Source organism: Dromaius novaehollandiae, chromosome 7 (assembly GCF_036370855.1).
Source record: "Dromaius novaehollandiae isolate bDroNov1 chromosome 7, bDroNov1.hap1, whole genome shotgun sequence".
Lineage (NCBI taxonomy): Eukaryota > Metazoa > Chordata > Aves > Casuariiformes > Dromaiidae > Dromaius > Dromaius novaehollandiae.
The window spans coordinates 47,707,113-47,990,790 of NC_088104.1; positions in this window are offsets into that span (position 1 = coordinate 47,707,113).

Consider the following 283,678-nt stretch of genomic DNA (forward strand, 5'->3'; position numbering starts at 1 on the left):
GCTGCTGTAATCTCACAAGCACAGCCAGCAGCCATGAGCCTGCCACTGGCCTAGGAGGAACTGAGGCTGCTGATACCTCGCAAGCACATTCAGCAGCCATGAGTCTGCCACTGGCGTCAGAGGCACTGAGGCTGCTGAGACCTCACAAACACAGCCAGCAGCCATGAGCCTGCCACTGGCATAGGAGGAACTGAGGCTGCTGTGACCTCACAAGCACAGCCAGCAGGGGGCGCTGCACACTAACATATGAGGCACTGAGGCTGCTGGGACCTCACAAGCACAGCCAGCAGCCAGGAGCCTGCCATTGGCCTAGGAGGCAGCCAGGCTGCTGTGACCTCACAAGCGCAACCAGCAGCCATGAGCCTGCCACTGGCTTAGGAGACACTGAGGCTGCTGTGACCTCCCAAGCACTGCAAGGAGGTGGCGCTGCACCCTAACATATGAGGCACTGATGCTGCTGTGACCTGCCCAAGCACAGCCAGCAGCCATGAGCCTGCCACTGGCCTTGGAGGCACTGAGGCTGCTGTGACCTCACAAGCAGAGCCAGCAGCCATGAGCCTGCCACTGGCCTATGAGGCACTAGAGGCTGCAGGGACCTCTCAAGCACAGTCAGCAGCCATGAGCCTGCCACTGGCTTAGGAGACACTGAGGCTGCTGTGACCTCCCAAGCACTGCAAGGAGGTGGCGCTGCACCCTAACATATGAGGCACTGATGCTGCTGTGACCTGCCCAAGCACAGCCAGCAGCCATGAGCCTGCCACTGGCCTTGGAGGCACTGAGGCTGCTGTGACCTCACAAGCAGAGCCAGCAGCCATGAGCCTGCCACTGGCCTATGAGGCACTAGAGGCTGCAGGGACCTCTCAAGCACAGTCAGCAGCCATGAGTCTGCCACTGGCGTCAGAGGCACTGAGGGTGCTGTGACCTCACAAGCACAGGCAGCAGCCAGGAGCCTGCCACCGGCCTAGGAGGCACTGATGCTGCTGTGACCTCACAAGCACAGCCAGCAGCCATGAGCCTGCCACTGTCCGAGGAGGCACTCAGGCTGCTGTGATCTGACAAGCACAGCCAGCAGCCAGGAGCCTGCCAGTGGCCTAGAAGGCACTGAGGCTGCTGTGACCTCACAGGCACAGCCAGCAGTCATGAGCCTGCCACTGGCCTACGAGGCACTGAGGCTGCTGTGACCTCACAAGCACAGCCAGCAGCCATTAAAGTGCTACTGGCCAGGGAGCCACTGAGGCTTCTGTGACCTCCCAAGCACAACCAGAAGCCATGAGCCTGCCACTGGCCTAGGAGGCACTCAGCCTGCTGTGACCTCACAAGCACAGCCAGCAGCCAGGAGCCTGCCACTGGCCTATGAGGCACTAGAGGCTGCAGGGACCTCACAAGCACAGTCAGCAGCCATGAGTCTGCCACTGGCCTAGGAGGCACTGAGGGTGCTGTGACCTCACAAGCACAGCCAGCAGGGGGCGCTGCACACTAACATATGAGGCACTGAGCCTGCTGTGACCTCCCAAGCACAGCCAGCAGCCATGAGCCTGTGACTGGCCTAGGAGGCACTGATGCTGCTGTGACCTCACAAGCACAGCCAGCAGCCATGAGCCTGCCACTGGCCTAGGACGCACGGAGGCTGCTGTGAGCTCACAAGCACAGCCAGCAGGGGGCGCTGCACACTAACATATGAGGCATTGAGGCTGCTGGGACCTCACAAGCACAGCCAGCAGCCAGGAGCCTGCCACTGGCCTAGGAGGCACTGAGGCTGCTGTGACCTCACAAGCACAGCCAGCAGGGGGCGCTGCTCATTACCTAAGAGGCACTGAGGCTGCTGTGACCTCAGAAGAACAGCCAGCAGCCATGAGCCTGCCACTGGCGTACGAGGCCCTCAGGGTGCTGTGACCTCACAGGCACAGCTAGCAGCCATGAGCCTGTCACTGGCCTAGGAGGCACTGATGCTGCTGTGACCTCAGAAGCAGAGCTAGCAGGCATGAGCCGGCCACTGGCCTAGGAGACAGTTAGGCTGCTGTGACCTCACAAGTAGACCCAGCAGCCATGAGCCTGCCACTGGCCTAGGAGGCAATCATGCTGCTGTGACCTCCCAAGCACATTCAGCAGCCATGAGTCTGCCACTGCCGTCAGAGGCACTGAGGCTGCTGAGACCTCACAAGCACAGCCAGCAGCCATGAGCCTGCCACTGGCCTAGGAGGCACTGAGGCTGCTGTGAGCTCACAAGCACAGCCAGCAGGGGGCGCTGCACACTAACATATGAGGCACTGAGGCTGCTGGGACCTCACAAGCACAGCCAGCAGCCTGCCATTGGCCTAGGAGGCACTCAGGCTGCTGTGACCTCACAAGCACAGCCAGCAGCCATGAGCCTGTGACTGGCCTAGGAGGCACTGATGCTGCTGTGACCTCACAAGCACAGCCAGCAGCCATGAGCCTGCCACTGACCTAGGAGGTACTGAGGCTGCTGTGTCCTCCCAAGCACAGCCAGCAGCCATGAGCCTGCCACTGACCTAGGAGGCACTGAGGCTGCTGTGACCTAACAAGCAGAACCAGCAGCCATGAGCCTGGCACTGGCCTTGGAGGCACTCAGGCTGCTGTGACCTCACAAGCACAGCCAGTACGGTGCGCTGCACACTAACGTATGGGTCACTGAGGCTGCTGTGACCTCACAAGCTCAACCAGCAACCATAGGCCTGCCACTGGCCTTGGAGGCAGTCAGGCTGCTGTGACCTCACAAGCACAGCCAGCAGCCAGGAGCCTGCCACTGGCCGAGGAGGCACTGAGGCTGCTGTGACCTCACAAGCACAGCAAGCATCCAGGAGCCTGTCGCTGGCGTGGGAGGCACTGATGCTGCTGTGAGTTCACAAGCACAGCCAGCAGCCATGAGCCTGCCACTGGCCTAGTAGGCACTGATGCTGCTGTGACCTCACAAGCACAGCCAGCGGCCAGGAGCCTGCCACTGGCCTAGGAGGCACGGAGGCTGCTGTGACCTCACAAGCACAACAAGCAGCCATGTGCATACCACTGGCCTAGGAGGCACTGAGGCTGCTGTGACCTCCCAAGCACAGCCAGCAGCCATGAGCCTGCCACTGCCCTCGCAGGCACTGAGGCTGGTGTAACCTCACAGGCAGAGCCAGCAGCCTTGAGCCTGCCACTGGCCTATGAGGCACTAGAGGCTGCAGGGACCTCACAAGCACAGTCAGCAGCCATGAGCCTGCCACTGGCCTAGGAGGCACTGAGGGTGCTGTGACCTCACAAGCACAGCCAGCAGCCATGAGCCTGCCACTGGCCTAGGAGGCACTAATGCTGCTGTGAGCTCACAAGCACAGCCAGCAGCCATGAGCCTGCCACTGGCCTAGGAGTCACTCAGCCTCCTGTGACCTCACAAGCACAGCCAGCAGCCAGGAGCCTGCCACTGGCCAAGGAGGCACTCAGGCTGCTGTGATCTGACAAGCACAGCCAGCAGCCAGGAGCCTGCCACTGGCCTAGGAGGCACTGAGGCTGCTGTGACCTCACAGGCACAGCCAGCAGTCATGAGCCTGCCACTGGCCTACGAGGCACTGAGGCTGCTGTGACCTCACAAGCACAGCCAGCAGCCATTAATGTGCTACTGGCCAGGGAGCCACTGAGGCTTCTGTGACCTCCCAAGCACAACCAGAAGCCATGAGCCTGCCACTGGCCTTCGAGGCACTGAGGGTGCTGTGGCCTCACAAGCACAGCCAGCAGCCATGAGCCTGCCACTGGCCTAGGAAGCATACAGCCTGCTGTGTCCTCCCAAGCACAGCGAGCAGCCAGGAGCCTGCCACTGGCCTCGGAGGCACTGAGGCTGCTGTGACCTCCCAAGCACAGCCAGCAGCCAGGAGCCTGTTGCTGGCCTAGGAGGCACTACAGCCTGCTGTGACCTCACAACTACAGCCAGCAGGGGGCGCTGCTCATTACCTAGGAGGCACTGATGCTGCTGTGACCTCCCAGGCACAGCCAGCAGCCAGGAGCCTGCCACTGGCCTATGAGGCACTCAGTCTTCTGTTACCTCACAAGCACAATCAGCAGCCATGAGCCTGCCACTGGCCTAGGAGGCACTGAGGCTGCAGGGACCTCACAAGCACATTCAGCAGCCATGAGTCTGCCACTGGCGTCAGAGGCACTGAGGCTGCTGAGACCTCACAAGCACAGCCAGCAGCCATGAGCCTGCCACTGGCCTAGGAGGCACTGAGGCTGCTGTGACCTCACAAGCACAGCCAGCAGGGGGCGCTGCACACTAACATATGAGGCACTGAGGGTGCTGTGACCTCACAAGCACAGCCAGCAACCATAGGCCTGCCACTGGCCTAGGAGGCAGCCAGGCTGCTGTAACCTCACAAGCACAGCCAGCACAGGGCGCTACTCGCTAACCTAGGAGGCACTGAGGCTGCTGTGACCTCACAAGCACAGCAAGCATCCAGGGGCCTGTCGCTGGCCTGGGAGGCACTGATTCTGCTGTGAGTTCACAAGCACAGCCAGTAGCCAGGAGCCTGCCACTGGCCTAGGAGGCACTGAGGCTGCTGTAACCTCACAAGCACAGCCAGCAGCCATGAGCCTGCCACTGGCCTAGGAGGCACTGAGGCTGCTGTGACCTTACAAGCACAGCCAGCAGCCATGAGCCTGCCACTGGGCTAGGAGGCACTCAGGCTGCTGTGACCTCACAAGCAGAGCCAGCAGCCATGAGCCTGCCACTGGCCTAAGAGGCACTGAGGCCGCTGCGACCTCAGAAACACAGGCAGCAGCCAGGAGCCTGCCACTGGCCTAGGAGGCATTGAGGCCGCTGTGACCTCACAAGCACAGGCAGCAGCCATGAGCCTGCCACTGGCCTCAGATGCACTCAGGCTGCTGTGACCTCACAAGCACAGCCAGCAGCCATGAGCCTGCCACTGGCCTAGGAAGCATTCAGCGTGCTGTGACCTCACAAGCATAGCCAGCAGCCAGGAGCCTGCCACTGGCCTAGGAGGTACTGAGGCTGATGTCACCTCACAAACACAGCCAGCAAGGTGCACTGCTCATTACGTAGGAGGCACTGAGGCCTCTGTGACCTCCCAAGCACAGCCAGCAGCCAGGAGCCTCCCACAGGCCTAGGAGGCACTCAGGCTGCTGTGACCTCACAACCACAGCCAGCAAGATGTGCTGCTCGTTACCTAGGAGGCATTCCACCTGCTGTAACTTCACAAGAACAGGCAGCAGCCAGGAGCCTGGCAATGGCCTGGGACGTACAGAGGCTGCTGTGACGTCACAGGCACAGCCAGCAGCCAGGAGCCTGCCACTGGCCGAGGAGGCACTCAGGCTGCTGTGACGTCACAAGCACAGCCAGCAGCCAGGAGCCTGCCGCTGGCCTAGGAGACAATGAGGCTGCTGTGACCTCACAAGCACAGCCAGCGGCCAGGAGCCTGCCACTGGCCTAGGAGGCACGGAGGCTGCTGTGAGCTCACAAGCACAACAAGCAGCCATGTGCATACCACTGGCCTAGGAGGCACTGAGGCTGCTGTGACCTCCCAAGCACAGCCAGCGGCCATGAGCCTGCCACTGCCCTCGCAGGCACTGAGGCTGCTGTGACCTCACAGGCAGAGCCAGCAGCCTTGAGCCTGCCAGTGGTCTAGGAGGGATCCAGCCTGCTGTGACCTCAGAAGCACAGCCAGCAGGGGGCGCTGCACACTAACATATGAGGCATTGAGGCTGCTGGGACCTCACAAGCACAGCCAGCAGCCAGGAGCCTGCCACTGGCCTAGGAGGCACTGAGGCTGCTGTGACCTCACAAGCACAGCCAGCAGCCATTAGTGTGCTACTGGCCAGGGAGTCACTGAGGCTGCTGTGACCTCACAACCACAGCCAGCAGGGGGCGCTGCTCATTACCTAAGAGGCACTTAGGCTGCTGTGACCTCAGAAGAACAGCCAGCAGCCATGAGCCTGCCACTGGCGTACGAGGCCCTCAGGGTGCTGTGACCTCACAAGCACAGCTAGCAGCCATGAGCCTGCCACTGGCCTAGGAGGCACTGATGCTGCTGTGACCTCAGAAGCAGAGCTAGCAGGCATGAGCCGGCCACTGGCCTAGGAGACAGTTAGGCTGCTGTGACCTCACAAGTAGATCCAGCAGCCATGAGCCTGCCACTGGCCTAGGAGGCACTGATGCTGCTGTGACCTCCCAAGCAGAGCCAGTAGCCATGAGCCTGCCACTGGCCTAGGAGGCACTCAGGATGCTGTGAGTTCACAAGCACAGCCAGCAGCCATGAGCCTGCCACTGGCCTAGGAGGAACTGAGGCTGCTGATACCTCGCAAGCACATTCAGCAGCCATGAGTCTGCCACTGGCGTCAGAGGCACTGAGGCTGCTGAGACCTCACAAACACAGCCAGCAGCCATGAGCCTGCCACTGGCATAGGAGGAACTGAGGCTGCAGGGACCTCACAAGCACAGCCAGCAGCCATGAGTCTGCCACTGCCGTCAGAGGCACTGAGGCTGCTGTGACCTCACAAGCACAGCCAGCAGCCATGAGCCTGCCACTGGCCTAGGAGGCACGGAGGCTGCTGTGACCTCACAAGCACTGCAAGGAGGTGGCGCTGCACCCTAACATATGAGGCACTGATGCTGCTGTGACCTGCCCAAGCACAGCCAGCAGCCATGAGCCTGCCACTGGCCTTGGAGGCACTGAGGCTGCTGTGAGCTCACAAGCAGAGCCAGCAGCCAGGAGCCTGCCATTGGCCTATGAGGCACTAGAGGCTGCAGGGATCTCACAAGCACAGTCAGCAGCCATGAGTCTGCCACTGGCGTCAGAGGCACTGAGGGTGCTGTGACCTCACAAGCACAGGCAGCAGCCAGGAGCCTGCCACTGGCCTAGGAGGCACTGATGCTGCTGTGAGCTCACAAGCACAGCCAGCAGCCAGGAGCCTGCCACTGGCCTAGGAGTCACTCAGCCTCCTGTGACCTCACAAGCACAGCCAGCAGCCAGGAGCCTGCCACTGGCCAAGGAGGCACTCAGGCTGCTGTGATCTGACAAGCACAGCCAGCAGCCAGGAGCCTGCCACTGGCCTAGGAGGCACTGAGGCTGCTGTGACCTCACAGGCACAGCCAGCAGTCATGAGCCTGCCACTGCCCTAGGAGGCACTGAGGGTGCTGTGGCCTCACAAGCACAGCCAGCAGCCATTAATGTGCTACTGGCCAGGGAGCCACTGAGGCTTCTGTGACCTCCCAAGCACAACCAGAAGCCATGAGCCTGCCACTGGCCTTCGAGGCACTGAGGGTGCTGTGGCCTCACAAGCACAGCCAGCAGCCAGGAGCCTGTCGCTGGCCTAGGAGGCACTACAGCCTGCTGTGACCTCACAACTACAGCCAGCAGCCATGAGCCTGCCACTGGCCTAGGAGGCACTGAGGCTGCTGATACCTTGCAAGCACAGCCAGCAGCCATGAGCCTTCCACTGGCCTAGGAGGCACTGAGGCTGCTGTGACCTCACAAGCACAGCCAGCAGCCATGAGCCTGCCACTGGCCTAGGAGGCACGGAGGCTGCTGTAATCTCACAAGCACAGCCAGCACCTATGAGCCTGCCACTGGCCTAGGAGGCACTGATGCTGCTGTGACCTCACAAGCACAGCCAGTAGCCATGAGCCTGCCACTGGCCTAGGAGGCACTGAGGCTGCTGTGACCTCACAAGCACAACAAGCAGCCATGTGCATACCACTGGCCTAGGAGGCACTGAGGCTGCTGTGACCTCCCAAGCACAGCCAGCAGCCTTGAGCCTGCCACTGCCCTCGCAGGCACTGAGGCTGGTGTAACCTCACAGGCAGAGCCAGCAGCCTTGAGCCTGCCAGTGGTCTAGGAGGGATCCAGCCTGCTGTGACCTCAGAAACACAGCCAGCAGGGGGCGCTGCACACTAACATATGAGGCTTTGAGGCTGCTGGGACCTCACAAGCACAGCCAGCAGCCTTTAGTGTGCTACTGGCCAGGGAGTCACTGAGGCTGCTGTGACCTCACAAGCACAGCCAGCAGGGGTCGCTGCTCATTACCTAAGAGGCACTGAGGCTGCTGTGACCTCAGAAGAACAGCCAGCAGCCATGAGCCTGCCACTGGCGTTCGAGGTCCTCAGGGTGCTGTGACCTCACAAGCACAGCTAGCAGTCATGAGCCTGCCACTGGCCTAGGAGGCACTGATGCTGCTGTGACCTCACAAGCACAGCCAGCAGCCAGGAGCCTGTCGCTGGCCTAGGAGGCACTGAGGCTGCTGTGACCTCACAACTACAGCCAGCAGGGGGCGCTGGTCATTACCTAGGAGGCACTGAGGCTGCTGTGACCTCCCAAGCACAGCCAGCAGCCATGAGCCTGCCACTGGCCTAGGAGGCACTGAGGCTGCTGTGACCTCACAAGCACAGCTGTCAGCCAGGAGCCTGCCACTGGCCTAGGAGGCACTGAGGCTGCTGTGACCTCAAAAGCACAGCCAGCAGCCAGGAGCCTGCCACTGGCCTATGAGGCACTCAGGCTGCTGTGACCTAACAAGCACAGTCAGCAGCCATGAGCCTGCCACTGGTCTAGGAGGCACTGAGGCTGCTGTGACCTCACAAGCACAGCCAGCAGCCATGAGCCTGCCACTGGCCTAGGAGGCACGGAGGCTGCTGTAATCTCACAAGCACAGCCAGCAGCCATGAGCCTGCCACTGGCCTAGGAGGAACTGAGGCTGCTGATACCTCGCAAGCACATTCAGCAGCCATGAGTCTGCCACTGGCGTCAGAGGCACTGAGGCTGCTGAGACCTCACAAACACAGCCAGCAGCCATGAGCCTGCCACTGGCATAGGAGGAACTGAGGCTGCTGTGACCTCACAAGCACAGCCAGCAGGGGGCGCTGCACACTAACATATGAGGCACTGAGGCTGCTGGGACCTCACAAGCACAGCCAGCAGCCAGGAGCCTGCCATTGGCCTAGGAGGCAGCCAGGCTGCTGTGACCTCACAAGCGCAACCAGCAGCCATGAGCCTGCCACTGGCTTAGGAGACACTGAGGCTGCTGTGACCTCCCAAGCACTGCAAGGAGGTGGCGCTGCACCCTAACATATGAGGCACTGATGCTGCTGTGACCTGCCCAAGCACAGCCAGCAGCCATGAGCCTGCCACTGGCCTTGGAGGCACTGAGGCTGCTGTGACCTCACAAGCAGAGCCAGCAGCCATGAGCCTGCCACTGGCCTATGAGGCACTAGAGGCTGCAGGGACCTCTCAAGCACAGTCAGCAGCCATGAGCCTGCCACTGGCTTAGGAGACACTGAGGCTGCTGTGACCTCCCAAGCACTGCAAGGAGGTGGCGCTGCACCCTAACATATGAGGCACTGATGCTGCTGTGACCTGCCCAAGCACAGCCAGCAGCCATGAGCCTGCCACTGGCCTTGGAGGCACTGAGGCTGCTGTGACCTCACAAGCAGAGCCAGCAGCCATGAGCCTGCCACTGGCCTATGAGGCACTAGAGGCTGCAGGGACCTCTCAAGCACAGTCAGCAGCCATGAGTCTGCCACTGGCGTCAGAGGCACTGAGGGTGCTGTGACCTCACAAGCACAGGCAGCAGCCAGGAGCCTGCCACCGGCCTAGGAGGCACTGATGCTGCTGTGACCTCACAAGCACAGCCAGCAGCCATGAGCCTGCCACTGTCCGAGGAGGCACTCAGGCTGCTGTGATCTGACAAGCACAGCCAGCAGCCAGGAGCCTGCCAGTGGCCTAGAAGGCACTGAGGCTGCTGTGACCTCACAGGCACAGCCAGCAGTCATGAGCCTGCCACTGGCCAACGAGGCACTGAGGCTGCTGTGACCTCACAAGCACAGCCAGCAGCCATTAAAGTGCTACTGGCCAGGGAGCCACTGAGGCTTCTGTGACCTCCCAAGCACAACCAGAAGCCATGAGCCTGCCACTGGCCTAGGAGGCACTCAGCCTGCTGTGACCTCACAAGCACAGCCAGCAGCCAGGAGCCTGCCACTGGCCTATGAGGCACTAGAGGCTGCAGGGACCTCACAAGCACAGTCAGCAGCCATGAGTCTGCCCCTGGCGTCAGAGGCACTGAGGGTGCTGTGACCTCACAAGCACAGCCAGCAGCCATTAAAGTGCTACTGGCCAGGGAGCCACTGAGGCTTCTGTGACCTCACAAGCACAATCAGAAGCCATGAGCCTGCCACTGGCCTTCGAGGCACTGAGGGTGCTGTGACCTGACAAGCACAGCCAGCAGCCAGGAGCCTGCCACTGGCCTCGGAGGCACTGAGGCTGCTGGGACCTCCCAAGCACAGCCAGCAGCCAGGAGCCTGTCGCTGGCCTCGGAGGAACTGAGGCTGCTGTGACCTCACAAGCACAGCCAGCAGCCTTGAGCCTGCCACTGGCCTAGGAGGCACTGAGGATGCAGGGACCTCACAAGCACAGCCAGCAGCCATGAGCCTGCCACTGGCCTAGGAGGCACTGAGGCTGCAGGGACCTCACAAGCACATTCAGCAGCCTTGAGCCTGCCACTGGCCTAGGAGGCACTGAGGCTGCTGTGACCTTACAAGCACAGCCAGTAGCCATGAGCCTGCCACTGGGCTAGGAGGCACTCAGGCTGCTGTGACGTCACAAGCAGAGCCAGCAGTCAGGAGCCTGCCACTGGCCTAAGAGGCACTGAGGCCACTGGGACCTCAGAAACACAGGCAGCAGCCAGGAGCCTGCCACTGGCCTAGGAGGCACTGAGGCTGCTGTGACCTCACAAGCACAGCCAGCAGCCATTAATGTGCTACTGGCCAGGGAGCCACTGAGGCTTCTGTGACCTCCCAAGCACAACCAGAAGCCATGAGCCTGCCACTGGCCTTCGAGGCACTGAGGGTGCTGTGACCTCACAAGCACAGCCAGCAGCCATGAGCCTGCCACTGGCCTCGGAGGCACTAGAGGCTGCTGGGACCTCACAAGCACAGTCAGCAGCCATGAGCCTGCCACTGGCGTCAGAGGCACTGAGGCTGCTGGGACCTCACAAGCACAGTCAGCAGCCATGAGCCTGCCACTGGCGTCAGAGGCACTGAGGGTGCTGGGACCTCACAAGCACAGGCAGCAGCCATGAGCCTGCCACTGGCCTCGGAGGCACTGAGGCTGCTGTGACCTCACAAGCACAGCCAGCAGCCAGGAGCCTGCCACTGGCCGAGGAGGCACTCAGGCTGCTGTGATCTGACAAGCACAGCCAGCAGCCAGGAGCCTGCCACTGGCCTAGGAGGCACTGAGACTGCTGTGACCTCACAAGCACAGCCAGCAGCCATTAATGTGCTACTGGCCAGGGAGCCACTGAGGCTTCTGTGACCTCCCAAGCACAACCAGAAGCCATGAGCCTGCCACTGGCCTTCGAGGCACTGAGGGTGCTGTGGCCTCACAAGCACAGCCAGCAGCCATGAGCCTGCCACTGGCCTAGGAAGCATACAGCCTGCTGTGACCTGACAAGCACAGCGAGCAGCCAGGAGCCTGCCACTGGCCTCAGAGGCACTGAGGCTGCTGTGACCTCCCAAGCACAGCCAGCAGCCAGGAGCCTGTCGCTGGCCTAGGAGGCACTGAGGCTGCTGTGACCTCACAAGCACAGCCAGCAGCCTTGAGCCTGCCACTGGCCTAGGAGGCACTGAGGCTGCTGTGACCTCACAAGCACAGCCAGCAGGTGGGGCTGCACACTAACGTATGAGGCACTGAGGCTGCTGTGACCTCCCAAGCACAGCCAGCAGCCAGGAGCCTGCCACTGGCCTAGGAGGCACTGAGGCTGCTGTGACGTCACAAGCACAAACAGAACCCATGAGCCTGCCACTGGCCTTCGAGGCACTGAGGGTGCTGTGACCTCACAAGCACAGTCAGCAGCCATGAGCCTGCTAATGGCCTAGGTAGCATACAGCCTGCTGTGACCTGCCAAGTACAGCCAGCAGCCATGAGCCTGCCACTGGCCTCGGAGGCACTGAGGCTGCTGTGACCTCACAAGCACAGCCAGCAGCCAGGAGCCTTCCACTGGCCTATGAAGCACTCAACCTGCTGTGACGTCACAAGCACAGGCAGCAGCCAGGAGCCTGCCACTGGCCTAGAAGGCACTGATGCTGCTGTGACCTCACAAGCACAGCCAGCAGCCAGGAGCCTGCCACTGGTCTCGGAGGCACTGAGGCTGCTGTGACGTCACAAGCACAGCCAGCAGCCAGGAGCCTGCCACTGGCCTAGGAGGCACTGAGGCTGCTGTGACCTCCCAATTACAAGCAGCAGCCATGAGCCTGCCACTGGCCTAGGAGGCACTGATGCTCCTGTCACCTCACAAACACAGACAGCAAGGTGCGCTGCTCATTACTTAGGGGGTACTGAGGCTGCTGTGACATCAGAAGCACAGCCAGCAGCCATGAGCCTCCCACTGGCCTAGGAGGCACTCAGCCTGCTGTTTCCTCACAAGCTCAGCCAGCAACCAGAAGCCTGCCACTGGCCTAGGAGGCGCTCAGGCTGCTGTGACCTCACAATCACAGCTAGCAAGGTGCGCTGCTCATTACTTAGGGGGTACTGAGCGTGCTGTGATTTCAGAAGCACAGCCAGCAGCCAGGAGCCTGCCAATGGCCTAGGAGCGACCCAGCCTGCTGTGACCTCACAAGCACAGCCAACAGCCAGGAGCCTGCCACTGGCCTAGGAGGCACTGAGGCTGCTGTGACCTCACAAGCACATCCAGCAGTCATGAGCCTGCCACTGGCCTAGGAGGCAGTCAAGCTTCTGTGACCTCACAAGCACAGCCAGCAGCCAGGAGCCTGCCACTGCCCTAGGAAGCACTCAAGTTGCTGTGACCTCACAGGCACAGCCAGCAGCCTTGACTCATTCGATGGGCTAGGTGGCACTCTGGCAGCTGTGACCTCACAAGCACAGCCAGCAGCCAGGAGCCTGCCAGTGGCCTAGGAGGCACTGATGCTGCTGTGACCTCCCAAGCAGAGCCAGCAGCCAGGAGCCTGCCACTGGCCTAGGAGGCACTGAGGCTGCTGTGAGCTCACAACCACAGCCAGCAGGGTGTGCTGCTCATTACGTAGGAGGCACTGAGGCTGCTGTGACCTCACAAGTACATCCACCAGCCAGGAGCCTGACGGTGTCTAGGAGGGACTCAGGCTGCAGTGACCTCACAAGCTCAGCCAGCTGCCAGGAGCCTGCCACTGGCCTAGGAGGCACTGAGCCTGCTGTGACCTCACAAGCACAGCCAGCAGCCATTAGTGTGCTATTAGCCGAGGAGTCACTGAGGCTACTGTGACCTCACAAGCTCAGCCAGCAGCCATGAGCCTGCCACTGGCCTAGGAGGCACTGAGGCTGCTGTGACCTCACAAGCACAGCCAGCAGCCATGAGCCTGCCACTGGCCTAGGAGGCACTGAGGCTGCTGTGAGCTCACAACCACAGCCAGCAGGGTGTGCTGCTCATTACGTAGGAGGCACTGAGGCTGCTGTGACCTCACAAGTACATCCACCAGCCAGGAGCCTGACGGTGTCTAGGAGGGACTCAGGCTGCAGTGACCTCACAAGCTCAGCCAGCTGCCAGGAGCCTGCCACTGGCCTAGGAGGCACTGAGCCTGCTGTGACCTCACAAGCACAGCCAGCATCCATGAGCCTCCCACTGGCCTAGGAGGCACTCAGGCTGCTGTGACATCACAAGCACAGCCAGCAAGGTGTACTGCTCATTACCTAGAAGGCATTGAGGCTGCTGTGACCACACAAGCACAGCCAGCAGCCAGGAGCCTGCCAATGGCCTAGGAGGAACCCAGCCTGCTGAGACCTCACAAGCACAGCCAGCAGCCATGAGCCTGCCACAGGTCTAGGAGGCACGGAGGCTATTGTGACATCACCAGCACAGCCAGCAGCCAGGAGGCTGCTACTGGCCTAGGAGTCACTGAGGCTGTTGTGAGCTCACGAGCAGAGCCAGCAGCCATGAGCCTGCCACTGGCCTAGGAGGCACTCAGCCTGCTCTCACCTGGCAACTACAGCCAGCAGCCATGAGCCTGCCACTGGCCTAGGAGACACTGAGGCTGCTGTGACCTCACAAGCACAGCCAGCAGCCATGAGCCTGCCACTGGCCTAGGAGGCGCTGAGGCTGCTGTGACCTCCAAAGCACAGCCAGCATCCATGAGCCTGCCACTGGCCTAGGAGGTACTGAGGCTGCTGTGACCTCACAAGCACAGCCAGCAGCCATGAGCCTGCCACTGCCCTCGGCGGAACTGAGGCTGCTGTGACCTCACAAGCACAGCCAGCAGGAGGGGCTGCAGACTAACGTATGAGGCACTGCGGCTGCTGTGACCTGACAAGCACAGCCAGCAGCCAGGAGCCTGCCACTGGCCTAGGAGGCACTGAGGCTGCAGTGAGCTCACAAGCACAGCCAGCAGCCATGAGCCTGCCACTGGCCTAGGAGGCACGGAGGCTGCTGTGACCTCACAAGCACAGCCAGCAGCCATAAGCCTGCCACTGGCCTAGGAGGCACTGAGGCTGCTGTGACGTCACAAGCTCAGCCAGCAGCGAGGAGCCGGCTCCTGGCCTAGGAGGCACGGAGGCTTCTGTGACTTCACAAGCACAGCCAGCTGCCAGGAGCCGGCCACTGGACTCGGAGGCACTCAGCCTGCTGTGACCTCACAAGCACAGCCAGCAGACATGAGCCTGCCACTGGCCTAGGAGGCACTCAGGCTGCTGTGACGTCACAAGCACAGCCAGCTGCCAGGAACCTGCCACTGAACTAAGAGGCACTCATGCTGCTGTGACTTCACAAGCACAGCCAGCAGCCAGGAGCCTGCCACTGGACTCGGAGGCACTCATCCTGCTGTGACCCCACAAGCACACCCAGCAGCCATGAGCCTGCCACTGGCCTAGGATACAGATAGGCTGCTGTGACCTCACAAGTAGACCGAGCAGCCATGAGCCTGCCCCGGCCTAGGAGGCACTCAGCCTGCTGTGACCTCACAAGCACAGCCAGCAGAGGGGGCTGCTCATTACCCAGGGGGCACTGATGCTGCTGTGACCTGCCAAGCACAGCCAGCAGCCATGAGCCTGCCACTGGCCTAGGAGGCACTGAGGCTGCTGTAAACTCACAAGCACAGCCAGCCGGCGGGGCTGCACACTAACCTATGAGGCACTGAGGCTGCTGTGACCTCAGAAGCACAGCCAGCAGCCAGGAGTCTGCCACTGGCCTAGGAGGCACTCAGGCTGCTGTGACGTCACAAGCTCAGCCAGCAGGCAGGAGCCGGCCACTGGTCTAGGAGGCATGGAGGCTTATGTGATGTCCCAAGCACAGCCAGCTGCCAGGAGCTTGCACTGGACTCGGAGGCACTCAGCCTGCTGTGACCTCAGAAGCACAGGCAGCAGCCATGAGCCTGCCACTGGGCTAGGAGACAGTTAGGCTGCTGTGACCTAACAAGCACAGCCAGCAGCCAGGAGCCTGTCGCTGGCCTCGGAGGCACTGAGGCTGCAGTGACCTCACAAGCACAGCCAGCAGCCATGAGCCTGCCACTGGCCTAGGAGGCACTGAGGCTGCTGTGACCTCACAAGCACAGCCAGCAGAAAGGAGTCTGCCACTGGCCTAGCAGGCACTCAGCCTGCTGTGACCTCCCAAGCACAGCCAGCAGCCATGAGCCTGCCACTGGCCTAGGAGGCACTCAGGCTGCTGAAACGTCACAAGCTCAGCCAGCAGCCAGGAGCCGGCCACTGGCCTAGGAGGCACGGACGCTTCTGTGATGTCACAAGCACATCCAGCAGCCAGGAGCCTGCCACTGGACTCGGAGGCACTCAGCCTGCTGTGACCACACAAGCACAGCCAACAGCCATGAGCCTGGCACTGGCCTAGGAGGCACTGAGGCTGCTGTGACGTCACAAACACAGCCAACAGCCATGAGCCTGCGACTGGCCTAGGAGTTGCTGAGGCTGCTGTGACCTCCCAAGCACAGCCAGCAGGTGTGAGCCTGCCACTGGCCTAGGAGGCACTCAGGCTGCTGTGACCTCACAAGCTCAGCCAGGAGCCATGAGCCTCCCACTGGCCTAGGAGGCACTCAGGCTTCTGTGACGTCACAACCACAGCCAGCAGCCAGGAGCTGGCCACTGACCTAAGAGGCACTGAGGCTGCTGTGACCTCACAAGCACAGCCAGCAGCCAGGAGCCTGCCACTGGCCTAGGAGGCACTCAGCCTGCTGTGACGTCACAAGCACAGCCAGCAGCCAGGAGCCTGCCACTGGCCTAGGAGGCACGGAGGTTTCTGTGACCTCCCAAGCACAGCCAGCAGCCATGGGCCTGTCGCTGGCCTAGGAGACACTGAGGCTGCTGTGACCTCACAAGCACAGCCAGCAGCCAGGAGCCTGCGACTGGCCTAGGAGGCACTGAGGCTGCTGTGACCTCACAAGCACAGCCAGCAGCCAGGAGCCTGCCACTGACCTCGGACGCACTCAGGCTGCTGTGACGTCACAAGCTCAGCCAGCAGCCAGGAGCTGGCCTAAGGCCTAGGAGTTACTGAGGCAGCTGTGACCTCACAAGCACAGCCAGCAGCCATGAGCCTGGCACTGGCCTAGGAGACACTGAGGCTGCTGTGACCTCACAAGCACAGCCAGCAGCCAGGAGCCTGCCACTGGCCTAGGAGTTACTGAGGCTGCTGTGACCTCCCAAGCACAGCCAGCAGCTATGAGCCTGCCACTGGCCTAGGAGGCACTCAGGCTGCTGTGACCTCACAAGCTCAGCCAGCAGCCATGAGCCTGCCACTGGCCTAGGAGGCACTCAGGCTTCTGTGACGTCACAAGCACAGCCAGCAGCCAGGAGCCTGCCACTGACCTAAGAGGCAGTGAGGCTGCTGTGACCTCCCAAGCACAGCCAGCAGCCAGGAGCCTGCCACTGGCCTCGGAGGCACTCAGGCTGCTGTGACCTCCCAAGCACAGCCAGCAGCCAGGAGCCTGCCACTGGCCTAGGAGGCACTGAGGCTGCTGTGACCTCCCAAGCACAGCCAGCAGCCAGGAGCCTGCCACTGGCCTAGGAGGCACGGAGGCTTCTGTGACGTCACAAGCACAGCCAGGAGCCAGGCGCCTGCCACTGCTCTCGGAGGCACTCAGGCTGCTGTGACCTCCCAAGCAGAGCCAGCAGCCAGGAGCCTGCCACTGGCCTAGGAGGCACTGAGGCTGCTGTGACCTCCCAAGCACAGCCAGCAGCCATGAGCCTGCCACTGGCCTAGCTGGCAATCAGGGTGCTGTGACCTCACAAGCACAGCCAGCAGCCATGAGCCTGCCACTGGCCTAGGAGGCACTGAGGGGGCTGTGACGTCACAAGCACAGCCAGCAGCCAGGAGCCTGCCACTGGCCTACGAGGCACTGAGCCTGCTGTGACCTCACAAGCACAGCCAGCAGCCAGGAGCCTGCCACTGGCCTAGCAGGCACTCAGCCTCCTGTGACGTCAGAAGCACAGCTATCAGCCAGGGGCCTGTCGCTGCCCTAGGAGGCACTGAGGCAGCTGTGACCTCCCAAGCACAGCTAGCAGCCATGAGCCTTCCACTGGCCTAGGAGGCACTGAGCCTGCTGTGACCTCATAAGCACAGCCAGCAGCCAGGAGCCTGCCTCTGGCCTAGGAGGCACTGAGCCTGCTGTGGACTCACAAGCACAGCCAGCAGCCATGAGCCTGCCACTAGCCTCGGAGGAACTGAAGCTGCTGTGACCTCACAAGCAGAGCCAGCAGGTGGGGCTGCACACTAACGTATGAGGCACGGAGGCTGCTGTGAACACGCAAGCACAGCCAGCACCCAGGAGCCTGCCACTGGCCTAGGAGGCACTGAGACTCCTGTGACCTCACAAGCACAGCCAGCAGCCAGGAGCCTGCCACTGGCCTAGGAGGCACGGAGGCAGCTGTGACCTCACAAGCACAGCCAGCAGCCACGAGCCACTCACTGGCCTAGGAGGCACGGAGGATTCTGTGACGTCACAAGGACAGCTAGCTGCCAGGAGCCTGCCACTGTCCTAAGAGGCACTCAGGCTGCTGTGGCCTCACAAGCACAGCCAGCAGCCAGGAGCCTGCCACTGGCCTAGGAGGCACTGAGGCTGCTGTGACCTCACAAGCACAGCCAACAGCCAGGAGCCTGCCACTGGCCTAGGAGGCACGGAGGATTCTGTGACGTCACAAGCACAGCCAGCAGCCAGGAGCCTCCCACTGGACTCGGAGGCACTGAGGCTGCTGTGAGCTCACAAGCACAGCCAGCAGAAAGGAACCTGCCACTGGCCTAGCAGGCACTCAGCCTCCTCTGACCTCACAAGCACAGCCAGCAGCCAGGAGACTGTCGCTGGCCTAGGAGGCACTGAGGTTGCTGTGACTTCCCAAGCACAGCCAGCAGCCATGAGCCTGGCACTGGCCTAGGAGGCAGTGAGGCTGCTGTGACCTCACAAGCACAGCCAACAGGGGGCGCTGCACACTATCGTATGAGGCACTGAGCCTGCTGATACCTCCCAAGCACAGCCAGCAGCCAGGAGCCTGCCTCTGGCCTAGGAGGCACGGAGGATTCTGTGATGTTACAAGCACAGCCAGGAGCCAGGCGCCTGCCACTGCTCTCGGAGGCACTGAGGCTGCTGTGACTTCACAAGCACAACCAGCAGGTGGGGCTGCACACTAAAGTATGAGGCACTGAGCCTGATGTGACCTCACAAGCTCATCCAGCAGCCAGGAGCCTGCCTCTGGCCTAGGAGGCACACAGCCTGCTGTGACGTCACAAGCACAGCCAGCAGCCATGAGCCTGCCACTGGCCTAGCAGGCACTGAGGCTGCTGTGACCTCCCAAGCACAGCCAGCAGCCATGAGCCTGCCACTGGCCTAGGAGGGACTGAGGTTGCTGTGACGTCACAAGCTCAGCCAGCAGCCGGGAGCCTGCCACTGGCCTAGGAGGCACTCAGGCTGCTGTGACGTCACAAGCACAGCCAGCAGCCAGGAGCCTGCCACTGAACTGGGAGGCACTCAGCCTGCTGTGACCTCACAAGCACAGCCAGCTGCCAGGAGCCTGCCACTGGCCTCGGAGGCAATCAGGCTGCTGTGACCTCACAAGCACAGCCAGCAGCCAGGAGCTTGCCACTGGCCTAGGAGACAGTTAGGCTGCTGTGACCTCACAAGTAGACCCAGCAGCCATGAGCCTGCCACTGGCCTAGGAGGCAATCAGGCTGTTGTGACCTCCCAAGCACAGCCAGCAGGGGGCGCTGCTCATTACCCAGGGGGCATTGATGCCGCTGTGACCTGCCAAGCACAGCCAGCAGCCATGAGCCTTCCACTGGACTCGGAGGCACTCAGCCTGCTGTGACCTCCCAAGCACAGCCAACAGCCAGGGGCCTCCCACTGGCCTAGGAGGCACGGAGGATTCTGTGACGTCACAAGCACAGCCAGCTGCCAGGTGCCTGCCACTGGACTGGGAGGCACTGAGCCTGCTGTGACCTCACAAGCACAGCCAGCAGCCAGGAGCCTGCCACTGGCCGAGGAGGCAATCAGGCTGCTGTGACCTGCCAAGCACAGCCAGCAGCCAGGAGCCTGCCTCTGGCCTAGTAGGCACTCAGCCTGCTGTGACCTCACAAGCACAGCCAGCAGCCAGGAGCCTGCCACTGGCCTAGGAGGCACTGAGCCTGCTGTGACCTCCCAAGCACAGCCAACAGCCATGAGCCTGGCACTGGCCTAGGAGGCACTCAGCCTGCTGTGACCTCACAAGCACAGCCAGCAGATGGGGCTGCACACTAATCTATGAGGCACTGAGGCTGCTGTGACCTCACAAGCACAGCCAGCAGCCATGAGCCTGCCACTGGCCTAGGAGGCACTCAGGCTGCTGTGACCTCACAAGCACAGCCAGCAGCCAGGAGCCTGCCACTGGCCTAGGAGGCACTGAGGCTGCTGTGACCTCACAAGCACAGCCAGCAGCCAGGAGCCTGCCACTGGTCTAGCAGGCAGTCAGCCTCCTCTGACCTCACAAGCACAGCCAGGAGCCAGGAGCCTGTCACTGGCCTAGGAGGCACTGAGGCTGCTGTGACCTCCCAAGCACAGCCAGCAGCCATGAGCCTGCCACTGGCCAAAGAGGCACTGAGGCTGCTGTGACCTCCCAAGCACAGCCAACAGGGGGCGCTGCACACTATCGTATGAGTCACTGAGCCTGCTGATACCTCCCAAGCACAGCCAGCAGCCATGAGCCTGCCACTGGCCTAGGAGGCACTGATGCTGCTGTGACCTCCCAAGCACAGCCAGCAGCCATGAGCCTGCCACTGGCCTAGGGGGCACTGAGGGGGCTGTGACCACACAAGCACAGCCAGCAGCCAGGAGCCGGCCACTGGCCTACGAGGCACTGAGCCTGCTGTGACCTCACAAGCACAGCCAGCAGCCAGGAGCCTGCCACTGGCCTAGCAGGCACTCAGCCTCCTGTGACGTCAAAAGCACAGCCATCAGCCAGGGGCCTGTCGCTGCCCTTGGAGGCACTGAGGCAGCTGTGACCTCCCAAGCACAGCCAGCAGCCATGAGCCTTCCAGTGGCCTAGGAGGCACTGAGCCTGCTGTGGACTCACAAGCACAGCCAGCAGCCAGGAGCCTGCCACTAGCCTCGGAGGAACTGAAGCTGCTGTGACCTCACAAGCAGAGCCAGCAGGTGGGGCTGCACACTAACGTATGAGGCACGGAGGCTGCTGTGAACACGCAAGCACAGCCAGCAGCCAGGAGCCTGCCACTGGCCTAGGAGGCACTGAGGCTGCTGTGACCTCCCCAGCACAGCCAGGAGCCATGAGCCTGCCACTGGCCGAGGAGGCACTGAGGTTGCTGTGACGTCACAACCTCAGCCAGCAGCCGGGAGCCTGCCACTGGCCTAGGAGGCACTCAGGCTGCTGTGACGTCACAAGCTCTGCGAGCAGCCTGGAGCCTCCCACTGGCCTGGGAGGCACTCAGGCGTCTGTGACGTCACAAGCACAGCCAGCAGCCAGGAGCCTGCCACTGGACTCGGAGGCACTCAGCCTGCTTTGACTTCAGAAGCACAGCCAGCAGCCAGGAGCCTGCCACTGAACTGGGAGGCACTCAGCCTGCTGTGACCTCACAAGCACAGCCAGCTGCCAGGTGCCTGCCACTGGCCTCGGAGGCAATCAGGCTGCTGTGACCTCACAAGCACAGCCAGCAGCCAGAAGCTTGCCACTGGCCTAGGAGACAGTTAGGCTGCTGTGACCTCACAAGTAGACCCAGCAGCCATGAGCCTGCCACTGGCCTAGGAGGCAATCAGGCTGTTGTGACCTCCCAAGCACAGCCAGCAGGGGGCGCTGCTCATTACCCAGGGGGCATTGATGCCGCTGTGACCTGCCAAGCACAGCCAGCAGCCATGAGCCTGCCACTGGACTCGGAGGCACTCAGCCTGCTGTGACCTCCCAAGCACAGCCAACAGCCAGGAGCCTCCCACTGGCCTAGGAGGCACGGAGGATTCTGTGACGTCACAAGCACAGCCAGCTGCCAGGAGCCTGCCACTGGACTGGGAGGCACTGAGCCTGCTGTGACCTCACAAGCACAGCCAGCAGCCAGGAGCCTGCCACTGGCCGAGGAGGCAATCAGGCTGCTGTGACCTCACAAGCACAGCCAGCAGCCAGGAGCCTGCCTCTGGCCTAGTAGGCACTCAGCCTGCTGTGACCTCACAAGCACAGCCAGCAGCCAGGAGCCTGCCACTGGCCTAGGAGGCACTGAGCCTGCTGTGACCTCCCAAGCACAGCCAACAGCCATGAGCCTGGCACTGGCCTAGGAGGCACTCAGCCTGCTGTGACCTCACAAGCACAGCCAGCAGATGGGGCTGCACACTAATCTATGAGGCACTGAGGCTGCTGTGACCTCACAAGCACAGCCAGCAGCCACGAGCCTGCCACTGCCCTCGGAGGAACTGAGGATGCTGTGACCTCACAAGCACAGTCAGCAGCCACGAGCCTGCCACTGCCCTCGGAGGAACTGAGGATGCTGTGACCTCACAAGCACAGTCAGCAGCCATGAGCCTGCCACTGGCCTAGGAGGCACTGAGGCTGCTGTGACCTCACAAGCACAGCCAGCAGCCATGAGCCTGCCACTGGCCTAGGAGGCACTGATGCTGCTGTGACCTCCCAAGCACAGCCAGCAGCCATGAGCCTGCCACTGGCCTAGGAGGCACTGAGGGGGCTGTGACGTCACAAGCACAGCCAGCAGCCAGGAGCCGGCCACTGGCCTACGAGGCACTGAGCCTGCTGTGACCTCACAAGCACAGCCAGCAGCCAGGAGCCTGCCACTGGCCTAGCAGGCACTCAGCCTCCTGTGACGTCAAAAGCACAGCCATCAGCCAGGGGCCTGTCGCTGCCCTTGGAGGCACTGAGGCAGCTGTGACCTCCCAAGCACAGCCAGCAGCCATGAGCCTTCCAGTGGCCGAGGAGGCACTGAGCCTGCTGTGACCTCATAAGTACAGCCAGCAGCCAGGAGCCTGCCTCTGGCCTAGGAGGCACTGAGCCTGCTGTGGACTCACAAGCACAGCCAGCAGCCAGGAGCCTGTCACTAGCCTCGGAGGAACTGATGCTGCTGTGACCTCACAAGCAGAGCCAGCAGGTGGGGCTGCACACTAACGTATGAGGCACGGAGGCTGCTGTGAACACGCAAGCACAGCCAGCAGCCAGGAGCCTGCCACTGGCCTAGCAGGCACTGAGGCTGCTGTGACCTCCCCAGCACAGCCAGGAGCCATGAGCCTGCCACTGGCCTAGGAGGCACTGAGGTTGCTGTGACGTCACAAGCTCAGCCAGCAGCCAGGAGTCTGTCTCTGGCCTAGGAGGCACTCAGGCTGCTGTGACCTCACAAGCACAGCCAGCAGCCAGGAGCCTGCAACTGGCCTAGGAGGCACTCAGGCTGCTGTGACGTCACAAGCTCTGCCGTCAGCCAGGAGCCTCCCACTGGCCTGGGAGGCACTCAGGCGTCTGTGACGTCACAAACACAGCCAGCTGCCAAGAGCCTGCCACTGGACTCGGAGGCACTCAGCCTGCTGTGACTTCACAAGTACAGCCAGCAGCCAGGAGCCTGCCACTGAACTGGGAGGCACTCAGCCTGCTGTGACCTCACAAGCACAGCCAGCTGCCAGGAGCCTGCCACTGGCCTCGGAGGCAATCAGGCTGCTGTGACCTCACAAGCACAGCCAGCAGCCAGGAGCTTGCCACTGGCCTAGGAGACAGTTAGGCTGCTGTGACCTCACAAGTAGACCCAGCAGCCATGAGCCTGCCTCTGGCCTAGGAGGCACTGAGCCTGCTGTGGACTCACAAGCACAGCCAGCAGCCAGGAGCCTGCCACTAGCCTCGGAGGAACTGAAGCTGCTGTGACCTCACAAGCAGAGCCAGCAGGTGGGGCTGCACACTAACGTATGAGGCACGGAGGCTGCTGTGAACACGCAAGCACAGCCAGCAGCCAGGAGCCTGCCACTGGCCTAGCAGGCACTGAGGCTGCTGTGACCTCCCCAGCACAGCCAGGAGCCATGAGCCTGCCACTGGCCTAGGAGGCACTGAGGTTGCTGTGACGTCACAAGCTCAGCCAGCAGCCAGGAGTCTGTCTCTGGCCTAGGAGGCACTCAGGCTGCTGTGACCTCACAAACACAGCCAGCAGCCAGGAGCCTGCAACTGGCCTAGGAGGCACTCAGGCTGCTGTGACGTCACAAGCTCTGCCGTCAGCCAGGAGCCTCCCACTGGCCTGGGAGGCACTCAGGCGTCTGTGACGTCACAAACACAACCAGCTGCCAAGAGCCTGCCACTGGACTCGGAGGCACTCAGCCTGCTGTGACTTCACAAGTACAGCCAGCAGCCAGGAGCCTGCCACTGAACTGGGAGGCACTCAGCCTGCTGTGACCTCACAAGCACAGCCAGCTGCCAGGAGCCTGCCACTGGCCTCGGAGGCAATCAGGCTGCTGTGACCTCACAAGCACAGCCAGCAGCCAGGAGCTTGCCACTGGCCTAGGAGACAGTTAGGCTGCTGTGACCTCACAAGTAGACCCAGCAGCCATGAGCCTGCCACTGGCCTAGGAGGCAATCAGGCTGTTGTGACCTCCCAAGCACAGCCAGCAGGGGGCGCTGCTCATTACCCAGGGGGCATTGATGCCGCTGTGACCTGCCAAGCACAGCCAGCAGCCATGAGCCTTCCACTGGACTCGGAGGCACTCACCCTGCTGTGACCTCCCAAGCACAGCCAACAGCCAGGAGCCTCCCACTGGCCTAGGAGGCACGGAGGATTCTGTGACGTCACAAGCACAGCCAGCTGCCAGGAGCCTGCCACTGGACTGGGAGGCACTGAGCCTGCTGTGACCTCACAAGCACAGCCAGCAGCCAGGAGCCTGCCACTGGCCGAGGAGGCAATCAGGCTGCTGTGACCTCACAAGCACAGCCAGCAGCCAGGAGCCTGCCTCTGGCCTAGTAGGCACTCAGCCTGCTGTGACCTCACAAGCACAGCCAGCAGCCATGAGCCTGCCACTGGCCTAGGAGGCACTGAGGCTGCTGTGACCTGCCAAGCACAGCCAGCAGCCATGAGCCTGGCACTGGCCTAGGAGGCACGGAGGATTCTGTGACGTCACAAGGACAGCTAGCTGTCAGGAGCCTGCCACTGTCCTAAGAGGCACTGAGGCTGCTGTGACGTCACAAGCTCAGCCAGCAGCCATGAGCCTGGCACTGGCCTAGGAGGCATGGAGGATTCTGTGACGTCAAAAGGACAGCTAGCTGCCAGGAGCCTGCCACTGTCCTAAGAGGCACTCAGGCTGCTGTGGCCTCACAAGCACAGCCAGCAGCCATGAGCCTTCCACTGGCCTAGGAGGCACTGAGCCTGCTGTGACCTCATAAGCACAACCAGCAGCCAGGAGCCTGCCACTGGCCTAGAAGGTACTGAGGCTGCTGTGACCTCCCAAGCACAGCCAGCAGGCATGAGCCTGCCACTGGCCTAGGAGGCACTGAGGCTGCTGTGACCTCACAAGCTCTGCCAGCTGCCAAGAGCCTGCCACTGGACTCGGAGGCACTCAGCATGCTGTGACTTCACAAGCACAGCCAGCAGCCAGGAGCCTGCCACTGGCCTAGGAGGCACTCAGCCTGCTGTGACCTCACAAGCACAGCCAGTTGCCATGAGCCTGCCACTGGCCGAGGAGGCAATCAGGCTGCTGTGACGTCACAAGCACAGCCAGCAGACAGGAGCCTGCCACTGGCCTAGGAGGCACTGAGGCTGCTGTGACGTCACAAGCACAACCAGCAGACAGGAGCCTGCCTCTGGCCTAGGAGGCACTGAGGCTGCTGCGACGTCACAAGCACAGCCAGCAGCCAGGAGCCTGCCACTGCCCTAGGAGGCAGTGAGGCTGCTGTGACCTCCCAAGCACAGCCAGCAGCCAGGAGCCTGCCACTGGCCTAGCAGGCACTCAGCCTCCTGCGACCTCAAAAGCACAGCCAGCAGCCAGGGGCCTGTCGCTGCTCTAGGAGGCACTGAGGCAGCTGTGACCTCCCAAGCACAGCCAGCAGCCATGAGCCTTCCACTGGCCTAGGAGGCACTGAGCCTGCTGTGACCTCACAAGCACAGCCAGCAGCCAGGAGCCTGCCTCTGGCCTAGGAGGCACTCAGCCTGCTGTGGACTCACAAGCACAGCCAGCAGCCATGAGCCTGCCACTAGCCTAGGAGGCACTGATGCTGCTGTGACCTCACAAGCAGAGCCAGCAGGTGGAGCTGCACACTAACGTATGAGGCACGGAGGCTGCTGTGACCACGCAAGCACAGCCAGCAGCCAGGAGCCTGCCACTGGCGTAGGAGGCACGGAGGCAGCTGTGACCTCACAAGCACAGCCAGCAGCCATGAGCCATCCACTGGCCTAGGAGGCACGGAGGATTCTGTGACGTCACAAGGACAGCTAGCTGCCAGGAGCCTGCCACTGTCCTAAGAGGCACTCAGGCTGCTGTGGCCTCACAAGCACAGCCAGCAGCCAGGAGCTTGCCACTGGCCTAGGAGGCACTGATGCTGCTGTGACCTCACAAGCACAGCCAGCAGCCAGGAGCCTGCCACTGGCCTAGCAGGCACTCAGCCTCCTCTGACCTCACAAGCACAGCCAGCAGCCAGGAGACTGTCGCTGGCCTAGGAGGCACTGAGGTTGCTGTGACCTCCCAAGCACAGCCAGCAGCCATGAGCCTGCCACTGGCCTAGGAGGCAGTGAGGCTGCTGTGACCTCACAAGCACAGCCAACAGGGGGCGCTGCACACTATCGTATGAGGCACGGAGCCTGCTGATACCTCCCAAGCACAGCCAGCAGCCAGGAGCCTGTCGCTGGCCTAGGAGGCACTGAGGTTGCTGTGACCACTCAAGCTCAGCCAGCAGCCAGTGGCCTGCCACTGGCCTAGGAGGCACGGAGGATTCTGTGACGTCACAAGCACAGCCAGCAGCCAGGAGCCTGCCACTGGCCTAAGAGGCACTCAGGCTGCTGTGACCTCACAAGCAGAGCCAGGAGGTGGGGTTGCACACTTTAGTATGAGGCACTGAGGCTGCTGTGACCACACAAGTACAGCCAGCAGCCAGGAGCCTGCCTCTGGCCTAGTAGGCACACAGCCTGCTGTGACCTCACAAGCACAGCCAGCAGCCAGGAGCCTGTCACTGGCCTCGGAGGCACTGAGGCTGCTGTGACTTCACAAGCACAACCAGCAGGTGGGGCTGCACACTAAAGTATGAGGCACTGAGCCTGATGTGACCTCACAAGCTCATCCAGCAGCCAGGAGCCTGCCTCTGGCCTAGGAGGCACACAGCCTGCTGTGACGTCACAAGCACAGCCAGCAGCCATGAGCCTGCCACTGGCCTAGCAGGCACTGAGGCTGCTGTGACCTCCCAAGCACAGCCAGCAGCCAGGAGCCTGCCACTGGCCTAGGAGGCACTGAGGTTGCTGTGACGTCACAAGCTCAGCCAGCAGCCAGGAGCCTGCCACTGGACTCGGAGGCACTCAGCCTGCTGTGACTTCACAAGCACAGCCAGCAGCCAGGAGCCTGCCACTGAACTGGGAGGCACTCAGCCTGCTGTGACCTCACAAGCACAGCCAGCTGCCAGGAGCCTGCCACTGGCGTCGGAGGCAATCAGGCTGCTGTGACCTCACAAGCACAGCCAGCAGCCAGGAGCTTGCCACTGGCCTAGGAGACAGTTAGGCTGCTGTGACCTCACAAGTAGACCCAGCAGCCATGAGCCTGCCACTGGCCTAGGAGGCAATCAGGCTGTTGTGACCTCCCAAGCACAGCCAGCAGGGGGCGCTGCTCATTACCCAGGGGGCATTGATGCCGCTGTGACCTGCCAAGCACAGCCAGCAGCCATGAGCCTTCCACTGGACTCGGAGGCACTCAGCCTGCTGTGACCTCCCAAGCACAGCCAACAGCCAGGAGCCTCCCACTGGCCTAGGAGGCACGGAGGATTCTGTGACGTCACAAGCACAGCCAGCTGCCAGGTGCCTGCCACTGGACTGGGAGGCACTGAGCCTGCTGTGACCTCACAAGCACAGCCAGCAGCCAGGAGCCTGCCTCTGGCCTAGTAGGCACTCAGCCTGCTGTGACCTCACAAGCACAGCCAGCAGCCAGGAGCCTGCCACTGGCCTAGGAGGCACTGAGCCTGCTGTGACCTCACAAGCACAGCCAACAGCCATGAGCCTGGCACTGGCCTAGGAGGCACTGAGGCAACTGTGACCTGCCAAGCACAGCCAGCAGATGGGGCTGCACACTAATCTATGAGGCACTGAGGCTGCTGTGACCTCACAAGCACAGCCAGCAGCCACGAGCCTGCCACTGCCCTCGGACTAACTGAGGCTGCTGTGACCTCCCAAGCATAGCCAGCAGCCATGAGCCTGCCACTGGCCTAGCTGGCAATCAGGGTGCTGTGACCTGACAAGAACAGCCAGCAGCCAGGAGCCTGCCACTTGTCTAGGAGGCACTGAGGCAGCTGTGACCTCACAAGCACAGCCAGCAGCCATGAGCCTGCCACTGGCCTAGGAGGCACTGAGGCTGCTGTGACCTGCCAAGCACAGCCAGCAGCCATGAGCCTGGCACTGGCCTAGGAGGCATGGAGGATTCTGTGACGTCACAAGGACAGCTAGCTGTCAGGAGCCTGCCACTGTCCTAAGAGGCACTGAGGCTGCTGTGACCTGCCAAGCACAGCCAGCAGCCATGAGCCTGGCACTGGCCTAGGAGGCACGGAGGATTCTGTGACGTCACAAGGACAGCTAGCTGCCAGGAGCCTGCCACTGTCCTAAGAGGCACTCAGGCTGCTGTGGCCTCACAAGCACAGCCAGCAGCCATGAGCCTTCCACTGGCCTAGGAGGCAGTGAGCCTGCTGTGACCTCATAAGCACAGCCAGCAGCCAGGAGCTTGCCACTGGCCTAGAAGGTACTGAGGCTGCTGTGACCTCCCAAGCACAGCCAGCAGGCATGAGCCTGCCACTGGCCTAGGAGGCACTCAGGCTGCTGTGACCTCACAAGCTCTGCCAGCTGCCAAGAGCCTGCCACTGGACTCGGAGGCACTCAGCATGCTGTGACTTCACAAGCACAGCCAGCAGCCAGGAGCCTGCCACTGGACTCGGAGGCACTCAGCCTGCTGTGATCTCACAAGCACAGCCAGTTGCCATGAGCCTGCCACTGGCCGAGGAGGCAATCAGGCTGCTGTGACCTCACAAGCACAGCCAGCAGCCATGAGCCTGGCACTGGCCTAGGAGGCACTGAGGCTGCTGAGACGTCACAAGCACAGCCAGCAGCCAGGAGCCTGCCACTGCCCTAGGAGGCACTGAGGCTGCTGTGACCTCACAAGCACAGCCAGCAGCCAGGAGCCTGCCACTGGCCTAGCAGGCACTCAGCCTCCTGTGACCTCAAAAGCACAGCCAGCAGCCAGGGGCCTGTCGCTGCCCTAGGAGGCACTGAGGCAGCTGTGACCTCCCAAGCTCAGCCAGCAGCCATGAGCCTTCCACTGGCCTAGGAGGCACTGAGCCTGCTGTGACCTCCCAAGCACAGCCAGCAGCCAGGAGCCTGCCTCTGGCCTAGGAGGCACTCAGCCTGCTGTGGACTCACAAGCACAGCCAGCAGCCATGAGCCTGCCACTAGCCTAGGAGGCACTGATGCTGCTGTGACCTCCCAAGCACAGCCAGGAGGTGGAGCTGCACACTAACGTATGAGGCACGGAGGCTGCTGTGACCACGCAAGCACAGCCAGCACCCAGGAGCCTGCCACTGGCCTAGGAGGCACTGAGACTCCTGTGACCTCACAAGCACAGCCAGCAGCCAGCAGCCTGCCACTGGCCTAGGAGGCACGGAGGCAGCTGTGACCTCACAAGCACAGCCAGCAGCCATGAGCCACCCACTGGCCTAGGAGGCACGGAGGATTCTGTGACGTCACAAGGACAGCTAGCTGCCAGGAGCCTGCCACTGTCCTAAGAGGCACTCAGGCTGCTGTGGCCTCACAAGCACAGCCAGCAGCCAGGAGCTTGCCACTGGCCTAGGAGGCACTGAGGCTGCTGTGACCTCACAAGCACAGCCAGCAGAAAGGAACCTGCCACTGGCCTAGCAGGCACTCAGCCTCCTCTGACCTCACAAGCACAGCCAGCAACCAGGAGACTGTCGCTGGCCTAGGAGGCACTGAGGTTGCTGTGACCTCCCAAGCACAGCCAGCAGACAGGAGCCTGCCACTGGCCTAGGAGGCAGTGAGGCTGCTGTGACCTCACAAGCACAGCCAACAGGGGGCGCTGCACACTATCCTATGAGGCACGGAGCCTGCTGATACCTCCCAAGCACAGCCAGCAGCCAGGAGCCTGTCGCTGGCCTAGGAGGCACTGAGGTTGCTGTGACCACTCAAGCTCAGCCAGCAGCCAGGAGCCTGCCACTGGCCTAGGAGGCACAGAGGATTCTGCGACGTCACAAGCACAGCCAGCAGCCAGGAGCCTGCCACTGGCCTAAGAGGCACTCAGGCTGCTGTGACCTCACAAGCAGAGCCAGGAGGTGGGGCTGCACACTTTAGTATGAGGCACTGAGGCTGCTGTGACCACACAAGTACAGCCAGCAGCCAGGAGCCTGCCTCTGGCCTAGTAGGCACACAGCCTGCTGTGACCTCACAAGCAGAGCCAGCAGGTGGGGCTGCACGCTAACGTATGAAGCACTGAGGCGGCTGTGGCCTCACAAGCACAGCCAGCAGCCAGGAGCCTGTCACTGGCCTCGGAGGCACTGAGGCTGCTGTGACTTCACAAGCACAACCAGCAGGTGGGGCTGCACACTAAAGTATGAGGCACTGAGCCTGATGTGACCTCACAAGCTCATCCAGCAGCCAGGAGCCTGCCTCTGGCCTAGGAGGCACACAGCCTGCTGTGACGTCACAAGCACAGCCAGCAGCCATGAGCCTGCCACTGGCCTAGCAGGCACTGAGGCTGCTGTGACCTCCCAAGCACAGCCAGCAGCCAGGAGCCTGCCACTGGCCTAGGAGGCACTGAGGTTGCTGTGACGTCACAAGCTCAGCCAGCAGCCAGGAGCCTGCCACTGGCCTAGGAGGCACTCAGGCTGCTGTGACGTCACAAGCTCTGCCAGCAGCCAGGAGCCTCCCACTGGCCTAGGAGGCACTCAGGCGTCTGTGACGTCACAAGCACAGCCAGCAGCCAGGAGCCTGCCACTGGACTCGGAGGCACTCAGCCTGCTGTGACTTCACAAGCACAGCCAGCAGCCAGGAGCCTGCCACTGAACTGGGAGGCACTCAGCCTGCTGTGACCTCACAAGCACAGCCAGCTGCCAGGAGCCTGCCACTGGCCTCGGAGGCAATCAGGCTGCTGTGACCTCACAAGCACAGCCAGCAGCCAGGAGCTTGCCACTGGCCTAGGAGACAGTTAGGCTGCTGTGACCTCACAAGTAGACCCAGCAGCCATGAGCCTGCCACTGGCCTAGGAGGCAATCAGGCTGTTGTGACCTCCCAAGCACAGCCAGCAGGGGGCGCTGCTCATTACCCAGGGGGCATTGATGCCGCTGTGACCTGCCAAGCACAGCCAGCAGCCATGAGCCTTCCACTGGACTCGGAGGCACTCAGCCTGCTGTGACATCCCAAGCACAGCCAACAGCCAGGAGCCTCCCACTGGCCTAGGAGGCACGGAGGATTCTGTGACGTCACAAGCACAGCCAGCTGCCAGGTGCCTGCCACTGGACTGGGAGGCACTGAGCCTGCTGTGACCTCACAAGCACAGCCAGCAGCCAGGAGCCTGCCACTGGCCGAGGAGGCAATCAGGCTGCTGTGACCTCACAAGCACAGCCAGCAGCCAGGAGCCTGCCTCTGGCCTAGTAGGCACTCAGCCTGCTGTGACCTCACAAGCACAGCCAGCAGCCAGGAGCCTGCCACTGGCCTAGGAGGCACTGAGCCTGCTGTGACCTCCCAAGCACAGCCAACAGCCATGAGCCTGGCACTGGCCTAGGAGGCACTGAGGCAGCTGTGACCTCACAAGCACAGCCAGCAGATGGGGCTGCACACTAATCTATGAGGCACTCAGGCTGCTGTGACCTCACAAGCACAGCCAGCAGCCAGGAGCCTGCCACTGCCCTCGGAGGAACTGAGGATGCTGTGACCTCACAAGCACAGTCAGCAGCCATGAGCCTGCCACTGACCTCGGACGCACTGAGGCTGCTGTGACCTCACAAGCTCAGCCAGCAGCCATGAGCCTGCCACTGGCCTAGGAGGCACGGAGGCTTCTGTGATGTCCCAAGCACAGCCACCTGCCAGGAGCCTGCCACTGGACTCGGAAGCACTGAGGCTGCTGTGACCTCCCAAGCACAGCCAGCAGCCATGAGCCTGCCACTGGCCTAGGAGGCACTCAGGCTGCTGTGACCTCACAAGCACAGTCAGCAGCTATGAGCCTGCCACTGGCCTAGGAGGCGCTCAGGGTGCTGTGACCTCACAAGCTCAGCCAGCAGCCATGAGCCTGCCACTGGCCTAGGAGGCACTGAGGCTGCTGTGACGTCACAAGCACAGCCAGCAGCCAGGAGCCTGCCACTGACCTAAGAGGCAGTGAGGCTGCTGTGACCTCACAAGCACAGCCAGCAGCCAGGAGCCTGTCGCTGGCCTAGGAGACACTGAGGCTGCTGTGACCTCACAAGCACAGCCAGCAGCCATGAGCCTGCCAGTGGCCTAGGAGGCACTGAGGCTGCTGTGACCTCCCAAGCACAGCCAACAGCCAGGAGCCTGTCACTGGCCTAGGAGGCACTGAGGCTGCTGTGACCTCACAAGCACAGCCAGCAGAAAGGAACCTGCCACTGGCCTAGCAGGCACTCAGCCTCCTCTGACCTCACAAGCACAGCCAGCAGCCAGGAGACTGTCGCTGGCCTAGGAGGCACTGAGGTTGCTGTGACCTCCCAAGCACAGCCAGCAGACAGGAGCCTGCCACTGGCCTAGGAGGCAGTGAGGCTGCTGTGACCTCACAAGCACAGCCAACAGGGGGCGCTGCACACTATCCTATGAGGCACGGAGCCTGCTGATACCTCCCAAGCACAGCCAGCAGCCAGGAGCCTGTCGCTGGCCTAGGAGGCACTGAGGTTGCTGTGACCACTCAAGCTCAGCCAGCAGCCAGGAGCCTGCCACTGGCCTAGGAGGCACAGAGGATTCTGCGACGTCACAAGCACAGCCAGCAGCCAGGAGCCTGCCACTGGCCTAAGAGGCACTCAGGCTGCTGTGACCTCACAAGCAGAGCCAGGAGGTGGGGCTGCACACTTTAGTATGAGGCACTGAGGCTGCTGTGACCACACAAGTACAGCCAGCAGCCAGGAGCCTGCCTCTGGCCTAGTAGGCACACAGCCTGCTGTGACCTCACAAGCACAGCCAGCAGGTGGGGCTGCACGCTAACGTATGAAGCACTGAGGCGGCTGTGGCCTCACAAGCACAGCCAGCAGCCAGGAGCCTGTCACTGGCCTCGGAGGCACTGAGGCTGCTGTGACTTCACAAGCACAACCAGCAGGTGGGGCTGCACACTAAAGTATGAGGCACTGAGCCTGATGTGACCTCACAAGCTCATCCAGCAGCCAGGAGCCTGCCTCTGGCCTAGGAGGCACACAGCCTGCTGTGACGTCACAAGCACAGCCAGCAGCCATGAGCCTGCCACTGGCCTAGCAGGCACTGAGGCTGCTGTGACCTCCCAAGCACAGCCAGCAGCCAGGAGCCTGCCACTGGCCTAGGAGGCACTGAGGTTGCTGTGACGTCACAAGCTCAGCCAGCAGCCAGGAGCCTGCCACTGGCCTAGGAGGCACTCAGGCTGCTGTGACGTCACAAGCTCTGCCAGCAGCCAGGAGCCTCCCACTGGCCTAGGAGGCACTCAGGCGTCTGTGACGTCACAAGCACAGCCAGCAGCCAGGAGCCTGCCACTGGACTCGGAGGCACTCAGCCTGCTGTGACTTCACAAGCACAGCCAGCAGCCAGGAGCCTGCCACTGAACTGGGAGGCACTCAGCCTGCTGTGACCTCACAAGCACAGCCAGCTGCCAGGAGCCTGCCACTGGCCTCGGAGGCAATCAGGCTGCTGTGACCTCACAAGCACAGCCAGCAGCCAGGAGCTTGCCACTGGCCTAGGAGACAGTTAGGCTGCTGTGACCTCACAAGTAGACCCAGCAGCCATGAGCCTGCCACTGGCCTAGGAGGCAATCAGGCTGTTGTGACCTCCCAAGCACAGCCAGCAGGGGGCGCTGCTCATTACCCAGGGGGCATTGATGCCGCTGTGACCTGCCAAGCACAGCCAGCAGCCATGAGCCTTCCACTGGACTCGGAGGCACTCAGCCTGCTGTGACATCCCAAGCACAGCCAACAGCCAGGAGCCTCCCACTGGCCTAGGAGGCACGGAGGATTCTGTGACGTCACAAGCACAGCCAGCTGCCAGGTGCCTGCCACTGGACTGGGAGGCACTGAGCCTGCTGTGACCTCACAAGCACAGCCAGCAGCCAGGAGCCTGCCACTGGCCGAGGAGGCAATCAGGCTGCTGTGACCTCACAAGCACAGCCAGCAGCCAGGAGCCTGCCTCTGGCCTAGTAGGCACTCAGCCTGCTGTGACCTCACAAGCACAGCCAGCAGCCAGGAGCCTGCCACTGGCCTAGGAGGCACTGAGCCTGCTGTGACCTCCCAAGCACAGCCAACAGCCATGAGCCTGGCACTGGCCTAGGAGGCACTGAGGCAGCTGTGACCTCACAAGCACAGCCAGCAGATGGGGCTGCACACTAATCTATGAGGCACTCAGGCTGCTGTGACCTCACAAGCACAGCCAGCAGCCAGGAGCCTGCCACTGCCCTCGGAGGAACTGAGGATGCTGTGACCTCACAAGCACAGTCAGCAGCCATGAGCCTGCCACTGACCTCGGACGCACTGAGGCTGCTGTGACCTCCCAAGCTCAGCCAGCAGCCATGAGCCTGCCACTGGCCTAGGAGGCACGGAGGCTTCTGTGATGTCCCAAGCACAGCCACCTGCCAGGAGCCTGCCACTGGACTCGGAAGCACTGAGGCTGCTGTGACCTCCCAAGCACAGCCAGCAGCCATGAGCCTGCCACTGGCCTAGGAGGCACTCAGGCTGCTGTGACCTCACAAGCACAGTCAGCAGCTATGAGCCTGCCACTGGCCTAGGAGGCGCTCAGGCTGCTGTGACCTCACAAGCTCAGCCAGCAGCCATGAGCCTGCCACTGGCCTAGGAGGCACTGAGGCTGCTGTGACGTCACAAGCACAGCCAGCAGCCAGGAGCCTGCCACTGACCTAAGAGGCAGTGAGGCTGCTGTGACCTCACAAGCACAGCCAGGAGCCAGGAGCCTGTCGCTGGCCTAGGAGACACTGAGGCTGCTGTGACCTCACAAGCACAGCCAGCAGCCATGAGCCTGCCAGTGGCCTAGGAGGCACTGAGGCTGCTGTGACCTCCCAAGCACAGCCAACAGCCAGGAGCCTGTCACTGGCCTAGGAGGCACTGAGGCTGCTGTGACCTCACAAGCACAGGCAGCAGCCATGAGCCTGCCACTGGCCTAGCTGGCAATCAGGGTGCTGTGACCTGACAAGAACAGCCAGCAGCCAGGAGCCTGCCACTGCCCTAGGAGGCACTGAGGCAGCTGTGACCACACAAGCACAGCCAGCAGCCATGAGCCTGCCACTGGCCTAGGAGGCACTGAGGCTGCTGTGACCTCCCAAGCACAGCCAGCAGCCATGAGCCTGCCACTGGCCTAGGAGGCACGGAGGATTCTGTCATGTCACAAGGACAGCTAGCTGCCAGGAGCCTGCCACTGTCCTAAGAGGAACTCAGGCTGCTGAGGCCTCACAAGCACAGCCAGCAGCCATGAGCCTGCCACTGGCCTTGGAGGCACTCAGGCTGCTGTGACCTCACAAGCACAGCCAGCAGAGGCCTCTGCACACTAAGGTATGAGGCACTGCGGTTGCTGTGACGTCACAAGCACAGCCAGCAGCCAGGAGCCTGCCACTGACCTAAGAGGCAGTGAGGCTGCTGTGACCTGCCAAGCACAGCCAGCAGCCATGAGCCTGCCAATGGCCTAGGAGGCACTCAGGCTGCTGTGACCTCCCAAGCACAGCCAGCAGCCAGGAGCCTGCCACTGGCCTAGGAGCCACTGAGGCTGCTGTGGCCTCCCAAGCACAGCCAGCAGCCAGGAGCCTGCCACTGGCCTAGGAGGCACTGATGATGCTGTGACCTCACAAGCACAGCCAGCAGCCAGGAGCCTGCCACTAGCCTAGGAAGCACTGAGACTGCTGTGACCTCCCAAGCACAGCCAGCAGCCATGAGCCTGTCGCTGGCCTATGAGGCACGGAGGCTTCTGTGACGTCACAAGCACAGCCAGGAGCCAGGCGCCTGCCACTGCTCTCGGAGGCACTCAGGCTGTTGTGACCTCCCAAGCACAGCCAGCAGGGTGCGCTGCTCATTACCCAGTGGGCATTGATGCCGCTGTGACCTGCCAAGCACAGCCAGCAGCCATGAGCCTTCCACTGGGCTCGGAGGCACTCAGCCTGCTGTGACCTCACAAGCACAGCCAGCTGCCAGGTGCCTGCCACTGGACTGGGAGGCACTGAGCCTGCTGTGACCTCACAAGCACAGCCAGCAGCCAGGAGCCTGCCACTGGCCGAGGAGGCAATCAGGCTGCTGTGACCTCACAAGCACAGCCAGCAGCCAGGAGCCTGCCTCTGGCCTAGTAGGCACTCAGCCTGCTGTGACCTCACAAGCACAGCCAGCAGCCAGGAGCCTGCCACTGGCCTAGGAGGCACTGAGCCTGCTGTGACGTCCCAAGCACAGCCAGCAGCCATGAGCCTGGCACTGGCCTAGGAGGCACTGAGGCAGCTGTGACCTCACAAGCACAGCCAGCAGATGGGGCTGCACACTAATCTATGAGGCACTGAGGCTGCTGTGACCTCACAAGCACAGCCAGCAGCCACGAGCCTGCCACTGCCCTCGGAGGAACTGAGGATGCTGTGACCTCACAAGCACAGTCAGCAGCCATGAGCCTGCCACTGGCCTAGGAGGCACGGAGGCTTCTGTGATGTCCCAAGCACAGCCACCTGCCAGGAGCCTGCCACTGGACTCGGAAGCACTGAGGCTGCTGTGACCTCACAAGCTCAGCCAGCAGCCATGAGCCTGCCACTGGCCTAGGAGGCACTCAGGCTGCTGTGACCTCACAAGCACAGCCAGCAGCCATGAGCCTGCCACTGACCTCGGAGGCACTCAGGCTGCTGTGACCTCCCAAGCACAGTCAGCAGCTATGAGCCTGCCACTGGCCTAGGAGGCACTCAGGCTGCTGTGACCTCACAAGCTCAGCCAGCAGCCATGAGCCTGCCACTGGCCTAGGAGGCACTGAGGCTGCTGTGACCTCACAAGCACAGCCAGCAGCCAGGAGCCTGCCACTGACCTAAGAGGCAGTGAGGCTGCTGTGACCTCACAAGCACAGCCAGCAGCCAGGAGCCTGTCGCTGGCCTAGGAGACACTGAGGCTGCTGTGACCTCACAAGCACAGCCAGCAGCCATGAGCCTGCCACTGGCCTAGCTGGCAATCAGGGTGCTGTGACCTGACAAGAACAGCCAGCAGCCAGGAGCCTGCCACTGCCCTAGGAGGCACTGAGGCAGCTGTGACCACACAAGCACAGCCAGCAGCCATGAGCCTGCCACTGGCCTAGGAGGCACTGAGGCTGCTGTGACCTCCCAAGCACAGCCAGCAGCCATGAGCCTGCCACTGGCCTAGGAGGCACGGAGGATTCTGTCATGTCACAAGGACAGCTAGCTGCCAGGAGCCTGCCACTGTCCTAAGAGGCACTCAGGCTGCTGTGACCTCACAAGCACAGCCAGCAGAGGCCTCTGCACACTAAGGTATGAGGCACTGCGGCTGCTGTGACGTCACAAGCACAGCCAGCAGCCAGGAGCCTGCCACTGACCTAAGAGGCAGTGAGGCTGCTGTGACCTCACAAGCACAGCCAGCAGCCATGAGCCTGCCAATGGCCTAGGAGGCACTCAGGCTGCTGTGACCTCCCAAGCACAGCCAGCAGCCAGGAGCCTGCCACTGACCTAAGAGGCACTGAGCCTGCTGTGACCTCACAAGCACAGCCAGCAGCCAGGAGCCTGCCACTGGCCTAGGAGACACTGATGCTGCTGTGACCTCACAAGCACAGCCAGCAGCCAGGAGCCTGCCACTAGCCTAGGAAGCACTGAGACTGCTGTGACCTCCCAAGCACAGCCAGCAGCCATGAGCCTGTCGCTGGCCTATGAGGCACGGAGGCTTCTGTGACGTCACAAGCACAGCCAGGAGCCAGGCGCCTGCCACTGCTCTCGGAGGCACTCAGGCTGCTGTGACCTGCCAAGCACAGCTAGCAGCCAGGAGCCTGCCACTGCCCTAGGAGGCACTGAGGCTGCTGTGACCTCACAAGCACAGCCAGCAGCCATGAGCCTGCCACTGGCCTAGCTGGCAATCAGGGTGCTGTGACCACTGAAGCACAGCCAGCAGCCAGGAGCCTGCCACTGGCCTAGGAGGCACTGAGGCAGCTGTGAGCTCACAAGCACAGCCAGCAGCCATGAGCCTGCCACTGGCCTAGGAGGCACTGAGGCTGCTGTGACCTCCCAAGCACAGCCAGCAGCCATGAGCCTGCCACTGGCCTAGGAGGCACGGAGGATTCTGTCATGTCACAAGGACAGCTAGCTGCCAGGAGCCTGCCACTGTCCAAAGAGGCACTCAGGCTGCTGAGGCCTCACAAGCACAGCCAGCAGAGGCCTCTGCACACTAAGGTATGAGGCACTGAGGCTGCTGTGACATCACAAGCACAGCCAGCAGCCAGGAGCCTCCCACTGGCCTAGGAGCCACTCAGGCTGCTGTGACCTCACAAGCACAGCCAGCAGCCAGGAGCCTGCCACTGGCCTAGAAGGTACTGAGGCTGCTGTGACCTCCCAAACACAGCCAACAGCCATGAGCCTGCCACTGGCCTAGGAGGCACTCAGGCTGCTGTGACGTCACAAGCACAGCCAGCTGCCATGAGCCTGCCACTGGACTGGGAGGCACTCAGCCTGCTGTGACTTCACAAGCACAGCCAGCAGCCAGGAGCCTGCCACTGGCCTCGGAGGCACTCAGCCTGCTGTGACCTCACAAGTACAGCCAGCTGCCATGAGCCTGCCACTGGCCGAGGAGGCAGTCAGGCTGCTGTGACCTCACAAGTACAGCCAGCAGCCATGAGCCTGCCACTGGCCTAGGAGTTACTGAGGCTGCTGTGACCTCCCAAGCACAGCCAGCAGCCATGAGCCTGCCACTGGCCTAGGAGGCACTGAGGCTGCTGTGACGTCACAAGCACAGCCAGCAGCCAGGAGCCTGCCACTGGCCTGGGAGGCACTCAGGCTTCTGTGACGTCACAAGCACAGCCAGCTGCCATGAGCCTGCCACTGGACTGGGAGGCACTCAGCCTGCTGTGACTTCACAAGCACAGCCAGCAGCCAGGAGCCTGCCACTGGCCTCGGAGGCACTCAGCCTGCTGTGACCTCACAAGTACAGCCAGCTGCCATGAGCCTGCCACTGGCCGAGGAGGCAATCAGGCTGCTGTGACCTCACAAGTACAGCCAGCAGCCATGAGCCTGCCACTGGCCTAGGAGTTACTGAGGCTGCTGTGACCTCCCAAGCACAGCCAGCAGCCATGAGCCTGCCACTGGCCTAGGAGGCACTGAGGCTGCTGTGACGTCACAAGCACAGCCAGCAGCCAGGAGCCTGCCACTGGCCTAGGAGGCAGTGAGGCTGCTGTGACGTCACAAGCACAGCCATCTGCCAGGAGCCTGCCACTGGACTAGGAGGCACTGAGGCTGCTGTGACCTCACAAGCACAGGCAGCAGCCATGAGCCTGCCACTGGCCTAGGAGGCACTCAGCCTCCTGTGACTTCAGAAACACAGCCAGCAGCCATGAGCCTGCCACTGGCCTAGGATGCACTCAGACTGCTGTGACCTCACAAGCACAGCCAACAGGGGGCGGTGCACACTAACGTATGAGGCACTGAGCCTGCTGTGACCTCCCAAGCACAGCCAGCAGCCATGAGCCTGCCACTGGCCTACGAGGCACTGAGGCTGCTGTGACCTCACAAGCACAGCCAGCAGCCAGGAGCCTGCCACTGGCCTAGCAGGCACTCAGCCTCCTGTGACGTCAAAAGCACAGCTATCAGCCAGGGGCCTGTCGCTGCCCTAGGAGGCACTGAGGCAGCTGTGACCTCCCAAGCACAGCTAGCAGCCATGAGCCTTCCACTGGCCTAGGCGGCACTGAGCCTGCTGTGACCTCATAAGCACAGCCAGCAGCCAGGAGCCTGCCTCTGGCCTAGGAGGCACTGAGCCTGCTGTGGACTCACAAGCACAGCCAGCAGCCATGAGCCTGCCACTAGCCTCGGAGTAACTGAAGCTGCTGTGACCTCACAAGCAGAGCCAGCAGGTGGGGCTGCACACTAACGTATGAGGCACGGAGGCTGCTGTGAACACGCAAGCACAGCCAGCAGCCAGGAGCCTGCCACTGGCCTAGGAGGCACTGAGACTCCTGTGACCTCACAAGCACAGCCAGCAGCCAGGAGCCTGCCACTGGCCTAGGACGCACGGAGGCAGCTGTGACCTCACAAGCACAGCCAGCAGCCATGAGCCACTCACTGGCCTAGGAGGCACGGAGGATTCTGTGACGTCACAAGGACAGCTAGCTGCCAGGAGCCTGCCACTGTCCTAAGAGGCACTCTGGCTGCTGTGGCCTCACAAGCACAGCCAGCAGCCAGGAGCCTGCCACTGGCCTAGGAGGCACTGAGGCTGCTGTGACCTCACAAGCACAGCCAACAGCCAGGAGCTTCCCACTGGCCTAGGAGGCACGGAGGATTCTGTGACGTCACAAGCACAGCCAGCAGCCAGGAGCCTCCCACTGGACTCGGAGGCACTGAGGCTGCTGTGACGTCACAAGCACAGCGAGCAGCCAGGAGCCTGCCACTGGCCGAGGAGGCAATCAGGCTGCTGTGACCTCAAAAGCACAGCCAGCAGCCAGGCGCCTGCCACTGCTCTCGGAGGCACTCAGGCTGCTGTGACCTGCCAAGCACAGCCAGCAGCCAGGAGCCTGCCACTGCCCTAGGAGGCACTGAGGTTGCTATGACGTCACAAGCTCAGCCAGCAGCCGGTAGCCTGCCACTGGCCTAGGAGGCACTCAGGCTGCTGTGACGTCACAAGCTCTGCGAGCAGCCTGGAGCCTCCCACTGGCCTGGGAGGCACTCAGGCGTCTGTGACGTCACAAGCACAGCCAGCAGCCAGGAGCCTGCCACTGGACTCGGAGGCACTCAGCCTGCTTTGACTTCAGAAGCACAGCCAGGAGCCAGGAGCCTGCCACTGAACTGGGAGGCACTCAGCCTGCTGTGACCTCACAAGCACAGCCAGCTGCCAGGAGCCTGCCACTGGCCTCGGAGGCAATCAGGCTGCTGTGACCTCACAAGCACAGCCAGCAGCCAGGAGCTTGCCACTGGCCTAGGAGACAGTTAGGCTGCTGTGACCTCACAAGTAGACCCAGCAGCCATGAGCCTGCCACTGGCCTAGGAGGCAATCAGGCTGTTGTGACCTCCCAAGCACAGCCAGCAGGGGGCGCTGCTCATTACCCAGTGGGCATTGATGCCGCTGTGACCTGCCAAGCACAGCCAGCTGCCAGGTGCCTGCCACTGGACTGGGAGGCACTGAGCCTGCTGTGACCTCACAAGCACAGCCAGCAGCCAGGAGCCTGCCACTGGCCGAGGAGGCAATCAGGCTGCTGTGACCTCACAAGCACAGCCAGCAGCCAGGAGCCTGCCTCTGGCCTAGTAGGCACTCAGCCTGCTGTGACCTCACAAGCACAGCCAGCAGCCAGGAGCCTGCCACTGGCCTAGGAGGCACTCAGCCTGCTGTGACCTCCCAAGCACAGCCAACAGCCATGAGCCTGGCACTGGCCTAGGAGGCACTGAGGCAGCTGTGATCTCACAAGCACAGCCAGCAGATGGGGCTGCACACTAATCTATGAGGCACTGAGGCTGCTGTGACCTCACAAGCACAGCCAGCAGCCACGAGCCTGCCACTGCCCTCGGAGGCACTGAGGCTGCTGTGACCTCACAAGCACAGTCAGCAGCCATGAGCCTGCCACTGGCCTAGGAGGCACTGAGGCTGCTGTGACCTCACAAGCACAGCCAGCAGACAGGAGCCTGCCTCTGGCCTAGGAGGCACTGAGGCTGCTGTGACCTCACAAGCTCAGCCAGCAGCCATGAGCCTGCCACTGGCCTAGGAGGCACTGAGGCTGCTGTGACCTCACAAGCACAGCCAGCAGCCAGGAGCCTGCCACTGGCCTAGGAGGCACTGAGGCTGCTGTGACCTCACAAGCACAGCCAGCAGCCAGGAGCCTGCCACTGGTCTAGCAGGCAATCAGGGTGCTGTGACCTGACAAGAACAGCCAGCAGCCAGGAGCCTGCCACTGCCCTAGGAGGCACTGAGGCAGCTGTGACCACACAAGCACAGCCAGCAGCCATGAGCCTGCCACTGGCCTAGGAGGCACTGAGGCTGCTGTGACCTCCCAAGCACACCCAGCAGCCATGAGCCTGCCACTGGCCTAGGAGGCACGGAGGATTCTGTCATGTCACAAGGACAGCTAGCTGCCAGGAGCCTGCCACTGTCCTAAGAGGCACTCAGGCTGCTGTGACCTCACAAGCACAGCCAGCAGAGGCCTCTGCACACTAAGGTATGAGGCACTGCGGCTGCTGTGACGTCACAAGCACAGCCAGCAGCCAGGAGCCTGCCACTGACCTAAGAGGCAGTGAGGCTGCTGTGACCTCACAAGCACAGCCAGCAGCCATGAGCCTGCCAATGGCCTAGGAGGCACTCAGGCTGCTGTGACCTCCCAAGCACAGCCAGCAGCCAGGAGCCTGCCACTGACCTAAGAGGCACTGAGCCTGCTGTGACCTCACAAGCACAGCCAGCAGCCAGGAGCCTGCCACTGGCCTAGGAGACACTGATGCTGCTGTGACCTCACAAGCACAGCCAGCAGCCAGGAGCCTGCCACTAGCCTAGGAAGCACTGAGACTGCTGTGACCTCCCAAGCACAGCCAGCAGCCATGAGCCTGTCGCAGGCCTATGAGGCACGGAGGCTTCTGTGACGTCACAAGCACAGCCAGGAGCCAGGCGCCTGCCACTGCTCTCGGAGGCACTCAGGCTGCTGTGACCTGCCAAGCACAGCCAGCAGCCAGGAGCCCGCCACTGCCCTAGGAGGCACTGAGGCTGCTGTGACCTCACAAGCACAGCCAGCAGCCATGAGCCTGCCACTGGCCTAGCTGGCAATCAGGGTGCTGTGACCACTGAAGCACAGCCAGCAGCCAGGAGCCTGCCACTGGCCTAGGAGGCACTGAGGCAGCTGTGAGCTCACAAGCACAGCCAGCAGCCATGAGCCTGCCACTGGCCTAGGAGGCACTGAGGCTGCTGTGACCTCCCAAGCACAGCCAGCAGCCATGAGCCTGCCACTGGCCTAGGAGGCACGGAGGATTCTGTCATGTCACAAGGACAGCTAGCTGCCAGGAGCCTGCCACTGTCCAAAGAGGCACTCAGGCTGCTGAGGCCTCACAAGCACAGCCAGCAGAGGCCTCTGCACACTAAGGTATGAGGCACTGAGGCTGCTGTGACATCACAAGCACAGCCAGCAGCCAGGAGCCTCCCACTGGCCTAGGAGCCACTCAGGCTGCTGTGACCTCACAAGCACAGCCAGCAGCCAGGAGCCTGCCACTGGCCTAGAAGGTACTGAGGCTGCTGTGACCTCCCAAACACAGCCAACAGCCATGAGCCTGCCACTGGCCTAGGAGGCACTCAGGCTGCTGTGACGTCACAAGCACAGCCAGCTGCCATGAGCCTGCCACTGGACTGGGAGGCACTCAGCCTGCTGTGACTTCACAAGCACAGCCAGCAGCCAGGAGCCTGCCACTGGCCTCGGAGGCACTCAGCCTGCTGTGACCTCACAAGTACAGCCAGCTGCCATGAGCCTGCCACTGGCCGAGGAGGCAGTCAGGCTGCTGTGACCTCACAAGTACAGCCAGCAGCCATGAGCCTGCCACTGGCCTAGGAGTTACTGAGGCTGCTGTGACCTCCCAAGCACAGCCAGCAGCCATGAGCCTGCCACTGGCCTAGGAGGCACTGAGGCTGCTGTGACGTCACAAGCACAGCCAGCAGCCAGGAGCCTGCCACTGGCCTGGGAGGCACTCAGGCTTCTGTGACGTCACAAGCACAGCCAGCTGCCATGAGCCTGCCACTGGACTGGGAGGCACTCAGCCTGCTGTGACTTCACAAGCACAGCCAGCAGCCAGGAGCCTGCCACTGGCCTCGGAGGCACTCAGCCTGCTGTGACCTCACAAGCACAGCCAGCTGCCATGAGCCTGCCACTGGCCGAGGAGGCAATCAGGCTGCTGTGACCTCACAAGTACAGCCAGCAGCCATGAGCCTGCCACTGGCCTAGGAGGCACTGAGGCTGCTGTGACCTCCCAAGCACAGCCAGCAGCCATGAGCCTGCCACTGGCCTAGGAGGCACTGAGGCTGCTGTGACGTCACAAGCACAGCCAGCAGCCAGGAGCCTGCCACTGGCCTAGGAGGCAGTGAGGCTGCTGTGACGTCACAAGCACAGCCATCTGCCAGGAGCCTGCCACTGGACTAGGAGGCACTGAGGCTGCTGTGACCTCACAAGCACAGGCAGCAGCCATGAGCCTGCCACTGGCCTAGGAGGCACTCAGCCTCCTGTGACTTCAGAAACACAGCCAGCAGCCATGAGCCTGCGACTGGCCTAGGATGCACTCAGACTGCTGTGACCTCACAAGCACAGCCAACAGGGGGCGGTGCACACTAACGTATGAGGCACTGAGCCTGCTGTGACCTCCCAAGCACAGCCAGCAGCCATGAGCCTGCCACTGGCCTACGAGGCACTGAGGCTGCTGTGACCTCACAAGCACAGCCAGCAGCCAGGAGCCTGCCACTGGCCTAGCAGGCACTCAGCCTCCTGTGACGTCAAAAGCACAGCTATCAGCCAGGGGCCTGTCGCTGCCCTAGGAGGCACTGAGGCAGCTGTGACCTCCCAAGCACAGCTAGCAGCCATGAGCCTTCCACTGGCCTAGGCGGCACTGAGCCTGCTGTGACCTCATAAGCACAGCCAGCAGCCAGGAGCCTGCCTCTGGCCTAGGAGGCACTGAGCCTGCTGTGGACTCACAAGCACAGCCAGCAGCCATGAGCCTGCCACTAGCCTCGGAGGAACTGAAGCTGCTGTGACCTCACAAGCAGAGCCAGCAGGTGGGGCTGCACACTAACGTATGAGGCACGGAGGCTGCTGTGAACACGCAAGCACAGCCAGCAGCCAGGAGCCTGCCACTGGCCTAGGAGGCACTGAGACTCCTGTGACCTCACAAGCACAGCCAGCAGCCAGGAGCCTGCCACTGGCCTAGGACGCACGGAGGCAGCTGTGACCTCACAAGCACAGCCAGCAGCCATGAGCCACTCACTGGCCTAGGAGGCACGGAGGATTCTGTGACGTCACAAGGACAGCTAGCTGCCAGGAGCCTGCCACTGGACTCGGAGGCACTCAGCCTGCTTTGACTTCAGAAGCACAGCCAGGAGCCAGGAGCCTGCCACTGAACTGGGAGGCACTCAGCCTGCTGTGACCTCACAAGCACAGCCAGCTGCCAGGAGCCTGCCACTGGCCTCGGAGGCAATCAGGCTGCTGTGACCTCACAAGCACAGCCAGCAGCCAGGAGCTTGCCACTGGCCTAGGAGACAGTTAGGCTGCTGTGACCTCACAAGTAGACCCAGCAGCCATGAGCCTGCCACTGGCCTAGGAGGCAATCAGGCTGTTGTGACCTCCCAAGCACAGCCAGCAGGGGGCGCTGCTCATTACCCAGTGGGCATTGATGCCGCTGTGACCTGCCAAGCACAGCCAGCTGCCAGGTGCCTGCCACTGGACTGGGAGGCACTGAGCCTGCTGTGACCTCACAAGCACAGCCAGCAGCCAGGAGCCTGCCACTGGCCGAGGAGGCAATCAGGCTGCTGTGACCTCACAAGCACAGCCAGCAGCCAGGAGCCTGCCTCTGGCCTAGTAGGCACTCATGCTGCTGTGACTTCACAAGCACAGCCAGCAGCCAGGAGCCTGCCACTGGCCTAGGAGGCACTCAGCCTGCTGTGACCTCCCAAGCACAGCCAACAGCCATGAGCCTGGCACTGGCCTAGGAGGCACTGAGGCTGCTGTGATCTCACAAGCACAGCCAGCAGATGGGGCTGCACACTAATCTATGAGGCACTGAGGCTGCTGTGACCTCACAAGCACAGCCAGCAGCCAGGAGCCTGCCACTGCCCTCGGAGGCACTGAGGCTGCTGTGACCTCACAAGCAGAGCCAGCAGCCAGGAGCCTGCCACTGGCCTAGGAGGCACTGAGGCTGCTGTGACCTCACAAGCACAGCCAGCAGACAGGAGCCTGCCTCTGGCCTAGGAGGCACTGAGGCTGCTGTGACCTCACAAGCTCAGCCAGCAGCCATGAGCCTGCCACTGGCCTAGGAGGCACTGAGGCTGCTGTGACCTCACAAGCACAGCCAGCAGCCAGGAGCCTGCCACTGGCCTAGGAGGCACTGAGGCTGCTGTGACCTCACAAGCACAGCCAGCAGCCAGGAGCCTGCCACTGGTCTAGCAGGCAGTCAGCCTCCTCTGACCTCACAAGCACAGCCAGCAGCCAGGAGCCTGTCACTGGCCTAGGAGGCACTGAGGCTGCTGTGACCTCCCAAGCACAGCCAGCAGCCATGAGCCTGCCACTGGCCAAAGAGGCACTGAGGCTGCTGTGACCTCACAAGCACAGCCAACAGGGGGTGCTGCACACTAATCTATGAGGCACTGAGCCTGCTGATACCTCCCAAGCACAGCCAGCAGCCATGAGCCTGCCAGTGCCCTAGGAGGCACTGAGGCTGCTGTGACCTCCCAAGAACAGCCAACAGCCAGGAGCCTCCCACTGGCCTAGGAGGCACGGAAGATTCTGTGACGTCACAAGCACAGCCAGCAGCCAGGAGCCTGCCACTGGCCTAAGAGGCACTGAGGCTGCTGTGACCTCACAAGCACAGCCAGCAGCCAGGAGCCTGCCACTGGCCGAGGAGGCAATCAGGCTGCTGTGACCTCACAAGCACAGCCAGCAGCCAGGAGCCTGCCTCTGGCATAGTAGGCACACAGCCTGCTGTGACCTCACAAGCACAGCCAGCAGGTGGGGCTGCACACTAACGTATGAGGCACTGAGGCTGCTGTGGCCTCACAAGCACAGCCAGCAGCCAGGAGCCTGTCACTGGCCTCGGAGGCACTGAGGCTGCTGTGACTTCACAAGCACAACCAGCAGGTGGGGCAGCACACTAAGGTATGAGGCACTGAGGCTGCTGTGACCTCACAAGTTCATCCAGCAGCCAGGAGCCTGCCTCTGGCCTAGGAGGCACACAGCCTGCTGTGACCTCACAAGCACAGCCAGCAGCCATGAGCCTGCCACTGGCCTAGCAGGCACTGAGGCTGCTGTGACCTCCGAAGCACCGCCAGCAGCCATGAGCCTGCCACTGGCCTCGGAGGCACTGAGGATGCTGTGACGTCACAAGCTCAGCCAGCAGCCAGGAGTCTGTCTCTGGCCTAGGAGGCACTCAGGCTGTTGTGACGTCACAAGCACAGCCAGCAGCCAGGAGCCTGCTACTTGCCTAGGAGGCACTGAGGGGGCTGTGACCTCACAAGCACAGCCAGCAGCCAGGAGCCTCCCACTCGCCTGGGAGGCACTCAGGCGTCTGTGACGTCACAAGCACAGCCAACTGCCAGGAGCCTGCCACTGGACTCGGAGGCACTCAGCCTGCTGTGACTTCACAAGCACAGCCAGCAGCCAGGAGCCTGCCACTGGCCTAGGAGGCACTGATGCTGCTGTGACCTCCCAAGCACAGCCAGCAGCCATGAGCCTGCCACTGGCCTAGGAGGCACTGAGGGGGCTGTGACGTCACAAGCACAGCCAGCAGCCATGAGCCGGCCACTGGCCTACGAGGCACTGAGCCTGCTGTGACCTCACAAGCACAGCCAGCAGCCAGGAGCCTGCCACTGGCCTAGCAGGCACTCAGCCTCCTGTGACGTCAAAAGCACAGCCATCAGCCAGGGGCCTGTCGCTGCCCTTGGAGGCACTGAGGCAGCTGTGACCTCCCAAGCACAGCCAGCAGCCATGAGCCTTCCACTGGCCTAGGAGGCACTGAGCCTGCTGTGACCTCATAAGCACAGCCAGCAGCCAGGAGCCTGCCTCTGGCCTAGGAGGCACTGAGCCTGCTGTGGACTCACAAGCACAGCCAGTAGCCAGGAGCCTGCCACTAGCCTCGGAGGAACTGAAGCTGCTGTGACCTCACAAGCAGAGCCAGCAGGTGGGGCTGCACACTAACGTATGAGGCACGGAGGCTGATGTGAACACGCAAGCACAGCCAGCAGCCAGGAGCCTGCCACTGGCCTAGGAGGCACTGAGGCTGCTGTGACCTCCCCAGCACAGCCAGGAGCCATGAGCCTGCCACTGGCCTAGGAGGCACTGAGGCTGCTGTGAGCTCACAAGCTCAGCCAGCAGCCAGGAGTCTGTCTCTGGCCTAGGAGGCACTCAGGCTGCTGTGACCTCACAAGCACAGCCAGCAGCCAGGAGCCTGCAACTGGCCTAGGAGGCACTCAGGCTGCTGTGACGTCACAAGCTCTGCCGTCAGCCAGGAGCCTCCCACTGGCCTGGGAGGCACTCAGGCGTCTGTGAGGTCACAAACACAGCCAGCTGCCAGGAGCCTGCCTCTGGACTCGGAGGCACTGAGGCTGCTGTGACTTCACAAGCACAGCCAGCTGCCAGGAGCCTGCCACTGGCCTCGGAGGCAATCAGGCTGCTGTGACCTCACAAGCACAGCCAGCAGCCAGGAGCTTGCCACTGGCCTAGGAGACAGTTAGGCTGCTGTGACCTCACAAGTAGACCCAGCAGCCATGAGCCTGCCACTGGCCTAGGAGGCAATCAGGCTGTTGTGACCTCCCAAGCACAGCCAGCAGGGGGCGCTGCTCATTACCCAGGGGGCATTGATGCCGCTGTGACCTGCCAAGCACAGCCAGCAGCCATGAGCCTTCCACTGGACTCGGAGGCACTCAGCCTGCTGTGACCTCCCAAGCACAGCCAACAGCCAGGAGCCTCCCACTGGCCTAGGAGGCACGGAGGATTCTGTGACGTCACAAGCACAGCCAGCTGCCAGGAGCCTGCCACTGGACTCGGAGGCACTGAGCCTGCTGTGACCTCACAAGCACAGCCAGCAGCCAGGAGCCTGCCACTGGCCGAGGAGGCAATCAGGCTGCTGTGACCTGCCAAGCACAGCCAGCAGCCAGGAGCCTGCCACTGGCCTAGTAGGCACTCAGCCTGCTGTGACCTCACAAGCACAGCCAGCAGCCATGAGCCTGCCACTGGCCTAGGAGGCACTGAGGCTGCTGTGACCTGCCAAGCACAGCCAGCAGCCATGAGCCTGCCACTGGCCTAGGAGGCACGGAGGATTCTGTGACGTCACAAGGACAGCTAGCTGTCAGGAGCCTGCCACTGTCCTAAGAGGCACTGAGGCTGCTGTGACCTGCCAAGCACAGCCAGCAGCCATGAGCCTCCCACTGGCCTAGGAGGCACGGAGGATTCTGTGACGTCACAAGGACAGCTAGCTGCCAGGAGCCTGCCACTGTCCTAAGAGGCACTCAGGCTGCTGTGGCCTCACAAGCACAGCCAGCAGCCATGAGCCTTCCACTGGCCTAGGAGGCACTGAGCCTGCTGTGACCTCATAAGCACAGCCAGCAGCCAGGAGCCTGCCACTGGCCTAGAAGGTACTGAGGCTGCTGTGACCTCCCAAGCACAGCCAGCAGGCATGAGCCTGCCACTGGCCTAGGAGGCTCTCAGGATGCTGTGACCTCACAAGCTCTGCCAGCTGCCAAGAGCCTGCCACTGGACTCGGAGGCACTCAGCATGCTGTGACCTCACAAGCACAGCTGTCAGCCAGGAGCCTGCCACTGGCCTAGGAGGCACTCAGCCTGCTGTGACCTCACAAGCACAGCCAGTTGCCATGAGCCTGCCACTGGCCGAGGAGGCAATCAGGCTGCTGTGACGTCACAAGCTCAGCCAGCAGCCATGAGCCTGGCACTGGCCTAGGAGGCACTGAGGCTGCTGTGACCTCACAAGCACAACCAGCAGACAGGAGCCTGCCTCTGGCCTAGGAGGCACTGAGGCTGCTGCGACGTCACAAGCACAGCCAGCAGCCAGGAGCCTGCCACTGCCCTAGGAGGCACTGAGGCTGCTGTGACCTCACAAGCACAGCCAGCAGCCAGGAGCCTGCCACTGGCCTAGCAGGCACTCAGCCTCCTGTGACCTCAAAAGCACAGCCAGCAGCCAGGGGCCTGTCGCTGCCCTAGGAGGCACTGAGGCAGCTGTGACCTCCCAAGCACAGCCAGCAGCCATGAGCCTTCCACTGGCCTAGGAGGCACTGAGCCTGCTGTGATCTCACAAGCACAGCCAGCAGCCAGGAGCCTGCCTCTGGCCTAGGAGGCACTCAGCCTGCTGTGGACTCACAAGCACAGCCAGCAGCCATGAGCCTGCCACTAGCCTAGGAGGCACTGATGCTGCTGTGACCTCACAAGCAGAGCCAGCAGGTGGAGCTGCACACTAACGTATGAGGCACGGAGGCTGCTGTGACCACGCAAGCACAGCCAGCAGCCATGAGCCTGGCACTGGCCTAGGAGGCACGGAGGCAGCTGTGACCTCACAAGCACAGCCAGCAGCCATGAGCCTGCCACTGGCCTAGGAGGCACGGAGGATTCTGTGACGTCACAAGGACAGCTAGCTGCCAGGAGCCTGCCACTGTCCTAAGAGGCACTCAGGCTTCTGTGGCCTCACAAGCACAGCCAGCAGCCAGGAGCTTGCCACTGGCCTAGGAGGCACTGATGCTGCTGTGACCTCACAAGCACAGCCAGCAGCCAGGAGACTGTCGCTGGCCTAGGAGGCACTGAGGTTGCTGTGACCTCCCAAGCACAGCCAGCAGCCATGAGCCTGCCACTGGCCTAGGAGGCAGTGAGGCTGCTGTGACCTCACAAGCACAGCCAACAGGGGGCGCTGCACACTATCGTATGAGGCACGGAGCCTGCTGATACCTCCCAAGCACAGCCAGCAGCCAGGAGCCTGTCGCTGGCCTAGGAGGCACTGAGGTTGCTGTGACCTCACAAGCACAGCCAGCAGACAGGAGCCTGCCTCTGGCCTAGGAGGCACTGAGGCTGCTGTGACCTCACAAGCTCAGCCAGCAGCCATGAGCCTGCCACTGGCCTAGGAGGCACTGAGGCTGCTGTGACCTCACAAGCACAGCCAGCAGCCAGGAGCCTGCCACTGGCCTAGGAGGCACTGAGGCTGCTGTGACCTCACAAGCACAGCCAGCAGCCAGGAGCCTGCCACTGGTCTAGCAGGCAGTCAGCCTCCTCTGACCTCACAAGCACAGCCAGCAGCCAGGAGCCTGTCACTGGCCTAGGAGGCACTGAGGCTGCTGTGACCTCCCAAGCACAGCCAGCAGCCATGAGCCTGCCACTGGCCAAAGAGGCACTGAGGCTGCTGTGACCTCACAAGCACAGCCAACAGGGGGTGCTGCACACTAATCTATGAGGCACTGAGCCTGCTGATACCTCCCAAGCACAGCCAGCAGCCATGAGCCTGCCAGTGCCCTAGGAGGCACTGAGGCTGCTGTGACCTCCCAAGAACAGCCAACAGCCAGGAGCCTCCCACTGGCCTAGGAGGCACGGAAGATTCTGTGACGTCACAAGCACAGCCAGCAGCCAGGAGCCTGCCACTGGCCTAAGAGGCAGTGAGGCTGCTGTGACCTCACAAGCACAGCCAGCAGCCAGGAGCCTGCCACTGGCCGAGGAGGCAATCAGGCTGCTGTGACCTCACAAGCACAGCCAGCAGCCAGGAGCCTGCCTCTGGCATAGTAGGCACACAGCCTGCTGTGACCTCACAAGCACAGCCAGCAGGTGGGGCTGCACACTAACGTATGAGGCACTGAGGCTGCTGTGGCCTCACAAGCACAGCCAGCAGCCAGGAGCCTGTCACTGGCCTCGGAGGCACTGAGGCTGCTGTGACTTCACAAGCACAACCAGCAGGTGGGGCAGCACACTAAGGTATGAGGCACTGAGGCTGCTGTGACCTCACAAGTTCATCCAGCAGCCAGGAGCCTGCCTCTGGCCTAGGAGGCACACAGCCTGCTGTGACCTCACAAGCACAGCCAGCAGCCATGAGCCTGCCACTGGCCTAGCAGGCACTGAGGCTGCTGTGACCTCCGAAGCACCGCCAGCAGCCATGAGCCTGCCACTGGCCAAGGAGGCACTGAGGATGCTGTGACGTCACAAGCTCAGCCAGCAGCCAGGAGTCTGTCTCTGGCCTAGGAGGCACTCAGGCTGTTGTGACGTCACAAGCACAGCCAGCAGCCAGGAGCCTGCTACTTGCCTAGGAGGCACTGAGGGGGCTGTGACCTCACAAGCACAGCCAGCAGCCAGGAGCCTCCCACTCGCCTGGGAGGCACTCAGGCGTCTGTGACGTCACAAGCACAGCCAACTGCCAGGAGCCTGCCACTGGACTCGGAGGCACTCAGCCTGCTGTGACTTCACAAGCACAGCCAGCAGCCAGGAGCCTGCCACTGGCCTAGGAGGCACTGATGCTGCTGTGACCTCCCAAGCACAGCCAGCAGCCATGAGCCTGCCACTGGCCTAGGAGGCACTGAGGGGGCTGTGACGTCACAAGCACAGCCAGCAGCCATGAGCCGGCCACTGGCCTACGAGGCACTGAGCCTGCTGTGACCTCACAAGCACAGCCAGCAGCCAGGAGCCTGCCACTGGCCTAGCAGGCACTCAGCCTCCTGTGACGTCAAAAGCACAGCCATCAGCCAGGGGCCTGTCGCTGCCCTTGGAGGCACTGAGGCAGCTGTGACCTCCCAAGCACAGCCAGCAGCCATGAGCCTTCCACTGGCCTAGGAGGCACTGAGCCTGCTGTGACCTCATAAGCACAGCCAGCAGCCAGGAGCCTGCCTCTGGCCTAGGAGGCACTGAGCCTGCTGTGGACTCACAAGCACAGCCAGTAGCCAGGAGCCTGCCACTAGCCTCGGAGGAACTGAAGCTGCTGTGACCTCACAAGCAGAGCCAGCAGGTGGGGCTGCACACTAACGTATGAGGCACGGAGGCTGATGTGAACACGCAAGCACAGCCAGCAGCCAGGAGCCTGCCACTGGCCTAGGAGGCACTGAGGCTGCTGTGACCTCCCCAGCACAGCCAGGAGCCATGAGCCTGCCACTGGCCTAGGAGGCACTGAGGCTGCTGTGAGCTCACAAGCTCAGCCAGCAGCCAGGAGTCTGTCTCTGGCCTAGGAGGCACTCAGGCTGCTGTGACCTCACAAGCACAGCCAGCAGCCAGGAGCCTGCTACTGGCCTAGGAGGCACTCAGGCTGCTGTGACGTCACAAGCTCTGCCGTCAGCCAGGAGCCTCCCACTGGCCTGGGAGGCACTCAGGCGTCTGTGAGGTCACAAACACAGCCAGCTGCCAGGAGCCTGCCTCTGGACTCGGAGGCACTGAGGCTGCTGTGACTTCACAAGCACAGCCAGCTGCCAGGAGCCTGCCACTGGCCTCGGAGGCAATCAGGCTGCTGTGACCTCACAAGCACAGCCAGCAGCCAGGAGCTTGCCACTGGCCTAGGAGACAGTTAGGCTGCTGTGACCTCACAAGTAGACCCAGCAGCCATGAGCCTGCCACTGGCCTAGGAGGCAATCAGGCTGTTGTGACCTCCCAAGCACAGCCAGCAGGGGGCGCTGCTCATTACCCAGGGGGCATTGATGCCGCTGTGACCTGCCAAGCACAGCCAGCAGCCATGAGCCTTCCACTGGACTCGGAGGCACTCAGCCTGCTGTGACCTCCCAAGCACAGCCAACAGCCAGGAGCCTCCCACTGGCCTAGGAGGCACGGAGGATTCTGTGACGTCACAAGCACAGCCAGCTGCCAGGAGCCTGCCACTGGACTCGGAGGCACTGAGCCTGCTGTGACCTCACAAGCACAGCCAGCAGCCAGGAGCCTGCCACTGGCCGAGGAGGCAATCAGGCTGCTGTGACCTGCCAAGCACAGCCAGCAGCCAGGAGCCTGCCACTGGCCTAGTAGGCACTCAGCCTGCTGTGACCTCACAAGCACAGCCAGCAGCCATGAGCCTGCCACTGGCCTAGGAGGCACTGAGGCTGCTGTGACCTGCCAAGCACAGCCAGCAGCCATGAGCCTGCCACTGGCCTAGGAGGCACGGAGGATTCTGTGACGTCACAAGGACAGCTAGCTGTCAGGAGCCTGCCACTGTCCTAAGAGGCACTGAGGCTGCTGTGACCTGCCAAGCACAGCCAGCAGCCATGAGCCTCCCACTGGCCTAGGAGGCACGGAGGATTCTGTGACGTCACAAGGACAGCTAGCTGCCAGGAGCCTGCCACTGTCCTAAGAGGCACTCAGGCTGCTGTGGCCTCACAAGCACAGCCAGCAGCCATGAGCCTTCCACTGGCCTAGGAGGCACTGAGCCTGCTGTGACCTCATAAGCACAGCCAGCAGCCAGGAGCCTGCCACTGGCCTAGAAGGTACTGAGGCTGCTGTGACCTCCCAAGCACAGCCAGCAGGCATGAGCCTGCCATTGGCCTAGGAGGCTCTCAGGATGCTGTGACCTCACAAGCTCTGCCAGCTGCCAAGAGCCTGCCACTGGACTCGGAGGCACTCAGCATGCTGTGACCTCACAAGCACAGCTGTCAGCCAGGAGCCTGCCACTGGCCTAGGAGGCACTCAGCCTGCTGTGACCTCACAAGCACAGCCAGTTGCCATGAGCCTGCCACTGGCCGAGGAGGCAATCAGGCTGCTGTGACGTCACAAGCTCAGCCAGCAGCCATGAGCCTGGCACTGGCCTAGGAGGCACTGAGGCTGCTGTGACCTCACAAGCACAACCAGCAGACAGGAGCCTGCCTCTGGCCTAGGAGGCACTGAGGCTGCTGCGACGTCACAAGCACAGCCAGCAGCCAGGAGCCTGCCACTGCCCTAGGAGGCACTGAGGCTGCTGTGACCTCACAAGCACAGCCAGCAGCCAGGAGCCTGCCACTGGCCTAGCAGGCACTCAGCCTCCTGTGACCTCAAAAGCACAGCCAGCAGCCAGGGGCCTGTCGCTGCCCTAGGAGGCACTGAGGCAGCTGTGACCTCCCAAGCACAGCCAGCAGCCATGAGCCTTCCACTGGCCTAGGAGGCACTGAGCCTGCTGTGATCTCACAAGCACAGCCAGCAGCCAGGAGCCTGCCTCTGGCCTAGGAGGCACTCAGCCTGCTGTGGACTCACAAGCACAGCCAGCAGCCATGAGCCTGCCACTAGCCTAGGAGGCACTGATGCTGCTGTGACCTCACAAGCAGAGCCAGCAGGTGGAGCTGCACACTAACGTATGAGGCACGGAGGCTGCTGTGACCACGCAAGCACAGCCAGCAGCCATGAGCCTGGCACTGGCCTAGGAGGCACGGAGGCAGCTGTGACCTCACAAGCACAGCCAGCAGCCATGAGCCTGCCACTGGCCTAGGAGGCACGGAGGATTCTGTGACGTCACAAGGACAGCTAGCTGCCAGGAGCCTGCCACTGTCCTAAGAGGCACTCAAGCTTCTGTGGCCTCACAAGCACAGCCAGCAGCCAGGAGCTTGCCACTGGCCTAGGAGGCACTGATGCTGCTGTGACCTCACAAGCACAGCCAGCAGCCAGGAGACTGTCGCTGGCCTAGGAGGCACTGAGGTTGCTGTGACCTCCCAAGCACAGCCAGCAGCCATGAGCCTGCCACTGGCCTAGGAGGCAGTGAGGCTGCTGTGACCTCACAAGCACAGCCAACAGGGGGCGCTGCACACTATCGTATGAGGCACGGAGCCTGCTGATACCTCCCAAGCACAGCCAGCAGCCAGGAGCCTGTCGCTGGCCTAGGAGGCACTGAGGTTGCTGTGACCACTCAAGCTCAGCCAGCAGCCAGGAGCCTGCCACTGGCCTAGGAGGCACGGAGGATTCTGTGACGTCACAAGCACAGCCAGCAGCCAGGAGCCTGCCACTGGCCTAAGAGGCACTCAGGCTGCTGTGACCTCACAAGCAGAGCCAGGAGGTGGGGCCGCACACTTTAGTATGAGGCACTGAGGCTGCTGTGACCACACAAGTACAGCCAGCAGCCAGGAGCCTGCCTCTGGCCTAGTAGGCACACAGCCTGCTGTGACCTCACAAGCACAGCCAGCAGGTGGGGCTGCACGCTAACGTATGAAGCACTGAGGCGGCTGTGGCTTCACAAGCACAGCCAGCAGCCAGGAGCCTGTCACTGGCCTCGGAGGCACTGAGGCTGCTGTGACTTCACAAGCACAACCAGCAGGTGGGGCTGCACACTAAAGTATGAGGCACTGAGCCTGATGTGACCTCACAAGCTCATCCAGCAGCCAGGAGCCTGCCACTGGCCTAGGAGGCACACAGCCTGCTGTGACGTCACAAGCACAGCCAGCAGCCATGAGCCTGCCACTGGCCTAGGAGGCACTGAGGTTGCTGTGACGTCACAAGCTCAGCCAGCAGCCAGGAGCCTGCCACTGGCCTAGGAGGCACTCAGGCTGCTGTGACGTCACAAGCTCTGCCAGCAGCCAGGAGCCTCCCACTGGCCTGGGAGGCACTCAGGCGTCTGTGACGTCACAAGCACAGCCAGCAGCCAGGAGCCTGCCACTGGACTCGGAGGCACTCAGCCTGCTGTGACTTCACAAGCACAGCCAGCAGCCAGGAGCCTGCCACTAAACTGGGAGGCACTCAGCCTGCTGTGACCTCACAAGCACAGCCAGCTGCCAGGAGCCTGCCACTGGCGTCGGAGGCAATCAGGCTGCTGTGACCTCACAAGCACAGCCAGCAGCCAGGAGCTTGCCACTGGCCTAGGAGACAGTTAGGCTGCTGTGACCTCACAAGTAGACCCAGCAGCCATGAGCCTGCCACTGGCCTAGGAGGCAATCAGGCTGTTGTGACCTCCCAAGCACAGCCAGCAGGGGGCGCTGCTCATTACCCAGGGGGCATTGATGCCGCTGTGACCTGCCAAGCACAGCCAGCAGCCATGAGCCTTCCACTGGACTCGGAGGCACTCAGCCTGCTGTGACCTCCCAAGCACAGCCAACAGCCAGGAGCCTCCCACTGGCCTAGGAGGCACGGAGGATTCTGTGACGTCACAAGCACAGCCAGCTGCCAGGAGCCTGCCACTGGACTGGGAGGCACTGAGCCTGCTGTGACCTCACAAGCACAGCCAGCAGCCAGGAGCCTGCCTCTGGCCTAGTAGGCACTCAGCCTGCTGTGACCTCACAAGCACAGCCAGCAGCCAGGAGCCTGCCACTGGCCTAGGAGGCACTGAGCCTGCTGTGACCTCCCAAGCACAGCCAACAGCCATGAGCCTGGCACTGGCCTAGGAGGCACTGAGGCAACTGTGACCTCACAAGCACAGCCAGCAGATGGGGCTGCACACTAATCTATGAGGCACTGAGGCTGCTGTGACCTCACAAGCACAGCCAGCAGCCACGAGCCTGCCACTGCCCTCGGACTAACTGAGGCTGCTGTGACCTCCCAAGCATAGCCAGCAGCCATGAGCCTGCCACTGGCCTAGCTGGCAATCAGGGTGCTGTGACCTGACAAGAACAGCCAGCAGCCAGGAGCCTGCCACTTGTCTAGGAGGCACTGAGGCAGCTGTGACCTCACAAGCACAGCCAGCAGCCATGAGCCTGCCACTGGCCTAGGAGGCACTGAGGCTGCTGTGACCTCCCAAGCACAGCCAGCAGCCATGAGCCTGGCACTGGCCTAGGAGGCACGGAGGATTCTGTGACGTCACAAGGACAGCTAGCTGTCAGGAGCCTGCCACTGTCCTAAGAGGCACTGAGGCTGCTGTGACCTGCCAAGCACAGCCAGCAGCCATGAGCCTGGCACTGGCCTAGGAGGCACGGAGGATTCTGTGACGTCACAAGGACAGCTAGCTGCCAGGAGCCTGCCACTGTCCTAAGAGGCACTCAGGCTGCTGTGGCCTCACAAGCACAGCCAGCAGCCATGGGCCTTCCACTGGCATAGGAGGCACTGAGGCTGCTGAGACGTCACAAGCACAGCCAGCAGCCAGGAGCCTGCCACTGCCCTAGGAGGCACTGAGGCTGCTGTGACCTCACAAGCACAGCCAGCAGCCAGGAGCTTGCCACTGGCCTAGGAGGCACTGAGCCGGCTGTGACCTCATAAGCACAGCCAGCAGCCAGGAGCTTGCCACTGGCCTAGAAGGTACTGAGGCTGCTGTGACCTCCCAAGCACAGCCAGCAGGCATGAGCCTGCCACTGGCCTAGGAGGCACTCAGGCTGCTGTGACCTCACAAGCTCTGCCAGCTGCCAAGAGCCTGCCACTGGACTCGGAGGCACTCAGCATGCTGTGACTTCACAAGCACAGCCAGCAGCCAGGAGCCTGCCACTGGACTCGGAGGCACTCAGCCTGCTGTGATCTCACAAGCACAGCCAGTTGCCATGAGCCTGCCACTGGCCGAGGAGGCAATCAGGCTGCTGTGACCTCTCAAGCACAGCCAGCAGCCATGAGCCTGCCACTGGCCTAGGAGGCACTGAGGCTGCTGTGACCTCCCAAGCACAGCCAGCAGCCATGAGCCTGCCACTGGCCTAGGAGGCACTGAGGCTGCTGAGACGTCACAAGCACAGCCAGCAGCCAGGAGCCTGCCACTGCCCTAGGAGGCACTGAGGCTGCTGTGACCTCACAAGCACAGCCAGCAGCCATGAGCCTGCCACTGGCCTAGCAGGCACTCAGCCTCCTGTGACCTCAAAAGCACAGCCAGCAGCCAGGGGCCTGTCGCTGCCCTAGGAGGCACTGAGGCTGCTGTGACCACACAAGCACAGCCAGCAGCCAGGAGCCTGCCTCTGGCCTAGGAGGCACTCAGCCTGCTGTGGACTCACAAGCACAGCCAGCAGCCATGAGCCTGCCACTAGCCTAGGAGGCACTGATGCTGCTGTGACCTCACAAGCAGAGCCAGCAGGTGGAGCTGCACACTAACGTATGAGGCACGGAGGCTGCTGTGACCACGCAAGCACAGCCAGCACCCAGGAACCTGCCACTGGCCTAGGAGGCACTGAGGCTGCTGTGACCTGCCAAGCACAGCCAGCAGCCATGAGCCTGGCACTGGCCTAGGAGGCACGGAGGATTCTGTGACGTCACAAGGACAGCTAGCTGTCAGGAGCCTGCCACTGGCCTAAGAGGCACTGAGGCTGCTGTGACCTGCCAAGCACAGCCAGCAGCCATGAGCCTGGCACTGGCCTAGGAGGCACGGAGGATTCTGTGACGTCACAAGGACAGCTAGCTGCCAGGAGCCTGCCACTGTCCTAAGAGGCACTCAGGCTGCTGTGGCCTCACAAGCACAGCCAGCAGCCATGGGCCTTCCACTGGCCTAGGAGGCAGTGAGCCTGCTGTGACCTCATAAGCACAGCCAGCAGCCAGGAGCTTGCCACTGGCCTAGAAGGTACTGAGGCTGCTGTGACCTCCCAAGCACAGCCAGCAGGCATGAGCCTGCCACTGGCCTAGGAGGCACTGAGGCTGCTGTGACCTCACAAGCACAGGCAGCAGCCATGAGCCTGCCACTGGACTCGGAGGCACTCAGCATGCTGTGACTTCACAAGCACAGCCAGCAGCCAGGAGCCTGCCACTGGACTCAGAGGCACTCAGCCTGCTGTTATCTCACAAGCACAGCCAGTTGCCATGAGCCTGCCACTGGCCGAGGAGGCAATCAGGCTGCTGTGACCTCACAAGCACAGCCAGCAGCCATGAGCCTGCCACTGGCCTAGGAGGCACTGAGGCTGCTGTGACCTCCCAAGCACAGCCAGCAGCCATGAGCCTGGCACTGGCCTAGGAGGCACTGAGGCTGCTGAGACGTCACAAGCACAGCCAGCAGCCAGGAGCCTGCCACTGCCCTAGGAGGCACTGAGGCTGCTGTGACCTCACAAGCAGAGCCAGCAGCGAGGAGCCTGCCACTGGCCTAGCAGGCACTCAGCCTCCTGTGACCTCAAAAGCACAGCCAGCAGCCAGGGGCCTGTCGCTGCCCTAGGAGGCACTGAGGCAGCTGTGACCTCCCAAGCACAGCCAGCAGCCATGAGCCTTCCACTGGCCTAGGAGGCACTGAGCCTGCTGTGACCTCACAAGCACAGCCAGCAGCCAGGAGCCTGCCTCTGGCCTAGGAGGCACTGAGACTCCTGTGACCTCCCAAGCACAGCCAGCAGCCATGAGCCTGCCACTAGCCTAGGAGGCACTGATGCTGCTGTGACCTCACAAGCAGAGCCAGCGGGTGGAGCTGCACACTAACGTATGAGGCACGGAGGCTGCTGTGACCACGCAAGCACAGCCAGCACCCAGGAGCCTGCCACTGGCCTAGGAGGCACTGAGACTCCCGTGACCTCACAAGCACAGCCAGCAGCCAGCAGCCTGCCACTGGCCTAGGAGGCACGGAGGCAGCTGTGACCTCACAAGCACAGCCAGCAGCCATGAGCCACCCACTGGCCTAGGATGCACGGAGGATTCTGTGACGTCACAAGGACAGCTAGCTGCCAGGAGCCTGCCACTGTCCTAAGAGGCACTCAGGCTGCTGTGGCCTCACAAGCACAGCCAGCAGCCAGGAGCTTGCCACTGGCCTAGGAGGCACTGAGGCTGCTGTGACCTCACAAGCACAGCCAGCAGAAAGGAACCTGCCACTGGCCTAGCAGGCACTCAGCCTCCTCTGACCTCACAAGCACAGCCAGCAGCCAGGAGACTGTCGCTGGCCTAGGAGGCACTGAGGTTGCTGTGACCTCCCAAGCACAGCCAGCAGCCATGAGCCTGCCACTGGCCTAGGAGGCAGTGAGGCTGCTGTGACCTCACAAGCACAGCCAACAGGGGGCGCTGCACACTATCGTATGAGGCACGGAGCCTGCTGATACCTCCCAAGCACAGCCAGCAGCCAGGAGCCTGTCGCTGGCCTAGGAGGCACTGAGGTTGCTGTGACCACTCAAGCTCAGCCAGCAGCCAGGAGCCTGCCCCTGGCCTAGGAGGCACGGAGGATTCTGCGACGTCACAAGCACAGCCAGCAGCCAGGAGCCTGCCACTGGCCTAAGAGGCACTCAGGCTGCTGTGACCTCACAAGCAGAGCCAGGAGGTGGGGCTGCACACTTTAGTATGAGGCACTGAGGCTGCTGTGACCACACAAGTACAGCCAGCAGCCAGGAGCCTGCCTCTGGCCTAGTAGGCACACAGCCTGCTGTGACCTCACAAGCACAGCCAGCAGGTGGGGCTGCACGCTAACGTATGAAGCACTGAGGCGGCTGTGGCCTCACAAGCACAGCCAGCAGCCAGGAGCCTGTCACTGGCCTCGGAGGCACTGAGGCTGCTGTGACTTCACAAGCACAACCAGCAGGTGGGGCTGCACACTAAAGTATGAGGCACTGAGCCTGATGTGACCTCACAAGCTCATCCAGCAGCCAGGAGCCTGCCTCTGGCCTAGGAGGCACACAGCCTGCTGTGACGTCACAAGCACAGCCAGCAGCCATGAGCCTGCCACTGGCCTAGCAGGCACTGAGGCTGCTGTGACCTCCCAAGCACAGCCAGCAGCCAGGAGCCTGCCACTGGCCTAGGAGGCACTGAGGTTGCTGTGACGTCACAAGCTCAGCCAGCAGCCATGAGCCTGCCACTGGCCTAGCAGGCACTCAGGCTGCTGTGACGTCACAAGCTCTGCCAGCAGCCAGGAGCCTCCCACTGGCCTGGGAGGCACTCAGGCGTCTGTGACGTCACAAGCACAGCCAGCAGCCAGGAGCCTGCCACTGGACTCGGAGGCACTCAGCCTGCTGTGACTTCACAAGCACAGCCAGCAGCCAGGAGCCTTCCACTGAACTGGGAGGCACTCAGCCTGCTGTGACCTCACAAGCACAGCCAGCTGCCAGGAGCCTGCCACTGGTGTCGGAGGCAATCAGGCTGCTGTGACCTCACAAGCACAGCCAGCAGCCAGGAGCTTGCCACTGGCCTAGGAGACAGTTAGGCTGCTGTGACCTCACAAGTAGACCCAGCAGCCATGAGCCTGCCACTGGCCTAGGAGGCAATCAGGCTGTTGTGACCTCCCAAGCACAGCCAGCAGGGGACGCTGCTCATTACCCAGGGGGCATTGATGCCGCTGTGACCTGCCAAGCACAGCCAGCAGCCATGAGCCTGCCACTGGACTCGGAGGCACTCAGCCTGCTGTGACCTCCCAAGCACAGCCAACAGCCAGGAGCCTCCCACTGGCCTAGGAGGCACGGAGGATTCTGTGACGTCACAAGCACAGCCAGCTGCCAGGTGCCTGCCACTGGACTGGGAGGCACTGGGCCTGCTGTGACCTCACAAGCACAGCCAGCAGCCAGGAGCCTGCCACTGGCCGAGGAGGCAATCAGGCTGCTGTGACCTCACAAGCACAGCCAGCAGCCAGGAGCCTGCCTCCGGCCTAGTAGGCACTCAGCCTGCTGTGACCTCACAAGCACAGCCAGCAGCCAGGAGCCTGCCACTGGCCTAGGAGGCACTGATGCTGCTGTGACCTCACAAGCACAGCCAGCAGCCAGGAGCCTGCCACTAGCCTAGGAAGCACTGAGACTGCTGTGACCTCCCAAGCACAGCCAGCAGCCATGAGCCTGTCGCTGGCCTATGAGGCACGGAGGCTTCTGTGACGTCACAAGCACAGCCAGGAGCCAGGCGCCTGCCACTGCTCTCGGAGGCACTCAGGCTGTTGTGACCTCCCAAGCACAGCCAGCAGGGGGCGCTGCTCATTACCCAGGGGGCATTGATGCCGCTGTGACCTGCCAAGCACAGCCAGCAGCCATGAGCCTTCCACTGGACTCGGAGGCACTCAGCCTGCTGTGACCTCCCAAGCACAGCCAACAGCCAGGAGCCTCCCACTGGCCTAGGAGGCACGGAGGATTCTGTGACGTCACAAGCACAGCCAGCTGCCAGGTGCCTGCCACTGGACTGGGAGGCACTGAGCCTGCTGTGACCTCACAAGCACAGCCAGCAGCCAGGAGCCTGCCACTGGCCGAGGAGGCAATCAGGCTGCTGTGACCTCACAAGCACAGCCAGCAGCCAGGAGCCTGCCTCTGGCCTAGTAGGCACTCAGCCTGCTGTGACCTCACAAGCACAGCCAGCAGCCAGGAGCCTGCCTCTGGCCTAGTAGGCACTCAGCCTGCTGTGACCTCACAAGCACAGCCAACAGCCATGAGCCTGGCACTGGCCTAGGAGGCACTGAGGCAGCTGTGACCTCACAAGCACAGCCAGCAGATGGGGCTGCACACTAATCTATGAGGCACTGAGGCTGCTGTGACCTCACAAGCACAGCCAGCAGCCACGAGCCTGCCACTGCCCTCGGAGGAACTGAGGATGCTGTGACCTCACAAGCACAGTCAGCAGCCATGAGCCTGCCACTGACCTCGGACGCACTCAGGCTGCTGTGACGTCACAAGCTCAGCCAGAAGCCATGAGCCTGCCACTGGCCTAGGAGGCACGGAGGCTTCTGTGATGTCCCAAGCACAGCCACCTGCCAGGAGCCTGCCACTGGACTCGGAAGCACTGAGGCTGCTGTGACCTCCCAAGCACAGCCAGCAGCCATGAGCCTGCCACTGGCCTAGGAGGCACTCAGGCTGCTGTGACCTCACAAGCACAGCCAGCAGCCATGAGCCTGCCACTGACCTCGGACGCACTCAGGCTGCTGTGACGTCACAAGCTCAGCCAGCAGCCAGGAGCTGGCCTAAGGCCTAGGAGGCACTGAGGCTGCTGTGACCTCACAAGCACAGCCAGCAGCCATGAGCCTGGCACTGGCCTAGGAGGCACTGAGGTTGCTGTGACGTCACAAGCACAGCCAGCAGCCATGAGCCTGCAACTGGCCTAGGAGTTACTGAGGCTACTGTGACCTCCCAAGCACAGTCAGCAGCTATGAGCCTGCCACTGGCCTAGGAGGCACTCAGGCTGCTGTGACCTCACAAGCTCAGCCAGCAGCCATGAGCCTGCCACTGGCCTAGGAGGCACTGAGGCTGCTGTGACGTCACAAGCACAGCCAACAGCCAGGAGCCTGCCACTGACCTAAGAGGCAGTGAGGCTGCTGTGACCTCACAAGCACAGCCAGCAGCCAGGAGCCTGTCGCTGGCCTAGGAGACACTGAGGCTGCTGTGACCTCACAAGCACAGCCAGCAGCCATGAGCCTGCCAGTGGCCTAGGAGGCACTGAGGCTGCTGTGACCTCCCAAGCACAGCCAGCAGCCAGGAGCCTGCCACTGGCCTAGGAGGCACTGAGGCTGCTGTGACCTCACAAGCACAGCCAGCAGCCAGGAGCCTGCCACTGAACTCGGACGCACTCAGGCTGCTGTGACGTCACAAGCACAGCCAGCAGCCATGAGCCTGCCACTGGCCTAGCTGGCAATCAGGGTGCTGTGACCTGACAAGAACAGCCAGCAGCCAGGAGCCTGCCACTGCCCTAGGAGGCACTGAGGCAGCTGTGACCACACAAGCACAGCCAGCAGCCATGAGCCTGCCACTGGCCTAGGAGGCACTGAGGCTGCTGTGACCTCCCAAGCACAGCCAGCAGCCATGAGCCTGCCACTGGCCTAGGAGGCACGGAGGATTCTGTCATGTCACAAGGACAGCTAGCTGCCAGGAGCCTGCCACTGTCCTAAGAGGCACTCAGGCTGCTGAGGCCTCACAAGCACAGCCAGCAGCCATGAGCCTGCCACTGGCCTAGGAGGCACTCAGGCTGCTGTGACCTCACAAGCACAGCCAGCAGAGGCCTCTGCACACTAAGGTATGAGGCACTGCGGCTGCTGTGACGTCACAAGCACAGCCAGCAGCCAGGAGCCTGCCACTGACCTAAGAGGCAGTGAGGCTGCTGTGACCTCACAAGCACAGCCAGCAGCCATGAGCCTGCCAATGGCCTAGGAGGCACTCAGGCTGCTGTGACCTCCCAAGCACAGCCAGCAGCCAGGAGCCTGCCACTGGCCTAGGAGGCACTGAGGCTGCTGTGACCTCCCAAGCACAGCCAGCAGCCAGGAGCCTGCCACTGGCCTAGGAGGCACTGATGCTGCTGTGACCTCACAAGCACAGCCAGCAGCCAGGAGCCTGCCACTAGCCTAGGAAGCACTGAGACTGCTGTGACCTCCCAAGCACAGCCAGCAGCCATGAGCCTGTCGCTGGCCTATGAGGCACGGAGGCTTCTGTGACGTCAAAAGCACAGCCAGGAGCCAGGCGCCTGCCACTGCTCTCGGAGGCACTCAGGCTGCTGTGACCTGCCAAGCACAGCCAGCAGCCAGGAGCCTGCCACTGCCCTAGGAGGCACTGAGGCTTCTGTGATGTCCCAAGCACAGCCAGCAGCCAGGAGCCTGCCACTGGCCTAGGAGGCACTGAGGCAGCTGTGAGCTCACAAGCAAAGCCAGCAGCCATGAGCCTGCCACTGGCCTAGGAGGCACTGAGGCTGCTGTGACGTCACAAGCACAGCCAGCAGCCATGAGCCTGCCACTGGCCTAGGAGGCACGGAGGATTCTGTCATGTCACAAGGACAGCTAGCTGCCAGGTGCCTGCCACTGTCCAAAGAGGCACTCAGGCTGCTGAGGCCTCACAAGCACAGCCAGCAGAGGCCTCTGCACACTAAGGTATGAGGCACTGCGGCTGCTGTGACATCACAAGCACAGCCAGCAGCCAGGAGTCTGTCTCTGGCCTAGGAGGCACTCAGGCTGCTGTGACCTCACAAGCACAGCCAGCAGCCAGGAGCCTGCCACTGGCCTAGAAGGTACTGAGGCTGCTGTGACCTCCCAAGCACAGCCAACAGCCATGAGCCTGCCACTGGCCTAGGAGGCACTCAGGCTGCTGTGACCTCACAAGCTCTGCCAGCAGCCAGGAGCCTGCCACTGGCCTGGGAGGCACTCAGGCTTCTGTGACGTCACAAGCACAGCCAGCTGCCATGAGCCTGCCACTGGACTGGGAGGCACTCAGCCTGCTGTGACTTCACAAGCACAGCCAGCAGCCAGGAGCCTGCCACTGGCCTCGGAGGCACTCAGCCTGCTGTGACCTCACAAGCACAGCCAGCTGCCATGAGCCTGCCACTGGCCGAGGAGGCAATCAGGCTGCTGTGACCTCACAACTACAGCCAGCAGCCATGAGCCTGCCACTGGCCTAGGAGGCACTGAGGCTGCTGTGACGTCACAAGCACAGCCAGCAGCCAGGAGCCTGCCACTGCCCTAGGAGGCACTGAGGCTGCTGTGACGTCACAAGCACAGCCATCTGCCAGGAGCCTGCCACTGGACTAGGAGGCACTGAGGCTGCTGTGACCTCACAAGCACAGGCAGCAGCCATGAGCCTGCCACTGGCCTAGGAGGCACTCAGCCTCCTGTGACTTCAGAAACACAGCCAGCAGCCATGAGCCTGCGACTGGTCTAGGATGCACTGAGACTGCTGTGACCTCACAAGCACAGCCAACAGGGGGCGGTGCACACTAACGTATGAGGCACTGAGCCTGCGGTGACCTCCCAAGCACAGCCAGCAGCCATGAGCCTGCCACTGGCCAAGGATGCACTCAGACTGCTGTGACCTCACAAGCACAGCCAACAGGGGGCGGTGCACACTAACGTATGAGGCACTGAGCCTGCTGTGACCTCCCAAGCACAGCCAGCAGCCATGAGCCTGCCACTGGCCTAAGAGGCACTGAGGTTGCTGTGACCTCTAAAGCTCAGCCAGCAGCCAGGAGCCTGCCACTGGCCTAGGAGGCACTGACGTTGCTGTGACGCCACATGCACAGCCAGCTGCCAGGAGCCTCCCACTGGCCTAGGAGGCACTGAGGCTGCTGTGACCTCCCAAGCACAGCCAACAGCCAGGAGCCTGCCACTGGCCTAGGAGGCACTCAGGCTGCTGTGACCTCACAAGCACAGCCAGCAGCCATGAGCCTGCCACTGGCCTCGGACGCACTCAGGCTGCTGTGACGTCACAAGCTCAGCCAGCAGCCAGGAGCTGGCCTAAGGCCTAGGAGGCACTGAAGTTGCTGTGACGTCACAAGCACAGCCAGCAGCCATGAGCCTGCGACTGGCGTAGGAGTTACTGAGGCTGCTGTGACCTCCCAAGCACAGCCAGCAGCCAGGAGCCTGCCACTGGCCTAGGAGGCACTCCGGCTGCTGTGACCTCACAAGCACAGCCAGCAGCCATGAGCCTGCCACTGGCCTAGTAGGCACTCAGGCTGCTGTGACGTCACAAGCTCAGCCAGCAGCCAGGAGCCTGCCAGTGACCTAAGAGGCAGTGAGGCTGCTGTGACCACACAAGCACAGCCAGCAGCCAGGAGCCTGCCAATGGCCTAGGAGGCAGTGAGGCTGCTGTGACCTCCCAAGCACAGCCAGCAGCCAGGAGCCTGCCACTGGCCTAGGAGGCACTAATGCTGCTGTGACCTCCCAAGCACAGCCAGCAGCCAGGAGCCTGCCACTAGCCTAGGAAGCACTGAGACTGCTGTGACCTCCCAAGCACAGCCAGCAGCCAGGAGCCTGCCACTGGCCTAGGAGGCACGGAGGATTCTGTGACGTCACAAGCACAGCCAGGAGCCAGGCGCCTGCCACTGCTCTCGGAGGCACTGATGCTGCTGTGACCTGCCAAGCACAGCCAGCAGCCAGGAGCCTGCAACTGCCCTAGGAGGCACTCAGGCTGCTGTGACCTCCCAAGCACAGCCAGCAGCCATGAGCCTGCCACTGGCCTAGCTGGCAATCAGGGTGCTGTGACCTGACAAGAACAGCCAGCAGCCAGGAGCCTGCCACTGGCCTAGGAGGCACTGAGGCAGCTGTGACGTCACAAGCACAGCCAGCAGCCATGAGCCTGCCACTGGCCTAGGAGGCACGGAGGATTCTGTCATGTCACAAGGACAGCTAGCTGCCAGGAGCCTGCCACTGTCCAAAGAGGCACTCAGGCTGCTGAGGCCTCACAAGCACAGCCAGCAGAGGCCTCTGCACACTAAGGTATGAGGCACTGCGGCTGCTGTGACATCACAAGCACAGCCAGCAGCCAGGAGTCTGTCTCTGGCCTAGGAGGCACTCAGGCTGCTGTGACCTCACAAGCACAGCCAGCAGCCAGGAGCCTGCCACTGGCCTAGAAGGTACTGAGGCTGCTGTGACCTCCCAAGCACAGCCAACAGCCATGAGCCTGCCACTGGCCTAGGAGGCACTCAGGCTGCTGTGACCTCACAAGCTCTGCCAGCAGCCAGGAGCCTCCCACTGGCCTGGGAGGCACTCAGGCTTCTGTGACGTCACAAGCACAGCCAGCTGCCATGAGCCTGCCACTGGACTGGGAGGCAATCAGGCTGCTGTGACTTCACAAGCACAGCCATCTGCCAGGAGCCTGCCACTGGACTAGGAGGCACTGAGGCTGCTGTGACCTCACAAGCACAGGCAGCAGCCATGAGCCTGCCACTGGCCTAGGAGGCACTCAGCCTCCTGTGACTTCAGAAACACAGCCAGCAGCCATGAGCCTGCGACTGGTCTAGGATGCACTGAGACTGCTGTGACCTCACAAGCACAGCCAACAGGGGGCGGTGCACACTAACGTATGAGGCACTGAGCCTGCGGTGACCTCCCAAGCACAGCCAGCAGCCATGAGCCTGCCACTGGCCTAGGATGCACTCAGACTGCTGTGACCTCACAAGCACAGCCAACAGGGGGCGGTGCACACTAACGTATGAGGCACTGAGCCTGCTGTGACCTCCCAAGCACAGCCAGCAGCCATGAGCCTGCCACTGGCCTAAGAGGCACTGAGGTTGCTGTGACCTCTAAAGCTCAGCCAGCAGCCAGGAGCCTGCCACTGGCCTAGGAGGCACTGACGTTGCTGTGACGCCACATGCACAGCCAGCTGCCAGGAGCCTCCCACTGGCCTAGGAGGCACTGAGGCTGCTGTGACCTCCCAAGCACAGCCAACAGCCAGGAGCCTGCCACTGGCCTAGGAGGCACTCAGGCTGCTGTGACCTCACAAGCACAGCCAGCAGCCATGAGCCTGCCACTGGCCTCGGACGCACTCAGGCTGCTGTGACGTCACAAGCTCAGCCAGCAGCCAGGAGCTGGCCTAAGGCCTAGGAGGCACTGAAGTTGCTGTGACGTCACAAGCACAGCCAGCAGCCATGAGCCTGCGACTGGCCTAGGAGTTACTGAGGCTGCTGTGACCTCCCAAGCACAGCCAGCAGCCAGGAGCCTGCCACTGGCCTAGGAGGCACTCCGGCTGCTGTGACCTCACAAGCTCAGCCAGCAGCCATGAGCCTGCCACTGGCCTAGGAGGCACTCAGCCTGCTGTGACCTCACAAGCTCAGCCAGCAGCCAGGAGCCTGGCAGTGACCTAAGAGGCAGTGAGGCTGCTGTGACCACACAAGCACAGCCAGCAGCCAGGAGCCTGCCAATGGCCTAGGAGGCAGTGAGGCTGCTGTGACCTCCCAAGCACAGCCAGCAGCCAGGAGCCTGCCACTGGCCTAGGAGGCACTAATGCTGCTGTGACCTCCCAAGCACAGCCAGCAGCCAGGAGCCTGCCACTAGCCTAGGAAGCACTGAGACTGCTGTGACCTCCCAAGCACAGCCAGCAGCCAGGAGCCTGCCACTGGCCTAGGAGGCACGGAGGATTCTGTGACGTCACAAGCACAGCCAGGAGCCAGGCGCCTGCCACTGCTCTCGGAGGCACTGATGCTGCTGTGACCTGCCAAGCACAGCCAGCAGCCAGGAGCCTGCCACTGCCCTAGGAGGCACTCAGGCTGCTGTGACCTCCCAAGCACAGCCAGCAGCCATGAGCCTGCCACTGGCCTAGCTGGCAATCAGGGTGCTGTGACCTGACAAGAACAGCCAGCAGCCAGGAGCCTGCCACTGGCCTAGGAGGCACTGAGGCAGCTGTGACCTCACAAGCACAGCCAGCAGCCAGGAGCCTGACACTGGCCTAGGAGGCACTGAGGCTGCTGTGACCTCCCAAGCACAGCCAGCAGCCAGTAGCCTGGCACTGCCCTAGGAGGCACTGAGGTTGCTGTGACGTCACAAGCTCAGCCAGCAGCCAGGAGCCTGCCACTGGCCGAGGAGTTACTGAGGCTGCTGTGACCTCCCAAGCACAGCCAGCAGCTGTGAGCCTGCCACTGGCCTAGGAGGCACTCAGCCTGCTGTGACCTCACAAGCTCAGCCAGCAGTCATGAGCCTGCCACTGGCCTAGGAGGCACTCAGGCTTCTGTGACGTCACAAGCACAGCCAGCAGCCAGGAGCCTGCCACTGACCTAAGAGGCAGTGAGGCTGCTGTGACCTCCCAAGCACAGCCAGCAGCCAGGAGCCTGCCACTGGACTATGAGGCACTGATGCTGCTGTGACCTCCCAAGCACAGCCAGCAGCCAGGAGCCTGCCACTGGACTATGAGGCACTGATGCTGCTGTGACCTCCCAAGCACAGCCAGCAGCCAGGAGCCTGCCACTGGACTCGGAGGCACTGAGGCTGCTGTGACCTCCCAAGCACAACCAGCAGCCAGGAGCCTGCCACTGGACTATGAGGCACTGATGCTGCTGTGACCTCCCAAGCACAGCCAGCAGCCAGGAGCCTGCCACTAGCCGAGGAGGCAATCAGGCTGCTGTGACCACGCAAGCACAGCCAGCAGCCAGGAGCCTGCCACTGGCCTCAGAGGCATTGAGGCTGCTGTGACCTCAAAAGCACAGCCAGCAGCCAGGAGCCTGCCACTGGCCTGGGAGGCACTCAGCCTGCTGTGACCTCCCAAGCACAGCCAACAGCCATGAGCCTACCATTGTCCTAGGAGGCACTCATGCTGCTGTGAACTCACAAGCACATCCATCAGGTGGGGCTGCACACTAACGTTTGAGGCACTGATGCTGCTGTGACCTCCCAAGCACAGCCAGCAGCTAGGAGCCTGCCACTGGCCTAGGAGGCACTGAGGCTGCTGTGACCTCACAAGCACAGCCAGCAGCCATGAGACTGCCACTGGCCTAGGAGGCACTGAGGCTGCTGTGACGTCACAAGCACAGCCAGCAGCCATGAGACTGCCACTGGCCTAGGAGGCACGGAGGCTGCTGTGACCTCAAAAGCACAGCCAGCAGGCGGCGCTGCACACAAACGTATGAGGCACTGAGACTGCTGTGACCACACAAGAACAGCCAGCAGCCAGGAGCCTGCCACTGGCCTAGGAGGCATTGAGGCTGCTGTGACCTCACAAGCACAGCCAGCAGGGGGGCGCTGCACACTACCGTATGAGGCACTGATGCTGCTGTGACCTCACAAGCACAGCCACCAGCCAGGAGCCTGCAACTGGCCTAGGAGGTACTCAGGCTGCTGTGACCTCCCAAGCACAGCCAGCAGCCATGAGCCTGCCACTGGCCTAGGAGGCACTGAGGCTTCTGTGACGTCACAAGCACAGCCAGGAGCCAGGCGCCTGCCACTGCTCTCGGAGGCACTGATGCTGCTGTGACCTGCCAAGCACAGGCAGCAGCCAGGAGCCTGCCACTGGCGCAGGAGGCACTGAGGCTGCTGTGACCTCCCAAGCACAGCCAGCAGCCAGGAGCCTGCCACTGGCCTAGCTGGCAATCAGGGTGCTGTGACCTGACAAGAACAGCCAGCAGCCAGGAGCCTGCCACTGGCCTAGGAGGCACTGAGGCAGCTGTGACCTCACAAGCACAGCCAGCAACCATGAGCCTGCCATTGGCCTAGGAGGCACTGAGGCTGCTGTGACCTGCCAAGCACAGCCAGCAGCCATGAGCCTGCCACTGGCCTAGGAGGCACTCAGGCTTCTGTGACGTCACAAGCACAGCCAGCAGCCAGGTGCCTGCCACTGACCTAAGAGGCACTGAGGCTGCTGTGACCTCCCAAGCACAGCCAGCAGCCAGGAGCCTGCCACTGCCCTCGCAGGCACTGAGGCTGCTGTGACCTCCCAAGCACAACCAGCAGCCAGGAGCCTGCCACTGGACTATGGGGCACTGAGGCTGCTGTGACCTCCCAAGCACAGCCAGCAGCCAGGAGCCTGCCACTAGCCGAGGAGGCAATCAGGCTGCTGTGACCACGCAAGCACAGCCAGCAGCCAGGAGCCTGCCACTGGCCTCAGAGGCATTGAGGCTGCTGTGACCTCAAAAGCACAGCCAGCAGCCAGGAGCCTGCCACTGGCCTGGGAGGCACTCAGCCTGCTGTGACCTCCCAAGCACAGCCAACAGCCATGAGCCTACCATTGTCCTAGGAGGCACTCATGCTGCTGTGAACTCACAAGCACATCCATCAGGTGGGGCTGCACTCTAACGTTTGAGGCACTGATGCTGCTGTGACCTCCCAAGCACAGCCAGCAGCTAGGAGCCTGCCACTGGCCTAGGAGGCACTGAGGCTGCTGTGACCACACAAGCACAGCCAGCAGCCATGAGACTGCCACTGGCCTAGGAGGCACTGAGGCTGCTGTGACGTCACAAGCACAGCCAGCAGCCATGAGACTGCCACTGGCCTAGGAGGCACGGAGGCTGCTGTGACCTCAAAAGCACAGCCAGCAGGCGGCGCTGCACACAAACGTATGAGGCACTGAGGCTGCTGTGACCACACAAGAACAGCCAGCAGCCAGGAGCCTGCCACTGGCCTAGGAGGCATTGAGGCTGCTGTGACCTCACAAGCACAGCCAGCAGGGGGCGCTGCACACTAACGTATGAGGCACTGATGCTGCTGTGACCTCACAAGCACAGCCGCCAGCCAGGAGCCTGCAACTGGCCTAGGAGGTACTCACGCTGCTGTGACCTCCCAAGCACAGCCAGCAGCCATGAGCCTGCCACTGGCCTAGGAGGCACTGAGGCTTCTGTGACGTCACAAGCACAGCCAGGAGCCAGGCGCCTGCCACTGCTCTCGGAGGCACTGATGCTGCTGTGACCTGCCAAGCACAGGCAGCAGCCAGGAGCCTGCCACTGGCGCAGGAGGCACTGAGGCTGCTGTGACCTCCCAAGCACAGCCAGCAGCCAGGAGCCTGCCACTGGCCTAGCTGGCAATCAGGGTGCTGTGACCTGACAAGAACAGCCAGCAGCCAGGAGCCTGCCACTGGCCTAGGAGGCACTGAGGCAGCTGTGACCTCACAAGCACAGCCAGCAGCCATGAGCCTGCCATTGGCCTAGAAGGCACTGAGGCTGCTGTGACCTGCCAAGCACAGCCAGCAGCCATGAGCCTGGCACTGGCCTAGGGGGCACGAAGGATTCTGTGACGTCACAAGGACAGCTAGCTGCCAGGAGCCTGCCACTGTCCTAAGAGGCACTCAGGCTGCTGTGGCCTCACAAGCACAGCCAGCAGCCATGAGCCTGCCACTGGCCTAGGAGGCACTCAGGCTGCTGTGACCTCGCAAGCACAGCAAGCCGAGGGTTCTGCACACTAAGGTATGAGGCACTGCGGCTGCTGTGACGTCACAAGCACAGCCAGCAGCCAGGAGTCTGTCTCAGGCCTAGGAGGCACTCAGGCTGCTGTGACCTCACAAGCACAGCCAGCAGCCAGGAGCCTGCCACTGCCCTAGAAGGTACTGAGGCTGCTGTGACCTCCCAAGCACAGCCAACAGCCATGAGCCTGCCACTGGCCTAGGAGGCACTCAGGCTGCTGTGACCTCACAAGCTCTGCCAGCAGCCAGGAGCCTCCCACTGGCCTGGGAGGCACTCAGGCTTCTGTGACGTCACAAGCACAGCCAGCTGCCAAGAGCCTGCCACTGGACTCGGAGGCACTCAGCATGCTGTGACTTCAAAAGCACAGCCAGCAGCCAGGAGCCTGCCACTGGACTGGGAGGCACTGAGCCTGCTGTGACCTCACAAGCACAGCCAGCTGCCATGAGCCTGCCACTGGCCGAGGAGGCAATCAGGCTGCTGTGACCTCCCAAGCACAACCAGCAGCCATGAGCCTGCCACTGGCCTAGGAGGCACTCAGGCTGCTGTGACCTCACAAGCACAGCCAGCAAACAGAAGCCTGTCATTGGCCTAGGAGGCACTGAGGCTGCTGTGACGTCACAAGCACAGCCAGCAGTCATGAGCCTGCCACTGGCCTAGGAGGCACTGAGGCTGCTGTGACCTCACAAGCACAGCCAGCAGCCAGGAACCTGCCACTGGCCTAGCAGGCACTCAGCCTCCTGTGACCTCACAAGCACAGCCAGCAGCCAGGGGCCTGTCGCTGCCCTAGGAGGCACTGAGGCAGCTGTGACCTCACAAGCACAGCCAACAGCCATGAGCCTGCCACTGGCCTAGGAGGCACTGAGGCTGCTGTGACCTCACAAGCACAGCCAGCAGCCATGAGCCTGCCACTGGCCTAGGAGGCACTCAGGATTCTGTGACCTACCAAGCACAGCCAGCAGCCAGGAGCCTGCCAGTGGCCTAGGAGGGACTCAGGCTGCAGTGACCTCACAAGCACAGCCAGCAGCCAGGAGCCTGCCACTGGCCTAGGAGGCACTGAGGCTGCTGTGACCTCCCAAGCACAGCCAGTACCCATGAACCTGCCACTGGCCTAGGAGGCACTGAGGCTGCTGTGCCCTCTCAAGCACAGCCAGCAGCCAGGAGCCTGCCACTGGCCTAGGAGGCACTCAGGCTTCTGTGACGTCACAAGCACAGCCAGCAGCCAGGAGCCTGCCACTGACCTAAGAGGCACTGAGCCTGCTGTGACCTCACAAGCACAGCCAGCAGCCAGGAGCCTGCCACTGGCCTCGGAGGCACTGAGGCTGCTGTGACCTCACAAGCACAGCCAGCAGCCAGGAGCCTGCCTCTGGCCTAGTAGGCACTCAGGCTGCTGTGACCTCACAAGCACAGCCAGCAGCCAGGAGCCTGTCGCTGGCCTCGGAGGCACTGAGGCAGCTGTGACCTCCCAAGCACCGCCAGCAGCCAGGAGCCTGCCACTGGCCTAGGAGTCACTGAGGCTGCTGTGACCTCACAAGCACAGCCAGCAGGTGGGGCTGCACACTAACCTATGAGCCACTGAGGCTGCTGTGACCTCACAAGCACAGCCAACAGCCAGGAGCCTGCCACTGACCTCGGAGGAACTGAGGTTGCTGTGACCTCACAAGCACAACCAGCAGCCAGGAGCCGGCCACTGGCCTAGGAGGCACGGAGGCTTCTGTGATGTCCCAAGCACAGCCAGCAGCCAGGAGCCTGCCACTGGACTCGGAAGCACTCAGCCTGTTGTGACCTCACAAGCACAGCCAGCAGCCATGAGCCTGCCACTGGCCTAGGAGGCACTGAGGCTGCTGTGACCTCACAAGCACAGCCAGCAGACAGGAGCCTGTTATTGGCCTAGGAGGCACTGAGGCTGCTGTGACCTCACAAGCACAGCCAGCAGCCATGAGCCTGCCACTGGCCTAGGAGGCAGTGAGGCTGCTGTGACCTCACAAGCACAGCCAGCAGCCAGGAACCTGCCACTGGCCTAGCAGGCACTCAGCCTCCTGTGACCTCACAAGCACAGCCAGCAGCCAGGGGCCTGTCGCTGCCCTAGGAGGCACTGAGGCAGCTGTGACCTCCCAAGCACAGCCAACAGCCATGAGCCTGCCACTGGCCTAGGAGGCACTCAGGCTGCTGTGACCTCACAAGCTCTGCCAGCAGCCAGGAGCCTCCCACTGGCCTGGGAGGCACTCAGGCTTCTGTGACGTCACAAGCACAGCCAGCTGCCAAGAGCCTGCCACTGGCCTAGGAGGCACTCAGCATGCTGTGACTTCAAAAGCACAGCCAGCAGCCAGGAGCCTGCCACTGGACTGGGAGGCACTGAGCCTGCTGTGACCTCACAAGCACAGCCAGCTGCCATGAGCCTGCCACTGGCCGAGGAGGCAATCAGGCTGCTGTGACCTCCCAAGCACAACCAGCAGCCATGAGCCTGCCACTGACCTAGGAGGCACTCAGGCTGCTGTGACCTCACAAGCACAGCCAGCAAACAGAAGCCTGTCATTGGCCTAGGAGGCACTGAGGCTGCTGTGACGTCACAAGCACAGCCAGCAGCCATGAGCCTGCCACTGGCCTAGGAGGCACTGAGGCTGCTGTGACCTCACAAGCACAGCCAGCAGCCAGGAACCTGCCACTGGCCTAGCAGGCACTCAGCCTCCTGTGACCTCACAAGCACAGCCAGCAGCCAGGGGCCTGTCGCTGCCCTAGGAGGCACTGAGGCAGCTGTGACCTCCCAAGCACAGCCAACAGCCATGAGCCTGCCACTGGCCTAGGAGGCACTGAGGCTGCTGTGACCTCACAAGCACAGCCAGCAGCCATGAGCCTGCCACTGGCCTAGGAGGCACTCAGGATTCTGTGACCTACCAAGCACAGCCAGCAGCCAGGAGCCTGCCAGTGGCCTAGGAGGCACTCAGGATTCTGTGACCTCACAAGCACAGCCAGCAGCCAGGAGCCTGCCACTGGCCTAGGAGGCACTGAGGCTGCTGTGACCTCCCAAGCACAGCCAGTACCCATGAACCTGCCACTGGCCTAGGAGGCACTGAGGCTGCTGTGCCCTCTCAAGCACAGCCAGCAGCCAGGAGCCTGCCACTGGCCTAGGAGGCAGTCAGGCTTCTGTGACGTCACAAGCACAGCCAGCAGCCAGGAGCCTGCCACTGACCTAAGAGGCACTGAGCCTGCTGTGACCTCACAAGCACAGCCAGCAGCCAGGAGCCTGCCACTGGCCTCGGAGGCACTGAGGCTGCTGTGACCTCACAAGCACAGCCAGCAGCCAGGAGCCTGCCTCTGGCCTAGTAGGCACTCAGGCTGCTGTGACCTCACAAGCACAGCCAGCAGCCAGGGGCCTGTCGCTGGCCTCGGAGGCACTGAGGCAGCTGTGACCTCCCAAGCACCGCCAGCAGCCAGGAGCCTGCCACTGGCCTAGGAGTCACTGAGGCTGCTGTGACCTCACAAGCACAGCCAGCAGGTGGGGCTGCACACTAACCTATGAGCCACTGAGGCTGCTGTGACCTCACAAGCACAGCCAACAGCCAGGAGCCTGCCACTGACCTCGGAGGAACTGAGGTTGCTGTGACCTCACAAGCACAACAAGCAGCCAGGAGCCGGCCACTGGCCTAGGAGGCACGGAGGCTTCTGTGATGTCCCAAGCACAGCCAGCAGCCAGGAGCCTGCCACTGGACTCGGAAGCACTCAGCCTGTTGTGACCTCACAAGCACAGCCAGCAGCCATGAGCCTGCCACTGGCCTAGGAGGCACTGAGGCTGCTGTGACCTCACAAGCACAGCCAGCAGACAGGAGCCTGTTATTGGCCTAGGAGGCACTGAGGCTGCTGTGACCTCACAAGCACAGCCAGCAGCCAGGAGCCTGCCACTGGCCTAGGAGGCACTGATGCTGCTGTGACCTCACAAGCACAGCCAGCAGCCAGGAGCCTGCCACTGGCCTAGCAGGCACTCAGCCTCCTCTGACCTCACAAGCACAGCCAGCAGCCAGGAGCCTGTCGCTGGCCTAGGAGGCACTGAGGCTGCTGTGACCTCACAAGCACAGCGAGCAGCCAGGAGCCTGCCACTGGCCTAGCAGGCACTCAGCCTCCTCTGACCTCCCAAGCACAGCCAGCAGCCATGAGCCTGCCACTGGCCTAGGAGGCACTGAGGCTGCTGTGACCTCACAAGCACAGCCAGCAGCCAGGAGCCTGCCACTGGCCTAGGAGGCACTGAGGTTGCTGTGACCTCACAAGCACAGCCAGCTGCCAGGAGCCTGCCACTGGCCAAAGAGGCACTGAGGATGCTGTGACCTCACAAACACAGCCAGCAGCCATTATCCTGCCACTGCCCTCGGAGGAACTCAGCCTGCTGTGACCTCACAAGCACAGCCACCAGGCATGACCCTGCCACTGGCCTAGGAGGCACTGAGGCTGCTGTGATCTCAGAAGCACAGCCAGCAGGGGGCGCTGCACTCTAAGATATAAGGCATTGAGGCTGCTGTGACCAACAACCACAGCCAGCAGCCAGGAACCTGCCACTGGCCTAGGAGGCACTGAGGCTGCTGTGACCTCACCAGCACAGCCAGCAACCAGGAGCTTGCCACTGGCCTAGGAGGCACTCAGGCTTCTGTGACGTCGCAAGCATAGGCAGCTGCCAGGAGCCTGCCACTGGACTGGGAGGCACTGAGCCTGCTGTGACCTCACAAGCACAGCCAGCAGCCAGGAGCCTGCCACTGGCCGAGGAGGCAATCAGGCTGCTGTGACCTCACAAGCACAGCCAGCAGCCAGGAGCCTGCCTCTGGCCTAGTAGGCTCTCAGGCTGCTGTGACCTCACAAGCACAGCCAGCAGCCAGGAGCCTGCCACTGGCCTAGGAGGCACTCAGCCTGCTGTGACCTCCCAAGCACAGCCAACAGCCATGAGCCTGGCACTGGCCTAGGAGGCACTGAGGCTGCTGTGACCTCACAAGCACAGCCAGCAGGTGGGGCTGCACACTAACCTATGAGGCACTGAGGCTGCTGTGACCTCCCAAGCACAGCCAGCAGCCAGGAGCCTGCCACTGCCCTCGCAGGCACTGAGGCTGCTGTGACCTCCCAAGGACAACCAGCAGCCAGGAGCCTGCCACTGGACTATGAGGCACTGAGGCTGCTGTGACCTCCCAAGCACAGCCAGCAGCCAGGAGCCTGCCACTAGCCGAGGAGGCAATCAGGCTGCTGTGACCACGCAAGCACAGCCAGCAGCCAGGAGCCTGCCACTGGCCTCAGAGGCATTGAGGCTGCTGTGACCTCAAAAGCACAGCCAGCAGCCAGGAGCCTGCCACTGGCCTGGGAGGCACCCAGCCTGCTGTGACCTCCCAAGCACAGCCAACAGCCATGAGCCTACCATTGTCCTAGGAGGCACTCATGCTGCTGTGAACTCACAAGCACATCCATCAGGTGGGGCTGCACACTAACGTTTGAGGCACTGATGCTGCTGTGACCTCCCAAGCACAGCCAGCAGCTAGGAGCCTGCCACTGGCCTAGGAGGCACTGAGGCTGCTGTGACCTCACAAGCACAGCCAGCAGCCATGAGACTGCCACTGGCCTAGGAGGCACTGAGGCTGCTGTGACGTCACAAGCACAGCCAGCAGCCATGAGACTGCCACTGGCCTAGGAGTTACTGAGGCTGCTGTGACCTCAAAAGCACAGCCAGCAGGCGGCGCTGCACACAAACGTATGAGGCACTGAGCCTGCTGTGACCTCACAAGCACAGCCAGCAGCCAGGAGCCTGCCACTGGCCGAGGAGGCAATCAGGCTGCTGTGACCTCACAAGCACAGCCAGCAGCCAGGAGCCTGCCTCTGGCCTAGTAGGCTCTCAGGCTGCTGTGACCTCACAAGCACAGCCAGCAGCCAGGAGCCTGCCACTGGCCTAGGAGGCACTCAGCCTGCTGTGACCTCCCAAGCACAGCCAACAGCCATGAGCCTGGCACTGGCCTAGGAGGCACTGAGGCTGCTGTGACCTCACAAGCACAGCCAGCAGGTGGGGCTGCACACTAATCTATGAGGCACTGAGGCTGCTGTGACCTCACAAGCACAGCCAACAGCCAGGAGCCTGCCACTGACCTCGGAGGAACTGAGGATGCTGTGACCTCACAAGCACAGTCAGCAGCCAGGAGCCTGCCACTGGACTCGGAGGCACTCAGGCTGCTGTGACCTACCAAGCACAGCCAGCAGCCAGGAGCCTGCCACTGGCCTAGGAGGCACTGAGGCTGCTGTGCCCTCTCAAGCACAGCCAGTACCCATGAACCTGCCACTGGCCTAGGAGGCACTGAGGCTGCTGTGCCCTCTCAAGCACAGCCAGCAGCCAGGAGCCTGCCACTGGCCTAGGAGGCACTCAGGCTTCTGTGACGTCACAAGCACAGCCAGCAGCCAGGAGCCTGCCACTGACCTAAGAGGCACTGAGCCTGCTGTGACCTCACAAGCACAGCCAGCAGCCAGGGGCCTGTCGCTGGCCTAGGAGGCACTCAGGCTGCTGTGACCTCCCAAGCACCGCCAGCAGCCAGGAGCCTGCCACTGGCCTAGGAGGCACTGAGGCTGCTGTGACCTCCCAAGCACCGCCAGCAGCCAGGAGCCTGCCACTGGCCTAGGAGGCACTGAGGCTGCTGTGACCTCACAAGCACAGCCAGCAGGTGGGGCTGCACTCTAAGATATAAGGCACTAAGGCTGCTGTGACCAACAACCACAGCCAGCAGCCAGGAACCTGCCACTGGCCTAGGAGGCACTGAGGCTGCTGTGACCTCACCAGCACAGCCAGCAACCAGGAGCCTGCCACTGGCCTAGGAGGCACTGAGGCTGCTCTGACCTCACAAGCACAGCCAGCAGCCATGAGCCTGCCACTGGCCTAGGAGGCACTCAGGCTGCTGTGACCTGCCAAGCACAGCCAGCAGCCATGAGCCTGCCACTGGCCTAGGAGGCACTGAGGCTGCTGTGACCTCACAAGCTCAGCCAGCAGCCAGGAGCCTGCCACTGGCCTAGGAGGCACTCAAGCTGCTGTGACCTCACAAGCACAGGCAGCAGCCATGAGCCTGTCGCTGGCCGAGGAGGAAATCAGGCTGCTCTGACCTCCCAAGCACAGCCAGCAGCCATGAGCCTGTCGCTGGCCTAGGAGGCACTGAGGCTGCTGTGACCTCACAAGCACAGCCAGCATCCATGAGCCTGCGACTGGCCTAGGAGGCACTGAGGCTGCTGTGACCTCCCAAGCACAGCCAGCAGCCAGGAGCCTGCCACTGGCCTTGGAGACACTGAGGCTGCTGTGACCTCACAGGCACAGCCAGCAGCCAGGAGCCTGTCGCTGGCCTAGGAGGCACTGAGGCTGCTGTGACCTCACAAGCACAGTGAGCAGCCAGGAGCCTGCCAGTGGCCTAGCAGGCACTCAGCCTCCTCTGACCTCCCAAGCACAGCCAGCAGCCATGAGCCTGCCACTGGCCTAGGAGGCACTGAGGCTGCTGTGACCTCACAAGCACAGCCAGCAGCCAGGAGCCTGCCACTGGCCTAGGAGGCACTGAGGTTGCTGTGACCTCACAAGCACAGCCAGCTGCCAGGAGCCTGCCACTGGCCAAAGAGGCACTGAGGATGCTGTGACCTCACAAACACAGCCAGCAGCCATTATCCTGCCACTGCCCTCGGAGGAACTCAGCCTGCTGTGACCTCACAAGCACAGCCACCAGGCATGACCCTGCCACTGGCCTAGGAGGCACTGAGGCTGCTGTGATCTCAGAAGCACAGCCAGCAGGGGGCGCTGCACTCTAAGATATAAGGCATTAAGGCTGCTGTGACCAACAACCACAGCCAGCAGCCAGGAACCTGCCACTGGCCTAGGAGGCACTGAGGCTGCTGTGACCTCACCAGCACAGCCAGCAACCAGGAGCTTGCCACTGGCCTAGGAGGCACTCAGGCTTCTGTGACGTCGCAAGCATAGGCAGCTGCCAGGAGCCTGCCACTGGACTGGGAGGCACTGAGCCTGCTGTGACCTCACAAGCACAGCCAGCAGCCAGGAGCCTGCCACTGGCCGAGGAGGCAATCAGGCTGCTGTGACCTCACAAGCACAGCCAGCAGCCAGGAGCCTGCCTCTGGCCTAGTAGGCTCTCAGGCTGCTGTGACCTCACAAGCACAGCCAGCAGCCAGGAGCCTGCCACTGGCCTAGGAGGCACTCAGCCTGCTGTGACCTCCCAAGCACAGCCAACAGCCATGAGCCTGGCACTGGCCTAGGAGGCACTGAGGCTGCTGTGACCTCACAAGCACAGCCAGCAGGTGGGGCTGCACACTAACCTATGAGGCACTGAGGCTGCTGTGACCTCCCAAGCACAGCCAGCAGCCAGGAGCCTGCCACTGCCCTCGCAGGCACTGAGGCTGCTGTGACCTCCCAAGGACAACCAGCAGCCAGGAGCCTGCCACTGGACTATGAGGCACTGAGGCTGCTGTGACCTCCCAAGCACAGCCAGCAGCCAGGAGCCTGCCACTAGCCGAGGAGGCAATCAGGCTGCTGTGACCACGCAAGCACAGCCAGCAGCCAGGAGCCTGCCACTGGCCTCAGAGGCATTGAGGCTGCTGTGACCTCAAAAGCACAGCCAGCAGCCAGGAGCCTGCCACTGGCCTGGGAGGCACCCAGCCTGCTGTGACCTCCCAAGCACAGCCAGCAGCCATGAGCCTACCATTGTCCTAGGAGGCACTCATGCTGCTGTGAACTCACAAGCACATCCATCAGGTGGGGCTGCACACTAACGTTTGAGGCACTGATGCTGCTGTGACCTCCCAAGCACAGCCAGCAGCTAGGAGCCTGACACTGGCCTAGGAGGCACTGAGGCTGCTGTGACCTCACAAGCACAGCCAGCAGCCATGAGACTGCCACTGGCCTAGGAGGCACTGAGGCTGCTGTGACGTCACAAGCACAGCCAGCAGCCATGAGACTGCCACTGGCCTAGGAGTTACTGAGGCTGCTGTGACCTCAAAAGCACAGCCAGCAGGCGGCGCTGCACACAAACGTATGAGGCACTGAGCCTGCTGTGACCTCACAAGCACAGCCAGCAGCCAGGAGCCTGCCACTGGCCGAGGAGGCAATCAGGCTGCTGTGACCTCACAAGCACAGCCAGCAGCCAGGAGCCTGCCTCTGGCCTAGTAGGCTCTCAGGCTGCTGTGACCTCACAAGCACAGCCAGCAGCCAGGAGCCTGCCACTGGCCTAGGAGGCACTCAGCCTGCTGTGACCTCCCAAGCACAGCCAACAGCCATGAGCCTGGCACTGGCCTAGGAGGCACTGAGGCTGCTGTGACCTCACAAGCACAGCCAGCAGGTGGGGCTGCACACTAACCTATGAGGCACTGAGGCTGCTGTGACCTCACAAGCACAGCCAACAGCCAGGAGCCTGCCACTGACCTCGGAGGAACTGAGGATGCTGTGACCTCACAAGCACAGCCAGCAGCCAGGAGCCTGCCACTGGACTCGGAGGCACTCAGGCTGCTGTGACCTACCAAGCACAGCCAGCAGCCAGGAGCCTGCCAGTGGCCTAGGAGGCACTCAGGCTTCTGTGACCTCCCAAGCACAGCCAGTACCCATGAACCTGCCACTGGCCTAGGAGGCACTGAGGCTGCTGTGCCCTCTCAAGCACAGCCAGCAGCCAGGAGCCTGCCACTGGCCTAGGAGGCACTCAGGCTTCTGTGACGTCACAAGCACAGCCAGCAGCCAGGAGCCTGCCACTGACCTAAGAGGCACTGAGCCTGCTGTGACCTCACAAGCACAGCCAGCAGCCAGGGGCCTGTCGCTGGCCTAGGAGGCACTGAGGCTGCTGTGACCTCCCAAGCACCGCCAGCAGCCAGGAGCCTGCCACTGGCCTAGGAGGCACTGAGGCTGCTGTGACCTCCCAAGCACCGCCAGCAGCCAGGAGCCTGCCACTGGCCTAGGAGGCACTGAGGCTGCTGTGACCTCACAAGCACAGCCAGCAGGTGGGGCTGCACTCTAAGATATAAGGCACTAAGGCTGCTGTGACCAACAACCACAGCCAGCAGCCAGGAACCTGCCACTGGCCTAGGAGGCACTGAGGCTGCTGTGACCTCACCAGCACAGCCAGCAACCAGGAGCCTGCCACTGGCCTAGGAGGCACTGAGGCTGCTCTGACCTCACAAGCACAGCCAGCAGCCATGAGCCTGCCACTGGCCTAGGAGGCACTCAGGCTGCTGTGACCTGCCAAGCACAGCCAGCAGCCATGAGCCTGCCACTGGCCTAGGAGGCACTGAGGCTGCTGTGACCTCACAAGCTCAGCCAGCAGCCAGGAGCCTGCCACTGGCCTAGGAGGCACTCAAGCTGCTGTGACCTCACAAGCACAGGCAGCAGCCATGAGCCTGTCGCTGGCCGAGGAGGAAATCAGGCTGCTCTGACCTCCCAAGCACAGCCAGCAGGCATGAGCCTGTCGCTGGCCTAGGAGGCACTGAGGCTGCTGTGACCTCACAAGCACAGCCAGCATCCATGAGCCTGCGACTGGCCTAGGAGGCATTGAGGCTGCTGTGACCTCCCAAGCACAGCCAGCAGCCAGGAGCCTGCCACTGGCCTTGGAGACACTGAGGCTGCTGTGACCTCACAGGCACAGCCAGCAGCCAGGAGCCTGCCACTGGACTAGGAGGCACTGAGGCTGCTGTGACCTCACAAGCACAGCCAGCAGCCAGGAACCTGCGACTGGCCTAGGAGGCACTGAGGCTGCTGTGATCTCACAAGCACAGCCAGCAGCCAGGAGCCTGCCACTGGCCTAGGAGGCACTGAGGCTTTTGTGACCTCAGAAGCATAGCCATCAGCAATGAGCCCGCCCCTGGCCTAGGAGGCACACAGCCTGCTGTGACCTCCCAAGCACAGCCAGCAGGGGGCGCTGCTCATTACCCAGGGGGCACTGATGCTGCTGTGACCTGCCAAGCAGAGCCAGCAGCCAGGAGCCTGCCACTGGCCTAGGAGGCACTGAGGCTGCTGTGACCTCACAAGCACAGCCAGCAGGGGCTACTGCTCACTACCTATGAGGCACTCAGGCTGCTGTGACCTCACAGGCACAGCCACCAGCAGGAGCTTCCCACTGTCCCCGCAGGCACTGATGCTGCTGTGACCTCACAAGCACAGCCAGCAGCCATGAGCCTGCCACTGGCCTAGGAGGCACTCAGGCTGCGGTATCCTGACAAGCACAGCCAGCAGGGGGGGCTGCACACTAACGTATGAGGCACTTAGGCTGCTGTGGCCTCACAAGCACAGCCAGCAGTCATGAGCCTGTCGCTGGCCCCGGAGCCACTGACGCTGCTGTGCCCTCACAAGCACAACCAGCAGTGGGGCTGCACACTAAAGTATGAGGCATGGAGGCTGCAGTGATGTCAAAAGCACGGCCTGCAGCCATGAGCCTGCCACTGGCCTAAGAGGCACTGAGGCTGCTGTGAGCTCACAAGCACAGCCAGCAGGCAGGAGCCTGCTACTGCCCTCGGAGGCACTGAGGCTGCTGTGACCTCACAAGCACAGGCAGCAGGTGGCGCTGCACACTAATGTCTCAGGCACTGAGGCTTCTGTGACCTCACAAGCACAGCCAGCAGTCAGGAGCTTGCCTCTGGACTCGGAGGCACTGAGGCTGCTGTAATCTCACAAGCACAGCCAGCAGGGGATACTGCTCACTACCTATGAGGCACTCAGGCTGCTGTGACCTCACAAGCACAGCCACCAGCAGGAGCTTCCCACTGTCCCCGCAGGCACTGATGCTGCTGTGACCTCACAAGCACAGCCAGCAGCCATGAGCCTGCCACTGGCCTAGGAGGCACTCAGGCTGCGGTATCCTGACAAGCACAGCCAGCAGCCAGGAGCCTGCCGCTGGCCTGGGAGGCTCTCAGGCAGCTGAGACCTCACAACCACAGCCAGCAGGGGGCGCTGTACACTAACGTATGAGGCACTGACGCTGCTGTGACCTCACAAGCACAGCCAGCAGCCATGAGCCTGTCGCTGGCCTAGGAGGCACTGAGGCTTCTGTGACGTCGCAAGCATAGCCAGCTGCCAGGCGCCTCCCACTGGCCTAAGAGGTACTCAAGCTGCTGTGACTTCACAAGCACAGCCAGCAGCCAGGAGCCTGCCGCTGGCATAGGAGGCACTGAGGCTGCTGTGACCTCCCAAGCACAGCCAGCAGCCAGGAGCCTGCCACTGGCCTAGGAGGCACTCAGGCGGCGGTGATCTCACAAGCACAGCCAGCAGGGGGCGCTGCACACTCACATATGAGGCACGGAGCCTGCGGTGACCAGAGAAGAACAGCCAGCAGCCAGGAACCTGCCACTGGCCTCGGAGGCACTGAGGCTGCTGTGACCTCACAAGCACAGCCAGCAGCCATGAGCCTGCCACTGGCCTAGGAGGCAGTCAGGCTTCTGTGACGTCGCAAGCATAGCCAGCTGCCAGGAGCCTGCCACTGGCCTAAGAGGTACTCAAGCTGCTGTGACTTCACAAGCACAGCCAGCAGCCAGGAGCCTGCCACTGGCCTAGGAGGCACTGAGGCTGCTGTGACCTCACAAGCACAGCCAGCAGCCAGGAGCCTGTCGCTGGCCTAGGAGGCACTCATCATGCTGTGACTTCACAAGCACAGCCAGCAGCCATGAGCCTGCCACTGGACTGGGATGCACTCAGCCTGCTGTGACCTCACAAGCACAGCCAGCTGCCAGGAGCCTGCCACTGGCCTAGGAGGCACTGAGGTTGCTGTGACCTCTCAAGCTCAGCAAGCAGCCAGGAGCCTCCCACTGGCCTAGGAGGCATGGAGGATTCTGTGACGTCACAAGCACAGCCAGCAGCCAGGAGCCTGCCACTGACCTAAGAGGCACTGAGCCTGCTGTGACCTCACAAGCACAGCCAGCAGCCAGGGGCCTGTCGCTGGCCTAGGAGGCACTGAGGCTGCTGTGACCTCCCAAGCACCGCCAGCAGCCAGGAGCCTGCCACTGGCCTAGGAGGCACTGAGGCTGCTGTGACCTCCCAAGCACCGCCAGCAGCCAGGAGCCTGCCACTGGCCTAGGAGGCACTGAGGCTGCTGTGACCTCACAAGCACAGCCAGCAGGTGGGGCTGCACTCTAAGATATAAGGCACTAAGGCTGCTGTGACCAACAACCACAGCCAGCAGCCAGGAACCTGCCACTGGCCTAGGAGGCACTGAGGCTGCTGTGACCTCACCAGCACAGCCAGCAACCAGGAGCCTGCCACTGGCCTAGGAGGCACTGAGGCTGCTCTGACCTCACAAGCACAGCCAGCAGCCATGAGCCTGCCACTGGCCTAGGAGGCACTCAGGCTGCTGTGACCTGCCAAGCACAGCCAGCAGCCATGAGCCTGCCACTGGCCTAGGAGGCACTGAGGCTGCTGTGACCTCACAAGCTCAGCCAGCAGCCAGGAGCCTGCCACTGGCCTAGGAGGCACTCAAGCTGCTGTGACCTCACAAGCACAGGCAGCAGCCATGAGCCTGTCGCTGGCCGAGGAGGAAATCAGGCTGCTCTGACCTCCCAAGCACAGCCAGCAGGCATGAGCCTGTCGCTGGCCTAGGAGGCACTGAGGCTGCTGTGACCTCACAAGCACAGCCAGCATCCATGAGCCTGCGACTGGCCTAGGAGGCACTGAGGCTGCTGTGACCTCCCAAGCACAGCCAGCAGCCAGGAGCCTGCCACTGGCCTTGGAGACACTGAGGCTGCTGTGACCTCACAGGCACAGCCAGCAGCCAGGAGCCTGTCGCTGGCCTAGGAGGCACTGAGGCTGCTGTGACCTCACAAGCACAGTGAGCAGCCAGGAGCCTGCCAGTGGCCTAGCAGGCACTCAGCCTCCTCTGACCTCCCAAGCACAGCCAGCAGCCATGAGCCTGCCACTGGCCTAGGAGGCACTGAGGCTGCTGTGACCTCCCAAGCACAGCCAGCAGCCAGGAGCCTGCCACTGGCCTAGGAGGCACTGAGGTTGCTGTGACCTCACAAGCACAGCCAGCAGCCAGGAGCCTGCCACTGGCCTAGGAGGCACTGAGGATGCTGTGACCTCACAAACACAGCCAGCAGCCATTATCCTGCCACTGCCCTCGGAGGAACTCAGCCTGCTGTGACCTCACAAGCACAGCCACCAGGCATGACCCTGCCACTGGCCTAGGAGGCACTGAGGCTGCTGTGATCTCAGAAGCACAGCCAGCAGGGGGCGCTGCACTCTAAGATATAAGGCATTAAGGCTGCTGTGACCAACAACCACAGCCAGCAGCCAGGAACCTGCCACTGGCCTAGGAGGCACTGAGGCTGCTGTGACCTCACCAGCACAGCCAGCAACCAGGAGCTTGCCACTGGCCTAGGAGGCACTCAGGCTTCTGTGACGTCGCAAGCATAGGCAGCTGCCAGGAGCCTGCCACTGGACTGGGAGGCACTGAGCCTGCTGTGACCTCACAAGCACAGCCAGCAGCCAGGAGCCTGCCACTGGCCGAGGAGGCAATCAGGCTGCTGTGACCTCACAAGCACAGCCAGCAGCCAGGAGCCTGCCTCTGGCCTAGTAGGCTCTCAGGCTGCTGTGACCTCACAAGCACAGCCAGCAGCCAGGAGCCTGCCACTGGCCTAGGAGGCACTGAGCCTGCTGTGACCTCCCAAGCACAGCCAACAGCCATGAGCCTGGCACTGGCCTAGGAGGCACTGAGGCTGCTGTGACCTCACAAGCACAGCCAGCAGGTGGGGCTGCACACTAACCTATGAGGCACTGAGGCTGCTGTGACCTCCCAAGCACAGCCAGCAGCCAGGAGCCTGCCACTGCCCTCGCAGGCACTGAGGCTGCTGTGACCTCCCAAGGACAACCAGCAGCCAGGAGCCTGCCACTGGACTATGAGGCACTGAGGCTGCTGTGACCTCCCAAGCACAGCCAGCAGCCAGGAGCCTGCCACTAGCCGAGGAGGCAATCAGGCTGCTGTGACCTCCCAAGCACCGCCAGCAGCCAGGAGCCTGCCACTGGCCTAGGAGGCACTGAGGCTGCTGTGACCTCACAAGCACAGCCAGCAGGTGGGGCTGCACTCTAAGATATAAGGCACTAAGGCTGCTGTGACCAACAACCACAGCCAGCAGCCAGGAACCTGCCACTGGCCTAGGAGGCACTGAGGCTGCTGTGACCTCACCAGCACAGCCAGCAACCAGGAGCCTGCCACTGGCCTAGGAGGCACTGAGGCTGCTCTGACCTCACAAGCACAGCCAGCAGCCATGAGCCTGCCACTGGCCTAGGAGGCACTCAGGCTGCTGTGACCTGCCAAGCACAGCCAGCAGCCATGAGCCTGCCACTGGCCTAGGAGGCACTGAGGCTGCTGTGACCTCACAAGCTCAGCCAGCAGCCAGGAGCCTGCCACTGGCCTAGGAGGCACTCAAGCTGCTGTGACCTCACAAGCACAGGCAGCAGCCATGAGCCTGTCGCTGGCCGAGGAGGAAATCAGGCTGCTCTGACCTCCCAAGCACAGCCAGCAGGCATGAGCCTGTCGCTGGCCTAGGAGGCACTGAGGCTGCTGTGACCTCACAAGCACAGCCAGCATCCATGAGCCTGCGACTGGCCTAGGAGGCACTGAGGCTGCTGTGACCTCCCAAGCACAGCCAGCAGCCAGGAGCCTGCCACTGGCCTTGGAGACACTGAGGCTGCTGTGACCTCACAGGCACAGCCAGCAGCCAGGAGCCTGCCACTGGACTAGGAGGCACTGAGGCTGCTGTGACCTCACAAGCACAGCCAGCAGCCAGGAACCTGCGACTGGCCTAGGAGGCACTGAGGCTGCTGTGATCTCACAAGCACAGCCAGCAGCCAGGAGCCTGCCACTGGCCTAGGAGGCACTGAGGCTTTTGTGACCTCAGAAGCATAGCCATCAGCAATGAGCCCGCCCCTGGCCTAGGAGGCACACAGCCTGCTGTGACCTCCCAAGCACAGCCAGCAGGGGGCGCTGCTCATTACCCAGGGGGCACTGATGCTGCTGTGACCTGCCAAGCACAGCCAGCAGCCAGGAGCCTGCCACTGGCCTAGGAGGCACTGAGGCTGCTGTGACCTCACAAGCACAGCCAGCAGGGGCTACTGCTCACTACCTATGAGGCACTCAGGCTGCTGTGACCTCACAGGCACAGCCACCAGCAGGAGCTTCCCACTGTCCCCGCAGGCACTGATGCTGCTGTGACCTCACAAGCACAGCCAGCAGCCATGAGCCTGCCACTGGCCTAGGAGGCACTCAGGCTGCGGTATCCTGACAAGCACAGCCAGCAGGGGGGGCTGCACACTAACGTATGAGGCACTTAGGCTGCTGTGGCCTCACAAGCACAGCCAGCAGTCATGAGCCTGTCGCTGGCCCCGGAGCCACTGACGCTGCTGTGCCCTCACAAGCACAACCAGCAGTGGGGCTGCACACTAAAGTATGAGGCATGGAGGCTGCAGTGATGTCAAAAGCACGGCCTGCAGCCATGAGCCTGCCACTGGCCTAAGAGGCACTGAGGCTGCTGTGAGCTCACAAGCACAGCCAGCAGGCAGGAGCCTGCTACTGCCCTCGGAGGCACTGAGGCTGCTGTGACCTCACAAGCACAGGCAGCAGGTGGCGCTGCACACTAATGTCTCAGGCACTGAGGCTTCTGTGACCTCACAAGCACAGCCAGCAGTCAGGAGCTTGCCTCTGGACTCGGAGGCACTGAGGCTGCTGTAATCTCACAAGCACAGCCAGCAGGGGATACTGCTCACTACCTATGAGGCACTGAGGCTGCTGTGACCTCACAAGCACAGCCACCAGCAGGAGCTTCCCACTGTCCCCGCAGGCACTGATGCTGCTGTGACCTCACAAGCACAGCCAGCAGCCATGAGCCTGCCACTGGCCTAGGAGGCACTCAGGCTGCGGTATCCTGACAAGCACAGCCAGCAGCCAGGAGCCTGCCGCTGGCCTGGGAGGCTCTCAGGCAGCTGAGACCTCACAACCACAGCCAGCAGGGGGCGCTGTACACTAACGTATGAGGCACTGACGCTGCTGTGACCTCACAAGCACAGCCAGCAGCCATGAGCCTGTCGCTGGCCTAGGAGGCACTGAGGCTTCTGTGACGTCGCAAGCATAGCCAGCTGCCAGGCGCCTCCCACTGGCCTAAGAGGTACTCAAGCTGCTGTGACTTCACAAGCACAGCCAGCAGCCAGGAGCCTGCCGCTGGCATAGGAGGCACTGAGGCTGCTGTGACCTCCCAAGCACAGCCAGCAGCCAGGAGCCTGCCACTGGCCTAGGAGGCACTCAGGCGGCGGTGATCTCACAAGCACAGCCAGCAGGGGGCGCTGCACACTCACATATGAGGCACGGAGCCTGCGGTGACCAGAGAAGAACAGCCAGCAGCCAGGAACCTGCCACTGGCCTCGGAGGCACTGAGGCTGCTGTGACCTCACAAGCACAGCCAGCAGCCATGAGCCTGCCACTGGCCTAGGAGGCAGTCAGGCTTCTGTGACGTCGCAAGCATAGCCAGCTGCCAGGAGCCTGCCACTGGCCTAAGAGGTACTCAAGCTGCTGTGACTTCACAAGCACAGCCAGCAGCCAGGAGCCTGCCACTGGCCTAGGAGGCACTGAGGCTGCTGTGACCTCACAAGCACAGCCAGCAGCCAGGAGCCTGTCGCTGGCCTAGGAGGCACTCATCATGCTGTGACTTCACAAGCACAGCCAGCAGCCATGAGCCTGCCACTGGACTGGGATGCACTCAGCCTGCTGTGACCTCACAAGCACAGCCAGCTGCCAGGAGCCTGCCACTGGCCTAGGAGGCACTGAGGTTGCTGTGACCTCTCAAGCTCAGCAAGCAGCCAGGAGCCTCCCACTGGCCTAGGAGGCACGGAGGATTCTGTGACGTCACAAGCACAGCCAGCAGCCAGGAGCCTGCCACTGGCCTAAGAGGCACTCAGGCTGCTGTGACCTCACAAGCAGAGCCAGCAGGTGACGCGGCACACTAAAGTATGATGCACTGAGGCTGCTGTGACCTCACAGGCACAGCCAGCAGCCAGGAGCCTCCCACTGGCCTCGGAGGCACAGAGGCTGCTGTGACCTCCCAAGCACAGTCAGCAGCCAGGAGCCTGCCACTGGCCTAGGAGGCACGGAGGTTTCTGTGATGTCACAAGCACAGCCAGCAGCCAGGAGCCTGCCACTGGCCTTGGATGAGCTGAGGCTGCTGTGACCTCACAAGCACAGCCAGCAGGTGGGGCTGCACACTAAAGTATGAGGCACTGAGGCTGCTGTGACGTCACAAGCTCAGCCAGCAGCCAGGAGGCTGCCACTGGCCTAGCAGGCACTGAGCCTGCTGTGACCTCACAAGCACAGCCAGCAGGTGGGGCTGCACACTAACGTATGAGGCACTTAGGCTGCTGTGGCCTCACAAGCACAGCCAGCAGTCATGAGCCTGTCGCTGGCCCCGGAGCCACTGACGCTGCTGTGCCCTCACAAGCACAACCAACAGGGGGGCTGCACACTAAAGTATGAGGCATGGAGGCTGCAGTGATGTCAAAAGCACGGCCTGCAGCCATGAGCCTGCCACTGGCCTAGGAGGCACTGAGGCTGCTGTGAGCTCACAAGCACAGCCAGCAGCCATGAGCCTGCCTCTGGCCTCGGAGGCACTGAGGCTGCTGTGACCTCACAAGCACAGCCAGCAGGTGGCGCTGCACACTAATGTATCAGGCACTGAGGCTTCTGTGACCTCACAAGCACAGCCAGCAGTCAGGAGCTTGCCTCTGGCCTAGGAGGCACTGAGGCTGCTGTGATCTCACAAGCACAGCCAGCAGGGGGCGCTGCAAACTAACGTATGAGGCACTGAGGCTGCTGTGACCTCACAAGCACAGCCAGCAGCCAGGAGCCTGCCACTGGCCTAGGAGGTACTCAGGCTGCTGTGACCTCCCAAGCACAGCCAGCAGCCATGAGCCTGTCGCTGGCCTAGGAGGCACTGAGGCTGCTGTGACGTCACAAGCACAGCCAGCAGCCAGGAGCCTGCCACTGGCCTAGGAGGCACTCAGGCTTCTGTGACGTCGCAAGCATAGCCAGCTGCCAGGAGCCTGCGACTGGCCTAGGAGTTACTGAGGCTGCTGTGACCTCCCAAGCACAGCCAGCAGCCAGGAGCCTGCCACTGGCCTAGGAGGCACTCAGGCTTCTGTGACCTCGCAAGCACAGCCAGCTGCCAGGAGCCTGCCACTGAGCTAAGAGGCAGTGAGGCTGCTGTGACCTCACAAGCACAGCCATCTGCAAGGAGCCTGCCACTGGACTCGGAGGCACTCAGGCTGCTGTGACCTCACAAGCACAGCCCGCAGCCAGGAACCTGCCGCTGGCCTAGGAGGCACTGAGGCTGCTATGACCTCACAAGCACAGCCAGCAGCCATGAGCCTGCCAGTGGCCTCGCAGACACTGATGCTGCTGTGACGTCACAAGTAGACCCAGCAGCCAGGAGCCAGCCACTGGCCTAGGAGGCACTGAGGCTGCTGTGACCTCACAAGCACAGCCAGCAGGGGGCGCTGCTCATTTCCCAGGGGGCACTGATGCTGCTGTGATCTGCCAAGCACAGCAGGCAGCCGTGAGCCTGCCACTGCCCTGGGAGACATTCAGCCTGCTGTGACCTCCCAAGCACAGCCAGCAGGTGGGGCAGCACACTAACATATGAGGCACTGAGGATGCTGTGACCACACAAGCACAGGCAGCAGCCAGGAGCCTGCTACTGGCCTCGGAGGCACTGAGGCTGCTGTGACCTCCCAAGCACAACCAGCAGCCATGAGCCTGCCACTGGCCTAGGAGGGACTCAGGCAGCTGTGACCTGCCAAGCACAGCCACCAGCCGGGAGCCTGCCACTGGCCTAGGAGGCACTGAGTTTGCTGTGACCTCACAAGCACAGCCAGCAGCCAGGAGCCTGCGACTGGCCTAGGAGGCACTCAGGCTGCTGTGATATCACAAGCACGGCCAGCAGCCATGAACCTGCCACTGGCCTAGCAGGCACTGAGCCTGGTGTGACCTCCCAAGGACAGCCAACAGCCATGAGCCAGGCACTGGCCTAGGAGGCACTGAGGCTGCTGTAATGTCAGAAGCTCAGCCAGCAGCCAGGAGCCTGCCACTGGACTCGGAGGCATTCAGCCTGCTGTGACCTCCCAACCACAGCCACCAGGGGGGGCTGCTCATTACCCAGGGGGCACTGATGCTGCTGTGACCTCACAAGCACAGGCAGCAGCCATGAGCCTGCGACTGGCCTAGGAGGCACTGAGGCTGCTGTGACCTCACAAGCACAGCCAGCAGCCAGGAGCCTGCCACTGGCCTAGGAGGCACTGATGCTGCTTTGACCTGCCAAGCACAGGCAGCAGCCATGAGCCTGCCACTGAGCTAAGAGGCACTGAGGCTGCTGTGACCCCAGAAGCACAGCCAGCAGGCAGGAGCCTGTCACTGGCCTAGGAGGCACTGAGGCAGCTGTGACCTGACAAGCTCAGCCAGCAGCCAGGAGCCTGCCACTGGCCTAGGAGGCACGGAGGCTGCTGTGATATCACAAGCACGGCCAGAAGCCATGAACCTGCCACTGGCCTAGCAGGCACTCAGACTGCTGTGACCTCACAAGCACAGCCAGCAGCCATGAGCCAGGCACTTGCCTAAGAGGCACTGAGGCTGCTGTGACCTCACAAGCTCAGCCAGCAGCCAGGAGCCGGCCACTGACCTGGGAGGCACAGAGGCTTCTGTGACGTCACAAGCACAGCCAGCAGCCAGGAGCCTGCCACTGGACTCGGAGGTACTCAGCTTGCTGTAACCTCACAAGCACAGGCAGCAGCCATGAGCCTGCCACTGGCCTAGGAGACAGTTAGGCTGCTGTGACGTCACAAGCACAGCCAGCAGCCAGGAGCCTGCCACTGGCCTAGGAGGCACTCAGGCTGCTGTGACCTCACAAGCACCGCCAGCAGCCAGGAGCCTGTCGCTGGCCTAGGAGGCACTGAGGCTGCTGTGACCTCACAAGCACAGCGAACAGGGGGCGCTGCACATTAAAGTATGAGGCACTGAGCCTGCTGTGACCTCACAAGCACAGCCAGCAGCCATGAACCTGCCACTGGCCTAGGAGGCACGGAGGCTGCTGTGACGTCACAAGCACAGCCAGCAGCCAGGAGCCTGCCACTGCCCTCGGAGGCATTGAGGCTGCTGTGACCTCACAAGCACAGCCAGCAGCCAGGAGCCTGCCACTGGCCTAGGAGGCACTGAGGCTGCTGTGATCTCACAAGCACAGCCAGCAGCCATGAGCCTGTCACTGGCCTGAGAGGTACTGAGGCTGCTGTGACCTCCCAAGCACAGCCAGCAGCCATGAGCCTGCCACTGGCCTAGGAGGCCCTCAGGCTGCTGTGACCTCACAAGCTCAGCCAGCAGCCAGGAACCTGCCACTGGCCTAGGAGGCACTCAGGTTTCTGTGACGTCACAAGCACAGCCAGCTGCCAGGTACCTGCCAGTGACGTAAGAGGCAGTGAGGCTGCTGTGACCTCACAAGCACAGCCAGCAGCCAGGAGCCTGCCACTGGCCTGGGAGGCACTCAGCCTCCTGGGACCTCCCAAGCACAGCCAACAGACATGAGCCTACCACTGTCCTAGGAGGCACTGATGCTGCTGTGACCTGCCAAGCACAGCTAGCAGCCATGAGCCTGCCACTGACCTAGGAGACACGGAGGCTGCTGTGACCTCACAAGCACAGCCAGCAGCCATGAGCCTGTCGCTGGCCTAGGAGACACTGAGGCTGCTGTGACCTCACAAGCACAGCCAGCAGCCAGGAGCCTGCCACTGGCCTAGCTGGCAATCAGGGTGCTGTGACCTGACAAGCACAGCCAGCAGCCGGGAGCCTGCCACTGGCCTAGGAGGCACTGAGGCAGCTGTGACGTCACAAGCACAGCCAGCAGCCATGAGCCTGCCACTGGCTGAGGAGGCATTCAGCCTCCTGGCACCTTCCAAGCACAGCCAGCAGCCATGAGCCTGCCACTGGCCTAGGAGCACGGAGGATTCTGTGACGTCACAAGGACAGCTAGCTGCCAGGAGCCTGCCACTGGCCTAAGAGGCACTGAGGCTGCTGTGGCCTCACAAGCACAGCCAGCAGAGGCCTCTGCACACTAAGGTATGAGGCACTGCGGCTGCTGTGACCTCCCAAGCACAGCCAGCAGCCAGGAGTCTGTCTCTGGCCTAGGACGCACTCAGGCTGCTGTGACCTCCCAAGCACAGCCAGCAGCCATGAGCCTGCCACTGGCCTAGGAGGCACTGAGGCTGCTGTGACCTCCCAAGCACAGCCAAGAGCCATGAGACTATCACTGTCCTAGGAGGCACTCATGCTGCTATGAACTCACAAGCACAGCCATCAGGTGGGGCTGCACACTAACGTTTGAGGCACTGATGCTGCTGTGACCTCCCAAGCACAGCCAGCAGCTAGGAGCCTGCCACTGGCCTTGGAGGCACTGAGGCTGCTGTGACCTCCCAAGCACAGCCAGCAGCCAGGCGCCTCCCACTGGCCTAAGAGGCACTGAGCCTGCTGTGACCTCACAAGCACAGCCAGCAGCCAGGAGCCTCCCACTGGCCTAGGAGGCACGGAGGATTCTGTGACGTCACAAGTTCAGCCAGCAGCCAGGAGCCTGCCACTGGCCTAGGAGGCACTCAGCCTGCTGTGACCTTACAAGCACAGCCAGCAGCCATGAGCCTGCGACTGGCCTAGGAGGCACTGAGGCTGCTGTGACCTCCTAAGCACAGCCAACAGGGGGCGCTGCACACTAACGTATGAGGCACTGAGCCTGCTGTGACCTCCCAAGCACAGCCAGCCGCCATGAGCCTGCCACTGGCGTAGGAGGCACTGAGGTTGCTGTGAGCTCTCAAGCACAGACAGCAGCCAGGAGCCTGCCACTGGCCCAGGGGGCACGGAGGGTTCTGTGACGTCACAAGCTCAGCCAGCAGCCTGGAGCCTCCCACTGGCCTAGGAGGCACTCAGCCTGCTGTGACCTCACAAGCACAGCCAGCAGCCAGGAGCCTGCCACTGCCCTCGGAGGCACTCAGGCTTCTGTGACGTCACAAGCACAGCCAGCAGCCAGGAGCCTGCCACTGGCCTGGGAGTCATTCAGGCTGCTGTGACCTCACAAGCACAGCCAGCTGCCATGAGCCTGCCACTGGACTCGGAGGCACTTAGCCTCCTGTGACCTCACAAGCACAGCCACCAGCCAGGAGCCTGCCACTGGCCTAGGAGGCACTGAGGCAGCTGTGACCTCACAAGCACAGCCAGCAGCCAGGAGCCTGCGATTGGCCTAGGAGGCACTCAGGCTGCGGTGATCTCACAAGCACAGCCAGCAGGTGGCGCTGCACACTCCCGTATGAGGCACGGAGCCTGCGGTGACCAGAGAAGAACAGCCAGCAGCCAGGAACCTGCCACTGGCCTCGGAGGCACTGAGGCTGCTGTGACCTCACAAGCACAGCCAGCAGCCATGAGCCTGCCACTGGCCTAAGAGGCACTCAGGCTGCTGTGGCCTCACAAGCACAGCCAGCAGCCATGAGCCTGCCACTGGCCTTGGAGGAGCTGAGGCTGCTGTGACCTCACAAGCAGAGCCAGCAGGTGGTGCTGCACACTAAAGTATGAGGCACTGAGGCTGCTGTGACCACACAAGCACAGCCAGCAGCCATGACCCTGCCACTGGCCTAGTAGGCAATCAGCCTCCTGTGACCTCCCAAGCACAGCCAACAGCCATGAGACTATCACTGTCCTAGGAGGCACTCATGCTGCTATGAACTCACAAGCACAGCCATCAGGTGGGGCTGCACACTAACGTTTGAGGCACTGATGCTGCTGTGACCTCCCAAGCACAGCCAGCAGCTAGGAGCCTGCCACTGGCCTTGGAGGCACTCAGGCTGCTGTGACCTCACAAGCTCAGCCAGCAGCCATGAGCCTCCCACTGGCCTAGGAGGCACTCAGTTTTCTGTGACGTCACAAGCACAGCCAGCTGCCAGGTACCTGCCACTGACGTAAGAGGCAGTGAGGCTGCTCTGACCTCACAAGCACAGCCAGCAGCCAGGAGCCTGCCACTGGACTGGGAGGCACTCATCCTGCTGTGACCCCACAAGCACAGCCAGCTGCCATGAGCCTGCCACTGGCCTAGGGGACAGTTAGGCTGCTGTGACCTCCCAAGCACAGCCAGCAGCCAGGAGCCTGCCCCGGCCTAGGAGGCACACAGCCTCCTGTGACCTCCCAACCACAGCCAGCAGGGGGGGCTGCTCATTACACAGGGGGCACTGATGCTGCTGTGACCTGCCAAGCACAGGCAGCAGCCATGAGCCTTCCACTGGCCTCGGAGGCACTGAGGCTGCTGTGACCTCAGAAGCACAGGCAACAGGCAGGAGCCTGCCACTGGTCTAAGAGGCACTGAGGCAGCTGTGACCTCACAAGCACAGCCAGCAGCCATGAGCCTGCCACTGGCCTAGGAGGCACTGAGGCTGCTGTGACCTCCCAAGCAGAGCCAGCAGTCATGAGCCTGCCACTGTCCTCGGAGCCACTGATGCTGCTGTGACCTCCCAAGCACAGCCAGCAGCCATGAGCCTGCCACTGGCCTAGGAGACAGTTAGGCTGCTGTGACCTCACAAGCTCAGCCAGCAGCCTGGAGCCTCCCACTGGCCTAGGAGGCACTCAGCCTGCTGTGACCTCACAAGCACAGTCAGCAGCCATGAGCCTGCCACTGCCCTCGGAGGCACTCAGGCTTCTGTGACGTCACAAGCACAGCCAGCAGTCAGGAGCCTGCCACTGGCCTAGGAGTCATTCAGGCTGCTGTGACCTCACAAGCACAGCCAGCTGCCAGGAGCCTGCCACTGGACTCGGAGGCACTTAGCCTCGTGTGACCTCACAAGCACAGCCACCAGCCAGGAGCCTGCCACTGACCTAGGAGGCACTGAGGCTGCTGTGACCTCCCAAGCACAGCCAGCAGCCAGGAGCCTGCGATTGGCCTAGGAGGCACTCAGGCTGCGGTGATCTCACAAGCACAGCCAGCAGGTGGCGCTGCACACTCCCGTATGAGGCACGGAGCCTGCGGTGACCAGAGAAGAACAGCCAGCAGCCAGGAACCTGCCACTGGCCTCGGAGGCACTGAGGCTGCTGTGACCTCACAAGCACAGCCAGCAGCCATGAGCCTGCCTCTGGCCTAAGAGGCACTCAGGCTGCTGTGGCCTCACAAGCACAGCCAGCAGCCAGGAGCCTGCCACTGGCCTTGGAGGAGCTGAGGCTGCTGTGACCTCACAAGCACAGCCAGCAGGTGGTGCTGCACACTAAAGTATGAGGCACTGAGGCTGCTGTGACCACACAAGCACAGCCAGCAGCCATGACCCTGCCACTGGCCTAGTAGGCACTCAGCCTCCTGTGACCTCCCAAGCACAGCCAACAGCCATGAGACTATCACTGTCCTAGGAGGCACTCATGCTGCTATGAACTCACAAGCACAGCCATCAGGTGGGGCTGCACACTAACGTTTGAGGCACTGATGCTGCTGTGACCTCCCAAGCACAGCCAGCAGCTAGGAGCCTGCCACTGGCCTTGGAGGCACTGAGGCTGCTGTGACCTCCCAAGCACAGCCAGCAGCCAGGCGCCTCCCACTGGCCTAGGAGGCACTGAGCCTGCTGTGACCTCACAAGCACAGCCAGCAGCCATGAGCCTCCCACTGGCCTAGGAGGCACGGAGGATTCTGTGACGTCACAAGCTCAGCCAGCAGCCAGGAGCCTGCCACTGGCCTAGGAGTCATTCAGGCTGCTGTGACCTCACAAGCACAGCCAGCAGGCAGGAGCCTGCCACTGGACTCGGAGGCACTCAGCCTCCTGTGAGCTCACAAGCACAGCCAGCAGCCAGGAGCCTGCCACTGGACTCGGAGGCACTCAGCCTGCTGTGACCTTACAAGCACAGCCAGCAGCCATGAGCCTGCGACTGGCCTAGAAGGCACTGAGGCTGCTGTGACCTCCTAAGCACAGCCAACAGGGGGCGCTGCACACTAACGTATGAGGCACTGAGCCTGCTGTGACCTCCCAAGCACAGCCAGCACCCATGAGCCTGCCACTGGCCTAGGAGGCACTGAGGTTGCTGTGACCTCTCAAGCACAGACAGCAGCCAGGAGCCTGCCACTGGCCCAGGGGGCACGGAGGGTTCTGTGACGTCAAAAGCTCAGCCAGCAGCCTGGAGCCTCCCACTGGCCTAGGAGGCACTGAGGCTGCTGTGACCTCACAAGCACAGTCAGCAGCCATGAGCCTGCCACTGCCCTCGGAGGCACTCAGGCTTCTGTGACGTCACAAGCACAGCCAGCAGCCAGGAGCCTGCCACTGGCCTAGGAGTCATTCAGGCTGCTGTGACCTCACAAGCACAGCCAGCTGCCAGGAGCCTGCCACTGGACTCGGAGGCACTTAGCCTCGTGTGACCTCACAAGCACAGCCACCAGCCAGGAGCCTGCCACTGACCTAGGAGGCACTGAGACTGCTGTGACCTCACAAGCACAGCCAGCAGCCAGGAGCCTGCGATTGGCCTAGGAGGCACTTAGGCTGCGGTGATCTCACAAGCACAGCCAGCAGGTGGCGCTGCACACTCCCGTATGAGGCACGGAGCCTGCGGTGACCAGTAAAGAACAGCCAGCAGCCAGGAACCTGCCACTGGCCTCGGAGGCACTGAGGCTGCTGTGACCTCACAAGCACAGCCAGCAGCCATGAGCCTGCCACTGGCCTAAGAGGCACTCAGGCTGCTGTGGCCTCACAAGCACAGCCAGCAGCCATGAGCCTGCCACTGGCCTTGGAGGAGCTGAGGCTGCTGTGAACTCACAAGCAGAGCCAGCAGGTGGTGCTGCACACTAAAGTATGAGGCACTGAGGCTGCTGTGACCACACAAGCACAGCCAGCAGCCATGACCCTGCCACTGGCCTAGTAGGCACTCAGCCTCCTGTGACCTCCCAAGCACAGCCAACAGCCATGAGACTATCACTGTCCTAGGAGGCATTCATGCTGCTATGAACTCACAAGCACAGCCATCAGGTGGGGCTGCACACTAACGTTTGAGGCACTGATGCTGCTGTGACCTCCCAAGCACAGCCAGCAGCTAGGAGCCTGCCACTGGCCTTGGAGGCACTGAGGCTGCTGTGACCTCCCAAGCACAGCCAGCAGCCAGGCGCCTCCCACTGGCCTAGGAGGCACTGAGCCTGCTGTGACCTCACAAGCACAGCCAGCAGCCAGGAGCCTCCCACTGGCCTAGGAGGCACGGAGGATTCTGTGACGTCACAAGCTCAGCCAGCAGCCAGGAGCCTGCCACTGGCCTAGGAGTCATTCAGGCTGCTGTGACCTCACAAGCACAGCCAGCAGGCAGGAGCCTGCCACTGGCCTAGGAGGCACTCAGCCTCCTGTGAGCTCACAAGCACAGCCAGCAGCCAGGAGCCTGCCACTGGCCTAGGAGGCACTCAGCCTGCTGTGACCTTACAAGCACAGCCAGCAGCCATGAGCCTGCGACTGGCCTAGGAGGCACTGAGGCTGCTGTGACCTCCTAAGCACAGCCAACAGGGGGCGCTGCACACTAACGTATGAGGCACTGAGCCTGCTGTGACCTCCCAAGCACAGCCAGCCGCCATGAGCCTGCCACTGGCGTAGGAGGCACTGAGGTTGCTGTGAGCTCTCAAGCACAGACAGCAGCCAGGAGCCTGCCACTGGCCCAGGGGGCACGGAGGGTTCTGTGACGTCACAAGCTCAGCCAGCAGCCTGGAGCCTCCCACTGGCCTAGGAGGCACTGAGGCTGCTGTGACCTCACAAGCACAGCCAGCAGCCATGAGCCTGCCACTGCCCTCGGAGGCACTCAGGCTTCTGTGACATCACAAGCACAGCCAGCAGCCAGGAGCCTGCCACTGGCCTGGGAGTCATTCAGGCTGCTGTGACCTCACAAGCACAGCCAGCTGCCATGAGCCTGCCACTGGACTCGGAGGCACTTAGCCTCCTGTGACCTCACAAGCACAGCCACCAGCCAGGAGCCTGCCACTGGCCTAGGAGGCACTGAGGCTGCTGTGACCTCACAAGCACAGCCAGCAGCCAGGAGCCTGCGATTGGTCTAGGAGGCACTCAGGCTGCGGTGATCTCACAAGCACAGCCAGCAGGGGGCGCTGCACACTAACGTATGAGGCACTCTGGGTGCACTGACCACACAAGAACAGCCAGCTGCCAGGAACCTGCCAGTGGCCTAGGTGGCACGGAGGCTGCTGAGACCTCACAAGCACAGCCAGCAGCCATGAGCCTGCCACTGGCCTAGGAGGCACTGAGGCTGCTGTGACCTCACAAGCACAGCCGGCAGAAAGGAGCCTTCCACTGGCCTATCAGGCACTCAGCCTCCTCTGACCTCACAAGCACAGCCAGCAGCCAGGAGCCTGTCGCTGGCCTAGGAGGCACTGAGGTTGCTGTGACCTCCCAAGCACAGCCAGGAGCCAGGAGCCTGCCACTGGCCTAGGAGGCACTGAGGCTGCTGTGACCACTCAAGCTCAGCCAGCAGCCAGAAGCCTCCCACTGGCCTAGGAGGCACGGAGGATTCTGTGACGTCACAAGCACAGCCAGCAGCCATGAGCCTGCCACTGGCCTAAGAGGCACTCAGGCTGCTGTGGCCTCACAAGCACAGCCAGCAGCCATGAGCCTGCCACTGGCCTTGGAGGAGCTGAGGCTGCTGTGACCTCACAAGCAGAGCCAGCAGGTGGTGCTGCACACTAAAGTATGAGGCACTGAGGCTGCTGTGACCACACAAGCACAGCCAGCAGCCATGACCCTGCCACTGGCCTAGTAGGCACTCAGCATCCTGTGACCTCCCAAGCACAGCCAACAGCCATGAGACTATCACTGTCCTAGGAGGCACTCATGCTGCTATGAACTCACAAGCACAGCCATCAGGTGGGGCTGCACACTAACGTTTGAGGCACTGATGCTGCTGTGACCTCCCAAGCACAGCCAGCAGCTAGGAGCCTGCCACTGGCCTTGGAGGCACTGAGGCTGCTGTGACCTCCCAAGCACAGCCAGCAGCCAGGCGCCTCCCACTGGCCTAAGAGGCACTGAGCCTGCTGTGACCTCACAAGCACAGCCAGCAGCCAGGAGCCTCCCACTGGCCTAGGAGGCACGGAGGATTCTGTGACGTCACAAGTTCAGCCAGCAGCCAGGAGCCTGCCACTGGCCTAGGAGGCACTCAGCCTGCTGTGACCTTACAAGCACAGCCAGCAGCCATGAGCCTGCGACTGGCCTAGGAGGCACTGAGGCTGCTGTGACCTCCTAAGCACAGCCAACAGGGGGCGCTGCACACTAACGTATGAGGCACTGAGCCTGCTGTGACCTCCCAAGCACAGCCAGCCGCCATGAGCCTGCCACTGGCGTAGGAGGCACTGAGGTTGCTGTGACCTCAGAAGCACAGACAGCAGCCAGGAGCCTGCCACTGGCCCAGGGGGCACGGAGGGTTCTGTGACGTCACAAGCTCAGCCAGCAGCCTGGAGCCTCCCACTGGCCTAGGAGGCACTCAGCCTGCTGTGACCTCACAAGCACAGCCAGCAGCCAGGAGCCTGCCACTGCCCTCGGAGGCACTCAGGCTTCTGTGACGTCACAAGCACAGCCAGCAGCCAGGAGCCTGCCACTGGCCTGGGAGTCATTCAGGCTGCTGTGACCTCACAAGCACAGCCAGCTGCCATGAGCCTGCCACTGGACTCGGAGGCACTTAGCCTCCTGTGACCTCACAAGCACAGCCACCAGCCAGGAGCCTGCCACTGGCCTAGGAGGCACTGAGGCAGCTGTGACCTCACAAGCACAGCCAGCAGCCAGGAGCCTGCGATTGGCCTAGGAGGCACTCAGGCTGCGGTGATCTCACAAGCACAGCCAGCAGGTGGCGCTGCACACTCCCGTATGAGGCACGGAGCCTGCGGTGACCAGAGAAGAACAGCCAGCAGCCAGGAACCTGCCACTGGCCTCGGAGGCACTGAGGCTGCTGTGACCTCACAAGCACAGCCAGCAGCCATGAGCCTGCCACTGGCCTAAGAGGCACTCAGGCTGCTGTGGCCTCACAAGCACAGCCAGCAGCCATGAGCCTGCCACTGGCCTTGGAGGAGCTGAGGCTGCTGTGACCTCACAAGCAGAGCCAGCAGGTGGTGCTGCACACTAAAGTATGAGGCACTGAGGCTGCTGTGACCACACAAGCACAGCCAGCAGCCATGACCCTGCCACTGGCCTAGTAGGCAATCAGCCTCCTGTGACCTCCCAAGCACAGCCAACAGCCATGAGACTATCACTGTCCTAGGAGGCACTCATGCTGCTATGAACTCACAAGCACAGCCATCAGGTGGGGCTGCACACTAACGTTTGAGGCACTGATGCTGCTGTGACCTCCCAAGCACAGCCAGCAGCTAGGAGCCTGCCACTGGCCTTGGAGGCACTCAGGCTGCTGTGACCTCACAAGCTCAGCCAGCAGCCATGAGCCTCCCACTGGCCTAGGAGGCACTCAGTTTTCTGTGACGTCACAAGCACAGCCAGCTGCCAGGTACCTGCCACTGACGTAAGAGGCAGTGAGGCTGCTCTGACCTCACAAGCACAGCCAGCAGCCAGGAGCCTGCCACTGGACTGGGAGGCACTCATCCTGCTGTGACCCCACAAGCACAGCCAGCTGCCATGAGCCTGCCACTGGCCTAGGGGACAGTTAGGCTGCTGTGACCTCCCAAGCACAGCCAGCAGCCAGGAGCCTGCCCCGGCCTAGGAGGCACACAGCCTCCTGTGACCTCCCAACCACAGCCAGCAGGGGGGGCTGCTCATTACACAGGGGGCACTGATGCTGCTGTGACCTGCCAAGCACAGGCAGCAGCCATGAGCCTTCCACTGGCCTCGGAGGCACTGAGGCTGCTGTGACCTACCAAGCACAGGCAACAGGCAGGAGCCTGCCACTGGTCTAAGAGGCACTGAGGCAGCTGTGACCTCACAAGCACAGCCAGCAGCCATGAGCCTGCCACTGGCCTAGGAGGCACTGAGGCTGCTGTGACCTCCCAAGCAGAGCCAGCAGTCATGAGCCTGCCACTGTCCTCGGAGCCACTGATGCTGCTGTGACCTCCCAAGCACAGCCAGCAGCCATGAGCCTGCCACTGGCCTAGGACACAGTTAGGCTGCTGTGACCTCACAAGCTCAGCCAGCAGCCTGGAGCCTCCCACTGGCCTAGGAGGCACTCAGCCTGCTGTGACCTCACAAGCACAGTCAGCAGCCATGAGCCTGCCACTGCCCTCGGAGGCACTCAGGCTTCTGTGACGTCACAAGCACAGCCAGCAGTCAGGAGCCTGCCACTGGCCTAGGAGTCATTCAGGCTGCTGTGACCTCACAAGCACAGCCAGCTGCCAGGAGCCTGCCACTGGACTCGGAGGCACTTAGCCTCGTGTGACCTCACAAGCACAGCCACCAGCCAGGAGCCTGCCACTGACCTAGGAGGCACTGAGGCTGCTGTGACCTCCCAAGCACAGCCAGCAGCCAGGAGCCTGCGATTGGCCTAGGAGGCACTCAGGCTGCGGTGATCTCACAAGCACAGCCAGCAGGTGGCGCTGCACACTCCCGTATGAGGCACGGAGCCTGCGGTGACCAGAGAAGAACAGCCAGCAGCCAGGAACCTGCCACTGGCCTCGGAGGCACTGAGGCTGCTGTGACCTCACAAGCACAGCCAGCAGCCATGAGCCTGCCACTGGCCTAAGAGGCACTCAGGCTGCTGTGGCCTCACAAGCACAGCCAGCAGCCAGGAGCCTGCCACTGGCCTTGGAGGAGCTGAGGCTGCTGTGACCTCACAAGCACAGCCAGCAGGTGGTGCTGCACACTAAAGTATGAGGCACTGAGGCTGCTGTGACCACACAAGCACAGCCAGCAGCCATGACCCTTCCACTGGCCTAGTAGGCACTCATCCTCCTGTGACCTCCCAAGCACAGCCAACAGCCATGAGACTATCACTGTCCTAGGAGGCACTCATGCTGCTATGAACTCACAAGCACAGCCATCAGGTGGGGCTGCACACTAACGTTTGAGGCACTGATGCTGCTGTGACCTCCCAAGCACAGCCAGCAGCTAGGAGCCTGCCACTGGCCTTGGAGGCACTGAGGCTGCTGTGACCTCCCAAGCACAGCCAGCAGCCAGGCGCCTCCCACTGGCCTAGGAGGCACTGAGCCTGCTGTGACCTCACAAGCACAGCCAGCAGCCATGAACCTCCCACTGGCCTAGGAGGCACGGAGGATTCTGTGACGTCACAAGCTCAGCCAGCAGCCAGGAGCCTGCCACTGGCCTAGGAGTCATTCAGGCTGCTGTGACCTCACAAGCACAGCCAGCAGGCAGGAGCCTGCCACTGGACTCGGAGGCACTCAGCCTCCTGTGAGCTCACAAGCACAGCCAGCAGCCAGGAGCCTGCCACTGGACTCGGAGGCACTCAGCCTGCTGTGACCTTACAAGCACAGCCAGCAGCCATGAGCCTGCGACTGGCCTAGAAGGCACTGAGGCTGCTGTGACCTCCTAAGCACAGCCAACAGGGGGCGCTGCACACTAACGTATGAGGCACTGAGCCTGCTGTGACCTCCCAAGCACAGCCAGCACCCATGAGCCTGCCACTGGCCTAGGAGGCACTGAGGTTGCTGTGACCTCTCAAGCACAGACAGCAGCCAGGAGCCTGCCACTGGCCCAGGGGGCACGGAGGGTTCTGTGACGTCAAAAGCTCAGCCAGCAGCCTGGAGCCTCCCACTGGCCTAGGAGGCACTGAGGCTGCTGTGACCTCACAAGCACAGTCAGCAGCCATGAGCCTGCCACTGCCCTCGGAGGCACTCAGGCTTCTGTGACGTCACAAGCACAGCCAGCAGCCAGGAGCCTGCCACTGGCCTAGGAGTCATTCAGGCTGCTGTGACCTCACAAGCACAGCCAGCTGCCAGGAGCCTGCCACTGGACTCGGAGGCACTTAGCCTCGTGTGACCTCACAAGCACAGCCACCAGCCAGGAGCCTGCCACTGACCTAGGAGGCACTGAGACTGCTGTGACCTCACAAGCACAGCCAGCAGCCAGGAGCCTGCGATTGGCCTAGGAGGCACTTAGGCTGCGGTGATCTCACAAGCACAGCCAGCAGGTGGCGCTGCACACTCCCGTATGAGGCACGGAGCCTGCGGTGACCAGAGAAGAACAGCCAGCAGCCAGGAACCTGCCACTGGCCTCGGAGGCACTGAGGCTGCTGTGACCTCACAAGCACAGCCAGCAGCCATGAGCCTGCCACTGGCCTAAGAGGCACTCAGGCTGCTGTGGCCTCACAAGCACAGCCAGCAGCCATGAGCCTGCCACTGGCCTTGGAGGAGCTGAGGCTGCTGTGAACTCACAAGCAGAGCCAGCAGGTGGTGCTGCACACTAAAGTATGAGGCACTGAGGCTGCTGTGACCACACAAGCACAGCCAGCAGCCATGACCCTGCCACTGGCCTAGTAGGCACTCAGCCTCCTGTGACCTCCCAAGCACAGCCAACAGCCATGAGACTATCACTGTCCTAGGAGGCATTCATGCTGCTATGAACTCACAAGCACAGCCATCAGGTGGGGCTGCACACTAACGTTTGAGGCACTGATGCTGCTGTGACCTCCCAAGCACAGCCAGCAGCTAGGAGCCTGCCACTGGCCTTGGAGGCACTGAGGCTGCTGTGACCTCCCAAGCACAGCCAGCAGCCAGGCGCCTCCCACTGGCCTAGGAGGCACTGAGCCTGCTGTGACCTCACAAGCACAGCCAGCAGCCAGGAGCCTCCCACTGGCCTAGGAGGCACGGAGGATTCTGTGACGTCACAAGCTCAGCCAGCAGCCAGGAGCCTGCCACTGGCCTAGGAGTCATTCAGGCTGCTGTGACCTCACAAGCACAGCCAGCAGGCAGGAGCCTGCCACTGGCCTAGGAGGCACTCAGCCTCCTGTGAGCTCACAAGCACAGCCAGCAGCCAGGAGCCTGCCACTGGCCTAGGAGGCACTCAGCCTGCTGTGACCTTACAAGCACAGCCAGCAGCCATGAGCCTGCGACGGCCTAGGAGGCACTGAGGCTGCTGTGACCTCCTAAGCACAGCCAACAGGGGGCGCTGCACACTAACGTATGAGGCACTGAGCCTGCTGTGACCTCCCAAGCACAGCCAGCCGCCATGAGCCTGCCACTGGCCTAGGAGGCACTGAGGTTGCTGTGACCTCTCAAGCACAGACAGCAGCCAGGAGCCTGCCACTGGCCCAGGGGGCACGGAGGGTTCTGTGACGTCACAAGCTCAGCCAGCAGCCAGGAGCCTCCCACTGGCCTAGGAGGCACTCAGCCTGCTGTGACCTCACAAGCACAGCCAGCTGCCATGAGCCTGCCACTGCCCTCGGAGGCACTCAGGCTTCTGTGACGTCACAAGCACAGCCAGCAGCCAGGAGCCTGCCACTGGCCTAGGAGTCATTCAGGCTGCTGTGACCTCAGAAGCACAGCCAGCTGCCATGAGCCTGCCACTGGACTCGGAGGCACTTAGCCTCTTGTGACCTCACAAGCACAGCCAGCAGCCAGGAGCCTGCCACTGGCCTAGGAGGCACTGAGACAGCTGTGACCTCACAAGCACAGCCAGCAGCCAGGAGCCTGCGATTGGCCTAGGAGGCACTCAGGCTGCGGTGATCTCACAAGCACAGCCAGCAGGTGGCGCTGCACACTCCCGTATGAGGCACGGAGCCTGCGGTGACCAGAGAAGAACAGCCAGCAGCCAGGAGCCTGCCACTCGCCTAGCAGGCACTGAGGCTGCTGTGACCTCACAAGCACAGCCAGCAGCCATGAGCCTGCCAGTGGCCTAGGAGGCACTGAGGCTTCTGTGACGTCGCAAGCATAGCCAGCTGCCAGGAGCCTGCCACTGGCCTAAGAGGTACTCAAGCTGCTGTGACTTCACAAGCACAGCCAGCAGCCAGGAGCCTGCCACTGGACTCGGAGGCACTCAGCCTCCTGTGACCTCACAAGCACGGCCAGCAGCCATGAACCTGCCACTGGCCTAGCAGGCACTCAGACTGCTGTGACCTCCCAAGGACAGCCAACAGCCATGAGCCAGGCACTTGCCTAGGAGGCACTGAGGCTGCTGTGACGTCACAAGCTCAGCCAGCAGCCAGGAGCCGGCCACTGGACTCGGAGGCACTCAGCCTGCTGTGACCTCACAAGCACAGCCAGCAGCCAGGAGCCTGCCACTGGACTCGGAGGCACTCAGCCTGCTGTGACCTCACAAGCACAGCCAGCAGCCAGGAGCCTGCCACTGGCCTAGGAGGCACTCAGGCTGCTGTGACCTCCCAAGCACCGCCAGCAGCCAGGAGCCTGTCGCTGGCCTAGGAGGCACTGAGGCTGCTGTGACCTCACAAGCACAGCGAACAGGGGGCGCTGCACATTAAAGTATGAGGCACTGAGCCTGCTGTGACCTCACAAGCACAGCTAGCAGCCATGAACCTGCCACTGGCCTAGGAGGCACTGAGGTTTCTGTGACGTCACAAGCACAGCCAGCTGCCAGGAGCCTGCCACTGGACTCGGAGGCACTGATGCTGCTGTGACCTCACAAGCACAGCCAGCAGCCATGAGCCTGCCACTGACCTAGGAGGCACTGAGGCTGCTGTGACCTCACAAGCACAGCCAGCAGCCATGAGCCTGTCACTGGCCTGGGAGGTACTGAGGCTGCTGTGACCTCCCAAGCACAGCCAGCAGCCATGAGCCTGCCACTGGCCTAGGAGGCACTCAGGCTGCTGTGACCTCACAAGCTCAGCCAGCAGCCATGAGCCTCCCACTGGCCTAGGAGGCACTCAGTTTTCTGTGACGTCACAAGCACAGCCAGCTGCCAGGTACCTGCCACTGACGTAAGAGGCAGTGAGGCTGCTGTGACCTCACAAGCACAGCCAGCAGCCAGGGGCCTGCCACTGGACTGGGAGGCACTCATCCTGCTGTGACCCCACAAGCACAGCCAGCTGCTATGAGCCTGCCACTGGCCTAGGAGGCACTGAGGCTGCTGTGACCTCACAAGCACAGCCGGCAGAAAGGAGCCTGCCACTGGCCTATCAGGCACTCAGCCTCCTCTGACCTCACAAGCACAGCCAGCAGCCAGGAGCCTGCCACTGGCCTAGGAGGCACTCAGGCTGCGGTGATCTCACAAGCACAGCCAGCAGGTGGCGCTGCACACTCCCGTATGAGGCACGGAGCCTGCGGTGACCAGAGAAGAACAGCCAGCAGCCAGGAACCTGCCACTGGCCTCGGAGGCACTGAGGCTGCTGTGACCTCACAAGCACAGCCAGCAGCCATGAGCCTGCCACTGGCCTAAGAGGCACTCAGGCTGCTGTGGCCTCACAAGCACAGCCAGCTGCCATGAGCCTGCCACTGGCCTTGGAGGAGCTGAGGCTGCTGTGAACTCACAAGCAGAGCCAGCAGGTGGTGCTGCACACTAAAGTATGAGGCACTGAGGCTGCTGTGACCATACAAGCACAGCCAGCAGCCAGGACCCTGCCACTGGCCTAGTAGGCACTCAGCCTCCTGTGACCTCCCAAGCACAGCCAACAGCCATGAGACTATCACTGTCCTAGGAGGCATTCATGCTGCTATGAACTCACAAGCACAGCCATCAGGTGGGGCTGCACACTAAAGTTTGAGGCACTGATGCTGCTGTGACCTCCCAAGCACAGCCAGCAGCTAGGAGCCTGCCACTGGCCTTGGAGGCACTGAGGCTGCTGTGACCTCCCAAGCATAGCCAGCAGCCAGGAGCCTCCCACTGGCCTAGGAGGCACTGAGCCTGCTGTGACGTCACAAGCTCAGCCAGCAGCCAGGAGCCTGCCACTGGCCTAGGAGTCATTCAGGCTGCTGTGACCTCACAAGCACAGCCAGCAGCCAGGAGCCTGCCACTGGCCTAGGAGGCACTCAGCCTCCTGTGAGCTCACAAGCACAGCCAGCAGCCAGGAGCCTGCCACTGGCCTAGGAGGCACTCAGCCTGCTGTGACCTTACAAGCACAGCCAGCAGCCATGAGCCTGCGACTGGCCTAGGAGGCACTGAGGCTGCTGTGACCTCCTAAGCACAGCCAACAGGGGCCGCTGGACACTAACGTATGAGGCACTGAGCCTGCTGTGAACTCCCAAGCACAGCCAGCCGCCATGAGCCTGCCACTGGCCTAGGAGGCACTGAGGTTGCTGTGACCTCTCAAGCACAGCCAGCAGCCAGGAGCCTGCCACTGGCCCAGGGGGCACGGAGGGTTCTGTGACGTCACAAGCTCAGCCAGCAGCCAGGAGCCTCCCACTGGCCTAGGAGGCACTCAGCCTGCTGTGACCTCACAAGCACAGCCAGCTGCCATGAGCCTGCCACTGCCCTCGGAGGCACTCAGGCTTCTGTGACGTCACAAGCACAGCCAGCAGCCAGGAGCCTGCCACTGGCCTAGGAGTCATTCAGGCTGCTGTGACCTCACAAGCACAGCCAGCTGCTATGAGCCTGCCACTGGACTCGGAGGCACTTAGCCTCTTGTGACCTCACAAGCACAGCCAGCAGCCAGGAGCCTGCCACTGGCCTAGGAGGCACTGAGACAGCTGTGACCTCACAAGCACAGCCAGCAGCCAGGAGCCTGTGATTGGCCTAGGAGGCACTCAGGCTGCGGTGATCTCACAAGCACAGCCAGCAGGTGGCGCTGCACACTCCCGTATGAGGCACGGAGCCTGCGGTGACCAGAGAAGAACAGCCAGCAGCCAGGAGCCTCCCACTGGCCTAGGAGGCACTCAGCCTGCTGTGACGTCACAAGCACAGCCAGCAGCCATGAGCCTGCCAGTGGCCTAGGAGGCACTGAGGCTTCTGTGACGTCGCAAGCATAGCCAGCTGCCAGGAGCCTGCCACTGGCCTAAGAGGTACTCAAGCTGCTGTGACTTCACAAGCACAGCCAGCAGCCAGGAGCCTGCCACTGGACTCGGAGGCACTCAGCCTCCTGTGACCTCACAAGCACGGCCAGCAGCCATGAACCTGCCACTGGCCTAGCAGGCACTCAGACTGCTGTGACCTCCCAAGGACAGCCAACAGCCATGAGCCAGGCACTTGCCTAGGAGGCACTGAGGCTGCTGTGACGTCACAAGCTCAGCCAGCAGCCAGGAGCCTGCCACTGGACTCGGAGGCACTCAGCCTGCTGTGACCTCACAAGCACAGCCAGCAGCCAGGAGCCTGCCACTGGACTCGGAGGCACTCAGCCTGCTGTGACCTCACAAGCACAGCCAGCAGCCAGGAGCCTGCCACTGGCCTAGGAGGCACTCAGGCTGCTGTGACCTCCCAAGCACCGCCAGCAGCCAGGAGCCTGTCGCTGGCCTAGGAGGCACTGAGGCTGCTGTGACCTCCCAAGCACAGCGAACAGGGGGCGCTGCACATTAAAGTATGAGGCACTGAGCCTGCTGTGACCTCACAAGCACAGCTAGCAGCCATGAACCTGCCACTGGCCTAGGAGGCACGGAGGATTCTGTGACGTCAGAAGCACAGCCAGCAGCCATGAGCCTGCCACTGGCCTTGGAGGAGCTGAGGCTGCTGTGACCTCACAAGCAGAGCCAGCAGGTGGTGCTGCACACTAAAGTTTGAGGCACTGAGGCTGCTGTGACCACACAAGCACAGCCAGCAGCCATGACCCTGCCACTGGCCTAGTAGGCACTCAGCCTCCTGTGACCTCCCAAGCACAGCCAGCAGCCATGAGACTATCACTGTCCTACGAGGCACTCATGCTGCTGTGAACTCACAAGCACAGCCATCAGGTGGGGCTGCACACTAACGTTTGAGGCACTGATGCTGCTGTGACCTCCCAAGCACAGCCAGCAGCTAGGAGCCTGCCACTGGCCTTGGAGGCACTGAGGCTGCTGTGACCTCCCAAGCACAGCCAGCAGCCAGGCGCCTCCCACTGGCCTAGGAGGCACTGAGCCTGCTGTGACCTCACAAGCACAGCCAGCAGCCATGAGCCTCCCACTGGCCTAGGAGGCACGGAGGATTCTGTGACGTCACAGGCTCAGCCAGCAGCCAGGAGCCTCCCACTGGCCTAGGAGTCATTCAGGCTGCTGTGACCTCACAAGCACAGCCAGCAGCCAGGAGCCTGCCACTGGACTCGGAGGCACTCAGCCTCCTGTGAGCTCACAAGCACAGCCAGCAGCCAAGAGCCTGCCACTGGCCTAGGAGGCACTCAGCCTGCTGTGACCTCACAAGCACAGCCAGCAGCCATGAGCCTGCCACTGGCCTAGGAGGCACTGAGGTTGCTGTGACCTCTCAAGCACAGCCAGCAGCCAGGAGCCTGCCACTGGCCCAGGGGGCACGGAGGGTTCTGTGACGTCACAAGCTCAGCCAGCAGCCATGAGCCTCCCACTGGCCTAGGAGGCACTGAGGCTGCTGTGACCTCCCAAGCACAGCCAGCAGCCATGAGCCTCCCACTGGCCTAGGAGGCAATCAGCCTGCTGTGACCTCACAAGCACAGCCAGCAGCCAGGAGCCTGCCACTGGCCTAGGAGTCATTCAGGCTGCTGTGACCTCACAAGCACAGCCAGCTGCCAGGAGCCTGCCACTGGACTCGGAGGCACTTAGCCTCCTGTGACCTCCCAAGCACAGTCACCAGCCAGGAGCCTGCCACTGGCCTAGGAGGCACTGAGGCTGCTGTGACCTCACAAGCACAGCCAGCAGCCAGGAGCCTGCCAGTGGCCTAGGAGGCACTCAGGCTGCGGTGATCTCACAAGCACAGCCAGCAGGTGGCGCTGCACACTCCCGTATGAGGCACGGAGCCTGCGGTGACCAGAGAAGAAGAGCCAGCAGCCAGGAACCTGCCACTGGCCTCGGAGGCACTGAGGCTGCTGTGACCTCACAAGCACAGCCAGCAGCCATGAGCCTGCCAGTGGCCTAGGAGGCACTGAGGCTTCTGTCACGTCGCAAGCATAGCCAGCTGCCAGGAGCCTGCCACTGGCCTAAGAGGTACTCAAGCTGCTGTGACTTCACAAGCACAGCCAGCAGCCAGGAGCCTGCCACTGGACTCGGAGGCACTCAGCCTCCTGTGACCTCACAAGCACAGCCATCAGCCATGAGCCTGCCACTGGCCTAGAAGACAGTTAGGCTGCTGTGACCTCACAAGTAGATCCAGCAGCCATGAGCCTGCCACTGGCCTAGGAGGCACTGAGGCAGCTGTGACCTCCCAAGCACAGCCAGCAGCCAGGAGCCTGCCACTGGACTCGGAGGCACTCAGCCTGCTGTGACCACACAAGCACAGCCAGCAGCCAGGAGCCTGCCACTGGCCTAGGAGGCACTCAGCCTGCTGTGACCTTACAAGCACAGCCAGCCGCCATGAGCCTGCGACTGGCCTAGGAGGCACTGAGGCTGCTGTGACCTCCTAAGCACAGCCAACAGGGGGCGCTGCACACTAACGTATGAGGCACTGAGCCTGCTGTGACCTCCCAAGCACAGCCAGCACCCATGAGCCTACCACTGGCCTAGGAGGCACTGAGGTTGCTGTGACCTCTCAAGCACAGACAGCAGCCAGGAGCCTGCCACTGGCCCAGGGGGCACGGAGGGTTCTGTGACGTCACAAGCTCAGCCAGCAACCTGGAGCCTCCCACTGGCCTAGGAGGCACTCAGCCTGCTGTGACCTCACAAGCACAGCCAGCTGCCATGAGCCTGCCACTGTCCTCGGAGGCACTCAGGCTGCTGTGACGTCACAAGCACAGCCAGCAACCATGAGCCTTCCACTGGCCTAGGAGTCATTCAGGCTGCTGTGACCTCACAAGCACAGTCAGCTGCCAGGAGCCTGCCACTGGCCTAGGAGGCACTGAGGCAGCTGTGACCTCACAAGCACAGCCAGCAGCCAGGAGCCTGCCACTGGCCTAGGAGGCACTCAGGCGGCGGTGATCTCACAAGCACAGCCAGCAGGGGGCGCTGCACACTCCCGTATGAGGCACGGAGCCTGCGGTGACCAGAGAAGAACAGCCAGCAGCCAGGAACCTGCCACTGGCCTCGGAGGCACTGAGGCTGCTGTGACCTCACAAGCACAGCCAGCAGCCATGAGCCTGCCACTGGCCTAGGAGGCACTCAGGCTTCTGTGACTTCACAAGCACAGCCAGCAGCCAGGAGCCTGCCACTGGACTCGGAGGCACTCAGCCTCCTGTGACCTCACAAGCACAGCCATCAGCCATGAGCCTGCCACTGGTCTAGAAGACAGTTAGGCTGCTGTGACCTCACAAGTAGATCCAGCAGCCATGAGCCTGCCACTGGCCTAGGAGGCACTGAGGCAGCTGTGACCTCCCAAGCACAGCCAGCAGGGGGCGCTGCTCATTACCCAGGGGGCACTGAGGCTGCTGTGACCTGCCAAGCACAGGCAGCAGCCAGGAGCCTGCCACTGGCCTCGGAGGCACTGAGGCTGATGTGACCTCACAAGCACGGCCAGCAGCCAGGAGCCTGCCACTGGCCTAGGAGGCACTGAGGTTGCTGTGATCTCCCAAGCTCAGCCAGCAGCCATGAGCATGCCACTGGCCTAGGAGTTACTGAGGCTGCTGTGACCTCCCAAGCACAGCCAGCAGCCAGGAGCCTGCCACTGGCCTAAGAGGCACTCAGGCTGCTGTGACCTCCCAAGCACAGCCAACAGCAGTGAGCCCGCCACTGGCCTAGGAGGCACTGAGGCAGCTGTGACCTCACAAGCACAGCCAGCAGCCAGGAGCCTGCCACTGGACTCGGAGGGACTCAGCCTGCTGTGACCACACAAGCACAGCCACCAGCCAGGAGCCTGCCACTGGCCTAGGAGGCACTGAGGCTGCTGTGACCTCACAAGCACAGCCAACAGCCAGGAGTTTGCCACTGGCCTCGGAGGCATTGAGGCTGCTGTGTCGCCTTCTGATGCGACAATCTCCCGTTCGCCTGAGACGGCACGGAGGCTCCCCCAGCCTCCGGGCCAATGAGCACTGACACCAATATGAGGATGCTGCAAATGGCGTTTATTGTACGCATGTATTTGCTTATATACCTACAAGCATACTGCTATCTCTCGTCATATCCTTCCTCTTCCTTCCTCTTTCCGTGCCATCGCGAGATCTTCCGATTGCCGTTCCCTACATCTCCCCCTCCCCATGCTTTGACTATGCTATTTGCTTTAAATTGCCGTGTCGCGGGTTAAGCGTTCATAGTGTGGGTGTGGGTGGGACCACCCCTTTTCTAGCAGTTGTCTTACCAAGCATCTAAACACTAGTCTACATGCTAATATGCCTAGCACAAGCATCAGCAGCAGGTGCAACTCTTCTATTAGTAATTGCCTGGCCCATGGTCCTAGCCCAAGCCAATTACCACTACTGAACCCAGAAGGTCAAGCTCTTGCGGGTCCCAGGGCAATGACGCATTCAGCGTGTCAATGCTCTCTCAGCTTTGGTAGGTCTACGGTCAAATTCAATGGGACCCCTATTAAGCATGTCTTAAAAGGGCTGCCCCGCACCCACCAACATCAGGCAAAATTGCTTATTTCCTGTCCGGTTTGCCAGGTGAGCCATAGATTGTTACTACCCCATTTCGCTAACATTGGTTCACCTTTCACCCCTTGGAGTCCCAGTCCCAGCATCGCTACAAGGAGAGCTACTTGGGTTGCTCCCCCTGCCATCTTCTCGGGTTTTCTGGTTACGCGTTCTTCTTGTGGTTTCACGCGCCTTTTCTCGTCTGTTCTTCTTCTCCTGTCTGCTGTCTTTGCTGCTAGAAGGGATCATCAGCTTTTCAGGGTGGTCCTCCCCTGCAATAAAACTCAGACATTCATTAATTCACCTGACTCTCTGCTTCCTGTCTTGTCCTTGCCCTGAGGTCTGGGCGTACCCACTTCATAGGGACCCATCTTACCATTTCTCCCTGCCTGACCGCTGCATACCCTCGTCCTTGGGTTACCAGCTGCCACCCCTCTTCCCATTCCCCTTTTTCCGGGATTCGAACCTTTACGTCTGGTCCCTCGTGCATCGCTCGGACCACCCAATGCTTTTCCGCTGGCGTCTTGTTCTCCTCCCCCCTGATGAACTGATTCAGACCGAATAAGGCGCGCATAATTATTTCTGATTGTTTGTGCGCGGGGATTCTTTGTGTATATCCTTCCCCCTCCCCAAGAATCTCGATCCTTTGCTTTAAAGTGCGGTTTGCTCGCTCGACAATGGCTTGACCTGTGCTATTATAGGCAATACCGTGCACTAGCTTAATTCCCCACCGTACGGCCCATTCTCTCGTGCTTTGCGCTGTGAAACACGTGCCGTTGTCTGTTTTAATAGTTTCTGGGGCACCCAGCCAGGCCATTGCCGTGTGCCAATGCAACTGTGCCGCCCGCGCTGTGACTCGTTTATGTTGGGTCGCCACGATGATACCGCTGTGTGTGTCCACTGTAACAGCCAGCCAGGGCCGTGGTCGAAGTCGCTGGCACATTGTGAAGTCCGTTTGCCATATTTGGTTTCCTTTCAGCCCCCTGGGGTTGATGCCGGCGCCCCACAGGGGGTTTTTTTGGCAATACGGGCAAGCCGCAACCACTTCACGAGCCGTGGTGAGGGGGATGTTGCAGCTTTTTGCCAGTGCTTTTGCACCAACATGGAGAAGGTCGTGCACCTGCCTTGCTTCTGCGACTGTCCACACACCTTTGGCCGCTTGATCGGCTTTATTGTTGCCTTCTTGGTACACTCCTTGGATTGCCTCATGACTCCGAACATGAATAACAGAGGCAGTGGTCCGCCGTTGTTGTAGGGCTTCTTCTAGCATTAGCGCAATGGGCGATCCGGCCCATCCGGGATACGACATGTTGTGTAACAATTTAAAGACGAACATGGAGTCTGTCACTACATTCAAATGCTCTTCTGGCCACATTTGCAATGCCTGCGCCACAGCTCGGGCCTCTAGATGCTGTACGCTACTGTCCGGCTCGCTGATCTTCACTCGGTGCCATTGGGCCTTTTGATCTTGCCACACAACGACCGCTGCCCTGGTCACCGATGACGCGTCGGTGAACACTGTGCGCCCTGGTGCAGGTCGCCGTAGCACTCGGGCTTTCAGATGGGGCCGAAGGACGGAGAGATGTGTATACATCTCCAGCACAGGCGATAATCTGATTGTTCCTGGGAATGCTTCTAAAGCTATTGCTATACTATCTTGTTTCTGGACCACGCTGTCCCATTGATTCCTTTTTACCGGCAGGTAAATGGACTCAGGCTCCTTCGCGAAGTGCCGAACGGTGGCGGTTCGTCCCTTCTGTATCATCTGTGCCAACGCTGTTACGATTGTGACGTATGCCGTACTTATTTGGTTTGACACTATCCACCATACGACTTCTGGACGCTCCGGTGTCCCTTGTCCTAGAACGCCTATGGCTCCTGTTCTTGTAACTGCCACGTACAGATTGATTGGTCTGGCCGGGTCGTATCTCGTTACTCCGCCCTTTGCCATGAGATCTTCTATTTTTCGGAGGGCTTCTAACGCGTTCGGTGTCATCTGCCTCGGTTCCCATGGTTTGTGGCCCTTGAGCAACTCGAACAGTGGCTCCATCCACTCCTTGGGAATACCTATCAGCCCTCGCAGCCATTGGAGAGCTCCAACCAATTGTTGTACATCATGCAACGTCCGTATCTCTTTATTGAGCTTTATCGGCTGTGGGACCACAGCTCTGGGGAGGATGGTGGTTCCCAGATAGTCGACAGATTCTCCCCTTTGTGTCTTCACTTTCTGGACGTACAATCCCGCTTCATTTAGGCAGTTAATTACTGCCTGTTCTGCCTGATCGGTTTCTTGCTGGGTCTCTGCAGCTATTAGGAGGTCGTCCATGTAATGGATGATAAGCGCGCGCGGGAACTGCGCTCTTACCGGCTGCAATACCTTAGCTACTGCCGCCTGACAAATCGTAGGTGAATTTTTCATGCCCTGCGGGAGGACGGTCCATTGATATCGCGCTGCTGGCTCCTGCAGATTCTCTGAGGGCAGTGTGAAGGCAAATCGAGCTTTGTCCTGAGGGGCTAATGGTATAGAGAAAAAGCAATCTTGGATATCCATCACCACCACTGGCCAATTCTTTGGTATTGCTGATGGTAGTGGCAACCCCGGCTGGAGGGCACCCATCGCTTCCATCTGCTGATTTACCGCTCGTAGGTCGTGCAGTAATCGAAATTTAGACTTATCCTTTTTGTGTATCACAAATATAGGAGTGTTCCAGGGACTGTGGCTTTCCTCCAGGTGTCCCTGCTCTAATTCTCTACTTACTATTTGTCGGGCAGCCGCCAATTTGTCCCCTGTCAATGGCCACTGCTCTACCCACACAGGCTCATTGGAGCACCATGTCAGCGGGACAGCGAAATGAGCCCCGAGGAGGTAGGCAGTGGCCCTTACCCTAAATTTGTCAGGTGAAAGCCGCTTTGCAATAAGGCATCTCGCCCTAACAATGGTTCCCCTATGGCAGTTATGTACGGCCGCACACGGATGATCTGAGCAGGCCTATCCGGGTCCTCCAATACAATTGTGATATCGGTTTCAGAAATCATAGCCTCCGCCCTGCCTCCCACTCCATCTAACGAGCTTGCCACTTTTGCTGGCCAACTCGATGGCCACAACCACGAGGGCACACATGTAACATCTGCCCCCATATCTAGCATCATTATTAAGGGGATGCTAGGAGGACCCGCCCCTGGTGGGCCTATCAGATGCGCTTTCACTCGGGGTCTCTTCTCACACCCTAAGACCAGGGCCACGCGGGGTTTCCCTTCGGAGTTTGGTCGCTGGAGCTGTCCATCAGCGGTGTGTTGTTGTTGACAGGGGCTACTTGAAGCCGGCTTACCGGGGAGGGGTGGCCCCCTAGTTGCCCTCCCCGCTTCTCGTTTCCCGACCGCCGACAATCTCGTGCTCTGTGTCCTGGTTTTCCACAGGCCCAGCATGTGAGGCTCCCCATACCCCTTGTTGGGCGCGCGTAACTTCCCTTATTCGTGCACTGTGCTCTCAAATGGCCCATTCGCCCGCAGCCAAAGCATGGGCCTCCTTTTGGACCTCCTCTAGCTCTAACCTCCGGCATTGCCATAACTGCTGCAGCAATCTGTAGGGCTGTGGTCTTGTCCCGGTGTTCTAATACGTACTTGATCGTCTGCCCTAGACTTGCTCCCTTAGGCGCTGTTCTTAGGATTTCTTTTGTCAACTCGTTGCCCTGTTGTTTGATACATTCCAACATCACCGCTCCTTTTGCAGCGTCTGGTAAAGATGCAAGTTCTACTGCTGCCTGTAGCCTGTCACAAAACTTGTCAAACGGCTCTCCCACTCTCTGCTTCACAGTCGTCCATGGGTCTGCCTGCTGCACCAGTGGCCCAATATCATCAAAGGCCTTTCGAGATGCTTCTGTTGTCACCAGTATCTCCTGAGGTGTCAGGCCCGCTGCCTGCTGCTGGGGTGTAGCCATGGCCGCATCATTTCCTCTTAACTGTGCTAGGGTGGATTGGCCCAGTGGGTTCTGCGGGTCTGCCTGCGCAGCCATCAACGCCTGCTGCAAGCGCGAGGTCCACGCTTCTTTCCACATAAGGACCATCGTGGGTGATAAAACCAGTCGCGCGAGGGCGCGACAATCCCACGGTATTAGGCCTCCCGCGTGCGCCGCGTCCAGCAACGTCTGTGTCACTGGGTGTCGCAGGCCCTGTTCTTGCACTGCTTTCAATAGCTGTTGTACCGTCTTTGGGTCGAGGGGCATCCATTCCACTGCCCCCCCCCCCCGGGGCAACTCGTACTGGGAAGGCCCCTATTGGCGCACGAAACTTGAGGCCACTCAGGACACATTCCGTCGCTATCAGTTTCCAGTCTGTTAGGGGAATTTCTTTTCCCCCTCCCGCTTGGGTGAAACCTGCTGTCTCTGATGGCCCTCTTTGTTTAGCTATTGCCTCTGATAGCCCTCTTTGTTTAGCTGTTTCTTCTTCCAGAGCTGTAAGCAGCATAAACATCTGCTCCATATCTCTTGTAACTTTCCTCCTCCTTTTTTTTTTTTTTTTTTTTTTTTTTTTTCTCCTTCGCCTCTGACTGCGGCGGGGGAACTCCGCCCTAGTTGCTGCACCTGAGTCTTCAGTCTCCTCCTTCCGCAATGCTGGTCGACGCCCACTCCTCTCTCGGCCAGCGCCATCTTTTCCCGGGTGCGGCACCCTCGGTTTTTCCCCTGCTTCTGGTCTTTCCCCTGCTTCTTCTCTTCTTTCGTCCTCCCACTGCATCCGAATCATGGCCCCCGGTAGCCAGTCTCGGGGATCATCCACTATAAGCGGTCTTTCCTTTTCTTCTGCCTCCTTCACTTTCACCTTGCTTTCTTTTCCTCTACCCGCCTCTGGCTTTTTCATACCTGGGTCTCCACAAAGGTCTCCTGGTTCTCCTAGTTCTCCCCCTTCCATCGCCCTCATTTCTTTCCACGGATACCGCGGCAGAGGCGGAGAAGAGGGCGTTATTGGGTAAGCCTCTGGAGTTTTTGCCTCCCCCTCTCCCTGCTCTGGTTCTTGATTAAACGCCTCCTCCTTTATGTCTGTTTCCACACTCTCCGTTTTCACTTCATCCCCTACTATCGCCTCTCCCTCTATCGCCTCCGTTTGCTCCTCTGCGTTCGCTGCTGTCTGTGTTGCCATTTCCGCGGACATGTGTAGCGCCGCGCGGGCAGCCTGCCAGGTCTCAAGCTCCTCCCTAGTCCTTTCTAAAATGATCGTTATATCTCCCCACGTCTTAAGCTCTGCGGCCTTCTTAGTGGCCATAGCTCTCTGAGCAAGTGCTCGAGTGCACTTCTCCCAGTTAGAAGGGGAAAAAATGTCCCCTGGTCTAACTATCGCTCCATCTTTCAGGAGCCGCCCGATGCAGTTCGCAACTGCATTCGCTCTCATAGAGAGCACCCATTCCCGGGCACCCACGCGTACAACCTTAAGTACCGCGTCCATGAACCGGATCCTCTCGACCGCCTGCGGTCCGCCGTCTCAGCTATCACGTCGGGGTCACCACTTGTCGCCTTCTGATGCGACAATCTCCCGTTTGCCTGAGACGGCACGGAGGCTCCCCCAGCCTCCGGGCCAATGAGCACTGACACCAATATGAGGATGCTGCAAATGGCGTTTATTGTACGCATGTATTTGCTTATATACCTACAAGCATACTGCTATCTCTCGTCATATCCTTCCTCTTCCTTCCTCTTTCCGTGCCATCGCGAGATCTTCCGATCGCCGTTCCCTACACTGCTGTGACCTCCCAAGCACAGCCAGCAGCTAGGAGCCTGCCACTGGCCTAGGAGGCAATCAGGCTGTTGTGACCTCCCAAGCACAGCCAGCAGCCAGGAGCCTGCCACTGGCCTAGCTGGCAGTGAGGGTGCTGTGACCTGACAAGCACAGCCGGCAGCCATGAGCCTGCCAGTGGCCTAGGAGGCACTGAGGCTGCTGTGACCTCACAAGCAGAGGCAGCAGCCAGGAGCCTGCCACTGGCCTAGGAGGCACGGAGGAATCTGTGACGCCACAAGGACAGCTAGCTGCCAGGAAGGAGCCTGCCACTGTGCTAAGAGGCACTCAGGCTGCTGTGGCCTCACAAGCACAGCCAGCAGCCATGAGCCTGCCTCTGGCCTAGGAGGCACTCAGGCTGCTGTGACCTCACAAACACAGCCAGCAGCCAGGAGCCTGCCACTGGCCTAGGAGGCACTGAGGCTGCTGTGACCTCACAAGCACAGCCAACAGGGGGCGCTGCACACTAACGTATGAGGCACTGAGGCTGCTGTGACCTCCCAAGCACAGCCAGCAGCCAGGAACCTACCACTGGCCTAGGAGGCACTGAAGTTGCTGTGACCTCTCCAGCACAGCCAGCTGCCATGAGCCTGCCACTGGTCTAGGAGGCACTCAGGCTGCTGTGACGTCACAAGCACAGCCAGCAGCCAGGAGCCTCCCACTGGCCTAGGAGGCAATCAGGCTGCTGTGACCTCACAAGCACAGCCAGCTGCCATGAGCCTGCCACTGCCCTCGGAGGCACTCAGGCTGCTGTGACCTCACAAGCACAGCCAGCAGCCATGAGCCTGCCACTGGCCGAGGAGGCAATCAGGCTGCTGTGACCTCCCAAGCACAGCCACCAGGTGGGGCTGCACACTAACGTTTGAGGCACTGATGCTGCTGTGACCTCACAAGCACAGCCAGCAGCCAGGAGCCTGCCACTGGCCTAGGAGGCACTGAGGCTGCTGTGACCTCACAAGCACAGCCAGCAGCCAGGAGCCTGCCACTGGCCTAGGAGGCACTGAGGCAGCTGTGACCTCACAAGCACAGCCAGCAGCCAGGAGCCTGCCACTGGCCTAGGAGGCACTGAGACAGCTGTGACCTCACAAGCACAGCCAGCAGCCAGGAGCCTGCGATTGGCCTAGGAGGCACTCAGGCTGCGGTGATCTCACAAGCACAGCCAGCAGGTGGCGCTGCACACTCCCGTATGAGGCACGGAGCCTGCGGTGACCAGAGAAGAACAGCCAGCAGCCAGGAGCCTGCCACTCGCCTAGCAGGCACTGAGGCTGCTGTGACCTCACAAGCACAGCCAGCAGCCATGAGCCTGCCAGTGGCCTAGGAGGCACTGAGGCTTCTGTGACGTCGCAAGCATAGCCAGCTGCCAGGAGCCTGCCACTGGCCTAAGAGGTACTCAAGCTGCTGTGACTTCACAAGCACAGCCAGCAGCCAGGAGCCTGCCACTGGACTCGGAGGCACTCAGCCTCCTGTGACCTCACAAGCACGGCCAGCAGCCATGAACCTGCCACTGGCCTAGCAGGCACTCAGACTGCTGTGACCTCCCAAGGACAGCCAACAGCCATGAGCCAGGCACTTGCCTAGGAGGCACTGAGGCTGCTGTGACGTCACAAGCTCAGCCAGCAGCCAGGAGCCGGCCACTGGACTCGGAGGCACTCAGCCTGCTGTGACCTCACAAGCACAGCCAGCAGCCAGGAGCCTGCCACTGGACTCGGAGGCACTCAACCTGCTGTGACCTCACAAGCACAGCCAGCAGCCAGGAGCCTGCCACTGGCCTAGGAGGCACTCAGGCTGCTGTGACCTCCCAAGCACCGCCAGCAGCCAGGAGCCTGTCGCTGGCCTAGGAGGCACTGAGGCTGCTGTGACCTCACAAGCACAGCGAACAGGGGGCGCTGCACATTAAAGTATGAGGCACTGAGCCTGCTGTGACCTCACAAGCACAGCTAGCAGCCATGAACCTGCCACTGGCCTAGGAGGCACTGAGGTTTCTGTGACGTCACAAGCACAGCCAGCTGCCAGGAGCCTGCCACTGGCCTAGGAGGCACTGATGCTGCTGTGACCTCACAAGCACAGCCAGCAGCCATGAGCCTGCCACTGACCTAGGAGGCACTGAGGCTGCTGTGACCTCACAAGCACAGCCAGCAGCCATGAGCCTGTCACTGGCCTGGGAGGTACTGAGGCTGCTGTGACCTCCCAAGTACCGCCAGCAGCCATGAGCCTGCCACTGGCCTAGGAGGCACTCAGGCTGCTGTGACCTCACAAGCTCAGCCAGCAGCCATGAGCCTCCCACTGGCCTAGGAGGCACTCAGTTTTCTGTGACGTCACAAGCACAGCCAGCTGCCAGGTACCTGCCACTGACGTAAGAGGCAGTGAGGCTGCTGTGACCTCACAAGCACAGCCAGCAGCCAGGGGCCTGCCACTGGACTGGGAGGCACTCATCCTGCTGTGACCCCACAAGCACAGCCAGCTGCTATGAGCCTGCCACTGGCCTAGGAGGCACTGAGGCTGCTGTGACCTCACAAGCACAGCCGGCAGAAAGGAGCCTGCCACTGGCCTATCAGGCACTCAGCCTCCTCTGACCTCACAAGCACAGCCAGCAGCCAGGAGCCTGCCACTGGCCTAGGAGGCACTCAGGCTGCGGTGATCTCACAAGCACAGCCAGCAGGTGGCGCTGCACACTCCCGTATGAGGCACGGAGCCTGCGGTGACCAGAGAAGAACAGCCAGCAGCCAGGAACCTGCCACTGGCCTCGGAGGCACTGAGGCTGCTGTGACCTCACAAGCACAGCCAGCAGCCATGAGCCTGCCACTGGCCTAAGAGGCACTCAGGCTGCTGTGGCCTCACAAGCACAGCCAGCTGCCATGAGCCTGCCACTGGCCTTGGAGGAGCTGAGGCTGCTGTGAACTCACAAGCAGAGCCAGCAGGTGGTGCTGCACACTAAAGTATGAGGCACTGAGGCTGCTGTGACCATACAAGCACAGCCAGCAGCCAGGACCCTGCCACTGGCCTAGTAGGCACTCAGCCTCCTGTGACCTCCCAAGCACAGCCAACAGCCATGAGACTATCACTGTCCTAGGAGGCATTCATGCTGCTATGAACTCACAAGCACAGCCATCAGGTGGGGCTGCACACTAAAGTTTGAGGCACTGATGCTGCTGTGACCTCCCAAGCACAGCCAGCAGCTAGGAGCCTGCCACTGGCCTTGGAGGCACTGAGGCTGCTGTGACCTCCCAAGCATAGCCAGCAGCCAGGAGCCTCCCACTGGCCTAGGAGGCACTGAGCCTGCTGTGACGTCACAAGCTCAGCCAGCAGCCAGGAGCCTGCCACTGGCCTAGGAGTCATTCAGGCTGCTGTGACCTCACAAGCACAGCCAGCAGCCAGGAGCCTGCCACTGGCCTAGGAGGCACTCAGCCTCCTGTGAGCTCACAAGCACAGCCAGCAGCCAGGAGCCTGCCACTGGCCTAGGAGGCACTCAGCCTGCTGTGACCTTACAAGCACAGCCAGCAGCCATGAGCCTGCGACTGGCCTAGGAGGCACTGAGGCTGCTGTGACCTCCTAAGCACAGCCAACAGGGGCCGCTGGACACTAACGTATGAGGCACTGAGCCTGCTGTGAACTCCCAAGCACAGCCAGCCGCCATGAGCCTGCCACTGGCCTAGGAGGCACTGAGGTTGCTGTGACCTCTCAAGCACAGACAGCAGCCAGGAGCCTGCCACTGGCCCAGGGGGCACGGAGGGTTCTGTGACGTCACAAGCTCAGCCAGCAGCCAGGAGCCTCCCACTGGCCTAGGAGGCACTCAGCCTGCTGTGACCTCACAAGCACAGCCAGCTGCCATGAGCCTGCCACTGCCCTCGGAGGCACTCAGGCTTCTGTGACGTCACAAGCACAGCCAGCAGCCAGGAGCCTGCCACTGGCCTAGGAGTCATTCAGGCTGCTGTGACCTCACAAGCACAGCCAGCTGCTATGAGCCTGCCACTGGACTCGGAGGCACTTAGCCTCTTGTGACCTCACAAGCACAGCCAGCAGCCAGGAGCCTGCCACTGGCCTAGGAGGCACTGAGACAGCTGTGACCTCACAAGCACAGCCAGCAGCCAGGAGCCTGTGATTGGCCTAGGAGGCACTCAGGCTGCGGTGATCTCACAAGCACAGCCAGCAGGTGGCGCTGCACACTCCCGTATGAGGCACGGAGCCTGCGGTGACCAGAGAAGAACAGCCAGCAGCCAGGAGCCTCCCACTGGCCTAGGAGGCACTCAGCCTGCTGTGACGTCACAAGCACAGCCAGCAGCCATGAGCCTGCCAGTGGCCTAGGAGGCACTGAGGCTTCTGTGACGTCGCAAGCATAGCCAGCTGCCAGGAGCCTGCCACTGGCCTAAGAGGTACTCAAGCTGCTGTGACTTCACAAGCACAGCCAGCAGCCAGGAGCCTGCCACTGGACTCGGAGGCACTCAGCCTCCTGTGACCTCACAAGCACGGCCAGCAGCCATGAACCTGCCACTGGCCTAGCAGGCACTCAGACTGCTGTGACCTCCCAAGGACAGCCAACAGCCATGACCCAGGCACTTGCCTAGGAGGCACTGAGGCTGCTGTGACGTCACAAGCTCAGCCAGCATCCAGGAGCCTGCCACTGGACTCGGAGGCACTCAGCCTGCTGTGACCTCACAAGCACAGCCAGCAGCCAGGAGCCTGCCACTGGACTCGGAGGCACTCAGCCTGCTGTGACCTCACAAGCACAGCCAGCAGCCAGGAGCCTGCCACTGGCCTAGGAGGCACTCAGGCTGCTGTGACCTCCCAAGCACCGCCAGCAGCCAGGAGCCTGTCGCTGGCCTAGGAGGCACTGAGGCTGCTGTGACCTCCCAAGCACAGCGAACAGGGGGCGCTGCACATTAAAGTATGAGGCACTGAGCCTGCTGTGACCTCACAAGCACAGCTAGCAGCCATGAACCTGCCACTGGCCTAGGAGGCACGGAGGATTCTGTGACGTCAGAAGCACAGCCAGCAGCCATGAGCCTGCCACTGGCCTTGGAGGAGCTGAGGCTGCTGTGACCTCACAAGCAGAGCCAGCAGGTGGTGCTGCACACTAAAGTTTGAGGCACTGAGGCTGCTGTGACCACACAAGCACAGCCAGCAGCCATGACCCTGCCACTGGCCTAGTAGGCACTCAGCCTCCTGTGACCTCCCAAGCACAGCCAGCAGCCATGAGACTATCACTGTCCTACGAGGCACTCATGCTGCTGTGAACTCACAAGCACAGCCATCAGGTGGGGCTGCACACTAACGTTTGAGGCACTGATGCTGCTGTGACCTCCCAAGCACAGCCAGCAGCTAGGAGCCTGCCACTGGCCTTGGAGGCACTGAGGCTGCTGTGACCTCCCAAGCACAGCCAGCAGCCAGGCGCCTCCCACTGGCCTAGGAGGCACTGAGCCTGCTGTGACCTCACAAGCACAGCCAGCAGCCATGAGCCTCCCACTGGCCTAGGAGGCACGGAGGATTCTGTGACGTCACAGGCTCAGCCAGCAGCCAGGAGCCTCCCACTGGCCTAGGAGTCATTCAGGCTGCTGTGACCTCACAAGCACAGCCAGCAGCCAGGAGCCTGCCACTGGACTCGGAGGCACTCAGCCTCCTGTGAGCTCACAAGCACAGCCAGCAGCCAAGAGCCTGCCACTGGCCTAGGAGGCACTCAGCCTGCTGTGACCTCACAAGCACAGCCAGCAGCCATGAGCCTGCCACTGGCCTAGGAGGGACTGAGGTTGCTGTGACCTCTCAAGCACAGCCAGCAGCCAGGAGCCTGCCACTGGCCCAGGGGGCACGGAGGGTTCTGTGACGTCACAAGCTCAGCCAGCAGCCATGAGCCTCCCACTGGCCTAGGAGGCACTGAGGCTGCTGTGACCTCCCAAGCACAGCCAGCAGCCATGAGCCTCCCACTGGCCTAGGAGGCACTCAGCCTGCTGTGACCTCACAAGCACAGCCAGCAGCCAGGAGCCTGCCACTGGCCTAGGAGTCATTCAGGCTGCTGTGACCTCACAAGCACAGCCAGCTGCCAGGAGCCTGCCACTGGACTCGGAGGCACTTAGCCTCCTGTGACCTCCCAAGCACAGTCACCAGCCAGGAGCCTGCCACTGGCCTAGGAGGCACTGAGGCTGCTGTGACCTCACAAGCACAGCCAGCAGCCAGGAGCCTGCCAGTGGCCTAGGAGGCACTCAGGCTGCGGTGATCTCACAAGCACAGCCAGCAGGTGGCGCTGCACACTCCCGTATGAGGCACGGAGCCTGCGGTGACCAGAGAAGAAGAGCCAGCAGCCAGGAACCTGCCACTGGCCTCGGAGGCACTGAGGCTGCTGTGACCTCACAAGCACAGCCAGCAGCCATGAGCCTGCCAGTGGCCTAGGAGGCACTGAGGCTTCTGTCACGTCGCAAGCATAGCCAGCTGCCAGGAGCCTGCCACTGGCCTAAGAGGTACTCAAGCTGCTGTGACTTCACAAGCACAGCCAGCAGCCAGGAGCCTGCCACTGGACTCGGAGGCACTCAGCCTCCTGTGACCTCACAAGCACAGCCATCAGCCATGAGCCTGCCACTGGCCTAGAAGACAGTTAGGCTGCTGTGACCTCACAAGTAGATCCAGCAGCCATGAGCCTGCCACTGGCCTAGGAGGCACTGAGGCAGCTGTGACCTCCCAAGCACAGCCAGCAGCCAGGAGCCTGCCACTGGACTCGGAGGCACTCAGCCTGCTGTGACCACACAAGCACAGCCACCAGCCAGGAACCTGCCATTGGCCTAGGAGGCACTGAGGCTGCTGTGACCTCACAAGCACAGCCAGCAGCCAGGAGCTTGCCACTGGACTCGGAGGCACTCAGCCTCCTGTGAGCTCACAAGCACAGCCAGCAGCCAGGAGCCTGCCACTGGCCTAGGAGGCACTCAGGCTGCTGTGACCTTACAAGCACAGCCAGCCGCCATGAGCCTGCGACTGGCCTAGGAGGCACTGAGGCTGCTGTGACCTCCTAAGCACAGCCAACAGGGGGCGCTGCACACTAACGTATGAGGCACTGAGCCTGCTGTGACCTCCCAAGCACAGCCAGCACCCATGAGCCTACCACTGGCCTAGGAGGCACTGAGGTTGCTGTGACCTCTCAAGCACAGACAGCAGCCAGGAGCCTGCCACTGGCCCAGGGGGCACGGAGGGTTCTGTGACGTCACAAGCTCAGCCAGCAACCTGGAGCCTCCCACTGGCCTAGGAGGCACTCAGCCTGCTGTGACCTCACAAGCACAGCCAGCTGCCATGAGCCTGCCACTGTCCTCGGAGGCACTCAGGCTGCTGTGACGTCACAAGCACAGCCAGCAACCATGAGCCTTCCACTGGCCTAGGAGTCATTCAGGCTGCTGTGACCTCACAAGCACAGTCAGCTGCCAGGAGCCTGCCACTGGCCTAGGAGGCACTGAGGCAGCTGTGACCTCACAAGCACAGCCAGCAGCCAGGAGCCTGCCACTGGCCTAGGAGGCACTCAGGCGGCGGTGATCTCACAAGCACAGCCAGCAGGGGGCGCTGCACACTCCCGTATGAGGCACGGAGCCTGCGGTGACCAGAGAAGAAGAGCCAGCAGCCAGGAACCTGCCACTGGCCTCGGAGGCACTGAGGCTGCTGTGACCTCACAAGCACAGCCAGCAGCCATGAGCCTGCCACTGGCCTAGGAGGCACTCAGGCTTCTGTGACTTCACAAGCACAGCCAGCAGCCAGGAGCCTGCCACTGGACTCGGAGGCACTCAGCCTCCTGTGACCTCACAAGCACAGCCATCAGCCATGAGCCTGCCACTGGTCTAGAAGACAGTTAGGCTGCTGTGACCTCACAAGTAGATCCAGCAGCCATGAGCCTGCCACTGGCCTAGGAGGCACTGAGGCAGCTGTGACCTCCCAAGCACAGCCAGCAGGGGGCGCTGCTCATTACCCAGGGGGCACTGAGGCTGCTGTGACCTGCCAAGCACAGGCAGCAGCCAGGAGCCTGCCACTGGCCTCGGAGGCACTGAGGCTGATGTGACCTCACAAGCACGGCCAGCAGCCAGGAGCCTGCCACTGGCCTAGGAGGCACTGAGGTTGCTGTGATCTCCCAAGCTCAGCCAGCAGCCATGAGCATGCCACTGGCCTAGGAGTTACTGAGGCTGCTGTGACCTCCCAAGCACAGCCAGCAGCCAGGAGCCTGCCACTGGCCTAAGAGGCACTCAGGCTGCTGTGACCTCCCAAGCACAGCCAACAGCAGTGAGCCCGCCACTGGCCTAGGAGGCACTGAGGCAGCTGTGACCTCACAAGCACAGCCAGCAGCCAGGAGCCTGTCACTGGACTCGGAGGGACTCAGCCTGCTGTGACCACACAAGCACAGCCACCAGCCAGGAGCCTGCCACTGGCCTAGGAGGCACTGAGGCTGCTGTGACCTCACAAGCACAGCCAACAGCCAGGAGTTTGCCACTGGCCTCGGAGGCATTGAGGCTGCTGTGTCGCCTTCTGATGCGACAATCTCCCGTTCGCCTGAGACGGCACGGAGGCTCCCCCAGCCTCCGGGCCAATGAGCACTGACACCAATATGAGGATGCTGCAAATGGCGTTTATTGTACGCATGTATTTGCTTATATACCTACAAGCATACTGCTATCTCTCGTCATATCCTTCCTCTTCCTTCCTCTTTCCGTGCCATCGCGAGATCTTCCGATCGCCGTTCCCTACATCTCCCCCTCCCCATGCTTTGACTATGCTATTTGCTTTAAATTGCCGTGTCGCGGGTTAAGCGTTCATAGTGTGGGTGTGGGTGGGACCACCCCTTTTCTAGCAGTTGTCTTACCAAGCATCTAAACACTAGTCTACATGCTAATATGCCTAGCACAAGCATCAGCAGCAGGTGCAACTCTTCTATTAGTAATTGCCTGGCCCATGGTCCTAGCCCAAGCCAATTACCACTACTGAACCCAGAAGGTCAAGCTCTTGCGGGTCCCAGGGCAATGACGCATTCAGCGTGTCAATGCTCTCTCAGCTTTGGTAGGTCTACGGTCAAATTCAATGGGACCCCTATTAAGCATGTCTTAAAAGGGCTGCCCCGCACCCACCAACATCAGGCAAAATTGCTTATTTCCTGTCCGGTTTGCCAGGTGAGCCATAGATTGTTACTACCCCATTTCGCTAACATTGGTTCACCTTTCACCCCTTGGAGTCCCAGTCCCAGCATCGCTACAAGGAGAGCTACTTGGGTTGCTCCCCCTGCCATCTTCTCGGGTTTTCTGGTTACGCGTTCTTCTTGTGGTTTCACGCGCCTTTTCTCGTCTGTTCTTCTTCTCCTGTCTGCTGTCTTTGCTGCTAGAAGGGATCATCAGCTTTTCAGGGTGGTCCTCCCCTGCAATAAAACTCAGACATTCATTAATTCACCTGACTCTCTGCTTCCTGTCTTGTCCTTGCCCTGAGGTCTGGGCGTACCCACTTCATAGGGACCCATCTTACCATTTCTCCCTGCCTGACCGCTGCATACCCTCGTCCTTGGGTTACCAGCTGCCACCCCTCTTCCCATTCCCCTTTTTCCGGGATTCGAACCTTTACGTCTGGTCCCTCGTGCATCGCTCGGACCACCCAATGCTTTTCCGCTGGCGTCTTGTTCTCCTCCCCCCTGATGAACTGATTCAGACCGAATAAGGCGCGCATAATTATTTCTGATTGTTTGTGCGCGGGGATTCTTTGTGTATATCCTTCCCCCTCCCCAAGAATCTCGATCCTTTGCTTTAAAGTGCGGTTTGCTCGCTCGACAATGGCTTGACCTGTGCTATTATAGGCAATACCGTGCACTAGCTTAATTCCCCACCGTACGGCCCATTCTCTCGTGCTTTGCGCTGTGAAACACGTGCCGTTGTCTGTTTTAATAGTTTCTGGGGCACCCAGCCAGGCCATTGCCGTGTGCCAATGCAACTGTGCCGCCCGCGCTGTGACTCGTTTATGTTGGGTCGCCACGATGATACCGCTGTGTGTGTCCACTGTAACAGCCAGCCAGGGCCGTGGTCGAAGTCGCTGGCACATTGTGAAGTCCGTTTGCCATATTTGGTTTCCTTTCAGCCCCCTGGGGTTGATGCCGGCGCCCCACAGGGGGTTTTTTTGGCAATACGGGCAAGCCGCAACCACTTCACGAGCCGTGGTGAGGGGGATGTTGCAGCTTTTTGCCAGTGCTTTTGCACCAACATGGAGAAGGTCGTGCACCTGCCTTGCTTCTGCGACTGTCCACACACCTTTGGCCGCTTGATCGGCTTTATTGTTGCCTTCTTGGTACACTCCTTGGATTGCCTCATGACTCCGAACATGAATAACAGAGGCAGTGGTCCGCCGTTGTTGTAGGGCTTCTTCTAGCATTAGCGCAATGGGCGATCCGGCCCATCCGGGATACGACATGTTGTGTAACAATTTAAAGACGAACATGGAGTCTGTCACTACATTCAAATGCTCTTCTGGCCACATTTGCAATGCCTGCACCACAGCTCGGGCCTCTAGATGCTGTACGCTACTGTCCGGCTCGCTGATCTTCACTCGGTGCCATTGGGCCTTTTGATCTTGCCACACAACGACCGCTGCCCTGGTCACCGATGACGCGTCGGTGAACACTGTGCGCCCTGGTGCAGGTCGCCGTAGCACTCGGGCTTTCAGATGGGGCCGAAGGACGGAGAGATGTGTATACATCTCCAGCACAGGCGATAATCTGATTGTTCCTGGGAATGCTTCTAAAGCTATTGCTATACTATCTTGTTTCTGGACCACGCTGTCCCATTGATTCCTTTTTACCGGCAGGTAAATGGACTCAGGCTCCTTCGCGAAGTGCCGAACGGTGGCGGTTCGTCCCTTCTGTATCATCTGTGCCAACTCTGTTACGATTGTGACGTATGCCGTACTTATTTGGTTTGACACTATCCACCATACGACTTCTGGACGCTCCGGTGTCCCTTGTCCTAGAACGCCTATGGCTCCTGTTCTTGTAACTGCCACGTACAGATTGATTGGTCTGGCCGGGTCGTATCTCGTTACTCCGCCCTTTGCCATGAGATCTTCTATTTTTCGGAGGGCTTCTAACGCGTTCGGTGTCATCTGCCTCGGTTCCCATGGTTTGTGGCCCTTGAGCAACTCGAACAGTGGCTCCATCCACTCCTTGGGAATACCTATCAGCCCTCGCAGCCATTGGAGAGCTCCAACCAATTGTTGTACATCATGCAACGTCCGTATCTCTTTATTGAGCTTTATCGGCTGTGGGACCACAGCTCTGGGGAGGATGGTGGTTCCCAGATAGTCGACAGATTCTCCCCTTTGTGTCTTCACTTTCTGGACGTACAATCCCGCTTCATTTAGGCAGTTAATTACTGCCTGTTCTGCCTGATCGGTTTCTTGCTGGGTCTCTGCAGCTATTAGGAGGTCGTCCATGTAATGGATGATAAGCGCGCGCGGGAACTGCGCTCTTACCGGCTGCAATACCTTAGCTACTGCCGCCTGACAAATCGTAGGTGAATTTTTCATGCCCTGCGGGAGGACGGTCCATTGATATCGCGCTGCTGGCTCCTGCAGATTCTCTGAGGGCAGTGTGAAGGCAAATCGAGCTTTGTCCTGAGGGGCTAATGGTATAGAGAAAAAGCAATCTTGGATATCCATCACCACCACTGGCCAATTCTTTGGTATTGCTGATGGTAGTGGCAACCCCGGCTGGAGGGCACCCATCGCTTCCATCTGCTGATTTACCGCTCGTAGGTCGTGCAGTAATCGAAATTTAGACTTATCCTTTTTGTGTATCACAAATATAGGAGTGTTCCAGGGACTGTGGCTTTCCTCCAGGTGTCCCTGCTCTAATTCTCTACTTACTATTTGTCGGGCAGCCGCCAATTTGTCCCCTGTCAATGGCCACTGCTCTACCCACACAGGCTCATTGGAGCACCATGTCAGCGGGACAGCGAAATGAGCCCCGAGGAGGTAGGCAGTGGCCCTTACCCTAAATTTGTCAGGTGAAAGCCGCTTTGCAATAAGGCATCTCGCCCTAACAATGGTTCCCCTATGGCAGTTATGTACGGCCGCACACGGATGATCTGAGCAGGCCTATCCGGGTCCTCCAATACAATTGTGATATCGGTTTCAGAAATCATAGCCTCCGCCCTGCCTCCCACTCCATCTAACGAGCTTGCCACTTTTGCTGGCCAACTCGATGGCCACAACCACGAGGGCACACATGTAACATCTGCCCCCATATCTAGCATCATTATTAAGGGGATGCTAGGAGGACCCGCCCCTGGTGGGCCTATCAGATGCGCTTTCACTCGGGGTCTCTTCTCACACCCTAAGACCAGGGCCACGCGGGGTTTCCCTTCGGAGTTTGGTCGCTGGAGCTGTCCATCAGCGGTGTGTTGTTGTTGACAGGGGCTACTTGAAGCCGGCTTACCGGGGAGGGGTGGCCCCCTAGTTGCCCTCCCCGCTTCTCGTTTCCCGACCGCCGACAATCTCGTGCTCTGTGTCCTGGTTTTCCACAGGCCCAGCATGTGAGGCTCCCCATACCCCTTGTTGGGCGCGCGTAACTTCCCTTATTCGTGCACTGTGCTCTCAAATGGCCCATTCGCCCGCAGCCAAAGCATGGGCCTCCTTTTGGACCTCCTCTAGCTCTAACCTCCGGCATTGCCATAACTGCTGCAGCAATCTGTAGGGCTGTGGTCTTGTCCCGGTGTTCTAATACGTACTTGATCGTCTGCCCTAGACTTGCTCCCTTAGGCGCTGTTCTTAGGATTTCTTTTGTCAACTCGTTGCCCTGTTGTTTGATACATTCCAACATCACCGCTCCTTTTGCAGCGTCTGGTAAAGATGCAAGTTCTACTGCTGCCTGTAGCCTGTCACAAAACTTGTCAAACGGCTCTCCCACTCTCTGCTTCACAGTCGTCCATGGGTCTGCCTGCTGCACCAGTGGCCCAATATCATCAAAGGCCTTTCGAGATGCTTCTGTTGTCACCAGTATCTCCTGAGGTGTCAGGCCCGCTGCCTGCTGCTGGGGTGTAGCCATGGCCGCATCATTTCCTCTTAACTGTGCTAGGGTGGATTGGCCCAGTGGGTTCTGCGGGTCTGCCTGCGCAGCCATCAACGCCTGCTGCAAGCGCGAGGTCCACGCTTCTTTCCACATAAGGACCATCGTGGGTGATAAAACCAGTCGCGCGAGGGCGCGACAATCCCACGGTATTAGGCCTCCCGCGTGCGCCGCGTCCAGCAATGTCTGTGTCACTGGGTGTCGCAGGCCCTGTTCTTGCACTGCTTTCAATAGCTGTTGTACCGTCTTTGGGTCGAGGGGCATCCATTCCACTGCCTCCCCCCCCCCGGGGCAACTCGTACTGGGAAGGCCCCTATTGGCGCACGAAACTTGAGGCCACTCAGGGCACATTCCGTCGCTATCAGTTTCCAGTCTGTTAGGGGAATTTCTTTTCCCCCTCCCGCTTGGGTGAAACCTGCTGTCTCTGATGGCCCTCTTTGTTTAGCTGTTGCCTCTGATAGCCCTCTTTGTTTAGCTATTGCCTCTGATAGCCCTCTTTGTTTAGCTGTTTCTTCTTCCAGAGCTGTAAGCAGCATAAACATCTGCTCCATATCTCTTGTAACTTTCCTCCTCCTTTTTTTTTTTTTTTTTTTTTTTTTTTTTTCTCCTTCGCCTCTGACTGCGGCGGGGGAACTCCGCCCTAGTTGCTGCACCTGAGTCTTCAGTCTCCTCCTTCCGCAATGCTGGTCGACGCCCACTCCTCTCTCGGCCAGCACCATCTTTTCCCGGGTGCGGCACCCTCGGTTTTTCCCCTGCTTCTGGTCTTTCCCCTGCTTCTTCTCTTCTTTCGTCCTCCCACTGCATCCGAATCATGGCCCCCGGTAGCCAGTCTCGGGGATCATCCACTATAAGCGGTCTTTCCTTTTCTTCTGCCTCCTTCACTTTCACCTTGCTTTCTTTTCCTCTACCCGCCTCTGGCTTTTTCATACCTGGGTCTCCACAAAGGTCTCCTGGTTCTCCTAGTTCTCCCCCTTCCATCGCCCTCATTTCTTTCCACGGATACCGCGGCAGAGGCGGAGAAGAGGGCGTTATTGGGTAAGCCTCTGGAGTTTTTGCCTCCCCCTCTCCCTGCTCTGGTTCTTGATTAACCGCCTCCTCCTTTATGTCTGTTTCCACACTCTCCGTTTTCACTTCATCCCCTACTATCGCCTCTCCCTCTATCGCCTCCGTTTGCTCCTCTGCGTTCGCTGCTGTCTGTGTTGCCATTTCCGCGGACATGTGTAGCGCCGCGCGGGCAGCCTGCCAGGTCTCAAGCTCCTCCCTAGTCCTTTCTAAAATGATCGTTATATCTCCCCACGTCTTAAGCTCTGCGGCCTTCTTAGTGGCCATAGCTCTCTGAGCAAGTGCTCGAGTGCACTTCTCCCAGTTAGAAGGGGAAAAAATGTCCCCTGGTCTAACTATCGCTCCATCTTTCAGGAGCCGCCCGATGCAGTTCGCAACTGCATTCGCTCTCATAGAGAGCACCCATTCCCGGGCACCCACGCGTACAACCTTAAGTACCGCGTCCATGAACCGGATCCTCTCGACCGCCTGCGGTCCGCCGTCTCAGCTATCACGTCGGGGTCACCACTTGTCGCCTTCTGATGCGACAATCTCCCGTTTGCCTGAGACGGCACGGAGGCTCCCCCAGCCTCCGGGCCAATGAGCACTGACACCAATATGAGGATGCTGCAAATGGCGTTTATTGTACGCATGTATTTGCTTATATACCTACAAGCATACTGCTATCTCTCGTCATATCCTTCCTCTTCCTTCCTCTTTCCGTGCCATCGCGAGATCTTCCGATCGCCGTTCCCTACACTGCTGTGACCTCCCAAGCACAGCCAGCAGCTAGGAGCCTGCCACTGGCCTAGGAGGCAATCAGGCTGTTGTGACCTCCCAAGCACAGCCAGCAGCCAGGAGCCTGCCACTGGCCTAGCTGGCAGTGAGGGTGCTGTGACCTGACAAGCACAGCCGGCAGCCATGAGCCTGCCAGTGGCCTAGGAGGCACTGAGGCTGCTGTGACCTCCCAAGCACAGCCAGCAGCCAGGAGCCTGCCACTGGCCTAGGAGGCACGGAGGAATCTGTGACGTCACAAGGACAGCTAGCTGCCAGGAAGGAGCCTGCCACTGTGCTAAGAGGCACTCAGGCTGCTGTGGCCTCACAAGCACAGCCAGCAGCCATGAGCCTGCCTCTGGCCTAGGAGGCACTCAGGCTGCTGTGACCTCACAAGCACAGCTAGCAGCCAGGAGTCTGTCTCTGGCCTAGCAGGCACTGAGGCTGCTGTGACCTCACAAGCACAGCCAGCAGCCAGGAGCCTGCCACTGGCCTAGGAGACACTGAGGCTGCTGTGATCCTACAAGCACAGCCAGCAGGGGGAGCTGCACACTCACGTATGAGGCTCGGAGCCTGTGGTGACCACAGAAGATCAGCGGGCAGCCATGAGCCTACCACTGGCCTAGGAGGCACGGAGGCTGCTGTGACCTCAGAAGCACAGCCAGCAGCCATGAGCCTGCTACTGGCCTAGGAGGCACTCAGTCTGCTGTCACCTGCAAAGCACAGCCAACAGCCATGAGCCTGCCACTGGCCTAGGAGGCACGGAGGCTGCTGTGACCTCACAAGCACAGCCAGCAGGGGGCGCTGCACACTAACGTATGAGGCACTGAGCCTGCTGTGACCTCACAAGCACAGCCACCAGCCAGGAGCCTCCCACTGGCCTTGGAAGCACTGAGGCTGCTGTGACCTCCCAAGCACAGCCAGCAGCCATGAGCCTGCCACTGGCCTAGGAGGCACGGAGGCTGCTTTGACCTCACAAGCACAGCCAGGAGCCAGGCGCCTGCCACTGCTCTCGGAGGCACTGATGCTGCTGTGACCTGCCAAGCACAGGCAGCAGCCATGAGCCTGCCACTGGCCTAGGAGGCAATCAGGCTGTTGTGACCTCCCAAGCACAGCCAGCAGCCAGCAGCCTGCCACTGGCCTAGCTGGCAGTGAGGGTGCTGTGACCTGACAAGCACAGCCGGCAGCCATGAGCCTGCCTCTGGCCTAGGAGGCACTGAGGCTGCTGTGACCTCCCAAGCACAGCCAGCAGCCATGAGCCTGCCACTGGCCTAGGAGGCACGGAGGATTCTGTGACGTCACAAGGACAGCTAGCTGCCAGGAGCCTGCCACTGTGCTAAGAGGCACTCAGGCTGCTGTGGCCTCACAAGCACAGCCAGCAGCCATGAGCCTGTCGCTGGCCTAGGAGGCACTCAGGCTGCTGTGACCTCACAAGCACAGCTAGCAGCCAGGAGTCTGTCTCTGGCCTAGGAGGCACTGAGGCTGCTGTGACCTCACAAGCACAGCCAGCAGCCAGGAGACTGCCACTGGCCTATAAGGTAGTGAGGCTGCTGTGACTTCACAAGCACAGCCAACAGCCATGAGCCTGCCACTGGCCTAGGAGGCACTCAGGCTGCTGTGACCTCCCAAGCTCAGCCAGCAGCCAGGAGCCTCCCACTGGCCTGGGAGGCACTCAGGCTTCTGTGACCTCACAAGCACAGCCAGCTGCCATGATCCTGCCATTGGCCGAGGAGGCACTCAGGCTGCTGTGACCTCAGAAGCACAGCCAGCAGCCAGGAGCCTGCCACTGGCCTAGGAGACAGTTAGGCTGCTGTGATCTCACAAGTAGACCCAGCAGCCATGAGCCTGCCACTGGCCTAGGAGGCAATCAGGCTGTTGTGACCTCCCAAGCACAGCCAGCAGGGGGCGCTCCTCATTACCCGGGGGGGCATTGATGCCGCTGTGACCGGCCAAGCACAGCCAGCAGCCATGAGCCTGCCACTGGTCTAGGAGGCACTCAGCTTGCTGTGACCTCCCAAGCACAGCCAGCTGCCAGGAGCCTGCCACTGGACTCGCAGGCACTCAGGCTGCTGTGACCTCACAAGCACAGCCAGCAGCCAGGAGCCTGCCACTGGCCTAGGAGGCACTGAGGCTGCTGTGACCTCACAAGCACAGCCAACAGGGGGCGCTGCACACTAACGTATGAGGCACTGAGGCTGCTGTGACCTCCCAAGCACAGCCAGCAGCCAGGAACCTACCACTGGCCTAGGAGGCACTGAAGTTGCTGTGACCTCTCCAGCACAGCCAGCTGCCATGAGCCTGCCACTGGTCTAGGAGGCACTCAGGCTGCTGTGACGTCACAAGCACAGCCAGCAGCCAGGAGCCTCCCACTGGCCTAGGAGGCACTCAGGCTGCTGTGACCTCACAAGCACAGCCAGCTGCCATGAGCCTGCCACTGCCCTCGGAGGCACTCAGGCTGCTGTGACCTCACAAGCACAGCCAGCAGCCATGAGCCTGCCACTGGCCGAGGAGGCAATCAGGCTGCTGTGACCTCCCAAGCACAGCCACCAGGTGGGGCTGCACACTAACGTTTGAGGCACTGAGGCTGCTGTGACCTCACAAGCACAGCCAGCAGCCAGGAGCCTGCCACTGGCCTAGGAGGCACTGAGGCTGCTGTGACCTCACAAGCACAGCCAGCAGCCAGGAGCCTGCCACTGGCCTAGGAGGCACTGAGGCAGCTGTGACCTCACAAGCACAGCCAGCAGCCAGGAGCCTGCCACTGGCCTAGGAGGCACTGAGGCTGCTGTGATCTCACAAGCACAGCCAGCAGGGGGAGCTGCACACTCACGTATGAGGCTCGGAGCCTGTGGTGACCACAGAAGATCAGCGGGCAGCCATGAGCCTACCACTGGCCGAGGAGGCACGGAGGCTGCTGTGACCTCAGAAGCACAGCCAGCAGCCATGAGCCTGCTACTGGCCTAGGAGGCACTGAGGCTGCTGTCACCTGCAAAGCACAGCCAACAGCCATGAGCCTGCCACTGGCCTAGGAGGCACGGAGGCTGCTGTGACCTCCCAAGCAGAGCCAGCAGCCAGGCGCCTGCCACTGCTCTCGGAGGCAGTGATGCTGCTGTGACCTGCCAAGCACAGGCAGCAGCCATGAGCCTGCCACTGGCCTAGGAGGCAATCAGGCTGTTGTGACCTCCCAAGCACAGCCAGCAGCCAGGAGCCTGCCACTGGCCTAGCTGGCAGTGAGGGTGCTGTGACCTGACAAGCACAGCCGGCAGCCATGTGCCTGCCAGTGGCCTAGGAGGCACTGAGGCTGCTGTGACCTCCCAAGCACAGCCAGCAGCCATGAGCCTGCCACTGGCCTAGGAGGCACGGAGGATTCTGTGACGTCAGAAGGACAGCTAGCTGCCAGGAGCCTGCCACTGTGCTAAGAGGCACTCAGGCTGCTGTGGCCTCACAAGCACAGCCAGCAGCCATGAGCCTGCCACTGGCCTAGGAGGCACTCAGGCTGCTGTGACCTCACAAGCACAGCTAGCAGCCAGGAGTCTGTCTCTGGCCTAGGAGGCACTGAGGCTGCTGTGATCTCACAAGCACAGCCAGTAGCCAGGAGCCTCCCACTGGCCTAGGAGACAGTTAGGCTGCTGTGACCTCCCAAGCACAGCCAGAAGCCAGGAGCCTGCCACTGGCCTAGGAGGCACTCAGGCTGCTGTGACCTCCCAAGCTCAGCCAGCAGCCAGGAGCCTGCCACTGGCCTGGGAGGCACTCAGGCTTCTGTGACCTCACAAGCACAGCCAGCTGCCAAGATCCTGCCACTGACCGAGGAGGCACTCAGCCTGCTGTGACTTCACAAGCACAGCCAGCAGCCAGGAGCCTGCCACTGGCCTAGGAGACAGTTAGGCTGCTGTGACCTCACAAGTAGACCCAGCAGCCATGAGCCTGCCACTGGCCTAGGAGGCACTGAGGCTGCTGTGACCTCCCAAGCACAGCCAGCAGGGGGCGCTGCTCATTACCCGGGGGGCATTGATGCCGCTGTGACCGGCCAAGCACAGCCAGCAGCCAGGAGCCTGCCACTGGCCTAGGAGGCACTGAGGCTGCTGTGACCTCCCAAACACAGCCACCAGCCAGGAGCCTGCCACTGGACTCGGAGGCATTCAGCCTGCTGTGACCTCACAAGCACAGCCAGCTGCCAGGAGCCTGCCACTGGCCTAGGAGGCACTCAGGCTTCTGTGCCGTCGCAAGCATAGCCAGCAGCCAGGAGCCTGCCACTGGACTGGGAGGCACTCAGGCTGCTGTGACCTTACAAGCACAGCCAGCAGCCATGAGCCTGCCACTGGCCGAGGAGGCAATCAGGCTGCTGTGACCTCACAAGCACAGCCAGCAGCCAGGAGCCTGCCACTGGCCTAGGAGGCACTCAGCCTCCTGGAACCTCCCAAGCACAGCCAACAGCCATGAGCCTACCACTGTCCTAGGAGGCACTCATGCTGCTGTGACCTGCCAAGCACAGCCAGCAGCCAGGAGCCTGCCACTGGCCTAGGAGGCACTGAGGCAGCTGTGACCTCACAAGCTCAGCCAGCAGCCAGGAACCTGCCACTGGCCTAGGAGGCACTGAGGCTGCTGTGATCTCACAAGCACAGCCAGCAGGGGGCGCTGCACACTCACGAATGAGGCACGGAGCCTGCGGTGACCACAGAAGAACAGCCAGCAGCCAGGAACCTGCCAATGGCCTAGGAGGCACTGAGGCTGCTGTGACCTCACAAGCACAGCCAGCAGCCATGAGCCTGTCGCTGGCCTAGGAGACACTGAGGCTGCTGTGACGTCACAAGCACAGCCAGCAGCCAGGAGCCTCCCACTGGCCTAGGAGCCACTGAGTCAGCTGTGACCTCACAAGCACAGCCAGCAGCCGGGAGCCTGCCACTGGCCTAGGAGGCACTGAGGTTGCTGTGATCTCACAAGCACAGCCAGCAGGCATGAGCTTGCGACTGGCCTAGGAGTTACTGAGGCTGCTGTGACCTCCCAAGCACAGGCAGAAGCCGTGAGCCTGCCAGTGGCCTAGGAGGCACTGAGTCTGCTGTGACCTCACAAGCACAGCCAGCAACCAGGAGCCTGCCACTGGCCTAGGAGGCACTGAGGCTGCTGTGACCTCACAAGCACAGCCAGCTGCCAGGAGCCTGCCACTGGCCAAGGCGGCAATCAGCTGCTGTGACCTCCCAAGCACAGCCAGCAGCCATGAGCCTGCCACTGGCCTAGGAGGCACTGAGGCTGCTGTGACCTCACAAGCTCAGCCAGCAGCCAGCAGCCTGCCACTGGCCTCGGAGGCACTGAGGCTGCTGTGACCTCACAAGCACAGGCAGCAGCCATGAGCCTGTCGGTGGCCTAGGAGGCACTGAGGCTGCTGTGACCTCCCAAGCACAGCCAGCAGGCAGGAGCCTGCCACTGGCCTAGGAGGCAATCAGGCTGCTGTGACCTCACAAGCACAGCCAGCAGGTGGCGCTGCACACAAACGTATGACGCACCGAGGCTGCTGTGACCACACAAGCACAGCCAGCAGCCAGGAGCCTGCCACTGGCCTAGGAGGCACTGAGGCTGCTGTGACCTCACAAGCTCAGCCAGCAGCCAGGAGCGTGCCACTTGCAGCTGATGCACTGAGGCTGCTGTGACCTCACAAGCACAGCCAGCAGCCGGGAGCCTGCCACTGGCCTAGGAGGCACTGAGGTTGCTGTGATCTCACAAGCACAGCCAGCAGGCATGAGCCTGTCGCTGGCCTCGGAGACACTGAGGCTGCTGTGACCTCAGAAGCACAGCCAGCAGCCAGGAGCCTGCCACTGGCCTAGGAGGCACTGAGGCTGCTGTGACCTCACAAGCACAGCCAGCAGCCATGAGCCTGCCACTGGCCTAGGAGGCACTGAGGCTGCTGTGACCTCACAAGCACAGCCAGCAACCAGGAGCCTGCCACTGGCCTAGGAGGCACTGAGGCTGCTGTGACCTCACAAGCACAGCCAGCAGCCAGGAGCCTGCCACTGGCCTCGGAGGCACTGAGGCTGTTGTGACCTCACAAGCACAGCCAGCAGCCAGGAGCCTGCCACCGGCATAGGAGGCACTGAGGCTGCTGTGACCTCACAAGCACAGCCAGCAGCCATGAGCCTCCCACTGGCCTAGGAGGCACTGAGGCTGCTATGACCACACAAGCACAGCCAGCAGCCAGGAGCCTCCCACTGGCCTAGGAGGCACTCAGGCTGCTTTGGCCTCCAAGCACAGCCAACAGCCATGAGCCTCCCACTGGCCTAGGAGGCACTGAGGCTGCTGTGACCTCACAAGCACAGCCAGCAGCCAGGAGCCTGCCACTGGCCTAGGAGGCACTCAGGCTTCTGTGCCGTCGCAAGCATAGCCAGCAGCCAGGAGCCTGCCACTGGACTGGGAGGCACTCAGGCTGCTGTGACCTTACAAGCACAGCCAGCAGCCATGAGCCTGCCACTGGCCGAGGAGGCAATCAGGCTGCTGTGACCTCACAAGCACAGCCAGCAGCCAGGAGCCTGCCACTGGCCTAGGAGGCACTCAGCCTCCTGGGACCTCCCAAGCACAGCCAACAGCCATGAGCCTACCACTGTCCTAGGAGGCACTCATGCTGCTGTGACCTGCCAAGCACAGCCAGCAGCCAGGAGCCTGCCACTGGCCTAGGAGGCACTGAGGCAGCTGTGACCTCACAAGCTCAGCCAGCAGCCAGGAACCTGCCACTGGCCTAGGAGGCACTGAGGCTGCTGTGATCTCACAAGCACAGCCAGCAGGGGGCGCTGCACACTCACGAATGAGGCACGGAGCCTGCGGTGACCAGAGAAGAACAGCCAGCAGCCAGGAACCTGCCAATGGCCTAGGAGGCACTGAGGCTGCTGTGACCTCACAAGCACAGCCAGCAGCCATGAGCCTGTCGCTGGCCTAGGAGACACTGAGGCTGCTGTGACGTCACAAGCACAGCCAGCAGCCAGGAGCCTCCCACTGGCCTAGGAGCCACTGAGTCAGTTGTGACCTCACAAGCACAGCCAGCAGCCGTGAGCCTGCCACTGGCCTAGGAGGCACTGAGGTTGCTGTGATCTCACAAGCACAGCCAGCAGGCATGAGCCTGCGACTGGCCTAGGAGTTACTGAGGCTGCTGTGACCTCCCAAGCACAGCCAGCAGCCGTGAGCCTGCCAGTGGCCTAGGAGGCACTGAGTCTGCTGTGACCTCACAAGCACAGCCAGCAACCAGGAGCCTGCCACTGGCCTAGGAGGCACTGAGGCTGCTGTGACCTCACAAGCACAGCCAGCAGCCAGGAGCCTGCCACTGGCCTAGGAGGCACTGAGGCTGCTGTGACCTCACAAGCACAGCCAGCAGCCAGGATCCTGCCACTGGCCAAGGGGGCAATCAGCTGCTGTGACCTCCCAAGCACAGCCAGCAGCCATGAGCCTGCCACTGGCCTAGGAGGCACTGAGGCTGCTGTGACCTCACAAGCTCAGCCAGCAGCCAGCAGCCTGCCACTGGCCTCGGAGGCACTGAGGCTGCTGTGACCTCACACGCACAGGCAGCAGCCATGAGCCTGTCGGTGGCCTAGGAGGCACTGAGGCTGCTGTGACCTCACAAGCACAGCCAGCAGGCAGGAGCCTGCCACTGGCCTAGGAGGCAATCAGGCTGCTGTGACCTCACAAGCACAGCCAGCAGGTGACGCTGCACACAAACGTTTGACGCACCGAGGCTGCTGTGACCACACAAGCACAGCCAGCAGCCAGGAGCCTGCCACTGGCCTAGGAGGCACTGAGGCTGCTGTGACCTCACAAGCTCAGCCAGCAGCCAGGAGCGTGCCACTTGCAGCTGATGCACTGAGGCTGCTGTGACCTCACAAGCACAGCCAGCAGCCGGGAGCCTGCCACTGGCCTAGGAGGCACTGAGGTTGCTGTGATCTCACAAGCACAGCCAGCAGGCATGAGCCTGGCACTGGCCTCGGAGACACTGAGGCTGCTGTGACCTCAGAAGCACAGCCAGCAGCCAGGAGCCTGCCACTGGCCTAGGAGGCACTGAGGCTGCTGTGACCTCACAAGCACAGCCAGCAACCAGGAGCCTGCCACTGGCCTAGGAGGCACTGAGGCTGCTGTGACCTCACAAGCACAGCCAGCAACCAGGAGCCTGCCACTGGCCTAGGAGGCACTGAGGCTGCTGTGACCTCACAAGCACAGCCAGCAGCCATGAGCCTGCCACTGGCCTAGGAGGCACTGAGGCTGTTGTGACCTCCCAAGCACAGCCAGCAGCCAGGAGCCTGCCACCGGCATAGGAGGCACTGAGGCTGCTGTGACCTCACAAGCACAGCCAGCAGCCATGAGCCTGCCAATGGCCTAGGAGGCACTCAGGCTGCTATGACCACACAAGCACATCCAGCAGCCAGGAGCCTCCCACTGGCCTAGGAGGCACTCAGGCTGCTTTGGCCTCCAAGCACAGCCAACAGCCATGAGCCTCCCACTGGCCTAGGAGGCACTGAGGCTGCTGTAACCTCACAAGCACAGCCAGCAGCCAGGAGCCTGCCACTGACCTAGGAGGCACTCAGGCTTCTGTGCCGTCGCAAGCATAGCCAGCAGCCATGAGCCTGCCACTGGCCTAGCAGGCACTGAGGCTGCTGTGACCTCCGAAGCACAGCCAGCAGCCAGGAGCCTGCCACTTGCCTAGGAGACAGTTAGGCTGCTGTGACCTCCCAAGCACAGGCAGCAGCCATGAGCCTGCCACTGGCCTAGGAGGCACTGAGGCTGTTGTGACCTCCCAAGCACAGCCAGCAGGGGGCGCTGCTCATTACCCGGGGGGCATTGATGCCGCTGTGACCGGCCAGGCACAGCCAGCAGCCAGGAGCCTGCCACTGGCCTAGGAGGCACTCAGCCTGCTGTGACCTCCCAAGCACAGCCAGCTGCCAGGAGCCTGCCACTGGACTCGGAGGCACTCAGCCTCCTGTGACCTCACAAGCACAGCCAGCTGCCAGGAGCCTGCCACTGGCCTAGGAGGCACTCAGGCTTCTGTGCCGTCGCAAGCATAGCCAGCAGCCAGGAGCCTGCCACTGGACTGGGAGGCACTCAGGCTGCTGTGACCTCACAAGCACAGCCAGCAGCCAGGAGCCTGCCACTGGCCGAGGAGTCACTCAGCCTCCTGGGACCTCCCAAGCACAGCCAACAGCCATGAGCCTACCACTGTCCTAGGAGGCACTCATGCTGCTGTGACCTGCCAAGCACAGCCAGCAGTCAGGAGCCTGCAACTGGCCTAGGAGGCACTGAGGCTGCTGTGATCTCACAAGCACAGCCAGCAGCCATGAGCCTGTCGCTGGCCTAGGAGACACTGAGGCTGCTGTGACCTCACAAGCACAGCCAGCAGCCAGGAGCCTCCCACTGGCCTAGGAGCCACTGAGTCAGCCGTGACCTCCCAAGCACAGCCAGCAGCCATGAGCCTGCCACTGGCCTAGGAGTTACTGAGGCTGCTGTGACCTCCCAAGCACAGCCAGCAGCCATGAGCCTGCCAGTGGCCTAGGAGGCACTCAGGCTGCTGTGACCTCACAAGCACAGCCAGCAACCAGGTACCTGCCACTGACGTAAGAGGCAGTGAGGCTGCTGTGACCTCACAAGCACAGCCGGCAGAACGGAGCCTGCCACTGGCCTATCAGGCACTCAGCCTCCTCTGACCTCACAAGCACAGCCAGCAGCTAGGAGCCTGCCACTGGCCTTGGAGGCACTGAGGCTGCTGTGACCTCCCAAGCACAGCCAGCAGCCAGGCGCCTCCCACTGGCCTAGGAGGCACTGAGCCTGCTGTGACCTCACAAGCACAGCCAGCAGCCAGGAGCCTCCCACTGGCCTAGGAGGCACGGAGGATTCTGTGACGTCACAGGCTCAGCCAGCAGCCAAGAGCCTCCCACTGGCCTAGGAGTCATTCAGGCTGCTGTGACCTTACAAGCACAGCCAGCAGCCATGAGCCTGCGACTGGCCTAGGAGGCACTGAGGCTGCTGTGACCTCCCAAGCACAGCCAGCACCCATGAGCCTGCCACTGGCCTAGGAGGCACTGAGGTTGCTGTGACCTCTCAAGCACAGACAGCAGCCAGGAGCCTGCCACTGGCCCAGGGGGCACGGAGGGTTCTGTGACGTCACAAGCTCAGCCAGCAGCCTGGAGCCTCCCACTGGCCTAGGAGGCACTCAACCTGCTGTGACCTCACAAGCACAGCCAGCTGCCATGAGCCTGCCACTGCCCTCGGAAGCACTCAGGCTTCTGTGACGTCACAAGCACAGCCAGCAGCCAGGAGCCTGCCACTGGCCTAGGAGTCATTCAGGCTGCTGTGACCTCACAAGCACAGCCAGCTGCCAGGAGCCTGCCACTGGACTCGGAGGCACTTAGCCTCCTGTGACCTCCCAAGCACAGCCACCAGCCAGGAGCCTGCCACTGGCCTAGGAGGCACTGAGGCTGCTGTGACCTCACAAGCACAGCCAGCAGCCAGGAGCCTGCGATTGGCCTAGGAGGCACTCAGGCTGCGGTGATCTCACAAGCACAGCCAGCAGGTGGCGCTGCACACTCCCGTATGAGGCACGGAGCCTGCGGTGACCAGAGAAGAACAGTCAGCAGCCAGGAACCTGCCACTGGCCTCGGAGGCACTGAGGCTGCTGTGACCTCACAAGCACAGCCAGCAGCCATGAGCCTGCCAGTGGCCTAGGAGGCACTCAGGCTTCTGTGACGTCGCAAGCATAGCCAGCTGCCAGGAGCCTGCCACTGGCCTAAGAGGTACTCAAGCTGCTGTGACTTCACAAGCACAGCCAGCAGCCAGGAGCCTGCCGCTGGCCTTGGAGGCACTGAGGCTGCTGTGACCTCCCAAGCACAGCCAGCAGCCAGGCGCCTCCCACTGGCCTAGGAGGCACTGAGCCTGCTGTGACCTCACAAGCACAGCCAGCAGCCAGGAGCCTCCCACTGGCCTAGGAGGCACGGAGGATTCTGTGACGTCACAGGCTCAGCCAGCAGCCAGGAGCCTCCCACTGGCCTAGGAGTCATTCAGGCTGCTGTGACCTCACAAGCACAGCCAGCAGGCAGGAGCCTGCCACTGGACTCGGAGGCACTCAGCCTCCTGTGAGCTCAAAAGCACAGCCAGCAGCCAGGAGCCTGCCACTGGCCTAGGAGGCACTCAGACTGCTGTGACCTCCCAAGCACAGCCAGCCGCCATGAGCCTGCGACTGGCCTAGGAGGCACTGAGGCTGCTGTGACCTCCTAAGCACAGCCAACAGGGGGCGCTGCACACTAACGTATGAGGCACTGAGCCTGCTGTGACCTCCCAAGCACAGCCAGCACCCATGAGCCTACCACTGGCCTAGGAGGCACTGAGGTTGCTGTGACCTCTCAAGCACAGACAGCAGCCAGGAGCCTGCCACTGGCCCAGGGGGCACGGAGGGTTCTGTGACGTCACAAGCTCAGCCAGCAACCTGGAGCCTCCCACTGGCCTAGGAGGCACTCAGCCTGCTGTGACCTCACAAGCACAGCCAGCTGCCATGAGCCTGCCACTGCCCTCGGAGGCACTCAGGCTGCTGTGACGTCACAAGCACAGCCAGCAGCCATGAGCCTTCCACTGGCCTAGGAGTCATTCAGGCTGCTGTGACCTCACAAGCACAGTCAGCTGCCAGGAGCCTGCCACTGGCCTAGGAGGCACTGAGGTTGCTGTGACCTCACAAGCACAGCCAGCAGCCAGGAGCCTGCCACTGGCCTAGGAGGCACTCAGGCGGCGGTGATCTCACAAGCACAGCCAGCAGGGGGCGCTGCACACTCACATATGAGGCACGGAGCCTGCGGTGACCAGAGAAGAGCAGCCAGCAGCCAGGAACCTGCCACTGGCCTCGGAGGCACTGAGGCTGCTGTGACCTCACAAGCACAGCCAGCAGCCATGAGCCTGCCACTGGCCTAGGAGGCACTCAGGCTTCTGTGACGTCGCAAGCATAGCCAGCTGCCAGGAGCCTGCCACTGGCCTAAGAGGTACTCAAGCTGCTGTGACTTCACAAGCACAGCCAGCAGCCAGGAGCCTGCCACTGGACTCGGAGGCACTCAGCCTCCTGTAACCTCACAAGCACAGCCATCAGCCATGAGCCTGCCACTGGCCTAGAAGACAGTTAGGCTGCTGTGACCTCACAAGTAGATCCAGCAGCCATGAGCCTGCCACTGGCCTAGGAGGCACTGAGGCAGCTGTGACCTCCCAAGCACAGCCAGCAGGGGGCGCTGCTCATTACCCAGGGGGCACTGAGGCTGCTGTGACCTGCCAAGCACAGGCAGCAGCCAGGAGCCTGCCACTGGCCTCGGAGGCACTGAGGCTGATGTGACCTCACAAGCACGGCCAGCAGCCAGGAGCCTGCCACTGGCCTAGGAGGCACTGAGGTTGCTGTGATCTCCCAAGCTCAGCCAGCAGCCATGAGCATGCCACTGGCCTAGGAGTTACTGAGGCTGCTGTGACCTCCCAAGCACAGCCAGCAGCCAGGAGCCTGCCACTGGCCTAAGAGGCACTCAGGCTGCTGTGACCTCCCAAGCACAGCCAACAGCAGTGAGCCCGCCACTGGCCTAGGAGGCACTGAGGCAGCTGTGACCTCACAAGCACAGCCAGCAGCCAGGAGCCTGCCACTGGACTCGGAGGCACTCAGCCTGCTGTGACCACACAAGCACAGCCACCAGCCAGGAGCCTGCCACTGGCCTAGGAGGCACTGAGGCTGCTGTGACCTCACAAGCACAGCCAACAGCCAGGAGCTTGCCACTAACCTCGGAGGCATTGAGGCTGCTGTGTCGCCTTCTGATGCGACAATCTCCCGTTCGCCTGAGACGGCACGGAGGCTCCCCCAGCCTCCGGGCCAATGAGCACTGACACCAATATGAGGATGCTGCAAATGGCGTTTATTGTACGCATGTATTTGCTTATATACCTACAAGCATACTGCTATCTCTACGTCATATCCTTCCTCTTCCTTCCTCTTTCCGTGCCATCGCGAGATCTTCCGATCGCCGTTCCCTACATCTCCCCCTCCCCATGCTTTGACTATGCTATTTGCTTTAAATTGCCGTGTCGCGGGTTAAGCGTTCATAGTGTGGGTGTGGGTGGGACCACCCCTTTTCTAGCAGTTGTCTTACCAAGCATCTAAACACTAGTCTACATGCTAATATGCCTAGCACAAGCATCAGCAGCAGGTGCAACTCTTCTATTAGTAATTGCCTGGCCCATGGTCCTAGCCCAAGCCAATTACCACTACTGAACCCAGAAGGTCAAGCTCTTGCGGGTCCCAGGGCAATGACGCATTCAGCGTGTCAATGCTCTCTCAGCTTTGGTAGGTCTACGGTCAAATTCAATGGGACCCCTATTAAGCATGTCTTAAAAGGGCTGCCCCGCACCCACCAACATCAGGCAAAATTGCTTATTTCCTGTCCGGTTTGCCAGGTGAGCCATAGATTGTTACTACCCCATTTCGCTAACATTGGTTCACCTTTCACCCCTTGGAGTCCCAGTCCCAGCATCGCTACAAGGAGAGCTACTTGGGTTGCTCCCCCTGCCATCTTCTCGGGTTTTCTGGTTACGCGTTCTTCTTGTGGTTTCACGCGCCTTTTCTCGTCTGTTCTTCTTCTCCTGTCTGCTGTCTTTGCTGCTAGAAGGGATCATCAGCTTTTCAGGGTGGTCCTCCCCTGCAATAAAACTCAGACATTCATTAATTCACCTGACTCTCTGCTTCCTGTCTTGTCCTTGCCCTGAGGTCTGGGCGTACCCACTTCATAGGGACCCATCTTACCATTTCTCCCTGCCTGACCGCTGCATACCCTCGTCCTTGGGTTACCAGCTGCCACCCCTCTTCCCATTCCCCTTTTTCCGGGATTCGAACCTTTACGTCTGGTCCCTCGTGCATCGCTCGGACCACCCAATGCTTTTCCGCTGGCGTCTTGTTCTCCTCCCCCCTGATGAACTGATTCAGACCGAATAAGGCGCGCATAATTATTTCTGATTGTTTGTGCGTGGGGATTCTTTGTGTATATCCTTCCCCCTCCCCAAGAATCTCGATCCTTTGCTTTAAAGTGCGGTTTGCTCGCTCGACAATGGCTTGACCTGTGCTATTATAGGCAATACCGTGCACTAGCTTAATTCCCCACCGTACGGCCCATTCTCTCGTGCTTTGCGCTGTGAAACACGTGCCGTTGTCTGTTTTAATAGTTTCTGGGGCACCCAGCCAGGCCATTGCCGTGTGCCAATGCAACTGTGCCGCCCGCGCTGTGACTCGTTTATGTTGGGTCGCCACGATGATACCGCTGTGTGTGTCCACTGTAACAGCCAGCCAGGGCCGTGGTCGAAGTCGCTGGCACATTGTGAAGTCCGTTTGCCATATTTGGTTTCCTTTCAGCCCCCTGGGGTTGATGCCGGCGCCCCACAGGGGGTTTTTTTGGCAATACGGGCAAGCCGCAACCACTTCACGAGCCGTGGTGAGGGGGATGTTGCAGCTTTTTGCCAGTGCTTTTGCACCAACATGGAGAAGGTCGTGCACCTGCCTTGCTTCTGCGACTGTCCACACACCTTTGGCCGCTTGATCGGCTTTATTGTTGCCTTCTTGGTACACTCCTTGGATTGCCTCATGACTCCGAACATGAATAACAGAGGCAGTGGTCCGCCGTTGTTGTAGGGCTTCTTCTAGCATTAGCGCAATGGGCGATCCGGCCCATCCGGGATACGACATGTTGTGTAACAATTTAAAGACGAACATGGAGTCTGTCACTACATTCAAATGCTCTTCTGGCCACATTTGCAATGCCTGCGCCACAGCTCGGGCCTCTAGATGCTGTACGCTACTGTCCGGCTCGCTGATCTTCACTCGGTGCCATTGGGCCTTTTGATCTTGCCACACAACGACCGCTGCCCTGGTCACCGATGACGCGTCGGTGAACACTGTGCGCCCTGGTGCAGGTCGCCGTAGCACTCGGGCTTTCAGATGGGGCCGAAGGACGGAGAGATGTGTATACATCTCCAGCACAGGCGATAATCTGATTGTTCCTGGGAATGCTTCTAAAGCTATTGCTATACTATCTTGTTTCTGGACCACGCTGTCCCATTGATTCCTTTTTACCGGCAGGTAAATGGACTCAGGCTCCTTCGCGAAGTGCCGAACGGTGGCGGTTCGTCCCTTCTGTATCATCTGTGCCAACGCTGTTACGATTGTGACGTATGCCGTACTTATTTGGTTTGACACTATCCACCATACGACTTCTGGACGCTCCGGTGTCCCTTGTCCTAGAACGCCTATGGCTCCTGTTCTTGTAACTGCCACGTACAGATTGATTGGTCTGGCCGGGTCGTATCTCGTTACTCCGCCCTTTGCCATGAGATCTTCTATTTTTCGGAGGGCTTCTAACGCGTTCGGTGTCATCTGCCTCGGTTCCCATGGTTTGTGGCCCTTGAGCAACTCGAACAGTGGCTCCATCCACTCCTTGGGAATACCTATCAGCCCTCGCAGCCATTGGAGAGCTCCAACCAATTGTTGTACATCATGCAACGTCCGTATCTCTTTATTGAGCTTTATCGGCTGTGGGACCACAGCTCTGGGGAGGATGGTGGTTCCCAGATAGTCGACAGATTCTCCCCTTTGTGTCTTCACTTTCTGGACGTACAATCCCGCTTCATTTAGGCAGTTAATTACTGCCTGTTCTGCCTGATCGGTTTCTTGCTGGGTCTCTGCAGCTATTAGGAGGTCGTCCATGTAATGGATGATAAGCGCGCGCGGGAACTGCGCTCTTACCGGCTGCAATACCTTAGCTACTGCCGCCTGACAAATCGTAGGTGAATTTTTCATGCCCTGCGGGAGGACGGTCCATTGATATCGCGCTGCTGGCTCCTGCAGATTCTCTGAGGGCAGTGTGAAGGCAAATCGAGCTTTGTCCTGAGGGGCTAATGGTATAGAGAAAAAGCAATCTTGGATATCCATCACCACCACTGGCCAATTCTTTGGTATTGCTGATGGTAGTGGCAACCCCGGCTGGAGGGCACCCATCGCTTCCATCTGCTGATTTACCGCTCGTAGGTCGTGCAGTAATCGAAATTTAGACTTATCCTTTTTGTGTATCACAAATATAGGAGTGTTCCAGGGACTGTGGCTTTCCTCCAGGTGTCCCTGCTCTAATTCTCTACTTACTATTTGTCGGGCAGCCGCCAATTTGTCCCCTGTCAATGGCCACTGCTCTACCCACACAGGCTCATTGGAGCACCATGTCAGCGGGACAGCGAAATGAGCCCCGAGGAGGTAGGCAGTGGCCCTTACCCTAAATTTGTCAGGTGAAAGCCGCTTTGCAATAAGGCATCTCGCCCTAACAATGGTTCCCCTATGGCAGTTATGTACGGCCGCACACGGATGATCTGAGCAGGCCTATCCGGGTCCTCCAATACAATTGTGATATCGGTTTCAGAAATCATAGCCTCCGCCCTGCCTCCCACTCCATCTAACGAGCTTGCCACTTTTGCTGGCCAACTCGATGGCCACAACCACGAGGGCACACATGTAACATCTGCCCCCATATCTAGCATCATTATTAAGGGGATGCTAGGAGGACCCGCCCCTGGTGGGCCTATCAGATGCGCTTTCACTCGGGGTCTCTTCTCACACCCTAAGACCAGGGCCACGCGGGGTTTCCCTTCGGAGTTTGGTCGCTGGAGCTGTCCATCAGCGGTGTGTTGTTGTTGACAGGGGCTACTTGAAGCCGGCTTACCGGGGAGGGGTGGCCCCCTAGTTGCCCTCCCCGCTTCTCGTTTCCCGACCGCCGACAATCTCGTGCTCTGTGTCCTGGTTTTCCACAGGCCCAGCATGTGAGGCTCCCCATACCCCTTGTTGGGCGCGCGTAACTTCCCTTATTCGTGCACTGTGCTCTCAAATGGCCCATTCGCCCGCAGCCAAAGCATGGGCCTCCTTTTGGACCTCCTCTAGCTCTAACCTCCGGCATTGCCATAACTGCTGCAGCAATCTGTAGGGCTGTGGTCTTGTCCCGGTGTTCTAATACGTACTTGATCGTCTGCCCTAGACTTGCTCCCTTAGGCGCTGTTCTTAGGATTTCTTTTGTCAACTCGTTGCCCTGTTGTTTGATACATTCCAACATCACCGCTCCTTTTGCAGCGTCTGGTAAAGATGCAAGTTCTACTGCTGCCTGTAGCCTGTCACAAAACTTGTCAAACGGCTCTCCCACTCTCTGCTTCACAGTCGTCCATGGGTCTGCCTGCTGCACCAGTGGCCCAATATCATCAAAGGCCTTTCGAGATGCTTCTGTTGTCACCAGTATCTCCTGAGGTGTCAGGCCCGCTGCCTGCTGCTGGGGTGTAGCCATGGCCGCATCATTTCCTCTTAACTGTGCTAGGGTGGATTGGCCCAGTGGGTTCTGCGGGTCTGCCTGCGCAGCCATCAACGCCTGCTGCAAGCGCGAGGTCCACGCTTCTTTCCACATAAGGACCATCGTGGGTGATAAAACCAGTCGCGCGAGGGCGCGACAATCCCACGGTATTAGGCCTCCCGCGTGCGCCGCGTCCAGCAACGTCTGTGTCACTGGGTGTCGCAGGCCCTGTTCTTGCACTGCTTTCAATAGCTGTTGTACCGTCTTTGGGTCGAGGGGCATCCATTCCACTGCCCCCCCCCCCCGGGGCAACTCGTACTGGGAAGGCCCCTATTGGCGCACGAAACTTGAGGCCACTCAGGGCACATTCCGTCGCTATCAGTTTCCAGTCTGTTAGGGGAATTTCTTTTCCCCCTCCCGCTTGGGTGAAACCTGCTGTCTCTGATGGCCCTCTTTGTTTAGCTATTGCCTCTGATAGCCCTCTTTGTTTAGCTGTTTCTTCTTCCAGAGCTGTAAGCAGCATAAACATCTGCTCCATATCTCTTGTAACTTTCCTCCTCCTTTTTTTTTTTTTTTTTTTTTTTTTTTTTCTCCTTCGCCTCTGACTGCGGCGGGGGAACTCCGCCCTAGTTGCTGCACCTGAGTCTTCAGTCTCCTCCTTCCGCAATGCTGGTCGACGCCCACTCCTCTCTCGGCCAGCGCCATCTTTTCCCGGGTGCGGCACCCTCGGTTTTTCCCCTGCTTCTGGTCTTTCCCCTGCTTCTTCTCTTCTTTCGTCCTCCCACTGCATCCGAATCATGGCCCCCGGTAGCCAGTCTCGGGGATCATCCACTATAAGCGGTCTTTCCTTTTCTTCTGCCTCCTTCACTTTCACCTTGCTTTCTTTTCCTCTACCCGCCTCTGGCTTTTTCATACCTGGGTCTCCACAAAGGTCTCCTGGTTCTCCTAGTTCTCCCCCTTCCATCGCCCTCATTTCTTTCCACGGATACCGCGGCAGAGGCGGAGAAGAGGGCGTTATTGGGTAAGCCTCTGGAGTTTTTGCCTCCCCCTCTCCCTGCTCTGGTTCTTGATTAAACGCCTCCTCCTTTATGTCTGTTTCCACACTCTCCGTTTTCACTTCATCCCCTACTATCGCCTCTCCCTCTATCGCCTCCGTTTGCTCCTCTGCGTTCGCTGCTGTCTGTGTTGCCATTTCCGCGGACATGTGTAGCGCCGCGCGGGCAGCCTGCCAGGTCTCAAGCTCCTCCCTAGTCCTTTCTAAAATGATCGTTATATCTCCCCACGTCTTAAGCTCTGCGGCCTTCTTAGTGGCCATAGCTCTCTGAGCAAGTGCTCGAGTGCACTTCTCCCAGTTAGAAGGGGAAAAAATGTCCCCTGGTCTAACTATCGCTCCATCTTTCAGGAGCCGCCCGATGCAGTTCGCAACTGCATTCGCTCTCATAGAGAGCACCCATTCCCGGGCACCCACGCGTACAACCTTAAGTACCGCGTCCATGAACCGGATCCTCTCGACCGCCTGCGGTCCGCCGTCTCAGCTATCACGTCGGGGTCACCACTTGTCGCCTTCTGATGCGACAATCTCCCGTTTGCCTGAGACGGCACGGAGGCTCCCCCAGCCTCCGGGCCAATGAGCACTGACACCAATATGAGGATGCTGCAAATGGCGTTTATTGTACGCATGTATTTGCTTATATACCTACAAGCATACTGCTATCTCTCGTCATATCCTTCCTCTTCCTTCCTCTTTCCGTGCCATCGCGAGATCTTCCGATCGCCGTTCCCTACACTGCTGTGACCTCCCAAGCACAGCCAGCAGCTAGGAGCCTGCCACTGGCCTAGGAGGCAATCAGGCTGTTGTGACCTCCCAAGCACAGCCAGCAGCCAGGAGCCTGCCACTGGCCTAGCTGGCAGTGAGGGTGCTGTGACCTGACAAGCACAGCCGGCAGCCATGAGCCTGCCAGTGGCCTAGGAGGCACTGAGGCTGCTGTGACCTCACAAGCAGAGGCAGCAGCCAGGAGCCTGCCACTGGCCTAGGAGGCACGGAGGAATCTGTGACGCCACAAGGACAGCTAGCTGCCAGGAAGGAGCCTGCCACTGTGCTAAGAGGCACTCAGGCTGCTGTGGCCTCACAAGCACAGCCAGCAGCCATGAGCCTGCCTCTGGCCTAGGAGGCACTCAGGCTGCTGTGACCTCACAAGCACAGCTAGCAGCCAGGAGTCTGTCTCTGGCCTAGCAGGCACTGAGGCTGCTGTGACCTCACAAGCACAGCCAGCAGGCAGGAGCCTGCCACTGGCCTAGGAGACACTGAGGCTGCTGTGATCTCACAAGCACAGCCAGCAGGGGGAGCTGCACACTCACGTATGAGGCTCGGAGCCTGTGGTGACCACAGAAGATCAGCGGGCAGCCATGAGCCTACCACTGGCCTAGGAGGCACGGAGGCTGCTGTGACCTCAGAAGCACAGCCAGCAGCCATGAGCCTGCTACTGGCCTAGGAGGCACTCAGTCTGCTGTCACCTGCAAAGCACAGCCAGCAGCCAGGAGCCTGCCACTGGCCTAGGAGGCACGGAGGCTGCTGTGACCTCACAAGCACAGCCAACAGGGGGCGCTGCACACTAACGTATGAGGCACTGAGGCTGCTGTGACCTCCCAAGCACAGCCAGCAGCCAGGAGCCTACCACTGGCCTAGGAGGCACTGAAGTTGCTGTGACCTCTCAAGCACAGCCAGCTGCCATGAGCCTGCCACTGGTCTAGGAGGCACTCAGGCAGCTGTGACGTCACAAGCACAGCCAGCAGCCAGGAGCCTGCCACTGGCCTAGGAGGCACTCAGCCTGCTGTGACCTCACAAGCACAGCCAGCTGCCATGAGCCTGCCACTGCCCTCGGAGGCACTCAGGCTGCTGTGACGTCACAAACACAGCCAGCAGCCATGAGCCTGCGACTGGCCTAGGAGTCATTCAGGCTGCTGTGACCTCACAAGCACAGCCAGCAGCCATGAGCCTGCCACTGTCCTAGGAGGCACTCATGCTGCTGTGAACTCACAAGCACAGCCACCAGGTGGGGCTGCACACTAACGTTTGAGGCACTCAGGCTGCTGTGACCTCACAAGCACAGCCAGCAGCCAGGAGCCTGCCACTGGCCTAGGAGGCACTGAGGCTGCTGTGACCTCACAAGCACAGCCAGCAGCCAGGAGCCTCCCACTGGCCTAGGAGGCACTGAGGCAGCTGTGACCTCACAAGCACAGCCAGCAGCCAGGAGCCTGCCACTGGCCTAGGAGGCACGGAGGCTGCTGTGACCTCAGAAGCACAGCCAGCAGCCATGAGCCTGCTACTGGCCTAGGAGGCACTCAGTCTGCTGTCACCTGCAAAGCACAGCCAGCAGCCATGAGCCTGCCACTGGCCTAGGAGGCACGGAGGCTGCTGTGACCTCCCAAGCACAGCCAGGAGCCAGGCGCCTGCCACTGCTCTCGGAGGCAGTGATGCTGCTGTGACCTGCCAAGCACAGGCAGCAGCCATGAGCCTGCCACTGGCCTAGGAGGCAATCAGGCTGTTGTGACCTCCCAAGCACAGCCAGCAGCCAGGAGCCTGCCACTGGCCTAGCTGGCAGTGAGGGTGCTGTGACCTGACAAGCACAGCCGGCAGCCATGTGCCTGCCAGTGGACTAGGAGGCACTGAGGCTGCTGTGACCTCCCAAGCACAGCCAGCAGCCATGAGCCTCCCACTGGCCTAGGAGGCACGGAGGATTCTGTGACGTCACAAGGACAGCTAGCTGCCAGGAGCCTGCCACTGTGCTAAGAGGCACTCAGGCTGCTGTGGCCTCACAAGCACAGCCAGCAGCCATGAGCCTGCCACTGGCCTAGGAGGCACTCAGGCTGCTGTGACCTCACAAGCACAGCTAGCAGCCAGGAGTCTGTCTCTGGCCTAGGAGGCACTGAGGCTGCTGTGATCTCACAAGCACAGCCAGCAGCCAGGAGCCTGCCACTGGCCTAGGAGACAGTTAGGCTGCTGTGACCTCCCAAGCACAGCCAGCAGCCATGAGCCTGCCACTGGCCTAGGAGGCACTCAGGCTGCTGTGACCTCCCAAGCTCAGTCAGCAGCCAGGAGCCTCCCACTGGCCTGGGAGGCACTCAGGCTTCTGTGACCTCACAAGCACAGCCAGCTGCCAAGATCCTGCCACTGGCCGAGGAGGCACTCAGCCTGCTGTGACTTCACAAGCACAGCCAGCAGCCAGGAACCTGCCACTGGCCTAGGAGACAGTTAGGCTGCTGTGACCTCACAAGTAGACCCAGCAGCCATGAGCCTGCCACTGGCCTAGGAGGCACTGAGGCTGCTGTGACCTCCCAAGCACAGCCAGCAGGGGGTGCTGCTCATTACCCAGGGGGCATTGATGCCGCTGTGACCGGCCAAGCACAGCCAGCAGCCAGGAGCCTGCCACTGGCCTAGGAGGCACTCAGCCTGCTGTGACCTCCCAAGCACAGCCACCAGCCATGAGCCTCCCACTGGACTCGGAGGCATTCAGCCTGCTGTGACCTCACAAGCACAGCCAGCTGCCAGGAGCCTGCCACTGGCCTAGGAGGCACTCAGGCTTCTGTGCCGTCGGAAGCATAGCCAGCAGCCAGGAGCCTGCCACTGGACTGGGAGGCACTCAGGCTGCTGTGACCTTACAAGCACAGCCAGCAGCCATGAGCCTGCCACTGGCCGAGGAGGCAATCAGGCTGCTGTGACCTCACAAGCACAGCCAGCAGCCAGGAGCCTGCCACTGGCCTAGGAGGCACTCAGCCTCCTGGGACCTCCCAAGCACAGCCAACAGCCATGAGCCTACCACTGTCCTAGGAGGCACTCATGCTGCTGTGACCTGCCAAGCACAGCCAGCAGCAGGAGCCTGCCACTGGCCTAGGAGGCACTGAGGCAGCTGTGACCTCACAAGCTCAGCCAGCAGCCAGGAACCTGCCACTGGCCTAGGAGGCACTGAGGCTGCTGTGATCTCACAAGCACAGCCAGCAGGGGGCGCTGCACACTCACGAATGAGGCACGGAGCCTGCGGTGACCAGAGAAGAACAGCCAGCAGCCAGGAACCTGCCAATGGCCTAGGAGGCACTGAGGCTGCTGTGACCTCACAAGCACAGCCAGCAGCCATGAGCCTGTCGCTGGCCTAGGAGACACTGAGGCTGCTGTGACGTCACAAGCACAGCCAGCAGCCAGGAGCCTCCCACTGGCCTAGGAGGCACTGAGTCTGCTGTGACCTGCCAAGCACAGGCAGCAACCAGGAGCCTGCCACTGGCCTAGGAGGCACTGAGGCTGCTGTGACCTCACAAGCACAGCCAGCAGCCATGAGCCTGCCACTGGCCAAGGGGGCAATCAGCTGCTGTGACCTCCCAAGCACAGCCAGCAGTCATGAGCCTGCCACTGGCCTAGGAGGCACTGAGGCTGCTGTGACATCACAAGCTCTGCCAGCAGCCAGGAGCCTGCCACTGGCCTCGGAGGCACTGAGGCTGCTGTGACCTCACAAGCACAGGCAGCAGCCATGAGCCTGTCGCTGGCCGAGGAGGCAATCAGGCTGCTCTGACCTCCCAAGCACAGCCAGCAGGCCTGAGCCTGTCGGTGGCCTAGGAGGCACTGAGGCTGCTGTGACCTCACAAGCACAGCCAGCAGGCAGGAGCCTGCCACTGGCCTAGGAGGCACTGAGGCTGCTGTGACCTCACAAACACAGCCAGCAGGTGGCGCTGCACACAAACGTATGAGGCACCGAGGCTGCTGTGACCACACAAGCACAGCCAGCAGCCAGGAGCCTGCCACTGGCCTAGGAGGCACTGAGGCTGCTGTGACCTCACAAGCTCAGCCAGCAGCCAGGAGCGTGCCACTTGCAGCTGATGCACTGAGGCTGCTGTGACCTCACAAGCACAGCCAGCAGCCGGGAGCCTGCCACTGGCCTAGGAGGCACTGAGGTTGCTGTGATCTCACAAGCACAGCCAGCAGGCATGAGCCTGTCGCTGGCCTCGGAGACACTGAGGCTGCTGTGACCTCAGAAGCACAGCCAGCAGCCATGAGCCTGCCACTGGCCTAGGAGGCACTGAGGCTGCTGTGACCTCACAAGCACAGCCAGCAACCAGGAGCCTGCCACTGGCCTAGGAGGCACTGAGGCTGCTGTGACCTCACAAGCACAGCCAGCAGCCAGGAGCCTGCCACTGTACGAGGAGGCACTGAGGCTGCTGTGACCTCACAAGCACAGCCAGCAGCCATGAGCCTGCCACTGGCCTAGGAGGCACTGAGGCTGTTGTGACCTCCCAAGCACAGCCAGCAGCCAGGAGCCTGCCACCGGCATAGGAGGCACTGAGGCTGCTGTGACCTCACAAGCACAGCCAGCAGCCATGAGCCTGCCACTGGCCTAGGAGGCACTGAGGCTGCTATGACCACACAAGCACAGCCAGCAGCCAGGAGCCTCCCACTGGCCTAGGAGGCACTCAGGCTGCTTTGGCCTCCAAGCACAGCCAACAGCCATGAGCCTCCCACTGGCCTAGGAGGCACTGAGGCTGCTGTGACCTCACAACCACAGCCAGCAGCCAGGAGCCTGCCACTGGCCTAGGAGGCACTGAGGCTGCTGTGACCTCACAAGCACAGCCAGCAGCCAGGAGCCTGCCACTTGCCTAGGAGACAGTTAGGCTGCTGTGACCTCTCAAGTAGACCCAGCAGCCATGAGCCTGCCACTGGCCTAGGAGGCACTGAGGCTGTTGTGACCTCCCAAGCACAGCCAGCAGGGGGCGCTGCTCATTACCCGGGGGACATTGATGCCGCTGTGACCTCACAAGCACAGCCAGCAGCCAGGAGCCTGCCACTGGCCTAGGAGGCACTCAGCCTGCTGTGACCTCCCAAGCACAGCCAACTGCCAGGAGCCTGCCACTGGACTCGGAGGCACTCAGCCTCCTGTGACCTCACAAGCACAGCCAGCTGCCAGGAACCTGCCACTGGCCTAGGAGGCACTCAGGCTTCTGTGCCGTCGCAAGCATAGCCAGCAGCCAGGAGCCTGCCACTGGCCTGGGAGGCACTCAGGCTGCTGTGACCTTACAAGCACAGCCAGCAGCCAGGAGCCTGCCACTGGCCGAGGAGTCACTCAGCCTCCTGGGACCTCCCAAGCACAGCCAACAGCCATTAGCCTACCACTGTCCTAGGAGGCACTCATGCTGCTGTGACCTGCCAAGCACAGCCAGCAGCCAGGAGCCTGCCACTGGCCTAGGAGGCAATGAGGCAGCTGTGACCTCACAAGCACAGCCAGCAGCCATGAGCCTGCGACTGGCCTAGGAGGCACTGAGGCTGCTGTGATCTCACAAGCACAGCCAGCAGATATGAGCCTGTCGCTGGCCTAGGAGACACTGAGGCTGCTGTGACCTCACAAGCACAGCCAGCAGCCAGGAGCCTCCCACTGGCCTAGGAGCCACTGAGTCAGCTGTGACCTCCCAAGCACAGCCAGCAGCCATGAGCCTGCCACTGGCCTAGGAGTTACTGAGGCTGCTGTGACCTCCCAAGCACAGGCAGCCGCCATGAGCCTGCCACTGGCCTAGGAGGCACTCAGGCTGCTGTGACCTCACAAGCACAGCCAGCAACCAGGAGCCTGTCACTGGCCTAGGAGGCACTGAGGCTGCTGTGACCTCTCAAGCACAGCCAGCAGCCATGAGCCTGCCACTGGCCTAGGGGGCACTCAGGCTGCTGTGACCTCCCAAGCACAGCCAGCAGCCATGAGCCTGCCACTGGCCAAGGGAGCCACTGAGGCTGCTGTGACCTCACAAGCTCAGCCAGCAGCCAGGAGCCTGCCACTGGCCTCGGAGGCACTCAGCCTGCTGTGACCTCACAAGCGCAGGCAGCAGCCATGAGCCTGCCACTGGCCTCGGAGGCAATCAGGCTGCTCTGACCTCCCAAGCACAGCCAGCAGCCATGAGCCTGTCGGTGGCCTAGGAGACACTGACGCTGCTGTGACCTCACAAGCACAGCCAGCAGCCATGAGCCTGCCACTGGACTAGGAGGCACTGAGGCTGCTGTGACCTCACAAGCAGAGCCAGCAGGTGGCGCTGCACACAAACGTATGAGGCACTGAGGCTGCTGTGACCACGCAAGCACAGCCAGCAGCCAGGAGCCTGCCACTGGCCTAGGAGGCACTGAGGCTGCTGTGACCTCACAAGCACAGCCAGCAGCCATGAGCCTGCCACTGGCCTAGGAGGCAATCAGGCTGTTGTGACCTCCCAAGCACAGCCAGCAGCCAGGAGCCTGCCACCGGCATAGGAGGCACTGAGGCTGCTGTGACCACACAACCACAGCCAGCAGCCAGGAGCCTGCCACTGGCCTAGGAGGCACTCAGGCTGCTTTGGCCTCCAAGCACAGCCAACAGCCATGAGCCTCCCACTGGCCTAGGAGGCACTGAGGCTGCTGTGATCTCACAAGCACAGCCAGCAGCCATGAGCCTGTCGCTGGCCTAGGAGACACTGAGGCTGCTGTGACCTCACAAGCACAGCCAGCAGCCAGGAGCCTCCCACTGGCCTAGGAGCCACTGAGTCAGCTGTGACCTCCCAAGCACAGCCAGCAGCCATGAGCCTGCCACTGGCCTTGGAGGAGCTGAGGCTGCTGTGACCTCCCAAGCACAGGCAGCAGCCATGAGCCTGCCACTGGCCTAGGAGGCACTGAGGCTGCTGTGACCTCACAAGCACAGCCAGCAACCAGGAGCCTGCCACTGGCCTAGGAGGCACTGAGGCTGCTGTGACCTCTCAAGAACAGCCAGCAGCCATGAGCCTGCCACTGGCCTAGGGGGCACTCAGGCTGCTGTGACCTCACAAGCACAGCCAGCAGCCATGAGCCTGCCACTGGCCTAGGAGGCACTGAGGCTGCTGTGACCTCACAAGCGCAGGCAGCAGCCATGAGCCTGCCACTGGCCTCGGAGGCAATCAGGCTGCTGTGACCTCCCAAGCACAGCCAGCAGCCATGAGCCTGTCGGTGGCCTAGGAGACACTGAGGCTGCTGTGACCTCACAAGCACAGCCAGCAGCCATGAGCCTGCCACTGGACTAGGAGGCACTGAGGCTGCTGTGACCTCACAAGCACAGCCAGCAGCCAGGAGTGTGCCACTTGCAGCTGATGCACTGAGGCTGCTGTGACCTCCCAGGCAGAGCCAGCAGCCATGAGCCTGTCGCTGGCCTAGGAGGCACTGAGGCTGCTGTGACCTCACAAACACAGCCAGCAACCAGGAGCCTGCCACTGCCCTAGGAGGCACTGAGGCTGCTGTGACCTCACAAGCACAGCCAGCAGCCATGAGCCTGCCACTGGCCTAGGAGGCAATCAGGCTGTTGTGACCTCCCAAGCACAGCCAGCAGCCAGGAGCCTGCCACCGGCATAGGAGGCACTGAGGCTGCTGTGACCACACAACCACAGCCAGCAGCCAGGAGCCTCCCACTGGCCTAGGAGGCACTCAGGCTGCTTTGGCCTCCAAGCACAGCCAACAGCCATGAGCCTCTCACTGTCCTAGGAGGCAATCAGGCTGCTGTGACCTCACAAGCACAGCCAGCAGCCAGGAGCCTGCCACTGGCCTAGGAGGCACTGAGGCTGCTGTGACCTCACAAGCACAGCCAGCAACCATGAGCCTGCCACTGCCCTAGGAGGTACTGAGGTTGCTGTGACCTCCCAAGCAGAGCCAGCAGTCATGAGCCTGCCACTGGCCTAGCAGGCACTGAGGCTGCTGTGACCTCACAAGCACAGCCAACAGGAGGCGCTGCACACTAACGTAAGAGGCACTGAGCCTGCTGTGACCTCCCAAGCACAGCCAGCAGCCAGGAGCCTGCCACTGGCCTAGGAGGCACGGAGGATTCTGTGACGTCACAAGCACAGCCAGCTGCCAGGAGCCTGCCACTGGCCAAAGAGGCACTGAGGATGCTGTGACCTCACAAACACAGCCAGCAGCCATTATCCTGCCACTGCCCTCGGAGGAACTCAGCCTGCTGTGACCTCACAAGCACAGCCACCAGGCATGACCCTGCCACTGGCCTAGGAGGCACTGAGGCTGCTGTGATCTCAGAAGCACAGCCAGCAGGGGGCGCTGCACTCTAAGATATAAGGCACTAAGGCTGCTGTGACCAACAACCACAGCCAGCAGCCAGGAACCTGCCACTGGCCTAGGAGGCACTGAGGCTGCTGTGACCTCACCAGCACAGCCAGCAACCAGGAGCCTGCCACTGGCCTAGGAGGCACTGAGGCTGCTCTGACCTCACAAGCACAGCCAGCAGCCAGGAGCCTCCCACTGGCCTAGGAGGCACTCAGGCTGCTGTGACCTCCCAAGTACAGCCAGCAGCCATGAGCCTGCCTCTGGCCTAGGAGGCACTGAGGCTGCTGTGACCTCACAAGCTCAGCCAGCAGCTAGGAGCCTGCCACTGGCCTAGGAGGCACTCAAGCTGCTGTGACCTCACAAGCACAGGCAGCAGCCATGAGCCTGTCGCTGGCCGAGGAGGCAATCAGGCTGCTCTGACCTCCCAAGCACAGCCAGCAGGCATGAGCCTGTCGCTGGCCTAGGAGGCACTGAGGCTGCTGTGACCTCACAAGCACAGCCAGCATCCATGAGCCTGCGACTGGCCTAGGAGGCACTGAGGCTGCTGTGACCTCACAAGCACAGCCAGCAGCCAGCAGCCTGCCACTGGCCTAGGAGGCACTGAGGCTGCTGTGACCTCCCAAGCACAGCCAACAGCCATGAGCTTGGCACTGGCCTAGGAGGCACTGAGGCTGCTGTGACCTCACAAGCACAGCCAGCAGCCATGAGCCTGCCACTGGCCTTGGAGACATGGAGGCTGCTGTGACCTCACAGGCACAGCCAGCAGCCAGGAGCCTGCCACTGGACTAGGAGGCTCTCAGGCTGCTGTGACCTCACAAGCACAGCCAGCAGCCAGGAACCTGCGACTGGCCTAGGAGGCACTGAGGCTGCTGTGATCTCACAAGCACAGCCAGCAGCCAGGAGCCTGCCACTGGCCTAGGAGGCACTGAGGCTTTTGTGACCTCAGAAGCACAGCCAGCAGCAATGAGCCCGACCCTGGCCTAGGAGGCACACAGCCTGCTGTGACCTCCCAAGCACAGCCAGCAGGGGGCGCTGCTCATTACCCAGGGGGCACTGATGCTGCTGTGACCTCCCAAGCACAGCCAGCAGGCAGGAGCCTGCCTCTGGCCTAGGAGGCGCTGAGGATGCTGTGACCTCACAAGCACAGCCAGCAGCCATGAGCCTGCCACTGTCCTCGTAGGCACTGAGGCTGCTGTGACCTCACAAGCACAGGCAGCAACCATGAGCCTGCCACTGGCCTAGGAGGCACTGAGGCTGCTGTGACCTCTCAAGCTCAGCCAGCAGCCAGGAGCCTGCCACTGGCCTAGGAGGCAATCAGGCTGCTGTGACCTCACAAGCACAGCCAGCTTGCAGTAGCGTGTCACTGGACTCGGAGGCACTCAACCTGCAGTGACCCCACAAGCACAGCCAGCAGCCATGAGCCTGCCACTGGCCTCGGAGGCACTGAGGCTGCTGTGACCTCACAAGTAGACCCAGCAGGCAGGAGCCTGCCCCTGGCCTAGGAGGCACTCAGGCTGCTGTGACCTACCAAGCACAGCCAGCAGGGGGTGCTGCTCATTACCCAGGTGGCACTGATGCTGCTGTGACCTTACAAGCACAGCCAGCAGGCAGGAGCCTGCCACTGGCCTAGGAGGCACTCGGCCAGCTGTGACCTCCCAAGCACAGCCAGCAGCCATGAGCCTGCCACTGGCCAAGGAGGCACGGAGGCTGCTGTGACCTCACAAGCACAGCCAGCAGGTGGCGCTGCACACAAACGTATGAGGCACTGAGGCTGCTGTGACCACACAAGCACAGCCAGCAGCCAGGAGCCTGCCACTGGACTAGGAGGCACTGAGGCTGCTCTGACCTCACAAGCACAGCCAGCAGCCAGGAGCGTGCCACTTGCCAAGGATGCACTGAGGCTGCTGTGACCTCACATTCACAGCCAGCAGCCAGGAGCCTGCCCCTGGCTTAGGACGCAATCATGCTGCTTTGATCTCCCAAGCACAGCCAGCAGGGGGCGCTGCTCATTACCCACGGGGCACTGATGCTGCTGTGACCTGCCAAGCACAGCCAGCAGCCAGGAGCCTGCCACTGGCCTAGGAGGCACTGAGGCTGCTGTGACCTCACAAGCACAGCAAGCAGGGGCCACTGCTCACTACCTATGAGGCATTGAGGCTGCTGTGACCTCACAAGCACAGCCACCAGCAGGAGCCACCCACTGTCCCCGCAGGCACTGATGCTTCTGTGACCTCACAAGCACAGCCAGCAGCCATGAGCCTGCCACTGGCCTAGGAGGCACTCAGGCTGCGGTATCCTGACAAGCACAGCCAGCAGCCAGGAGCCTGCCGCTGGCCTGGGAGGCTCTCAGGCAGCTGAGACCTCAGAAGCACAGCCAGCAGCCAGGAGCCTGTCGCTGTCCTCGGAGACACTGAGGCTGCTGTGACCTCACAAGCACAGCCAGCAGCCAGGAGCCTGCCACTGGCCTAGGAGGCACTGAGGCTGCTGTGACCTCCCAAGCACAGCCAGCAACCAGGAGCCTGCCACTGGCCTAGGAGGCACTGATGCTGCTGTGACCTCACAAGCACAGCCAGCAGCCATGAGCCTGCCACTGGCCTAGGAGGCAATCAGGCTGTTGTGACCTCCCAAGCACAGCCAGCAGCCATGAGCCTGCCACTGGCCTAGGAGGCACTGAGGCTGCTGTGACCTCACAAGCACAGCCAGCAGCCTTGAGCCTGCCACTGGCCTAGGAGGCACTGAGGCTGCTATGACCACACAAGCACAGCCAGCAGCCAGGAGCCTGCCTCTGGCCTAGGAGGCAATCAGGCTGTTGTGACCTCCGAAGCACAGCCAGCAGCCATGAGCCTGCCACTGGCCTAGGAGGCACTGAGGCTGCGGTGACCACAGAAGAACAGCCAGCAGCCAGGAGCCTGCCTCTGGCCTAGGAGGCACTGAGGCTGCTGTGACCTCACAAGCACAGCCAGCAGCCATGAGCCTGCCACTGCCCTAGGAGGTACTGAGGCTGCTGTGACCTCCCAAGCAGAGCCAGCAGTCATGAGCCTGCCACTGGCCTAGCAGGCACTGAGGCTGCTGTGACCTCACAAGCACAGCCAACAGGAGGCGCTGCACACTCACGTAAGAGGCACTGATCCTGCTGTGACCTGCCAAGCACAGCCAGCAGGCAGGAGCCTGTCACTGGCCAAAGAGGCACTCAGGCTGCTGTGATCTCACAAACACAGCCAGCAGCCATGAGCCTCCCACTGGCCTCGGAGGAACTCAGCCTCCTGTGACCTCATAAGCACAGCCAGCAGCCATGAGCCTGCCACTGGCCTAGGAGGCACTCAGGATGCTGTGACCTCCCAAGCACAGCCAACAGGAGGCGCTGCACAGTAACGTAAGAGGCACTGAGCCTGCTGTGACCGCACAAGGACAGCCAGCAGCCATGAGCCTGCCACTGGCCTAGGAGGCACTGAGGCTGCTGTGACCTCACAAGCACAGCCAACAGGAGGCGCTGCACACTAACGTAAGAGGCACTGAGCCTGCTGTGACCTCACAAGCACAGCCAGCAGCCAGGAGCCTGCCACTGGCCTAGGAGGCACTGAGGCTGCTGTGACCTCACAAGCACAGCCAGCAGCCATGAGCCTGTCGCTGGCCGAGGAGGCAATCAGGCTGCTGTGACCTCCCAAGCACAGCCAGCAGCCAGGAGCCTGCCACTGGCCTAAGAGGCACTGAGGCTTTTGTGACCTCACAAGCACAGCCAGCAGCCATGAGCCTGACACTGGCCTAGGAGGCACTGAGGCTGTTGTGACCTCCCAAGCACAGCCAACAGGAGGCGCTGCACACTCACGTAAGAGACACTGAGCCTGCTGTGACCTCCCAAGCACAGCCAGCAGGCAGGAGCCTGCCACTGGCCAAAGAGGCACTCAGGCTGCTGTGGCCTCACAAACACAGCCAGCAGCCATGAGCCTGCCACTGGCCTCGGAGGAACTCAGCCTGCTGTGACCTCACAAGCACAGCCAGCAGCCATGAACCTGCCAGTGGCCTAGGAAGCACTCAGGCAGCTGCGACCTCACAAGCACAGCCACCAGGCATGAGCCTGCCACTGGCCTAGGAGGCACTGAGGCTGCTGTGATCTCACAAGCACAGCCAGCAGGGGGAGCTGCACTCTAACGTATAAGGCACTAAGGCTGCTGTGACCAACAACCACAGCTAGCAGCCAGGAACCTGCCACTGGCCTAGGAGGCACTGAGGCTGCTGTGACCTCACAAGCACAGCCAGCAACCAGGAGCCTGCCACTGGCCTAGGAGGCACTGAGGCTGCTGTGACCTCACAAGCACAGCCAGGAGCCGTGAGCCTGCCACTGGCCTAGGAGGCACTGAGGCTGCTGTGACCTCCCAAGCACAGCCAGCAGCCATGAGCCTCCCACTGGCCTAGGAGGCACTGAGGCTGCTGTGACCTCACAAGCACAGCCAGCAGCCAGGAGCCTGCCACTGGCCTAGGAGGCACTCAGGCTGCTGTGACCTCACAAGCACAGGCAGCAGCCATGAGCCTGTCGCTGGCCTAGGAGGCAATCAGGCTGCTCTGACCTCCCAAGCACAGGCAGCAGGCATGAGCTAGTCGGTGGCCTAGGAGGTACTGAGGCTGCTGTGACCTCACAAGCACAGCCAGCAGGCAGGAGCCTTCCACTGGACTAGGAGGCAGTGAGGCTGCTGTGACCTCACAAGCACAGCCATCAGCCAGGAGCCTGCCACTGGCCTAGGAGGCACTGAGGCTGCTGTGACCTCACAAGCACAGTCAACAGGAGGCGCTGCACACTAACGTAAGAGGCACTGAGCCTGCTGTGACCTCACAAGCACAGCCAGCAGCCAGGAGCCTCCCACTGGCCTAGGAGGCACTGAGGCTGCTGTGACCTCACAAGCACAGCCAGCAGCCATGAGCCTGTCGCTGGCCGAGGAGGCAGTCAGGCTGCTGTGACCTCCCAAGCACAGCCAGCAGCCAGGAGCCTGCCCCTGGCCTAAGAGGCACTGAGGCTTTTGTGACCTCACAAGCACAGCCAGCAGCCATGAGCCTGCCCCTGGCCTAGGAGGCACTGAGGCTGCTGTGACCTCACAAGCACAGCCAGCAGCCAGGAGCCTGCCTCTGGCCTAGGAGGCACTGAGGCTGTTGTGACCTCCCAAGCACAGCCAGCAGCCAGGAGCCTGCCACTGGCCGAGGAGGCACTGAGGCTGCTGTGACCTCACAAGCACAGCCAACAGGAGGCGCTGCACACTAAAGTAAGAGACACTGAGCCTGCTGTGACCTCCCAAGCACAGCCAGCAGGCAGGAGCCTGCCACTGGCCAAAGAGGCACTCAGGCTGCTGTGGCCTCACAAACACAGCCAGCAGCCATGAGCCTCCCACTGGCCTCGGAGGAACTCAGCCTGCTGTGACCTCACAAGCACAGCCAGCAGCCATGAACCTGCCAGTGGCCTAGGAAGCACTCAGGCAGCTGCGACCTCACAAGCACAGCCAGCAGGCATGAGCCTGCCACTGGCCTAGGAGGCACTGAGGCTGCTGTGACCTCACAACCACAGCCAGCAGGGGGAGCTGCACTCTAACGTATAAGGCACTAAGGCTGCTGTGACCAACAACCACAGCTAGCAGCCAGGAACCTGCCACTGGCCTAGGAGGCACTGAGGCTGCTGTGACCTCACAAGCACAGCCAGCAACCAGGAGCCTGCCACTGGCCTAGGAGGCACTGAGGCTGCTGTGACCTCACAAGCACAGCCAGCAGCCATGAGCCTCCCACTGGCCTAGGAGGCACTGAGGCTGCTGTGACCTCACAAGCACAGCCAGCAGCCAGGAGCCTGCCACTGGCCTAGGAGGCACTCAAGCTGCTGTGACCTCACAAGCACAGGCAGCAGCCATGAGCCTGTCGCTGGCCTAGGAGGCAATCAGGCTGCTCTGACCTCCCAAGCACAGCCAGCAGGCATGAACCTGTCGGTGGCCTAGGAGGTACTGAGGCTGCTGTGACCTCACAAGCACAGCCAGCAGGCAGGAGCCTGCCACTGGACTAGGAGGCACTGAGTCTGCTGTGACCTCACAAGCACAGCCAGCAGCCAGGAGCCTGCCACTGGCCTAGGAGGCACTGAGGCTGCTGTGACCTCCCAAGCACAGCCAACAGCCATGAGCCTGCCACTGGCCTAGGAGGCACTCAGGCTGCTGTGACCTCACAAGCACAGCCAGCAGCCATGAGCCTGCCACTGGCCTTGGAGGCACTGAGGCTGCTGTGACCTCACAGGCACAGCTGTCAGCCAGAAGCCTGTCGGTGGCCTAGCAGGCACTGAGGCTGCTGTGACCTCACAAGCACAGCCAGCAGGCAGGAGCCTGCCACTGGCCTAGGAGGCACTCAGGCTGCTGTGAGCTCACAAGCAGAGCTGTCAGCCATGAGCCTGCCACTGGCCTAGGAGGCACTGAGCCAGCTGTGACCTCCCAAGCACAGCCAACAGCCATGAGCCTGCCACTGGCCAAGGAGGCACGGAGGCTGCTGTGACCTCACAAGCACAGCCAGCAGGTGGCGCTGCACACAAACGTATGAGGCACTGAGGCTGCTGTGACCACACAAGCACAGCCAGCAGCCATGAGCCTGCCACTGGCCTAGGAGGCACTGAGGCTGCTCTGACCTCACAAGCACAGCCAGCAGCCAGGAGCGTGCCACTTGCCGAGGATGCACTGAGGCTGCTGTGACCTCACAAGCACAGCCAGCAGCCAGGAGCCTGTCGCTGGCCTCGGAGACACTGAGGCTGCTGTGACCTCACAAGCACAGCCAGCAGGCAGGAGCCTGCCACTGGACTAGGAGGCACTGAGGCTGCTGTGACCTCACAAGCACAGCCAGGAGCCAGGAGCCTGCCACTGGCCTAGGAGGTACTGAGGCTGCTGTGACCTCCCAAGCACAGCCAACAGCCATGAGCCTGCCACTGGCCTAGGAGGCACTGAGGCTGCTGTGACCTCACAAGCACAGCCAGCAGCCAGGAGCCTGTCGCTGGCCTTGGAGGCACTGAGGCTGCTGTGACCTCACAGGCACAGCCAGCAGCCAGAAGCCTGTCGGTGGCCTAGGAGGCACTGAGGCTGCTGTGACCTCACAAGCAGAGCCAGCAGCCATGAGCCTGTCGCTGGCCGAGGAGGCAATCAGGCTGCTGTGACCTCCCAAGCACAGCCAGCAGCCAGGAGCCTGCCCCTGGCCTAAGAGGCACTGAGGCTTTTGTGACCTCACAAGCACAGCCAGCAGCCATGAGCCTGCCCCTGGCCTAGGAGGCACTGAGGCTGCTGTGACCTCACAAGCACAGCCAGCAGCCAGGAGCCTGCCTCTGGCCTAGGAGGCACTGAGGCTGTTGTGACCTCCCAAGCACAGCCAGCAGCCATGAGCCTGCCACTGGCCGAGGAGGCACTGAGGCTGCTGTGACCTCACAAGCACAGCCAACAGGAGGCGCTGCACACTAACGTAAGAGACACTGAGGCTGTTGTGACCTCCCAAGCACAGCCAGCAGGCAGGAGCCTGCCACTGGCCAAAGAGGCACTCAGGCTGCTGTGGCCTCACAAACACAGCCAGCAGCCATGAGCCTCCCACTGGCCTCGGAGGAACTCAGCCTGCTGTGACCTCACAAGCACAGCCAGCAGCCATGAACCTGCCAGTGGCCTAGGAAGCACTCAGGCAGCTGCGACCTCACAAGCACAGCCAGCAGGCATGAGCCTGCCACTGGCCTAGGAGGCACTGAGGCTGCTGTGACCTCACAAGCACAGCCAGCAGCCTTGAGCCTGCCACTGGCCTAGGAGGCACTGAGGCTGCTGTGACCTCACAAGCACAGCCAGCAGGCAGGAGCCTGCCACTGGCCTATGAGGCACTCAGTCTTCTGTTACCTCACAAGCACAATCAGCAGCCATGAGCCTGCCACTGGCCTAGGAGGCACTGAGGCTGCAGGGACCTCACAAGCACAGCCAGCAGGGGGAGCTGCACTCTAACGTATAAGGCACTAAGGCTGCTGTGACCAACAACCACAGCTAGCAGCCAGGAACCTGCCACTGGCCTAGGAGGCACTGAGGCTGCTGTGACCTCACAAGCACAGCCAGCAACCAGGAGCCTGCCACTGGCCTAGGAGGCACTGAGGCTGCTGTGACCTCACAAGCACAGCAAGCAGCCGTGAGCCTGCCATTGGCCTAGGAGGCACTGAGGCTGCTGTGACCTCACAAGCACAGCCAGCAGCCAGGAGCCTGTCGCTGGCCGAGGAGGCAATCAGGCTGCTGTGACCTCCCAAGCACAGCCAGCAGGCATGAGCCTGCCACTGGCCTAAGAGGCACTGAGGCTTTTGTGACCTCACAAGCACAGCCAGCAGCCATGAGCCTGCCCCTGGCCTAGGAGGCATTGAGGCTGCCGTGACCTCACAAGCACAGCCAGCAGCCATGAGCCTGCCTCTGGCCTAGGAGGCACTGAGGCTGTTGTGACCTCACAAGCACAGCCAGCAGGCAGGAGCCTGCCACTGGCCTAGGAGGCAATCAGGCTGCTCTGACCTCCCAAGCACAGCCAGCAGGCATGAGCCTCTCGGTGGCCTAGGAGGTACTGAGGCTGCTGTGACCTCACAAGCACAGCCAGCAGGCAGGAGCCTGCCACTGGACTAGGAGGCACTGAGTCTGCTGTGACCTCACAAGCACAGCCAGCAGCCAGGAGCCTGCCACTGGCCTAGGAGGCACTGAGGCTGCTGTGACCTCCCAAGCACAGCCAACAGCCATGAGCCTGCCACTGGCCTAGGAGGCACTCAGGCTCCTGTGACCTCACAAGCACAGCCAGCAGCCATGAGCCTGCCACTGGCCTTGGAGGCACTGAGGCTGCTGTGACCTCACAGGCACAGCTGTCAGCCAGAAGCCTGTCGGTGGCCTAGGAGGTACTGATTCTGCTGTGACCTCACAAGCACAGCCAGCAGGCAGGAGCCTGCCACTGGCCTAGGAGGCACTCAGGCTGCTGTGAGCTCACAAGCAGAGCTGTCAGCCATGAGCCTGCCACTGGCCTAGGAGGCACTGAGCCAGCTGTGACCTCCCAAGCACAGCCAACAGCCATGAGCCTGCCACTGGCCAAGGAGGCACGGAGGCTGCTGTGACCTCACAAGCTCAGCCAGCAGGTGGCGCTGCACACAAACGTATGAGGCACTGAGGCTGCTGTGACCACACAAGCACAGCCAGCAGCCAGGAGCCTGCCACTGGCCTAGGAGGCACTGAGGCTGCTCTGACCTCACAAGCACAGCCAGCAGCCAGGAGCGTGCCACTTGCCGAGGATGCACTGAGGCTGCTGTGACCTCACAAGCACAGCCAGCAGCCATGAGCCTGTCGCTGGCCTCGGAGACACTGAGGCTGCTGTGACCTCACAAGCACAGCCAGCAGCCAGGAGCCTGCCACTGGCCTAGGAGGCACTGAGGCTGCTGTGACCTCACAAGCACAGCCAGCAACCAGGAGCCTGCCACTGGCCTAGGAGGCACTGAGGCTGCTGTGACCTCACAAGCACAGCCAGCAACCAGGAGCCTGCCACTGACCTAGGAGGCACTGAGGCTGCTGTGACGTCACAAGCACAGCCAGCAGGCAGGAGCCTCCCACTGGCCTAGGAGGCACTGAGGCTGTTGTGACCTCCCAAGCACAGCCAGCAGCCATGAGCCTGCCACTGGCCTAGGAGGCACTGAGGCTGCTGTGACCTCACAAGCACAGCCAGCAGGCAGGAGCCTGCGACTGGCATAGGAGGCACTGAGGCTGCTATGACCACACAAGCACAGCCAGCAGCCATGAGCCTGCCACTGGCCTAGGAGGCACTGAGGCTGCTGTGACCTCACAAGCACGGCCAACAGGAGGCGCTGCACACTAACGTAAGAGGCACTGAGGCTGCTGTGACCTCACAATCACAGCCAGCAGCCATGAGCCTGCCACTGGCCTAGGAGGCACTGAGGCTGCTGTGACCTCACAAGCACAGCCAGCAGCCATGAGCCTGTCGCTGGCCTAGGAGGCAATCAGGCTGCTGTGACCTCCCAAGCACAGCCAGCAGGCATGAGCCTGCCACTGGCCTAAGAGGCACTGAAGCTTTTGTGACCTCACAAGCACAGCCAGCAGCCATGAGCCTGCCCCTGGCCTAGGAGGCATTGAGGCTGCTGTGACCTCACAAGCACAGCCAGCAGCCATGAGCCTGCCACTGTACGAGGAGGCACTGAGGCTGCTGTGACCTCCCAAGCACAGACAGCAGTCATGAGCCTGCCACTGGCCTAGCAGGCACTGAGGCTGCTGTGACCTCACAAGCACAGCCAACAGGAGGTGCTGCACACTAACGTAAGAGGCACTGAGCCTGCTGTGACCTCCCAAGCACAGCCAGCAGCCAGGAGCCTGCCACTGGCCAAAGAGGCACTCAGGCTGCTGTGGCCTCACAAACACAGCCAGCAACCAGGAGCCTCCCACTGGCCTCGGAGGAACTCAGCCTGCTGTGACCTCACAAGCACAGCCAGCAGCCATGAACCTGCCAGTGGCCTAGGAGGCACTGAGGCTGCTGTGACCTCACAAGCACAGCCAGCAGCCAGGAGCCTGCCACTGGCCTAGGAGGCACTCAAGCTGCTGTGACCTCACAAGCACAGGCAGCAGCCATGAGCCTGTCGCTGGCCTAGGAGGCAATCAGGCTGCTCTGACCTCCCAAGCACAGCCAGCAGGCATGAGCCTGTCGGTGGCCTAGGAGACACTGAGGCTGCTGTGACCTCACAAGCACAGCCAGCAGGCAGGAGCCTGCCACTGGACTAGGAGGCACTGAGGCTGCTGTGACCTCACAAGCACAGCCAGGAGCCAGGAGCCTGCCACTGGCCTAGGAGGTACTGAGGCTGCTGTGACCTCCCAAGCACAGCTAACAGCCATGAGCCTGCCACTGGCCTAGGAGGCACTGAGGCTGCTGTGACCACACAAGCACAGCCAGCAGCCAGGAGCCTGTCGCTGGCCTTGGAGGCACTGAGGCTGCTGTGACCTCACAGGCACAGCCAGCAGCCAGGAGCCTGTCGCTGGCCTTGGAGGCACTGAGGCTGCTGTGACCTCACAGGCACAGCCAGCAGCCAGAAGCCTGTCGGTGGCCTAGGAGGCACTGAGGCTGCTGTGACCTCACAAGCACAGCCAGCAGCCATGAGCCTGTCGCTGGCCGAGGAGGCAATCAGGCTGCTGTGACCTCACAAGCACAGCCAGCAGCCTTGAGCCTGCCACTGGCCTATGAGGCACTCAGTCTTCTGTTACCTCACAAGCACAATCAGCAGCCATGAGCCTGCCACTGGCCTAGGAGGCACTGAGGCTGCAGGGACCTCACAAGCACAGCCAGCAGGGGGAGCTGCACTCTAACGTATAAGGCACTAAGGCTGCTGTGACCAACAACCACAGCTAGCAGCCAGGAACCTGCCACTGGCCTAGGAGGCACTGAGGCTGCTGTGACCTCACAAGCACAGCCAGCAACCAGGAGCCTGCCACTGGCCTAGGAGGCACTGAGGCTGCTGTGACCTCACAAGCACAGCAAACAGCCGTGAGCCTGCCATTGGCCTAGGAGGCACTGAGGCTGCTGTGACCTCCCAAGCACAGACAGCAGCCATGAGCCTGCCACTGGCCTAGGAGGCACTGAGGCTGCTGTGACCTCACAAGCACAGCCAGCAGCCAGGAGCCTGCCACTGGCCTAGGAGGCACTCAAGCTGCTGTGACCTCACAAGCACAGGCAGCAGCCATGAGCATGTCGCTGGCCTAGGAGGCAATCAGGCTGCTCTGACCTCCCAAGCACAGCCAGCAGGCATGAACCTGTCGGTGGCCTAGGAGGTACTGAGGCTGCTGTGACCTCACAAGCACAGCCAGCAGGCAGGAGCCTGCCACTGGACTAGGAGGCACTGAGTCTGCTGTGACCTCACAAGCACAGCCAGCAGCCAGGAGCCTGCCACTGGCCTAGGAGGCACTGAGGCTGCTGTGACCTCCCAAGCACAGCCAACAGCCATGAGCCTGCCACTGGCCTAGGAGGCACTCAGGCTGCTGTGACCTCACAAGCACAGCCAGCAGCCATGAGCCTGCCACTGGCCTTGGAGGCACTGAGGCTGCTGTGACCTCACAGGCACAGCTGTCAGCCAGAAGCCTGTCGGTGGCCTAGCAGGCACTGAGGCTGCTGTGACCTCACAAGCACAGCCAGCAGGCAGGAGCCTGCCACTGGCCTAGGAGGCACTCAGGCTGCTGTGAGCTCACAAGCAGAGCTGTCAGCCATGAGCCTGCCACTGGCCTAGGAGGCACTGAGGCTGTTGTGACCTCCCAAGCACAGCCAACAGCCATGAGCCTGCCACTGGCCAAGAAGGCACGGAGGCTGCTGTGACCTCACAAGCACAGCCAGCAGGTGGCGCTGCACACAAACGTATGAGGCACTGAGGCTGCTGTGACCACACAAGCACAGCCAGCAGCCATGAGCCTGCCACTGGCCGAGGATGCACTGAGGCTGCTCTGACCTCACAAGCACAGCCAGCAGCCAGGAGCGTGCCACTTGCCGAGGATGCACTGAGGCTGCTGTGACCTCACAAGCACAGCCAGCAGCCATGAGCCTGTCGCTGGCCTCGGAGACACTGAGGCTGCTGAGACCTCACAAGCACAGCCAGCAGCCATGAGCCTGCCACTGGCCTTGGAGGCACTGAGGCTGCTGTGACCTCACAAGCACAGCCAGCAACCAGGAGCCTCCCACTGACCTAGGAGGCACTGAGGCTGCTGTGACGTCACAAGCACAGCCAGCAGCCATGAGCCTGCCACTGGCCTAGGAGGCAATCAGACTGTTGTGACCTCCCAAGCACAGCCAGCAGCCATGAGCCTGCCACTGGCCAAGGAGGCACTGAGGCTGCTGTGACCTCACAAGCACAGCCAGCAGCCAGGAGCCTGTCGCTGGCCTTGGAGGCACTGAGGCTGCTATGACCACACAAGCACAGCCAGCAGCCATGAGCCTGTCGCTGGCCTAGGAGGCACTCAGCCAGCTGTGACCTCACAAGCACAGCCAGCAGCCAGGAGCCTGCCACTGGCCTAGCAGGCACTGAGGCTGCTGTGACCTCACAAGCACAGCCAGCAGCCATGAGCCTGTCGCTGGCCGAGGAGGCAATCAGGCTGCTGTGACCTCCCAAGCACAGCCAGCAGGCATGAGCCTGCCACTGGCCTAAGAGGCACTGAGGCTTTTGTGACCTCACAAGCACAGCCAGCAGCCATGAGCCTGCCCCTGGCCTAGGAGGCATTGAGGCTGCTGTGACCTCACAAGCACAGCCAACAGGAGGCGCTGCACACTAACGTAAGAGGCACTGAGGCTGCTGTGACCTCACCAGCACAGCCAGCAGCCATGAGCCTGCCACTGGCCTAGGAGGCACTGAGGCTGCTGTGACCTCACAAGCACAGCCAGCAGCCATGAGCCTGTCGCTGGCCGAGGAGGCAATCAGGCTGCTGTGACCTCCCAAGCACAGCCAGCAGGCATGAGCCTGCCACTGGCCTAAGAGGCACTGAGGCTTTTGTGACCTCACAAGCACAGCCAGCAGCCATGAGCCTGCCTCTGGCCTAGGAGGCACTGAGGCTGTTGTGACCTCACAAGCACAGCCAGCAGGCAGGAGCCTGCCACTGGCCTAGGAGGCAATCAGGCTGCTCTGACCTCCCAAGCACAGCCAGCAGGCATGAGCCTGTCGGTGGCCTAGGAGGTACTGAGGCTGCTGTGACCTCACAAGCACAGCCAGCAAGCAGGAGCCTGCCACTGGACTAGGAGGCACTGAGTCAGCTGTGACCTCACAAGCACAGCCAGCAGCCAGGAGCCTGCCACTGGCCTAGGAGGCACTGAGGCTGCTGTGACCTCCCAAGCACAGCCAACAGCCATGAGCCTGCCACTGGCCTAGGAGGCACTCAGGCTGCTGTGACCTCACAAGCACAGCCAGCAGCCATGAGCTTGCCACTGGCCTTGGAGGCACTGAGGCTGCTGTGACCTCACAGGCACAGCTGTCAGCCAGAAGCCTGTCGGTGGCCTAGCAGGCACTGAGGTTGCTGTGACCTCACAAGCACAGCCAGCAGGCAGGAGCCTGCCACTGGCCTAGGAGGCACTCAGGCTGCTGTGAGCTCACAAGCAGAGCTGTCAGCCATGAGCCTGCCACTGGCCTAGGAGGCACTGAGCCAGCTGTGACCTCCCAAGCACAGCCAACAGCCATGAGCCTGCCACTGGCCAAGGAGGCACGGAGGCTGCTGTGACCTCACAAGCACAGCCAGCAGGTGGCGCTGCACACAAACGTATGAGGCACTGAGGCTGCTGTGACCACACAAGCACAGCCAGCAGCCAGGAGCCTGCCACTGGACTAGGAGGCACTGAGGCTGCTCTGACCTCACAAGCACAGCCAGCAGCCAGGAGCGTGCCACTTGCCGAGGATGCACTGAGGCTGCTGTGACCTCACAAGCACAGCCAGCAGCCATGAGCCTGTCGCTGGCCTCGGAGACACTGAGGCTGCTGTGACCTCACAAGCACAGCCAGCAGCCAGGAGCCTGCCACTGGCCTAGGAGGCACTGAGGCTGCTGTGACCTCACAAGCCCAGCCAGCAACCAGGAGCCTGCCACTGACCTAGGAGGCACTGAGGCTTCTGTGACGTCACAAGCACAGCCAGCAGCCATGAGCCTGCCACTGGCCTAGGAGGCAATCAGGCTGTTGTGACCTCCCAAGCACAGCCAGCAGCCATGAGCCTGCCACTGGCCTAGGAGGCACTGAGGCTGCTGTGACCTCACAAGCACAGCCAGCAGCCAGGAGCCTGCGACTGGCCTAGGAGGCACTGAGGCTGCTGTGACCTCCCAAGCACAGCCAGCAGCCATGAGCCTGCCACTGGCCTAGGAGGCACTGAGGCTGCTGTGACCTTACAAGCACAGCCAGCAGCCAGGAGCCTGCCACTGGCCTAGCAGGCACTGAGGCTGCTGTGACCTCACAAGCACGGTCAACAGGAGGCGCTGCTCACTAACGTAAGAGGCACTGAGGCTGCTGTGACCTCACAATCACAGCCAGCAGCCAGGAGCCTGCCACTGGCCTAGGAGGCACTGAGGCTGCTGTGACCTCACAAGCACAGCCAGCAGCCATGAGCCTGTCGCTGGCCTAGGAGGCAATCAGGCTGCTGTGACCTCCCAAGCACAGCCAGCAGGCATGAGCCTGCCACTGGCCTAAGAGGCACTGAAGCTTTTGTGACCTCACAAGCACAGCCAGCAGCCATGAGCCTGCCCCTGGCCTAGGAGGCATTGAGGCTGCTGTGACCTCACAAGCAGAGCCAGCAGGCAGGAGCCTGCCACTGGCCTAGGAGGCACTGAGGCTGTTGTGACCTCACAAGCACAGCCAGCAGCCATGAGCCTGCCACTGTACGAGGAGGCACTGAGGCTGCTGTGACCTCACAAGCAGAGCCAGCAGTCATGAGCCTGCCACTGGCCTAGCAGGCACTGAGGCTGCTGTGACCTCACAAGCACAGCCAACAGGAGGTGCTGCACACTAACGTAAGAGGCACTGAGCCTGCTGTGACCTCCCAAGCACAGCCAGCAGCCAGGAGCCTGCCACTGGCCTAGGAGGCACTCAAGCTGCTGTGACCTCACAAGCACAGGCAGCAGCCATGAGCCTGTCGCTGGCCTAGGAGGCAATCAGGCTGCTCTGACCTCCCAAGCACAGCCAGCAGGCATGAGCCTGTCGGTGTCCTAGGAGACACTGAGGCTGCTGTGACCTCACAAGCAGAGCCAGCAGGCAGGAGCCTGCCACTGGACTAGGAGGCACTGAGGCTGCTGTGACCTCACAAGCACAGCCAGGAGCCAGGAGCCTGCCACTGGCCTAGGAGGTACTGAGGCTGCTGTGACCTCCCAAGCCCAGCCAACAGCCATGAGCCTGCCACTGGCCTAGGAGGCACTGAGGCTGCTGTGACCTCACAAGCACAGCCAGCAGCCAGGAGCCTGTCGCTGGCCTTGGAGGCACTGAGGCTGCTGTGACCTCACAGGCACAGCCAGCAGCCAGAAGCCTGTCGGTGGCCTAGGAGGCACTGAGGCTGCTGTGACCTCACAAGCACAGCCAGCAGCCATGAGCCTTTCGCTGGCCGAGGAGGCAATCAGGCTGCTGTGACCTCCCAAGCACAGCCAGCAGCCAGGAGCCTGCCCCTGGCCTAAGAGGCACTGAGGCTACTGTGACCTCACAAGCACAGCCAGCAGCCATGAGCCTGCCCCTGGCCTAGGAGGCACTGAGGCTGCTGTGACCTCACAAGCACAGCCAGCAGCCATGAGCCTGCCTCTGGCCTAGGAGGCACTGAGGCTGTTGTGACCTCACAAGCACAGCCAGCAGCCATGAGCCTGCCACTGGCCGAGGAGGCACTGAGGCTGCTGTGACCTCACAAGCACAGCCAACAGGAGGCGCTGCACACTAACGTAAGAGACACTGAGCCTGCTGTGACCTCCCAAGCACAGCCAGCAGGCAGGAGCCTGCCACTGGCCAAAGAGGCACTCAGGCTGCTGTGGCCTCACAAACACAGCCAGCAGCCATGAGCCTCCCACTGGCCTCGGAGGAACTCAGCCTGCTGTGACCTCACAAGCACAGCCAGCAGCCATGAACCTGCCAGTGGCCTAGGAAGCACTCAGGCAGCTGCGACCTCACAAGCACAGCCACCAGGCATGAGCCTGCCACTGGCCTAGGAGGCACTGAGGCTGCTGTGATCTCACAAGCACAGCCAGCAGGGTGAGCTGCACTCTAACGTATAAGGCACTAAGGCTGCTGTGACCAACAACCACAGCTAGCAGCCAGGAACCTGCCACTGGCCTAGGAGGCACTGAGGCTGCTGTGACCTCACAAGCACAGCCAGCAACCAGGAGCCTGCCACTGGCCTAGGAGGCACTGAGGCTGCTGTGACCTCACAAGCACAGCAAGCAGCCGTGAGCCTGCCATTGGCCTAGGAGGCACTGAGGCTGCTGTGACCTCCCAAGCACAGCCAGCAGCCATGAGCCTCCCACTGGCCTAGGAGGCACTGAGGCTGCTGTGACCTCACAAGCACAGCCAGCAGCCAGGAGCCTGCCACTGGCCTAGGAGGCACTCAAGCTGCTGTGACCTCACAAGCACAGCCAGGAGCCAGGAGCCTGCCACTGGCCTTGGAGGCACTGAGGCTGCTGTGACCTCACAAGCACAGCCAGCAGCCATGAGCCTGCCACTGGCCTTGGAGGCACTGAGGCTGCTGTGACCTCCCAAGCACAGCCAACAGCCATGAGCCTGCCACTGGCCTAGGCGGCACTGAGGCTGCTGTGACCTCCCAAGCACAGCCAACAGCCATGAGCCTGCCACTGGCCTTGGAGGCACTGAGGCTGCTGTGACCTCACAAGCACAGCCAGCAGCCATGAGCCTGCCACTGGCCTTGAAGGCACTGAGGCTGCTGTGACCTCACAGGCACAGCCAGCAGCCAGGAGCCTGCCACTGGACTCGGAAGCACTCAGCCTGTTGTGACCTCACAAGCACAGGCAGCAGCCATGAGCCTGTCGCTGGCCTAGGAGGCAATCAGGCTGCTCTGACCTCCCAAGCACAGCTAGCAGGCATGAACCTGTCGGTGGCCTAGGAGGTACTGAGGCTGCTGTGACCTCACAAGCACAGCCAGCAGGCAGGAGCCTGCCACTGGACTAGGAGGCACTGAGTCTGCTGTGACCTCACAAGCACAGCCAGCAGCCAGGAGCCTGCCACTGGCCTAGGAGGCACTGAGGCTGCTGTGACCTCCCAAGCACAGCCAACAGCCATGAGCCTGCCACTGGCCTAGGAGGCACTCAGGCTGCTGTGACCTCACAAGCACAGCCAGCAGCCATGAGCCTGCCACTGGCCTTGGAGGCACTGAGGCTGCTGTGACCTCACAGGCACAGCTGTCAGCCAGAAGCCTGTCGGTGGCCTAGCAGGCACTGAGGCTGCTGTGACCTCACAAGCACAGCCAGCAGGCAGGAGCCTGCCACTGGCCAAGGAGGCACGGAGGCTGCTGTGACCTCACAAGCACAGCCAGCAGGTGGCGCTGCACACAAACGTATGAGGCACTGAGGCTGCTGTGACCACACAAGCACAGCCAGCAGCCATGAGCCTGCCACTGGCCTAGGAGGCACTGAGGCTGCTCTGACCTCACAAGCACAGCCAGCAGCCAGGAGCGTGCCACTTGCCGAGGATGCACTGAGGCTGCTGTGACCTCACAAGCACAGCCAGCAGCCATGAGCCTGTCGCTGGCCTCGGAGACACTGAGGCTGCTGTGACCTCACAAGCACAGCCAGCAGCCAGGAGCCTGCCACTGGCCTAGGAGGCACTGAGGCTGCTGTGACCTCACAAGCACAGCCAGCAGGCAGGAGCCTGCCACTGACCTAGGAGGCACTGAGGCTGCTGTGACGTCACAAGCACAGCCAGCAGCCATGAGCCTGCCACTGGCCTAGGAGGCAATCAGGCTGTTGTGACCTCCCAAGCACAGCCAGCAGGCAGGAGCCTGCCACTGGCCTAGGAGGCACTGAGGCTGCTGTGACCTCACAAGCACAGCCAGCAGGCAGGAGCCTGCGACTGGCCTAGGAGGCACTGAGGCTGCTATGACCACACAAGCACAGCCAGCAGCCATGAGCCTGCCACTGGCCTAGGAGGCACTGAGGCTGCTGTGACCTCACAAGCACAGCCAGCAGCCAGGAGCCTGCCACTGGCCTAGCAGGCACTGAGGCTGCTGTGACCTCACAAGCACGGCCAACAGGAGGCGCTGCACACTAACGTAAGAGGCACTGAGGCTGCTGTGACCTCACAATCACAGCCAGCAGCCAGGAGCCTGCCACTGGCCTAGGAGGCACTGAGGCTGCTGTGACCTCACAAGCACAGCCAGCAGCCATGAGCCTGTCGCTGGCCTAGGAGGCAATCAGGCTGCTGTGACCTCCCAAGCACAGCCAGCAGGCATGAGCCTGCCACTGGCCTAAGAGGCACTGAAGCTTTTGTGACCTCACAAGCACAGCCAGCAGCCATGAGCCTGCCACTGGCCTAGGAGGCATTGAGGCTGCTGTGACCTCACAAGCAGAGCCAGCAGCCATGAGCCTGCCTCTGGCCTAGGAGGCACTGAGGCTGTTGTGACCTCACAAGCACAGCCAGCAGCCATGAGCCTGCCACTGTACGAGGAGGCACTGAGGCTGCTGTGACCTCACAAGCAGAGCCAGCAGTCATGAGCCTGCCACTGGCCTAGCAGGCACTGAGGCTGCTGTGACCTCCCAAGCACAGCCAGCAGGCAGGAGCCTGCCACTGGCCAAAGAGGCACTCAGGCTGCTGTGGCCTCACAAACACAGCCAGCAGCCATGAGCCTCCCACTGGCCTCGGAGGAACTCAGCCTGCTGTGACCTCACAAGCACAGCCAGCAGCCATGAACCTGCCAGTGGCCTAGGAGGCACTGAGGCTGCTGTGACCTCACAAGCACAGCCAGCAGCCAGGAGCCTGCCACTGGCCTAGGAGGCACTCAAGCTGCTGTGACCTCACAAGCACAGCCAGCAGCCATGAACCTGCCACTGGCCTAGGAGGCACTCAGGCTGCTGTGACCTCACAAGCACAGCCAGCAGCCAGGAGCCTGCCACTGGCCTTGGAGGCACTGAGGCTGCTGTGACCTCACAGGCACAGCCAGCAGCCAGAAGCCTGTCGGTGGCCTAGGAGGCACTGAGGCTGCTGTGACCTCACAAGCACAGCCAGCAGGCAGGAGCCTGCCACTGGCCTAGGAGGCACTCAGGCTGCTGTGAGCTCACAAGCACAGCTGTCAGCCATGAGCCTGCCACTGGCCTAGGAGGCACTCAGGCTGCTGTGAGCTCACAAGCACAGCTGTCAGCCATGAGCCTGCCACTGGCCTAGGAGGCACTCAGCCAGCTGTGACCTCCCAAGCACAGCCAACAGCCATGAGCCTGCCACTGGCCAAGGAGGCACGGAGGCTGCTGTGACCTCACAAGCACAGCCAGCAGGTGGCGCTGCACACGAACGTATGAGGCACAGAGGCTGCTGTGACCACACAAGCACAGCCAGCAGCCATGAGCCTGTCGCTGGCCTCGGAGACACTGAGGCTGCTGTGACCTCCCAAGCACAGCCAGCAGCCAGGAGCCTGCCACTGGCCAAGGAGGCACTGAGGCTGCTGTGACCTCACAAGCAGAGTCAGCAACCAGGAGCCTGCCACTGACCTAGGAGGCACTGAGGCTGCTGTGACCTCACAAGCACAGCCAGCAGCCATGAGCCTGTCGCTGGCCTAGGAGGCACTGAGGCTGCTGTGACCTCACAAGCACAGCCAGCAGCCAGGAGCCTGCCTCTGGCCTAGGAGGCACTGAGGCTGTTGTGACCTCACAAGCACAGCCAGCAGCCATGAGCCTGCCACTGGCCTAGGAGGCACTGAGGCTGCTGTGACCGCACAAGCAGAGCCAGCAGTCATGAGCCTGCCACTGGCCTAGCAGGCACTGAGGCTGCTGTGACCTCACAAGCACAGCCAGCAGCCAGGAGCCTGCCTCTGGCCTAGGAGGCACTGAGGCTGTTGTGACCTCACAAGCACAGCCAGCAGCCATGAGCCTGCCACTGGCCTAGGAGGCACTGAGGCTGCTGTGACGTCACAAGCACAGCCAGCAGCCAGGAGCCTGCCTCTGGCCTAGGAGGCACTGAGGCTGTTGTGACCTCCCAAGCACAGCCAGCAGCCATGAGCCTGCCACTGGCCGAGGAGGCACTGAGGCTGCTGTGACCTCCCAAGCACAGCCAACAGGAGGCGCTGCACACTAACGTAAGAGGCACTGAGCCTGCTGTGACCTCACAAGCACAGCCAGCAGCCAGGAGCCTGCCACTGGCCTAGGAGGCACTGAGGCTGCTGTGACCTCACAAGCACAGCCAACAGGTGGGGCTGCACACTAACGTAAGAGACACTGAGGCAGCTGTGACCTCCCAAGCACAGCCAGCAGGCAGGAGCCTGCCACTGGCCAAAGAGGCACTCAGGCTGCTGTGGCCTCACAAACACAGCCAGCAGCCATGAGCCTCCCACTGGCCTAGGAGGAACTCAGCCTGCTGTGACCTCACAAGCACAGCCAGCAGCCATGAACCTGCCAGTGGCCTAGGAAGCACTCAGGCAGCTGCGACCTCACAAGCACAGCCACCAGGCATGAGCCTGCCACTGGCCTAGGAGGCACTGAGGCTGCTGTGATCTCACAAGCACAGCCAGCAGGGGGAGCTGCACTCTAACGTATGAGGCACTAAGGCTGCTGTGACCAACAACCACAGCTAGCAGCCAGGAACCTGCCACTGGCCTAGGAGGCACTGAGGCTGCTGTGACCTCACAAGCACAGCCAGCAACCAGGAGCCTGCCACTGGCCTAGGAGGCACTGAGGCTGCTGTGACCTCCCAAGCACAGCCAACAGCCGTGAGCCTGCCACTGGCCTAGGAGGCACTGAGGCTGCTGTGACCTCCCAAGCACAGCCAGCAGCCATGAGCCTCCCACTGGCCTAGGAGGCACTGAGGCTGCTGTGACCTCACAAGCACAGCCAGCAGCCAGGAGCCTGCCACTGGCCTAGGAGGCACTCAAGCTGCTGTGACCTCACAAGCACAGGCAGCAGCCATGAGCCTGTCGCTGGCCTAGGAGGCAATCAGGCTGCTCTGACCTCCCAAGCACAGCCAGCAGGCAGGAGCCTGCCACTGACCTAGGAGGCACTGAGGCTGCTGTGACCTCACAAGCACAGCCAGCAGGCAGGAGCCTGCCACTGGACTAGGAGGCACTGAGGCTGCTGTGACCTCACAAGCACAGCCAGCAGCCATGAGCCTGCCACTGGCCTAGGAGGCACTGAGGCTGCTGTGACCTCCCAAGCACAGCCAACAGCCATGAGCCTGCCACTGGCCTAGGAGGCACTCAGGCTGCTGTGACCTCACAAGCACAGCCAGCAGCCATGAGCCTGCCACTGGCCTTGGAGGCACTGAGGCTGCTGTGACCTCACAGGCACAGCTGTCAGCCAGAAGCCTGTCGGTGGCCTAGCAGGCACTGAGGCTGCTGTGACCTCACAAGCACAGCCAGCAGGCAGGAGCCTGCCACTGGCCTAGGAGGCACTCAGGCTGCTGTGAGCTCACAAGCAGAGCTGTCAGCCATGAGCCTGCCACTGGCCTAGGAGGCACTGAGCCAGCTGTGACCTCCCAAGCACAGCCAACAGCCATGAGCCTGCCACTGGCCAAGGAGGCACGGAGGCTGCTGTGACCTCACAAGCACAGCCAGCAGGCAGGAGCCTGCCACTGGCCTAGGAGGCACTGAGGCTGCTGTGACCTCACAAGCACAGCCAGCAGCCAGGAGCGTGCCACTTGCCGAGGATGCACTGAGGCTGCTGTGACCTCACAAGCACAGCCAGCAGCCAGGAGCCTGTCGCTGGCCTCGGAGACACTGAGGCTGCTGTGACCTCACAAGCACAGCCAGCAGCCAGGAGCCTGCCACTGGCCTAGGAGGCACTGAGGCTGCTGTGACCTCACAAGCACAGCCAGCAACCAGGAGCCTGTCGCTGGCCGAGGAGGCAATGAGGCTGCTGTGACCTCACAAGCACAGCCAGCAGCCATGAGCCTGCCACTGGCCTAGGAGGCACTCAGGCTGCTGTGACCTCCCAAGTACAGCCAGCAGCCATGAACCTCCCACTGGCCTAGGAGGTACTGAGGCTGCTGTGACCTCACAAGCACAGGCAGCAGCCAGGAGCCTCCCACTGGCCTAGGAGGCACTCAAGCTGCTGTGACCTCACAAGCACAGGCAGCAGCCATGAGCCTGTCGGTGGCCTAGGAGGCAATCAGGCTGCTCTGACCTCCCAAGCACAGCCAGCAGGCAGGAGCCTGCCACTGGACTAGGAGGCACTGAGGCTGCTGTGACCTCACAAGCACAGCCAGGAGCCAGGAGCCTGCCACTGGACTAGGAGTCACTGAGGCTGCTGTGACCTGACAAGCACAGCCAGGAGCCAGGAGCCTGCCACTGGCCTAGGAGGTACTGAGGCTGCTGTGACCTCCCAAGCACAGCCAACAGCCATGAGCCTGCCAGTGGCCTAGGAGGCACTGAGGCTGCTGTGACCTCACAAGCACAGCCAGCAGCCATGAGCCTGTCGCTGGCCTTGGAGGCACTGAGGCTGCTGTGACCTCACAGGCACAGCCAGCAGCCAGAAGCCTGTCGGTGGCCTAGGAGGCACTGAGGCTGCTGTGACCTCACAAGCACAGCCAGCAGGCAGGAGCCTGCCACTGGCCTAGGAGGCACTCAGGCTGCTGTGAGCTCACAAGCACAGCTGTCAGCCATGAGCCTGCCACTGGCCTAGGAGGCACTCAGCCAGCTGTGACCTCGCAAGCACAGCCAACAGCCATGAGCCTGCCACTGGCCAAGTAGGCACGGAGGCTGCTGTGACCTCACAAGCACAGCCAGCAGGTGGCGCTGCACACAAACGTATGAGGCACAGAGGCTGCTGTGACCACACAAGCACAGCCAGCAGCCAGGAGCCTGCCACTGGCCTAGGAGGCACTGAGGCTGCTCTGACCTCACAAGCACAGCCAGCAGCCAGGAGCGTGCCACCTGCCGAGGATGCACTGAGGCTGCTGTGACCTCACAAGCACAGCCAGCAGCCATGAGCCTGTCGCTGGCCTCGGAGACACTGAGGCTGCTGTGACCTCCCAAGCACAGCCAGCAGCCAGGAGCCTGCCACTGGCCTAGGAGGCACTGAGGCTGCTGTGACCTCACAAGCACAGCCAGCAACCAGGAGCCTGCCACTGACCTAGGAGGCACTGAGGCTGCTGTGACCTCACAAGCACAGCCAGCAGCCATGAGCCTGCCACTGGCCTAGGAGGCAATCAGGCTGTTGTGACCTCCCAAGCACAGCCTACAGCCATGAGCCTGCCACTGGCCTAGGAGACACTGAGGCTGCTGTGACCTCACAAGCACAGCCAGCAGCCATGAGCCTGCCACTGGCCGAGGAGGCACTGAGGCTGCTGTGACCTCACAAGCACAGCCAGCAGTCATGAGCCTGCCACTGGCCTAGCAGGCACTGAGGCTGCTGTGACCTCACAAGCACAGCCAGCAGCCAGGAGCCTGCCTCTGGCCTAGGAGGCACTGAGGCTGTTGTGACCTCACAAGCACAGCCAGCAGCCATGAGCCTGCCACTGGCCTCGGAGGCACTGAGGCTGCTCTGACCTTACAAGCACAGCCAGCAGCCAGGAGCCTGCCTCTGGCCTAGGAGGCACTGAGGCTGTTGTGACCTCACAAGCACAGCCAGCAGCCATGAGCCTGCCACTGGCCGAGGAGGCACTGAGGCTGCTGTGACCTCACAAGCACAGCCAGCAGCCAGGAGCCTGCCACTGGCCTAGCAGGCACTGAGGCTGCTCTGACCTCCAAGCACAGCCAGCAGGCATGAGCCTGTCGGTGGCCTAGGAGGCACTGAGGCTACTGTGACCTCACAAGCACAGGCAGCAGGCAGGAGTCTGCCACTGGACTAGGAGGCACTGAGGCTGCTGTGACCTCACAAGCACAGCCAGCAACCAGGAGCCTGCCACTGGCCTAGGAGGCACTGAGGCTGCTGTGACCTCACAAGCACAGCCAGCAGCCAGGAGCCTGCCACTGGCCTAGGAGGCACTGAGGCTGCTGTGACCTCACAAGCACAGCCAGCAGCCATGAGCCTGCCCCTGGCCAAGGAGGCAATCAGGCTGCTGTGACCTCCCAAGCACAGCCAACAGGAGGCGCTGCACACTAACGTAAGAGGCACTGAGCCTGCTGTGACCTCACAAGCACAGCCAGCAGCCATGAGCCTGCCACTGGCCTAGGAGGCACTGAGGCTGCTGTGACCTCACAAGCACAGCCAACAGGAGGCGCTGCACACTAACGTAAGAGGCACTGAGCCTGCTGTGACCTCCCAACACAGCCAGCAGGCAAGAACCTGCCACTGGACTAGGAGGCACTGATGCTGCTGAGACCTCACAAGCACAGCCAGCAGCCATGAGCCTGTCGCTGGCCGAGGAGGCAATCAGGCTGCTGTGACCTCCCAAGCACAGCCAGCAGGCATGAGCCTGCCACTGGCCTAAGAGGCACTGAGGCTTTGGTGACCTCACAAGCACAGCCAGCAGCCATGAGCCTGCCCCTGGCCTAGGAGGCACTGAGGCTGCTGTGACCTCACAAGCACAGCCAGCAGCCAGGAGCCTGCCTCTGGCCTAGGAGGCACTGAGGCTGTTGTGACCTCACAAGCACAGCCAGCAGCCAGGAGCCTGCCTCTGGCCTAGGAGGCACTGAGGCTGTTGTGACCTCACAAGCACAGCCAGCAGCCATGAGCCTGCCACTGGCCGAGGAGGCACTGAGCCTGCTGTGACCTCCCAAGCACAGCCAGCAGGCAGGAGCCTGCCACTGGCCAAAGAGGCACTCAGGCTGCTGTGGCCTCACAAACACAGCCAGCAGCCATGAGCCTGCCACTGGCCTCAGAGGAACTCAGCCTGCTATGACCTCCCAAGCAGAGCCAGCAGTCATGAACCTGCCAGTGGCCTAGGAGGCACTGAGTTTGCTGTGACCTCACAAGCACAGCCAGCAACCAGGAGCCTGCCACTGGCCTAGGAGGCACTGAGGCTGCTGTGACCTCACAAGCACAGCCAACAGCCATGAGCCTGCCACTGGCCTAGGAGGCACTCAGGCTGCTGTGACCTCCCAAGTACCGCCAGCAGCCATGAGCCACCCACTGGCCTAGGAGGCACTGAGGCTGCTGTGACCTCACAAGCACAGCCAGCAGCCAGGAGCCTGCCACTGGCCTAGGAGGCACTCAAGCTGCTGTGACCTCACAAGCACAGGCAGCAGCCATGAGCCTGTCACTGGCCTAGGAGGCAATCAGGCTGCTCTGACCTCCCAAGCACAGCCAGCAGGCATGAGCCTGTCGGTGTCCTAGGAGACACTGAGGCTGCTGTGACCTCACAAGCAGAGCCAGCAGGCAGGAGCCTGCCACTGGACTAGGAGGCACTGAGGCTGCTGTGACCTCACAAGCACAGCCAGCAGCCAGGAGCCTGCCACTGGCCTAGGCGGCACTGAGGCTGCTGTGACCTCCCAAGCACAGCCAACAGCCATGAGCCTGCCACTGGCCTTGGAGGCACTGAGGCTGCTGTGACCTCACAAGCACAGCCAGCAGCCATGAGCCTGCCACTGGCCTTGAAGGCACTGAGGCTGCTGTGACCTCACAGGCACAGCCAGCAGCCAGAAGCCTGTCGGTGGCCTAAGAGGCACTGAGGCTGCTGTGACCTCACAAGCACAGCCAGCAGGCAGGAGCCTGCCACTGGCCTAGGAGGCACTCAGGCTGCTGTGAGCTCACAAGCACAGCCAGCAGCCATGAGCCTGCCACTGGCCTAGGAGGTACTCAGCCAGCTGTGACCTCCCAAGCACAGCCAACAGCCATGAGCCTGCCACTGGCCAAGGAGGCACGGAGGCTGCTGTGACCTCACAAGCACAGCCAACAGGTGGCGCTGCACACAAACGTATGAGGCACTGAGGCTGCTGTGACCACACAAGCACAGCCAGCAGCCAGGAGCCTGCCACTGGACTAGGAGGCACTGAGGCTGCTCTGACCTCACAAACACAGCCAGCAGCCAGGAGCGTGCCACTTGCCGAGGATGCACTGAGGCTGATGTGACCTCACAAGCACAGCCAGCAGCCATAAGCCTGTCGCTGGCCTCGGAGACACTGAGGCTGCTGTGACCTCACAAGCACAGCCAGCAGCCAGGAGCCTGCCACTGGCCTAGGAGGCACTGAGGCTGCTGTGACCTCACAAGCACAGCCAGCAACCAGGAGCCTGCCACTGACCTAGGAGGCACTGAGGCTGCTGTGACCTCACAAGCACAGCCAGCAGCCATGAGCCTGCCACTGGCCGAGGAGGCAATCAGGCTGTTGTGACCTCCCAAGCACAGCCAGCAGCCATGAGCCTCCCACTGGCCTAGGAGGCACTGAGGCTGCTGTGACCTCACAAACACAGCCAGCAGCCATGAGCCTGCGACTGGCCTAGGAGGCACTGAGGCTGCTATGACCACACAAGCAGAGCCAGCAGTCATGAGCCTGCCACTGGCCTAGCAGGCACTCAGGCTGCTGTGACCTCACAAGCACAGCAAACAGGAGGCGCTGCACACTAACGTAAGAGACACTGAGCCTGCTGTGACCTCCCAAGCACAGCCAGCAGGCAGGAGCCTGCCACTGGCCAAAGAGGCACTCAGGCTGCTGTGGCCTCACAAACACAGCCAGCAGCCATGAGCCTCCCACTGGCCTCGGAGGAACTCAGCCTGCTGTGACCTCACAAGCACAGCCAGCAGCCATGAACCTGCCAGTGGCCTAGGAAGCACTCAGGCAGCTGCGACCTCACAAGCACAGCCACCAGGCATGAGCCTGCCACTGGCCTAGGAGGCACTGAGGCTGCTGTGACCTCACAAGCAGAGCCAGCAGTCATGAGCCTGCCACTGGCCTAGCAGGCACTGAGGCTGCTGTGACCTCACAAGCACAGCCAGCAGCCAGGATCCTGCCTCTGGCCTAGGAGGCACTGAGGCTGTTGTGACCTCACAAGCACAGCCAGCAGCCATGAGCCTGCCACTGGCCTCGGAGGCACTGAGGCTGCTCTGACCTTACAAGCACAGCCAGCAGCCAGGAGCCTGCCTCTGGCCTAGGAGGCACTGAGGCTGTTGTGACCTCACAAGCACAGCCAGCAGCCATGAGCCTGCCACTGGCCGAGGAGGCACTGAGGCTGCTGTGACCTCACAAGCACAGCCAGCAGCCAGGAGCCTGCCACTGGACTAGCAGGCACTGAGGCTGCTCTGACCTCCAAGCACAGCCAGCAGGCATGAGCCTGTCGGTGGCCTAGGAGGCACTGAGGCTACTGTGACCTCACAAGCACAGGCAGCAGGCAGGAGTCTGCCACTGGACTAGGAGGCACTGAGGCTGCTGTGACCTCACAAGCACAGCCAGCAACCAGGAGCCTGCCACTGGCCTAGGAGGCACTGAGGCTGCTGTGACCTCACAAGCACAGCCAGCAGCCAGGAGCCTGCCACTGGCCTAGGAGGCACTGAGGCTGCTGTGACCTCACAAGCACAGCCAGCAGCCAGGAGCCTGCCACTGGCCAAGGAGGCAATCAGGCTGCTGTGACCTCCCAAGCACAGCCAACAGGAGGCGCTGCACACTAACGTAAGAGGCACTGAGCCTGCTGTGACCTCACAAGCACAGCCAGCAGCCATGAGCCTGCCTCTGGCCTAGGAGGCACTGAGGCTGCTGTGACCTCACAAGCACAGCCAACAGGAGGCGCTGCACACTAACGTAAGAGGCACTGAGCCTGCTGTGACCTCCCAAGCACAGCCAGCAGGCAAGAACCTGCCACTGGACTAGGAGGCACTGATGCTGCTGAGACCTCACAAGCACAGCCAGCAGCCATGAGCCTGTCGCTGGCCGAGGAGGCAATCAGGCTGCTGTGACCTCCCAAGCACAGCCAGCAGGCATGAGCCTGCCACTGGCCTAAGAGGCACTGAGGCTTTTGTGACCTCACAAGCACAGCCAGCAGCCATGAGCCTGCCCCTGGCCTAGGAGGCACTGAGGCTGCTGTGACCTCACAAGCACAGCCAGCAGCCAGGAGCCTGCCTCTGGCCTAGGAGGCACTGAGGCTGTTGTGACCTCACAAGCACAGCCAGCAGCCATGAGCCTGCCACTGGCCGAGGAGGCACTGAGGCTGCTGTGACCTCACAAGCAGAGCCAGCAGTCATGAGCCTGCCACTGGCCTAGCAGGCACTGAGGCTGCTGTGACCTCACAAGCACAGCCAACAGGAGGCGCTGCACACTAACGTAAGAGGCACTGAGCCTGCTGTGACCTCCCAAGCACAGCCAGCAGGCAGGAGCCTGCCACTGGCCAAAGAGGCACTCAGGCTGCTGTGGCCTCACAAACACAGCCAGCAGCCATGAGCCTGCCACTGGCCTCAGAGGAACTCAGCCTGCTATGACCTCCCAAGCAGAGCCAGCAGTCATGAACCTGCCAGTGGCCTAGGAGGCACTGAGGCTGCTGTGACCTCACAAGCACAGCCAGCAACCAGGAGCCTGCCACTGGCCTAGGAGGCACTGAGGCTGCTGTGACCTCACAAGCACAGCCAACAGCCATGAGCCTGCCACTGGCCTAGGAGGCACTCAGGCTGCTGTGACCTCCCAAGTACCGCCAGCAGCCATGAGCCACCCACTGGCCTAGGAGGCACTGAGGCTGCTGTGACCTCACAAGCACAGCCAGCAGCCAGGAGCCTGCCACTGGCCTAGGAGGCACTCAAGCTGCTGTGACCTCACAAGCACAGGCAGCAGCCATGAGCCTGTCGCTGGCCTAGGAGGCAATCAGGCTGCTCTGACCTCCCAAGCACAGCCAGCAGGCATGAGCCTGTCGGTGTCCTAGGAGACACTGAGGCTGCTGTGACCTCACAAGCAGAGCCAGCAGGCAGGAGCCTGCCACTGGACTAGGAGGCACTGAGGCTGCTGTGACCTCACAAGCACAGCCAGCAGCCAGGAGCCTGCCACTGGCCTAGGCGGCACTGAGGCTGCTGTGACCTCCTAAGCACAGCCAACAGCCATGAGCCTGCCACTGGCCTTGGAGGCACTGAGGCTGCTGTGACCTCACAAGCACAGCCAGCAGCCATGAGGCTGCCACTGGCCTTGAAGGCACTGAGGCTGCTGTGACCTCACAGGCACAGCCAGCAGCCAGAAGCCTGTCGGTGGCCTAAGAGGCACTGAGGCTGCTGTGACCTCACAAGCACAGCCAGCAGGCAGGAGCCTGCCACTGGCCTAGGAGGCACTCAGGCTGCTGTGAGCTCACAAGCACAGCTGTCAGCCATGAGCCTGCCACTGGCCTAGGAGGTACTCAGCCAGCTGTGACCTCCCAAGCACAGCCAACAGCCATGAGCCTGCCACTGGCCAAGGAGGCACGGAGGCTGCTGTGACCTCACAAGCACAGCCAACAGGTGGCGCTGCACACAAACGTATGAGGCACTGAGGCTGCTGTGACCACACAAGCACAGCCAGCAGCCAGGAGCCTGCCACTGGACTAGGAGGCACTGAGGCTGCTCTGACCTCACAAGCACAGCCAGCAGCCAGGAGCGTGCCACTTGCCGAGGATGCACTGAGGCTGATGTGACCTCACAAGCACAGCCAGCAGCCATAAGCCTGTCGCTGGCCTCGGAGACACTGAGGCTGCTGTGACCTCACAAGCACAGCCAGCAGCCAGGATCCTGCCACTGGCCTAGGAGGCACTGAGGCTGCTGTGACCTCACAAGCACAGCCAGCAACCAGGAGCCTGCCACTGACCTAGGAGGCACTGAGGCTGCTGTGACCTCACAAGCACAGCCAGCAGCCATGAGCCTGCCACTGGCCGAGGAGGCAATCAGGCTGTTGTGACCTCCCAAGCACAGCCAGCAGCCATGAGCCTGCCACTGGCCTAGGAGGCACTGAGGCTGCTGTGACCTCACAAACACAGCCAGCAGCCAGGAGCCTGCGACTGGCCTAGGAGGCACTGAGGCTGCTATGACCACACAAGCAGAGCCAGCAGTCATGAGCCTGCCACTGGCCTAGCAGGCACTCAGGCTGCTGTGACCTCACAAGCACAGCAAACAGGAGGCGCTGCACACTAACGTAAGAGACACTGAGCCTGCTGTGACCTCCCAAGCACAGCCAGCAGGCAGGAGCCTGCCACTGGCCAAAGAGGCACTCAGGCTGCTGTGGCCTCACAAACACAGCCAGCAGCCATGAGCCTCCCACTGGCCTCGGAGGAACTCAGCCTGCTGTGACCTCACAAGCACAGCCAGCAGCCATGAACCTGCCAGTGGCCTAGGAAGCACTCAGGCTGCTGTGACCTCACAAGCACAGCCAGCAGCCAGGAGCCTGCCACTGGCCTAGGAGGCACTGAGGCTGCTGTGACCTCACAAGCACAGCCAACAGGAGGCGCTGCACACTAACGTAAGAGGCACTGAGGCTGCTGTGACGTCACAAGCACAGCCAGCAGCCATGAGCCTGCCACTGGCCTAGGAGGCAATCAGGCTGTTGTGACCTCCCAAGCACAGCCAGCAGCCATGAGCCTGCCACTGGCCTAGGAGGCACTGAGGCTGCTGTGACCTCACAAGCACAGCCAGCAGGCAGGAGCCTGCCTCTGGCCTAGGAGGCACTGAGGCTGCTATGACCACACAAGCACAGCCAGCAGCCATGAGCCTGCCACTGGCCTAGGAGGCACTGAGGCTGCTGTGACCTCACAAGCACAGCCAGCAGCCAGGAGCCTGCCACTGGCCTGGGAGGCACTGAGGCTGCTGTGACCTCACAAGCACAGCCAACAGGAGGCGCTGCACACTAACGTAAGAGGCACTGAGGCTGCTGTGACCTCACAAGCACAGCCAGCAGCCAGGAGCCTGCCACTGGCCTAGGAGGCACTGAGGCTGCTGAGACCTCACAAGCACAGCCAGCAGCCATGAGCCTGTCGCTGGCCGAGGAGGCAATCAGGCTGCTGTGACCTCCCAAGCACAGCCAGCAGCCATGAGCCTGCCACTGGCCTAAGAGGCACTGAGGCTTTTGTGACCTCGCAAGCACAGCCAGCAGCCATGAGCCTGCCCCTGGCCTAGGAGGCATTGAGGCTGCTGTGACCTCACAAGCACAGCCAGCAGCCATGAGCCTGCCTCTGGCCTAGGAGGCACTGAGGCTGTTGTGACCTCACAAGCCCAGCCAGCAGCCATGAGCCTGCCACTGTACGAGGAGGCACTGAGGCTGCTGTGACCTCACAAGCAGAGCCAGCAGTCATGAGCCTGCCACTGGCCTAGCAGGCACTGAGCCTGCTGTGACCTCACAAGCACAGCCAACAGGAGGTGCTGCACACTAACGTAAGAGGCACTGAGGCTGCTGTGACCTCCCAAGCACAGCCAGCAGCCAGGAGCCTGCCACTGGCCAAAGAGGCACTGAGGCTGCTGTGGCCTCACAAACACAGCCAGCAGCCATGAGCCTCCCACTGGCCTCGGAGGAACTCAGCCTGCTGTGACCTCACAAGCACAGCCAGCAGCCATGAACCTGCCAGTGGCCTAGGAGGCACTGAGGCTGCTGTGACCTCACAAGCACAGCCAGCAGCCAGGAGCCTGCCACTGGCCTAGGAGGCACTCAAGCTGCTGTGACCTCACAAGCACAGGCAGCAGCCATGAGCCTGTCGCTGGCCTAGGAGGTAATCAGGCTGCTCTGACCTCCCAAGCACAGCCAGCAGGCATGAGCCTGTCGGTGGCCTAGGAGACACTGAGGCTGCTGTGACCTCACAAGCACAGCCAGCAGGCAGGAGCCTGCCACTGGACTAGGAGTCACTGAGGCTGCTGTGACCTCACAAGCACAGCCAGGAGCCAGGAGCCTGCCACTGGCCTAGGAGGTACTGAGGCTGCTGTGACCTCCCAAGCACAGCCAACAGCCATGAGCCTGCCAGTGGCCTAGGAGGCACTGAGGCTGCTGTGACCTCACAAGCACAGCCAACAGCCATGAGCCTGTCGCTGGCCTTGGAGGCACTGAGGCTGCTGTGACCTCACAGGCACAGCCAGCAGCCAGAAGCCTGTCGGTGGCCTAGGAGGCACTGAGGCTGCTGTGACCTCACAAGCACAGCCAGCAGGCACGAGCCTGCCACTGGCCTAGGAGGCACTCAGGCTGCTGTGAGCTCACAAGCACAGCTGTCAGCCATGAGCCTGCCACTGGCCTAGGAGGCACTCAGCCAGCTGTGACCTCGCAAGCACAGCCAACAGCCATGAGCCTGCCACTGGCCAAGTAGGCACGGAGGCTGCTGTGACCTCACAAGCACAGCCAGCAGGTGGCGCTGCACACAAACGTATGAGGCACAGAGGCTGCTGTGACCACACAAGCACAGCCAGCAGCCAGGAGCCTGCCACTGGCCTAGGAGGCACTGAGGCTGCTCTGACCTCACAAGCACAGCCAGCAGCCAGGAGCGTGCCACTTGCCGAGGATGCACTGAGGCTGCTGTGACCTCACAAGCACAGCCAGCAGCCATGAGCCTGTCGCTGGCCTCGGAGACACTGAGGCTGCTGTGACCTCCCAAGCACAGCCAGCAGCCAGGAGCCTGCCACTGGCCTAGGAGGCACTGAGGCTGCTGTGACCTCACAAGCACAGCCAGCAACCAGGAGCCTGCCACTGACCTAGGAGGCACTGAGGCTGCTGTGACCTCACCAGCACAGCCAGCAGCCATGAGCCTGCCACTGGCCTAGGAGGCAATCAGGCTGTTGTGACCTCCCAAGCACAGCCAACAGCCATGAGCCTGCCACTGGCCTAGGGGACACTGAGGCTGCTGTGACCTCACAAGCACAGCCAGCAGCCATGAGCCTGCCACTGGCCGAGGAGGCACTGAGGCTGCTGTGACCTCACAAGCACAGCCAGCAGTCATGAGCCTGCCACTGGCCTAGCAGGCACTGAGGCTGCTGTGACCTCACAAGCACAGCCAGCAGCCAGGAGCCTGCCTCTGGCCTAGGAGGCACTGAGGCTGTTGTGACCTCACAAGCACAGCCAGCAGCCATGAGCCTGCCACTGGCCTAGGAGGCACTCAGGCTGCTCTGACCTTACAAGCACAGCCAGCAGCCAGGAGCCTGCCTCTGGCCTAGGAGGCACTGAGGCTGTTGTGACCTCACAAGCACAGCCAGCAGCCATGAGCCTGCCACTGGCCGAGGAGGCACTGAGGCTGCTGTGACCTCACAAGCACAGCCAGCAGGCAGGAGCCTGCCACTGGCCTAGCAGGCACTGAGGCTGCTCTGACCTCCAAGCACAGTGAGCAGGCATGAGCCTGTCGGTGGCCTAGGAGGCACTGAGGCTACTGTGACCTCACAAGCACAGGCAGCAGGCAGGAGTCTGCCAGTGGACTAGGAGGCACTGAGGCTGCTGTGACCTCACAAGCACAGCCAGGAGCCAGGAGCCTGCCACTGGCCTAGGAGGCACTGAGGCTGCTGTGACCTCACAAGCACAGCCAGCAGCCAGGAGCCTGCCACTGGCCTAGGAGGCACTGAGGCTGCTGTGACCTCACAAGCACAGCCAGCAGCCAGGAGCCTGCCACTGGCCAAGGAGGCAATCAGGCTGCTGTGACCTCCCAAGCACAGCCAACAGGAGGCGCTGCACACTAACGTAAGAGGCACTGAGGCTGCTGTGACCTCACAAGCACAGCCAGCAGCCATGAGCCTGCCACTGGCCTAGGAGGCACTGAGGCTGCTGTGACCTCACAAGCACAGCCAACAGGAGGCGCTGCACACTAACGTAAGAGGCACTGAGCCTGCTGTGACCTCCCAAGCACAGCCAGCAGGCAGGAGCCTGCCACTGGACTAGGAGGCACTGATGCTGCTGAGACCTCACAAGCACAGCCAGCAGCCATGAGCCTGTCGCTGGCCGAGGAGGCAATCAGGCTGCTGTGACCTCCCAAGCACAGCCAGCAGGCATGAGCCTGCCGCTGGCCTAAGAGGCACTGAGGCTTTTGTGACCTCACAAGCACAGCCAGCAGCCATGAGCCTGCCCCTGGCCTAGGAGGCACTGAGGCTGCTGTGACCTCACAAGCACAGCCAGCAACCAGGAGCCTGCCACTGACCTAGGAGGCACTGAGGCTGTTGTGACCTCACAAGCACAGCCAGCAGCCATGAGCCTGCCACTGGCCGAGGAGGCACTGAGGCTGCTGTGACCTCACAAGCAGAGCCAGCAGTCATGAGCCTGCCACTGGCCTAGCAGGCACTGAGGCTGCTGTGACCTCACAAGCACAGCCAACAGGAGGCGCTGCACACTAACGTAAGAGGCACTGAGCCTGCTGTGACCTCACAAGCACAGCCAGCAGGCAGGAGCCTGCCACTGGACTAGGAGGCACTCAAGCTGCTGTGACCTCACAAGCACAGGCAGCAGCCATGAGCCTGTCGCTGGCCTAGGAGGCAATCAGGCTGCTCTGACCTCCCAAGCACAGCCAGCAGGCATGAGCCTGTCGGTGGCCTAGGAGACACTGAGGCTGCTGTGACCTCACAAGCAGAGCCAGCAGGCAGGAGCCTGCCACTGGCCTAGGAGGCACTGAGGCTGCTGTGACCTCACAAGCACAGCCAGGAGCCAGGAGCCTGCCACTGGCCTAGGCGGCACTGAGGCTGCTGTGACCTCCCAAGCACAGCCAACAGCCATGAGCCTGCCACTGGCCTTGGAGGCACTGAGGCTGCTGTGACCTCACAAGCACAGCCAGCAGCCATGAGCCTGCCACTGGCCTTGAAGGCACTGAGGCTGCTGTGACCTCACAGGCACAGCCAGCAGCCAGAAGCCTGTCGGTGGCCTAAGAGGCACTGAGGCTGCTGTGACCTCACAAGCACAGCCAGCAGGCAGGAGCCTGCCACTGGCCTAGGAGGCACTGAGGCTGCTGTGAGCTCACAAGCACAGCTGTCAGCCATGAGCCTGCCACTGGCCTAGGAGGTACTCAGCCAGCTGTGACCTCCCAAGCACAGCCAACAGCCATGAGCCTGCCACTGGCCAAGGAGGCACGGAGGCTGCTGTGACCTCACAAGCACAGCCAACAGGTGGCGCTGCACACAAACGTATGAGGCACTGAGGCTGCTGTGACCACACAAGCACAGCCAGCAGCCAGGAGCCTGCCACTGGCCTAGGAGGCACTGAGGCTGCTGTGACCTCACAAACACAGCCAGCAGCCATGAGCCTGCGACTGGCCTAGGAGGCACTGAGGCTGCTGTGACCTCCCAAGCACAGCCAGCAGTCATGAGCCTGCCACTGGCCTAGCAGGCACTCAGGCTGCTGTGACCTCACAAGCACAGCCAACAGGAGGCGCTGCACACTAACGTAAGAGACACTGAGCCTGCTGTGACCTCCCAAGCACAGCCAGCAGGCAAGAGCCAGCCACTGGCCAAAGAGGCACTCAGGCTGCTGTGGCCTCACAAACACAGCCAGCAGCCATGAGCCTCCCACTGGCCTCGGAGGAACTCAGCCTGCTGTGACCTCACAAGCACAGCCAGCAGCCATGAACCTGCCAGTGGCCTAGGAAGCACTCAGGCAGCTGCGACCTCACAAGCACAGCCACCAGGCATGAGCCTGCCACTGGCCTAGGAGGCACTGAGGCTGCTGTGATCTCACAAGCACAGCCAGCAGGGGGAGCTGCACTCTAACGTATAAGGCACTAAGGCTGCTGTGACCAACAACCACAGCTAGCAGCCAGGAACCTGCCACTGACCTAGGAGGCACTGAGGCTGCTGTGACCTCACAAGCACAGCCAGCAACCAGGAGCCTGCCACTGGCCTAGGAGGCACTGAGGCTGCTGTGACCTCACAAGCACAGCCAGCAGCCGTGAGCCTGCCACTGGCCTAGGAGGCACTGAGGCTGCTGTGACCTCCCAAGCACAGCCAGCAGCCATGAGCCTCCCACTGGCCTAGGAGGCACTGAGGCTGCTGTGACCTCACAAGCACAGCCAGCAGCCAGGAGCCTGCCACTGGCCTAGGAGGCACTCAAGCTGCTGTGACCTCACAAGCACAGGCAGCAGCCATGAGCCTGTCGCTGGCCTAGGAGGTAATCAGGCTGCTCTGACCTCCCAAGCACAGCCAGCAGGCATGAGCTAGTCGGTGGCCTAGGAGGTACTGAGGCTGCTGTGACCTCACAAGCACAGCCAGCAGGCAGGAGCCTGCCACTGGCCTAGGAGGCACTGAGGCTGCTGTGACCTCACAAGCACAGCCAGCAGCCAGGAGCCTGCCACTGGCCTAGGAGGCACTGAGGCTGCTGTGACCTCACAAGCACAGCCAACAGGAGGCGCTGCACACTAACGTAAGAGGCACTGAGCCTGCTGTGACCTCACAAGCACAGCCAGCAGCCAGGAGCCTCCCACTGGCCTAGGAGGCACTGAGGCTGCTCTGACCTCACAAGCACAGCCAGCAGCCATGAGCCTGTCGCTGGCCGAGGAGGCAATCAGGCTGCTGTGACCTCCCAAGCACAGCCAGCAGCCAGGAGCCTGCCCCTGGCCTAAGAGGCACTGAGGCTTTTGTGACCTCACAAGCACAGCCAGCAGCCATGAGCCTGCCCCTGGCCTAGGAGGCACTGAGGCTGCTGTGACCTCACAAGCACAGCCAGCAGCCAGGAGCCTGCCTCTGGCCTAGGAGGCACTGAGGATGTTGTGACCTCCCAAGCACAGCCAGCAGCCATGAGCCTGCCACTGGCCGAGGAGGCACTGAGGCTGCTGTGACCTCACAAGCACAGCCAACAGGAGGCGCTGCACACTAACGTAAGAGACACTGAGCCTGCTGTGACCTCCCAAGCACAGCCAGCAGGCAGGAGCCTGCCACTGGCCATAGAGGCACTCAGGCTGCTGTGGCCTCACAAACACAGCCAGCAGCCATGAGCCTCCCACTGGCCTCGGAGGAACTCAGCCTGCTGTGACCTCACAAGCACAGCCAGCAGCCATGAACCTGCCAGTGGCCTAGGAAGCACTCAGGCAGCTGCGACCTCACAAGCACAGCCAGCAGCCATGAGCCTGCGACTGGCCTAGGAGGCACTGAGGCTGCTGTGACCTCCCAAGCACAGCCAGCAGTCATGAGCCTGCCACTGGCCTAGCAGGCACTCAGGCTGCTGTGACCTCACAAGCACAGCCAACAGGAGGCGCTGCACACTAACGTAAGAGACACTGAGCCTGCTGTGACCTCCCAAGCACAGCCAGCAGGCAAGAGCCAGCCACTGGCCAAAGAGGCACTCAGGCTGCTGTGGCCTCACAAACACAGCCAGCAGCCATGAGCCTCCCACTGGCCTCGGAGGAACTCAGCCTGCTGTGACCTCACAAGCACAGCCAGCAGCCATGAACCTGCCAGTGGCCTAGGAAGCACTCAGGCAGCTGCGACCTCACAAGCACAGCCACCAGGCATGAGCCTGCCACTGGCCTAGGAGGCACTGAGGCTGCTGTGATCTCACAAGCACAGCCAGCAGGGGGAGCTGCACTCTAACGTATAAGGCACTCAGGCTGCTGTGACCAACAACCACAGCTAGCAGCCAGGAACCTGCCACTGACCTAGGAGGCACTGAGGCTGCTGTGACCTCACAAGCACAGCCAGCAACCAGGAGCCTGCCACTGGCCTAGGAGGCACTGAGGCTGCTGTGACCTCACAAGCACAGCCAGCAGCCGTGAGCCTGCCACTGGCCTAGGAGGCACTGAGGCTGCTGTGACCTCCCAAGCACAGCCAGCAGCCATGAGCCTCCCACTGGCCTAGGAGGCACTGAGGCTGCTGTGACCTCACAAGCACAGCCAGCAGCCAGGAGCCTGCCACTGGCCTAGGAGGCACTCAAGCTGCTGTGACCTCACAAGCACAGGCAGCAGCCATGAGCCTGTCGCTGGCCTAGGAGGTAATCAGGCTGCTCTGACCTCCCAAGCACAGCCAGCAGGCATGAGCTAGTCGGTGGCCTAGGAGGTACTGAGGCTGCTGTGACCTCACAAGCACAGCCAGCAGGCAGGAGCCTGCCACTGGCCTAGGAGGCACTGAGGCTGCTGTGACCTCACAAGCACAGCCAGCAGCCAGGAGCCTGCCACTGGCCTAGGAGGCACTGAGGCTGCTGTGACCTCACAAGCACAGCCAACAGGAGGCGCTGCACACTAACGTAAGAGGCACTGAGCCTGCTGTGACCTCACAAGCACAGCCAGCAGCCAGGAGCCTCCCACTGGCCTAGGAGGCACTGAGGCTGCTGTGACCTCACAAGCACAGCCAGCAGCCATGAGCCTGTCGCTGGCCGAGGAGGCAATCAGGCTGCTGTGACCTCCCAAGCACAGCCAGCAGCCAGGAGCCTGCCCCTGGCCTAAGAGGCACTGAGGCTTTTGTGACCTCACAAGCACAGCCAGCAGCCATGAGCCTGCCCCTGGCCTAGGAGGCACTGAGGCTGCTGTGACCTCACAAGCACAGCCAGCAGCCAGGAGCCTGCCTCTGGCCTAGGAGGCACTGAGGATGTTGTGACCTCCCAAGCACAGCCAGCAGCCATGAGCCTGCCACTGGCCGAGGAGGCACTGAGGCTGCTGTGACCTCACAAGCACAGCCAACAGGAGGCGCTGCACACTAACGTAAGAGACACTGAGCCTGCTGTGACCTCCCAAGCACAGCCAGCAGGCAGGAGCCTGCCACTGGCCATAGAGGCACTCAGGCTGCTGTGGCCTCACAAACACAGCCAGCAGCCATGAGCCTCCCACTGGCCTCGGAGGAACTCAGCCTGCTGTGACCTCACAAGCACAGCCAGCAGCCATGAACCTGCCAGTGGCCTAGGAAGCACTCAGGCAGCTGCGACCTCACAAGCACAGCCACCAGGCATGAGCCTGCCACTGGCCTAGGAGGCACTGAGGCTGCTGTGATCTCACAAGCACAGCCAGCAGGGGGAGCTGAACTCTAACGTATAAGGCACTAAGGCTGCTGTGACCAACAACCACAGCTAGCAGCCAGTAACGTGCCACTGGCCTAGGAGGCACTGAGGCTGCTGTGACCTCACAAGCACAGCCAGCAACCAGGAGCCTGCCACTGGCCTAGGAGGCACTGAGGCTGCTGTGACCTCACAAGCACAGCAAGCAGCCGTGAGCCTGCCATTGGCCTAGGAGTCACTGAGGCTGCTGTGACCTCCCAAGCACAGCCAGCAGCCATGAGCCTCCCACTGGCCTAGGAGGCACTGAGGCTGCTGTGACCTCACAAGCACAGCCAGCAGCCAGGAGCCTGCCACTGGCCTAGGAGGCACTCAAGCTGCTGTGACCTCACAAGCACAGGCAGCAGCCATGAGCCTGTCGCTGGCCTAGGAGGCAATCAGGCTGCTCTGACCTCCCAAGCACAGCCAGCAGCCAGGAGCCTGTCGGTGGCCTAGGAGGTACTGAGGCTGCTGTGACCTCACAAGCACAGCCAGCAGGCAGGAGCCTGCCACTGGACTAGGAGGCACTGAGTCTGCTGTGACCTCACAAGCACAGCCAGCAGCCAGGAGCCTGCCACTGGCCTAGGAGGCACTGAGGCTGCTGTGACCTCCCAAGCACAGCCAACAGCCATGAGCCTGCCACTGGCCTAGGAGGCACTCAGGCTGCTGTGACCTCACAGGCACAGCTGTCAGCCAGAAGCCTGTCGGTGGCCTAGGAGACACTGAGGCTGCTGTGACCTCACAAGCACAGGCAGCAGCCATGAGCCTGCCACTGGCCTAGGAGGCACTCAGGCTGCTGTGAGCTCACAAGCAGAGCCAGCAGTCATGAGCCTGCCACTGGCCTTGGAGGCACTGAGGCTGCTGTGACCTCACAGGCACAGCTGTCAGCCAGAAGCCTGTCGGTGGCCTAGCAGGCACTGAGGCTGCTGTGACCTCACAAGCACAGCCAGCAGCCATGAGCCTGCCACTGGCCTAGGAGGCACTGAGGCTGCTCTGACCTCACAAGCACAGCCAGCAGCCAGGAGCGTGCCACTTGCCGAGGATGCACTGAGGCTGCTGTGACCTCACAAGCACAGCCAGCAGCCATGAGCCTGTCGCTGGCCTCGGAGACACTGAGGCTGCTGTGACCTCACAAGCACAGCCAGCAGCCAGGAGCCTGCCACTGGCCTAGGAGGCACTGAGGCTGCTGTGACCTCACAAGCACAGCCAGCAACCAGGAGCCTGCCACTGACCTAGGAGGCACTGAGGCTGCTGTGACGTCACAAGCACAGCCAGCAGCCATGAGCCTGCCACTGGCCTAGGAGGCAATCAGGCTGTTGTGACCTCCCAAGCACAGCCAGCAGCCATGAGCCTGCCACTGGCCTAGGAGGCACTGAGGCTGCTGTGACCTCACAAGCACAGCCAGCAGGCAGGAGCCTGCCTCTGGCCTAGGAGGCACTGAGGCTGCTATGACCACACAAGCACAGCCAGCAGCCATGAGCCTGCCACTGGCCTAGGAGGCACTGAGGCTGCTGTGACCTCACAAGCACAGCCAGCAGCCAGGAGCCTGCCACTGGCCTAGCAGGCACTGAGGCTGCTGTGACCTCACAAGCACAGCCAACAGGAGGCGCTGCACACTAACGTAAGAGGCACTGAGGCTGCTGTGACCTCACAAGCACAGCCAGCAGCCAGGAGCCTGCGACTGGCCTAGGAGGCACTGAGGCTGCTGTGACCTCACAAGCACAGCCAGCAGCCATGAGCCTGTCGCTGGCCGAGGAGGCAGTCAGGCTGCTGTGACCTCCCAAGCACAGCCAGCAGGCATGAGCCTGCCACTGGCCTAAGAGGCACTGAGGCTTTTGTGACCTCACAAGCACAGCCAGCAGCCATGAGCCTGCCCCTGGCCTAGGAGGCATTGAGGCTGCTGTGACCTCACAAGCACAGCCAGCAGCCAGGAGCCTGCCTCTGGCCTAGGAGGCACTGAGGCTGTTGTGACCTCACAAGCCCAGCCAGCAGCCATGAGCCTGCCACTGTACGAGGAGGCACTGAGGCTGCTGTGACCTCACAAGCAGAGCCAGCAGTCATGAGCCTGCCACTGGCCTAGCAGGCACTGAGGCTGCTGTGACCTCACAAGCACAGCCAACAGGAGGTGCTGCACACTAACGTAAGAGGCACTGAGCCTGCTGTGACCTCCCAAGCACAGCCAGCAGGCAGGAGCCTGCCACTGGCCAAAGAGGCACTCAGGCTGCTGTGGCCTCACAAACACAGCCAGCAGCCATGAGCCTCCCACTGGCCTCGGAGGAACTCAGCCTGCTGTGACGTCACAAGCACAGCCAGCAGCCATGAACCTGCCAGTGGCCTAGGAGGCAATGAGGCTGCTGTGACCTCACAAGCACAGCCAGCAGCCAGGAGCCTGCCACTGGCCTAGGAGGCACTCAGGCTGCTGTGACCTCACAAGCACAGGCAGCAGCCATGAGCCTGTCGCTGGCCTAGGAGGCAATCAGGCTGCTCTGACCTCCCAAGCACAGCCAGCAGGCATGAGCCTGTCGGTGGCCTAGGAGACACTGAGGCTGCTGTGACCTCACAAGCACAGCCAGCAGGCAGGAGCCTGCCACTGGACTAGGAGGCACTGAGGCTGCTGTGACCTCACAAGCACAGCCAGGAGCCAGGAGCCTGCCACTGGCCTAGGAGGTACTGAGGCTGCTGTGACCTCCCAAGCACAGCCAACAGCCATGAGCCTGCCACTGGCCTAGGAGGCACTGAGGCTGCTGTGACCTCACAAGCACAGCCAGCAGCCAGGAGCCTGTCGCTGGCCTTGGAGGCACTGAGGCTGCTGTGACCTCACAGGCACAGCCAGCAGCCAGAAGCCTGTCGGTGGCCTAGGAGGCACTGAGGCTGCTGTGACCTCACAAGCACAGCCAGCAGGCAGGAGCCTGCCACTGGCCTAGGAGGCACTCAGGCTGCTGTGAGCTCACAAGCACAGCTGTCAGCCATGAGCCTGCCACTGGCCTAGGAGGCACTCAGCCAGCTGTGACCTCCCAAGCACAGCCAACAGCCATGAGCCTGCCACTGGCCAAGGAGGCACAGAGGCTGCTGTGACCTCACAAGCACAGCCAGCAGGTGGCACTGCACACGAACGTATGAGGCAGAGAGGCTGCTGTGACCACACAAGCACAGCCAGCAGGCAGGAGCCTGCCACTGGCCTAGGAGGCACTGAGGCTGCTCTGACCTCACAAGCACAGCCAGCAGCCAGGAGCGTGCCACTTATCGAGGATGCACTGAGGCTGCTGTGACCTCACAAGCACAGCCAGCAGCCATGAGCCTGTCGCTGGCCTCGGAGACACTGAGGCTGCTGTGACCTCCCAAGCACAGCCAGCAGCCAGGAGCCTGCCACTGGCCTAGGAGGCACTGAGGCTGCTGTGACCTCACAAGCACAGCCAGCAACCAGGAGCCTGCCACTGGCCGAGGAGGCACTGAGGCTGCTGTGACCTCACAAGCAGAGCCAGCAGTCATGAGCCTGCCACTGGCCTAGCAGGCACTGAGGCTGCTGTGACCTCACAAGCACAGCCAACAGGAGGCGCTGCACACTAACGTAAGAGGCACTGAGCCTGCTGTGACCTCCCAAGCACAGCCAGCAGGCAGGAGCCTGCCACTGGCCAAAGAGGCACTCAGGCTGCTGTGGCCTCACAAACACAGCCAGCAGCCATGAGCCTGCCACTGGCCTCAGAGGAACTCAGCCTGCTATGACCTCCCAAGCAGAGCCAGCAGTCATGAACCTGCCAGTGGCCTAGGAGGCACTGAGGCTGCTGTGACCTCACAAGCACAGCCAGCAACCAGGAGCCTGCCACTGGCCTAGTAGGCACTGAGGCTGCTGTGACCTCACAAGCACAGCCAACAGCCATGAGCCTGCCACTGGCCTAGGAGGCACTCAGGCTGCTGTGACCTCACAAGTACCGCCAGCAGCCATGAGCCTCCCACTGGCCTAGGAGGCACTGAGGCTGCTGTGACCTCACAAGCACAGCCAGCAGCCAGGAGCCTGCCACTGGCCTAGGAGGTACTCAAGCTGCTGTGACCTCACAAGCACAGGCAGCAGCCATGAGCCTGTCGCTGGCCTAGGAGGCAATCAGGCTGCTCTGACCTCCCAAGCACAGCCAGCAGGCATGAGCCTGTCGGTGGCCTAGGAGACACTGAGGCTGCTGTGACCTCACAAGCAGAGCCAGCAGGCAGGAGCCTGCCACTGGACTAGGAGGCACTGAGGCTGCTGTGACCTCACAAGCACAGCCAGGAGCCAGGAGCCTGCCACTGGCCTAGGCGGCACTGAGGCTGCTGTGACCTCCCAAGCACAGCCAACAGCCATGAGCCTGCCACTGGCCTTGGAGGCACTGAGGCTGCTGTGACCTCACAAGCACAGCCAGCAGCCATGAGCCTGCCACTGGCCTTGAAGGCACTGAGGCTGCTGTCACCTCACAGGCACAGCCAGCAGCCAGAAGCCTGTCGGTGGCCTAGCAGGCACTGAGGCTGCTGTGACCTCACAAGCACAGCCAGCAGGCAGGAGCCTGCCACTGGCCTAGGAGGCACTCAGGCTGCTGTGAGCTCACAAGCACAGCTGTCAGCCATGAGCCTGCCACTGGCCTAGGAGGTACTCAGCCAGCTGTGACCTCCCAAGCACAGCCAACAGCCATGAGCCTGCCACTGGCCAAGGAGGCACTGAGGCTGCTGTGACCTCACAAGCACAGCCAACAGGTGGCGCTGCACACAAACGTATGAGGCACTGAGGCTGCTGTGACCACACAAGCACAGCCAGCAGCCAGGAGCCTGCCACTGGACTAGGAGGCACTGAGGCTGCTCTGACCTCACAAGCACAGCCAGCAGCCAGGAGCCTGCCACTTGCCGAGGATGCACTGAGGCTGCTGTGACCTCACAAGCACAGCCAGCAGCCATAAGCCTGTCGCTGGCCTCGGAGACACTGAGGCTGCTGTGACCTCACAAGCACAGCCAGCAGCCAGGAGCCTGCCACTGGCCTAGGAGGCACTGAGGCTGCTGTGACCTCACAAGCACAGCCAGCAACCAGGAGCCTGCCACTGACCTAGGAGGCACTGAGGCTGCTGTGACGTCACAAGCACAGCCAGCAGCCATGAGCCTGCCACTGGCCGAGGAGGCAATCAGGCTGTTGTGACCTCCCAAGCACAGCCAGCAGCCATGAGCCTGCCACTGGCCTAGGAGGCACTGAGGCTGCTGTGACCTCACAAACACAGCCAGCAGCCATGAGCCTGCGACTGGCCTAGGAGGCACTGAGGCTGCTATGACCACACAAGCAGAGCCAGCAGTCATGAGCCTGCCACTGGCCTAGCAGGCACTCAGGCTGCTGTGACCTCACAAGCACAGCCAACAGGAGGCGCTGCACACTAACGTAAGAGACACTGAGCCTGCTGTGACCTCACAAGCACAGCCAGCAGGCAGGAGCCTGCCTCTGGCCAAAGAGGCACTCAGGCTGCTGTGGCCTCACAAACACAGCCAGCAGCCATGAGCCTCCCACTGGCCTCGGAGGAACTCAGCCTGCTGTGACCTCACAAGCACAGCCAGCAGCCATGAACCTGCCAGTGGCCTAGGAAGCACTCAGGCAGCTGCGACCTCACAAGCACAGCCACCAGGCATGAGCCTGCCACTGGCCTAGGAGGCACTGAGGCTGCTGTGATCTCACAAGCACAGCCAGCAGGGGGAGCTGCACTCTAACGTATAAGGCACTAAGGCTGCTGTGACCAACAACCACAGCTACCAGCCAGGAACCTGCCACTGACCTAGGAGGCACTGAGGCTGCTGTGACCTCACAAGCACAGCCAGCAACCAGGAGCCTGCCACTGGCCTAGGAGGCACTGAGGCTGCTGTGACCTCACAAGCACAGCCAGCAGCCGTGAGCCTGCCACTGGCCTAGGAGGCACTGAGGCTGCTGTGACCTCCCAAGCACAGCCAGCAGGCAGGAGCCTGCCACTGGCCTAGGAGGCACTGAGGCTGCTGTGACGTCACAAGCACAGCCAGCAGCCAGGAGCCTGCCACTGGCCTAGGAGGCACTCAAGCTGCTGTGACCTCACAAGCACAGGCAGCAGCCATGAGCCTGTCGCTGGCCTAGGAGGCAATCAGGCTGCTCTGACCTCCCAAGCACAGCCAGCAGGCATGAGCTAGTCGGTGGCCTAGGAGGTACTGAGGCTGCTGTGACCTCACAAGCACAGCCAGCAGGCAGGAGCCTGCCACTGGCCTAGGAGGCACTGAGGCTGCTGTGACCTCACAAGCACAGCCAGCAGCCAGGAGCCTGCCACTGGCCTAGGAGGCACTGAGGCTGCTGTGACCTCGCAAGCACAGCCAACAGGAGGCGCTGCACAGTAACGTAAGAGGCACTGAGCCTGCTGTGACCTCACAAGCACAGCCAGCAGCCAGGAGCCTCCCACTGGCCGAGGAGGCAATCAGGCTGCTGTGACCTCCCAAGCACAGCCAGCAGCCAGGAGCCTGCCCCTGGCCTAAGAGGCACTGAGGCTTTTGTGACCTCACAAGCACAGCCAGCAGCCATGAGCCTGCCCCTGGCCTAGGAGGCACTGAGGCTGCTGTGACCTCACAAGCACAGCCAGCAGCCAGGAGCCTGCCTCCGGCCTAGGAGGCACTGAGGATGTTGTGACCTCCCAAGCACAGCCAGCAGCCATGAGCCTGCCACTGGCCGAGGAGGCACTGAGGCTGCTGTGACCTCACAAGCACAGCCAACAGGAGGCGCTGCACACTAACGTAAGAGACACTGAGCCTGCTGTGACCTCCCAAGCACAGCCAGCAGGCAGGAGCCTGCCACTGGCCATAGAGGCACTCAGGCTGCTGTGGCCTCACAAACACAGCCAGCAGCCATGAGCCTCCCACTGGCCTCGGAGGAACTCAGCCTGCTGTGACCTCACAAGCACAGCCAGCAGCCATGAACCTGCCAGTGGCCTAGGAGGCACTCAGGCAGCTGCGACCTCACAAGCACAGCCACCAGGCATGAGCCTGCCACTGGCCTAGGAGGCACTGAGGCTGCTGTGATCTCACAAGCACAGCCAGCAGGGGGAGCTGAACTCTAACGTATAAGGCACTAAGGCTGCTGTGACCAACAACCACAGCTAGCAGCCAGGAACGTGCCACTGGACTAGGAGGCACTGAGGCTGCTGTGACCTCACAAGCACAGCCAGCAACCAGGAGCCTGCCACTGGCCTAGGAGGCACTGAGGCTGCTGTGACCTCACAAGCACAGCAAGCAGCCGTGAGCCTGCCATTGGCCTAGGAGGCACTGAGGCTGCTGTGACCTCCCAAGCACAGCCAGCAGCCATGAGCCTGCCACTGGCCTAGGAGGCACTGAGGCTGCTGTGACCTCACAAGCACAGCCAGCAGCCAGGAGCCTGCCACTGGCCTAGGACGCACTCAAGCTGCTGTGACCTCACAAGCACAGGCAGCAGCCATGAGCCTGTCGCTGGCCTAGGAGGCAATCAGGCTGCTCTGACCTCCCAAGCACAGCCAGCAGGCATGAGCCTGTCGGTGGCCTAGGAGGTACTGAGGCTGCTGTGACCTCACAAGCACAGCCAGCAGGCAGGAGCCTGCCACTGGACTAGGAGGCACTGAGTCTGCTGTGACCTCACAAGCACAGCCAGCAGCCAGGAGCCTGCCACTGGCCTAGGAGGCACTGAGGCTGCTGTGACCTCCCAAGCACAGCCAACAGCCATGAGCCTGCCACTGGCCTAGGAGGCACTCAGGCTGCTGTGACCTCACAAGCACAGCCAGCAGCCATGAGCCTGCCACTGGCCTTGGAGGCACTGAGGCTGCTGTGACCTCACAGGCACAGCTGTCAGCCAGAAGCCTGTCGGTGGCCTAGCAGGCACTGAGGCTGCTGTGACCTCACAAGCACAGCCAGCAGCCATGAGCCTGCCACTGGCCTAGGAGGCACTCAGGCTGCTGTGAGCTCACAAGCACAGCCAGCAGTCATGAGCCTGCCACTGGCCTTGGAGGCACTGAGGCTGCTGTGACCTCACAGGCACAGCTGTCAGCCAGAAGCCTGTCGGTGGCCTAGCAGGCACTGAGGCTGCTGTGACCTCACAAGCACAGCCAGCAGGCAGGAGCCTGCCACTGGCCTAGGAGGCACTCAGGCTGCTGTGAGCTCACAAGCAGAGCTGTCAGCCATGAGCCTGCCACTGGCCTAGGAGGCACTGAGCCAGCTGTGACCTCCCAAGCACAGCCAACAGCCAGGAGCCTGCCACTGGCCAAGGAGGCACGGAGGCTGCTGTGACCTGACAAGCACAGCCAGCAGGTGGCGCTGAACACAAACGTATGAGGCACTGAGGCTGCTGTGACCACACAAGCACAGCCAGCAGCCAGGAGCCTGCCACTGGACTAGGAGGCACTGAGGCTGCTCTGACCTCACAAGCACAGCCAGCAGCCAGGAGCGTGCCACTTGACGAGGATGCACTGAGGCTGCTGTGACCTCACAAGCACAGCCAGCAGCCAGGAGCCTGTCGCTGGCCTAGGAGGCACTGAGGCTGCTGTGACCTCGCAAGCACAGCCAGCAGCCAGGAGCCTGCCACTGGCCTAGGAGGCACTGAGGCTGCTGTGACCTCACAAGCACAGCCAGCAACCAGGAGCCTGCCACTGACCTAGGAGGCACTGAGGCTGCTGTGACGTCACAAGCACAGCCAGCAGCCATGAGCCTGCCACTGGCCTAGGAGGCAATCAGGCTGTTGTGACCTCCCAAGCACAGCCAGCAGCCATGAGCCTGCCACTGGCCTAGGAGGCACTGAGGCTGCTGTGACCTCACAAGCACAGCCAGCAGGCAGGAGCCTGCCTCTGGCCTAGGAGGCACTGAGGCTGCTATGACCACACAAGCACAGCCAGCAGCCATGAGCCTGCCTCTGGCCTAGGAGGCACTGAGGCTGCTGTGACCTCACAAGCACAGCCAGCAGCCAGGAGCCTGCCACTGGCCTAGGAGGCACTGAGGCTGCTGTGACCTCACAAGCACAGCCAACAGGAGGCGCTGCACACTAACGTAAGAGGCACTGAGGCTGCTGTGACCTCACAAGCACAGCCAGCAGCCAGGAGCCTGCCACTGGCCTAGGAGGCACTGAGGCTGCTGTGACCTCACAAGCACAGCCAGCAGCCATGAGCCTGTCGCTGGCCGAGGAGGCAATCAGGCTGCTGTGACCTCCCAAGCACAGCCAGCAGCCATGAGCCTGCCACTGGCCTAAGAGGCACTGAGGCTTTTGTGACCTCACAAGCACAGCCAGCAGCCATGAGCCTGCCCCTGGCCTAGGAGGCATTGAGGCTGCTGTGACCTCACAAGCACAGCCAGCAGCCATGAACCTGCCAGTGGCCTAGGAGGCACTGAGGCTGCTGTGACCTCACAAACACAGCCAGCAGCCATGAGCCTCCCACTGGCCTCGGAGGAACTCAGCGTGCTGTGACCTCACAAGCACAGCCAGCAGCCATGAACCTGCCAGTGGCCTAGGAGGCACTGAGGCTGCTGTGACCTCACAAGCACAGCCAGCAGCCAGGAGCCTGCCACTGGCCTAGGAGGCACTCAAGCTGCTGTGACCTCACAAGCACAGGCAGCAGCCATGAGCCTGTCGCTGGCCTAGGAGGCACTGAGGCTGCTCTGACCTCCCAAGCACAGCCAGCAGGCATGAGCCTGTCGGTGGCCTAGGAGACACTGAGGCTGCTGTGACCTCACAAGCACAGCCAGCAGGCAGGAGCCTGCCACTGGACTAGGAGGCACTGAGGCTGCTCTGACCTCACAAGCACAGCCAGCAGCCTGCCACTGGCCTAGGAGGCAATCAGGCTGCTGTGACCTCCCAAGCACAGCCAACAGGAGGCGCTGCACACTAACGTAAGAGGCACTGAGGCTGTTGTGACCTCACAAGCACAGCCAGCAGCCATGAGCCTGCCACTGGACTAGGAGGCACTGAGGCTGCTGTGACCTCACAAGCACAGCCAACAGGAGGTGCTGCACACTAACGTAAGAGACACTGAGCCTGCTGTGACTTCCCAAGCACAGCCAGCAGGCAGGAGCCTGCCACTGGCCAAAGAGGCACGCAGGCTGCTGTGGCCTCACAAACACAGCCAGCAGCCATGAGCCTCCCACTGGCCTAGGAGGAACTCAGCCTGCTGTGACCTCACAAGCACAGCCAGCAGCCATGAACCTGCCAGTGGCCTAGGAAGCACTCAGGCAGCTGCGACCTCACAAGCACAGCCACCAGGCATGAGCCTGCCACTGGCCTAGGAGGCACGGAGGCTGCTGTGATCTCACAAGCACAGCCAGCAGGGGGAGCTGCACTCTAACGTATGAGGCACTAAGGCTGCTGTGACCAACAACCACAGCTAGCAGCCAGGAACCTGCCACTGGCCTAGGAGGCACTGAGGCTGCTGTGACCTCACAAGCACAGCCAGCAACCAGGAGCCTGCCACTGGCCAGGAGGCACTGAGGCTGCTGTGACCTCCCAAGCACAGCCAACAGCCGTGAGCCTGCCACTGGCCTAGGAGGCACTCAAGCTGCTGTGACCTCACAAGCACAGGCAGCAGCCATGAGCCTGTCGCTGGCCTAGGAGGCAATCAGGCTGCTCTGACCTCCCAAGCACAGCCAGCAGGCATGAGCCTGTCGGTGGCCTAGGAGGTACTGAGGCTGCTGTGACCTCACAAGCACAGCCAGCAGGCAGGAGCCTGCCACTGGACTAGGAGGCACTGAGTCTGCTGTGACCTCACAAGCACAGCCAGCAGCCAGGAGCCTGCCACTGGCCTAGGAGGCACTGAGGCTGCTGTGACCTCCCAAGCACAGCCAACAGCCATGAGCCTGCCACTGGCCTAGGAGGCACTCAGGCTGCTGTGACCTCACAAGCACAGCCAGCAGCCATGAGCCTGCCACTGGCCTTGGAGGCACTGAGGCTGCTGTGACCTCACAGGCACAGCTGTCAGCCAGAAGCCTGTCGGTGGCCTAGCAGGCACTGAGGCTGCTGTGACCTCACAAGCACAGCCAGCAGCCATGAGCCTGCCACTGGCCTAGGAGGCACTCAGGCTGCTGTGAGCTCACAAGCACAGCCAGCAGTCATGAGCCTGCCACTGGCCTTGGAGGCACTGAGGCTGCTGTGACCTCACAGGCACAGCTGTCAGCCAGAAGCCTGTCGGTGGCCTAGCAGGCACTGAGGCTGCTGTGACCTCACAAGCACAGCCAGCAGGCAGGAGCCTGCCACTGGCCTAGGAGGCACTCAGGCTGCTGTGAGCTCACAAGCAGAGCTGTCAGCCATGAGCCTGCCACTGGCCTAGGAGGCACTGAGCCAGCTGTGACCTCCCAAGCACAGCCAACAGCCATGAGCCTGCCACTGGCCAAGGAGGCACGGAGGCTGCTGTGACCTGACAAGCACAGCCAGCAGGTGGCGCTGAACACAAACGTATGAGGCACTGAGGCTGCTGTGACCACACAAGCACAGCCAGCAGCCATGAGCCTGCCACTGGCCTAGGAGGCACTGAGGCTGCTCTGACCTCACAAGCACAGCCAGCAGCCAGGAGCGTGCCACTTGACGAGGATGCACTGAGGCTGCTGTGACCTCACAAGCACAGCCAGCAGCCAGGAGCCTGTCGCTGGCCTAGGAGGCACTGAGGCTGCTGTGACCTCCCAAGCACAGCCAGCAGCCAGGAGCCTGCCACTGGCCTAGGAGGCACTGAGGCTGCTGTGACCTCACAAGCACAGCCAGCAACCAGGAGCCTGCCACTGACCTAGGAGGCACTGAGGCTGCTGTGACGTCACAAGCACAGCCAGCAGCCATGAGCCTGCCACTGGCCTAGGAGGCAATCAGGCTGTTGTGACCTCCCAAGCACAGCCAGCAGCCATGAGCCTGCCACTGGCCTAGGAGGCACTGAGGCTGCTGTGACCTCACAAGCACAGCCAGCAGGCAGGAGCCTGCCTCTGGCCTAGGAGGCAGTGAGGCTGCTATGACCACACAAGCACAGCCAGCAGCCATGAACCTGCCATTGGCCTAGGAGGCACTGAGGCTGCTGTGACCTCACAAACACAGCCAGCAGCCATGAGCCTCCCACTGGCCTCGGAGGAACTCAGCGTGCTGTGACCTCACAAGCACAGCCAGCAGCCATGAACCTGCCAGTGGCCTAGGAGGCACTGAGGCTGCTGTGACCTCACAAGCACAGCCAGCAGCCAGGAGCCTGCCACTGGCCTAGGAGGCACTCAAGCTGCTGTGACCTCACAAGCACAGCCAGCAGCCATGAGCCTGTCGCTGGCCGAGGAGGCAATCAGGCTGCTCTGACCTCCCAAGCACAGCCAGCAGGCATGAGCCTGTCGGTGGCCTAGGAGACACTGAGGCTGCTGTGACCTCACAAGCACAGCCAGCAGGCAGGAGCCTGCCACTGGACTAGGAGGCACTGAGGCTGCTCTGACCTCACAAGCACAGCCAGCAGCCTGCCACTGGCCTAGGAGGCAATCAGGCTGCTGTGACCTCCCAAGCACAGCCAACAGGAGGCGCTGCACACTAACGTAAGAGGCACTGAGCCTGCTGTGACCTCACAAGCACAGCCAGCAGCCATGAGCCTGCCACTGGACTAGGAGGCACTGAGGCTGCTGTGACCTCACAAGCACAGCCAACAGGAGGCGCTGCACACTAACGTAAGAGACACTGAGCCTGCTGTGACCTCCCAAGCACAGCCAGCAGGCAGGAGCCTGCCACTGGCCAAAGAGGCACTCAGGCTGCTGTGGCCTCACAAACACAGCCAGCAGCCATGAGCCTCCCACTGGCCTAGGAGGAACTCAGCCTGCTGTGACCTCACAAGCACAGCCAGCAGCCATGAACCTGCCAGTGGCCTAGGAAGCACTCAGGCAGCTGCGACCTCACAAGCACAGCCACCAGGCATGAGCCTGCCACTGGCCTAGGAGGCACGGAGGCTGCTGTGATCTCACAAGCACAGCCAGCAGGGGGAGCTGCACTCTAACGTATGAGGCACTAAGGCTGCTGTGACCAACAACCACAGCTAGCAGCCAGGAGCCTGCCACTGGCCTAGGAGGCACTGAGGCTGCTGTGACCTCACAAGCACAGCCAGCAACCAGGAGCCTGCCACTGGCCTAGGAGGCACTGAGGCTGCTGTGACCTCCCAAGCACAGCCAACAGCCGTGAGCCTGCCACTGGCCTAGGAGGCACTGAGGCTGCTGTGACCTCCCAAGCACAGCCAGCAGCCAGGAGCCTGCCACTGGCCTAGGAGGCACTCAAGCTGCTGTGACCTCACAAGCACAGGCAGCAGCCATGAGCCTGTCGCTGGCCTAGGAGGCAATCAGGCTGCTCTGACCTCCCAAGCACAGCCAGCAGGCATGAGCCTGTCGGTGGCCTAGGAGGTACTGAGGCTGCTGTGACCTCACAAGCACAGCCAGCAGGCAGGAGCCTGCCACTGGACTAGGAGGCACTGAGTCTGCTGTGACCTCACAAGCACAGCCAGCAGCCAGGAGCCTGCCACTGGCCTAGGAGGCACTGAGGCTGCTGTGACCTCCCAAGCACAGCCAACAGCCATGAGCCTGCCACTGGCCTAGGAGGCACTCAGGCTGCTGTGACCTCACAAGCACAGCCAGCAGCCATGAGCCTGCCACTGGCCTTGGAGGCACTGAGGCTGCTGTGACCTCACAGGCACAGCTGTCAGCCAGAAGCCTGTCGGTGGCCTAGCAGGCACTGAGGCTGCTGTGACCTCACAAGCACAGCCAGCAGCCATGAGCCTGCCACTGGCCTAGGAGGCACTCAGGCTGCTGTGAGCTCACAAGCACAGCCAGCAGGCATGAGCTAGTCGGTGGCCTAGGAGGTACTGAGGCTGCTGTGACCTCACAAGCACAGCCAGCAGGCAGGAGCCTGCCACTGGCCTTGGAGGCACTGAGGCTGCTGTGACCTCACAGGCACAGCTGTCAGCCAGAAGCCTGTCGGTGGCCTAGCAGGCACTGAGGCTGCTGTGACCTCACAAGCACAGCCAGCAGGCACGAGCCTGCCACTGGCCTAGGAGGCACTCAGGCTGCTGTGAGCTCACAAGCACAGCTGTCAGCCATGAGCCTGCCACTGGCCTAGGAGGCACTGAGCCAGCTGTGACCTCCCAAGCACAGCCAACAGCCATGAGCCTGCTACTGGCCAAGGAGGCACGGAGGCTGCTGTGACCTCACAAGCACAGCCAGCAGGTGGCGCTGCACACAAACGTATGAGGCACTGAGGCTGCTGTGACCACACAAGCACAGTCAGCAGGCAGGAGCCTCCCACTTGCCGAGGATGCACTGAGGCTGCTGTGACCTCACAAGCACAGCCAGCAGCCATGAGCCTGTCGCTGGCCTCGGAGACACTGAGGCTGGTGTGACCTCACAAGCACAGCCAGCAGCCAGGAGCCTGCCACTGGCCTAGGAGGCACTGAGGCTGCTGTGACCTCACAAGCACAGCCAGCAACCAGGAGCCTGTCGCTGGCCGAGGAGGCAATCAGGCTGCTGTGACCTCCCAAGCACAGCCAGCAGGCATGAGCCTGCCACTGGCCTAAGAGGCACTGAGGCTTTTGTGACCTCACAAGCACAGCCAGCAGCCATGAGCCTGCCCCTGGCCTAGGAGGCATTGAGGCTGCTGTGACCTCACAAGCACAGCCAGCAGCCATGAGCCTGCCTCTGGCCTAGGAGGCACTGAGGCTGTTGTGACCTCACAAGCACAGCCAGCAGCCATGAGCCTGCCACTGGCCTAGGAGGCACTGAGGCTGCTGTGACCTCACAAGCAGAGCCAGCAGTCATGAGCCTGCCACTGGCCTAGCAGGCACTGAGGCTGCTGTGACCTCACAAGCACAGCCAACAGGAGGTGCTGCACACTAACGTAAGAGGCACTGAGCCTGCTGTGACCTCCCAAGCACAGCCAGCAGCCAGGAGCCTGCCACTGGCCAAAGAGGCACTCAGGCTGCTGTGGCCTCACAAACACAGCCAGCAGCCATGAGCCTCCCACTGGAATCGGAGGAACTCAGCCTGCTGTGACCTCACAAGCACAGCCAGCAGCCATGAACCTGCCAGTGGCCTAGGAGGCACTGAGGCTGCTGTGACCTCACAAGCACAGCCAGCAGCCAGGAGCCTGCCACTGGCCTAGGAGGCACTGAGGCTGCTGTGACCTCACAAGCACAGCCAGCAGGTGGCGCTGCACACAAACGTATGAGGCACTGAGGCTGCTGTGACCACACAAGCACAGTCAGCAGGCAGGAGCCTCCCACTTGCCGAGGATGCACTGAGGCTGCTGTGACCTCACAAGCACAGCCAGCAGCCATGAGCCTGTCGCTGGCCTCGGAGACACTGAGGCTGGTGTGACCTCACAAGCACAGCCAGCAGCCAGGAGCCTGCCACTGGCCTAGGAGGCACTGAGGCTGCTGTGACCTCACAAGCACAGCCAGCAACCAGGAGCCTGTCGCTGGCCGAGGAGGCAATCAGGCTGCTGTGACCTCCCAAGCACAGCCAGCAGGCATGAGCCTGCCACTGGCCTAAGAGGCACTGAGGCTTTTGTGACCTCACAAGCACAGCCAGCAGCCATGAGCCTGCCCCTGGCCTAGGAGGCATTGAGGCTGCTGTGACCTCACAAGCACAGCCAGCAGCCATGAGCCTGCCACTGGCCTAGGAGGCACTGAGGCTGTTGTGACCTCACAAGCACAGCCAGCAGCCATGAGCCTGCCACTGGCCTAGGAGGCACTGAGGCTGCTGTGACCTCACAAGCAGAGCCAGCAGTCATGAGCCTGCCACTGGCCTAGCAGGCACTGAGGCTGCTGTGACCTCACAAGCACAGCCAACAGGAGGTGCTGCACACTAACGTAAGAGGCACTGAGCCTGCTGTGACCTCCCAAGCACAGCCAGCAGCCAGGAGCCTGCCACTGGCCAAAGAGGCACTCAGGCTGCTGTGGCCTCACAAACACAGCCAGCAGCCATGAGCCTCCCACTGGGCTCGGAGGAACTCAGCCTGCTGTGACCTCACAAGCACAGCCAGCAGCCATGAACCTGCCAGTGGCCTAGGAGGCACTGAGGCTGCTGTGACCTCACAAGCACAGCCAGCAGCCATGAACCTGCCACTGGCCTAGGAGGCACTGAGGCTGCTGTGACCTCCCAAGTACAGCCAGCAGCCATGAACCTCCCACTGCCCTAGGAGGCACTGAGGCTGCTGTGACCTCACAAGCACAGCCAGCAGCCAGGAGCCTGCCACTGGCCTAGGAGGCAATCAGGCTGCTCTGACCTCCCAAGCACAGCCACCAGCCAGGAGCCTGTCGGTGGCCTAGGAGGCACTGAGGCTGCTGTGACCTCACAAGCACAGCCAGCAGGCAGGAGCCTGCCACTGGACTAGGAGGCACTGAGGCTTTTGTGACCTCACATGCACAGCCAGGAGCCAGGAGCCTGCCACTGGCCTAGGAGGTACTGAGGCTGCTGTGACCTCCCAAGCACAGCCAGCAGGCATGAGCCTGCCACTGGCCTAAGAGGCACTGAGGCTTTTGTGACCTCACAAGCACAGCCAGCAGCCATGAGCCTGCCCCTGGCCTAGGAGGCATTGAGGCTGCTGTGACCTCACAAGCACAGCCAGCAGCCATGAGCCTGCCTCTGGCCTAGGAGGCACTGAGGCTGTTGTGACCTCACAAGCACAGCCAGCAGCCATGAGCCTGCCACTGGCCGAGGAGGCACTGAGGCTGCTGTGACCTCACAAGCAGAGCCAGCAGTCATGAGCCTGCCACTGGCCTAGCAGGCACTGAGGCTGCTGTGACCTCACAAGCACAGCCAACAGGAGGTGCTGCACACTAACGTAAGAGGCACTGAGCCTGCTGTGACCTCCCAAGCACAGCCAGCAGCCATGAGCCTGTCGCTGGCCTTGGAGGCACTGAGGCTGCTGTGACCTCACAGGCACAGCCAGCAGCCAGAAGCCTGTCGGTGGCCTAGGAGGCACTGAGGCTGCTGTGACCTCACAAGCACAGCCAGCAGGCAGGAGCCTGCCACTGGCCTAGGAGGCACTCAGGCTGCTGTGAGCTCACAAGCACAGCTGTCAGCCATGAGCCTGCCACTGGCCTAGGAGGCACTCAGCCAGCTGTGACCTCCCAAGCACAGCCAACAGCCATGAGCCTGCCACTGGCCAAGTAGGCACGGAGGCTGCTGTGACCTCACAAGCACAGCCAGCAGGTGGCGCTGCACACAAACGTATGAGGCACAGAGGCTGCTGTGACCACACAAGCACAGCCAGCAGCCATGAGCCTGCCACTGGCCTAGGAGGCACTGAGGCTGCTCTGACCTCACAAGCACAGCCAGCAGCCAGGAGCGTGCCACTTGCCGACGATGCACTGAGGCTGCTGTGACCTCACAAGCACAGCCAGCAGCCATGAGCCTGTCGCTGGCCTCGGAGACACTGAGGCTGCTGTGACCTCCCAAGCACAGCCAGCAGCCAGGAGCCTGCCACTGGCCTAGGAGGCACTGAGGCTGCTGTGACCTCACAAGCACAGCCAGCAACCAGGAGCCTGGCACTGGCCTAGGAGGCACTCAGGCTGCTGTGACCTCACAAGCACAGCCAGCAGCCATGAGCCTGCCACTGGCCTAGGAGGCACTGAGGCTGCTGTGACCTCACAAGCACAGCCAGCAGCCAGGAGCCTGCCACTGGCCTAGGAGGCACTGAGGCTGCTGTGACCTCACAAGCACAGCCAGCAACCAGGAGCCTGTCGCTGGCCGAGGAGGCAATCAGGCTGCTGTGACCTCCCAAGCACAGCCAGCAGGCATGAGCCTGCCACTGGCCTAAGAGGCACTGAGGCTTTTGTGACCTCACAAGCACAGCCAGCAGCCATGAGCCTGCCCCTGGCCTAGGAGGCATTGAGGCTGCTGTGACCTCACAAGCACAGCCAGCAGCCATGAGCCTGCCTCTGGCCTAGGAGGCACTGAGGCTGTTGTGACCTCACAAGCACAGCCAGCAGCCATGAGCCTGCCACTGGCCGAGGAGGCACTGAGGCTGCTGTGACCTCACAAGCAGAGCCAGCAGTCATGAGCCTGCCACTGGCCTAGCAGGCACTGAGGCTGCTGTGACCTCACAAGCACAGCCAACAGGAGGTGCTGCACACTAACGTAAGAGGCACTGAGCCTGCTGTGACCTCCCAAGCACAGCCAGCAGCCAGGAGCCTGCCACTGGCCAAAGAGGCACTCAGGCTGCTGTGGCCTCACAAACACAGCCAGCAGCCATGAGCCTCCCACTGGAATCGGAGGAACTCAGCCTGCTGTGACCTCACAAGCACAGCCAGCAGCCATGAACCTGCCAGTGGCCTAGGAGGCACTGAGGCTGCTGTGACCTCACAAGCACAGCCAGCAGCCATGAACCTGCCACTGGCCTAGGAGGCACTGAGGCTGCTGTGACCTCACAAGCACAGCCAGCAGCCATGAGCCTGCCACTGGCCTAGGAGGCACTCAGGCTGCTGTGACCTCCCAAGTACAGCCAGCAGCCATGAACCTCCCACTGGCCTAGGAGGCACTGAGGCTGCTGTGACCTCACAAGCACAGCCAGCAGCCAGGAGCCTGCCACTGGCCTAGGAGGCAATCAGGCTGCTCTGACCTCCCAAGCACAGCCACCAGCCAGGAGCCTGTCGGTGGCCTAGGAGGCACTGAGGCTGCTGTGACCTCACAGGCACAGCCAGCAGCCAGAAGCCTGTCGGTGGCCTAGGAGGCACTGAGGCTGCTGTGACCTCACAAGCACAGCCAGCAGGCAGGAGCCTGCCACTGGCCTAGGAGGCACTCAGGCTGCTGTGAGCTCACAAGCACAGCTGTCAGCCATGAGCCTGCCACTGGCCTAGGAGGCACTCAGCCAGCTGTGACCTCCCAAGCACAGCCAACAGCCATGAGCCTGCCACTGGCCAAGTAGGCACGGAGGCTGCTGTGACCTCACAAGCACAGCCAGCAGGTGGCGCTGCACACAAACGTATGAGGCACAGAGGCTGCTGTGACCACACAAGCACAGCCAGCAGCCAGGAGCCTGCCACTGGCCTAGGAGGCACTGAGGCTGCTCTGACCTCACAAGCACAGCCAGCAGCCAGGAGCGTGCCACTTGCCGACGATGCACTGAGGCTGCTGTGACCTCACAAGCACAGCCAGCAGCCATGAGCCTGTCGCTGGCCTCGGAGACACTGAGGCTGCTGTGACCTCCCAAGCACAGCCAGCAGCCAGGAGCCTGCCACTGGCCTAGGAGGCACTGAGGCTGCTGTGACCTCACAAGCACAGCCAGCAACCAGGAGCCTGGCACTGGCCTAGGAGGCACTCAGGCTGCTGTGACCTCACAAGCACAGCCAGCAGCCATGAGCCTGCCACTGGCCTAGGAGGCACTGAGGCTGCTGTGACCTCACAAGCACAGCCAGCAGCCAGGAGCCTGCTACTGGCCTAGGAGGCACTGAGGCTGCTGTGACCTCACAAGCACAGCCAGCAACCAGGATCCTGTCGCTGGCCGAGGAGGCAATCAGGCTGCTGTGACCTCCCAAGCACAGCCAGCAGGCATGAGCCTGCCACTGGCCTAAGAGGCACTGAGGCTTTTGTGACCTCACAAGCACAGCCAGCAGCCATGAGCCTGCCCCTGGCCTAGGAGGCATTGAGGCTGCTGTGACCTCACAAGCACAGCCAGCAGCCATGAGCCTGCCTCTGGCCTAGGAGGCACTGAGGCTGTTGTGACCTCACAAGCACAGCCAGCAGCCATGAGCCTGCCACTGGCCGAGGAGGCACTGAGGCTGCTGTGACCTCACAAGCAGAGCCAGCAGTCATGAGCCTGCCACTGGCCGAGGAGGCACTGAGGCTGCTGTGACCTCACAAGCACAGCCAACAGGAGGTGCTGCACACTAACGTAAGAGGCACTGAGCCTGCTGTGACCTCCCAAGCACAGCCAGCAGCCAGGAGCCTGCCACTGGCCAAAGAGGCACTCAGGCTGCTGTGGCCTCACAAACACAGCCAGCAGCCATGAGCCTCCCACTGGAATCGGAGGAACTCAGCCTGCTGTGACCTCACAAGCACAGCCAGCAGCCATGAACCTGCCAGTGGCCTAGGAGGCACTGAGGCTGCTGTGACCTCACAAGCACAGCCAGCAGCCATGAACCTGCCACTGGCCTAGGAGGCACTGAGGCTGCTGTGACCTCACAAGCACAGCCAGCAGCCATGAGCCTGCCACTGGCCTAGGAGGCACTCAGGCTGCTGTGACCTCCCAAGTACAGCCAGCAGCCATGAACCTCCCACTGGCCTAGGAGGCACTGAGGCTGCTGTGACCTCACAAGCACAGCCAGCAGCCAGGAGCCTGCCACTGGCCTAGGAGGCAATCAGGCTGCTCTGACCTCCCAAGCACAGCCACCAGCCAGGAGCCTGTCGGTGGCCTAGGAGGCACTGAGGCTGCTGTGACCTCACAAGCACAGCCAGCAGGCAGGAGCCTGCCACTGGACTAGGAGGCACTGAGGCTTTTGTGACCTCACATGCACAGCCAGGAGCCAGGAGCCTGCCACTGGCCTAGGAGGTACTGAGGCTGCTGTGACCTCCCAAGCACAGCCAACAGCCATGAGCCTGCCAGTGGCCTAGGAGGCACTGAGGCTGCTGTGACCTCACAAGCACAGCCAGCAGCCATGAGCCTGTCGCTGGCCTTGGAGGCACTGAGGCTGCTGTGACCTCACAGGCACAGCCAGCAGCCAGAAGCCTGTCGGTGGCCTAGGAGGCACTGAGGCTGCTGTGACCTCACAAGCACAGCCAGCAGGCAGGAGCCTGCCACTGGCCTAGGAGGCACTCAGGCTGCTGTGAGCTCACAAGCACAGCTGTCAGCCATGAGCCTGCCACTGGCCTAGGAGGCACTCAGCCAGCTGTGACCTCCCAAGCACAGCCAACAGCCATGAGCCTGCCACTGGCCAAGTAGGCACGGAGGCTGCTGTGACCTCACAAGCACAGCCAGCAGCCATGAGCCTGTCGCTGGCCTCGGAGACACTGAGGCTGCTGTGACCTCCCAAGCACAGCCAGCAGCCAGGAGCCTGCCACTGGCCTAGGAGGCACTGAGGCTGCTGTGACCTCACAAGCACAGCCAGCAACCAGGAGCCTGGCACTGACCTAGGAGGCACTGAGGCTGCTGTGACCTCACAAGCACAGCCAGCAGCCATGAGCCTGCCACTGGCCTAGGAGGCAATCAGGCTGTTGTGACCTCCCAAGCACAGCCAGCAGCCATGAGCCTGCCACTGGCCTAGGAGGCACTGAGGCTGCTGTGACCTCACAAGCACAGCCAGCAGCCATGAGCCTGCCACTGGCCTAGGAGGCACTGAGGCTGCTGTGACCTCACAAGCACAGCCAGCAGCCAGGAGCCTGCCTCTGGCCTAGGAGGCACTGAGGCTGTTGTGACCTCACAAGCACAGCCAGCAGCCATGAGCCTGCCACTGGCCGAGGAGGCACTGAGGCTGCTGTGACCTCACAAGCACAGCCAGCAGTCATGAGCCTGCCACTGGCCTAGCAGGCACTGAGGCTGCTGTGACCTCACAAGCACAGCCAGCAGCCAGGAGCCTGCCTCTGGCCTAGGAGGCACTGAGGCTGTTGTGACCTCACAAGCACAGCCAGCAGCCATGAGCCTGCCACTGGCCTCGGAGGCACTGAGGCTGCTCTGACCTTACAAGCACAGCCAGCAGCCAGGAGCCTGCCTCTGGCCTAGGAGGCACTGAGGCTGTTGTGACCTCCCAAGCACAGCCAGCAGCCATGAGCCTGCCACTGGCCTAGGAGGCACTGAGGCTGCTGTGACCTCACAAGCACAGAGAGCAGTCATGATCCTGCCACTGGCCTAGCAGGCACTGAGGCTGCTCTGACCTCCAAGCACAGCCAGCAGGCATGAGCCTGTCGGTGGCCTAGGAGGCACTGAGGCTACTGTGACCTCACAAGCACAGGCAGCAGGCAGGAGTCTGCCACTGGACTAGGAGGCACTGAGGCTGCTGTGACCTCACAAGCACAGCCAGCAGCCAGGAGCCTGCCACTGGCCTAGGAGGCACTGAGGCTGCTGTGACCTCACAAGCACAGCCAGCAGCCAGGAGCCTGCCACTGGCTTAGGAGGCAATCAGGCTGCTGTGACCTCCCAAGCACAGCCAACAGGAGGCGCTGCACACTAACGTAAGAGGCACTGAGCCTGCTGTGACCTCACAAGCACAGCCAGCAGCCAGGAGCCTGCCACTGGCCTAGGAGGCACTGAGGCTGCTGTGACCTCACAAGCACAGGCAACAGGAGGCGCTGCACACTAACGTAAGAGGCACTGAGCCTGCTGTGACCTCCCAAGCACAGCCAGCAGGCAGGAGCCTGCCACTGGCCTAGGAGGCACTGAGGCTGCTGTGACCTCACAAGCACAGCCAGCAGCCATGAGCCTGTCGCTGGCCTAGGAGGCAATCAGGCTGCTGTGACCTCCCAAGCACAGCCAGCAGGCATGAGCCTGCCACTGGCCTAAGAGGCACTGAGGCTTTTGTGACCTCACAAGCACAGTCAGCAGCCATGAGCCTGCCCCTGGCCTAGGAGGCACTGAGGCTGCTGTGACCTCACAAGCACAGCCAGCAGCCAGGAGCCTGCCTCTGGCCTAGGAGGCACTGAGGCTGTTGTGACCTCACAAGCACAGCCAGCAGCCATGAGCCTGCCACTGGCCGAGGAGGCACTGAGGCTGCTCTGACCTCACAAGCAGAGCCAGCAGTCATGAGCCTGCCACTGGCCTAGCAGGCACTGAGGCTGCTGTGACCTCACAAGCACAGCCAACAGGAGGTGCTGCACACTAACGTAAGAGGCACTGAGCCTGCTGTGACCTCCCAAGCACAGCCAGCAGCCAGGAGCCTGCCACTGGCCAAAGAGGCACTCAGGCTGCTGTGGCCTCACAAACACAGCCAGCAGCCATGAGCCTGCCACTGGCCTCAGAGGAACTCAGCCTGCTGTGACCTCCCAAGCAGAGCCAGCAGTCATGAACCTGCCAGTGGCCTAGGAGGCACTGAGGCTGCTGTGACCTCACAAGCACAGCCAGCAGCCAGGAGCCTGCCACTGGCCTAGGAGGCACTCAGGCTGCTGTGACCTCCCAAGTACCGCCAGCAGCCATGAGCCTGCCACTGGCCTAGGAGGCACTGAGGCTGCTGTGACCTCACAAGCACAGCCAGCAGCCAGGAGCCTGCCACTGGCCTAGGAGGCACTCAAGCTGCTGTGACCTCACAAGCACAGGCAGCAGCCATGAGCCTGTCGCTGGCCTAGGAGGCAATCAGGCTGCTCTGACCTCCCAAGCACAGCCAGCAGGCATGAGCCTGTCGGTGGCCTAGGAGACACTGAGGCTGCTGTGACCTCACAAGCAGAGCCAGCAGGCAGGAGCCTGCCACTGGACTAGGAGGCACTGAGGCTGCTGTGACCTCACAAGCACAGCCAGGAGCCAGGAGCCTGCCACTGGCCTAGGCGGCACTGAGGCTGCTGTGACCTCCCAAGCACAGCCAGCAGCCATGAGCCTGCCACTGGCCTTGGAGGCACTGAGGCTGCTGTGACCTCACAAGCAGAGCCAGCAGCCATGAGCCTGCCACTGGCCTTGAAGGCACTGAGGCTGCTGTGACCTCACAGGCACAGCCAGCAGCCAGAAGCCTGTCGGTGGCCTATGAGGCACTGAGGCTGCTGTAACCTCACAAGCACAGCCAGCAGGCAGGAGCCTGCCACTGGCCTAGGAGGCACTCAGGCTGCTGTGAGCTCACAAGCACAGCTGTCAGCCATGAGCCTGCCACTGGCCTAGGAGGTACTCAGCCAGCTGTGACCTCCCAAGCACAGCCAACAGCCATGAGCCTGTCACTGGCCAAGGAGGCACGGAGGCTGCTGTGACCTCACAAGCACAGCCAACAGGTGGCGCTGCACACAAATGTATGAGGCACTGAGGCTGCTGTGACCACACAAGCACAGCCAGCAGCCAGGAGCCTGCCACTGGACTAGGAGGCACTGAGGCTGCTCTGACCTCACAAGCACAGCCAGCAGCCAGGAGCGTGCCACTTGCCGAGGTTGCACTGAGGCTGATGTGACCTCACAAGCACAGCCAGCAGCCATAAGCCTGTCGCTGGCCTCGGAGACACTGAGGCTGCTGTGACCTCACAAGCACAGCCAGCAGCCAGGAGCCTGCCACTGGCCTAGGAGGCACTCAGGCTGCTGTGAGCTCACAAGCACAGCCAGCAGTCATGAGCCTGCCACTGGCCTTGGAGGCACTGAGGCTGCTGTGACCTCACAGGCACAGCTGTCAGCCAGAAGCCTGTCGGTGGCCTAGCAGGCACTGAGGCTGCTGTGACCTCACAAGCACAGCCAGCAGCCATGAGCCTGCCACTGGCCTAGGAGGCACTGAGGCTGCTCTGACCTCACAAGCACAGCCAGCAGCCAGGAGCGTGCCACTTGCCGAGGATGCACTGAGGCTGCTGTGACCTCACAAGCACAGCCAGCAGCCATGAGCCTGTCGCTGGCCTCGGAGACACTGAGGCTGCTGTGACCTCACAAGCACAGCCAGCAGCCAGGAGCCTGCCACTGGCCTAGGAGGCACTGAGGCTGCTGTGACCTCACAAGCACAGCCAGCAGGCAGGAGCCTGCCACTGACCTAGGAGGCACTGAGGCTGCTGTGACGTCACAAGCACAGCCAGCAGCCATGAGCCTGCCACTGGCCTAGGAGGCAATCAGGCTGTTGTGACCTCCCAAGCACAGCCAGCAGCCATGAGCCTGCCACTGGCCTAGGAGGCACTGAGGCTGCTGTGACCTCACAAGCACAGCCAGCAGGCAGGAGCCTGCCTCTGGCCTAGGAGGCACTGAGGCTGCTATGACCACACAAGCACAGCCAGCAGCCATGAGCCTGCCACTGGCCTAGGAGGCACTGAGGCTGCTGTGACCTCACAAGCACAGCCAGCAGCCAGGAGCCTGCCACTGGCCTAGCAGGCACTGAGGCTGCTGTGACCTCACAAGCACAGCCAACAGGAGGCGCTGCACACTAACGTAAGAGGCACTGAGGCTGCTGTGACCTCACAAGCACAGCCAGCAGCCAGGAGCCTGCCACTGGCCAAGGAGGCAATCAGGCTGCTGTGACCTCACAAGCACAGCCAACAGGAGGCGCTGCACACTAACGTAAGAGGCACTGAGGCTGCTGTGACCTCACAAGCACAGCCAGCAGCCATGAGCCTGCCACTGGCCTAGGAGGCACTGAGGCTGCTGTGACCTCACAAGCACAGCCAACAGGAGGCCCTGCACACTAACGTAAGAGGCACTGAGCCTGCTGTGACCTCCCAAGCACAGCCAGCAGGCAGGAGCCTGCCACTGGACTAGGAGGCACTGATGCTGCTGAGACCTCACAAGCACAGCCAGCAGCCATGAGCCTGTCGCTGGCCGAGGAGGCAATCAGGCTGCTGTGACCTCACAAGCACAGCCAGCAGCCAGGAGCCTGCCACTGGCCCAAGAGGCACTGAGGCTTTTGTGACCTCACAAGCACAGCCAGCAGCCATGAGCCTGCCCCTGGCCTAGGAGGCACTGAGGCTGCTGTGACCTCACAAGCACAGCCAGCAGCCAGGAGCCTGCCTCTGGCCTAGGAGGCACTGAGGCTGTTGTGACCTCACAAGCACAGCCAGCAGCCATGAGCCTGCCACTGGCCGAGGAGGCACTGAGGCTGCTGTGACCTCACAAGCAGAGCCAGCAGTCATGAGCCTGCCACTGGCCTAGCAGGCACTGAGGCTGCTGTGACCTCACAAGCACAGCCAACAGGAGGCGCTGCACACAAACGTAAGAGGCACTGAGCCTGCTGTGACCTCCCAAGCACAGCCAGCAGGCAGGAGCCTGCCACTGGCCAAAGAGGCACTCAGGCTGCTGTGGCCTCACAAACACAGCCAGCAGCCATGAGCCTGCCACTGGCCTCAGAGGAACTCAGCCTGCTATGACCTCCCAAGCAGAGCCAGCAGTCATGAACCTGCCAGTGGCCTAGGAGGCACTGAGGCTGCTGTGACCTCACAAGCACAGCCAGCAACCAGGAGCCTGCCACTGGCCTAGGAGGCACTGAGGCTGCTGTGACCTCACAAGCACAGCCACCAGGCATGAGCCTGCCACTGGCCTAGGAGGCACTCAGGCTGCTGTGACCTCCCAAGTACCGCCAGCAGCCATGAGCCTCCCACTGGCCTAGGAGGCACTGAGGCTGCTGTGACCTCACAAGCACAGCCAGCAGCCAGGAGCCTGCCACTGGCCTAGGAGGCACTCAAGCTGCTGTGACCTCACAAGCACAGGCAGCAGCCATGAGCCTGTCGCTGGCCTAGGAGGTACTGAGGCTGCTGTGACCTCCCAAGCACAGCCAGCAGGCATGAGCCTGTCGGTGGCCTAGGAGACACTGAGGCTGCTGTGACCTCACAAGCACAGCCAGCAGGCAGGAGCCTGCCACTGGCCTAGGAGGCACTGAGGCTGCTGTGACCTCACAAGCACAGCCAGGAGCCAGGAGCCTGCCACTGGCCTAGGCGGCACTGAGGCTGCTGTGACCTCCCAAGCACAGCCAGCAGCCATGAGCCTGCCACTGGCCTTGGAGGCACTGAGGCTGCTGTGACCTCACAAGCACAGCCAGCAGCCATGAGCCTGCCACTGGCCTTGAAGGCACTGAGGCTGCTGTGACCTCACAGGCACAGCCAGCAGCCAGAAGCCTGTCGGTGGCCTAAGAGGCACTGAGGCTGCTGTGACCTCACAAGCACAGCCAGCAGGCAGGAGCCTGCCACTGGCCTAGGAGGCACTCAGGCTGCTGTGAGCTCACAAGCACAGCTGTCAGCCATGAGCCTGCCACTGGCCTAGGAGGTACTCAGCCAGCTGTGACCTCCCAAGCACAGCCAACAGCCATGAGCCTGCCACTGGCCAAGGAGGCACGGAGGCTGCTGTGACCTCACAAGCACAGCCAACAGGTGGCGCTGCACACAAACGTATGAGGCACTGAGGCTGCTGTGACCACACAAGCACAGCCAGCAGCCAGGAGCCTGCCACTGGACTAGGAGGCACTGAGGCTGCTCTGACCTCACAAGCACAGCCAGCAGCCAGGAGCGTGCCACTTGCCGAGGATGCACTGAGGCTGATGTGACATCACAAGCACAGCCAGCAGCCATAAGCCTGTCGCTGGCCTCGGAGACACTGAGGCTGCTGTGACCTCACAAGCACAGCCAGCAGCCAGGAGCCTGCCACTGGCCTAGGAGGTACTGAGGCTGCTGTGACCTCACAAGCACAGCCAGCAACCAGGAGCCTGCCACTGACCTAGGAGGCACTGAGGCTGCTGTGACCTCACAAGCACAGCCAGCAGCCATGAGCCTGCCACTGGCCGAGGAGGCAATCAGGCTGTTGTGACCTCCCAAGCACAGCCAGCAGCCATGAGCCTGCCACTGGCCTAGGAGGCACTGAGGCTGCTGTGACCTCACAAACACAGCCAGCAGCCATGAGCCTGCCACTGGCCTAGGAGGCACTGAGGCTGCTATGACCACACAAGCAGAGCCAGCAGTCATGAGCCTGCCACTGGCCTAGCAGGCACTCAGGCTGCTGTGACCTCACAAGCACAGCCAACAGGAGGCGCTGCACACTAACGTAAGAGACACTGAGCCTGCTGTGACCTCCCAAGCACAGCCAGCAGGCAGGAGCCTGCCACTGGCCAAAGAGGCACTCAGGCTGCTGTGGCCTCACAAACACAGCCAGCAGCCATGAGCCTCCCACTGGCCTCGGAGGAACTCAGCCTGCTGTGACCTCACAAGCACAGCCAGCAGCCATGAACCTGCCAGTGGCCTAGGAAGCACTCAGGCAGCTGCGACCTCACAAGCACAGCCACCAGGCATGAGCCTGCCACTGGCCTAGGAGGCACTGAGGCTGCTGTGATCTCACAAGCACAGCCAGCAGGGGGAGCTGCACTCTAACGTATAAGGCACTAAGGCTGCTGTGACCAACAACCACAGCTACCAGCCAGGAACCTGCCACTGACCTAGGAGGCACTGAGGCTGCTGTGACCTCACAAGCACAGCCAGCAACCAGGAGCCTGCCACTGGCCTAGGAGGCACTGAGGCTGCTGTGACCTCACAAGCACAGCCAGCAGCCGTGAGCCTGCCACTGGCCTAGGAGGCACTGAGGCTGCTGTGACCTCCCAAGCACAGCCAGCAGCCATGAGCCTGTCGCTGGCCTAGGAGGCACTGAGGCTGCTGTGACGTCACAAGCACAGCCAGCAGTCATGAGCCTGCCACTGGCCTAGGAGGCACTGAGGCTGCTGTGACGTCACAAGCACAGCCAGCAGCCAGGAGCCTGCCACTGGCCTAGGAGGCACTCAAGCTGCTGTGACCTCACAAGCACAGGCAGCAGCCATGAGCCTGTCGCTGGCCTAGGAGGCAATCAGGCTGCTCTGACCTCCGAAGCACAGCCAGCAGGCATGAGCTAGTCGGTGGCCTAGGAGGTACTGAGGCTGCTGTGACCTCACAAGCACAGCCAGCAGGCAGGAGCGTGCCACTGGCCTAGGAGGCACTGAGGCTGCTGTGACCTCACAAGCACAGCCAGCAGCCAGGAGCCTGCCACTGGCCTAGGAGGCACTGAGGCTGCTGTGACCTCACAAGCACAGCCAACAGGAGGCGCTGCACACTAACGTAAGAGGCACTGAGCCTGCTGTGACCTCACAAGCACAGCCAGCAGCCAGGAGCCTCCCACTGGCCTAGGAGGCACTGAGGCTGCTGTGACCTCACAAGCACAGCCAGCAGCCATGAGCCTGTCGCTGGCCGAGGAGGCAATCAGGCTGCTGTGACCTCCCAAGCACAGCCAGCAGCCAGGAGCCTGCCCCTGGCCTAAGAGGCACTGAGGCTGCTGTGACCTCACAAGCACAGCCAGCAGCCATGAGCCTGCCCCTGGCCTAGGAGGCACTGAGGCTGCTGTGACCTCACAAGCACAGCCAGCAGCCAGGAGCCTGCCTCTGGCCTAGGAGGCACTGAGGATGTTGTGACCTCCCAAGCACAGCCAGCAGCCATGAGCCTGCCACTGGCCGAGGAGGCACTGAGGCTGCTGTGACCTCACAAGCACAGCCAACAGGAGGCGCTGCACACTAACGTAAGAGACACTGAGCCTGCTGTGACCTCCCAAGCACAGCCAGCAGGCAGGAGCCTGCCACTGGCCATAGAGGCACTCAGGCTGCTGTGGCCTCACAAACACAGCCAGCAGCCATGAGCCTCCCACTGGCCTCGGAGGAACTCAGCCTGCTGTGACCTCACAAGCACAGCCAGCAGCCATGAACCTGCCAGTGGCCTAGGAAGCACTCAGGCAGCTGCGACCTCACAAGCACAGCCACCAGGCATGAGCCTGCCACTGGCCTAGGAGGCACTGAGGCTGCTGTGACCAACAACCACAGCTAGCAGCCAGGAACGTGCCACTGGCCTAGGAGGCACTGAGGCTGCTGTGACCTCACAAGCACAGCCAGCAACCAGGAGCCTGCCACTGGCCTAGGAGGCACTGAGGCTGCTGTGACCTCACAAGCACAGCAAGCAGCCGTGAGCCTGCCATTGGCCTAGGAGTCACTGAGGCTGCTGTGACCTCCCAAGCACAGCCAGCAGCCATGAGCCTCCCACTGGCCTAGGAGGCACTGAGGCTGCTGTGACCTCACAAGCACAGCCAGCAGCCAGGAGCCTGCCACTGGCCTAGGAGGCACTCAAGCTGCTGTGACCTCACAAGCACAGGCAGCAGCCATGAGCCTGTCGCTGGCCTAGGAGGCAATCAGGCTGCTCTGACCTCCCAAGCACAGCCAGCAGGCATGAGCCTGTCGGTGGCCTAGGAGGTACTGAGGCTGCTGTGACCTCACAAGCACAGCCAGCAGGCAGGAGCCTGCCACTGGACTAGGAGGCACTGAGTCTGCTGTGACCTCACAAGCACAGCCAGCAGCCAGGAGCCTGCCACTGGCCTAGGAGGCACTGAGGCTGCTGTGACCTCCCAAGCACAGCCAACAGCCATGAGCCTGCCACTGGCCTAGGAGGCACTCAGGCTGCTGTGACCTCACAAGCACAGCCAGCAGCCATGAGCCTGCCACTGGCCTTGGAGGCACTGAGGCTGCTGTGACCTCACAGGCACAGCTGTCAGCCAGAAGCCTGTCGGTGGCCTAGCAGGCACTGAGGCTGCTGTGACCTCACAAGCACAGGCAGCAGCCATGAGCCTGCCACTGGCCTAGGAGGCACTCAGGCTGCTGTGAGCTCACAAGCAGAGCCAGCAGTCATGAGCCTGCCACTGGCCTTGGAGGCACTGAGGCTGCTGTGACCTCACAGGCACAGCTGTCAGCCAGAAGCCTGTCGGTGGCCTAGCAGGCACTGAGGCTGCTGTGACCTCACAAGCACAGCCAGCAGCCATGAGCCTGCCACTGGCCTAGGAGGCACTGAGGCTGCTCTGACCTCACAAGCACAGCCAGCAGCCAGGAGCGTGCCACTTGCCGAGGATGCACTGAGGCTGCTGTGACCTCACAAGCACAGCCAGCAGCCATGAGACTGTCGCTGGCCTCGGAGACACTGAGGCTGCTGTGACCTCACAAGCACAGCCAGCAACCAGGAGCCTGCCACTGGCCTAGGAGGCACTGAGGCTGCTGTGACCTCACAAGCACAGCCAGCAACCAGGAGCCTGCCACTGACCTAGGAGGCACTGAGGCTGCTGTGACGTCACAAGCACAGCCAGCAGCCATGAGCCTGCTACTGGCCTAGGAGGCAATCAGGCTGTTGTGACCTCCCAAGCACAGCCAGCAGCCATGAGCCTGCCACTGGCCTAGGAGGCACTGAGGCTGCTGTGACCTCACAAGCACAGCCAGCAGGCAGGAGCCTGCCTCTGGCCTAGGAGGCACTGAGGCTGCTATGACCACACAAGCACAGCCAGCAGCCATGAGCCTGCCACTGGCCTAGGAGGCACTGAGGCTGCTGTGACCTCACAAGCACAGCCAGCAGCCAGGAGCCTGCCACTGGCCTAGCAGGCACTGAGGCTGCTGTGACCTCACAAGCACAGCCAACAGGAGGCGCTGCACACTAACGTAAGAGGCACTGAGGCTGCTGTGACCTCACAAGCACAGCCAGCAGCCAGGAGCCTGCCACTGGCCTAGGAGGCACTGAGGCTGCTGTGACCTCACAAGCACAGCCAGCAGGCAGGAGCCTGTCGATGGCCGAGGAGGCACGGAGGCTGCTGTGACCTCCCAAGCACAGCCAGCAGGCATGAGCCTGCCACTGGCCTAAGAGGCACTGAGGCTTTTGTGACCTCACAAGCACAGCCAGCAGCCATGAGCCTGCCCCTGGCCTAGGCGGCACTGAGGCTGCTGTGACCTCCCAAGCACAGCCAGCAGCCATGAGCCTGCCACTGGCCTTGGAGGCACTGAGGCTGCTGTGACCTCACAAGCACAGCCAGCAGCCATGAGCCTGCCACTGGCCTTGAAGGCACTGAGGCTGCTGTGACCTCACAGGCACAGCCAGCAGCCAGAAGCCTGTCGGTGGCCTAAGAGGCACTGAGGCTGCTGTGACCTCACAAGCACAGCCAGCAGGCAGGAGCCTGCCACTGGCCTAGGAGGCACTCAGGCTGCTGTGAGCTCACAAGCACAGCTGTCAGCCATGAGCCTGCCACTGGCCTAGGAGGTACTCAGCCAGCTGTGACCTCCCAAGCACAGCCAACAGCCATGAGCCTGCCACTGGCCAAGGAGGCACGGAGGCTGCTGTGACCTCACAAGCACAGCCAACAGGTGGCGCTGCACACAAACGTATGAGGCACTGAGGCTGCTGTGACCACACAAGCACAGCCAGCAGCCAGGAGCCTGCCACTGGACTAGGAGGCACTGAGGCTGCTCTGACCTCACAAGCACAGCCAGCAGCCAGGAGCGTGCCACTTGCCGAGGATGCACTGAGGCTGATGTGACATCACAAGCACAGCCAGCAGCCATAAGCCTGTCGCTGGCCTCGGAGACACTGAGGCTGCTGTGACCTCACAAGCACAGCCAGCAGCCAGGAGCCTGCCACTGGCCTAGGAGGTACTGAGGCTGCTGTGACCTCACAAGCACAGCCAGCAACCAGGAGCCTGCCACTGACCTAGGAGGCACTGAGGCTGCTGTGACCTCACAAGCACAGCCAGCAGCCATGAGCCTGCCACTGGCCGAGGAGGCAATCAGGCTGTTGTGACCTCCCAAGCACAGCCAGCAGCCATGAGCCTGCCACTGGCCTAGGAGGCACTGAGGCTGCTGTGACCTCACAAACACAGCCAGCAGCCATGAGCCTGCCACTGGCCTAGGAGGCACTGAGGCTGCTATGACCACACAAGCAGAGCCAGCAGTCATGAGCCTGCCACTGGCCTAGCAGGCACTCAGGCTGCTGTGACCTCACAAGCACAGCCAACAGGAGGCGCTGCACACTAACGTAAGAGACACTGAGCCTGCTGTGACCTCCCAAGCACAGCCAGCAGGCAGGAGCCTGCCACTGGCCAAAGAGGCACTCAGGCTGCTGTGGCCTCACAAACACAGCCAGCAGCCATGAGCCTCCCACTGGCCTCGGAGGAACTCAGCCTGCTGTGACCTCACAAGCACAGCCAGCAGCCATGAACCTGCCAGTGGCCTAGGAAGCACTCAGGCAGCTGCGACCTCACAAGCACAGCCACCAGGCATGAGCCTGCCACTGGCCTAGGAGGCACTGAGGCTGCTGTGATCTCACAAGCACAGCCAGCAGGGGGAGCTGCACTCTAACGTATAAGGCACTAAGGCTGCTGTGACCAACAACCACAGCTACCAGCCAGGAACCTGCCACTGACCTAGGAGGCACTGAGGCTGCTGTGACCTCACAAGCACAGCCAGCAACCAGGAGCCTGCCACTGGCCTAGGAGGCACTGAGGCTGCTGTGACCTCACAAGCACAGCCAGCAGCCGTGAGCCTGCCACTGGCCTAGGAGGCACTGAGGCTGCTGTGACCTCCCAAGCACAGCCAGCAGGCAGGAGCCTGCCACTGGCCTAGGTGGCACTGAGGCTGCTGTGACGTCACAAGCACAGCCAGCAGCCAGGAGCCTGCCACTGGCCTAGGAGGCACTCAAGCTGCTGTGACCTCACAAGCACAGGCAGCAGCCATGAGCCTGTCGCTGGCCTAGGAGGCAATCAGGCTGCTCTGACCTCCGAAGCACAGCCAGCAGGCATGAGCTAGTCGGTGGCCTAGGAGGTACTGAGGCTGCTGTGACCTCACAAGCACAGCCAGCAGGCAGGAGCGTGCCACTGGCCTAGGAGGCACTGAGGCTGCTGTGACCTCACAAGCACAGCCAGCAGCCAGGAGCCTGCCACTGGCCTAGGAGGCACTGAGGCTGCTGTGACCTCACAAGCACAGCCAACAGGAGGCGCTGCACACTAACGTAAGAGGCACTGAGCCTGCTGTGACCTCACAAGCACAGCCAGCAGCCAGGAGCCTCCCACTGGCCTAGGAGGCACTGAGGCTGCTGTGACCTCACAAGCACAGCCAGCAGCCATGAGCCTGTCGCTGGCCGAGGAGGCAATCAGGCTGCTGTGACCTCCCAAGCACAGCCAGCAGCCAGGAGCCTGCCCCTGGCCTAAGAGGCACTGAGGCTGCTGTGACCTCACAAGCACAGCCAGCAGCCATGAGCCTGCCCCTGGCCTAGGAGGCACTGAGGCTGCTGTGACCTCACAAGCACAGCCAGCAGCCAGGAGCCTGCCTCTGGCCTAGGAGGCACTGAGGATGTTGTGACCTCCCAAGCACAGCCAGCAGCCATGAGCCTGCCACTGGCCGAGGAGGCACTGAGGCTGCTGTGACCTCACAAGCACAGCCAACAGGAGGCGCTGCACACTAACGTAAGAGACACTGAGCCTGCTGTGACCTCCCAAGCACAGCCAGCAGGCAGGAGCCTGCCACTGGCCATAGAGGCACTCAGGCTGCTGTGGCCTCACAAACACAGCCAGCAGCCATGAGCCTCCCACTGGCCTCGGAGGAACTCAGCCTGCTGTGACCTCACAAGCACAGCCAGCAGCCATGAACCTGCCAGTGGCCTAGGAAGCACTCAGGCAGCTGCGACCTCACAAGCACAGCCACCAGGCATGAGCCTGCCACTGGCCTAGGAGGCACTGAGGCTGCTGTGACCAACAACCACAGCTAGCAGCCAGGAACGTGCCACTGGCCTAGGAGGCACTGAGGCTGCTGTGACCTCACAAGCACAGCCAGCAACCAGGAGCCTGCCACTGGCCTAGGAGGCACTGAGGCTGCTGTGACCTCACAAGCACAGCAAGCAGCCATGAGCCTGCCACTGGCCAAGGAGGCACGGAGGCTGTTGTGACCTGACAAGCACAGCCAGCAGGTGGCGCTGCACACGAACGTATGAGGCACAGAGGCTGCTGTGACCACACAAGCACAGCCAGCAGGCAGGAGCCTGCCACTGGCCTAGGAGGCACTGAGGCTGCTCTGACCTCACAAGCACAGCCAGCAGCCAGGAGCGTGCCACTTGTCGAGGATGCACTGAGGCTGCTGTGACCTCACAAGCACAGCCAGCAGCCATGAGCCTGTCGCTGGCCTCGGAGACACTGAGGCTGCTGTGACCTCCCAAGCACAGCCAGCAGCCAGGAGCCTGCCACTGGCCTAGGAGGCACTGAGGCTGCTGTGACCTCACAAGCACAGCCAGCAACCAGGAACCTGCCACTGACCTAGGAGGCACTGAGGCTGCTGTGACCTCACAAGCACAGCCAACAGCCATGAGCCTGCCACTGGCCTAGGAGGCACTGAGGCTGCTGTGACCTCCCAAGTACCGCCAGCAGCCATGAGCCTCCCACTGGCCTAGGAGGCACTGAGGCTGCTGTGACCTCACAAGCACAGCCAGCAGCCAGGAGCCTGCCACTGGCCTAGGAGGTACTCAAGCTGCTGTGACCTCACAAGCACAGGCAGCAGCCATGAGCCTGTCGCTGGCCTAGGAGGCAATCAGGCTGCTCTGACCTCCCAAGCACAGCCAGCAGGCATGAGCCTGTCGGTGGCCTAGGAGACACTGAGGCTGCTGTGACCTCACAAGCAGAGCCAGCAGGCAGGAGCCTGCCACTGGACTAGGAGGCACTGAGGCTGCTGTGACCTCACAAGCACAGCCAGGAGCCAGGAGCCTGCCACTGGCCTAGGCGGCACTGAGGCTGCTGTGACCTCCCAAGCACAGCCAACAGCCATGAGCCTGCCACTGGCCTTGGAGGCACTGAGGCTGCTGTGACCTCACAAGCACAGCCAGCAGCCATGAGCCTGCCACTGGCCTTGAAGGCACTGAGGCTGCTGTGACCTCACAGGCACAGCCAGCAGCCAGAAGCCTGTCGGTGGCCTAGCAGGCACTGAGGCTGCTGTGACCTCACAAGCACAGCCAGCAGGCAGGAGCCTGCCACTGGCCTAGGAGGCACGGAGGCTGCTGTGATCTCACAAGCACAGCCAGCAGCCATGAGCCTCCCACTGGCCTAGGAGGCACTGAGGCTGCTGTGACCTCACAAGCACAGCCAGCAGCCAGGAGCCTGCCACTGGCCTAGGAGGCACTCAAGCTGCTGTGACCTCACAAGCACAGGCAGCAGCCATGAGCCTGTCGCTGGCCTAGGAGGCAATCAGGCTGCTCTGACCTCCCAAGCACAGCCAGCAGGCATGAGCCTGTCGGTGGCCTAGGAGGTACTGAGGCTGCTGTGACCTCACAAGCACAGCCAGCAGGCAGGAGCCTGCCACTGGACTAGGAGGCACTGAGTCTGCTGTGACCTCACAAGCACAGCCAGCAGCCAGGAGCCTGCCACTGGCCTAGGAGGCACTGAGGCTGCTGTGACCTCCCAAGCACAGCCAACAGCCATGAGCCTGCCACTGGCCTAGGAGGCACTCAGGCTGCTGTGACCTCACAAGCACAGCCAGCAGCCATGAGCCTGCCACTGGCCTTGGAGGCACTGAGGCTGCTGTGACCTCACAGGCACAGCTGTCAGCCAGAAGCCTGTCGGTGGCCTAGCAGGCACTGAGGCTGCTGTGACCTCACAAGCACAGGCAGCAGCCATGAGCCTGCCACTGGCTTAGGAGGCACTCAGGCTGCTGTGAGCTCACAAGCAGAGCCAGCAGTCATGAGCCTGCCACTGGCCTTGGAGGCACTGAGGCTGCTGTGACCTCACAGGCACAGCTGTCAGCCAGAAGCCTGTCGGTGGCCTAGCAGGCACTGAGGCTGCTGTGACCTCACAAGCACAGCCAGCAGCCATGAGCCTGCCACTGGCCTAGGAGGCACTGAGGCTGCTGTGACCTCACAAGCACAGCCAGCAGCCAGGAGCGTGCCACTTGCCGAGGATGCACTGAGGCTGCTGTGACCTCACAAGCACAGCCAGCAGCCATGAGACTGTCGCTGGCCTCGGAGACACTGAGGCTGCTGTGACCTCACAAGCACAGCCAGCAGCCAGGAGCCTGCCACTGGCCTAGGAGGCACTGAGGCTGCTGTGACCTCACAAGCACAGCCAGCAACCAGGAGCCTGCCACTGACCTAGGAGGCACTGAGGCTGCTGTGACGTCACAAGCACAGCCAGCAGCCATGAGCCTGCTACTGGCCTAGGAGGCAATCAGGCTGTTGTGACCTCCCAAGCACAGCCAGCAGCCATGAGCCTGCCACTGGCCTAGGAGGCACTGAGGCTGCTGTGACCTCACAAGCACAGCCAGCAGGCAGGAGCCTGCCTCTGGCCTAGGAGGCACTGAGGCTGCTATGACCACACAAGCACAGCCAGCAGCCATGAGCCTGCCACTGGCCTAGGAGGCACTGAGGCTGCTGTGACCTCACAAGCACAGCCAGCAGCCAGGAGCCTGCCACTGGCCTAGCAGGCACTGAGGCTGCTGTGACCTCACAAGCACAGCCAACAGGAGGCGCTGCACACTAACGTAAGAGGCACTGAGGCTGCTGTGACCTCACAAGCACAGCCAGCAGCCAGGAGCCTGCCACTGGCCTAGGAGGCACTGAGGCTGCTGTGACCTCACAAGCACAGCCAGCAGGCAGGAGCCTGTCGATGGCCGAGGAGGCACGGAGGCTGCTGTGACCTCCCAAGCACAGCCAGCAGGCATGAGCCTGCCACTGGCCTAAGAGGCACTGAGGCTTTTGTGACCTCACAAGCACAGCCAGCAGCCATGAGCCTGCCCCTGGCCTAGGAGGCATTGAGGCTGCTGTGACCTCACAAGCACAGCCAGCAGCCATGAGCCTGCCTCTGGCCTAGGAGGCACTGAGGCTGTTGTGACCTCACAAGCCCAGCCAGCAGCCATGAGCCTGCCACTGTACGAGGAGGCACTGAGGCTGCTGTGACCTCACAAGCAGAGCCAGCAGTCATGAGCCTGCCACTGGCCTAGCAGGCACTGAGCCTGCTGTGACCTCACAAGCACAGCCAACAGGAGGTGCTGCACACTAACGTAAGAGGCACTGAGCCTGCTGTGACCTCCCAAGCACAGCCAGCAGCCAGGAGCCTGCCACTGGCCAAAGAGGCACTCAGGCTGCTGTGGCCTCACAAACACAGCCAGCAGCCATGAGCCTCCCACTGGCCTCGGAGGAACTCAGCGTGCTGTGACGTCACAAGCACAGCCAGCAGCCATGAACCTGCCAGTGGCCTAGGAGGCACTGAGGCTGCTGTGACCTCACAAGCACAGCCAGCAGCCAGGAGCCTGCCACTGGCCTAGGAGGCACTCAAGCTGCTGTGACCTCACAAGCACAGGCAGCAGCCATGAGCCTGTCGCTGGCCTAGGAGGCAATCAGGCTGCTCTGACCTCCCAAGCACAGCCAGCAGGCATGAGCCTGTCGGTGGCCTAGGAGACACTGAGGCTGCTGTGACCTCACAAGCACAGCCAGCAGGCAGGAGCCTGCCACTGGACTAGGAGGCACTGAGGCTGCTGTGACCTCACAAGCACAGCCAGGAGCCAGGAGCCTGCCACTGGCCTAGGAGGTACTGAGGCTGCTGTGACCTCCCAAGCACAGCCAACAGCCATGAGCCTGCCACTGGCCTAGGAGGCATTGAGGCTGCTGTGACCTCACAAGCACAGCCAGCAGCCAGGAGCCTGTCGCTGGCCTTGGAGGCACTGAGGCTGCTGTGACCTCACAGGCACAGCCAGCAGCCAGAAGCCTGTCGGTGGCCTAGGAGGCACTGAGGCTGCTGTGACCTCACAAGCACAGCCAGCAGGCAGGAGCCTGCCACTGGCCTAGGAGGCACTCAGGCTGCTGTGAGCTCACAAGCACAGCTGTCAGCCATGAGCCTGCCACTGGCCTAGGAGGCACTCAGCCAGCTGTGACCTCCCAAGCACAGCCAACAGCCATGAGCCTGCCACTGGCCAAGGAGGCACGGAGGCTGCTGTGACCTGACAAGCACAGCCAGCAGGTGGCGCTGCACACGAACGTATGAGGCACAGAGGCTGCTGTGACCACACAAGCACAGCCAGCAGGCAGGAGCCTGCCACTGGCCTAGGAGGCACTGAGGCTGCTCTGACCTCACAAGCACAGCCAGCAGCCAGGAGCGTGCCACTTGTCGAGGATGCACTGAGGCTGCTGTGACCTCACAAGCACAGCCAGCAGCCATGAGCCTGTCGCTGGCCTCGGAGACACTGAGGCTGCTGTGACCTCCCAAGCACAGCCAGCAGCCAGGAGCCTGCCACTGGCCTAGGAGGCACTGAGGCTGCTGTGACCTCACAAGCACAGCCAGCAACCAGGAACCTGCCACTGACCTAGGAGGCACTGAGGCTGCTGTGACCTCACAAGCACAGCCAACAGCCATGAGCCTGCCACTGGCCTAGGAGGCACTGAGGCTGCTGTGACCTCCCAAGTACCGCCAGCAGCCATGAGCCTCCCACTGGCCTAGGAGGCACTGAGGCTGCTGTGACCTCACAAGCACAGCCAGCAGCCAGGAGCCTGCCACTGGCCTAGGAGGTACTCAAGCTGCTGTGACCTCACAAGCACAGGCAGCAGCCATGAGCCTGTCGCTGGCCTAGGAGGCAATCAGGCTGCTCTGACCTCCCAAGCACAGCCAGCAGGCATGAGCCTGTCGGTGGCCTAGGAGACACTGAGGCTGCTGTGACCTCACAAGCAGAGCCAGCAGGCAGGAGCCTGCCACTGGACTAGGAGGCACTGAGGCTGCTGTGACCTCACAAGCACAGCCAGGAGCCAGGAGCCTGCCACTGGCCTAGGCGGCACTGAGGCTGCTGTGACCTCCCAAGCACAGCCAACAGCCATGAGCCTGCCACTGGCCTTGGAGGCACTGAGGCTGCTGTGACCTCACAAGCACAGCCAGCAGCCATGAGCCTGCCACTGGCCTTGAAGGCACTGAGGCTGCTGTGACCTCACAGGCACAGCCAGCAGCCAGAAGCCTGTCGGTGGCCTAGCAGGCACTGAGGCTGCTGTGACCTCACAAGCACAGCCAGCAGGCAGGAGCCTGCCACTGGCCTAGGAGGCACTCAGGCTGCTGTGAGCTCACAAGCACAGCTGTCAGCCATGAGCCTGCCACTGGCCTAGGAGGTACTCAGCCAGCTGTGACCTCCCAAGCACAGCCAACAGCCATGAGCCTGCCACTGGCCAAGGAGGCACGGAGGCTGCTGTGACCTCACAAGCACAGCCAACAGGTGGCGCTGCACACAAACGTATGAGGCACTGAGGCTGCTGTGACCACACAAGCACAGCCAGCAGCCAGGAGCCTGCCACTGGACTAGGAGGCACTGAGGCTGCTCTGACCTCACAAGCACAGCCAGCAGCCAGGAGCCTGCGACTTGCCGAGGATGCACTGAGGCTGATGTGACCTCACAAGCACAGCCAGCAGCCATAAGCCTGTCGCTGGCCTCGGAGACACTGAGGCTGCTGTGACCTCCCAAGCACAGCCAGCAGCCAGGAGCCTGCCACTGGCCTAGGAGGCACTGAGGCTGCTGTGACCTCACAAGCACAGCCAGCAACCAGGAACCTGCCACTGACCTAGGAGGCACTGAGGCTGCTGTGACCTCACAAGCACAGCCAGCAGCCATGAGCCTGCCACTGGCCGAGGAGGCAATCAGGCTGTTGTGACCTCCCAAGCACAGCCAGCAGCCATGAGCCTGCCACTGGCCTAGGAGGCACTGAGGCTGCTGTGACCTCACAAACACAGCCAGCAGCCATGAGCCTGCGACTGGCCTAGGAGGCACTGAGGCTGCTATGACCACACAAGCAGAGCCAGCAGTCATGAGCCTGCCACTGGCCTAGCAGGCACTCAGGCTGCTGTGACCTCACAAGCACAGCCAACAGGAGGCGCTGCACACTAACGTAAGAGACACTGAGCCTGCTGTGACCTCCCAAGCACAGCCAGCAGCCAGGAGCCTGCCACTGGCCAAAGAGGCACTGAGGCTGCTGTGGCCTCACAAACACAGCCAGCAGCCATGAGCCTCCCACTGGCCTCGGAGGAACTCAGCCTGCTGTGACCTCACAAGCACAGCCAGCAGCCATGAACCTGCCAGTGGCCTAGGAAGCACTCAGGCAGCTGCGACCTCACAAGCACAGCCACCAGGCATGAGCCTGCCACTGGCCTAGGAGGCACTGAGGCTGCTGTGATCTCACAAGCACAGCCAGCAGGGGGAGCTGCACTCTAACGTATAAGGCACTAAGGCTGCTGTGACCAACAACCACAGCTACCAGCCAGGAACCTGCCACTGACCTAGGAGGCACTGAGGCTGCTGTGACCTCACAAGCACAGCCAGCAGCCAGGAGCCTGCCACTGGCCTAGGAGGCACTGAGGCTGCTGTGACCTCACAAGCACAGCCAGCAGCCGTGAGCCTGCCACTGGCCTAGGAGGCACTGAGGCTGCTGTGACCTCCCAAGCACAGCCAACAGCCATGAGCCTGCCACTGGCCTTGGAGGCACTGAGGCTGCTGTGACCTCACAAGCACAGCCAGCAGCCATGAGCCTGCCACTGGCCTTGAAGGCACTGAGGCTGCTGTGACCTCACAGGCACAGCCAGCAGCCAGAAGCCTGTCGGTGGCCTAGCAGGCACTGAGGCTGCTGTGACCTCACAAGCACAGCCAGCAGGCAGGAGCCTGCCACTGGCCTAGGAGGCACTCAGGCTGCTGTGAGCTCACAAGCACAGCTGTCAGCCATGAGCCTGCCACTGGCCTAGGAGGTACTCAGCCAGCTGTGACCTCCCAAGCACAGCCAACAGCCATGAGCCTGCCACTGGCCAAGGAGGCACGGAGGCTGCTGTGACCTCACAAGCACAGCCAACAGGTGGCGCTGCACACAAACGTATGAGGCACTGAGGCTGCTGTGACCACACAAGCACAGCCAGCAGCCAGGAGCCTGCCACTGGACTAGGAGGCACTGAGGCTGCTCTGACCTCACAAGCACAGCCAGCAGCCAGGAGCCTGCGACTTGCCGAGGATGCACTGAGGCTGATGTGACCTCACAAGCACAGCCAGCAGCCATAAGCCTGTCGCTGGCCTCGGAGACACTGAGGCTGCTGTGACCTCCCAAGCACAGCCAGCAGCCAGGAGCCTGCCACTGGCCTAGGAGGCACTGAGGCTGCTGTGACCTCACAAGCACAGCCAGCAACCAGGAACCTGCCACTGACCTAGGAGGCACTGAGGCTGCTGTGACCTCACAAGCACAGCCAGCAGCCATGAGCCTGCCACTGGCCGAGGAGGCAATCAGGCTGTTGTGACCTCCCAAGCACAGCCAGCAGCCATGAGCCTGCCACTGGCCTAGGAGGCACTGAGGCTGCTGTGACCTCACAAACACAGCCAGCAGCCATGAGCCTGCGACTGGCCTAGGAGGCACTGAGGCTGCTATGACCACACAAGCAGAGCCAGCAGTCATGAGCCTGCCACTGGCCTAGCAGGCACTCAGGCTGCTGTGACCTCACAAGCACAGCCAACAGGAGGCGCTGCACACTAACGTAAGAGACACTGAGCCTGCTGTGACCTCCCAAGCACAGCCAGCAGCCAGGAGCCTGCCACTGGCCAAAGAGGCACTGAGGCTGCTGTGGCCTCACAAACACAGCCAGCAGCCATGAGCCTCCCACTGGCCTCGGAGGAACTCAGCCTGCTGTGACCTCCCAAGCACAGCCAGCAGCCATGAACCTGCCAGTGGCCTAGGAAGCACTCAGGCAGCTGCGACCTCACAAGCACAGCCACCAGGCATGAGCCTGCCACTGGCCTAGGAGGCACTGAGGCTGCTGTGATCTCACAAGCACAGCCAGCAGGGGGAGCTGCACTCTAACGTATAAGGCACTAAGGCTGCTGTGACCAACAACCACAGCTACCAGCCAGGAACCTGCCACTGACCTAGGAGGCACTGAGGCTGCTGTGACCTCACAAGCACAGCCAGCAGCCAGGAGCCTGCCACTGGCCTAGGAGGCACTGAGGCTGCTGTGACCTCACAAGCACAGCCAGCAGCCGTGAGCCTGCCACTGGCCTAGGAGGCACTGAGGCTGCTGTGACCTCCCAAGCACAGCCAGCAGCCATGAGCCTCCCACTGGCCTAGGAGGCACTGAGGCTGCTGTGACCTCACAAGCACAGCCAGCAGCCAGGAGCCTGCCACTGGCCTAGGAGGCACTCAAGCTGCTGTGACCTCACAAGCACAGGCAGCAGCCATGAGCCTGTCGCTGGCCTAGGAGGCAATCAGGCTGCTCTGACCTCCCAAGCACAGCCAGCAGGCATGAGCTAGTCGGTGGCCTAGGAGGTACTGAGGCTGCTGTGACCTCACAAGCACAGCCAGCAGGCAGGAGCCTGCCACTGGCCTAGGAGGCACTGAGGCTGCTGTGACCTCACAAGCACAGCCAGCAGCCAGGAGCCTGCCACTGGCCTAGGAGGCACTGAGGCTGCTGTGACCTCACAAGCACAGCCAACAGGAGGCGCTGCACACTAACGTAAGAGGCACTGAGCCTGCTGTGACCTCACAAGCACAGCCAGCAGCCAGGAGCCTCCCACTGGCCTAGGAGGCACTGAGGCTGCTGTGACCTCACAAGCACAGCCAGCAGCCATGAGCCTGTCGCTGGCCGAGGAGGCAATCAGGCTGCTGTGACCTCCCAAGCACAGCCAGCAGCCAGGAGCCTGCCCCTGGTCTAAGAGGCACTGAGGCTTTTGTGACCTCACAAGCACAGCCAGCAGCCATGAGCCTGCCCCTGGCCTAGGAGGCACTGAGGCTGCTGTGACCTCACAAGCACAGCCAGCAGCCAGGAGCCTGCCTCCGGCCTAGGAGGCACTGAGGATGTTGTGACCTCCCAAGCACAGCCAGCAGCCATGAGCCTGCCACTGGCCGAGGAGGCACTGAGCCTGCTGTGACCTCACAAGCACAGCAAGCAGCCGTGAGCCTGCCATTGGCCTTGGAGGCACTGAGGCTGCTGTGACCTCACAAGCACAGCCAGCAGGCAGGAGCCTGCCACTGGCCTTGGAGGCACTGAGGCTGCTGTGACCTCACAGGCACAGCTGTCAGCCAGAAGCCTGTCGGTGGCCTAGCAGGCACTGAGGCTGCTGTGACCTCACAAGCACAGCCAGCAGCCATGAGCCTGCCACTGGCCTAGGAGGCACTCAGGCTGCTGTGAGCTCACAAGCACAGCCAGCAGTCATGAGCCTGCCACTGGCCTTGGAGGCACTGAGGCTGCTGTGACCTCACAGGCACAGCTGTCAGCCAGAAGCCTGTCGGTGGCCTAGCAGGCACTGAGGCTGCTGTGACCTCACAAGCACAGCCAGCAGGCAGGAGCCTGCCACTGGCCTAGGAGGCACTCAGGCTGCTGTGAGCTCACAAGCAGAGCTGTCAGCCATGAGCCTGCCACTGGCCTAGGAGGCACTGAGCCAGCTGTGACCTCCCAAGAACAGCCAACAGCCATGAGCCTGCCACTGGCCAAGGAGGCACGGAGGCTGCTGTGACCTGACAAGCACAGCCAGCAGGTGGCGCTGCACACAAACGTATGAGGCACTGAGGCTGCTGTGACCACACAAGCACAGCCAGCAGCCATGAGCCTGCCACTGGCCTAGGAGGCACTGAGGCTGCTCTGACCTCACAAGCACAGCCAGCAGCCAGGAGCGTGCCACTTGACGAGGATGCACTGAGGCTGCTGTGACCTCACAAGCACAGCCAGCAGCCATGAGCCTGTCGCTGGCCTCGGAGACACTGAGGCTGCTGTGACCTCGCAAGCACAGCCAGCAGCCAGGAGCCTGCCACTGGCCTAGGAGGCACTGAGGCTGCTGTGACCTCACAAGCACAGCCAGCAACCAGGAGCCTGCCACTGACCTAGGAGGCACTGAGGCTGCTGTGACCTCACAAGCACAGCCAGCAGCCATGAGCCTGCCACTGGCCTAGGAGGCAATCAGGCTGTTGTGACCTCCCAAGCACAGCCAGCAGCCATGAGCCTGCCACTGGCCTAGGAGGCACGGAGGCTGCTGTGACCTCACAAGCACAGCCAGCAGGCAGGAGCCTGCCTCTGGCCTAGGAGGCACTGAGGCTGCTATGACCACACAAGCACAGCCAGCAGCCATGAGCCTGCCACTGGCCTAGGAGGCACTGAGGCTGCTGTGACCTCACAAGCACAGCCAGCAGGCAGGAGCCTGCCACTGGCCTAGCAGGCACTGAGGCTGCTCTGACCTCACAAGCACAGCCAACAGGAGGCGCTGCACACTAACGTAAGAGGCACTGAGGCTGCTGTGACCTCACAAGCACAGCCAGCAGCCAGGAGCCTGCCACTGGCCTAGGAGGCACTCAGGCTGCTGTGACCTCACAAGCACAGCCAGCAGCCATGAGCCTGCCACTGGCCTAGGAGGCAATCAGGCTGCTGTGACCTCACAAGCACAGCCAGCAGGCATGAGCCTGCCACTGGCCTAAGAGGCACTGAGGCTTTTGTGACCTCACAAGCACAGCCAGCAGCCATGAGCCTGCCCCTGGCCTAGGAGGCATTGAGGCTGCTGTGACCTCACAAGCACAGCCAGCAGCCAGGAGCCTGCCTCTGGCCTAGGAGACACTGAGGCTGTTGTGACCTCACAAGCCCAGCCAGCAGCCATGAGCCTGCCACTGTACGAGGAGGCACTGAGGCTGCTGTGACCTCACAAGCAGAGCCAGCAGTCATGAGCCTGCCACTGGCCTAGCAGGCACTGAGCCTGCTGTGACCTCACAAGCACAGCCAACAGGAGGTGCTGCACACTAACGTAAGAGGCACTGAGCCTGCTGTGACCTCCCAAGCACAGCCAGCAGCCAGGAGGCTGCCACTGGCCAAAGAGGCACTCAGGCTGCTGTGGCCTCACAAACACAGCCAGCAGCCATGAGCCTCCCACTGGCCTCGGAGGAACTCAGCGTGCTGTGACCTCACAAGCACAGCCAGCAGCCATGAACCTGCCAGTGGCCTAGGAGGCACTGAGGCTGCTGTGACCTCACAAGCACAGCCAGCAGCCAGGAGCCTGCCACTGGCCTAGGAGGCACTCAAGCTGCTGTGACCTCACAAGCACAGGCAGCAGCCATGAGCCTGTCGCTGGCCTAGGAGGCAATCAGGCTGCTCTGACCTCCCAAGCACAGCCAGCAGGCATGAGCCTGTCGGTGGCCTAGGAGACACTGAGGCTGCTGTGACCTCACAAGCACAGCCAGCAGGCAGGAGCCTGCCACTGGACTAGGAGGCACTGAGGCTGCTCTGACCTCACAAGCACAGCCAGCAGCCTGCCACTGGCCTAGGAGGCAATCAGGCTGCTGTGACCTCCCAAGCACAGCCAACAGGAGGCGCTGCACACTAACGTAAGAGGCACTGAGCCTGCTGTGACCTCACAAGCACAGCCAGCAGCCATGAGCCTGCCACTGGACTAGGAGGCACTGAGGCTGCTGTGACCTCACAAGCACAGCCAACAGGAGGCGCTGCACACTAACGTAAGAGACACTGAGCCTGCTGTGACCTCCCAAGCACAGCCAGCAGGCAGGAGCCTGCCACTGGCCAAAGAGGCACGCAGGCTGCTGTGGCCTCACAAACACAGCCAGCAGCCATGAGCCTGTCGCTGGCCTCGGAGGAACTCAGCCTGCTGTGACCTCACAAGCACAGCCAGCAGCCATGAACCTGCCAGTGGCCTAGGAAGCACTCAGGCAGCTGCGACCTCACAAGCACAGCCACCAGGCATGAGCCTGCCACTGGCCTAGGAGGCACTGAGGCTGCTGTGATCTCACAAGCACAGCCAGCAGGGGGAGCTGCACTCTAACGTATGAGGCACTAAGGCTGCTGTGACCAACAACCACAGCTAGCAGCCAGGAACCTGCCACTGGCCTAGGAGGCACTGAGGCTGCTGTGACCTCACAAGCACAGCCAGCAGCCATGAGCCTGCCACTGGCCTAGGAGGCACTGAGGCTGCTGTGACCTCCCAAGCACAGCCAACAGCCGTGAGCCTGCCACTGGCCTAGGAGGCACTGAGGCTGCTGTGACCTCCCAAGCACAGCCAGCAGCCATGAGCCTCCCACTGGCCTAGGAGGCACTGAGGCTGCTGTGACCTCACAAGCACAGCCAGCAGCCAGGAGCCTGCCACTGGCCTAGGAGGCACTCAAGCTGCTGTGACCTCACAAGCACAGGCAGCAGCCATGAGCCTGTCGCTGGCCTAGGAGGCAATCAGGCTGCTCTGACCTCCGAAGCACAGCCAGCAGGCATGAGCTAGTCGGTGGCCTAGGAGGTACTGAGGCTGCTGTGACCTCACAAGCACAGCCAGCAGGCAGGAGCCTGCCACTGGCCTTGGAGGCACTGAGGCTGCTGTGACCTCACAGGCACAGCTGTCAGCCAGAAGCCTGTCGGTGGCCTAGCAGGCACTGAGGCTGCTGTGACCTCACAAGCACAGCCAGCAGGCAGGAGCCTGCCACTGGCCTAGGAGGCACTCAGGCTGCTGTGAGCTCACAAGCACAGCTGTCAGCCATGAGCCTGCCACTGGCCTAGGAGGCACTGAGCCAGCTGTGACCTCCCAAGCACAGCCAACAGCCATGAGCCTGCTACTGGCCAAGGAGGCACGGAGGCTGCTGTGACCTCACAAGCACAGCCAGCAGGTGGCGCTGCACACAAACGTATGAGGCACTGAGGCTGCTGTGACCACACAAGCACAGCCAGCAGGCAGGAGCCTGCCACTGGCCTAGGAGGCACTGAGGCTGCTCTGACCTCACAAGCACAGCCAGCAGCCAGGAGCGTGCCACTTACCGAGGATGCACTGAGGCTGCTGTGACCTCACAAGCACAGCCAGCAGCCATGAGCCTGTCGCTGGCCTCGGAGACACTGAGGCTGCTGTGACCTCACAAGCACAGCCAGCAGCCAGGAGCCTGCCACTGGCCTAGGAGGCACTGAGTCTGCTGTTACCTCACAAGCACAGCCAGCAACCAGGAGCCTGTCGCTGGCCGAGGAGGCACTGAGGCTGCTGTGACCTCCCAAGCACAGCCAGCAGCCATGAGCCTGCCACTGGCCTAAGAGGCACTGAGGCTTTTGTGACCTCACAAGCACAGCCAGCAGCCATGAGCCTGCCCCTGGCCTAGGAGGCATTGAGGCTGCTGTGACCTCACAAGCACAGCCAGCAGCCATGAGCCTGCCTCTGGCCTAGGAGGCACTGAGGCTGTTGTGACCTCACAAGCACAGCCAGCAGCCATGAGCCTGCCACTGGCCGAGGAGGCACTGAGGCTGCTGTGACCTCACAAGCAGAGCCAGCAGTCATGAGCCTGCCACTGGCCTAGCAGGCACTGAGGCTGCTGTGACCTCACAAGCACAGCCAACAGGAGGTGCTGCACACTAACGTAAGAGGCACTGAGCCTGCTGTGACCTCCCAAGCACAGCCAGCAGCCAGGAGCCTGCCACTGGCCAAAGAGGCACTCAGGCTGCTGTGACCTCACAAACACAGCCAGCAGCCATGAGCCTCCCACTGGCCTCGGAGGAACTCAGCCTGCTGTGACCTCACAAGCACAGCCAGCAGCCATGAACCTGCCAGTGGCCTAGGAGGCACTGAGGCTGCTGTGACCTCACAAGCACAGCCAGCAGCCATGAACCTGCCACTGGCCTAGGAGGCACTGAGGCTGCAGTGACCTCACAAGCACAGCCAGCAGCCATGAGCCTGCCACTGGCCTAGGAGGCACTCAGGCTGCTGTGACGTCACAAGTACAGCCAGCAGCCATGAACCTCCCACTGGCCTAGGAGGCACTGAGGCTGCTGTGACCTCACAAGCACAGCCAGCAGCCAGGAGCCTGCCACTGGCCTAGGAGGCAATCAGGCTGCTCTGACCTCCCAAGCACAGCCACCAGCCAGGAGCCTGTCGGTGGCCTAGGAGGCACTGAGGCTGCTGTGACCTCACAAGCACAGCCAGCAGCCAGGAGCCTGCCACTGGACTAGGAGGCACTGAGGCTTTTGTGACCTCACATGCACAGCCAGGAGCCAGGAGCCTGCCACTGGCCTAGGAGGTACTGAGGCTGCTGTGACCTCCCAAGCACAGCCAACAGCCATGAGCCTGCCAGTGGCCTAGGAGGCACTGAGGCTGCTGTGACCTCACAAGCACAGCCAGCAGCCATGAGCCTGTCGCTGGCCTTGGAGGCACTGAGGCTGCTGTGACCTCACAGGCACAGCCAGCAGCCAGAAGCCTGTCGGTGGCCTAGGAGGCACTGAGGCTGCTGTGACCTCACAAGCACAGCCAGCAGGCAGGAGCCTGCCACTGGCCTAGGAGGCACTCAGGCTGCTGTGAGCTCACAAGCACAGCTGTCAGCCTTGAGCCTGCCACTGGCCTAGGAGGCACTCAGCCAGCTGTGACCTCCCAAGCACAGCCAACAGCCATGAGCCTGCCACTGGCCAAGTAGGCACGGAGGCTGCTGTGACCTCACAAGCACAGCCAGCAGGTGGCGCTGCACACAAACGTATGAGGCACAGAGGCTGCTGTGACCACACAAGCACAGCCAGCAGCCAGGAGCCTGCCACTGGCCTAGGAGGCACTGAGGCTGCTCTGACCTCACAAGCACAGCCAGCTGCCAGGAGCGTGCCACTTGCCGAGGATGCACTGAGGCTGCTGTGACCTCACAAGCACAGCCAGCAGCCATGAGCCTGTCGCTGGCCTCGGAGACACTGAGGTTGCTGTGACCTCCCAAGCACAGCCAGCAGCCAGGAGCCTGCCACTGGCCTAGGAGGCACTGAGGCTGCTGTGACCTCACAAGCACAGCCAGCAACCAGGAGCCTGGCACTGACCTAGGAGGCACTGAGGCTGCTGTGACCTCACAAGCACAGCCAGCAGCCATGAGCCTGCCACTGGCCTAGGAGGCAATCAGGATGATGTGACCTCCCAAGCACAGCCAGCAGCCATGAGCCTGCCACTGGCCTAGGAGGCACTCAGGCTGCTGTGACCTCACAAGCACAGCCAGCAGCCATGAGCCTGCCACTGGCCTAGGAGGCACTGAGGCTGCTGTGACCTCACAAGCACAGCTAGCAGCCAGGAGCCTGCCTCTGGCCTAGGAGGCACTGAGGCTGTTGTGACCTCACAAGCACAGCCAGCAGCCATGAGCCTGCCACTGGCCGAGGAGGCACTGAGGCTGCTGTGACCTCACAAGCACAGCCAGCAGTCATGAGCCTGCCACTGGCCTAGCAGGCACTGAGGCTGCTGTGACCTCACAAGCACAGCCAGCAGCCAGGAGCCTGCCTCTGGCCTAGGAGGCACTGAGGCTGTTGTGACCTCACAAGCACAGCCAGCAGCCATGAGCCTGCCACTGGCCTCGGAGGCACTGAGGCTGCTCTGACCTTACAAGCACAGCCAGCAGCCAGGAGCCTGCCTCTGGCCTAGGAGGCACTGAGGCTGTTGTGACCTCACAAGCACAGCCAGCAGCCATGAGCCTGCCACTGGCCGAGGAGGCACTGAGGCTGCTGTGACCTCACAAGCACAGCCAGCAGTCATGAGCCTGCCACTGGCCTAGCAGGCACTGAGGCTGCTCTGACCTCCAAGCACAGCCAGCAGGCATGAGCCTGTCGGTGGCCTAGGAGGCACTGAGGCTACTGTGACCTCACAAGCACAGGCAGCAGGCAGGAGTCTGCCACTGGACTAGGAGGCACTGAGGCTGCTGTGACCTCACAAGCACAGCCAGCAGCCAGGAGCCTGCCACTGGCCTAGGAGGCACTGAGGCTGCTGTGACCTCACAAGCACAGCCAGCAGCCAGGAGCCTGCCACTGGCCTAGGAGGCAATCAGGCTGCTGTGACCTCCCAAGCACAGCCAACAGGAGGCGCTGCACACTAACGTAAGAGGCACTGAGCCTGCTGTGACCTCACAAGCACAGCCAGCAGCCAGGAGCCTGCCACTGGCCTAGGAGGCACTGAGGCTGCTGTGACCTCACAAGCACAGGCAACAGGAGGCGCTGCACACTAACGTAAGAGGCACTGAGCCTGCTGTGACCTCCCAAGCACAGCCAGCAGGCAGGAGCCTGCCACTGGCCTAGGAGGCACTGAGGCTGCTGTGACCTCACAAGCACAGCCAGCAGCCATGAGCCTGTCGCTGGCCTAGGAGGCAATCAGGCTGCTGTGACCTCCCAAGCACAGCCAGCAGGCATGAGCCTGCCACTGGCCTAAGAGGCACTGAGGCTTTTGTGACCTCACAAGCACAGTCAGCAGCCATGAGCCTGCCCCTGGCCTAGGAGGCACTGAGGCTGCTGTGACCTCACAAGCACAGCCAGCAGCCAGGAGCCTGCCTCTGGCCTAGGAGGCACTGAGGCTGTTGTGACCTCACAAGCACAGCCAGCAGCCATGAGCCTGCCACTGGCCGAGGAGGCACTGAGGCTGCTGTGACCTCACAAGCACAGCCAGCAGTCATGAGCCTGCCACTGGCCTAGCAGGCACTGAGGCTGCTGTGACCTCACAAGCACAGCCAACAAGAGGCGCTGCACACTAACGTAAGAGGCACTGAGCCTGCTGTGACCTCCCAAGCACAGCCAGCAGGCAGGAGCCTGCCACTGGCCAAAGAGGCACTCAGGCTGCTGTGGCCTCACAAACACAGCCAGCAGCCATGAGCCTGCCACTGGCCTCAGAGGAACTCAGCCTGCTGTGACCTCCCAAGCAGAGCCAGCAGTCATGAACCTGCCAGTGGCCTAGGAGGCACTGAGGCTGCTGTGACCTCACAAGCACAGCCAGCAACCAGGAGCCTGCCACTGGCCTAGGAGGCACTCAGGCTGCTGTGACCTCACAAGCACAGCCAGCAGCCAGGAGCCTGCCACTGGCCTAGGAGGCACTCAGGCTGCTGTGACCTCCCAAGTACCGCCAGCAGCCATGAGCCTGCCACTGGCCTAGGAGGCACTGAGGCTGCTGTGACCTCACAAGCACAGCCAGCAGCCAGGAGCCTGCCACTGGCCTAGGAGGCACTCAAGCTGCTGTGACCTCACAAGCACAGCCAGCAGCCATGAGCCTGTCGCTGGCCTAGGAGGCAATCAGGCTGCTCTGACCTCCCAAGCAGAGCCAGCAGGCATGAGCCTGCCTGTGGCCTAGGAGACACTGAGGCTGCTGTGACCTCACAAGCACAGCCAGCAGGCAGGAGCCTGCCACTGGCCTAGGAGGCACTCAGGCTGCTGTGAGCTCACAAGCACTGCTGTCAGCCATGAGCCTGCCACTGGCCGAGGAGGCAATCAGGCTGTTGTGACCTCCCAAGCACAGCCAGCAGCCATGAGCCTGCCACTGGCCTAGGAGGCACTGAGGCTGCTGTGACCTCACAAGCACAGCCAGCAGCCATGAGCCTGCGACTGGCCTAGGAGGCACTGAGGCTGCTCTGACCTCACAAGCACAGCCAGCAGCCAGGAGCGTGCCACTTGCCGAGGATGCACTGAGGCTGATGTGACCTCACAAGCACAGCCAGCAGCCATAAGCCTGTCGCTGGCCTCGGAGACACTGAGGCTGCTGTGACCTCACAAGCACAGCCAGCAGCCAGGAGCCTGCCACTGGCCTAGGAGGCACTGAGGCTGCTGTGACCTCACAAGCACAGCCAGCAACCAGGAGCCTGCCACTGACCTAGGAGGCACTGAGGCTGCTGTGACCTCACAAGCACAGCCAGCAGCCATGAGCCTGCCACTGGCCGAGGAGGCAATCAGGCTGTTGTGACCTCCCAAGCACAGCCAGCAGCCATGAGCCTGCCACTGGCCTAGGAGGCACTGAGGCTGCTGTGACCTCACAAGCACAGCCAGCAGCCATGAGCCTGCGACTGGCCTAGGAGGCACTGAGGCTGCTATGACCACACAAGCAGAGCCAGCAGTCATGAGCCTGCCACTGGCCTAGCAGGCACTCAGGCTGCTGTGACCTCACAACCACAGCCAACAGGAGGCGCTGCACACTAACGTAAGAGGCACTGAGCCTGCTGTGACCTCCCAAGCACAGCCAGCAGGCAGGAGCCTGCCACTGGCCAAAGAGGCACTCAGGCTGCTGTGGCTTCACAAACACAGCCAGCAGCCATGAGCCTGCCACTGGCCTCAGAGGAACTCAGCCTGCTATGACCTCCCAAGCAGAGCCAGCAGTCATGAACCTGCCAGTGGCCTAGGAGGCACTGAGGCTGCTGTGACCTCACAAGCACAGCCAGCAGGCAGGAGCCTGCCACTGGCCTAGGAGGCACTGAGGCTGCTGTGACCTCACAAGCACAGCCAACAGCCATGAGCCTGCCACTGGCCTAGGAGGCACTCAGGCTGCTGTGACCTCCCAAGTACCGCCAGCAGCCATGAGCCTCCCACTGGCCTAGGAGGCACTGAGGCTGCTGTGACCTCACAAGCACAGCCAGCAGCTAGGAGCCTGCCACTGGCCTAGGAGGCACTGAGGCTGCTGTGACCTCACAAGCACAGGCAGCAGCTATGAGACTGTCGCTGGCCTAGGAGGCAATCAGGCTGCTCTGACCTCCCAAGCACAGCCATGAGCCAGAAGCCTGTCGGTGGCCTAGGAGACACTGATGCTGCTGTGACCTCCCAAGCAGAGCCAGCAGGCAGGAGCCTGCCACTGGACTAGGAGGCACTGAGGCTGCTGTGACCTCACAAGCACAGCCAGGAGCCAGGAGCCTGCCACTGGCCTAGGCGGCACTGAGGCTGCTGTGACCTCCCAAGCACAGCCAACAGCCATGAGCCTGCCACTGGCCTAGGAGGCACTGAGGCTGCTGTGACCTCACAAGCACAGCCAGCAGCCATGAGCCTGCCACTGGCCTTGAAGGCACTGAAGCTGCTGTGACCTCACAGGCACAGCCAGCAGACAGAAGCCTGTCGGTGGCCTAGGAGGCCCTGAGGCTGCTGTGACCTCACAAGCACAGCCAGCAGGCAGGAGCCTGCCACTGGCCTAGGAGGCACTCAGGCTGCTGTGAGCTCACAAGCACAGCTGTCAGCCATGAGCCTGCCACTGGCCTAGGAGGTACTCAGCCAGCTGTGACCTCCCAAGCACAGCCAACAGCCATGAGCCTGCCACTGGCCAAGGAGGCACTGAGGCTGCTGTGACCTCACAAGCACAGCCAGCAGGTGGCGCTGCACACAAACGTATGAGGCACTGAGGCTCCTGTGACCACACAAGCACAGCCAGCAGCCAGGAGCCTGCCACTGGACTAGGAGGCACTGAGGCTGCTCTGACCTCACAAGCACAGCCAGCAGCCAGGAGCGTGCCACTTGCCGAGGATGCACTGAGGCTGATGTGACCTCACAAGCACAGCCAGCAGCCATAAGCCTGTCGCTGGCCTCGGAGACACTGAGGCTGCTGTGACCTCACAAGCACAGCCAGCAGCCATGAGCCTGCCACTGGCCTAGGAGGCACTGAGGCTGCTGTGACCTCACAAGCACAGCCAGCAACCAGGAGCCTGCCACTGACCTAGGAGGCACTGAGGCTGCTGTGACCTCACAAGCACAGCCAGCAGCCATGAGCCTGCCACTGGCCGAGGAGGCAATCAGGCTGTTGTGACCTCCCAAGCACAGCCAGCAGCCATGAGCCTGCCACTGGCCTAGGAGGCACTGAGGCTGCTGTGACCTCACAAGCACAGCCAGCAGCCATGAGCCTGCGACTGGCCTAGGAGGCACTGAGGCTGCTATGACCACACAAGCACAGCCAGCAGCTATGAGCCTGCCACTGGCCTAGGAGGCACTGAGGCTGCTGTGACCTCACAAGCACAGCCAGCAGCCATGAGCCTGCCTCTGGCCTAGGAGGCACTGAGGCTGTTGTGACCTCACAAGCACAGCCAGCAGTCATGAGCCTGCCACTGGCCGAGGAGGCACTGAGGCTGCTGTGACCTCACAAGCACAGCCAGCAGTCATGAGCCTGCCACTGGCCTAGCAGGCACTGAGGCTGCTGTGACCTCACAAGCACAGCCAGCAGCCAGGAGCCTGCCTCTGGCCTAGGAGGCACTGAGGCTGTTGTGACCTCACAAGCACAGCCAGCAGCCATGAGCCTCCCACTGGCCGAGGAGGCACTGAGGCTGCTCTGACCTTACAAGCACAGCCAGCAGGCATGATCCTCCCTCTGGCCTAGGAGGCACTGAGGCTGTTGTGACCTCACAAGCACAGCCAGCAGCCATGAGCCTGCCACTGGCCGAGGAGGCACAGAGGCTGCTGTGACCTCACAAGCACAGCCAGCAGTCATGAGCCTGCCACTGGCCTGGCAGGCACTGAGGCTGCTCTGACCTCCAAGTACAGCCAGTAGGCATGAGCCTGTCGTTGGCCTAGGAGACACTGAGGCTGCTGTGACCTCACAAGCACAGGCAGCAGGCAGGTGTCTGCCACTGGCCTAGGAGGCACTGAGGCTGCTGTGACCTCACAAGCACAGCCAGCAGCCATGAGCCTGGCACTGGCCTAGGAGGCACTGAGGCTGCTGTGACCTCAAAAGCACAGCCAGCAGATGGGGCTGCACACTAACGTATGAGGCACTGAGGCTGCTGTGACCTCACAAGCACAGCCAGCAGCCAGGAGCCTGCCTCTGACTTGGAGGCACTGAGGCTGCTGTGACATCACAAGCACAGAGAGCAGCCAGGAGCCTACCACTGGCCTAGGAGGTACTGAGGCTGCTGTGACCTGCCAAGCACACACAGCAGCCATGAGCCTGCCACTGGCCTAGGAGGCATTGAGGCTGATGTGACGTCACAAGCTCAGCCAGCAGCCAGGAGCCGGCCACTTGCCTAGGAGGCACTGAGGCTGCTCTGACCTTACAAGCACAGCCAGCTGCCAGGAGCCTGCCACTGGACTCGGAGGCACTCAGCCTGCTGTGAGGTCACAAGTACAGGCAACAGCCATGAGCCTGCCCCTGGCTGATGAGGCAATCAGGCTGCTGTGACCTCACAAGCACAGCCAGCAGGCAGGAGCCTGCCACTGGCCTAGCAGGCACTGAGGCTGCTCTGACCTCCAAGCACAGCCAGCAGGCATGAGCCTGTCGGTGGCCTAGGAGACACTGAGGCTGCTGTGACCTCACAAGCACAGGCAGCAGGCAGGAGCCTGCCACTGGCCTAGGAGGCACTCAGGCTGCTGTGAGCTCACAAGCACAGCTGTCAGCCATGAGCCTGCCACTGGCCTAGGAGGTACTCAGCCAGCTGTGACCTCCCAAGCACAGCCAACAGCCATGAGCCTGTCACTGGCCAAGGAGGCACGGAGGCTGCTGTGACCTCACAAGCACAGCCAACAGGTGGCGTTGCACACAAACGTATGAGGCACTGAGGCTGCTGTGACCACACAAGCACAGCCAGCAGCCAGGAGCCTGCCACTGGCCTAGGAGGCACTGAGGCTGCTGTGACCTCACAAGCACAGCCAGCAGCCAGGAGCGTGCCACTTGCCGAGGATGCACTGAGGCTGATGTGACCTCACAAGCACAGCCAGCAGCCATAAGCCTGTCGCTGGCCTCGGAGACACTGAGGCTGCTGTGACCTCACAAGCACAGCCAGCAGCCATGAGCCTGCCACTGGCCTAGGAGGCACTGAGGCTGCTGTGACCTCACAAGCACAGCCAGCAGCCAGGAGCCTGCCTCTGGCCTAGGAGGCACTGAGGCTGTTGTGACCTCACAAGCACAGCCAGCAGCCATGAGCCTGCGACTGGCCTAGGAGGCACTGAGGCTGCTATGACCACACAAGCACAGCCAGCAGCCATGAGCCTGCCACTGGCCTAGGAGGCACTGAGGCTGCTGTGACCTCACAAGCACAGCCAGCAGCCAGGAGCCTGCCTCTGGCCTAGGAGGCACTGAGGCTGTTGTGACCTCACAAGCACAGCCAGCAGTCATGAGCCTGCCACTGGCCGAGGAGGCACTGAGGCTGCTGTGACCTCACAAGCACAGCCAGCAGTCATGAGCCTGCCACTGGCCTAGCAGGCACTGAGGCTGCTGTGACCTCACAAGCACAGCCAGCAGCCAGGAGCCTGCCTCTGGCCTAGGAGGCACTGAGGCTGTTGTGACCTCACAAGCACAGCCAGCAGCCATGAGCCTCCCACTGGCCGAGGAGGCACTGAGGCTGCTCTGACCTTACAAGCACAGCCAGCAGGCATGATCCTCCCTCTGGCCTAGGAGGCACTGAGGCTGTTGTGACCTCACAAGCACAGCCAGCAGCCATGAGCCTGCCACTGGCCGAGGAGGCACAGAGGCTGCTGTGACCTCACAAGCACAGCCAGCAGTCATGAGCCTGCCACTGGCCTGGCAGGCACTGAGGCTGCTCTGACCTCCAAGTACAGCCAGTAGGCATGAGCCTGTCGTTGGCCTAGGAGACACTGAGGCTGCTGTGACCTCACAAGCACAGGCAGCAGGCAGGTGTCTGCCACTGGCCTAGGAGGCACTGAGGCTGCTGTGACCTCACAAGCACAGCCAGCAGCCATGAGCCTGGCACTGGCCTAGGAGGCACTGAGGCTGCTGTGACCTCAAAAGCACAGCCAGCAGATGGGGCTGCACACTAACGTATGAGGCACTGAGGCTGCTGTGACCTCACAAGCACAGCCAGCAGCCAGGAGCCTGCCTCTGACTTGGAGGCACTGAGGCTGCTGTGACATCACAAGCACAGAGAGCAGCCAGGAGCCTACCACTGGCCTAGGAGGTACTGAGGCTGCTGTGACCTGCCAAGCATACACAGCAGCCATGAGCCTGCCACTGGCCTAGGAGGCATTGAGGCTGATGTGACGTCACAAGCTCAGCCAGCAGCCAGGAGCCGGCCACTTGCCTAGGAGGCACTGAGGCTGCTCTGACCTTACAAGCACAGCCAGCTGCCAGGAGCCTGCCACTGGACTAGGAGGCACTGAGGCTGCTCTGACCTCACAAGCACAGCCAGCAGCCAGGAGCGTGCCACTTGCCGAGGATGCACTGAGGCTGATGTGACCTCACAAGCACAGCCAGCAGCCATAAGCCTGTCGCTGGCCTCGGAGACACTGAGGCTGCTGTGACCTCACAAGCACAGCCAGCAGCCATGAGCCTGCCACTGGCCTAGGAGGCACTGAGGCTGCTGTGACCTCACAAGCACAGCCAGCAGCCAGGAGCCTGCCTCTGGCCTAGGAGGCACTGAGGCTGTTGTGACCTCACAAGCACAGCCAGCAGCCATGAGCCTGCGACTGGCCTAGGAGGCACTGAGGCTGCTATGACCACACAAGCACAGCCAGCAGCCATGAGCCTGCCACTGGCCTAGGAGGCACTGAGGCTGCTGTGACCTCACAAGCACAGCCAGCAGCCAGGAGCCTGCCTCTGGCCTAGGAGGCACTGAGGCTGTTGTGACCTCACAAGCACAGCCAGCAGTCATGAGCCTGCCACTGGCCGAGGAGGCACTGAGGCTGCTGTGACCTCACAAACACAGCCAGCAGTCATGAGCCTGCCACTGGCCTAGCAGGCACTGAGGCTGCTGTGACCTCACAAGCACAGCCAGCAGCCAGGAGCCTGCCTCTGGCCTAGGAGGCACTGAGGCTGTTGTGACCTCACAAGCACAGCCAGCAGCCATGAGCCTGCCACTGGCCTCGGAGGCACTGAGGCTGCTCTGACCTTACAAGCACAGCCAGCAGCCAGGAGCCTGCCTCTGGCCTAGGAGGCACTGAGGCTGTTGTGACCTCACAAGCACAGCCAGCAGCCATGAGCCTGCCACTGGCCGAGGAGGCACTGAGGCTGCTGTGACCTCACAAGCACAGCCAGCAGTCATGAGCCTGCCACTGGCCTAGCAGGCACTGAGGCTGCTCTGACCTCCAAGCACAGCCAGCAGGCATGAGCCTGTCGGTGGCCTAGGAGGCACTGAGGCTACTGTGACCTCCCAAGCACAGCCAGCAGGCAGGAGTCTGCCACTGGACTAGGAGGCACTGAGGCTGCTGTGACCTCCCAAGCACAGCCAGCAGGCAGGAGCCTGCCACTGGCCTAGGAGGCACTGAGGCTGCTGTGACCTCACAAGCACAGCCAGCAGCCAGGAGCCTGCCACTGGCCTAGGAGGCACTCAGGCTGCTGTGACCTCCCAAGCACAGCCAACAGGAGGCGCTGCACACTAACGTAAGAGGCACTGAGCCTGCTGTGACCTCACAAGCACAGCCAGCAGCCATGAGCCTGCCACTGGCCTAGGAGGCACTGAGGCTGCTGTGACCTCACAAGCACAGGCAACAGGAGGCGCTGCACACTAACGAAGAGGCACTGAGCCTGCTGTGACCTCCCAAGCACAGCCAGCAGGCAGGAGCCTGCCACTGGCCTAGGAGGCACTGAGGCTGCTGTGACCTCACAAGCACAGCCAGCAGCCATGAGCCTGTCGCTGGCCGAGGAGGCAATCAGGCTGCTGTGACCTCCCAAGCACAGCCAGCAGGCATGAGCCTGCCACTGGCCTAAGAGGCACTGAGGCTTTTGTGACCTCACAAGCACAGCCAGCAGCCATGAGCCTGCCACTGGCCTAGGAGGCACTGAGGCTGCTGTGACCTCACAAGCACAGCCAGCAGCCAGGAGCCTGCCTCTGGCCTAGGAGGCACTGAGGCTGTTGTGACCTCACAAGCACAGCCAGCAGCCATGAGCCTGCCACTGGCCGAGGAGGCACTGAGGCTGTTGTGACCTCACAAGCACAGCCAGCAGCCATGAGCCTGCCACTGGCCGAGGAGGCACTGAGGCTGCTGTGACCTCACAAGCACAGCCAGCAGTCATGAGCCTGCCACTGGCCTAGCAGGCACTGAGGCTGCTGTGACCTCACAAGCACAGCCAACAGGAGGCGCTGCACACTAACGTAAGAGGCACTGAGGCTGCTGTGACCTCACAAGCACAGCCAGCAGCCATCAACCTGCCAGTGGCCTAGGAAGCACTCAGGCAGCTGCGACCTCACAAGCACAGCCAGCAGCCATGAGCCTGCCACTGGCCTAGGAGGCACTGAGGCTGCTGTGATCTCACAAGCACAGCCAGCAGGGGGCGCTACACTCTGACATATAAGGCACTAAGGCTGCTGTGACCAACAACCACAGCCAGCAGCCAGGAGCCTGCCACTGGCCTAGGAGGCACTGAGGCTGCTGTGACCTCCCAAGTACAGCCAGCAGCCATGATCCTCCCACTGGCCTAGGAGGCACTGAGGCTGCTGTGACCTCACAAGCTCAGCCAGCAGCCAGCAGCCTGCCACTGGCCTAGGAGGCACTCAAGCTGCTGTGACCTCACAAACACAGGCAGCAGCCATGAGCCTGTCGCTGGCCGAGGAGGCAATCAGGCTGCTCTGACCTCCGAAGCACAGCCACCAGGCATGAGCCTGCCGGTGGCCTAGGAGACACTGAGGCTGCTGTGACCTCACAAGCACAGCCAGCAGGCAGGAGCCTGCCACTGGACTAGGAGGCACAGAGGCTGCTGTGACCTCACAAGCACAGCCAACAGCCATGAGCCTGCCACTGGCCTAGGAGGCACTCAGGCTGCTGTGACCTCCCAAGTACCGCCAGCAGCCATGAGCCTCCCACTGGCCTAGGAGGCACTGAGGCTGCTGTGACCTCACAAGCACAGCCAGCAGCTAGGAGCCTGCCACTGGCCTAGGAGGCACTCAAGCTGCTGTGACCTCACAAGCACAGGCAGCAGCTATGAGCCTGTCGCTGGCCTAGGAGGCAATCAGGCTGCTCTGACCTCCCAAGCACAGCCATGAGCCAGAAGCCTGTCGGTGGCCTAGGAGACACTGATGCTGCTGTGACCTCCCAAGCAGAGCCAGCAGGCAGGAGCCTGCCACTGGACTAGGAGGCACTGAGGCTGCTGTGACCTCACAAGCACAGCCAGGAGCCAGGAGCCTGCCACTGGCCTAGGCGGCACTGAGGCTGCTGTGACCTCACAAGCACAGCCAACAGCCATGAGCCTGCCACTGGCCTAGGAGGCACTGAGGCTGCTGTGACCTCACAAGCACAGCCAGCAGCCATGAGCCTGCCACTGGCCTTGAAGGCACTGAGGCTGCTGTGACCTCACAGGCACAGCCAGCAGACAGAAGCCTGTCGGTGGCCTAGGAGGCCCTGAGGCTGCTGTGACCTCACAAGCACAGCCAGCAGGCAGGAGCCTGCCACTGGCCTAGGAGGCACTCAGGCTGCTGTGAGCTCACAAGCACAGCTGTCAGCCATGAGCCTGCCACTGGCCTAGGAGGTACTCAGCCAGCTGTGACCTCCCAAGCACAGCCAACAGCCATGAGCCTGCCACTGGCCAAGGAGGCACTGAGGCTGCTGTGACCTCACAAGCACAGCCAGCAGGTGGCGCTGCACACATACGTATGAGGCACTGAGGCTGCTGTGACCACACAAGCACAGCCAGCAGCCAGGAGCCTGCCACTGGACTAGGAGGCACTGAGGCTGCTCTGACCTCACAAGCACAGCCAGCAGCCAGGAGCGTGCCACTTGCCGAGGATGCACTGAGGCTGATGTGACCTCACAAGCACAGCCAGCAGCCATAAGCCTGTCGCTGGCCTCGGAGACACTGAGGCTGCTGTGACCTCACAAGCACAGCCAGCAGCCAGGAGCCTGCCACTGGCCTAGGAGGCACTGAGGCTGCTGTGACCTCACAAGCACAGCCAGCAACCAGGAGCCTGCCACTGACCTAGGAGGCACTGAGGCTGCTGTGACCTCACAAGCACAGCCAGCAGCCATGAGCCTGCCACTGGCCGAGGAGGCAATCAGGCTGTTGTGACCTCCCAAGCACAGCCAGCAGCCATGAGCCTGCCACTGGCCTAGGAGGCACTGAGGCTGCTGTGACCTCACAAGCACAGCCAGCAGCCATGAGCCTGCGACTGGCCTAGGAGGCACTGAGGCTGCTATGACCACACAAGCACAGCCAGCAGCCATGAGCCTGCCACTGGCCTAGGAGGCACTCAGGCTGCTGTGACCTCACAAGCACAGCCAGCAGCCATGAGCCTGCCTCTGGCCTAGGAGGCACTGAGGCTGCTGTGACCTCACAAGCACAGCCAGCAGTCATGAGCCTGCCACTGGCCGAGGAGGCACTGAGGCTGCTGTGACCTCACAAGCACAGCCAGCAGTCATGAGCCTGCCACTGGCCTAGCAGGCACTGAGGCTGCTGTGACCTCACAAGCACAGCCAGCAGCCAGGAGCCTGCCTCTGGCCTAGGAGGCACTGAGGCTGTTGTGACCTCACAAGCACAGCCAGCAGCCATGAGCCTCCCACTGGCCGAGGAGGCACTGAGGCTGCTCTGACCTTACAAGCACAGCCAGCAGCCAGGAGCCTGCCTCTGGCCTAGGAGGCACTGAGGCTGTTGTGACCTCACAAGCACAGCCAGCAGCCATGAGCCTGCCACTGGCCGAGGAGGCACAGAGGCTGCTGTGACCTCACAAGCACAGCCAGCAGTCATGAGCCTGCCACTGGCCTAGCAGGCACTGAGGCTGCTCTGACCTCCAAGTACAGCCAGTAGGCATGAGCCTGTCGTTGGCCTAGGAGACACTGAGGCTGCTGTGACCTCACAAGCACAGGCAGCAGGCAGGTGTCTGCCACTGGCCTAGGAGGCACTGAGGCTGCTGTGACCTCACAAGCACAGCCAGCAGCCATGAGCCTGGCACTGGCCTAGGAGGCACTGAGGCTGCTGTGACCTCAAAAGCACAGCCAGCAGATGGGGCTGCACACTAACGTATGAGGCACTGAGGCTGCTGTGACCTCACAAGCACAGCCAGCAGCCAGGAGCCTGCCTCTGACTTGGAGGCACTGAGGCTGCTGTGACATCACAAGCACAGAGAGCAGCCAGGAGCCTACCACTGGCCTAGGAGGTACTGAGGCTGCTGTGACCTGCCAAGCACACACAGCAGCCATGAGCCTGCCACTGGCCTAGGAGGCATTGAGGCTGATGTGACGTCACAAGCTCAGCCAGCAGCCAGGAGCCGGCCACTTGCCTAGGAGGCACTGAGGCTGCTCTGACCTTACAAGCACAGCCAGCTGCCAGGAGCCTGCCACTGGACTCGGAGGCACTCAGCCTGCTGTGAGGTCACAAGTACAGGCAACAGCCATGAGCCTGCCCCTGGCTGATGAGGCAATCAGGCTGCTGTGACCTCACAAGCACAGCCAGCAGGCAGGAGCCTGCCACTGGCCTAGCAGGCACTGAGGCTGCTCTGACCTCCAAGCACAGCCAGCAGGCATGAGCCTGTCGGTGGCCTAGGAGACACTGAGGCTGCTGTGACCTCACAAGCACAGGCAGCAGGCAGGAGCCTGCCACTGGCCTAGGAGGCACTCAGGCTGCTGTGAGCTCACAAGCACAGCTGTCAGCCATGAGCCTGCCACTGGCCCTGGAGGTACTCAGCCAGCTGTGACCTCCCAAGCACAGCCAACAGCCATGAGCCTGTCACTGGCCAAGGAGGCACGGAGGCTGCTGTGACCTCACAAGCACAGCCAACAGGTGGCGTTGCACACAAACGTATGAGGCACTGAGGCTGCTGTGACCACACAAGCACAGCCAGCAGCCAGGAGCCTGCCACTGGACTAGGAGGCACTGAGGCTGCTCTGACCTCACAAGCACAGCCAGCAGCCAGGAGCGTGCCACTTGCCGAGGATGCACTGAGGCTGATGTGACCTCACAAGCACAGCCAGCAGCCATAAGCCTGTCGCTGGCCTCGGAGACACTGAGGCTGCTGTGACCTCACAAGCACAGCCAGCAGCCATGAGCCTGCCACTGGCCTAGGAGGCACTGAGGCTGCTGTGACCTCACAAGCACAGCCAGCAGCCAGGAGCCTGCCTCTGGCCTAGGAGGCACTGAGGCTGTTGTGACCTCACAAGCACAGCCAGCAGCCATGAGCCTCCCACTGGCCGAGGAGGCACTGAGGCTGCTGTGACCTCACAAGCACAGCCAGCAGTCATGAGCCTGCCACTGGCCTAGCAGGCACTGAGGCTGCTGTGACCTCACAAGCACAGCCAGCAGCCAGGAGCCTGCCTCTGGCCTAGGAGGCACTGAGGCTGTTGTGACCTCACAAGCACAGCCAGCAGCCATGAGCCTGCCACTGGCCTCGGAGGCACTGAGGCTGCTCTGACCTTACAAGCACAGCCAGCAGCCAGGAGCCTGCCTCTGGCCTAGGAGGCACTGAGGCTGTTGGGACCTCACAAGCACAGCCAGCAGCCATGAGCCTGCCACTGGCCGAGGAGGCACTGAGGCTGCTGTGACCTCACAAGCACAGCCAGCAGTCATGAGCCTGCCACTGGCCTAGCAGGCACTGAGGCTGCTCTGACCTCCAAGCACAGCCAGCAGGCATGAGCCTGTCGGTGGCCTAGGAGGCACTGAGGCTACTGTGACCTCACAAGCACAGCCAGCAGGCAGGAGTCTGCCACTGGACTAGGAGGCACTGAGGCTGCTGTGACCTCCCAAGCACAGCCAGCAGGCAGGAGCCTGCCACTGGCCTAGGAGGCACTGAGGCTGCTGTGACCTCACAAGCACAGCCAGCAGCCAGGAGCCTGCCACTGGCCTAGGAGGCACTCAGGCTGCTGTGACCTCCCAAGCACAGCCAACAGGAGGCGCTGCACACTAACGTAAGAGGCACTGAGCCTGCTGTGACCTCACAAGCACAGCCAGCAGCCATGAGCCTGCCACTGGCCTAGGAGGCACTGAGGCTGCTGTGACCTCACAAGCACAGGCAACAGGAGGCGCTGCACACTAACGAAGAGGCACTGAGCCTGCTGTGACCTCCCAAGCACAGCCAGCAGGCAGGAGCCTGCCACTGGCCTAGGAGGCACTGAGGCTGCTGTGACCTCACAAGCACAGCCAGCAGCCATGAGCCTGTCGCTGGCCGAGGAGGCAATCAGGCTGCTGTGACCTCCCAAGCACAGCCAGCAGGCATGAGCCTGCCACTGGCCTAAGAGGCACTGAGGCTTTTGTGACCTCACAAGCACAGCCAGCAGCCATGAGCCTGCCACTGGCCTAGGAGGCACTGAGGCTGCTGTGACCTCACAAGCACAGCCAGCAGCCAGGAGCCTGCCTCTGGCCTAGGAGGCACTGAGGCTGTTGTGACCTCACAAGCACAGCCAGCAGCCATGAGCCTGCCACTGGCCGAGGAGGCACTGAGGCTGTTGTGACCTCACAAGCACAGCCAGCAGCCATGAGCCTGCCACTGGCCGAGGAGGCACTGAGGCTGCTGTGACCTCACAAGCACAGCCAGCAGTCATGAGCCTGCCACTGGCCTAGCAGGCACTGAGGCTGCTGTGACCTCACAAGCACAGCCAACAGGAGGCGCTGCACACTAACGTAAGAGGCACTGAGGCTGCTGTGACCTCACAAGCACAGCCAGCAGCCATGAACCTGCCAGTGGCCTAGGAAGCACTCAGGCAGCTGCGACCTCACAAGCACAGCCAGCAGCCATGAGCCTGCCACTGGCCTAGGAGGCACTGAGGCTGCTGTGATCTCACAAGCACAGCCAGCAGGGGGCGCTACACTCTGACATATAAGGCCCTAAGGCTGCTGTGACCAACAACCACAGCCAGCAGCCAGGAGCCTGCCACTGGCCTAGGAGGCACTGAGGCTGCTGTGACCTCCCAAGTACAGCCAGCAGCCATGATCCTCCCACTGGCCTAGGAGGCACTGAGGCTGCTGTGACCTCACAAGCTCAGCCAGCAGCCAGCAGCCTGCCACTGGCCTAGGAGGCACTCAAGCTGCTGTGACCTCACAAACACAGGCAGCAGCCATGAGCCTGTCGCTGGCCGAGGAGGCAATCAGGCTGCTCTGACCTCCGAAGCACAGCCACCAGGCATGAGCCTGCCGGTGGCCTAGGAGACACTGAGGCTGCTGTGACCTCACAAGCACAGCCAGCAGGCAGGAGCCTGCCACTGGACTAGGAGGCACAGAGGCTGCTGTGACCTCACAAGCACAGCCAACAGCCATGAGCCTGCCACTGGCCTAGGAGGCACTCAGGCTGCTGTGACCTCCCAAGTACCGCCAGCAGCCATGAGCCTCCCACTGGCCTAGGAGGCACTGAGGCTGCTGTGACCTCACAAGCACAGCCAGCAGCTAGGAGCCTGCCACTGGCCTAGGAGGCACTCAAGCTGCTGTGACCTCACAAGCACAGGCAGCAGCTATGAGCCTGTCGCTGGCCTAGGAGGCAATCAGGCTGCTCTGACCTCCCAAGCACAGCCATGAGCCAGAAGCCTGTCGGTGGCCTAGGAGACACTGATGCTGCTGTGACCTCCCAAGCAGAGCCAGCAGGCAGGAGCCTGCCACTGGACTAGGAGGCACTGAGGCTGCTGTGACCTCACAAGCACAGCCAGGAGCCAGGAGCCTGCCACTGGCCTAGGCGGCACTGAGGCTGCTGTGACCTCACAAGCACAGCCAACAGCCATGAGCCTGCCACTGGCCTAGGAGGCACTGAGGCTGCTGTGACCTCACAAGCACAGCCAGCAGCCATGAGCCTGCCACTGGCCTTGAAGGCACTGAGGCTGCTGTGACCTCACAGGCACAGCCAGCAGACAGAAGCCTGTCGGTGGCCTAGGAGGCCCTGAGGCTGCTGTGACCTCACAAGCACAGCCAGCAGGCAGGAGCCTGCCACTGGCCTAGGAGGCACTCAGGCTGCTGTGAGCTCACAAGCACAGCTGTCAGCCATGAGCCTGCCACTGGCCTAGGAGGTACTCAGCCAGCTGTGACCTCCCAAGCACAGCCAACAGCCATGAGCCTGCCACTGGCCAAGGAGGCACTGAGGCTGCTGTGACCTCACAAGCACAGCCAGCAGGTGGCGCTGCACACAAACGTATGAGGCACTGAGGCTGCTGTGACCACACAAGCACAGCCAGCAGCCAGGAGCCTGCCACTGGACTAGGAGGCACTGAGGCTGCTCTGACCTCACAAGCACAGCCAGCAGCCAGGAGCGTGCCACTTGCCGAGGATGCACTGAGGCTGATGTGACCTCACAAGCACAGCCAGCAGCCATAAGCCTGTCGCTGGCCTCGGAGACACTGAGGCTGCTGTGACCTCACAAGCACAGCCAGCAGCCAGGAGCCTGCCACTGGCCTAGGAGGCACTGAGGCTGCTGTGACCTCACAAGCACAGCCAGCAACCAGGAGCCTGCCACTGACCTAGGAGGCACTGAGGCTGCTGTGACCTCCCAAGCACAGCCAGCAGCCATGAGCCTGCCACTGGCCGAGGAGGCAATCAGGCTGTTGTGACCTCCCAAGCACAGCCAGCAGCCATGAGCCTGCCACTGGCCTAGGAGGCACTGAGGCTGCTGTGACCTCACAAGCACAGCCAGCAGCCATGAGCCTGCGACTGGCCTAGGAGGCACTGAGGCTGCTATGACCACACAAGCACAGCCAGCAGCCATGAGCCTGCCACTGGCCTAGGAGGCACTCAGGCTGCTGTGAGCTCACAAGCACAGCTGTCAGCCATGAGCCTGCCACTGGCCTAGGAGGTACTCAGCCAGCTGTGACCTCCCAAGCACAGCCAACAGCCATGAGCCTGCCACTGGCCAAGGAGGCACTGAGGCTGCTGTGACCTCACAAGCACAGCCAGCAGGTGGCGCTGCACACAAACGTATGAGGCACTGAGGCTGCTGTGACCACACAAGCACAGCCAGCAGCCAGGAGCCTGCCACTGGACTAGGAGGCACTGAGGCTGCTCTGACCTCACAAGCACAGCCAGCAGCCAGGAGCGTGCCACTTGCCGAGGATGCACTGAGGCTGATGTGACCTCACAAGCACAGCCAGCAGCCATAAGCCTGTCGCTGGCCTCGGAGACACTGAGGCTGCTGTGACCTCACAAGCACAGCCAGCAGCCAGGAGCCTGCCACTGGCCTAGGAGGCACTGAGGCTGCTGTGACCTCACAAGCACAGCCAGCAACCAGGAGCCTGCCACTGACCTAGGAGGCACTGAGGCTGCTGTGACCTCACAAGCACAGCCAGCAGCCATGAGCCTGCCACTGGCCGAGGAGGCAATCAGGCTGTTGTGACCTCCCAAGCACAGCCAGCAGCCATGAGCCTGCCACTGGCCTAGGAGGCACTGAGGCTGCTGTGACCTCACAAGCACAGCCAGCAGCCATGAGCCTGCGACTGGCCTAGGAGGCACTGAGGCTGCTATGACCACACAAGCACAGCCAGCAGCCATGAGCCTGCCACTGGCCTAGGAGGCACTCAGGCTGCTGTGACCTCACAAGCACAGCCAGCAGCCATGAGCCTGCCACTGGCCTAGGAGGCACTGAGGCTGTTGTGACCTCACAAGCACAGCCAGCAGTCATGAGCCTGCCACTGGCCGAGGAGGCACTGAGGCTGCTGTGACCTCACAAGCACAGCCAGCAGTCATGAGCCTGCCACTGGCCTAGCAGGCACTGAGGCTGCTGTGACCTCACAAGCACAGCCAGCAGCCAGGAGCCTGCCTCTGGCCTAGGAGGCACTGAGGCTGTTGTGACCTCACAAGCACAGCCAGCAGCCATGAGCCTCCCACTGGCCGAGGAGGCACTGAGGCTGCTCTGACCTTACAAGCACAGCCAGCAGCCAGGAGCCTGCCTCTGGCCTAGGAGGCACTGAGGCTGTTGTGACCTCACAAGCACAGCCAGCAGCCATGAGCCTGCCACTGGCCGAGGAGGCACAGAGGCTGCTGTGACCTCCCAAGCACAGCCAGCAGTCATGAGCCTGCCACTGGCCTAGCAGGCACTGAGGCTGCTCTGACCTCCAAGTACAGCCAGTAGGCATGAGCCTGTCGTTGGCCTAGGAGACACTGAGGCTGCTGTGACCTCACAAGCACAGGCAGCAGGCAGGTGTCTGCCACTGGCCTAGGAGGCACTGAGGCTGCTGTGACCTCACAAGCACAGCCAGCAGCCATGAGCCTGGCACTGGCCTAGGAGGCACTGAGGCTGCTGTGACCTCAAAAGCACAGCCAGCAGATGGGGCTGCACACTAACGTATGAGGCACTGAGGCTGCTGTGACCTCACAAGCACAGCCAGCAGCCAGGAGCCTGCCTCTGACTTGGAGGCACTGAGGCTGCTGTGACATCACAAGCACAGAGAGCAGCCAGGAGCCTACCACTGGCCTAGGAGGTACTGAGTCTGCTGTGACCTGCCAAGCACACACAGCAGCCATGAGCCTGCCACTGGCCTAGGAGGCATTGAGGCTGATGTGACGTCACAAGCTCAGCCAGCAGCCAGGAGCCGGCCACTGGCCTAGGAGGCACTGAGGCTGCTGTGACCTCACAAGCACAGCCAGCAGGCAGGAGCCTGCCACTGGACTAGGAGGCACAGAGGCTGCTGTGACCTCACAAGCACAGCCAGCAGCCAGGAGCCTGCCACTGGCCTAGGAGGCACTGAGGCTGCTGTGGCCTCATAAGCACAGCCAGCAGGCAGGAGCCTGCCAGTGGCCTAGGAGGCACTGAGGCTGCTGTGACCTCACAAGCACAGCCAGCAGGCAGGAGCCTGCCACTGGCCGAGGAGGCACTGAGGCTGCTGTGACCTCACAAGCACAGCCAGCAGGCAGGAGCCTGCCACTGGCCGAGGAGGCACTGAGGCTGCTGTGACCTCACAAGCACAGCCAGCAGGCAGGAGCCTGCCACTGGCCGAGGAGGCACTGAGGCTGCTGTGACCTCACAAGCACAGCCAGCAGGCAGGAGCCTGCCACTGGCCTAGCAGGCACTGAGGCTGCTCTGACCTCCAAGCACAGCCAGCAGGCATGAGCCTGTCGGTGGCCTAGGAGACACTGAGGCTGCTGTGACCTCACAAGCACAGGCAGCAGGCAGGAGTCTGCCACTGGACTAGGAGGCACTGAGGCTGCTGTGACCTCACAAGCACAGCCAGCAGCCAGGAGCCTGCCACTGGCCTAGGATGCACTGAGGCTGCTGTGACCTCACAAGCACAGCCAGCAGCCAGGAGCCTGCCACTGGCCTAGGAGGCACGGAGGCTGCTGTGACCTCCCAAGCACAGCCAACAGGAGGCGCTGCACACTAACGTAAGAGGCACTGAGCCTGCTGTGACCTCACAAGCACAGCCAGCAGCCAGGAGCCTGCCACTGGACTAGGAGGCACTGAGGCTGCTGTGACCTCACAAGCACAGCCAACAGGAGGCGCTGCACACTAACGTAAGAGGCACTGAGCCTGCTGTGACCTCACAAGCACAGCCAGCAGCCAGGAGCCTGCCACTGGCCTAGGAGGCACTGAGGCTGCTGTGACCTCACAAGCTCAGCCAGCAGCCATGAGCCTGTCGCTGGCCGAGGAGGCAATCAGGCTGCTGTGACCTCACAAGCACAGTCAGCAGCCAGGAGCCTGCCACTGGCCTAAGAGGCACTGAGGCTTTTGTGACCTCACAAGCACAGCCAGCAGCCATGAGCCTGCCCCTGGCCTAGGAGGCACTCAGGCTGCTGTGACCTCACAAGCACAGCCAGCAGCCAGGAGCCTGCCTCTGGCCTAGGAGGCACTGAGGCTGTTGTGACCTCACAAGCACAGCCAGCAGCCATGAGCCTGCCACTGGCATCGGAGGCACTGAGGCTGCTGTGACCTCACAAGCAGAGCCAGCAGTCATGAGCCTGCCACTGGCCTAGCAGGCACTGAGGCTGCTGTGACCTCACAAGCACAGCCAACAGGAGGCGCTGCACACTAACGTAAGAGGCACTGAGCCTGCTGTGACCTCCCAAGCACAGCCAGCAGGCAGGAGCCTGCCACTGGCCAAAGAGGCACTCAGGCTGCTGTGGCCTCACAAACACAGCCAGCAGCCATGAGCCTCCCACTGGCCTCGGAGGAACTCAGCCTGCTGTGACCTCACAAGCACAGCCAGCAGCCATGAACCTGCCAGTGGCCTAGGAGGCACTGAGGCTGCTGTGACCTCACAAGCACAGCCAGCAACCAGGAGCCTGCCACTGGCCTAGGAGGCACTGAGGCTGCTGTGACCTCACAAGCACAGCCAGCAGCCATGAGCCTGCCACTGGCCTAGGAGGCACTGATGCTGCTGTGACCTCCCAAGTACAGCCAGCAGCCATGAGCCTCCCACTGGCCTAGGAGGCACTGAGGCTGCTGTGACCTCACAAGCACAGCCAGCAGGCAGGAGCCTGCCACTGGCCTAGGAGGCACTCAAGCTGCTGTGACCTCACAAGCACAGGCAGCAGCCATGAGCCTGTCGCTGGCCTAGGAGGCAATCAGGCTGCTCTGACCTCCCAAGCACAGCCAGCAGGCATGAGCCTGTCGGTGGCCTAGGAGACACTGAGGCTGCTGTGACCTCACAAGCACAGCCAGCAGGCAGGAGCCTGCCACTGGACTAGGAGGCACTGAGGCTGCTGTGACCTCACAAGCACAGCCAGCAGCCAGGAGCCTGCCACTGGCCTAGGAGGCACTGAGGCTGCTGTGACCTCCCAAGCACAGCCAGCTGCCATGAGCCTGCCACTGGCCTAGGAGGCACTGAGTCTGCTGTGACCTCACAAGCACAGCCAGCAGCCATGAGCCTGCCACTGGCCTTGGAGGCACTGAGGCTGCTGTGACCTCACAGGCACAGCCAGCAGCCAGGAGCCTGCCTCTGGCCTAGGAGGCACTGAGGCTGCTGTGACCTCACAGGCACAGCCAGCAGCCAGAAGCCTGTCGGTGGCCTAGGAGGCACTGAGGCTGCTGTGACCTCACAAGCACAGCCAGCAGCCAGGAGCCTGCCTCTGGCGTAGGAGGCACTGAGGCTGTTGTGACCTCACAAGCACAGCCAGCAGCCATGAGCCTCCCACTGGCCTCGGAGGCACTGAGGCTGCTGTGACCTCATAAGCACAGCCAGCAGCCAGGAGCCTGCCACTGGCCTAGCAGGCACTGAGACTACTGTGACCTCACAAGCACAGCCAACAGGAGGCGCTGCACACTAACGTAAGAGGCACTGAGCCTGCCTTGACCTCACAAGCACAGCCAGCAGCCAGGAGCCTGCCACTGGCCTAGGAGGCACTGAGGCTGCTGTGACCTCACAAGCACAGCCAGCAGCCATGAGCCTGTCGCTGGCCGAGGAGGCAATCAGGCTGCTGTGACCTCCCAAGCACAGCCAGCAGGCATGAGCCTGCCACTGGCCTAAGAGGCACTGAGGATTTTGTGACCTCACAGGCACAGCCAGCAGCCATGAGCCTGCCCCTGGCCTAGGAGGCACTGAGGCTGCTGTGACCTCACAAGCACAGCCAGCAGCCATGAGCCTGCCTCTGGCCTAGGAGGCACTGAGGCTGTTGTGACCTCACAAGCACAGCCAGCAGCCATGAGCCTGCCACTGGCCGAGGAGGCACTGAGGCTGCTGTGACCTCACAAGCACAGCCAGCAGTCATGAGCCTGCCACTGGCCTAGCAGGCACTGAGGCTGCTGTGACCTCACAAGCACAGCCAACAGGAGGCGCTGCACACTAACGTAAGAGGCACTGAGGCTGCTGTGACCTCACAAGCACAGCCAGCAGCCATGAACCTGCCAGTGGCCTAGGAAGCACTCAGGCAGCTGCGACCTCACAAGCACAGCCAGCAGCCATGAGCCTGCCACTGGCCTAGGAGGCACTGAGGCTGCTGTGATCTCACAAGCACAGCCAGCAGGGGGCGCTATACTCTGACATATAAGGCACTAAGGCTGCTGTTACCAACAACCACAGCCAGCAGCCAGGAGCCTGCCACTGGCCTAGGAGGCACTGAGGCTGCTGTGACCTCCCAAGCACAGCCAGCAGCCATGATCCTCCCACTGGCCTAGGAGGCACTGAGGCTGCTGTGACCTCACAAGCTCAGCCAGCAGCCAGCAGCCTGCCACTGGCCTAGGAGGCACTCAAGCTGCTGTGACCTCACAAACACAGGCAGCAGCCATGAGCCTGTCGCTGGCCGAGGAGGCAATCAGGCTGCTCTGTCCTCCGAAGCACAGCCACCAGGCATGAGCCTGCCGGTGGCCTAGGAGACACTGAGGCTGCTGTGACCTCACAAGCACAGCCAGCAGGCAGGAGCCTGCCACTGGCCGAGGAGGCACTGAGGCTGCTGTGACCTCACAAGCACAGCCAGCAGGCAGGAGCCTGCCACTGGCCTAGGAGGCACTGAGGCTGCTGTGGCCTCATAAGCACAGCCAGCAGGCAGGAGCCTGCCACTGGCCTAGGAGGCACTCAGGCTGCTGTGACCTCACAAGCACAGCCAGCAGCCATGAGCCTGCCACTGGCCGAGGAGGCACTGAGGCTGCTGTGACCTCACAAGCACAGCCAGCAGGCAGGAGCCTGCCACTGGCCGAGGAGGCACTGAGGCTGCTGTGACCTCACAAGCACAGCCAGCAGGCAGGAGCCTGCCACTGGCCGAGGAGGCACTGAGGCTGCTGTGACCTCACAAGCACAGCCAGCAGGCAGGAGCCTGCCACTGGCCTAGCAGGCACTGAGGCTGCTCTGACCTCCAAGCACAGCCAGCAGGCATGAGCCTGTCGGTGGCCTAGGAGACACTGAGGCTGCTGTGACCTCACAAGCACAGGCAGCAGGCAGGAGTCTGCCACTGGACTAGGAGGCACTGAGGCTGCTGTGACCTCACAAGCACAGCCAGCAGCCATGAGCCTGCCACTGGCCTAGGAGGCACTGAGGCTGCTGTGACCTCACAAGCACAGCCAGCAGCCAGGAGCCTGCGACTGGCCTAGGAGGCACTCAGGCTGCTGTGACCTCCCAAGCACAGCCAACAGGAGGCGCTGCACACTAACGTAAGAGGCACTGAGCCTGCTGTGACCTCACAAGCACAGCCAGCAGCCAGGAGCCTGCCACTGGACTAGGAGGCACTGAGGCTGCTGTGACCTCACAAGCACAGCCAACAGGAGGCGCTGCACACTAACGTAAGAGGCACTGAGCCTGCTGTGACCTCACAAGCACAGCCAGCAGCCAGGAGCCTGCCACTGGCCTAGGAGGCACTGAGGCTGCTGTGACCTCACAAGCTCAGCCAGCAGCCATGAGCCTGTCGCTGGCCGAGGAGGCAATCAGGCTGCTGTGACCTCCCAAGCACAGCCAGCAGGCATGAGTCTGCCACTGGCCTAAGAGGCACTGAGGCTTTTGTCACCTCACAAGCACAGCCAGCAGCCATGAGTCTGCCCCTGGCCTAGGAGGCACTGAGGCTGCTGTGACCTCACAAGCACAGCCAGCAGCCAGGAGCCTGCCTCTGGCCTAGGAGGCACTGAGGCTGTTGTGACCTCACAAGCACAGCCAGCAGCCATGAGCCTGCCACTGGCCGAGGAGGCACTGAGGCTGTTGTGACCTCACAAGCACAGCCAGCAGTCATGAGCCTGCCACTGGCCTAGCAGGCACTGAGGCTGCTGTGACCTCACAAGCACAGCCAACAGGAGGCGCTGCACACTAACGTAAGAGGCACTGAGCCTGCTGTGACCTCCCAAGCACAGCCAGCAGGCAGGAGCCTGCCACTGGCCAAAGAGGCACTGAGGCTGCTGTGGCCTCACAAACACAGCCAGCAGCCATGAGCCTGCCACTGGCCTCGGAGGAACTCAGCTTGCTGTGACCTCACAAGCACAGCCAGCAGCCATGAACCTGCCAGTGGCCTAGGAGGCACTGAGGCTGCTGTGACCTCACAAGCACAGCCAGCAGCCAGGAGCCTGCCACTGGCCTAGGAGGCACTGAGGCTGCTGTGACCTCACAAGCACAGCCAGCAGCCATGAGCCTGCCACTGGCCTAGGAGGCACTCAGGCTGCTGTGACCTCCCAAGTACAGCCAGCAGCCAGGAGCCTCCCACTGGCCTAGGAGGCACTGAGGCTGCTGTGACCTCACAAGCACAGCCAGCAGGCAGGAGCCTGCCACTGGCCTAGGAGGCACTCAAGCTGCTGTGACCTCACAAGCACAGGCAGCAGCCATGAGCCTGTCGCTGGCCTAGGAGGCAATCAGGCTGCTCTGACCTCCCAAGCACAGCCAGCAGCCAGAAGCCTGTCGGTGGCCTAGGAGACACTGAAGCTGCTGTGACCTCACAAGCACAGCCAGCAGGCAGGAGCCTGCCACTGGACTAGGAGGCACTGAGGCTGCTGTGACCTCACAAGCACAGCCAGGAGCCATGAGCCTGCCACTGGCCTAGGAGGCACTGAGGCTGCTGTGACCTCCCAAGCACAGCCAGCTGCCATGAGCCTGCCACTGGCCTAGGAGGCACTGAGTCTGCTGTGACCTCACAAGCACAGCCAGCAGCCATGAGCCTGCCACTGGCCTTGGAGGCACTGAGGCTGCTGTGACCTCACAGGCACAGCCAGCAGGCAGAAGCCTGCCTCTGGCCTAGGAGGCACTGAGGCTGCTGTGACCTCACAAGCACAGCCAGCAGCCAGGAGCCTGCCTCTGGCCTAGGAGGCACTGAGGCTGCTGTGACCTCACAGGCACAGCCAGCAGCCAGAAGCCTGTCGGTGGCCTAGGAGGCACTGAGGCTGCTGTGACCTCACAAGCACAGCCAGCAGCCAGGAGCCTGCCTCTGGCCTAGGAGGCACTGAGGCTGTTGTGACCTCACAAGCACAGCCAGCAGCCATGAGCCTCCCACTGGCCTCGGAGGCACTGAGGCTGCTGTGACCTCACAAGCACAGCCAGCAGTCATGAGCCTGCCACTGGCCTAGCAGGCACTGAGGCTGCTGTGACCTCACAAGCACGGCCAACAGGAGGCGCTGTACACTAACGTAAGAGGCACTGAGCCTGCTGTGACCTCCCAAGCACAGCCAGCAGGCAGGAGCCTGCCACTGGCCAAAGAGGCACTCAGGCTGCTGTGGCCTCACAAACACAGCCAGCAGCCATGAGCCTCCCACTGGCCTCGGAGGAACTCAGCCTGCTGTGACCTCACAAGCACAGCCAGCAGCCATGAACCTGCCAGTGGCCTAGGATGCACTGAGGCTGCTGTGACCTCACAAGCACAGCCAGCAACCAGGAGCCTGCCACTGGCCTAGGAGGCACTGAGGCTGCTGTGACCTCACAAGCACAGCCAGCAGCCATGAGCCTGCCACTGGCCTAGGAGGCACTCAGGCTGCTGTGACCTCCCAAGTACAGCCAGCAGCCATGAGCCTCCCACTGGCCTAGGAGGCACTGAGGCTGCTGTGACCTCACAAGCACAGCCAGCAGGCAGGAGCCTGCCACTGGCCTAGGAGGCACTCAAGCTGCTGTGACCTCACAAGCACAGGCAGCAGCCATGAGCCTGTCGCTGGCCTAGGAGGCAATCAGGCTGCTCTGACCTCCCAAGCACAGCCAGCAGGCATGAGCCTGTCGGTGGCCTAGGAGACACTGAGGCTGCTGTGACCTCACAAGCACAGCCAGCAGGCAGGAGCCTGCCACTGGACTAGGAGGCACTGAGGCTGCTGTGACCTCACAAGCACAGCCAGGAGCCAGGAGCCTGCCACTGGCCTAGGAGGCACTCAGGCTGCTGTGACCTCCCAAGCACAGCCAGCTGCCATGAGCCTGCCACTGGCCTAGGAGGCACTGAGTCTGCTGTGACCTCCCAAGCACAGCCAGCAGCCATGAGCCTGCCACTGGCCTTGGAGGCACTGAGGCTGCTGTGACCTCACAGGCACAGCCAGCAGCCAGAAGCCTGTCGGTGGCCTAGGAGGCACTGAGGCTGCTGTGACCTCACAAGCACAGCCAGCAGGCAGGAGCCTGCCACTGGCCTAGGAGGCACTCAGGCTGCTGTGAGCTCACAAACACAGCTGTCAGCCATGAGCGTGCCACTGGCCGAGGAGGCACTGAGCCAGCTGTGAGCTCCCAAGCACAGCCAACAGCCATGAGCCTGCCACTGGCCAAGGAGGCACGGAGGCTGCTGTGACCTCACAAGCACAGCCAGCAGGTGGCGCTGCACAAAACGTATGAGGCACTGAGGCTGCTGTGACCACACAAGCACAGCCAGCAGCCAGGAGCCTGCCACTGGACTAGGAGGCACTGAGGCTGCTGTGACCTCACTAGCACAGCCAGCAGCCAGGAGCCTGCCTCTGGCCTAGGAGGCACTGAGGCTGTTGTGACCTCACAAGCACAGCCAGCAGCCACGAGCCTGCCACTGGCCTAGGAGGCACTGAGGCTGCTGTGACCTCACAAGCACAGCCAGCAGCCATGAGCCTGCGACTGGCCTAGGAGGCACTGAGGCTGCTATGACCACACAAGCACAGCCAGCAGCCATGAGCCTGCCACTGGCCTAGGAGGCACTGAGGCTGCTGTGACCTCACAAGCACAGCCAGCAGCCAGGAGCCTGCCTCTGGCCTAGGAGGCACTGAGGCTGTTGTGACCTCACAAGCACAGCCAGCAGTCATGAGCCTGCCACTGGCCTAGCAGGCACTGAGGCTGCTGTGACCTCACAAGCACAGCCAGCAGCCAGGAGCCTGCCTCTGGCCTAGGAGGCACTGAGGCTGTTGTGACCTCACAAGCACAGCCAGCAGCCATGAGCCTGCCACTGGCCTCGGAGGCACTGAGGCTGCTCTGACCTTACAAGCACAGCCAGCAGCCAGGAGCCTGCCTCTGGCCTAGGAGGCACTGAGGCTGTTGTGACCTCACAAGCAGAGCCAGCAGCCATGAGCCTGCCACTGGCCTAGCAGGCACTGAGGCTGCTCTGACCTCCAAGCACAGCCAGCAGGCATGAGCCTGTCGGTGGCCTAGGAGACACTGAGGCTGCTGTGACCTCACAAGCACAGGCAGCAGGCAGGAGTCTGCCACTGGACTAGGAGGCACTGAGGCTGCTGTGACCTCACAAGCACAGCCAGCAGCCAGGAGCCTGCCACTGGCCTAGGAGGCACTGAGGCTGCTGTGACCTCCCAAGCACAGCCAACAGCCATGAGCCTGCCCCTGGCCTAGGAGGCACTCAGGCTGCTGTGACCTCACAAGCACAGCCAGCAGCCATGAGCCTGCCACTGGCCTCGGAGGCACTGAGGCTGCTGTGACCTGACAGGCACATCCAGCAGCCAGAAGCCTGTCGGTGGCCTAGGAGACACTGAGGCTGCTGTGACCTCACAAGCACAGCCAGCAGGCAGGAGCCTGCCACTGGACTAGGAGGCACTGAGGCTGCTGTGACCTCACAAGCACAGCCAGCAGCCAGGAGCCTGCCACTGGCCTAGGAGGCACTGAGGCTGCTCTGATCTCACAAGCACAGTCAAGAGGAGGCGCTGCACACGAACGTATGAGGCACGGAGGCTGCTGTGACCTCTCAAGCACAGCCAGCAGCCATGAGCCTGCCACTGGCCTAGGAGGCACTGAGGTTGCTGTGAGCACTCAAACTCAGCCAGCAGCCAGGAGCTAGCCACTGGCCTAGGAGGCATGGAGAATTCTGTGACGTTACAAACACAGCCAGCTGCCATGGTCCTGCCACTGGCCTAGGAGGCACTGAGGCTGTTGTGACCTCACAAGCACAGCCAGCAGCCATGAGCTTGCCACTGGCCTAGGAGGCACTGAGGCTGCTGTGACCTCACAAGCACAGCGAGCAGGTGGGGCTGCACACTAACGTATGAGGCACTGAGGCAGATGTGAAGTCACAAGCACAGCCAGCAGCCAGGAGCCTGCCTCTGGTCTCGGAGGCACTCAGCCTGCTGTGACCTCACAAGCACAGCCAGCAGCCAGGAGCCTGCCTCTGGCCTAGAAGGTACTAAGGCTGCTGTGACCTCCAAAGTACAGCCAGTAGCCATGAGCCTGCCACTGGCCGAGGGGGCAATCAGGCTGCTGTGACCTCACAAGCTCAGCCAACAGCCAGGAGCCTCCCACTGGCCTAGGAGGCACTGAGGCTGCTGTGACCTCACAAGCACAGCCAGCAGCCAGGAGCCTGCCACTGGCCTAGGAGGCACTCAGGCTGCTGTGACCTCCCAAGCACAGCCAACAGGAGGCGCTGCACACTAACGTAAGAGGCACTGAGCCTGCCTTGACCTCACAAGCACAGCCAGCAGCCAGGAGCCTGCCACTGGCCTAGCAGGCACTGAGACTGCTGTGACCTCACAAGCACAGCCAACAGGAGGGGCTGCACACTAACGTAAGAGGCACTGAGCCTGCTGTGACCTCACAAGCACAGCCAGCAGCCATGAGCCTGCCACTGGCCTTGGAGGCACTGAGGCTGCTGTGACCTCACAGGCACAGCCAGCAGCCAGAAGCCTGTCGGTGGCCTAGGAGGCACTGAGGCTGCTGTGACCTCACAAGCACAGCCAGCAGGCAGGAGCCTGCCACTGGCCTAAGAGGCACTCAGGCTGCTGTGAGCTCACAAACACAGCTGTCAGCCATGAGCGTGCCACTGGCCTAGGAGGCACTCAGCCAGCTGTGAGCTCCCAAGCACAGCCAACAGCCATGAGCCTGCCACTGGCCAAGGAGGCACGGAGGCTGCTGTGACCTCACAAGCACAGCCAGCAGGTGGCGCTGCACACAAACGTATGAGGCACTGAGGCTGCTGTGACCACACAAGCACAGCCAGCAGCCATGAGCCTGCAACTGGCCTAGGAGGCACTGAGGCTGCTATGACCACACAAGCACAGCCAGCAGCCATGAGCCTGCCACTGGCCTAGGAGGCACTGACGCTGCTGTGACCTCACAAACACAGCCAGCAGCCATGAGCCTGTCGCTGGCCGAGGAGGCAATCAGGCTGCTGTGACCTCCCAAGCACAGCCAGCAGGCATGAGCCTGCCGGTGGCCTAGGAGGCACTGAGGCTTTTGTCACCTCACAAGCACAGCCAGCAGCCATGAGCCTGCCCCTGGCCTAGGAGGCACACAGCCTGCTGTGACCTCCCAAGCACAGCCAGCAGGGGGCACTGCTCATTACCCAGGGGGCACTGATACTGCTGTGACGTGCCAAGCACAGCCAGCAGCCAGGAGCCTGCCACTGGCCTAGGAGGTAGTGAGGCTGCTGTGATCTCACAAGCACAGCCAGCAGCCATGAGCCTGCCACTGGCCTAGGAGTGACGGAGGCTTCTGTGACCTCCCAAGCAGAGCCAGCAGCCAGGAGCCTGCCACTGGCCTAGGAGGCACTGAGGCTGCTATGACCTCACAAGCACAGCCAGCAGCCAAGAGCCTCCCACTGGCCTAGGAGGCACTGAGACTGCTGTGACGTCACAAGCACAGCCAGCTGCCAGGAGCCTGCCACTGGCCTAGGAGGCACTGAGGCTGCTATGACCTCACAAGCACAGCCAGCAGCCAAGAGCCTCCCACTGGCCTAGGAGGCACTGAGGCTGCTGTGACCTCACAAGCACAGCCAGCAGCCAGGAGCCTGCCTCTGGCCTAGGAGGCACTGAGGCTGTTGTGACCTCACAAGCACAGCCAGCAGCCACGAGCCTGCCACTGCCCTCGGAGGCATTGAGGCTGCTGTGACCTCACAAGCACAGCCAGCAGCCATGAGCCTGCAACTGGCCTAGGAGGCACTGAGGCTGCTATGACCACACAAGCACAGCCAGCAGCCATGAGCCTGCCACTGGCCTAGGAGGCACTGACGCTGCTGTGACCTCACAAACACAGCCAGCAGCCATGAGCCTGTCGCTGGCCGAGGAGGCAATCAGGCTGCTGTGACCTCCCAAGCACAGCCAGCAGGCATGAGCCTGCCGGTGGCCTAGGAGGCACTGAGGCTTTTGTCACCTCACAAGCACAGCCAGCAGCCATGAGCCTGCCCCTGGCCTAGGAGGCACACAGCCTGCTGTGACCTCCCAAGCACAGCCAGCAGGGGGCACTGCTCATTACCCAGGGGGCACTGATACTGCTGTGACGTGCCAAGCACAGCCAGCAGCCATGAGCCTGCCACTGGCCGAGGAGGCACTGAGGCTGCTGTGACCTCACAAGCACAGCCAGCAGTCATGAGCCTGCCACTGGCCTAGCAGGCACTGAGGCTGCTCTGACCTCCAAGCACAGCCAGCAGGCATGAGCCTGTCGGTGGCCTAGGAGGCACTGAGGCTGCTGTGACCTCCCAAGCACAGCCAGGAGCCAGGAGCCTGCCACTGGCCTAGGAGGCACTGAGGCTGCTGTGACCTCACAAGCACAGCCAGCAGCCATGAGCCTGTCGCTGGCCGAGGAGGGAATCAGGCTGCTGTGACCTCCCAAGCACAGCCAACAGGAGGCACTGCACACTAACGTAAGAGGCACTGAGCCTGCTGTGACCTCACAAGCACAGCCAGCAGCCAGGAGCCTGCCACTGGCCTAGCAGGCACTGAGGTTGCTGTGACCTCACAAGCACAGGCAACAGGAGGCGCTGCACACTAACGTAAGAGGCCCTGAGGCTGCTGTGACCTCACAAGCACAGGCAGCAGCCAGGAGCCTGCCACTGGCCTAGGAGGCACTGAGGCTGCTGTGACCTCACAAGCACAGCCAGCAGCCATGAGCCTGTCGCTGGCCGAGAAGGCAACCAGGCTGCTGTGACCTCCCAAGCACAGCCAGCAGCCATGAGCCTGCCACTGGCCTAGGAGGCACTGAGGCTTTTGTCACCTCACAAGCACAGCCAGCAGCCATGAGCCTGCCCCTGGCCTAGGAGGCACACAGCCTGCTGTGACCTCCCAAGCACAGCCAGCAGGGGGCGCTGCTCATTTCCCAGGGGGCACTAATGCTGCTGTGACCTGCCAAGCACAGCCAGCAGCCATGAGCCTGCCACTGACCGAGGAGGCACTGAGGCTGCTGTGACCGCACAAGCACAGCTGTCAGCCATGAGCCTGCCACTGGCCGAGGAGGCAATCAGGCAGCTTTGACCTCTCAAGTACAGGCAACAGCCATGAGCCTGCCACTGGCCTAGCAGGCACTGAGGCTGCTGTGACCACACAAGCACAGCCAGCAGCCAGGAGCCTGCCTCTGGCCTAGGAGGCACTGAGGCTGCTGTGAC